We start from the raw sequence: 288,358 nt of genomic DNA, 5'->3' as shown, positions 1-288,358 counted from the left end.
CCCAAACCCCTCCAAATACCTGTAAAAATGGCTCTAAACAAATTCTAAATCAGAAGAACCCACAAAAAGACAGAGTGAAACAAATTTCTAGCCCAAGACAGCCTGGATAGTTGATCAGAAATGTATATTGCACTGGGCAGGGAGAGGAGCTCAGTTTGGCATGGGTGCACAGGCAAGGCAGGCCTCAGCAAACCTGGAGCAGGCCTCAGAAGACTGAATTACAGGCCACAGTGGCAGTTTCCAGACTTCTTAACCCACAAAAGCCAAAGACAATTTAGAAGGTCAGTAGGAAAAGTCTGTGACTGTGGTGGTGAGATAGAAACTTGGTCCCAGCCCCAGTCCCCAAGCTTAGCCCTGGGGCAGTGGCTGCTTTTGCAGCTTCTGGCCCACAGAGTGAGGGGGAATTGAGTAACTGATCAGAGGGGGATTGTAGTGATCTCTCTGCTGGTGCAGGATTCTCTTGCCTTGCCTGTGCTTGGATCTGGGTCACAGTTCTGAGTGGCAATCTTGGGGCGAGGAGGAGTGCTAGCACAGTGGAGCATCTGGTGGTGATGAAAAGAAAATCCTCTTCACAGTTTCAAGGCAGAAAAGAGTGCTTGTGGTCACTTAAAGAAAGAGCACAGGCCAAGAAAGGAGTAAACACCTTGCCCTTGATCATAGCACCTTGAAAGAACTGAAATGTTACAGGTCCTTAGAAGTATCTCTAAAAACAGCATACCTCTACCTTAACAAAGAGTTTAAAACTCAAGTAATTGGCTGGGATCATGAATAAACAAAGGTCCAAAAAAAGCCAGAATCTTTCTTTGGTAACAAGGAAGATCAAAACATACAACCAGAAGAAGACAACAAAGTCAAAGCTCCTACATCCAAAGCCTCCAAGAAAAATATGAATTGGTCACAGGCCATGGAAGAGTGCAGAAAGGATTTTGAGAAGCAAGTAAGAGAAGTAGAGGAAAAACTGGGAAGAGAAATGAGAGTGATGCAAGAAAATAATGAAAAACAAGTCAACAGCTTGCTAAAGGAGACCCAAAAAATACTGAAGAAAATAACACCTTAAAAAATAGCCTAATCCAAATGGCAAAAGAGGTCCAAAAAGCTAATGAGGAGAATGCCTTAAAAAGCAAAATTGGCCAAATGGAAAAGGAAGTCCAAAAGCTTACTGAAGAAAATACTTCCTTAAAAATTAGAATGAAGCAAAAAAAATTAGAATGGAGAAAAAAAATTATAATAGAACAATTAGAAGCTAGTGAATTTACAAGAAATCAAGATACTGTAAAACAAATTCAAAAGAATGAAAAAGTAGAAAACAATGTGAAATGTCTCATTGGAAAAACAACTGACCTGGAAAATAGATCCAGGAGAGATAATTTTAAAAATTATTGGACTATTTGAAAGCTGTGATCAAAAAAAGATCCTAGACATCATCTTTCAAAAAATTATCAAGGAAAACTGCCCTGATGTTTTGGAACCAGAGGGCAAAATAGAAATTGAAAGAATCCATCAATCACCTCCTGAAAGAGATACCCAAAGGAAAACTCTTAGGAATATTGAAGCCAAATTCCAGAGTTCCCAGGTCAAGGAGAAAATATTGCAAGCAGCCAGAAAGAAGCAATTCAATTATTGTGGAAAAATAATCAGGATAACACAAGATTTAGCAGCTTCTACATTAAGGGACAGGATGGCTTGGAATAGAATATTCCAGAGGCCAAAGGAGATAGTATTACAACCAAGAATCACCTATCCAGCAAAACTGAGTATAATCCTTCAGGTGAAAAAAATGGATATTTAGTAAAATAGAGGACTTTCAAGTATTCTTGATGAAAAGACCAGAACTGAATAGAAAATTTGACTTTCAGATACATGACTCAAGTGAAACATGAAGAGGTAAACAGAAAGATAAATCACAAGGAGTTATTAAGGTTGAACTGTTTACATTCTGCATGGAAAGATAATGTTTGTAACTCGTGAGTCCTTTGTCAGTATTAGAGCAATAGGAGGGAAAAAAACTTATCTATCTATCTATCTATCTATCTATCTATCTATCTATCTATCTCTATATCTATATCTATCTATCTATCTATCTATCTAGAGAGAGAGAGAGAGAGAGAGAGAGAGAGAGAGAGAGAAATAGAAGGCACAGAGAGAGTTGAAGATAAAGGAGTGATATCTGGAGAATAAAATTAAGGGGTGAGAGAGGATTATACTGGGAGAAGGAGAAAGGAAGAGGTAGAATGGGGTAAATTATCTCACATAAAACAGAAAAGAACAGGCTTTTACAGTGGAGGGTAAATGGGAGAAGGTGAGAGGGAATGAGTGAATCTTATTTTCATCAGATTTGGCTTAAGGAGAGAATAACATACATACTCAATTGGATATGGAAATCTATCTTACTCTACAGGAAAAAATGGGGGAAGAGGACAAGAGAGCAGGAGGATGATACAGGGGAGGGCAGATTGGGGGAGGGGATAATCAGAAGCAAATATTTCTAAGGAGGAACAGGGTCAAAAGAAAGAACAGAATAAATGGGAGGTGGGATAGTATTAAGGGAAATATAGTTAGTTTTTCACAATATGACTACTATGGAAGTGCTTTGCATAACTACATATGTATAACCTGTATTGAGTTGCTTGCCTTCTCAATGAAGGTGGGTGGAAAGGGAGGAAAGGAGAAAATTTGGAACCCAAAGTTTTAAAAACAAAAGTTAAAAAAAATTGTTTTCACATGCAACTTGGAAATAATATATGCAGGAAATGGCGTATAGAACTCTAACCTGCCCAACAGGAAAATTGAAGGGGAAGAAGATAAGAGAAGGGGGGGAGAGATAGAAGGAAAGGCAATTAGGGGAAGGGGTATTCAGAATGCATGCCATCTTGGGGTGTGGGTAGGGACAAGATGGGGAGAAAATTTGGAACTCAAAATCTTGTGGAAGTGAATGTTGAAAATTAAAAATTAATTAATTAAAAAAGAACGTATGATATATGTTTTTGAAAAGCAAATATTATGAAATAGAGATTTACAAGTTCATACAGAATCTTTCTTTTGTGTTCTTTGTGTGTGGGAATGCTCTTTTTTTTAATGTTTAAGTTCAAAATGAAAAACTTAAAATAATCAATTACCAGAACAAATGTCCATCTGTATCTACATATCACAAAATGAAACTGAGATTAAAATTATTTGTTGAATGCTTCCCCCACTCCACCTCTGGCCTTTTAAGCCTAAACAAATAATTAGGTCCAAATTTCCATTTGGGAGTATGAATTATCTAGATTGTTTGTCAATGATTATCTGAAAGGTTGAACCTACATGATCCTATTTGGCTAAGAATCACTTTAATTCTAGTGAACCACAAAATCATTTATCTAGTTTTGGGTCAAATTATTTAATTATATAAAAGAATAATGATGAATCAAAATATACTCTTTTTTAATCTGGTCTACTTTTACCAATCACCATTTATACACAATGATAATAAGCTAATGCAGTAGTACTCCCCACTTTCTGATTTGGCTCACATCTACAAACTTACTATATGTAGTTCTACAGAGTACAGAGTTTAACTGAATAATAATTACTGTGGACCTAGTACATTTGATTGAACATGTTAAATTTTAGGAAACTGAAACAAAGCAATATTGACCCCATGGCAAAGGTAGAAAAGCACTATCAGGTAATCTACCTAGTATGTCTAAGAATAAAGTAGTTGATATTTTGACAGAAATTAAACAGATCGTATGTTGACATCAACTGAATGATTATCTGTATTGAGTATCTGAATTAACCTTTATTATAATAAATTGTTATGCAAAGACTTTTGAGAATTTATGACTAAACAAGAGATAGAGAACATTATGAAATGCAAAATGTATAATTTTGAATACATTAAATTTAAAAGTTTTTGCAAAACAAAGACAATGCAACCAAGATTACAAAGGAAGCTGAAAGCTGAGAAACAACTTTTACAGCCAGGGTCTCTGATAAAGGCCTCATTTCTAAAATATATAGAGGACTGAGCCAAATTTAAAAGGGTACAAATCATTCCCCAATTGATAAATGGTCAAAACATATGAACAAGCAGTTTTCAGATGAAGAAATTACAGTTATCTAAAGTCATATTTAAAAAATGCTCTAAATCACTATGGATTAAAATCAAAACACCTCTGAGGTACCACATCATACCTATCAGATTGGCTAACATGACAAAACAGGACAATGTAAATATTGGAGAAGATGTGGGAAAATTGGAACACTAACGTATTGTTGATGGAACTGTGAACTGATCCAGCCATTCTGGAGAGCAATTTGGAACTATGTCCAAAAGACTGTAATACTGTGCATACTCTTTGATCCAGCAATATCACGAGTAGGTCTATATACCAAAGAGATCATAAATAAAGGAAAAGGACCCACATGTACAAAAATATTTATAGCAGCTCCTTTTGTGGTGGCAAAGTATTGGTAACTGAGCCCATTAATTAGGGAATGGCTGGAAAATTTGTGGTATATGAATGCAATGGAATACTATTGTTCCATAAGAAATGAGCAGGCAGATTTCAGAAAAACCTAGAAAGACTTACATGAACTGATGCTGAGTGAAATGAATAAAAGCAGGAGAATATTACACACAGGCACAGCAACATTATGCAATGACCAGTTTTGATAGACTTAATTCTTCTCAGCAATGTGATAATCTAAGATAATTCCAAATGACTCATGATGGAAAACGCTATCAGATTGAAGCAACTATTTTCTCTCTTTTTTTTCTTTCTCGAGATTTCTCTCTTTTGTTCTGTTCTTCTCTCACAACATGACTAATGTGGAAATGTGTTTAATATAATTATACATAGATAGCCTATACGAGGCTGCATGCCATCTTGGGGAGGGGTGAAGGAAGGAAGGGGAAAATTTAGAACTCCAAATCTTATAAAAGCAAATGTAGAAAACTAAAAGTTAAGAAAGAAAAATTTAAAAATAATAAAAGACTTTTGTAGAAATCTTTAATTGAGGCACCTAGAATTAACAATCTCTGTATCCACTCTGGCAGAACTGGAAAAATTACTTTAGCATTCATCAGTTTCATTGTGGACATATTGCATAAATGTAAAATTATCAGTGAAAATAAACCAAATGTAGACCTCTGAAAAGCTACTTTGGTAGAATTATTGTAATTAAATTTGAAAGTTAATGCTTCCTTCAACTAAAACAATCTAATTGTGGTTGCACTTTGTATCTTTTGGGTTGCTTCCACTATTTATTGATATAATTTTTCATCGCATTTGTCTCTTATGATCTAAAAGCAAGCTATAAATAGACTGAATATATTACTTAGTCTTATTCATTAATATAATTTGGTAAGAAACCGTTAAGGTTCTTTTTAGAACAGTGCTTTATTAGTTAGTATGAAACTTAGGATATTACTAATTTCAATATTATTCTGGATAGAATAAATTTAGATAGAAGACTAAATTAATTGATGATATTCTTACATATGTTAGAAAATGTATCACTGGGGCAGCTAGGTGGCACAGTGGACAGAACACCAGCCCTGAAGTCAGGAGGACCTGAGTTCAAATCTGGCCTCAGACCAAACACTTGACTCGTACTAGCTGTGTGACCTTGGGCAAGTCACTTAACCCCAATTGCCTCACTAACAAAAAAAATGTATCACTTATCAATGTAAATCAGCTTTGACTTTTTTTCCTGTATATATAGTAAGATTCCCCATCCTACACTCCAACTTTTATAATTCTGTTGAAGGCACCATTATCTTTCCAGTGTCCCTGGTTCATAATCTCACCACAATCCTCAAATCCTCACCCTGTCATGTGACACAGATGCAGTCAATTGCCAAAACGTGTGATTCTGACCTCCACAAAATTCTCCCATCTGAACCCTTCTCACTAAACTCTCTCTTTAATTCAAATACTCCTCACTTCTCACCGGTACTATTGCAATAGTCTTCTTGGTCTCCCTGTCTCAAATCTCTTACCACCTCAGCCAGGCCATTCTCTATGCTGAGTCCAAAGTGATCTTCACTAAATGCAGATCTGATCTTGTTACTCATTCATTAAACTCCTGACCTTGAACTTGGCTCCTCCCCCATTTTGTGATCCAAACAAAATTACCTAGCCCATTCCCCACAACAGAACACTCTATCATCCGTAACTGGAATTTCCTCTCCTCACTTCTACCTCAGAGAATCCTTCTCTTCCTTCAAGATACAACTGAAAGACAATCTTCCACATGAAGTCTTTCCTGATACCCCAACAGCTAGCACCTCTCTTCCAAACTGTTTCTTATTTAACTACTTTGAATTTATTTTCTTTATATTTATTCTGTATATAACTTGAGCTTATTTTAAGTAAGGGTTGTTTCATTCATTGGATTTATATCCCCATTGACTAGCACAATTTTCTTAATTTATTAAGTGCTTAATAGATGTTTCTTGATTGACTGGTTGATTCCTCAACACTGAGAAAGGCTTCTGTGAAACAGAGGGAGTTACTGTGTATCCATGTTAAAAATGTATGCCCTTGACAGCTATCCTATGTGCAACTCATTTTAAAATCAAATTTTAAACCCATTTTAAAAAACTAAAATTATAATGCAACTCGGAAAATATTTACATGCATTCAAAAAACTACAATGATATTTTTAAATATGGTAAACCTTTAGATATGAACATTTGTATGACAATATTTATAGCAGTATTTCAACTTAGAATACAGCCTTAATTATAATTTAAATATGAAAATTTGGGCTTCCACCCCAGTAAATTGTCCACACTTAGGTAGGGACAAGTCCACCTCTATATCCATCAATAAATTCTGCCAGGCTCAAATGTTGTATCTACATGCTACCCAGCAGTCTTACTGACCAAACAATGCAAAGCCTGATTCATCCTGCCTCATGAATATCAACATGAGTGGCAGATTATACTGGTCCAACAAGTGGGCAATATACTTCAACAAATTTTATCTGCATTATCTGCAACTTCTAGCTTGACTTTTTTTTTCAGTCACCTGCCTCTTTTCTCCCCTGAATCCATCTATACATTTATGCATTCATTCATGCATTCAACAAAATTTTTCCCACAGTTTTGAAATCTGGCAAGTAAGATGGGATGGAGAAAACACATTTATATTGTATATGTATATATATATATATGTGTGTGTGTGTGTACATATATAATAAAACTGAAACTTAATTGTGAGTTTTGTGCTTATATTATACCTTTGCTCCCATGAAATCTTTCAAACCTTAACTGATACTACCCTCAAAATATGGTAGAATTGAGAATGACTGTCTTCTAACTGAGAGAAATAATTATTTCTATTTAACAACTAATTATTGAAATAGGACCAAGTTCTTTTCCCTTTTCTATTTCTTCACACAGAAATCAGCCAGTGTGGGAAATTTGGGGCAGGACTTTCCAGGCAGGAAAGCTAATATCTAATCAAAGAAATTCTAAGTTTTGGCAAATAGGTGGATTCCCACTCATTGTGTTTACTCAGACAGGTCTGGGGAAATGTGTGTTCTTGCTTTTGTCAGACAGGTGATATGGAAAATGACAAGTCTCTTTGACCAAGATTTGGGTGCTCAGTGTCACATATTTCAAGGCCCTCATTAGAATAAGCCCACCTTTCATTATAATATTAATTCCCTCATTAATTGTTAACTAATCAGAGTTGATTGCCACCCTCAGGAACACCCACTTTTCTAGGGGCACACTGTGAGCCCACCACAATGAGTCATCTTTGTTCTAAGATGTAGCCAAATGACCATTCCTTTTGTTTTTAATAAAATTCTAACATTATTGATAAAATGATTAACCACCCAGACACTATGTCTCTTGAACTTTTTAAATGTCACATAACTTGGAATTCTGAGATTCTAGACAAAATAAACAATACAGATTTTTCTGAGGCCTATTATTTTAATCCTTTATCTCATTATTGTTATATATTTTAACACAGGCTCTACATAAAAATAAAATTCCAATGTATTATTTAATCCAAAATTATGAAAATAATAATCAATAAATTTGTGTCAAATGGGAAACAATGTTCTTAAGGCCAATGTGATCATGCTTTGATGAGTATCATGTTCATAGGCAACCCAACAACTTTAATTTTTTATTTAAAAATAGATTCCAGAAATATGCTTATATTCCCATTATTAAATTATTGGTCCTATCTAGAAAGTACTAAGACAAAATTATTTATTACTTATTATATCTATTTCTTGACACTATTCTGTGTACCCACTATGAATTGCTTTGAAAGGCAACTTTTTATTTGATGTCCTAATTCTGCAAATTAAATTTTTTATCACATATTGAAGTGCCATGGAAACACCAGAATTAGAGACAGAAAAGACATATCTGTCAATCCCTACATTGACATTGATTATGTTATTGAACAGTTAGTCCATTGTATTTAAGACAAAATAAACCTTCACAAAAAAAGTTCTACTGCAGTATCAAAAATATTCAATTTCCATTTTCTTTAGGATTGATTCCATCATCACATCTCCCTCTTCTACCGCTATTTTATCTAGCCAGTGTGTATGAAAGCATTACAAATAGAATAGCATGACACAAATGCAAGGTATTATCATTATTGCCTAATAATAGTGTCATTATCATTTGATGTAATATGCAATAATATAATTATGTAATAACATTACTAATATTATTGTCATTTAATCCTTTATCAAGCTAAACAAAACCTTGCCTTCAATGAGATGCCATCTTTGTCCATGAAAGTAAAATGAATGCTTATATTAGTTTTTACAGGCTCAGAAGGCAGGTAAGGAAATATCTATGAAGTATTTTCTTATCATTTTTGAAGCAAAATTTATAGGGACAAACACACCCTGTTCACTCTCTAGCCTTGTCCTGAAGGGCCTTTGGCACTATAGGGAAGACCAAAATTGATCAAATCAAGGTATTTGTTATTAACTTGGCAGACAAACAGTGATATGGTTGTGTGAATAATTTTTTCAAAAAGATTTCTATGAACTTTAGTGTAAATTGGGTAACTCAGCAATCATTTCTAATCGGATATTTATAAAGTAATAGCCCTTTACTAATAGGAATCTTAATTATCTCCCTATCTTCAATCATTTCTGAAATTATCTATAATCCCTTCCAACTAAGTGCATTTTTTCTTTCTCTTTCATCTTCTCTCTCATGATCTCTTCTCCCCCATCCTTATTTCATGTACAAAATGATCCCAGAGCATGTAAAACCACACAATTTTTGAAAAAGATTCTTACTTTATGTATATACTTGTATCACACACTCACCATCAGAAGAATTAAACACTTCCTTGAGAACTGTCATTGGTCTCAAAAGTGTTATATTTAAAACATCATGTCTCCAAAATCATTTAGATTAGTTTGATTAAAATAAAATAACGCTTTTATAAGTGACAAGTGTTAAAGTTCTATTGCCTCCTTCTGCCTACTCCAGGATGATTTCCCAAAATTCTTTGTACTTTCTCCACAATATTTCGATTGGAGAGTTCATTCAACAATATGGCTTCAGCCCCCATGCCACTGTTGCCTAAATCTATATTTCTAATCGTGCTCCCTAAGATGATCTCCATCCCCACATGTACCTATTAGACAGTTCCAATAGACTAATTCATTATAACTTCACATTCAAAATATCTAAAGCTGATTTATAGTCTTTAGTCCAAAAGCATCTCTTCCACCCAACTTCCCTCTCTTCTCCAGTCCCCCAGGCTCAAAATTTTGAAATCATCATTTTGCCTTTGAAATTTTTATATTCGTTCCTTCTCCTTCCATTGCTAAAGCAGCCAATCAAATTCAATCCCTCATCACCTCATGTCCCACAAGATCTAGTGATAAGCCTCCTATCTGTCTTTCTTAACTTTAAAGTCTATTCTCCTTCAATCTATCCTCCATACTGATTACAGAATTGTCTCTCTTAAATACGGTTTGCATGTCATCAATAATCTATTCATTGCAGAGTGGCTCTCTATTCTCTCCTATTTCCTTCCAAATGTATCTCTTCTTTCCAAGTCTCAAATTCCTCAGTAATCAGGTCTCACTGGGGAGGCAACATGGTACAATGGAAAACATACCAGATTTAAAATTTTCTTTAAATTAAATTGAAATCTCAGCTCTGTTACTAACTTTTTTAGGACCCTAGGCAAGTCATTTAATTCTTCTGGACCTCAATTCCTCATCTGTAAAATGAAGGTATTGAACTAAATAACCTCTAAGTCCCCTTCCAGCCTTATGTTTCTATGATCCAATTTGACCATCACCCTTCACCTTCTGCCAGGCTGCCCTCCTCACTATGCCAAGAATATACCTCTCATTCCTATCTCCATTCATTCACTTGTATTGTTTCCCTAATCTGGAATGTTCCTTCTAATCCCTTTTACCTGTCTAAATCCTTTCCCTTCTTCAAGTCCCTATTACAAGTACTATTTCCTATAAAGTCTTGCTGATATCATGGTTCTCTGAATTCTTTAAAAAATTTACATTGATATCTTCATAACATTTACATATTGTTTTATATTTTCCACTAATTATTTTATATGCATTAGTCTAGTATTCCTAACTAACACTTTAAGATTCCTCAAGGCAGAGGTCATATCTTATCATTGTTCTGACTATCCCAAAGCATCTAGTAGAAGGGCTAAGCACATAGAAAGTATTCAATAAGTACTTGTTTAAGTTGATCGATTCCCTATTAGCCAGAGCTCTCGAAGGGTTTCTTCGACATATAGTTGCTGCTTTTAATACGGCGTAGTAAGTAGAGTACAATATGGTATCACAAGTAAATTGACATTGTATAATGGGGGTTCTCCATTTCCATGACAATCCTGAGTATGGCCTGGATGAATGAATTTAATCTAGATAGTTCTGTTTTGTTTCAGTTTGTAGTTTTTTGCCAAAATTATTGCTGATCCAGATTCTCCCCAATGTTTGTCAGCCCTTAGTGTAAAGTTAGGTATACATCAACTATTTGGCATATTAATAATAATAAGGAGGAGGAGGAAGAGGGAAGAAGAAGAAGAAGAAGAAGAAGAAGAAGAAGAAGAAGAAGAAGAAGAAGAAGAAGAAGAAGAAGAAAGAAGGGAGGAGGAGGAGGAGGAGGAGGAAAAGAAGAAGCTAGAATTTATATACCACTTTAAAAAACCTCTAAGGAAGGCCCTTAAGGTTTGCAAAGTGCATTACAAATATTATTTGATTTTATCCTCACAACAATCCTGGGTAGCAGGTACAAATGAGGACTGAGACAGACAGAAGTTGAGTGACTTGCCCTACAGCTAGTAGGTATGTGAGGTTACATTTGAACTCATGTCTCCTTAACTCCAGCTCCATTGTGCCATCTAGCATTTAAATTATCGGTTGCTACAGAACACTGACAGTAGGAATTCATAGAGCTCCCAAGATGGTAAGAATTCTCTAAACCAAGCAATAAGTATATATTTGGCAACTACTATGTACCAGGTAGTAATGTTTGTCCTAGTGGTCTGAGAGTTAGTACAGTTATTAAAGTACCTAATATATCATCAGATAGAATTCATTCTACCCTAAAATGATGCATCATGCAAAAATCTATTTAGTCTACTGAGTTTCAAAGGAAAATTCATTAACACAATTTCCTAATCAATTGTTTTATGAACCATCCTCCCATATCTGATTAGCTTCCAAGTCTTACCAATTTTAGCTTCTAAGCATTTCTCCAAATTCATAGCCACACATGGCTTATATGGGCACTACCTTCATGCAGGCCCTCATCACCTCTTTCCTCCAGGTTTGGAATAGTCTTCTAATTGGATTTTCACTTTCCAGCCTTTCTCCAATTTACCCTCTCTATAGCTGCTAAAATAATCTTCCTAAAGCACTGGGATGACCATGTCATTCTGCTTAAGAATTTTTAGTGGCTCCCTATTGCCCCTAGGAGAAACTAGAAATTCCTCAGCTGACATTTAAAGCATCATTATCTTGTTCTAGCATACCTTGCTAAATTCACTGTATCTTCGTCCCTTTTATAAGCTCTTAATTCCAGCCAAAATAGCCTGTTTGCCATTCCTTAATCTGGCATTCCATCTCCCTAAGCCTTTGTAACATTCTTAGAACACATTCTCTCCTTGCTGCCAACTCTCAGATTTTTTTAGTTTCCTCTAAGCTCCAACTCGGGTGCCACCTTCTACAGGAAGCCCTACCAGACTCTCCTGCTAGTTCCCTTCTCAAATTATCTTGTATTTACTTGTTTATGTAAATTGTACATCTTCCCTTCCCTTCCCCTCTTTTCTCCAGGCAGAATGTAAACTCCTTAAAGCCTGTTTTTTAGTTTGGTCATTTCATCCATACCACCTATCACAGTTTCCCCTATCAATGAGGATCTTAATAAATGCTTGTTGAATGTAATTGAAATTAACCATTGCTTGCAACAACAAATATACTCAAATCTATCTACACAGTGAATCATTTAGGTCCATTATTCTTGCAAGTTAGGTACCACTTGGAGTTTTAACAGTATTATTTTACAGTTAAGGATTACTTTAGGCAGGAGAAATGGTCTACCTTTATTGTTTCTATAATTAGCCAAAAAATGTAAGCTTTTTTGTTAATTTAGAACTATTGTGTCATCCCAGATTAGATAGACTAATCAAGTGAAATAAAATATATACACATTACCTAAAATTCAAAAGCATATCACCATGTACTGTTTCTTCTGTTTGGTAAGAGAATATTATTGTTACTGGGACTAGGGTTCAATCCCTTTGAGAGTCAGTTAGCTTGGCTTTATTCCATGGTTATTCGATGTATGTCTTACCCTGGCTAGCCACCTCAAAAAAAACCACACTTTTTGTCACAGAGGGGAAGAGGCAAAAGAAAAACTGGGGTGTAGATCTGTACAAAAGTATCTTCGTTACTGGAAAAATAAAAGCCCAAACATATGCATTACTAATGGTCTATTGGTGCCATAATTTTCCCATACAAAGGACAACACATATTTACTCATGCACACTCACATATAGCCAGAGAATTCTTTGCAAGTTTAGTGTTTTGTGCTCTGGTAAATATCAGAAATTGTAGGAAAATTTGCATAAAATTTCACTCATGAGTTAAATTTTTATCTCTATATTATGCATCTAATTTTTATTATAGTCATAACTTGAGAAATTTAATTACAAATTAGGATTTGTACAGTATTCCAAATAGACTTTAAAAACCACCTTTTCCTTATTTTCAATTGATAATGCATATGCACATGTATGTATATAACTATTTAATTGTCTTGAGTTTTATCTCAGTTCCTCCAAACCCACAAATAAATGAATTCATTTTGGCCAAACTAACTATTCTGATCAGTTAATATATTTGAATTTCATAGTAAAGTTATGCAAATGGACTGTTTAAATTTTGTATATGGATTATTGAATTCTAAAACGTGTTTGTGATTACCTGTTTTCTTTGGCCTATTGTCTAATGATATCAATGAAATGGAGATGAATTTTGTAGAAATACTACCATGCTTGCTATCTTACTAAGAAATACTTAATTATGAATTAGGTCAGAAAACAATTAGATTTACAAATGACGTATTATATTTTAAGACACAGTGAGAAAATCTTCATCTATTGTGTTGAGATATAAGTATTTTTATACTCAGAGATGTATACATACCCCATATGCACACATGTATGTACTTAGGCACTCACATACCCAGAAATGACTTTGAAAAATATGCTCACATTGCTAAAGTCATTTAAATTCTTTTTGAAACATAATCTTTGTTTGTGAAAAGTATAGAGACGGGAAGAGAATTGATGAAAAATTAAAAGTAAAGTGCTTTGAAGAGACATTTTAGAAGCAAGATAAATATGCATTTTTAGAGAAATATATGCCATTTATGTTAAAAAATGGAATATGATAGTGACTAATACTTTCTAGAGTCTAAGGGTAGCATTTGAAATAAGACACATATCTTTCAAATGCTGCATTTACTAGTCACCACTTGTCATTAAATGTAACTGTATATTCAAGAGCTTTCTAATAATAGCCTTTAATTAAACCAAGACCGTTAGAGGGTTTCCGTTGCCCTTTGAAGTTCTTAATTATTACTTGCATCCAGCCTTTTATGGCACACTTAAGGTTAAATTAAATAATTAAAATATACCTTCAAGAGAAATATCAAGACTTTTGCATGTTTTAATTAAATCTCTGAATTTCACAGTTTTAAAATAATAACATGTTTTTATTTTTTTCATTGGTTGAATAGTAGAATGCTCGATATATTAAACAAAAAATTGGTAGCTTTTTATGGGAATAATCGCTAAGCAGATGCATGTAAATGAGCTATTTTCTATGCATGGCTTCCAAAAGTGCTAATTAAATAGTTGGCATTCCAGGCTATGCTCGCTCATTGTTTAGTGACACACAAATCCAGCGATGTGTGCCAGCAGACATTTTAAGTTGAATGTTTTCTCCTCTACGGCCTTTGTCATGAAATGGTGGCACCATGATGAGAACACTGGTGTAAGCAAAACATTGAAATATGCTTTAATAATGTTTTAACCATGTCGTGACACCAGTCTAGTTTTCTAATGAATTTTTAATTTCTTTTTTCTTATAAGGATGGTATGAGTTATTGCTGATGCATATTAAATCATATACATGAGTCATTTTCTCCCTGAATTTGCATAAAATGCCAAAATGCTAATGCACCAAACAGGGCTTACTATACAACAAATATTCCCTTACAGATTTTCTGCAATCAATCTCCTGTATTTCATTAGTAGCTAGATAAGGTGTGGCCAGTCTGCAGAATAAAAAAGAAATGAGTATAGCTCTGGAACTTAGAATTCTTTAGATGATTTCTACAGTATGATTAGAGTAGATTTTACAATTAGAATTGACACAGGTAATACACATACACACACAGTTGCCTTGAAAGGTGTAGTAAGATAGGATTTTTGAATGCAGTCTTGTGCTATTAGACACACTGAATATCCAGTATTGAATTATTGTGATTTTTTTTCACATCTAAACTGAATGTTGGTTAACTATAATTTACATTTAGCAGCATCTGTTTGGTATAGCTTACTCTTTCTATACAATTATAAAGATCACAATTTTCCATTATACTCACAAAATTGCAAGAGAAAGGGAGATGTCATTTTGTGATTTGTTGGAGGGTTATGATCTTTTTTTAATTAAGTTTTCCTGTATTCATGGTTTTATTTTTTTTTAATATTTCTATGTAAACTCATCTAGCATCATACTGGCATTAGAGCCCCAGAAATGGCCATCTTTGAGATAGTATTATTGAACTGATCTAGAGCTTTACATCTGAGGGATAAATTTATTCTTCTTGCACACTTCTCTTTCCAAATCTCTTGCTGCCCCCCACCCCATATTTTTTGCCATCTGGAACATTTTTTAACCTGGTGCAAAAAAGGGGGTGCTATTTAAAAATAAATGTATGCTTTGCCCTACAGTTATTTTGAATTAGTCTTGATAAATAATTAAGGAATGCATAATATATTATTTAGATGCCATGGTCTTAAGAATTTGAGTGGTATTTCAACTACAATTATAGTCATTTATTTATCAGTAAAAAATTTACATAATCACACTTCAAAATCCAGTGGACTGGAGAGATATCAGAAAGACACCCATGAATGTGGTAATGACTCTGAGCATTAAATTAAGTTAATAATGTAGTGATGCACAAGATATTCTAATATCTAGCAATGCAGTATATGGTCATTTTAAAATGATAGAAGCACAAATATATATTTTCTCTTTTTAGCTACATTTTATGCAGAATGGAACTTTTAACTACAATATGGAATCTGAAAAATCAATATTAAAGCAAACATCACTTTTAACAAGACACTCTAAAGTGAAATTTCACATAAAATGTGCTAAATTTCACATTTCCAGTTGTTAAGGAAATAGTTTTGGCACAGTGATGATGATTAACTTCTAAATATTTGGCTTCTTTTTTTTTTTTTTTGAAATGGCAATATAGACCTTAAGGCTGAAGTCCAGAAAATGACAGAAACCAAGTCTTCTATCATGTCAGTGAGCACAGAATGCAAATGGAGGGATTCCCTATTGAAGAGGTGACTTACTTTCTGTTAGCTCAGTCATGCTGTGGATCCTCCCTTAGCAGATAGTCCATCTGAGACAAATCGGGCAGAAATATATGCAGGATTTGCCCTATGCTATTTGAATCATTGGAGTCTCGGGTCATATCTGCAAACTCAGACTTCAGACTCTAATTGAGCATTAGTCTTCAGTGTGGAGAACTGAGCCACTCAGCAGTTTCTAACTATTTTGAGACATTTGTGAAAATCTATATTCATGCTTAGGAAGTCTCTTAATAACTATTCCATAAGATGAAGTGATTAGGTACAGTATAATTATTTTCCTCCAAAATATTTTACTAGTAATATTGACACTTTCTAATCTCTATTGATATAATTCATGTGGTGATAAGAAAATATGATCTCCTTAGTTACTTTTCAAACCAAAGATGAACATGTATCAAATTGTTTTCAAAAATATGTAATGCATTCTCCAAAATTTACTATTTGTGAGTTATCTTGTGAACTTTATATTTAAGGTTTCCACAACTGCTTTAAAGATATTTGAAGGCATTTTTAACTTTTTATTTCTATTGAACTTTAAATTCTTCATATATAAGTATAGCAGTCATTGGTCCATCATGTCCTTTGAGCATAAATTTTTAAAAATCAACTAAACATATAACATATTTGGGTGCCTATTGTATGCAAAGCATAAAGAAACAACATGATGGGTGCTTTCTACAATAAGACATGTCTAAGAACCACCGAGATAGTTCCTAACAGAGATTAAGATTTTGAGTTTTGGGGAGGTTTTTTGTAGAATTTACAAATACATTTTTAATTCTTACTGAACTAAAGAAAGAGAAACACCCTCATTCTAGCTACACTTTGGCTTTGACTCCTACCAGCAGGTTAGGTGTGGGGTGCTGACTTGCAATTGCTCTGTCTTCATGAAAACAGTGTCTCCACATAAGGCACACTCAAAGCAAAGTTAACTTTGTTCTCCACCAAACTAGGCCTGATAATCCTATCAAAGCCATATCCAATAAGTTTATTCATTGATAATATTATCTACCTTCTGTGTTAAACTTTTAACTTCATTTTCGGTACTATTCATTACCGCTGAAGTCTTCCCTTAAACCTCTCACTTCCTCACCCCCTTTAGAAACAAAGAATTGAATTCTTCAACACAGGAGGTGCTGAATGTAATTTTTGTACTTGACCTGAAGGGATTCCTTCAATCTAACTCTGAATAGATCACAGAAATATTTATTTCCAATAGGCAAAGTCATCAGTATCAATCCTTATTGCTTTCCAATCACTTACTGCCCAATCACCAGAGGAAATAGAAATGTACCTCTTACTGAGTTTTAAAGGTTTCAGAAGAAATAGCAAAAAGGGAAACTGCAGTTAAATACTCGTTAGCCTATGTCAATGAGTACTTAAGCAAGGAATAGTGATAAAGACAAGACCTCAGTCAGTCAGCTACCTAGGGACAGAATCAAAAGAACACTGTTCTGGGATGTATGTGTGTTTTAATGATGTACTAACTCTTGCAAAACATTTTGCTAAAACTATTTCTAATCTGTCCCGTCAGAAAGTTCACGCAAATTCAGATCCATCCCTGTTAGAATTGTAATCAATTCTGAAACTTGATAAGGGAGTAAGCATATGACAGTCATTTACCATTTGTTTCGAGGTTTATCTGTTAAATAAATCTGTTTGGGAAAAGGGAGTACTGACTGGCTACTCTGGTAACTAGTGGCAAAAAGCGGCTATTGTTAATAAGGCACGAAAGAACTACCACCGGAACAAACAACAGACTTCAAAAACACAATTTTGCTTGTAGACAATTAGCCTTCCTCAACATTCTGTTACAAGCGGCTTTAAAGGAAAGCCCATCGCTTGTGACATATACCTATGAATTAAGAAGTTTGGCATCTTTGGCGCTAGATATTCTTTCCTGGCCCCTAATACTCTCGCAAAACACAGTTAACATTCACTTTCGATGCTAATCTAAAGTTTAGAATGACACAATTAACAGGCATATTTACCCGAAACTCACTATAAACCAATGTCTCCCTGTTTTTCCCTCCCTCCCCTTTTCCAAGTGTCAAGTTGTCTGCGATCTTCCTCTTTCCTCCTTAACTCACGCGGGACGGACGCAGAGAAGGGAGCTCGTGCGCCAGACGAGGTGGATTTAGCTCCCAGTTAAAGAGTTAAGATGGTATCATTAGCTGCGCACAGCATGATTTCTCTCTAATCCTCTCTGGAACTTACAACAAGTTTAAATGTCCATGCATGATGTTATTAACTGGCTTTAGTAAGTGCTTAAGACCCAGGTTTTTTTTTTTAAAGTAATCTCTGAATAAGTTTTTTTATACTGTACCCACCAAACAAGGAGATTAATATTTCTAGCAAATCTGACGATGGAAAGATGAGCAATGAGCCTTTGTGTCAGTGGGGGAGAAGAGGAAGAAAGAGTTGTTGTATTACGTACCTAATACTAAATGGCCCAGTGTAGACACTTGTACAGAGCCTGCTTCTAAAAAAGTTACACAGTGCTCTCCTTCCATTACTGCTTGTTTGCAGCAAATCATATTTCCCAAATCTCCATCAAAGCAATTTATAATTTACTGGGAAAAGGAAACCAATAAAGAAAAAGAAAGTGAGATATAGGAAGGAGTTCTTAATCACGGAGGAAAGGGCCCTGTAGAGCTAACTGGATCGCGAGATGCCAAAGAGGAAAGCCTTCTTTCTATCCCGTGCCTCTAAGCTAAAAGATTTTCCAGGGTGAATAGAAAATAGTGTGACATCATGACAAATCAATAATCACAACTCAATTACTCTGCAATCTGATAGCTGAGTTTAGGGGAGAGAGGGATGGGTCAAAAACTCCCTTCAGAGTTGCGTGTATGTGTGTGTGTGTGTGTGTGTGTGTGTGTGTGTGTGTGTGTGTGTAGGAAGAAGAGGAGAGAGAAAAAGAGGGGAAGATAGAAAAGTGATCATCAGAGCATCTCCACAGTGCAATACAAAGAGGAGGTGGAAACTGATAAACGGTGAGCTCAGTTGCGCAGAGAAGCTAAGCAAGTCAGCAAATGCAGGGCGGGGGAGGGGAAAGAGCAGAAACTTGGACGCGCCCGAACTTGGGAGGAGGTGGAAGAGGAGGAGGAGACCACAACTTCCCAGGCTGCAGCGCGCTCCCGCGAAGGGAGGCGAGCGCGAGCCGAGAACTGGTGAGGGAGCGCGCCGGCGCACAAGCTTGAGAAGCTCTGGCAGTCCGTCTCCGGGGAAACACCAATCAGAGGCGCTCACTGAGGCGAGGGGAGAGTCGCTACTGCTGCAGTGGGAGGCAGGCTGGGGACCGTCACATAGCGGTGTTGTGCTGCCCAGCGGCGGGCGGGCTGCCTCTGCCGTTGCAGTCTACTGTATCCTCAGTCCACTTCCCATGACACGCACCTTGCAATCCTGCTGCTAAGCCTGTCTATTTTTAGAAAGCAGTAAGACGCTGTTCTGTTGCTCAGCTAAAATGTTATCTAGCCACCAAACTCAGTGATGCTTCCTTTAAACAAATACGTCTCAGAACTAGTTATCATCCCCAAAGAGTCAGTACCTGAATGCACATTTTAAAGATTCCTCACTATTGGTCTGACAATTGCTTCCAACGCAGAAGGCCACATCTGCCTGCAAATGATGTTTATCATCCTAAAAAAAAAACAAACAAACGCAAAAACCCACTAGCTAACATTACCCTGTACCAAGGGCACACCGTCAGCAGAGTCATTATTAGCAATAATAACAGCACCAATATACTTTTCATTTCCATTCTCCATCTCTGGCTATTAATTTCACAGGAAAGTCAAATAGTACCCAGGAGGAAAAAAAATATTCTAAAGACTAAGGTCTCTTTTATAAGCTGATGTGAATCTCCCTGGCTTCTGTTGTTTAGCTTATGCTGGCAAGAACTGATGACAGAAAAGTAGGCTAACAAAGCCACCTGTTAAAATCTCAGACACTGAAGAAACGACTGTGCAAGTCCAATCCCTGTAACACTTCTTTAGTACGATTAATCGAAGTGAATTCTCATTTCAGAACTTGCGACGGAACATTCGTTTAAAGTATTACATTTTCTTTTTGCACTCGATTCATTCATTTTGCTGAACTCAACTGAGTGGCCGTTAGTCTCAAAGCCTAATCTGGCCATAATACATGTATTTTACTGTGTTTTAGTTATTGGTTAAATGAAAAAGAGAGGAGAGGAAATTTTCCAGTTAATTTCCCCAGTTATAATGCTGGTCCCAATAACACAAAGCCTTAGAAAATTGTAACCATCACAGTCACATACTTTCTTGGCACAAATGAAAATAGGATTCTTATTTATTGAATTTTTAAATGTCATTGTTCTTAAAACGTAAATTTTCCTCTAATGTTCATTAGTTGTATTTAGTCTGCAAAGACAATGAGCATCCATTTACTGGCTACTTCAATAGTTTCTTTTTTAAAAAAATATAATCAGACTACACAAAATAAATTAGAATCTCATATTCATCTCTCTTTTTTGAAAGCACAAAGCACTAATAATAGCATATAAAATATATAAGCACTGTTTTAAAACAGTGAAAGAAAAACAGAATTTGAGAAATAAGCCATCGAAAATATAAATAATGCATTTATCTCATTACAATGCAAACTAATGGTAAGTTCAATAGGGGGTTGATGCCCCGGTGAATATGCCCATTCACAAACCTGCAACAGTACTCTGACTACTATGGGATTCCCTATTTTGTTTTGTTTTGATTTTTTTTAAAATCTAGGTTCTGTTAAAGCTGTTCTATCATTCTATCATTGAGTTACTTTGCTAATTTTATGGTTAGTTAAAGAAGATTAATAAAAATGTTGGTCATACTCTATCTTTGTGTTTACTTTTCACAGGTATCATTTTAGTGGTCTATTTCTAAGTATTGCATGAAAGGATGCTGAATGTCAAAACCTGCAGTTAACATTCCTGTTTAAAAATATACAAAATAACATGTTTGACGTTGGCAACTCAGATGTATTATTCAGCAAAACAGCAATTACTCATTGTTTTGCAAGTACATGTTAAGAACTATGCGACACTTGGTGACAATAAGAAGATTGCAAAGTCAATTATATTTAAAACAGACATCCTAATAAAACATATATAATCAACTCCTTATAATCTTTTTGAACTACTTCCTTTCCTTCTTCTAAACTGTTTGCTGCCAAATAGTTTGTGTGAATGTTAAATCTCAAGATAAAAACTGATTTGCAAAAATAACAGGAAAAAATAGCAAATGAAAAAGGTAATTCAAAAGAAGGGAAGTAGGGGGAGTGTTTCTAAGGGCACGGGGATCCACACCAGGAGGTGAACAGTGCCTTGCATATCTTTGGGGATGTATGTCTGCTCTGTCCCTTTGCAATGTCAATCATAATGCTAAACTTTGGAAGAGCAGCGTTTGTCAAAATATAAACTAGAACCTGAGCTGGCAGCACATTGATACACACTACCAGTTCCACAATGAACTTTTGCAATAGGGACTATACAGCAGCAACTATCTATTTTTTTTGGGGGGGGGCAGAGGGTAAGGGGAGGGGTGGAATAAAGTATTCTTGTTCTGTTTTAATTGCACAAGAAGCATCTTTGTAACATCAATTTCTCTGTAATAGATTCCGCCTCTCAACCAAACCCACAATCTGAATTCAAGTTATTATCCATCAGAAAATTAAAATGTTTATCTTACTAAAATAACTTCTAAGTAAATTTATTATTTTTTACTTTTTTCCCCCTGCATTGTACCCCTTCGCAATGATATTAGTTCTAGTGTGGGAAAATATTATAATTGAGATCTGGTAAGTTATTTGCAGACTTCAAGTTTTTCTTTACACTGTGCTGACATTTAGTACAGCCCTGGTGAGGAAAACAATACTACCATTCATTGCTCTAGACGTAGATTTCAATCGACTTAAGCGGGCACAATGAAACTTGGTCATTCACTGGTTACCCATATTGTGTTCTCAAATTTTCTCTCAGCAAAAGTATAATGACTCAGTATTGTATGGTTGCATAGACAAGGGCTCAGAACAAGAGACACTAGTTTTGTCTGACGGTGTGAGAAAGTCGTGAAGGGATCTTTTCTTCCAGATGGTGTTAAATTCAGCTGCCTTTTTAACATTGGCCTTGCACAGCAATCTGCTGCTCCCCTTTCACAAAGAATAAGCCTTGGTTCCCACTAGTTAACATGCATACTCACGCAACCTGCAACTTCACTCCAACTGTTTGACAATGCAGTGGTATGCTAAATAAACTTGATCCGGTTTCTGCCAATGTTAAAACTAGCTTTCAAAGAACTACTTAACTGATATTTACACTTCTGTTGACTTAAATCTATAAGCCACTGCAATATTTCAAATTTCAAAGAAATATCACCTTATTATAAGGTCATTTTATAGATGATCTTTTAAACCCATTCAGATACAAGCTGATATACAGTACTTCCTTTAACATAAAAACAAAATGTCAGAAGTTTGATGTGCAATATAAAAAGAAAAATTGGGACATGTTTCAGCAGAACAGTGGAACAGCAAAAAAAAATAACATTGAAATGTATTTTATTGATTGATAGTCATGTAACATTAGTATGGTACAAAGCAAGTTTGATATGACAATGGCAAACACATAATTATAATATTGTTTATTTTCCTTAGATGTTATATTTAACACATTTACATAAAAGACCAAGACGCAGGCGAAAGCTTAAGTAATTTGACTCCATTGAGTGCTTTCAGTAAACAATAGGTTTCCCCAGCAAACATCTTATTGCCTTAATTGAACCTCCTTGAGAAAGAAAACCACACACTTTGTAATGTAAATGTTAATTGTAGTAGACAATGGCTCTAGGTAAATAGCACCCCTGGACATGAAGTAAATGAAAGGCCTACAGGCACTTAACAATGAAAGGTTGTTTGCACAAACAGAGCTTCAAATGTAAATAAACAAGGGTCTTCTCCTCGGTCACTACAGTAGTAAAAGTTTGGCACGTGTATAGCAGCCAAAGTGGGAATTTATGTAAATAAAGTCTGCCAGAGTGCTAACTGAAAATAACATGCTCCCTCAGGCCTAAATATTGCCAGCAGCTAAAACTACCAAGAAAAAATGTACTGCTTTTGAGAAGAAAAAAAGAATGCTGCATTTTGGACTGGAAGTCATGTAGGCCCATTTGGGAAGCAACACGCCATTTTGGTCACGATTTTTCTCCCTGCATATGTGCATGTATATGTACATCTGCATATATATTTGAACACATATGCAGGTATGTGTGTTTACTAAAATGATTTGTGGACAAACATAGGTGTTTAAAGATACGTTTACAATAGAATCCTCCAAGGTGCCAAAGTTCTCTAAGAACAGTAATTTTTAGACTAAAGAAAATGATTCTTTATTGGGAATGCATATAAGTGTGGGTTGTCAAAACAACCTTTGATCATAGAGTTATTATAATCTGCTTCCTATAATGCTGAACACTTTGCACTTTTATTCTAAGGCGTATGTAATGGCACATTCAGATTAAGCACCTACACTTGTGAATTGTGGTGATGCCTCAACACTTGTAAAGGTAGCCACTCTGTAGTAATTGTAATGAGAAATACAGGGATTTAAAAACAAAATTAAAAAACCAACCCCCCCAAAAAAAAACCGAGTTGGTTGGAAGGCCAAAATCTGATACCTGCCAATTTGACATAAAGAACAGTCAAACTTATTACAAATAAGGAGACTTCTTGGAACTACTTTATGCTAGTTTTTCTTTATCCTAAATATTGGAAATCTCAACTCTAGAAGAAAAGCCAAACTTAATTATGGACAGATTAAACAGTGGTTATAGAATTAACAGAAACAGACAGTATGCAGCAGCAAGAGAACAGTTGGTGTTCCCACTTGGGAGCCTGCAGATGGCTGTGGGTGGGAAATGCCTCTACTTTCTTAAGCGATGGAGATGAGTATGGTGTGGTGCACTTGATGTTTTTTTCATACCCCCACCCCCCAACAGGGCTGTCTGTCATAGGCTGCCGGGGCGCGGCATTACCACTTGCCCCCGAGCGTGGGAATAGGAGCGTCCAGCCGTTCACATCTCCTGCATTCCGTTTAGCGGAATCAATTAGGCAAGACAGACCCTCAGATTCCCCACCCCCTTTCCATTTTTGTCAGGTCTATATACGTCCTAATTATTTCAGTTTGGGATGCCAGAGCTGTTTCCTGGATAGATCTGATCATCCTTAAACAAAAAAAGAGGAGGCGCACACGTGGGTTTTGGCGTAAATGTCACTTTCATTTCCAATGCTAGGCGCAGAGTAAGACACAGAACATTTTTTAACACTTTGACAAGGGGGGAGGCGATCTCGTCTCCATCATGTCTTTCTGCTTCAGTAGCTTCCTCAAGGAAACCCTCTCGGAACAGAGAAGCATCTGTCCTTGCATTTTGAATAGAAGAATAAAAATCAGCCATCCCTTTTTTTTTTCATTTTCTGCAGCTTCACCAAGTTCTCAGTAGATATAAATTATTAACCTTCCTTACACTCCAGTGTAAACTTTTTTTTTGCAAAGCCTAATTTCAAATCACTTGAAATTTAACCCAAATTTTAGAGATTTCCAGACAAAATTTCCAAACTGTCCCATATTGCTTTTTCGGGGAAGGAAGGGGGCCATATACTGTATATGTCATTTAACAGCATAAAATCATTCTTTAAATAGATATGTAACAACCTCTACACATCTTTCTAAAAAGCAAAAATAAAAATAAAAGAAACAAACAAAAACAAAGACCAGCCCATAAAATAGAACTTTTTGTCGTAGAACAGTAAAAGTTGCACATGCATTGTTTACCCATAAGAACTACAAATTTCTTGTTTTGAGCTCTTAACTCATCCCAAGGCATCTGACAACTTCATATTTTGGTCTACTTGTGTCATTTAACTTCCTCTAATCCCACCTTTAGCCGTAAAAACATTAGATTCAATAAGTATTCCTGACCTTTCTTGTTTTTAGTTTCTTGAAGTGGTCTTTCATTTTCACACGCTCCTCGAAGATCTTGAAGGAGTTTTTACTTTCGGTTATCTAGCTTTATGAAGACCAATACACTCATACAGCTAGATAACCAAAGATAACAACTCGCTTCCCTCACAAGACTTTGCTCTCTGCTAGAATCCAGACTCCCAGGTTCCTTCAGACAAACAGACGTGTTGCTTCCTCCTCGAGTACTCTCAGTGGTTTTGAAAGATGCATCCTTTCTTTACAATTGTGACCTGTTATGGGTTGGGGTGTGTGTGCAGCTAATACACATCCAAAGGAGATCTGTTGCCTTCAAAGTTTATTCCGAACTTTTTTTTTTCCTTTCAGCAAGTAATTTCCGGCAGCGAGAACCAACAATTCATCTATTAATATCAGAAAATAAAACCAGCTATTAGGGTGCATCAGGCTGTTAAGAGTGAGAAGCATCCATCCCTTCACAGGCCTCTATTTGCATTGTAAATTGCTTCATTCTCAGGAAAGACCCTTTAGCCTTCCTCTATAGAGATGTATAAAGCCATCGACAATTTCCAGCGCAGTGTAAAGCAGAAAACAAAATCCCATTTTATAGAAGAAGTGACAAGCTGATTCAAGGATCTGCTCCTGATCCTTTTGGATTATGCACCGTGAGCTTTTACCAAATGGAGGCAGCTTGATTGCAAATATCTTGTGTGTGTGTGTGTGTGTGTGTGTGTTTTAGGGGGGAAGATCCTCGATTTCACAGGGCTCCTAGGCTGGGGAGAAGAAGATGCCGTCTTGCTGGCGTGCTGCTGCCCCCGGTCTGAAAGAAGGAGAAAAGGGCCATCATTGGAGGGGCTTTCAGTGTCAAAATGTGGACCAGCCCGGCAAGGTCAAAGGTTCGAGACCGAGGGAGACCAAGGTAATGATGATGTCATGAGAAATCTCAAGTACATGGTTATTGATATGCATCAGTGATCAGCGATCTGCCCCCGCGCCTGCTGCATGAACAACAGCAACAGCAGCAGCAGCAGCAGCAGCAGCAGCAGCAGCAGCAGCAGCAGCAGCAGCACTGCAACAATCCCTATTTTCTCAATCAACATTTCTTCCTCTAGAGCTACCGACTGCTCCTGGAAAATCAACCCGCGGCCTTTTACCTTTCTTGTTGCTAGTGTAGATCGTTCTAATATCCAAAGACAGGAAGAAATCTTTCTCTAAGGACAGATAAAAGCATTTCAGATCTGGGTAACGTCTTTGCCTGCATTTCTCTTCTGGCAGACTGCATGGGCAGGGAGATGTGAGGCAGTTTGCTATTGCTTAAAGCAGGGCCTTGCTTTCTGAGACTGGGAATCAGATCTGTATTACGCAGTGAGTCGATGTGTAATTACATTGACAATTTGCTCTGGTGTTGTGTTTTTAATGGCTTCGCATCTCAGGCATGTTTTGTATCTCTAGTGATTTTCAGGTATTTGCACCATGGCGATAGTGCAAGGCATTTTGGCCTGTAAGTTTATAAAGAAATGCTGTAAGCAGCAGAGTCCACCCTGACTCCAGTGTCTTTTGAAATATCTATACTGTACATGTGTCATCCTGTGTGTGACCCTGTTCATGTATGTGTTAGAATTCAGCTCGGGTAAACATAGAAGCAGTATCTGTCTAATGTTATTATATTTTGCCTTAATAAAAATTCTGGCCCATTTCCAATTATTTTAATCATTTTTTTTCCTCACAGGGAAAAATACTTATGTTTCTCAAGACAGCTGTGAAAGAGTATTTTCAGTTCATGAAATATGGATTATATAAGACCTAGAGCCTAAGAATTTTAGTCCATGTCCACCTCCTTCTTCCCCACCCCCACCCCCACCTCTGTTCTCTCCTCAAAAAGGAATCTTGTATCACACATTAATGAGTCATTTACTTTTTTGTGAAACTTTTCTGTCAGAGGACAAATACTTAAAGACTTATTTTCTTTTTTTCATGCTATCTCCTCTGATAATTCGTTAGCTCTCTCTAGTCTAGCTATAATGTCTACTTATCAAATTGCCAGTGGTTTCAATGGCAAATCTAGGTTGTATTCTGCATAGCACAAGATGGATTTTCAGTACAGATCAGGTTTATAGACTGTTTTAGAGTCTTAATAATGAGTTATGGTTCTTTAAAATATAAATTAAAAAAGAATGTCCTAAAACTCCATGTTCACTTTACACTATACCGCTAATACAGTATAGTCTACTTGATTTTTTCCCAGCATGCAAAATCACCTTTAAATTAGTCATATATTATTTGATTAATTTAATTATTTGCATATATATGAAGCATTGTCTGTACCTACCTACTTACAAATATACATATGAATGCAAGTATCCAATTGAATAGCAAAACTCATTATCAAAAAGCTGACAGTAGACAAACCAAGCACTACTGATAGGGCCCCAGATTAATGTTTAAAACACTGCTGAAAGTATCAAAATGTGGTTTAACAAATTAAGTTATTAACACATCACATTTTCCTGTAGAGGCTGTTCCTAGATACTTACTTCTTAAGATAAGCAGTCCTGTATTAAATATAAAGAATAAGCTATACTATGGACTTTGGGCAAGTCACTTCTCTTTAGGCCCCAATTTCCTCATCTATAAAATGAGAGGAGGGGTAGGGTTAGATAATCTCTAAAGTATATTTCTTGCCAGCTTTAAAGAAAATTGTGTAAGTCTAAAAATATCCTGTTACATTTTGTCTTCTCACATTGTAACATAAGAGGTAGCAAAAATGCACATCTGTGGCCTTTGTTATGTCTTAAATGCACAAGTAAAATAACAATGTGTGATTCAGGGAAATACTCAGAATAACTTTGTTTGATCATCTTGATTATAGTCAAAACACAAACTATTGGATCTGAAATTGAATATGTGGAAAAATACATGATGCTTTTTGACTTATGTACAATTCTAATGAGCCTTTCTGGCAGAAATACGGTATATCTTAAGTTTGTTGAAGATGTACTCCATTAGCTAGAAACCTACTCACTAGTGATCTCACTTTGTGTATTACACAAAGTAGACATGTGATTTTGAACAGACTTGAACAGATTTAGTAAGAATGTTTTTCAGTATGACAAGGTCTCTGTAGGTATGTTAGTATGCTTGTATGTCTCCTCACAAATGTTTATGTATGTGTGTGTATGCATATGAATATATATACACACATACATATATGTGATAGTGTGTATTACTCTGTGAGTATGTGTGTAAACATGTTGTTTTGCTGTATATTGTACACCCCACACGTGTGGGATATATACACATATCTGTGTCCTAACATCAAGTGCATGTCCAGAAACCTTGAGAAATTACATGTGAAACATAGTATACATATGAGATAACTTTACCCTAAAGATACAAGAAAATATTATCTTTAAATAGCATATGCAACCCTGAGGAGTTTCACCTAGCCACACCAAATGACTCTAGGACTAGTCACTACATCTTCCATATATATACTGTAGATTAATTATTGGAGCCCAAGGTAGTGAAAATTGACAACATGAAGATTATAAACTCACTGTGCATTAGCCATATTACCAATTAAATCTTCTGACTCTCCATTATTTATTAGGACTTTTAGCAATCACAGATACCCTCAAAAGGCTCAACATTGAATCCCTGATTACTGTGGATGTTGCCAAGGTTTATATAGCCATTATTCATATACAATTTCAAGAACTATATTATTATCTAAAATGTGAGACAAGTTGAAGCAATTGTGCTGAAGATTTCTAGAAGTGTCTGTCATATATATATATATATATATATATGTATATATATATATATATATTCATTCTAAATTGTTAAGAGAAACTAATAACACCTACATGTTTTCATTTCGGTTATATTTGCTCCTCAGAAAGCTACTTAGCTAAGAGGTGGAATACCAGTTTGGAAAGAGTCTGCATATTGAAAGATATACGGAATCCAAATGGCTTGCCTGTTCACTCTCTAATAAATTCCCATTAATGGCTAGTAGATTAGGACGTGATTGTCATGCTTGTTTTCTAATCTTTTTATAGGTCTCCAGATGGCTGTGACGTACAATGAAACATCCTGGCTTTCTTGGAATAAACAATCTCTGTTCAAGTTAAATTGGAAAGTTATGATTTTCCATTGAAATCTTTGAATCAGATGAATTATTTTCTGTACATGCAAATAGAGCACACATTTGAATCCTTTTTCTGGTACTGAGGAGTACATAAAGAATCAGGCCATTGCAGGAATCTCCCTTTCACACTTAGTTTGTGTAATTCACATAGATGTAAACCACAGTCTCCTAATACAGTCAAGGCAACCATTTCCTATATAAAAGCCATTTAATTACAGCTATTTGTATAGCTCAAGTAAGGTACTTGACTGGCTTGCTTTCTAATAAAAGTGTCCTATTATTTCTTCTGTATCCAGAATTTCTTTTTTATAGGCAATTACAGGTTATGTTTGTGTTATGGTTGATATATGACATACAAAGGGCTACATAATAAAATACCAAACTAAAAATATGGAAACTTAGGTTTTCTTGAATTTTGCATACTGCATGGACTGTGTAATATGAGTCATATGAAATACTATGGGCATACTACACAGTAAATAGTGCATTTTAGGTTCTGTCATTTGGGTTTTATTAAATATTAATTTTAAAATTACCTTTGCTTGTGGTGTTTGTCTATTCATTTTATGCTTCTTTGTAGTCTCACCTGAAAAATAGCCAAGAAAAAAAGGTCATAGTTTTAACATATACTAGTGTTTATTTTTGTTTAGAATGCTAAAAAGGATGCTATGGAGGATGCGGTAAGAGCAAAATATTTCTTTAAACTATTGCAATTTCTATATTTCCTTAAAATGTCATTATGTTACCATATAGCAGACTTACAGTATGTACTGTGCTTTAGCATCCAAAGGGTTAAATATGCTAATTTACATGTAAATGGAGACATGTATAATAATGACAATACAAAATATGCAGAATATGGAAAGCTTCTGAGATTAGCAATATTTTTGAATTTGGAAGAAAGGGTGAAAAATTTGAAAAAAAATACATGAGGTATTTGAAATTGCAAATTGCCATACAGTAGGTATAGAAGGAGGCTGCCTTCAACCCAAGGAGAGTTTTTAGATAGGCCAAATGTCTGATTTTCCAAACATTTTCATCACTGAATTTTCAGATCTTTCAAACAATGGGAATCTGTCTAATACATTAGAAATATGCAAATAGTTTACTGTACAGTCACTGTACATGGGTTATGTGCATTCATGTCTGTGTTTCCTGATTGGTTCTTTCCCCCTTATAAATCAATGAATAATGTAAAACATGATTGCTGTAAAGTGGTAGGTTTTTCTTTATTCCCCTCACCCCAAGTCTTTAAGTAGCCTCCTGCTCTCTCAAATGGGTTGCCTTTATTTTACCATTGATTTTTTGGTGAGGGAGGTGGGGGTGAGGATGTTGATTTTGTAATGTGATGGTATTACACACGTTCAATTATGTTGTCTATTGGAGCTCACGATTGGTTTCAGAGCTGTAATTACTACTGCCAAGGTTGGTGGTGGGTGGGGGCACAAGGTGGGCAAGAGGGGAGCAAGGAAACTGGATTTTACCTTCTGTGTTTGGGCCTGTGGCAGCTGCAACCTGTGTAGCAGCCTGGGCCCCTGACCGTGGCCATGACATGATAGGGCACTGTCGTCTAAGTTCTGATCAATTGGACTGCTGAAATGACCCTTCTACACATTCCCAATTCAACGACCTCGGCTACATTTGCAAAAGAAAACACTTCAGACACTAATGCGAATGCTTTTCTCAGCGCTCTATTCCCTTTGCAAATTCCAAGCAACCAAAATCAGAGACCTTCGGGAGCCTCTTCTGGGCTAAACTAAGGATAATCGAGCGGATTTTTCACCGGATCTACTAATGTACAGACTCTGAAACTACAATATGATTAAGTTCTTACAACTAACCAAGATACTATCAAACACAGATTTTTTGATGAATCTGAACCCTGAATAACCCAGTAAAGGGACTATTCAACTTCAAAATCATGCCCCCCAATCTATTTCTTCTAGCTGGATACTATAAATAAGTTTGCCAATAGCACGTAATCAAACCTAAGTTTTCATTGAAGAATAAATGCAACTCCAAGAGTCTGGAAGAATCAAGTTAATAATAATAATAATAATAATAATAATATAGATATATAGATATAGATACATGTGTGCATGTATCTATATGTGCACATATATACTTCTATATACATATATGTATCTTAAACCCTGGAACGCAAAGTTTATTTTTATATACGTTGGACCTTCTGGAACACACACACACACACACACATACACACACTCAATCTTTCTCTTTCAAAACCAAACCTGCACCAGGACCCTTTCCAAATTGTTTCCTCGATGTTACATAATGCATAATACCCGTTCATACCTCTCACAAGATCAACAGGTTTAGTATCATAAACACACAATCAATTAACTAGTACAAATCACTAAGTGAACCCACCGAAGCACCCTCTGGCAATCAGCTCTGCATCCCTGTCCCCAGTCGAAGTTCGAGAGAAGCAAAGAAAGCAACCTGTTCAATGGGGCGCAGGGGCTCGTACTCCTGACCTGGCAACCAGACACAAGAGGTAGAGTTCACGTTCATCTAGATACCTCCCTGAACCAGAAAACACAGTTCGGACACGAGCCCTGGGCTATGTGGGGTTTCGGCACATGATGAAAGCTCCTCCAGACCTTTACCCACTACTGCAGGCTCCACAAAGATACTTACATGTTTTCTTCCTTTGCAAGAACAATTTGCCCTCAAATCTAGCGAGTAGCGATTCAAGTCTCCGCCAGGAGGAAAAGATCCCATGGTAAAGCCCCCCACTGAAGCACAGAATGCAGATGTCTTTCTTGTCTCCAAAAATTCAGATCGCCTCTCTCTTCACCACGGTTTAAAACTGCCGCTAAATTCCATAGTATTATTCTTGCTTGATTGAGTCTAAAATAGTTTAAATAGAGCTGATTCCATCTTGGGTTGGGGGAGGGGGCGAAAAAGAAGCAGCAGAAAAGCACAACTTTTTTTTTCCTTGTCAGATATTTGCTCCCTAAGCCCCAGAGTAGAGAGTGAAGTGTTGTATGTGAGGCTCTGCAAGTTTTTTGGGGGGGTTGGCCAAGGTCTAGTCCAGCCCTCTCTGCTGAGGAGGACGTGCTCTGAAATTCAACCAATTTCCCCAATGCTTTTGTTGCTGATGAACTGAAGCCCTATTGTTCATCCATTGCCACGGTCTTTTTCAGTTCCTACTATACGTTATGCGTTGCCAGAGATAATGAATTTGCACCAAAACCTCTCATAGTCCCCTTCTGACAGACGGAACAAATTAGAAATGTCTAGTCTAAAGAAGAACCATGGCTACATTTTCCTATTGTAGGAGAGAAATCACACATTTCTTTGGAAACTTCTTTTTACCTTTTTTGCCTTTTATTTTCCTTCCCCCCCGCCCCCTCTCTCTTCTTCCCCTCCAGTTTTCTCTCTTGGGTTCTTAGGATTCACTTTTTAAGAATAGCTAGCTTTCTGTCTTTTTTTTTCCAGGCAGAACACCATTTTGTGTAACTTGTGGGTTTCAAGCCTTTTCCCTTCTCCTTTCTTCCTCTTTTAGGATTCTCTCTCTGCAATTCTATTTACAAACTTGGAGAATGACCTTTTGCCTGGACTTTTTTTTTTTAAAGAAAGGTCTCCTGGTTCAAGCCCCCCTCCTTTTGTTTGGTTGTTAAATGTGTTTGGCTAAAGACAAGCGAAACATTTGGAAGATTTTTATTCATTACGGTCCTAAGCTATTCAAAAGACACCTGAGATGAGCCAGAAAAGGTTATCCATTTGAGGAAAAGAAAAAAAGGCTTGAAAGAGAAAGAGGGAGAGGGAGGGAGGGAGGGAGAGAGAGAGGGAGAGAGAAAAGCGCATTAGTATTTTTTATGTAGTTATGTGTGTTGTTTGTACAGGGGTGACTCGGAAAGGGTAGGAGGAAGGATGAATGTGAATTGGGGAAGTGTGCTTACATGGAAGATTATAAGAGAGGAGGTTGTATATGTGCTTGTGGGTGTGTGTATGTGTGTACGTGTGGTTTGTCGAAAGGTTTTGCACTAATTGGGAGTACACTGAAGGGTGAGGGGCTACGGGTGCTAATGGGTGGCTGTGGAGTTAGATGTAGCAGACTGTGCTTGGCTGCTAAAGCCTCTGTGTGGGTGTCTGCGCTCGCGTGTGCACGCGCGCGTGTGAGGGTCTCTGTGTGTGTGTGTGTGTGTGTGTGTATGTATGCGCACGCGCGCGCACGTTTGCGGGTAATGAGAGGCAGGCGGAGGAGGGGAGGGACGCAGTAAAAATTCTGATGAGGGCCCCATATGTAAATGTGGCGGCTGGAGGGAGAAGGGAGGCAGTAATGAGGGCCGGAGGCGGAGAGCACAGTCCAGTCAGCCCACAGATTTCCCGCCAAGTGCAGCCCGAGGACAGACAACCAAGCGTGTCCTTGGCGGGAGCCGCTCCTGCTTGGCAGGAGCGCGCTCCCGCACCCGCCAGCCCGCGCGCGCGCGCGCGCACACACACACACACACACACACACACACACACATACACACACACACACACACACACGTGCCCTTGTGGCCCTAAGCATGCCAGAAAAACATAGCTCGTTCCTGGGTACATAGGAAAACAACAACAACAACAACAACAACAACAACAAACCCTGCCCTGGCTGCGGAGATAAAGGGCTGGGGAGCTGTCGGCCGCCCTTGGTTTCGCCCGTTCTGCCCCACAGCCCTCCCCAGGTCCCTCCTTTCGCCTTCCCCCTGGGCACCAGCACTCTGGAATTACTCCCCCTCCTCTCCAAGACCCTCCGCCTTTATAGGTGCTGAGTTCCGTGCCCACCAGGTCTTGAGAAAAGAAGGCCGTAGGCAGGTGGCAGGCGGCATTGTGCCAGGCTGCTAGGGCTGGGCTGGCCAGCCGAGCACGCGAAGTTGCTGCCTGTCATTCACTCTCCCTGTCTGTGGGTCACATGCTGGCTTCATTTTCCTTTAGGCACTAGGAGAGGGAGAATGGGGGGTGGCGGGAAGAAGGTCTAAAATAAAATGAAAGGTCCCCTTGCTCATCTTTGAGATTTGCAGCCTCCTTGGCAAAGCCTCCCAGTGCTATCGAGACAGAAAACTGCCCGAGAGAGCAGGAAGAAGCAAGCAAGAGATCAGGACTGATGTGAACTGTCTTCCTGCAGAGTAGAGATCCTATTCCGAAAACCCCTTCTCCCAGCCAGCCTTCTTCTCTGTCGCCCCTATCTCTTGCTTTCTTCTGTCCTTTTCTTTCTTTCTTTTTCTTCGAAACAATTAAACGTGAACTAGCTTAGGATGTCAATCTTCCCTTGGCCTTCCTCTTCAAAAGGTTGAAACCAAAGCCTAAGCCAAGCGCAGAGGTGGCCAAGATTGGCCTACAGAGCCACAGTACAAACGGGAACTTAGAAAGATCGCTGTGCACACGCACAAGCTCACGCGCGCACACACACAAACACACACGGCTTCCTTGCCTGGCTCCCTCTCCTCTTTCCCCAAGTCATTGCCTCACTCTCGACCATAGAGCATATCATTGCAATAAGTGCTAATAGAGCAGAACTGACCATGAGAATCCTAAGTCGACAGGTAAAATAAGTACAGAAACAAGAAGCACTGATAAGTTAATTGGACGATTTACCTCTACCTACTGAGAACACGTGTATCTTAAGCATATTTTAGGAACAGATTTGATGTTGCATGATCTCTTCCCCTCCTCTTCTGGTGGAGAGAAGCGAAAATAATGTTCCAATTTCAGTCTTCAGAATAGCTACCTGAGAATAAATATTTGTTTAATTTTTAGTTTGGGGTTTTTGTTTGTTGTTGTTTCGCAGGGAATTTTTTTGTTTGTTTGTTTAAAAAAATGTTTATTTGGTGGGATGGAGGCGCTTGGAAGCTTGTGATTGTTGCAAAACCGGTGGCGAGGAGGCTTTAAACAAGACGACCGGAGAATGCCGCTGTTCCCACAAGGCCAGCTCCCTATGTTGCACTGCTTCAGTTTTTTCTGGGGCTGCTGCTGCTGCTGCTGCCGATGCCGCCGCCGCCGCCGCCGCCGCCACCTCTGTTCCTCCAGCTGCTGGGCTGGCTGCTCCAATTGCGGTTGTTGCTGCTGCTGGAACCGCCACCTCCTCCGCCGCCACTGCCACTCTGGCTTGCCGGGTTTGCTGCCTGCATCTCTCCCTCTCCGTGTTTTCCCCCATCCCAGCTTCACGTTCAAGGTTTAGCAGCGAGGTCACGTCCATTGACGTCAGCTCCATGTCTCACTCTACGTCCGGCTACATTTACATACATCAAGGAAATTAGGGCATTAAAAAAATATGCAAATCCTGCAGAAGAGGAGACTGTGCATTCCAGGCGCGATCGCCTTTTATTGAAGATTTTAATTAAAGGGAGAGTGGAATCCCCCTAAAACAACAACAAAAACCCAAAAAAGAAAAATAAATGGTGTAGCCTTCGGGAAGGTTGTTTCTGCTCCTGTTCTGTGGGTGGCTGAGGACGGCCTGCAGCACTGCACAGAGAAGAACAGGTTAGAGAGGAGGCAGCTCCAGCTATGCATAATCAGGTCTCTGCTGCGCCTCCATTCTCCTCTCCTCCTCCTCCTCCTCCTCCTCCTCCTTCTCCTCCTCCTGCTGCTGATGCTCCTGTTGGTTCCAGCGTGTATTATTTTTAATACTGATGCATATGTAAAGGTATATTTGCATTTTTTTAATTCGCTAAAAGTTCAGGTTCTATCGTTTTATCTATTTTTCTTTTTTCCTTTCGACTATATAATATATATATTATATTATATATTTAATTTTTTTTTTTGCCGAGTCTCTGCTATCTATGCTATATTTTATGCACAGGTTCCTCCTTGGCTTCTATTTATTTAAGGTTTCAAATATTCACATCTTTAATATATGGAATTCAAGGCGCACACCATGCTTGTTCGGTCCTAAAAGAAGAGACACATTTTCCTGACATACACCTTAATCGGTGATAATGCCAACATCTCATGGCTGAAAGTTTGATCGCCCAATTAACTTCATATTAACAAAAATACTGTTGGGGGGGGCAAAGGCATTATAGATAATGCGTGTAATGGGAACTGTTTCCAAGAATTTCTACGATTTCCGTGCGGAATTACAAAGCAATCTACGCATTTATTGCCCTATTGGTTTCAGGAATCTCATTTCAAAATATTCTCTTTAAAATGTGTAGACACTGGAAAAGACAGCTTTCCGAAAGGAAGACATTTTCAACCATGTTGTATGTCGTACCTTAACTGTTACATTAATAATGTAGTCTCCATTTCATTTTTAAATCGTGTGGCTTGAAACTAGATGCCAAACGTTGATTGGAAAAGCATTCTTATTTGCTGCATATGTTATATATGTATGTGCGTATACGTATATATGTATGTATGTGTATGTATATATATGTGGGGACAGAGAGAGACAGAGAGAGAGATCATGCCTTTTTTTTTGTCCTTAAATTTTACAGGCCTTGAGTTACATTTAAAGCAGCAGTCCTGCTAGTAAGTTTTTTTTTCCCTTTGTAACAATCTGCCTTTGTAATCAGATATCTTTAAGCAGAATAAAAATAGAAATGCCCACTCTCTCATATACCCAAATGCTCTAACTTAAAAAGAATGAATCCATAATAACAAAGCCCAGAAGAACAGCAACACATGCACACGTGAAGTTTCAATTAAACTAGACTAAGTACATGCACAGGTAATTAGTTTCATTATGAATGACTTACCTGCATGAGTGTCTAAGGCAAGAGTTCACCCTGCCCCAAGGCTATCGAGATTACATACATTATTTTTCTTTCCAATGTAGAGCAGGGTGTCATTTTCCATTCCATACTCTCCAGCACTCATTTCTCAGCACCTAGACCTTAATTCTTATGGTATCTCCAGCTTTGCTTCTAGATCTAGTTTTTACAAGCCCTACACTAAAGTCTTCATATGATAAGGCACCCAATAAAAAGTGGTCAGATGGCTACACGTAAAACATTAAAAAAAAAAAAACGGAAACTCATCCATTAGGTTAGTTCTTACCTTACCATATATAGCAACAGTATATCCCTAAAGTACATTTTCAGCACATTTTGTGAATAATTGTCAGATTCCATAACTGATTTCAGGATGGTACATTTCAGAACTGCACATTTTTGTGTAACGTTGGGGAGCATCTAGGTGACTAAAACAATTCAGTGGGAGGTGTCTTTTTTAGTTTGGCTTAAATTTAAACCTGTTTTGGTGTGTGCCCAGGGTTTGTTCGCTTTTTTTTTTTTTAACCGACACCTGCATGCTTTCATGCAGGTACCTACACACACACAGCAGTTATAGACGTGTGTGTTTAGAGAGATGTTTAGGTGTAGAGATGAGTGTGTATTTAGAGATTCCTGTATGTGCATATATAGGTCTATGCATATGCATGTGTGTCCACGTATTGTGTCTATATACATATAGGTCTACATTCTATATCTGATCTCTATGTAATCTCCTCTTCTGTCTCTAATTTCCCTTATTGGCGCAGGGTAGTAACCCGAAGCGCCTTAACTGTCTGTCACAGATGCTGCTGCTGCTGCCGCCGCCGCCGCCGCCGCTGCTGTGTGTGAGCTGTTGCTTACCCCGGGGCCGGTGGCTCAGTGGCTCGGTGGGTGCTGCTGGAGGGTGGGGAGTGCCGCTGCCGCCGCTGCCGCCGGTGCCGGTGCTCTGTCCCAGCCCGGCTGCCGTGCGAGCCGTGCTTGAACCCCCCCTTCACCCCCTCCCCTCTTCTCTTCCCCCCGCCTCCTCCCCCTCCCGCCCAGCATTACCATATGGAGGCCGAGTCCCTGCGAATCACAGCAGCAGCGGGCGGCATTTGAATAAGCCCCGCAACTCCGCACACACCCCAACTCCTCTGCACGCAGTTTTTTTTTTTTCTGCAAAAGGGACCACCTCTCTGGCCCTGCACCTTCCAGCCGCCACCGCCGCCACCACCGCCCCAAAGTGCCATAGGGAGAAAGCTAAGGACAGCTGCTGTGCCAGGGACTTGCCACTTTAATACTAACTTGAGTGATAGGATTTGAACAATAAATAGAGGAGAGGGAGAGGGAGAGACAGAGAGACACAGAGAGAGAGACAGAGAGAGAGACCTAGAGACGGACACTTATACCGACAGACCCAGATATTCGGAGACAGAGACGGAATCAGAGACGCAGATACAGAGATATCAGAGACAGAAAAGGAAAGAAGAGAACCTAAAGGAGAGGACAGTTCCCCAAATATCGGAATTTGGACATTCCTGAGCTAAAAATTCAAGTCATACTGAACTTCACACCCTTCACGTGTTTTCCCTCCAGATGTTAACATGTTTTAGTTTTGTTTTGTTTTTTGTCTTTATCAGAAGTAATTCTTGGAATCGTGTAAGAGATATAATTTAAGAGGATAGATGCTTATCTTATATCTTAAAAGCTTCTCATTTATATAATGATTATCAACAACACATTAGCTTCATGTTAAAATTAGGTTTGTCTTAAAAAGAAAAGAAAAGAAAAGAAAAGAAAACCTTCCTCTCTCCCCTAGATCACAGCTACACAATATCCACTCCTTAGCCATCTCCAATGATTAAATTTATAGTGAGACATTTTGCACTTGAAATGGAATTCAGGGAAAGGTTGTTATTGTTCCAAAATTCCATCCTCCCCATTTGATTTACTTATAGAAAAGAGAGATACCAACAAAGTCAAGATTTTCAAAAAACTGACTTAATGGTCAAAAGTCCGAAAATCTTGATCGAACAAGGTTGTGGGTGTTTTTTTTAATTAAACAAATAGACACTTCCTTTTTGAAACTTAGCTTCAATCTTTAGAGAACAAGGGGCTCCGAATCAAGTATATATAAATAGGGCCCTCCCTTTCATATGAGAGCTATGATTTCCCTGTACGCAATGATATCAAACATAATTAAATCTGCGGTTACCTATAGGATTTAGCTATTGTAAAATGCACTTCTCAGTGTCCAGAAGCCAAACATCTTTCTTTGGAAGCACACAGGAAAAGGATGATGCTGATTAACAATATCTTACCAGAAGGACAAGCTAAAGCTGAGAGAGCAGGGGAGCCACGGGACTCCAAAGAAGGGAGAACAATTATAAATGCCCAGAATTTTAATACAGATCCCTAGTACTTGCTAACTGTTAGATTTCCGGAGGAGGAAACACTTTGCTAGTGATGCTTTGAGATAGTAAATAATAATAATAATAATAATAATAATAATAATTATAATAATAATAATAATATAGAATTGGAAGGAGGGCAGATATGAACCCAATTACAATGCATTTTTCTGTATCTTAAAAAAAACTGCAGCAGGCCACGCTCCATGTTTCTTTTCTTTTCTTTTCTTTCTTTTCTTCTTTTCTTTTCTTTTCTTTTCTTTTCTTTTCTTTTCTTTTCTTTTCTTTTAGAACAATTCCAAAGGGTAGGGGGAAAAGACTGTTCACTCTCCCTTTGGCATAGTATCAACGAAGCTACTATTTGAAGTAATGCATAATCCTGCTTAGTTTTAATGAGGTGTCTAAAGAGCTGATTAAGCCCCTAGTCTCCGATTTTTTGCTAGGGCATTCCAAATCCAAAACTGCCCAGAGGAGGTGGAAAGAGATGAATGAAAGTCTGTGATCTAGAGGGAAGCGGCATTTGCCTAGAGGTTCCACATTTCTCTTTACTTCTGTAGGGCAGTTTTTACCCAAAGCGCCATTATTCCTCTCCTCTGATTGTAACTTCTCCATCTTGGCCAGTGGAACCGAATCCCTGGTGTTAAGACCAGGTGAACAAGGTGAATTTCTACTGCTACGAGACACTATCTACTGCCCTAATGTGTCTCTGGGGAAAGAGCACCTGGCGGGGCAACCACTGCCCCTGGCCAGCTCCAGGCTCCTAGCTCTGGCCGACAGGGGAAGAGCGACACCTACCGGCTTCGCAGGCTACTTGTGTTGGCAGTAGGGGGATGCTTACTGTATGGGGGTGATAGTTAGGAGGCTTCGCAGAAGCCAAGACCACCAGCTCTGTCTTTGATCTAAACCGAACGGAATTCTATACATGTGCAAGTGGAAGCATAGAGCGGGGAGGAAGGCAAGGCCAAATTTAAGGATAAGAAAGATTGAATACAGAGCCACCCACCATTATAAAAGTCCCCAAATCATCATCTCCACCAACCTCCAAGGCCCTGGAAGAAAAAAAATATACTGACATGCAATTAATAACCCGCTGTCTATTTTCTTTTAAATCACTGAGAAAGAAATCAGGAAAGAAAAAGGAAAAGAAAGGGAGGAAAAGAAGTTTGACTTCGGGATCTTTTACATTCATGATCTAAGTCTCCATTTTGAAGTTGGAATGCTTCCCTACAAATTCAGGGCTAAGGACAGATGTCCTTTATACATCAGTTAGTGACATATCTGTAAGAGGGGTTAAACCTTTGGGTCAAGGACACACCTACACTGCAAGCTAAAGGAAGCTCAAATGGAGTCCAAAAGTAAACTCTGGTGCAACAACCCTGAACAGGATGCTCAAGCTCTTAGCCAGATTCTGCCTTTCCCCATTAGATTTATCCCATTTATACAATTAGTTAGTTATGAATAATGAAGTAAAAAGCAAAGCCCAAAGAAATGAAAGATTTTTAAATTGTTTATATAATTATCCTGGAGCTAGAATTTAAATACTTGGGCTCCAGTAGGCACTTTTTTTTTAATGGTTAAAGATGGAAAATAATAGTGAAATCACAACATAACAAAAGCCTAACACTAATGACATTTAAAAAATCATAGCCAATGCAAATTGTTTCTTCAAATAATTATTTCTGCTTAGTATGGAAATTTTGTTTTATTTCTAAACAATTTCATGTATATCTAAAGTTGAGAAGAAATTGTGTGGATAATGGTCAGGCTAGCCCTTCCCACCTCCATTACTTCTAGCTTCACAGTTCTGCCCTGTTCTTTGAGATTACTACAGGGTTCCCTTCTTTTGACTTTTTGTTTGGGCCTAAACAAAAAAAAAAATCCTATAAAGTTTTGCTAGTGGTGTTAACTAGTGAGAGTAAGCAGGAAAATCCTCGAGAAGAATGGGTGTGATGAGGGTGGAGCTAAGGCTTTACTTGTGATCAAGGCAATTTGCATCCTGGATAAACCGAAATTGTTCTCATTTCAAAGGAAGAATTTAAATACTACCCTCTCAATTTAAAGATTAATGCAAAATTCATACCCTAGCTCTGCAAAGTTGTTGGACCTAGGTCAAGATTTTTTTTGGGGGGGAGGGAGATAGTCTATATTTTTAGTTTCCTTTTTTTAAAATCTCAGAATAGTAATTTTGTGGAGGGATTATTTTGTAAATAAAATGAACACACACACACACACACACACACACACACACACACACACACACGCAGGCACCCAACACCAAAATCAGGTCTTTAATTGGGTGTGTTTTTTAAAAAGGAGGTGGTTGTAATGTTCTGGTTAAGGGGAATTTGCACTATAGCTATGATTCTGGGAGTTTTTCCTGACTTATTTTTTATTGTAGACACAAGTAGGTCCTGTTGTTCGCTTCTGTCACAAACAGGCCCCTGAGCAGTATTTATGAAGTAAACGTTTGTTAATGACAAGATGCAACTGTATTTAATGACATATTTTCTGGAAGAATTGTGCACCCTAGTCAGTAAAAACATATATCCTTTAAAATAGTGACATTCATGGAAAAGAGTATTAAAGAAAAATCTTGTTGCATTTGATATGAAACAAGTATTCACAAAACAATCCACATTCTGAGTTACCTCTGAGTACTTGAAAGATCCTTAATAAACTTGATAATGCTTCCTATTGAAGAACTTTATAGATTTTACTTTATTCCTACTACAAAACTGTAGCCAGAATACTACCCCTCCTCTTTTTTTATCCCACACCCTGTGGCTCAGTTGTTTTAATGATTATAGAAACCGTTGTTTGGCTTTTGGTACTACAAAGATACCTATCATTTCTTGTTGAAAATGGTGGAACTTCCCATGAGCCTGCTAATCATCAATGCTTGGGGCATTATATTTTCTTATACCATAGACTTGTTTCTGCCATGAATGTAAAATTGGATCTATGAAATAATTTCTTCATGGGGCTTTAAAATGCCAAGATTCCCCCCCCCCACACACCTTTTATATTAGTATATGTACAAAGTTGGGGGATGTGTTTCTGCTAACATCCCCATTGATTTACCTTTTTTTGCAGCTCTACTTATCTTTAAAAAAAAAGGAAGTCTAAAACTGCTTTTAGGCATCTCCTATGTTTCTTTGTCACTCCTACCTTCTTGTATGTGTCTACATAGGTGTGTAGTTTCTGTCCTTGCAAAGGAATAAGGAAGTAAAGGTATATCAGTATTGAACAAGACCCCAGCTGATATGTTGGCTTGAAACTAATCGTAATGATCTGGATACACACATACATGTATATGTGTATATATGTAAATTCTATCAATTTATAGGTTGACAGGTTAGTGAGGAATGACTATGCCTATACCAGAAGGTAGACTGTACAATCAGCTTTGGGGATGGGTTGGTGCACTCTGCCTGTTGTCTGGCTTCCTGCAGCTCTAGGGAAATCCCCAGGGTCCCATTTACATTTGGACTCCAGAGAGTGAAGCTCAAAAGGCACCTGTGTGCACTAGTTTCAAGATCAATGTGTTGGTGCCAGAGCCTTGTAGGTAGGGGGTGAGGGTGGGCCTCTCCAAACTGCTTCCCAAAATACAGGGTTGAAGCTATACACTGAATTGGGCACCAATTAGCTTGGCTCCTACTCATTACCATAGAAGGAAGGGTGTGTGTGTGTGTGTGTGTGTGTGTGTGTGTGTGTGTGTGTGGTGTGGTGTGGGTGTGCGAGTGTAATGATAATATCACCATGTCATAAATATAATCATTGCTGCTATTGATATCAACAAAAAATCAAGTTCATTTCCTGTGAAATTTGCTCTTGAGCTATCCTGGTATTTCTTTAGCATAGGGTGGGGCTCTTTCGAACCTTTCTTCTCCTATTAAAAAAAATCTCTGCTCTTACCCCCCTCCCCCATTTCTATTATTTGAACCATCTGTTACAAGTATAATCTACCGAGGGGAGTTGACCTAACCACATTTCATTCTCCTCTAGGTAGTCACCGCTCCGAAGCAAACAAATGATTCCCAAGTCACACTGGAGTATCTAGGTTTATTCATGGCACACGCCCCTGGCATCGCTCTGTCCTTAGAACCCATCGCCAGCTGACAACGCCATGCTAAACACAGGCATATCCAGCCACAGAAAACACACAGAACTCTAACTCTCTGTGTATCCTTTTCTCCCCACTCCTCTTAAAACACACAACCCCATTACATTTAAAAACCACTGCTACCCCTTCGGAATTCACACCTACACATAATGTCCCTCAGAACTGCATACAATACCCGATAATTGATATTTTCGTGCGTGCGCGTGTTTTCGGGAGTGCGTGTGTGTGCATGTGTATGGTGTGTTAACAAGCCTATAGGCAGGTCATTATCAGCTGATCAGACATAGTAATCCAATAGTCTTTTTTCCTATAAATATATATTTTTTTCATTAACAGAAAGATTTTTTTTCTTAATAGGAAAAAGAGAAACCCCAGATTTAATATCCAATGTCCTCCACTTTAGCTCTGTCCCCGGCTGACAGGCTTTTGGGCCCAGGGCTCACCAAACTTTCTCTTCCCAAGATTTATAACGAACACACACTAGCTATGTGCAAGTGTGTAAAGGGTGTGTGTGTGTGTGTGTTGTGTGTGTGTGTGTGTGTTGTGTGTTGTGTGTTGTGTGTGTGTGCGCGCGCGCGCTCGCACTCGAACTCCGGAAAGGGAGACGTCAGAGACTGGAGGAGGGGGCCAGTACGCTGGGGAAAAAGTGCTAAGCATCTGTATGCCCAGTTTACAGCCCTTCATCTCGTTTTCGAATCCTAGAGGTATGAAAGCAGGAGAGAACCAAGGTGCTTCCAGGGCAGCGTCTCATCCTGGGCGCGGAGTATTCAGCCCTCTTTACCTTGTGTTCAACAGAGACCTTCCTAGTTATCCTACTCCTTCCTGTTCATCCTTGCTCTTTTATCTCCTTTCCCTTCACATTATTCTGATTATATTTAATTAGTCATAGGTAATCATAAGAACACGATCGAGTCCTTCCTTACATTTTCGGGATTTGGGATTTGAGGCATGTGTATGGTAATGGATAATAGGGGAGGAACCTGACTCTTCCCAGGTAGAGAAACCAGCTGCGGCTACCCCAAGTACTTACCCCAAGCGATGCCAATGCAAATGGTGGCCCAGGAGCTCCAAGTTCCCTTTCCCCGTCTGTGTGCAAAAGCCTGCCATCCTGCCTCCTCTCGTCAGCCTCTCATCACGACACACATATTCACACTCTCACAGTCACACACATGAGGATTACTTGTGACTTTTAGAGCCAGAGACTGATAATTCAGTGGAGAGAGGGAGGGGAGAAAAAAGGGAAAAAGGGAGGGGAAGAGAGGAGGAGGGTGGGAGGCAGGAGCGAGGGAGGGAGAGAGGGAGGAAGAGGAAAGAAAGAGGGAGGGGAGAAAGAGAGAGAGGAGAAAGAGAGAGAGAGAAAGAGAGAGAGAGAGAGAGAGAGAGAGAGAGAGAGAGAGAGAGAGAGAAGAGAGAGAGAGAGAGAGAAAACGCTAGAAGGAAAAAGAGGAAGAGGTGGAGAATCAGAAGGTGATGGTGATGGTGAAGAAGATGGAGGAGGAGGAGAGTTGGGAGGGGCAGGGTGGAGTAGGATGGGATGGGATGGGACAGAAAGGAATAAATTGTTCCCCACCCAACATGAATAAGACGCCTCCAGAATTCCAGGGGGAGCCGGTGCGTCAGTTCCAATATGACCAAAGCCGGAGATGTACAAAAGCCTGTGCAAGCTGAGACCCCCTTCCCGTGCTTCTCTATACACTTATCAAGAGTGTGCAGACATTCGGAATAGAAGTGTATTTGTGCATGTGCTTGTGAGTGTAAGAAGAAGTGGTAGAAAATGGAGAAGAAATCTAGGGGCACGCAGAGGGCTAGAAGGAACTTTCATTGCCATCTAGGCTCTCCTGCAGCTGTTGTGGGTTCTCAGCAGGTCGAGGGAGGCAGCTCCGGTTCGCTAGCCCCCCTGGCTCTCTTTGCCCCGGTTTAATGCTTGCATTTTAGCCACAGCCCTGGGTTCAGGCGCTGCTATCTCTCCAGGCAGCAGTTTCCTAGTTCCATACTGCAGCTAGCCCATCTTCAACTTTAGAACCCTTTCTATTCGCGTTCTTATTGCACCCCTGTTTTTACTCTGTGTGTGTGTGTGTGTGTGTGTGTGTGTGTGCGTGCGCGTGCATGTTTGAAAGTGCGCTCAGCAGCTCGGAGCGAGAAAGAAGGTATAACCTCTAGATTCAGTCCCTAAGGAAAACTGAGCCCTGGAAAAGTGTTCAAAGTCCAGTGTTTCAGGCCACTGCTGAGGCAGGCTCAGGTGCGTGAGCGCCAAGCCGACCACACTATTGATTACTTCAACTGAATTGCTTCCTGAAAACATCTTCTCACCCCACCCCCGGACAAAAAGAGGTTTTTTTGTTTGTTTTTAAGAGAAATAGTTGCGGGGGAGGGGGAATGAGGGTGGAATGGAGAACATTTTCACAATGGATGGCGACCTTTGGATTGCTATTCTAGCAAAAGATATGATGTATTTTTATGCATATATTTTTTTCAGATTTCAGTTAAGGGTGGGACGCCCAGACTGACCACTAGATGCTTCGTTATAGTGACTGGGCTAAAATAAATGATAATGCTTTTCCATGCTGAAGGCCCATTAGTTCTCTTTTAAGTACATTAAAATAGACCCTCTGAGAGATTGTGTGGGAGATTTTTTTTATATGACCTGTAGAAACCAAACAACCCCGTACACACTACGGATACTACACAGACCCTAGCTACGTATACATTTTTCATAGACTGTACACTTGAAGAAAATTCCTACCGCTAACGCACTAAAAGCGCAGAGACAAATGTATTCTCAATAACCACCACTTCAAACACGATAATTTCTTTCTGCATTTCCTTCTTGACCTGTAGGTAAGATATTATATTTTTACGGAAAGTTAATAGGCATCCATGTTCTGATGCTAACATTCATCATCGTAGATGACACGCAATAAAAATGTTAGTAAAAACAAAACAAAAAAAACAAAAAAAATACACCAGCTCCTAATGAGAGAAAAAGCCCTTATATTTTCAATTACATTTTTCCGTAAGAGTTGGTTAATCTACACAATGGCGCTTGCATCATAACCCTCTCCTTTCCATTCAAAGGATTGTACTCTATGGCATAGTAAACAACTAATTTATCTATGTGGGCTGTAGTGAGGAGATTATGGCTGTTCTAAAGTTATATCACTACCTTATATATGTAAGGAGTATTAAACTCTAATTATTGAACAGTTGACATGTTTTAGGATGCATTTCCCTGACAAATATTATTTCATAATGACTAAAAGAAGCTAATGACTGCTCATTTCAGTTATGGTATTCAAGTAGAATGAAGGCTATTCTTATTTTTGGTTGCAAAGGAAAAAAAATGTTCCCCTCCCCAAAATGAGATTATTATGTAAACTATTAATTAAATTTTATCCATATTTTAGAAATATGAAGTCATTTTTAACTCAGAGCGTAGAGGCATATGTAGGGAATTAGAAATAGGCACGCAGTGGGTCATGTAGCATAGCATATACCCAGGGCACACTCTCAGAGCACACACAGACCAATCCCCACCCACCCACGCACATACATTTATAGGTTCATTTCATGTCCTTAGGATTTTTCCCTGTGAGAACCATTCGAACATTTATGAATTCTCAGGAGCGAGACATATGCAGCATTTAAGCTATATTACAGTGGAGTCGAGGTGGGGGGCGATAGGACCCTTTTAAAGATTAACAATTGTTCAAAATTTAATTTTTATCGTATACTTCTTAGAATTTTAATAGAATTGTATTTTTATTTGAAACTACAAGTTAACGTTTGTTTGTAACTCAATCCTGTACTCTTTGGTGAAAGGACCCATGTTCTTGGTGCTTAAGGGCTCCAGGTATTAAAAATTCATTTAAAAATAAAAAGTATAACTAAATTCAGTTGTCTGAAGTTTATAATTTCAACTTATTTCCAACTAGGTTTTGGTAGTTTAAAAGAGGCAATTTTAGTAAATTCTGAAAATTTACAGTTAAAAAAACCCCCACAGGTTGCGGTGGCTTTTATTAGTACATACTCAACATTAATTTTTCTAGTAAAAGAAGTAGCTCTCATACAAAAAAAAAATGTACCGACCCGCACCTTATCTCATTAAAAGGTCTTGGACTCTTTTATGAGATTTCAAGAAAAGTCCAACAAGAGGAGTCTGGTTCTGCAGTGTCATCACTGAATACCTTATCTTAAAAACATCTAAAGTTTTAAATGTAAAGTTGTAGTGTAACCTCAACACAAGATCTTATTCCGGGCAGAGTAATTTTACCTGTTGACTTGAAAATGTGTGTGAAAGTCAAGCTCCGCCCTGGACCAGCTAGCTGATTACAAGTTGAGTCTAGTTCCTTCAAAGATAACTTATGTGGTATTCAGCTGTTGAAATCAGCTCTAATAAATAATATTCATGGGTGGGGGGAACTCTAATATCTCTGGTTATGTTTTTAAGTTCTTTTTGCTTATTTACATAATACATTTTTTAAAAATTAACATCTCCAATTATTTCTAAATTATATTAACAAAGGTATATTTATCCAGAACCAGTTCAAATATTGTTTTGCATCTCCCCCCCCCTTATTTCACAGATGCTCATCTTCTCACTGTTTATCCCTCACAGAACTTTGCATTTAGACAGTCCCTGCAGTCTGTGCGACAATTAATACGGTCTCACTTTGGGGTCATGTAAATATCAAGGTAAAAAAAAAGCGCCTAACTAAGCATTACCTAACAGTGTCCCTTAAAAATGTAACTAATCTCGATAGAGGTCACTTTTTATTTGTTTATTGGTTTATTATTTATTTATTTGTTTGAGTCATTACGGCTGTGACTAACTCTCCGCAATTCATCAGAAATAATTAAGTAACGTGGGATATGTTTTCCATAGTTTATATTACCGCATCAGCAACTAGATTCTCTATTCTATTAGCGTCGCAAGTGGTAGCCGTAACTCCCCATGCCTCAGCTTTTACCCTTTATATCACCTTAATGGCAACTCTACTCTGGACGTATCGTGGGGATTATTCAAAATTCAGCCATCCCGTTAGTAAAATTTTTTAAAAAATTAATTTTCATAGTCTATCATTTTAAATTAAGACTATATCCAATAGATGAGCATTTGGGAAACTCCACGGATGTGCCTTTATAAATTTAGGGGTTGACCACATTTAGGCTAGTAAAGGCTTAAGGAAGAGTATTGAGTTGAATCCCAGCATTGTATACTTTTAGAAGCTTTCATATTTACTGATTTCTTCAAAGGGATAGATTAGAAAAATGGAAAAGGATAATACCTAGAAGTTCTCTTCTCATTAAATGAAGTTTGGGAAAGGTGAACCACAACTCCAAATCTAGCCACAAATAATCCAAGAGGGACCCCTCAAATTTTATGTTCAGTCTACCATCAAAATTATCCTGGTTTCAATAGTTGCTATTTTCGAAGTGCTGTTTAATAGGCTGACTTTAATTTAGGGAGCATTGGAATGCTAAGGTAAACCTATGAACTCAAGACATAGTTTTCTGTCACTTCCTTAAAGAATTTTTTTTTTAAAGCAGGGTTTTAAACAAGATGCCCAGATGCACGCACAAGTAGGCATATATGCAGGGAATTAGTAAGTGGCTTCTTGGTTAGTAAAAAGTATGTAGTAATTAAGATAGAAATAATTCACTTACACACACACACACACACACACACACACACACACACACACACACACCCTAAATGTTTCTTTAAGTAAGGTTGATGAGTCCCCGGCACGTGAGTAACTAAGCTTAGAGTAGCTGTGGAGTTGGGAGAGGGGGTGGGTCGCAAGGTGTCATGCTAGCAAGGCCCAGGCAAGGGTCTGGGGAAGTTGAAGTCCCCTGGGGGATTCAGGAGGACTTGCCTTGGGGCCCTGTCCTTAGGATCTGTGATCTCCTCTACCTTACCACTTAGTGTTTTCCCACAGATAATACTTGCTGTTGCATATGGGAACATCTGACACAAAAAGTATTCAAAAGGGGAGGGAGAACACCACCTCCTTCTTAATTTCCTGTGGAAAGAGTCTGGCTCCGCCAAATTAATCACATAATTCCAATTCAAACACACACACACACACACACACACACACACACACACACACACACACCCTACACCTGTGCAACGGAACCTGGGTCGGATTTTATTTGTCCTATTCTATTTGTAAGTGTCGGGACAACTGAGCTTCGTCTGGGGGCAGGGGAGTAGCGGTAAAGAACCGTTTAAGAAAGAATGCTTATTTTTGCCTTTTTTATGCTCTCCTCCAGCACGTCCCCCCCACCCCCTCCCCATCCCAGGGTGGCAGTGTGGATATTTAACGTTAGCAGAAGTTTCCAGCTAGTGCCACCCATGTCAGTATCTACTGAAACAAAAGACAATGGTCTTTACCACTGCAGGGTTTTCTCAACTCATAGCTGGGGGTCCTTTTCGTTCAATCAGTTTATCCTACAGCACGTGACCCCTCACCCCCACCCCTCTTAAGGCGTCTGAGGGACACACCTAGATGCCTCATGCTCTCACATTTGGGGCAAAAGACTCAGGTTAGAAACTCCCTCAGCCAGATGAGCTTCAGCGACTCCCTGTCTGCCTCCGCACCCTCCACCCCCACCCCAGGCTCTTTGATCTTCAATATAATCTCTGGAAAGCCAAAGGAAGAAAGAAATCTAGGTTAAAGTGACTAGAGATGCAAGCAAATCCCCGATTCCTGGGGTCGGTCCACAGTTTTCCATGAGAGAAGACTATCTCTATCCCGTTCTTTCTGTTTCCCCCTCTCCCTCTCCCTCTCCCTCTCTCCCTCTCTGAGAAGGTTCTTTAAAATAATGCAGGCTTTATTAAATACGTGTGGCAAATATGTAACACTTAGCAGCAGGTGTAGTCTTAGATGAAGCTAACCGTCCCTCAGTTTTAAGCTAGACTCCTAGCAGTCTAGTGCTTTAGGGTGCTTCAGTTAATGCCTTGAGAAAAGGAAAGCACTACAGCCCCCAAATCCCGAAACCTTTCCCGCTTCCGAACTAGCCTGCCAGCATTTCTCCTTCAGGAAACGCATATATTATCTAAGAAGATAAATGTTTCAGCAGGATTTTCCTGCAAAAGCAGTCAAGTTTCCTGGGGAAATAGTTAAGTCCTCCAAGACACTGTATTAAAGAAATATATAAGTTAGGTGTATATATGTATGCATGTATGTATGTATATATAGGAACCCTAGAAGTCCTGCTGAAATAAAAACATGACAATTCTGTTTTCATGTGCATTAGTCTTTTCAGTTCACATGAGAAAATATTCTTTGGACTACGTATAGATAAATAAATAAATGGATGAATAAGTGAATAAATAAATAAATAGCTAAGACCTAGGTCTCAAGCGCAGAAGAAATTTGAAAAAGTACCCCAGGTATTTAAAAAGAAGCTAGTGACAAGAAAACGTAATAAAAAGGACAGGTAGATCCATACACTTCCCTCCCCAAGAGCCCAAAGCTCAAAGATTCCTTTCGTTAACCCCTGAATTCCTTCTTTCCTCTCTCCTTCCCTCCCTCCCTCCCTCCTTCACCTCGGTCTCCCCCCCCCCATTCTCTCATTCCCAATCCATAGTCCTTAGAAATATGATCTTTTCTATGCTAGTCCCTACCATTTCTTCTTTACACCTAAATCAAAGACAATGGACCTACGTCTAACCTTCCATTCCTTAGCCAAGCATTCAGTTCTATTTGCGTTCCCCAAACCCAGACGGCCCAGTGTTGAGTCCATTTCACCTCCAGAATCCTGAGGCTGAGAACGCGACGCCAGGAGTCCTCAATATCATTATATTGGGAATCAGAAGTCTGCTGTCCAAAAGCCTCGGAGAACCAGAGAGAAATGACAAACCCCTTTGAACCTGTGGAGGCAGAGATTTTTTTTTTTTAACAGCAACTTAGTAAAAAAATAAGAGCAAAAGTTAAAGAGTGATGGCACTATACCTTGTCCCCTGGTTATTCAGACGCCTGCCTCCCACTTTGTACATGCTGAAGGCATTTTGTTTGGGAGATTTTGGTTTTGATTTGGTATGGTTTGTCTATATAAGCCCTGCTGATGTACTGTACAGAGAGAAACGCCCGTTGATGGACTACAGTGTTAATTAACGCAGTGCTAATTTGAGTAAGAGGAAATGGAGGTGGAACTTGGTGCAGTAAGACCGCGAGGGGCCAGTGACCTCTAGTGGACATTGGAGGACATGCACCGCGGCTGATTTCTCTCTGAGAACTCCACAGAAAACTCCCAAGAAGCTACCTTCACTGTTTTTCCTCGGTCTAACTGGGAAACAATGCAGCGACCATTTCCAAAATCTAAGCTTAGTAAAAGCCTCCAGATAGGACTAGAGATGTGGGCCAAGTTTCTCACTTGGTCGAGCAATTCATTTAGCTCAATTCTAATGCCATATTTAAAAAAATGATTTGTTAACCGTGTGGGTGTGGTGGAGGATAGGAACAACATTGAAAACAGGATTTAGGAAATGTGCGTGAACTTTGATCCTGAGGGCTCAGGATTCTGGAGGAAACTGGTGTCTCCAATCCCTAAGAAATTGAGATGAACTGAGGGAGGCAAAGAAGGGATGGAGTGGAATGGGGTAGCGCAGAAATACAGCTCAGTCAGCAAAGCTAATCAGGAGTCTCAAGGTTTATTTTTTGTTTTGTTTTGTTTTGTTTAAGAGACACGAATCAAGCAGAAAAAGGCTTGAGAAGGAATGCGCTGTGGGAACAACTCTTATGACTAGTAATTGTTAACTCTCTCATACACACAAATAAAAGTTACCCACCTCCTTTTTAAACGGAAAAATTAAAAAAACACACAAACTTGAAACTTTCTTAAGTCATCATGTAGCTAGAGGGAGAGTATTTATTTGGAATAAGTCTTTGCCGCACTAATGAAGGGAGATGCAACCACAAGGCATTTAAAGTCTCTCACGCCAAATACCCATTTTGTGCTTCACAGACCATTCCCGTCCTCATTCCAAAGACCACAACAAACTGACGAAGTTCATCCCCTTGGGAATAAAAGGTCTTATCAACCCACCATTTCTAGAAGTTGGTTTTCAAGAATATATCGTGAAATCTTGACTTGAAGGCAATAGGAGAGGACTGGAGCCGTTTCCCTCTAGTGCTCCCGACCCAAAGGTTGGGTCCCTAAATGGGACATGTAGCATTTTCTTCACTTTTGTACGCTTCTCCGAAGACTGTCTGGACCAGACAAATAGAGACAAACGGGCTCAAACATAAGCTCGAGTAGGAAATAAACTTGCTATTGAGATAGTTGACGCCCAGCTTTCCCAGGGTCCTTATTTGGGGTGTCCCGGAGACTCTCTAGTTCTTGGTTCCCAAGTTTGGGATTGGAGGAATCGGGGGAAAGCAAAGGGTGGTAATTCAAAAAAGGCCAGACCTTGCCAGTCCAATCTCATGATTTCTGGAACTTAGGGAATGAGGCAGTACAAGAGAAACTTTGCCTGGGGCCCGAGTTTAGCCCTTTCCTTCACTCATTCTCCAGTATGGAAAAGCAAGACCCAAGGGTCCCCAGTCTTCTGTAGTAGAAACCATTCTCAAAGCCAGGGCTAAGGGAAGTGGCGGTGAAGCCTGGGGTGAAAGGCGCACGGAGAGAGTACGAGACGGAAGTGAAACGCGAAGTTATTGGACAGGGGGACCTTTTGGTCTTTCTAAACTGCCGCCCTCCTCACACCTCACCCTTTCTGGAGAGCAGACCTAGCCTACTGCGTCTGGCAACAAGCAGGGGTACGGAGATGGGCCGCCGCCCTGGGAGGCGCTGCCACCGGAAGGCAGGCGAGCACCGGGACCCTCGGGCGGCCGGGCACAGGGACCCTCAGGCGGCTGAAAGGGCTTGGGGCTTCAGGTAGCTGCTTCTGAGGAAACAGAGAGACACCCCCCCCCTCCTCAGCTTTGTCCTTTACCCCTTACTGGGCAGTACTCAGTAAGCAGGAAGGTTAGGGGCCCCACCTGTCTTGGGAATTCCGGGACAAAATTGAGGTCAGTGGAAGTGGTGCCAAGGGGTTAGCAATTCCAAGTGTTTGAAAAGGACTTCTAAACGCAAAGGAAATGTAACGGGGACTAACGGCCTCGATTATAGATTCACCAGTGTATAAACGTATAAAGCGTGTGGATACTATGTGTGCTACAGCGCAGTACAGAAGAGTTAGTGGAAAGCCTCAACAAAGTCAAAAGGCGGAGGGAGGGAGTTCGAGTGCTCAAAACTCAAAACATAAAATATACATTAGAACAAAATGAAATTTCAATAAATTAGGATGAAATTAAAAAGTTAAAAAGGAACGGATACTCTCAGGAAAAACAATTATTTTTCTTCTTTAAAACGAGCGCAGAAGTGAACTGGAGAGCTGCGTCGCCTTGGCCGGCGCGTGACATTTTTTTCCCACTGGTCCTCTGGCCGCGGTGAGCTCCCCCAGTTCAGCAGTTTCCGAGTTACAGTTCACGTCACCTCGCAGTTTACAAAGTGAAGACCAATGTAGATAACCCGCACCAGTTCATTTACCTCGGCTACTCAAGGCAATCAGTACCTGTCTGAATTTGGTTTTTAAAAAATTCTCTTTTAAAAAAGTCATTCCGAAAGGCTGGGACCCACTTCCTGCCTTAGGCCAGGTGGGAACACCTGGGCTGCTGTGCCTCGGGTCCGGCGCTAACCTGGGGCCCTGCAGGCTTCCCGTAGTGGCTGAGGGCTCTTCAACTTCCGAGCCCTTCTGAAAACATGTGTGCAGCCTTCCTGCTCCTCAATCCGAGCCACTTGACATATCTAGTTGCTAACTCCTCCATAAAACCCGAGACTCAGAAAATACAGGCTATATAGATGCAGACTCCGCAAAGATTGTTCCGCGTGGAAGGCGTGCTTTACACTCCAGGGAAGGTGTGCCGGTGTTTTTTACCGGCTTCACCGTAACCTGGGGGTGGGGGTGGGGGATGTATTCATCCAGGAAGCTCGGCAAGGGGTGGGGGGAGGGAGACGTATTTGGCAGCCGCCCCAAGGGTAGAGCAGACCTAGGTTTTTTGCTTACTGGCAAGTGTCCGGAGTTATTGACTCAAGGTTGAAATTAAAAAAAAAATTCCCTACAGGGCAAAAATTGAATTTATTTGCCCTTTAGCGATGTTTGAGGGGAAACAGGGCTGCAAATAAGTGGATGCCATTTAGTCACTTAGGTGAAGATATTATCTTTAAGGTGAAATTGCGGAATTTAAAAAAAAAAAAAAAAGAAAAGAAAAGAAAAGAAAAGAAAAGAAAAATCATCCCCCGGAACCAGTTAACGACCTGGGATCTAGGTGTGACCAACTCAGCCCATGTTCAACTGCCTTGCAGTCGGGTTAAACTAGAGAAACGATTCTGTTTGAAGGGAACCAACCACCTTTAAAAATTATTAGGCAGAGAATCACCAAACCAGTTTAACTTGGGTAATCTTTAAAAACAATTGGCCAGGAGCACCGAGGGAGTCCGAAGAATTCGCGGCTCTCGGAACTCAACCCGATGTTCTTGCTCTTAGTATTTGGGGGCAACAGATTCTCCACAAAGCTTGAGTGTGTCTTCTCCTGCCGTCGGTGCCATTCAGGGCACTAAGGGAATCCACGCTTTCTTGTGCTGTATTCGCTGCAGCGCCTAGTCAGGTTTGCTCTTGGCTCCTAGCTAGATTTTTGCTTTTAACTAATAGCAGATATGTTTTGTGTGTTTTTGAACAAACTTTTTGTTTTTTATGCAAACAAGACTTTTGCTTTTTTCTCCTGACCCCTCTTCCTCCACGCATTCATCTTTCCTAAGTTTTAAATGCCAAGGTGATGTGTGGAGTGGAGAGTTTGGGGGGATGGTGGAGAGGGCACTGCCGATGCAGGGAGTGGGCCATCCTCTTTCTTATTTCAAGAAAACCAGATTTAAAACAAAGTGCATGCTCTCACTTGTCATCTCTTCTTAATTGACAAAGGATTATGATAATAAAAAATAAGTGAATTCTTATTTGTTTGGTCATCAAACAAATGGTTTCCCTCCTTTTGGAAAGTCTCAGAAATACCAGTGAATTGAAATAACTTCATTACTTTGAAACTTGTTTGATTAGATGACTACAGAATACCCCTCCCTTGCCCTTCCCAAAGACTTCAACCTTGCTAAAGGGCTTCTTGTGATCACAGTCCTTTTGGAGTCTTCATCCTAGTATTACTGTATTGGAAGCGCTGGAAAAAATGTTTCTTTTTCTCCCTCTACATCTTTTATTAAATTATCCTTGGAGAATTGATAGCAGTAAGACTCTTGGTCCTACTATTAAAGAAACACACACACACACACACACACACACACACACCCAGTAAGATTACACAAGCATTTTAGGAAATCCAGGGTTGTTTAGTGAATGGCCATTGAAAGTGAAACTGGGGGGGGTAATTTCGAGAAAGCATTGAATCTCTCTCTGTGGGTCAATTTCTCCACCTGTAAAACTCCAAGAGTAATAGCTGCTACTGCTTAGAGGGCTTTGTGGAAAGGACCTAAATATAAATCCTACTTGTTAAATTCCAAGTGGCACGCATTTTGCATTCTAAGGTTGACCTTAGAATCCATTTGCTGCCCCCTTAAGGCCTAACTTTATGACATATATGTGTATATATACACATGTATATATGTTTGTGTGTATATATGCATGCCAGATTTTATATATATATATATATATATATATATGTGTGTGTGTGTGTGTGTGTGTGTGTGTGTGTGTGTATGCATATACATACATTTCCCCTTTAACTAGCTGAAGGGGGAAAAAAGTGAAATCATAGGTAGGACAGGGCAATCTGCTACTAGTATCAGTCTAATTCAACTTATTTTTCCACCAGAATATGGGAATTATTTGGCTAATGACCTAGATATACTGTGTGCATATATATGTATGTATGTGTGTGTGTATATATGCATATATTTGCATATATAATGTGCATATAAATATAATGTGTATATATACATTTGTGTAGGTATAGGTAATACATACATATATACATACACACACCCACACAGCAACTTCCTCCAGTTTTGAATGCATCAGTGCTGGCATCTCTCTTCCACTCAACCACTTGAGGTCGCATCCAGTCCTGACTCACTTTCAAAGGCAATAATGATTTAGAAAGAAATACAGGTTGGTGGTAGTTGGAATGGAACTAACTTCAAATAGAGAAAGTTTAAAATGGTCTTCACTCCACTTTTCTGAAGAAGAGCATCGAGTAAGATTTGGAGTGGTGCTAATTCTGCTGACTCTTACTTCTTCTTCATTTATATCTACCTATATTACAGAGAGTCAATCAGATATGCTTTATTTGGCTGGTGAATGGGCATACCTAAGGCTAGGTCTGTCAGAGACCTCAGGGCAGTAGAAACAATTGGCACCAGGAATAATTGATCAGAAAGAAAGACCTATCTGAACTTGAACCTGCCAGCAATTGGCAATAGTACAATGACAACCCTTCCTTACCACATGACCAAAACCAGTGTATTATGTGAATTGAATGAAATTCATTCTGAGATTGTGGGTCTTCACATTCAGCAAGTCCAGGTTAAAACTTGCCTCCCCTCCCTCCACCAAAAAAAAAAATCTCCTTTATATTAATGTATAATAGCTCAGTGGTTCAATAGTGTGTGGTTCAAAGACTCCTGGGTATCCTTGAGGCTCTTTCAGGAGGTCCCATTAAAGGTTAAAACTATTTTTATAATAATACTAAGTATTTACCTATTAAAATGCTTCTCCCCCTTTTTATTTTTTAATTTTTTAAAATTAATTTACTTCTCCCCTTTCCTGTTACACATGTGTGCGAGGCTGGATTTTCTTCATGTATTTCAATCAAAACAACACATTACAACAGATTGAATGCAGAAATGTATACTAGAATCCAGCTGTCTTTTATTAAACTAGACATTAAAGAGGTTTGCAAAAATATATAAAAACAATACCACTTCTCATGAATATTTTTATTTTTAAAAAATATAGTTATTTTTTCATAAAAATGTGATATTTATATTAAAATGAAATGGGTTGTTTTTGTCATTTTAGAATAAATAAAGATTTAAAATTTATCAGCTTTAATTTCAAATATGGTAGCTATCAGTAGATATAACCCACATAAACAAAGGCTCTTTGGGGTCCTCATTAATTTTTTAAGAATACAAAGGCGTTCTAAGACCCCAAAGTTTGAAAACAGTTGCTTTAAATTTTTGTGGGCATGTGAAGTATGTGTGTATGTGTGTATATGTATATGTATACATATACATACACATATGCATGTATGTACATACACTGTGAACACATATATGCATGCATATATGTGCGTGTGTGTGTGTGTGTGTGTATATATATATATGCACATATATGTCATACCAGGAGCCTTGAGGCTGTATGTGGCCTTCGTGATCCTTGGGTGTGGCCTGTTGACTAAGTTTTACAGAACAAATCCTTTTATTAAGGGGATTTGTTCCCTGAAGTTTGGATTCATTCAAAGGGCTGCACATGTGGCCTCAAGGCCAGAGGTTCCCCATCCCTGGAGGTAATGACACAGATTTGAAAGAAGCATACGAGTACTTTCAAAGAAATGCCGTTCTTTAAGGTCCTTTCCTGGGTCGGGGGGAATACATTTATTTCAGTGATGCTCTAATGCCACTTCCAGTCAATCAATCAAATCAGCATTTATTAATTGTACTGTGTTAAAATGCTGGAGGTAAAGGATGAAAATGAAACAGCCCATCCCTCATGGAGCTTAGATTTCAATTGGGCAACAACATATATACATAAGTACATATATAATATATACAGAATTAATGTAAAGTAGTTTGGAGAAGGGATATCCTAGCTCCTGGGAGGCCCAGGGAAGGCATCCTGAAGAAGATTGCTCTTCAACTGAATCTTGAAGGAAACGGGGATTTCAACTGGTGTAAATTAGGAGGGAATGAATTCCATGCATGGGAGCTAATGCAAAGGCACAGAGGTGAGAGATGTATAGTAGAGAACATCAAACGGGCCAGTATGATTACAATGCAGAGTTTGAGGAGGACATCCATTTTTAGATATTCAAGAGACAGCTGGTGATATATGCATGAAGCTTAGGAGAGATATGCTTGAAGATAAAGATTTCTGGGAGTTATCTGCATAGAGGTGATAAGTGGACCCTTGGGAGCTGATGAGGTTATCTAGGGAGGTTTGTTGTTGTTCAGTCATTCCCTCCTGTCTGACTCTTTGTGACCCCATGGACCATGCTGTCCATAGACGTTTTCTTGATAAAGATACTGGAGTACTTTGCCATTTCCTTCTCCAGGAGATTAAGGCAAACAGACTTACTTGTCCAGGGTCACAAAACTGGTTAAGTTTCTTTGGCCAGATTTGAACTCTTCCTGACTCCAGGCCCAGTGTTCTAGCCACTGAGTCGTCTAGCTACTATCTAGAGAGATAAAGTAGAGAGAAAAAGGAAGGTCTGAGACAGAGCTTTTGCTGGGCTCTCACATGTAGTGGCAGTGACATAGATGGTGAATAAGCAAAGTCAACTGACAAGGAGAGGTAGGAGAAGAGAGCATATTCAGAGTTACCAACAGTGTCAAATGCAGCAAAGAGCCACTTCTGAGCATTTGTGCCCTCTTGAAAGTTTTGTCTTACTTTGTATTCACTACCCCATGGTAGTTTATTCCCTTAGTAGAATGTTAGCTCCTTAAAACCAGAGACTGTTTTCTTTCTATTCCTTATACCCTCTATATAATGAGCACAGTGGAATGGAACTGAATGTTTCCATGCTACACAGGATATTTGCAGGGCTACGTTTTGGGAAACAACTTCAATAAAAAATTTCCAAGTTATGTTTCATTATTTTATAGTCGCATCTTGTTCTTTGGCATTACCACATTGATCATACACTTTTAAAAAAATCAGATGTGTTGCCTAATAACTTTTGGCATCCAAAAATGAAATTTGCCACTATAGAAGACAAAAAGTTTCAAAAGAATGTGATATTCAAATGCTCTGAACATATTCTGACCAAATAACAGTTTTATTAGGATAGGCTTATGGCCTTCACCCAAGCAACTGCTTTAAAGGGGATGATCATCATAGGATTATGGATTTGTATAGATAGATGGATGGATAGATGGTGGACAGATAGGTAGGTAGATGATAGCTAGCTAGCTAGCTAGATAGATAGATGATAAACAGATGATAAACAGGTAAATGGATGGATGGAGTGAAAGAGATAGATGGGTAGATAGATAAATAAATTGATTGATGTTGCTGTTGTTTAGTTGTGTCTGACCTTTTGTGACCTCATTTAGGGTTTTCTTGGCAAAGATACTGGAGTGATTTGCCATTTCCTTCTCCAGCTCATTTTATAGATGAGGAAACTGAGACAGACAGAGTTAAGTGACTTGCTCAGGGTAAGTGTCTGAGGATAGATTTGAACTCAGGGAAATTCCTCTTTCTGACTTTTTTCCCTTTTAACACAATAGAGACTTTTAATTACTCTGGATGAATGCTGCCTTTCAGGGGTTGCATGTCTTGAGAAGGTGAGTAGAAAGTCTGTGATTACTGTTGGTGGTAGCATCCATGCCATGTAGCCACACTTATTTTTCCAGTAACCATATTTCTGGTCTCTAAAATAACTTCCATAGGTACCCTGCTTGTGGTTGGAGACATGCTCATTTTTTTCCACCAAACTAGCTAGTTTTTCTACCAGCTGGGCGGTGTGCTCAGGACAGTGCCTCACCACTGCCTATGCTGGCTGGTCCAAAGAGGCCAGAAGCTCCTCATTGATGATCATTTTGCTGATTATGGAGTTAGCAATGGACAGATCCAGCTGGAACATATCAGACAATGTCTTCATGCTAATAGAGTGTTAGACACTGCCATAGGTGAAAAGATATGCAATAATTCTTCCTGGATCTTTCTAACTAGCATGGTATGAACTATGTTGTCTTCAGGGAACAAATGCCAGACTTTTCCATTCAGTTTCGCATTAAAAATAAAGCTGTATTAATAATAATAATTAATAATAATAATAATAATAATAATAATAAATATTCCAGTCACCCATCTTCAATGTTGTGGAAGCTGCTACTACGTTGTGTTCCCTCATTGACTTAGGTGGACTGTGCTAGGGCTGCCACTCACCTATTCACTGTTGGTAATGGAACTCTTTCTCTCTCTTTCTCTCAGTCTCTCAATGTCTCTATTTCTCTGTCTCTCTCTGTCTCTCAATGTCTCTATCTTTCTCTGTCTGTCTCTGTCTCAACACATACACACACACACACACACAAATAAAAACTCTTGGTCAGGAGTACCCACTAATTTTTAACAGTGTAAAGGATTCTAAGAGCAAAAAGTTTGAGAAGTGATGCTTTAAAGAATATATTGGCTTTTTTCTCTGTGTTTATTTAAGTTGGAATTTTATTTCTTTCATACGTGCTCTTCTTGGGCAAATCATTGGACCATAGAAAACATGTCAAAATCAAACTTTAATTCTCATGGTATCTCTATGGCAGAGATGTAAGAATGAAAGAAAAGATAGCATAGATAAACATCAATCCAGAAAAAGTAAAATATTGTTACATGACAGACAGATGGACACAAAGTTACATGACAGACAGATGGACACAAAGTGGGAGTTAAACCTCCTAAATAGCATCAGAAGCATGTTGTATCTGAGTTCAGTGGTAGGTAATGACTGAAAGCTTGAACCAAATCTGCCATGTGGCTGTTTTTAAAAAGTTTGTTAAGTCAAAAGCACATCATATTGTAGGGGTAATGCAATGCATTCCCCAGTATGAAGTCTTGATTTCTGTATTATTTTCGCCAAAGTACTGCTCATAACAAGCAGTAAGAATATCTTTTTTGGAAGGATTTATAATCTTGGAGATGATTCTAGTCTTAAAGGGAGAGGCATATGACAGATTTAAGAAAACTTGAGTCTAAATCCTGCCCTCCGCACTTACTAGCTGTGACCCTAGATAAGTCACTAATTTCTGCCTGCCTCAACTTCTTCATCCATAAAGTGGGTCTAATATCACCTACCACCCAAGTTTATTGTGAGAATCAAAGGAGATAATATTTGTGGAGGGATTTATAAACCTTCAAGTTTTATGCAAATGCCATTATTATAATTCTTATTTTCAGGGACAAAAAAGCTCTTTTTGATTTTGAATGAGGGTGGGTTTTTTCTGAGAGATAAGCCTTTCTCTCCCACATTTTTGTTCTTCAGTCCTTAGCATCCAGTTTTCATTGGACTAATGCAAAGGAGGAAGAGAGTTCCTGGGAGAGGCTGAAGACTTTCTTATGACTCTTCCTCTTTTGATTTGAATTGGTCATTTGGCAAAAAGGGAGGGGAATATTTCAACCACCTCTTACATGATGTCATTTCTAAACTACATAAATAGTCAGATTCACCATTAGATTGATATATGCATATGGTAGATCATATGATCCATGAATTTGTTTTTTTTCAAGATTTTTATATAATTGGTTTCATTTTTACTCCTATGTATTTTATTTTGCGCTTTTAAAAATATTCTAAGAAGGAGTCCATAGGCTTCACCAGACTGCTAAAGTGGTCCCTGGGAAAAAAAAGGGGTGTGCGTATTTATGTGTGAACCTATGTGATAGATGGCAACTGAATTGTAAAAAATAGAATATAAATTTAAAGGTTGTTATATGCTTAGAATTGTAGCCAGTGCTAAAGGTTAATTTGGTTGTGTTAAAATAGGCACTTTAGTTTCAAAAACAAAAGGAACAAAAAAGCTTCTTTGATAAGCCAGAGGGGAAAATGAGGCTGTCAAATTAACATGCATAGATCCATGTAAATATGGTATAGTAAAAGGAGTTCAGAACTAAGAATTGGAAGACAGGAGTTCTAATACCCACCCAATCCCCCACCCCTTTACCTTCAATATCTGTGTGACTTCTGGGAAGACATTTAACCTCTCTTGGGGAAGAGATTACCACCAATAATAGTGGTAGGTTATCTGATAAAGAAATGGAGAACTGAAATGAGAAAACAAAGTTGGAGAGAGAGGAAGAGACTCTTTCTCCTAAGTACCTACAATCTGCCAGACGCTATTAAGTGTTTTTTTTTTTTACAAATATCATCTCAATTTCCTCATCCACAAGATTTGTGGTTGGGTTAAAGGATCTCTAAGTTCTCTCAAAGTTCTATGTGCCTGACCAGGCTTTCAAAGTACACTAGACTTGACCTTAGAAGTCCTGAGTTTGAGTCCTGAGTCTGTAACAACCTAACAATGTGAACTTTGGCCAGAGGAGCTGAGTTACCATTTAGCCTCTGATGCTTACTCTCTTTGTAGCCTTGGACCAGTCACTTCATTTTTCTGTGCCTCAGTTTCCTTATTTGTAAAATGAAGGGGTTGGATTAGATGTTGTCTGAGGTCCCTTCCAGCTCTTGCTCTCTAGTTTTGTTGCTCTCCGAACTGGCTTCCTCATCTGTTGAATGAGGATAAGGATATTTGTGTATTTTTGTGAGAATCAAAGTGGACTATGCATTTGAAATGCTTTAAAAGTATAGAGAACTACATAAATATGAGGTGTTGTTATTACTATCATTAAGTATTTGCCCTATGCAGTTTCATATATCTTATCATGGTAAGGAAAGGGGTAAGCTTTCACATTTTAAAAAGCCCACTTGAAACCTCTGAGTTTATTCTACCATTGTCGATGTTTTCTATGTAATAAAAAGGAACTTGAGACTCTTGTCCAGACTGCTGTTTGCCCTGTACAGGACAAATAAACTACTGTTTGGATAAGAGTCAAATCTACTCTTCACCACTTCACCCTTTCCTGACTGGATATCTGACCCATTAAAACTTACTTTTCCTTTGTTCCAATTCCTTTGGGCTCTAATTCTTTCCCAGGTGATAATTAGCTACTCAGATAAATTAATACTTGCTAATGTTTCAGGATCATAGGATTTAGAATCAGAAGAAATGATGGGAATGATGGAGTACAACCCTTGATTTTACAGATGAGAAAACTGAGGTTTGAAGAGGGGAAGTGACTGACAGGCTCATAAGATTCAGTTGGGAAAGGTACCTTGGAGAGCATTTCATTCAATCCTCTCATTTTACAGGTAAGATTTGCTTTAGGTTACAAAAAGAGTAGGTAGCAGAACTGGGCTTTCTGGCTCCAATTCTAGGGTTCCACTGGCCCACATTGCTTATACTGGGTGTTGATATGTTGTTGGGATAGGGTAAATCAGAGTCCTTCTCAACCTGTCCAATGTGTGCATTTTAACAGCAGCCTTTGAGACAAGCTCTCTCTTTCTCTCTTTAAATCGAAACCATTAGTGACAAATGCAGGGAATTTCAGCCTAGAAAGAAAGCAAAGGCATTGTAAAAAGTTCAAGGAAATTCTTTTGGCCTTGGATTGTTCTTCAATTTATAAATCTCTCTTTTGTATGTGAAGGCAGCTCTAACGCTTGACCTATTGGAAGAAAAACACTATTGGGGGAAAAAACCAACTTAAATTGTTATGTTCTCAGTAGTTTTTTCCAGTAGTTGTGGCAGGTTACCCAGGAAAGGAAAGGAAAACTAAAATGGAATAGCATAAAGTAAGAGAAAAAAAGCTAAAATAGCTTTTAAAATGATTGATCTGAACAGTGCCATTTGTACAGCTAGAATCTTTGGTTCACATGCCACGTCATATAGAGTGCAATCTCATAAAAGGATATTGATTTTGCTCTGTGAATGTAAGAAGTACCAAGTAAAAACATCAGTCAACCAGTCAATTAATCAATCAATCACTCAATCAACAATTATTCTTCTAGGTGCTAGGGATACAAATATGAAAGTGAGACAGTTCCTTCCCTCAAGGAGCTTACATTCTACTCAGAGGATCAAAAATGTTCGTAAATTAAGGATAGATACACAATAAATGCACAGTGATGGAGGAAGGGATTGTTAACAACTGGAAGAATTAGGAAAGGTTTTTTGAAGGTGATAGTACTTGAGCTGAGCCTTGAAGGGGACTAGGGATTACAAAAGTGATGGTGAAAAGGAAGAGCATTCCAGGAATGGGGTGGGGTGGGGTGGAACAGCCCGGGCATAAACACAGAGAAGGGAGGTGGATTATTCATTATAGCTAAGAGCTAGCAGGCCAGTTTGGCTAGGCTGTAGAGTATCCAATGGAAAGTAAATGTATTATCAGCCTCATCAGATTATAAAGGGCTTTAAATGCCAAACAGAAAGAAAATGACAAAGTAGGAAAGATCTGCCTTAAGTATCTCCAGCCTATCCTTTCTTTACCCTTTCCCTATTTTGGATATAATCTTTCTTTCCCTACTTAGGCACCCAGGATCCTTTTTCTTTCTCTTCCAACCTATGAAAACCTGTTCTCAGGAAAGGAACTAATAAACTCATTCACATAAGAATATAAATGACTACTTAGCCTATGGATCTCATCAACTTGGGTTCAAGTTTTGGGGATTTTTGTCATTAATCTGCCTATCTTTGGCAACTTTGCTCCCACCCAGTTAAAAACTTCGGAACTTCTAAAGTTAATTCCGTCACAAATAAAATGAAAAAGAAAATAGCACATATCCTGAATGAGAATCCTTCCCACTCTTTGCATTGGCACTTCTCTCCCCCAACTGCCTCCCCTGCTATCAGAGCAGGTTTGGCACTCATGCTTGAAAAGGGATGGGCAAGGTGCCTCTACAACCAGAATGGGGGTGGAAAATCTCAGTGTGTACATCCTTGGCATCACTGCTAGAAAACTGCTCTTGCTGCTATATGCTATCAGTTGGTTGTTCACATGCAGCCAGTGAGCAAACCATCCCTTTCCATGTGAGTCCTGGTCAAACCTGCCTCCCTGCAGGTACTATAGCAAGCAGCCTGTATGATTGCTACTATCTCCATGCTGGCTCATCTCTACAGTCCGAATGGTCATGTGCTTATTCTTTCTCAGCTGCTTGATGGAGAGTTGAAAGGAGAAATCTCCTTCCCCTCCACAAACACAGTAAGCCTCTTTCCTTTCTGGACAAAAAAAAAGAGAGGGTAGAGAAAAAGCCTAACACAGGGCAGATCCACATCCCAAGGAGTGGCTGGCTACAATGAATAAAGCTGACTTTTTTGTATTCCCAAGGCCTGTAGTTTCATTGGTAGAGGCAAGTTTAGATACAGAAACTCCACCTATCAATGCATATCAGTACCTTCCCTATAGCTTATAGTCTGTACACAAGGTTTGTCGATCTGACCAAGGCCTTTGATACTGATACTGTCAGTTGTGAGTCTTAAAGAGCTGTCTTTGGCACTGAGTTATTAAGTGAATGGGGTTATACAGCCAGCAAATGTCAGAAGCAGGACACAAACACCTTTTCTTGACTCTGAGGCTGCTCTCTATGCTCTATACTATACTGCTTCTCAGGAGAATTTATATTTTAATAAGGTCTAGATCAAAGGAATGAATATCTAATTGTGGAATTTGAGGCATCAGGGAGCTGACAAGGGAGATTATTTTGGGCATAGAATTCTTCTGGACGTTTCTGAAATCATATATGTAGGGATCTACAAGGTTATTCTTTTTTGAGGACTCACTAATACAACAACAAGACCTAAACTAAGTTCTGCTACAGAAGATGCCATACTGGCTACAGACAGTAGTACTTCTCACATTTGTATATGGTGTTCTTCTTTTAGCCTAGTTATAGTTTCAAAAGTCTGTGAGAGAGAATGGGATCATTTTAGTCAACTTTCTTTTTTTCTGAGGAGGAGGAAGGCAGCCGCGACTGAAAAAAAAATTAAGCATTTATTATGTGCCAAGCTTTGTGCTCAGGAAGGCAGAAGAGCCAATAAAAATGTCTTTTTTCATTATTCTCCGCCCCCAAAAAAAACCCACTGTAAAACACCATACACACAACTGTATCTGTGGATTGCCTGTAACAAAAAGGTTGTTGGAGGTAACTGGGAGTTAATTTTTAGTTGATAAAACACTTCAAGTTTTTTTTAAACCTGTTTAAATCATTTAATGGTTAACAATCAGGGGTTTAAAAATTAACCACTCAAATGTATTTAGCAGAATAATTACTGGAAGATTCCATTTGAATTTCATGGAATAGGAATCTTTAAATGATAGCACATCTACTCAAAGGTGCTATCCAGAAAGACATCTCTCTCAAATGGGAAGAATGGCAATATAGTAACCTCTTTGTTCCGTTAATGCCTTTGTCTGTGGCACATCAGGATGAGGTGGGTTTTAGTGGAATATTGGTACTTAAAATAGCACATGCAGCAGCCCTCGTGATGTATTTAGTGTTCAGAACACCGAGTAGCACAGAAACAGCCAGAGATGTCTTTCAGATATGTGAAAAAGCCTATTAAAAAAACCCACCATGACCAGTATTCATATGGGGTTTCTTCATTCTAGACTGTCAAATCTATCATTGTTTTGCATGGTTGATCTCAAAGCTTTTTACACTGCAAACATTAATGCACTTAGAGGAATCAGAAAACCTGGAAGCCTTTGGCTATTAAATACTACTCGGATTTGAAGATGGACAAATTGAATACAGAGAGTATGACCTATAATGAGACAAAAGGTGGTCAGTGACATAAAGGAATTGTATATGTGAGAATGTGATAAGCCAATCTCTAGGTGTATATAATTACTGATCTCATTCCTGAGTCTGACTAGGGAACTAGTTAGCAATAACTGTATAGTGACTGTCCTAAGCATTAGGAGCTTGAATTATTCATTAGTTAAAAGTAAATTACCATTTAGAGGCAGGTGACACACATGTTTTCTTGAACAATTATTATCACTAATCATCATTTTCCACAGTAATTTATATGCTCCTGTTATTAGCTCTTGATTTCTATGTAAATCTTTTTCATAAAACTGCCAGAAGATGGAAGTCTTATTTATTGGCTCCTGTCCCCTCTTGATATGTTTTTTGGCATTTTTGCACTTCTCATCTGGTACTTGATGGTTGGGTTCTCAGATTAGGACTAACTGTTGACATTCCCATATAAAACATTCTTTCCATGAGCATATTGCATTTGTAGAGGAGGCCACCTTGTACCACCTTCTGCCATATTGTGCCCATATTTTTTTACATCAATTGTCCAAACATTGAATTTCACATTCACCCCTTTTTGATTTTCATCATGTACGATATTTGACACTCTTGCTACTTTTACTGATTGTCCATGGTTTGTCACAAAGACAGAAGCTGACACAAACTTTGTCCAAACAGTACTCTTTGAACATCTATGTTGGCCGTTTGGATTCCTTACAAAATCTAAATAAGTACCTTGGAATTTTTTCTTTGTTGATCTTTCTGTACTGGATCAGGTCAATGATTTCATAATTCTTTGCAAAGGGGTTTAGATAAAGTAAAAATATAGTAGAGAACCCTTTCTCTATATTCTCAGAAAGATCACATGCGTGAAAATCAGTGCCTTCATTTTTCTTTATTTCACGTCTTTTTGTAGTCAAATTTAGCTGGAATTTTAGATGAATTCATTGGATCAGTTCTAGTGTTGGTCTGAAGTAAGGGTACAGGTTCAGCCCTGATCAAGCCATCAAAAAGTATTTATGAATCACCCACTATGTGCCACATACTGTACTAGGTGCTGGGGATATAAGTTCAGAGTATGAAAAATCTCCACTTAGAATGAGTTTGCATTCTAGCAGGGGAGACAACAAATATATCTAATACACATCCATACATAAGTAATTACATTGTCTACATTGTACTGTGTTGTATCATATTATGAGATCACATCACACTACATGATATTACATAGTATATATTATGTTACATATTACATATTACATGTATATAGAGAGAAAGCATAAATGTAGAGCTAATAAAAACAAATATATAGAAGGTAGTTCAAAACAAATTAGCTTGAGAGGTAGGGTACCAGCAGTTGCAGGGATCAGGAAAGACTTCATGCAGAAGATGGTATCTGAGTTCTGTCTTAAAGGACTCCATGAGGCAGAGGTTAGGAGGGAGTACTTTCCACACTTGGGAGATGGCCAATGCAAAGGCAAGTAAACAAGGGATGGGGTGGGTTGTAGAGTGTAGTAAGGAAAATAAGGCTGGAAAGACAGGCTGAATAAACAGATCAGGCAGTTGTCCTTGGGGAATGATTAGATGGATCCGGAGAGTTCTACCTACCCTCCAAAGACTGTCCCAATAGTCTATAATTCTGATCACCAGTATTATTCCTTTGGGTTAAGATTTCTGTTAAAAGGCAAATAAGGTATGCAGGATGTGTAACACAAAAATCTACTAGCACCTAATGATCATATTGTCAAGGATTCATTTATCAGATTAGCCAACCATCACTTAGCAGAAGATGGGGTCCTGAGTAATGGGGCAACAGAAGGAAGTTGGAGTTAGTGAAAGAGTAGGTTAAGAAAATCCCGGAGTCTCATGAGTACTCTCTGAGGGAGGCTGACCCAAGTTAAACTGCTAGTGGGAGATTCTGGGCATTCAGGGGATGCATGAATGTTTATGAACCTCCAAGGTTGTCAAGAGAGCTTTGTTTCCTCTGTGCTCCTAGAATATTTATTGGCTTTAATGTTCATTTCAACTTACCAACTCAACAACCATTTAAAAAACTTAAGGCACCTAGTATGAACAGGTCACTCTGTTAGGCTTGGGGATGGAGGGGAGGAGGTTAAAGACAAGGCTGAAATAGTCCCTCCTGACCTTAGTAGTCCCTGAACTTCCATTCTACTGAGGTGATTCAACATATGCACTTATAACATATGCTAATTTCTCTCTCTGTCTCTGTCTCTCTGTCTCTCTCTCTCTCTCTCTCTCTCTCTCTCTCTCTCTCTCTGTCTCTCTCTCTGTCTCTCTCTCTCTCGGTGGTGAGGCAATCAAGGTTAGGTGACTTGTCCAGGGTCACACAGCTAGTAAGTGTCAAGTGTCTGAGCCTGAATTTGAACTCAGGTCCTCCTGACTCCAGGGCTCTATCCACTGTAACACATACTAATTTCAAGAGGGATACTAATTTCTGGCAACTTGGGGGATGAGGGAAGACCTCATGAAAGAGGTAGCCCTTAAGCTACATTTTTAAGAAAGCTAGGGCTTCTACATGGCAGAGATGAGGAGAGAGTACATTCTAGGGGTGGGGCAAAGGAACAGAGGTGGGAGATGTAATATCATGTACAAGGAACAGCTTGTAGGCCAGTTTGACTAGTGTGAATAAGAGTACTATGGAGACAACAACATCAACAACCCAATAACACTGCTTTGTATTGTTAATTAACTTTTTATGAGTTTATATCTCTCCTCAAGTGGACTTGTAAGTATCTGGGGGCCATAGATTATTTCTTTTCTCTCTTTGTAACCCATACTATCTGCTAGACAGCCCAAACATATAGTGTATCACTGACTCTTAAGCTTTGGAACTAGAAGTGACTGACTATTAACATTTATTAAGCACCTCCTACGATATTTTCAGGCAGCAAGGTGGTGGATAGAATGCTGGGCCTGGAGTCAGGAATACTCATCTTCCTGAGTTCAACTCAGGCCTCAGACACTTCCTAGCTATGTGACTCTGGGCAAGTCATTTAACCCTGTTTGCCTCTATTTCCTCATCTATAAAATGAGCTGGAGAAGGAAATGGCAAATCACTCCAGGATCTTTGACAAGAAAACCGCAATTGGAATCATGAAGAGTCAAACACAACTGAAAAACAAAAAAACAACATCACAGTATATTCAAGATAGAGAATGGTTCCGGCTCTTAAGGAGCTTCTATTCTACTGGAGGGAGGGAACAGGCACAGATGATTGCAAAGTAATGTCAGAAGAGTGGGGAACAATATCAACACATGGAACTGGAAAGGTTTTGACAGAGAAGGTTACTCCAGAGCTAAGACTCAGAGAAAGAGAAGGATGTTAAAAGATAACATGGGGTTGCTTAGACCACAGGTGCCAGCCAGTCTAGTCTGTGATTTATGCACCATTAAGAAAGGTAGAGATGAAGAGAGAGTGGAAGTTGGGGAGAGCTTGCATGAGTGCATGGAAGAGATAGAAAGTCCAGTTTGGGGTGTAGCTAGGCTTCCAGCAAGGCCAGACAGATTGTCAGGGAGGAATTTGCATTCCGTGTTAGAGCCAAGAAGGAACCACTGAAGGTTTTGGAATAGGGCAGTGATATGGTCAGGCCTGTGACTACAGAAGATGATTTTGGCAGAGATGGATTGAAGAGAGGAAAAACTGGAGCAGGGAGACCAATTAGGAGGCTATTTCAAGAGTCCTATTCAATTCAATCCAAGGAGCATTTATTACATATGTACTATGTATGTGGCAGGAACTGTACTAGTTGCTGAGGATACAAAGGTAAAAATCAAACAGTTGAGAATCTTAAGGAGAATTTGAATTCTATTAGGGGAGAGGATATATACTTATGTAGGAGTAAGTACATACAAAATGTATGCGAATGTAATGAAGGTAATTAGGGCTTAGGAGTAGGGAAAGCATTAACAGCTCCAGGCTCAGGAAAACCCACCTAGAGATGGAGCTTGATCTGAACCTTGAAGTTTGAATGAGAAAGGGGTGAAGGATTCTATCGACTACGAGAAGCACAAGGTGGGACTCTGAGTCAGGATGGCTCTGTGGTTAATATCCTAGTGGTTGTTCTGTCGTTTCAGACTGTGACCCCAAATTAGGGTTTTCTTGGAGTGTTTTGCATTTCCTTCTCCAGCTCATTTTACAGATGAGGAAACTGGGGCAAACAGGGTTAAGTGATTTGTTCAGGGTCACATAGCTAGTAAATGTGTAAGTCTGGAATTGAACTCAGGTTTTCCTGATTCCAGGCCCTGTGCTCTGTCTACTTCACTACCTAGGTGCCCATTTAATCATAACATTTGTATAGTGCTTGCTATGGTGCCAGGCACTGTGCTAAGATCTTTAAATTATTATTTCCTTTGATCCTTACAACAACTCTGGGAGGTAGGTGACATTATTATCTCCATTTTACATATGAAGCAACTGAGGCAAACAGGGATTAAATCACTTGCCTAGGGTCACATCACTTGTAAGTGTATGAGGTTGGATTTGCATTTAGGACTTTCCAACTACAAGTTCATCCCTCTAATCGCCTGTGCTATGGTTTTCATCAAGGACCAGAGTCCAGAAAGAGAAGAGAAGAGAAGAGAAGAGAAGAGAAGAGAAGAGAAGAGAAGAGAAGAGAAGAGAAGAGAAGAGAAGAGAAGAGAAGGGAAGAGAAGAGAAGAGAAGAGAAGGGAAGAGAAGAGAAGAGAAGAGGGTTCAGAACAGATGGTTGATGAATCAGTAAAGAAAGAGTAATCAGGTAGGTAGGAAGAGTACCAGGACAGAGCAGACCTTGGAAACCAAGGGAGGAAAGAGTATCCAAGAGGAAGGGATGGGCTAAATGTCAAAAGTTTTTCATCCAGGGGAAAAGAGTGTTGACAAGTGAGTGGGTGAGAGGAAGTAGAGGTAATTTAGGTCATTTTTTACAATGAAAGGAAGACCAGAAGCCCATAGCTTGAGGAGTTGTCGGGTTCAATGAGAGGTTTTTAAGACTGAGGAGATTTAGCATATTCATATGTAAGAGGAAAGAAACAAAAATGTAGTAGACAAGCAAAGATGGGAGAGAGACAGAGACACAAAGACAGAGAAGAGGGGAGAAGAGGACAAATTTTCTTAAAGTAAAAGCAACTTACAGGCCAAAGTTAAGGTGCTGCTGAAGATATATTTCTACATAATAGGTAATAAACAGAGAGAGATTCAAAGGTCACTTGCTTCCAGGCTTTCACCTCTAACAAATTTTGTAGATGGAAGTAGCATTGTAAAAATCTCCATTGTGTTAAGGCTTTAGCTATATTGTTACCTGTAGGAGATATGGAAATGTGGGGCGGTGGAAAGCAATACTTTTCATTCCTTGTCTCTGGGTTCAATTTTATGGTTCTAATGTAGATGTGGATACTTACTCTTAATGATTCAATTAAGCAATGTACAATTGTTTTGTTAAATTTTTTCACTTTGTCTAGGCTTGAGTTTTTCCAATAAGGAAAACTGCCAGATGTTCAGTGAATCCAGTGTGGGCCCACACTGAAGGCTCTCTTTCTCTTGTCCCATCAGGATGATCACTTCAATTCAGTGCTGGCATTGTCTTCACCTGATGCCTACGAGCCCTACTTTCTAGATAATTTCCCAGAAAATGCTGTTTTCCTTTCTAAGGAGGAGCCCACCCAGTGCCAAGAATGTTACCAACATTGTAAAGTAAGAGTTTTTACTTCAAGACCTATCCAAACAGTTATCTGTGTCAGCACACATACGCACATGTGTACACACACACACGCACACACACACACACACGTACACTTTCTTTAAGGCTCAGGCAGAGAAAAACATAGGATTGAATTCCAAATTGCTACAGTGCTTCTTGAAGTGCTAAACTTGGGGACTCTAGATCACATCAACAATAGGTTAGTGTCAAAATACACATCCTGACCCTCCTCCTTTTGACATTTCTGAGGAAGAAAAGGAGTCCCTGCTGTTCCTAAAGCATCAGTATTAACTGTTACACAGGAGAAAAGGGTAACAAGAAGTGATTGCAGAGATCTAAACTAAGAGCTAGGCTAAAATAACCACTTCTCATTGTCCAACTGGGAATTTAATTTTTTTCACTATAAAAAATTGACCCCCACCCCCCAGAAAAAAACATGACCTTACTTAGAACTATAATGCATATTTTTCAGGATCTCAAATCATTACTGCCAGCATTTTGAAATTCAGGTGATTATTTCCGGAACAATAAAAAAAAGACTGGATGTGGCCATTTGAAGTACTCTCCAAATAGCAAATCTTGATGTTAGCAGTACTAAGAACAACCACTTGCAAATCATGCTCATGACATGTGTGTATGTGTGTATATATGTACACATACATGTATGATAAGTAATTGTTGACATAAGTCAATAATTTTCTTCAAATGAAATGGAAGAGATTATAGGATTTTAAAAGTGATTACACTTAAAATTCTTTATTATTGAAAGAGTGAATGAAAATGTATGTATTACTGCTTACTCTCTGCCAAGCATGGTATATTTCTACAGGTTCACATTCCTGGCTTATCTTAGTATGCATTTTACCTTTGTCCTAAATGCAACTTTGAGAAAATGGCATTATTGATGATATAACAGGTGTTACAGCTATTATTAGGACATTTAGACTAGTTGGTAGATTAAGTTTCTAATGAGCCAGGAACGTGGATTGGAGTACTCTAGTCACCTAGCCAGACTTTCCTTCATGACCTCAGCCTGTGTGCCTCACCAGAGCCATAACCAGGACTTTTTGTACTTGGAGCAAGTGATACAAAATGGAATCTTAATTAAGTTTCAGGGAGGGTGGCAAAGATTTCCAGCACCACCAGGCCACTGCTAGGGCAAGCGTTAGAGGCAGCCAGTGTCCGCTATGGTAACTAATTATTCTTGCTATCTAGGTATTATGTTCAGTTGTTTCTAAAATGATGAAGGACCTCTTGTAAGTTTTTTTTGTATCCCTAGAGCTACTTGTATCCTACTTATATCTCTTCTTTGTACTTCCTAAGGACTTTCTAGTTGTAAGTTCCTGGAAGGAGGGAGCAATGTTTTCTCTATTTTAAAGGGCTTAAGATAGAAGAGTACTGTATGTGCAGTATTCAAGTCAAGTCAGCAAGCATTTGTAAAATGCTTACTATGTGCTAGATACTGTAAATGCTTGCTATGTGCTAATCACTGAGAAAACAAAGAGAAGCAAAAAAACAATTCCTGCCCTCAAGGAACAGGAATGTTGTAATGGGGTAAGATAACACGGAAAAGGAAGTGGAAGAGGATGAGATAAGGTGTCCACTAGGGGGCGTGGTGGAAAAAGGAATCTGGAGAGTCAAGAGTGGAGTTTTAGAGATGAATCAATGCTTAATAATCAAGAATAGTGCCTATGTCATCTCTATCACAAGGTTGTCATGAACATCATATGGGTAAATGTATATAAAGTTATGTTGTAAACGTTAAAGTCCTGTTTTATTGATTATGAGGATGATGTACACAAGACTGGAAGTCTGGAGGCTGGAGCATATTGGCATAGCTCTGCCAATAACTGCATGACCTTGGATAGACTGCTGCCTGTCTCTGGGTTTCAGTTTCCACATCTATAAAACAAGCAACTTAGATTATCCCTAAATTACCCTCCTAACTCAGAGATTCTAAGACATTGAACTCCATCAACTCAAGCTTCAACAAGTATTATGATTCACAGACTACATATTCTAGTGAGTCCCATTCTGTTTGGCTGTTCAGGCTCTCCCTTGCTGGTTGTTAAAGTTGAAGGGTTTACCTGGTGTTGGTTGTTTTGGACCACCATAAAGAGCATCATTTTCTTTTTTGCTTACAGAATAGGGTTTGGTAAAGTGGAATGAATGACATCAATTTGCATCTGAAAACCTCAGAAAAGTCACTTGAATTATCTTGGAGAAGTAAGATGCTATTATGATATATCGAATGTATCATATGTAACAAATGCAGAATGAAATTCTCAACAGAGAAATGAGTTGATTGATATACAGTGTTATAAATAAAGAGGAACATAGAATTCATGATTCAATTCAGTTCAACAAAGCATTTATTAAGCACCTACTATGTGGAGGGTGAGAAGCAGTATAGCATAGTGCGGATATTTCCAAACTTTTTTGTTCATATACAGCTATCAGTAGAAACAAACAAAAAACAAACAAAAAACAAACAAAAAACAATATTCTGTGCCCCCAATATATATGTATTTAGTTATTTACAAATTACATACATGTATTTCCTCATCAAAAGTATGGTTACACTCAAAGGGAGTGCCTACTATATGCCAGGCACTGAGCTAAGTGCCTTTTATTTTTATTTATTTTTAATTTATGGAATAAAATAAGCATTTCCATAGCATAGTATAATAAAAAGATGATTGTACATGAAACTGCAAATCTATTATATGCACATATATTAATATATAATGTATCTTAAATATGTAATAAAGTTATCATGTAACTTTCTTTTTTTCTCTTCCCCCTCCCTCTCTAGTTAAAAAAAAGCCAAGTGCTTTTTTACAATTATTCTCATTTAATCTTCACAACAACTTTGCGGGCAGGTGTTATTATTTATCCCCATTTTATAATTGAGGAAACTGAGATTAAGTGACTTGCGCAGGGTCACATGGCTAATAAGTATCTGAGTCCTGATTCAAACTCAGGTCTTTGGCTCTATCCACTCTACCATCAGCTCCTTCTAAAAAAAGGGAATTTTTAAAAAAGTATGAGGTAAATATGAAATAACGTTTGAAGCAACAGAGAGCCACTGGATTGATTTTGAGTATAAAAGTGACATGGTCATATCTATTTTTTATGAAAAACATCTGTGTGGAGGATGGATTAGAAAGAGGACAGATGAGACAGCAGAACAATTAAGGAGCTAATTGTAGTCCAGGGTGGCTAGGTGGCACAGTGGATAGGATGTCTGGGCTGCAATCTGAAAGATTCCTCCTCCTGAGTTTAAATCTGGCCTCAGATTTGCCAGCTGTGTGACCCTGGGCAAGTCACTTAACCCTGTATTTGCCTCAGTTTCTTCATCTGGAAAATGAGCTGGAAAAGGAAATGGTAAACCTCTCCAGTATCTTTGCCAAGAAAACCCCAAAATGGGGGTCACAAAGAATCAGAAACAACTGAAACTGAAATGACTGAACAACAGCATTGTAGTCCAGGTGATAGGTGATGAGGGACTAAACTAGGGTGATAACTGAGTGAGTAGAAAGAAGGGAGAAAATTTGGCCTCTGATTGGATGAAATGTAAGGTGAATGGTGAAGACTCCATGATTTCAGCCAGGTTGGAACCTTGAGTGACAGTAACGATGGTGTTGCTCTCCACGGTGAAAGGAAATTTCGGGAAAAGTGTGAGTTTTAGGGGAAACATAATGCAATGATATCTATTGAGACCCATGCATAACCTGTTCATCTGGGGTTACTAACTCTGTCTCACTCAAAATATAAAGGGGATCGGGGCAGCTAGGTGGTGCAGTGGGTAGAGCACCGGCCCTGAAGTCAGGAGGACCTGAGTTAAAATCCGGCCTCAGACCAAACACTTGACACTCACTAGCTGTGTGACCCTGGGCAAGTCACTTAACCTAAATGTCTAAAAATAAAATGTAAAGGGGGAATGTAGGGATTTTACTGGTCACTTTCCTGATCACTGAACCTTCTTGGAAGTGTCATGAAGTAGCGAAGTGATCAGGGTCAGGGGATTGGTATGCTAACTGGTAGGGTAAAATTTTCCCAACTTCCCTGAGGGGCTAATATCTGGCCCAGAAGCACAACATTAGGAGCTTGCATGAGAGAAGGAAAGAGGTAAAGGTAGGCAGCACAGGGTGATAAGGGTAGGTATGGTTATGGTATAGCCAAGTCCCACAATTGGCTACACCCAGAAAGATCACTCATCTTCACACCCTCTGATCATAAACCCTTTGGTATAGGATGATGGTCCTTCAGGGGGCCCAAACCCTTATTTTTGAGACCACTGGCACAATGGATAGGGAAGCAGACCTCTGGACAGGAAGACTCAGGTTCAAGTGCCACCTCTTACACTTAGTGGTTATGTGACCCTGGGTAAATCATACTCAACCTTGTTGTGCCCCGGTAGTTACTGCTCTGCCTGGATAGAGGCAGTTTCCTTACAGGGATCTCTTTATAACAAATGAAATCATAGGTCCAGAACAAAGCAAGACTTGTAGTCAGCACTGGACATATAATGAATAAAGTTAATCAGTGTCTGGCCTCAGTGGGCTTTAATTCTACTGAGATAATAGGCTACCTTTCATAGAAAGGAATTCCTTTCATAATCCTTTCAGATCTGTGGGTAATTAAAGGTTAATTGGAAATGCTGGATAAATTATTTAAGAATGAAACATTACTTATAGCTGCCTTCTTCCTTCTCTTTTTCTTGCCAAGACAAATATCTCACATCCAATGAATCTGTAAATGCCAAAGATCACAAAAAAGTAAAATAATATTTTTCCCTTTATTAAAAAAAACAAATTGCATGTACATGCATATGTATTTCCATGTAGATAAATGATGAACAAAATTCATGGCACTGAATAAGGCTTCCTTGGTCATAAGTATTAGTATAAATAGTATGTAGATTTTAGATACTCGACTGAATTTTGGTCCATATGTTTTCAACTGTTACTAAGGAATCTTATTCAGTGTCAGATATGTTAACATGTTTTCATCCAATTCTAAGAACTCAGAAAATGTGGAGTGCTTTCCTTTTACTTATACTATAATCAGGAAATCACAATAATTATTGCTTTACCAATCACCTTTCATCCAAGTACTTCAAAGTGTTTTTTTTTGAAATAAACTTTAATTAATTGAGTCCCTCGACAGCCATGTGAAATAGACAGCTATTATTAGACCCATTCTACAAAACAGCAAAATGGGGCTAGGAGATATTTGAGGATCTGTCCAAGTTCACAATCCAAAATCATTTTGATCACGGGGTAGGAGTGAAGGTCAAATGAGATCATTCAGGTAAAGCACCTTATAAATTGTAAAGTACTATACAAATCTTATCTATTATTATTACTATCCTAAACTATGAGAAAATATCACCTATGTAACTAGTAACCATTCCATGCCTTTAAACCTAAGAAACCAAGGATTTGTCTTTAGAGAGGTCTTTTATAACAATTTCTGTTTTATATATACATATATATATATATATATATATATATATATATAAAATTCTGTTACTTTGAAGTAAGTTTATAAATAGTAATCATCACCATAGTTTACATTTATGTAGCACCTTACACTTTGCAAAAATGTTTTCCCATATACCATTTCATTTGATCTTCATAGTGACTCTGTAAAAGTAGGCAGAGAGGGTGTTATTACCTTCAAAAAAGAGGAGAATTCTGTACATACTCAGAGCCTTATTTGCTTGTCAACTGAAGCAATACAAAATGAGAAAGTCTATAGCATCTAGTAATTGTATTGCAGATCTATAGAGTATTCATATCTAGGTTCTAGATTATATAAAAACTGGAAAATTAATATAGGCAAGTCATTTAACCTATTTGGGACTTAAGTTTCCTTCCTTTTGGAAGGGCAGCTAGGTGGTACAATAAAGAGAGTGTTGGGCCTGGAGTCTGGAAGACTCACCCTGAATTTAAATATGGCCTCAGATACTTAATAGCTATGTGTGACCCTGGGCAAGTCACTGCCTCCTCAGTTTCCTCATCCGTAAAATGATCCAGAGAAGGAAATGGCAAACCACTCCTGTATCTTTGTCAAGAAAACCCCAAATGGGGTCATGAAGAATCAGACATTACTGAACACCACCACCATCACCACCACTACAACTTCTTCCTTTTACAAATGAGAGGGTTTAGATGAAATGGCCTGGAAGGTCCCTTAAACCTCTAAATCTATGATTGTACGATTATAGATATATTAAACCACTATATACAAAATGTGTGTTAGCATATGATTTACACTATTATACAGGCTCACAGAATTTGATGAGACCCTACAGTGGCCTTAGGCTTTTGGAAGTGTTACATATATGCTAGACATTAACTTTTGCCCAGATTTGAGATCATTTAGTCTTTAATTCAAATATTTGCAGTTTTCTCTCTGAACAGCCATAATGGATACAGTCTATACCCTGTTTATTTTCTTTCTTTGCCTAAGTTAATCACTAGCAGGGGAGGTATAGTAGGTTATTAGCAATGCCTCCATTGCAGAGAGTTGAGCCAATTGGGAAAATGATGGTTTTTCTCTCCTTTGTTCTCCTGCTTGTCAACAAATGCTTAATTTTTATTATTACCCGGCAGTGTACTATTTAGAGAAGAGGATAATCACAAAGAGAGATATGGAAGTTCCCTGCTCACATAGAGTTTACATTTTGAGACCTAAATCTTCATTGGGCCATCAGTCTCTCTTTGAAGTTGCTCTAATGCACAGATTCTCATAAATGTAGCATTTTAAAAAAATATTTGGATAATTTTAACTACTTTTGAATTCACCAGCGTGGTTATTTCCTCCAGCAACGCCTGTTTCCCAATACCATCATGTGTCAAGAATTGCCAGTGCTCAAGAACTCATTGGCTAGTGGCCAATCTTCTTATCATGAACACTGCCCCCCATTTTGCTAGGCTGGTGCACATAGAATAGACACAGAGGCCACTGTAAACTCATACTTGAAGTTTTTTTCCAGCTCAGTACAATCTACCAGGGAGTGTGATTAAGGGGAGTAGCTTTTGAGATTCTAATATAGTCTCCATTTTGTGATAAGATGTTGGAATAGGAATTTTGGGAGATATTTGTTAATTTGGACAAAAAAAGTCACCTAACATTTTAGAAAAAAAATTTACATGTTTACTGTTTTGAAAACTTAAAATAAGGTGATGATGATGGAAAGAGAACACATAGGCACATTTCTTATCCATCATTTATTATAATATGCAGTCACCTGTTTGGAATTCATCCAATTATGAGCTTTGATCAGAGCTAGAGGGTGCTTAAGCAGAGAGATTTTGCATTTAATTTCACTTAATGTGCCTCAAAATATGCAAAAGGTGTTTATTTTCATTTGTTATCTTTGCTAATTATTGAATGGTTGGTAGATAGAAGATAGACATGTATTGGAACATAGAGACTTGTTTCATTAGCTGCTTGAAAAATGACTCTTGATACTCCAGATACCATTGGATTCAGAGATATTCCCCAGGAAAATAAGTGGGTAAAATTTAGGAAAAGCCAAGAATGGATTCTTATGATTATTTAAACACTTGAGGACAAATAGCCAGGTTGCAGCACAGCCTAGTTTAGTTTGAGGAAGGTCTTTCTTTTAGGAAGATGAGTGCAGTTTCTGTATCAGATACCTACTGTGTGACCATAGGTGGATCACTCCCTCTTAGTGCTCTCAGGCATCTCTCTAAGATAATCCTTAGATAAGTTGCCTTTCTGTATCAGTGGAGGGGGTATCCCAAGCAGGTGTTTCCTAAAACCATAGCATGATGCATATACATGCAATAATAATAGCAAGCATTTATGTAGGGCTTTAAGGTTTGTGAAGCCTTTTACATATAACATCTCATTTTATCCTCACAACAGCCCTGTGAGGTAAGTGCTATTATCACTCCCATTTTACAAAAGAGGAAACTGAGACAAAAAGAGGTTGAATGACTTCATCAAAGTCATACAGCTAAGTTGTCGTTTGAGCTGGGAATCAAAGTGAGCTTTTCCTGACTCCATCATTTCTGGTGGGTGACCAATGGATTCCATGTATTATGCTTTTCTTTTGCAATTGGTAACTTTTCAGTGGATACACAGAGGAGAGCACCTGGGTAGAAAGGCTGAAATCTGCTCTTGTAGTGGAAATGCTGTGTACCTGCATTTCCTTTAAGCTCTTCTACAGTTCAGACTTCCCACCCAATTAGTCTGAACTAGTGACATTTTACTTATGACACTATTAGCAAGAACAAGGGATTATATTCTGCCACATGTAATATGTAGTCTTGTGTTCAGAGCTAGTGTTGAACTACGTTTAGATATAGCATTTACGTGCTTCATGTCTTTGGGAACATTTTTTTTCATATACCTGTTACCTGCCTGTATATGTGTCATGGTTTCTTTTTTTTCCTACTCAGCTTATTTTTATATATTCCTTTATTACTATTAATAGTTACTCATATGGTACTTTTTGATAAAATACTTTGCCTCACAGCAACTCTATTTTGTAGGTAGTACAACAGTTATTATTTCAACTATCTAGAGGAAACTGAAGACCAGGGAGGTTAAATGATTTGCCTAGGAATCCTACAGATCCATCATAAATAGTGGCAGTTTACAAAATGCTTAGCAGATCCATGACTAAAGCAATGAACTGCACCAGGTTTCAGGGATGGAAAGGGCTTCTATATGCAGTCTGTGTCTGTATGTGTGTGTGTACTTTTATTTATTTATTTACTTTTCAACCAACTCATTTATTTATTTATTTATTCATTTATTTGTTTGTTTATTGATTGATTGATTGATTGATTCATTCATTTATGTATGTATGTATGTATGTATGTAGTCAAAGCCTTTTCAGGGATGCAATATGGAGAGGATGAGGTAACTAAGATAACTTGGGAAGAGAGGATACACAGTGTTTTCATATTGTAATTATTCTTCCCCATGACTTTTCATTTGCATGTTGTTTCTTCTTTAGAATGCAAACTCCTTGTGGGTAGTGATTTTTTAAAATTGTTGTCTTTGTATCTATCATTCTTAGCACAGTTCCTGGTACATGGTAAGCACTTAATAAATGATTGTTTATATAAGGGTTGAGGTACATTAGTCAGTCAATCAATCAATCAATCACCTCACCCCTGTTAAAGTAACTTGATCATTTTTCTGATGAGAACAGCTTTATTGAATTAGTTAATCCAAGGTGTTCAATTAATGTATTGCCCTGTTATGCCCTGTGGGTCTTCTACAAAATAACAAGGCAGTTCAGAACCTACCATTACAGTGTCCGGAAGTAGAGAGGAGAGGGCTATTCTAGCTGCTTAGCTAGGATAGTCCCCAAAGAGGGACTTATTAAAGGAAAGGTAGTGGTACAGCCTCTGATTTTGTCCCCTTATTACCCCCAGTTCCTTGATAAGAGGATGACCTTGTAGCCTTCAAAAGGTCCAGATTTTGGTCTTCTCATGGACAGCCAAGCAGCAACCCCATAATAGCTAATGGTAGTGTCTACCTCTGGAGCTGAGGAACAATTTGACACACTGAGGAAAAGCAGCTTCAAGGTCTCTACCAGGTGTCCAGAAGAAAGCTAATACCATACCTAAGGGGAACTTCATGAGTACCCCAAACTTTCAGCAGCCAGAAGTTGTGAGTTAACTCTTTGTCACATGTGTCCTCTAAGCTAAATCCTACTTTCCCTTCTATACTGTTGGGACTTTGTGTCATAACACTATTGGGGAATATTTAATACCAACTATTCTTACTATACCAATTTAGTAAATTATTTTTTCCCTAAAAGTTAATTAAATCTGGCTGATTGGTTGATATTGACTGATTATGATGGGGAAAGCATAGCAGTGAAGGTTTAGAATCTATATCATTAGAACACCTCCTCTTGACCACCCCCACCCTCAGTCCCTAGAACCATGAGAGGACAAGAGCGAGAATTACTCTGGGGCTCCAGTCTGTCAGTATGAATGAAGGTTTGAGAAGGGAGTTCTATAACATCAGCTACAAAAACTTATTAGATTGATTTATGTCTCCATTTAAGCAACAATTGGTACCTGTGCATTCTTCTAGTTCACTTTTAAATTTTCTGCAATATGGTTTCTGAACTCATCATTCAACTAAATCTCCTCTTTCCAAACTTAGGAAGGATTTCATAATTATTTAGTATAATGGCCGTTTCCCAGTTGCCATCCTTTTTGTCCTCTCTATACACTTTGAAAAAGATAATGAGTTCAGTTTTGAACATGTTGAGTTTGAGCTGTCTATGGGGTCTATCCAATTTAATACGTCCAAAAGGCAATTGGTGATGCAAGGCTGAGCTCAGAAGAGAGATTAGGACTGGATATATAGATCTGGAAATCATCTGCATAAAGACTATGGGAGCATAAATCCATGGGAGCTAATGAGATCAAGCAGTGGTAGACTAGAGAGGGAGAGGAACCATCCTCTGCCCAATAAACTCCAATGGCTTGCTATAATACTCCTGGGCTCAAATATGAAAACTGTCTGGCATTTAAAGCCCTTTGCCACCTGGCCCTTTCCTATTTTCTTACATTTTATTGCCCTCCACACACACACTATGATCCAGCAACACTGGACTTCTTGCTGTTCCTCAAACATGGCACTATATCGCTCTACTCTACCTTGTCACTGACTCTGCCTAGAATGCTGTACCCATTCACCTCTGCCTCCTAGCTTTCCTGGTTCACTTCAGAGTCAGCTCAACTCCTCCCTTCTGAGGACTTTCCCAGTGGCCCTCAATGCCAATGCATTCCCTCTGAGATTATCTCCAATTTACCTTGTAGATATCTCATATGTCCATAGTTGTTTGCATCCTTGGGCCCCATTGGCCCCTTGAGATGCAGGGACTGTGGTTTTGCCTTTTTCTGTATCCCCAGAGCTTACCCAGATGCCTGGCACATAGTAATGTGCTTGAAAAATGCTTGTTGAGTGACTGATTGACTGAATACACCCACAGTTGGCTGAGAAATAGTGGAATCGCTATCCTTTAATACCAGTGAAATCAGGAAAAGAGAATGCCTTCTCCCCTTGGCTGGTTTTTTCTGTCTTCATCAGCGATCTTGGCATTTGGTTTAATCTTTCTCTCTTTCTTGTTCTCTGCTATTATCTTTTGTGACCTCAATATTGGTATCTCAATGACCTTTCTAATACCTACTCCTTTCTTGCTTAATCTCAATTTACATAACCATTTCTAGTCTTCTTCAGCTACACTCTACTCAGACTGCAAGAACCTGGAAGAAACTCCCTTCTCTGAATACAATTTACTATCCTTCCACCACTGCCAAACCTTCACCACTCCAGAATCTGCTCTTCCCTGTTGTCATTTAAAAAATTCAATGCAACTTTATTTTCATAATCCAAAAAGTATATAGAGTACACTTGTTATTAACTATAAACTAGCCCAATACTGTTTGCCAGGAATCTGGAAGTATCAGTCTGATTCCATATTACAATTCAAGATTTTTTGTTTAGGGAATGTTAACTTGCCCTTTCTCTGGGAAGTGAAATTCATAGATATTCAACTGAAACTGCTTTCTCTAAAATCATTAATGACCATCTAATGAACAAATCCAATGATCCCTTTCCAAACCTTATCATTTTAAACCTGTCCACAACATTTAACATGGTTGCCCTTTTCTTGTTGATACCATCTTTTCTCATGGAATCCTGGACACTGCCAACCTTGTTTTACCATAGTACTTTTATCTTTTCTCCTTTCTCTTCTTCCCTCCTTAAGGATAAAGTTATCCAAGATTATGCCTTTGGTTTTATTCTTGATTTTTATACTATCTTTGGCAATTGTATCTACTCCATTGATGGAAACTCTAAACAGATGAAGCCCACATCTACCCCTGCAGCACCAAACTCCCTCCCAAATTCCAGATTCCTATTTCCAATTTCCCATTGCACATTTCCTTTTGAATGTTAAGCCAGCACCTCAGATTCATCATCTTCTCTCTCAAAACATGACCCTCCTCCTAACTTCCCTATTTCTGAGGATGGTACCATCATTTTCCCACTTACTCATGCTCCAAACCTGAGAGTCATCTTTTAATGTTCTCTGTCTCTGTCTGTGTGTGTCTGTCTCTCTTTCTCTTTCTCCCTTTCATTCTCCAGGGTCACAGGATAATAGATTTAGAGCTTTATAAGCATTTCATGATCATCTAGTCTAACTACCTTATTTTAGAGATAAGGAAACTGAGGCTCACAGAGGTTAAATGGTCATTCAACATCATACAGGTAATCAGTGAGAGAAGCGGGATTTGAATCTGTGCCTTCTGCACCCTCTTTTCTTGATTTCACTGGTGTTGAAGGATAGTGATTCCACTATTTCCTAGCCAACTGTGGATGTATTCAATCAGTCACTCAACAAGCATTTTTTCAAGCACATTACTATGTGCCAGGCATCTGTGCCTTCTGCACTCTTCAAGTCTGGCACCTTTCCACTATGTCACAAGGCAGTTCTACCTTTGAAATATCTTGTGTCTGGATCTCTAAGGGAGATTTCCACTGGATCTTGTGTCTGGATCTTGTTTTCTGGATCTCTAAGGGAGCTTTCCACTATTTTGGAGAGTAGACAGAGGGCTTGGACATCACCACAAAAGCCTAGTGAGAGAAGGGCAGGCTGAATCCAGGATTCCCATAGTTGGGCATTCTCTCCTTTACTCTCCTATCTTTAATGGGCTTAACATCATAGTTATCTCCCATCAAATATCTGTGGATTAGAGACAGGAGTTCAGAATAAATGTCTCCTGATTGGTCTCCTCCTGGATTAATAGGGTCTCCTCAAATTGATCTCCTCACCTTCAACTTCTTTCCTTCTCCAGTACATACTTTAAATTGCTTTCAAAGTAATCTTCCTAATATAGAGATTTGACTACATCATCCTCCAACTTAAAAAAAAAAACCCAACAACCCCAAAACATTTAGTGGTTCAGTACCACCTTTTTAATGAAATATAAAATCTGCAGCTTGCGTTTAAGAACTTTTACAACCTAGCTCCAATCTTTTATATTCTCAGTCTTTTTTTTTTCATGCTCTTCCCCTTAACATGCCTTAGAGTCCAACTAGATTGAATTATTCACTGTCTTATCATTTTATTCTGTTGGAACTGGGTTCAAATCCTAACTCTGACATTGATTATCAATGTGCCCATTGGGAAATTCATTAGCTTCTTTTTACCTCAGTTTCCTCATTTTAAAAATGGTGATAATGCCTGAGGTGACTACCTCAGATAATCGTGATGCTAAAATGAGCTAAAGTATAGAAAACAATTTGCAACTTCAAAGTGCTACATACATGTCAGTTATGATTATAATTATTAATAGGTACAAACTCTGTCTCTTCCTTCCCTGATTGCCTCAATTAGAACCAACTCTTTTACTATATTACTCCACCCTTACCCAAACCTGGGGCATTTTTTCCCCTGAGGGACAGCCTTCTAACCGAAGCATACTGTGTAACTGGAGAGATATGTGATTCTCTATTGGATGAGAGACTTCTGTTCTGAGCTTGCTACCTGTGTAAGTGGAGAACGGACTTTCTTCAGATTGGGAATGACTTCTGGAACAGGCATATAGGAAAAGTTAGAAAGGCAAGTGAAAACTTTTGAATGGTTGACAGAAGATCTCCTATGAGCTGAAGATGTGTGGGTTCCAACATGACCCTTGACTTCCAGCTCCTCCAACCCTAGAGACTACTAAGAGTGGACCTCCCACCAGTGAGATCATTCTGTTTCTCCTTGACTGAGCTGAGATTTTACTCCACTTCCAGTGGAAGAACTCAGAATATTGTATATTCATTCACTTACTCTAATTTGTAAACTTCCACAATTTCTATTTGATGCTCATGTTGATAACATGTACTAGCTTTTCATGATGGTCTATTGTGCAAGCAGTATTTGGTGGGAGGTAGCTAAGTTGTTGAGATTAAATAAACTGCTACCCTCTCATTGAGACCAATCAGAGAGCTTTTATTCTGAACACTTTTCTCTAGACTACAGATATTTGATGTGAGATAGATATATGTTTAGCCCTCTTAGGCATAGAAGAGTGGAGAGATTACCTAAATATGGTGGTTCTGGATTCAGCTTGCTCTTCTCTAACTAGGCTGTTTGTGGTTCTGGCACAGCTGTCCTCCTAGTTTCCAAAAGATCTCCCTTAGAGATCCAGAACTCAGCCAGTCATATTTATATGAGATGGCTACCAATAACATATACCTTAGAAATGCATAGTGAAAATTACTCTGGGTTTGAAGTCAGAGGACCTCAGTTCAAATCCTGGTTCAGTTACTTGCAAACATTGGGCAAATAGCTTACTTCTCTGGGACAGTTTCTTCATCTGCAAAATGAAAACATCTGTTGGGATGATCTCAGAAGGCCCTAGGAGCTCTAAGCCTTATGATCTTCAAATAAGTCATTCTACTGTTTAAGTTCTCCTAGGCACTGTGTCATATTCAAACTTTTGTAATATTTATTTATATAGTTGTGTCTTCCCTTCTTATAAAATGAAAAGTCCCCTGGAGGCATGGACTACTTTGTCTCTTATCCATGTATTTCCAGTGATTAGTCAGTACTTTGTTCTTGATATATGTTTAATAAATGTGCATTCTGTTGAATCTAAACCATGTACGCCAGGAGCTGTCGAAAGGCAAGCTAGATCAATTTACTCTAAGTAAATATATTACATGAGGAACTTAAGAAAAATATTGTCAAATCAGTGGTATTCTAGTAAGTTGTTCTCATAGCCACAAAAGGTGAATTCTAATAGGGTTGTTCTACATGTGAGCAGATCATAATGACAACACACCACACAGGATAGCTCCAAGTTCAGGAACAAGTCAATTGTGTCCTGGATATTGAAATTAGGCAGCACTGCAATAAGATAGCTTGACTAGGGAAAATCAAGATTTCTCGATCAGAAAGAAGAAATTCAAGTTTATAGCATGCATTATGAACTACTGAGGAGGATTAGTTGGTAAATGGTTGATAGGAGGAAAACCAATGCTCCCCTAGGAAATGACAGTCATTCAATTTGCAGAAAACAATCTGTATTAGTTACAGTGCTTTAGCAGGCTACTTGAGTCAATAAAGATGGAAATTGGTAATCTCAAAGTGATGGGCATTTTGCCAGTTTTCTTCACCTGTATACCCTCTTGTGGGAGAAGCACTAATCACTGAGATAGGTGCAATCCTGATCGGAGGTTGGAGTATCTTTCAATATCCTCTTCAATGAGTGTGAAGTTTTCTGCAAAATCAGAATTCCCACATCACCCTCAAGATACCTTTAGGCAATCCAACAACAAATAAATATGTTAGGTGGGACCACATGTGAATTTTTACTTCAACGAACTATAACAGGAATCGTATTGATGAGGGTGAAATAAAGGAAAACTACATGATGTCTTTGTCTGTAAGTGCTCTGTTTGACAGAGGTCAGTATTACACTGGTACCAGACTTCTCAAGTCTGTGCTTTCTGATACGTCATGCCCCACTATTAACTCTACTCCCGTCCACACCAATAGGTCCCGTGAGTGACTGAATGTACTCACATCACTGCCTAACTCAAGGGAATTATAACAATCAAATGTATAATTTAAAGTAGCACGGGCACATTTCCAGTCATAAAACTCCAAGAAAGCGATGACTAATTATAACAGCTGCAGGACCTCATATGATTTGGGAAGTTTGAGTGGGCAGTAAGGATTGAACCGTTAGACACAGTGAAATTTTACATTATACTTGGTGGCTGTCTTATACCAATTATTAAGTCAGAATCATTGACAAACAATCTTCAACCTCAGGGAACATTATTAAGTGATATCATGCCATCAAATGACTTCTCTTTCCCTTTTCCAGGGATCTTCTCTGACATTGTTACCTCATTGAACATCTGTGCTTTCCTAGTGGTGGAAAGGTCTGGGGCAAGGGAGTAGACTGGCATAAAGCTAACATTTCTGGCTTTTGGATGAATAGTTAAGTACTTCCTTTTCCAGTTCCTTTTCCGTGAAAAGTGGTCCTTTTATTAATTCTATTTGCAGTTACCAAATTCATTGGATTGTTGCTACCTTGATCTGGTTGTTGGCTTGGCAACGGCTACTTATGGGTAAGTATGGACTGTATGTATTGATTCCTTATGATCCTGAAAGTTTTCAAGTTTAAGGCAAGATGGAAGATTTTTATTTGGTGATTGCTGCTGGAACAGATAATCTATTTGTGGACAAAGAGAAACAGAAAGTTTCTCACTCATTTCTCCTAAGTACTGCAATAAGTGGGAATGAGAAAGATAGCAAGAAAGGATACAATTAGGAGAGGTAAAACAAAATGATCCTTTTTTGGTAATAGAGATTATAAGAAGCAGCTAGATGACTCAGTAGATAGAGCTCTGGGCCTGGAGTCAGGAAGACTTGAGTTCAGATCCAGCCCCAAATAGTTACTAGCTATGTCACTTAATCTCTATTTGCCTTAATCCACTGGAGAAGGAAATGTCAACCCACTCTAGTATCCTTATCAAGAAAACCCCAAAAGGTGTCATGAAGAATTGGACATGACTGAACATCTGAACAGCAACTATAATAGATAGTTCTGTATTTTCAGGTAAATAGGTAACCTGGGAAATTAATGCTACCCCAGAGCTACTAAGCGGGCCAGTGGCAGAGTTGATATTACAACCTCTAATCCTAAACTTTACTATGTGGGTGATACTCAAAAATAGTAAATCTTTCTTTGTTACAGGTGACCCTGACTTCTTGAAGGCTATACTAGTGTATTATAATCGAATACACAGGTTCAGCTAAATAGAAAGGTTCTACTAAGGTTCGTCATGGATGGGTTCTAGTAAGATCAAAAACTTCTACATATGAACTCATTGGCAGAACACACATCTAAGGAGAAGCCTAGCTAAGTTTGAAAAGACTTATCACTAGGTCTGCTGCCGGGTGCTGGGTTTTTTGGTTATACCAACTTTCAGATACCATCTACCTAATAAAATCACAGAGCTTGAAGAATTAAGTATCTTCCACTTATATTGGGAAAGATATTGTGACATACTGGCCTACTCAGTCATTACCTATTAGAATTATTAGCCAGATAAGAAGCATATAGTAAGCACTATAAAAAGCGATTATTATTATTATTATTATTATTATTACTACTACAGTAAATTCAGTTACAGTTTTCTTCACTGGCTTTTGCTTAGAACTTATTTGCAAAGCTAAAACTTACAAAAGGAAGACCATGGTATGACAGTCTACCTTTTAACATGGAAATGAAGAGAAACAGATGGGGAGGACAGATTTTTGTGTGTCTCAAAATTCAGACTCAAATGCTTCATTTTTTTTTATATAAAAGTGAGGGAAGTAGAACTTGGTTTATGGCTCCTTTCAAGCATTTTATTTTGCTTTAGCTAGGCCATTAAAGATAAAATAAATAACTGATTTTTGCCACTGAAACCAGTGGTTTGATACCTATTTCTTAACTTGGACAAATCCAAGATTCCAAGGAAAACAGACATACAAGAAGGGCGCAAGTGCACATCACTGTTATTCCAGGTCCCTGCTTTGGCCTGGGTAGGGAAATGAATCTTCATGTATAACTGCGACATAACTAACCTGCACTATCCAAGCAGCTGACCAGTTCTAGATACCCTGAAGATGTTAGGGGCTGTGTGGTTTTGTTCTGAGGGACCTGGAGTCTAAACCAGTCTAGGGTAAGCGAACCTTTGATTATACCATCACAAGTAGGTCACACAAGCATAAATGCAGGCATGTTGAAATTCCTTTGGAGTTAGAGACTTCATCACTAACTGCACATCCACTCGCCTCGTCTGGGTTAAGAGACCTAATCTGACTGGCTTACATCAATCTGTATCTATTTTTTTTCTGGCAATATTGTATGATGTCTGAACTCATCATCTGTCTTCTGTCTTCATTATCCCTCTTAATAAGCTACTTTCTTTCCCTCTGTTTACAAATGCACGTGTGGTCCCCTGCCTCTAGAAACAGTTTTCATAAACACCTTGCTATAGTCTCTCTCCTTTCATAAATTATGACTGCTACAACTGCCTTACCATGAATTAATTTCTTAACCTTAATGCCCTCTTCTCACTAAAATGCCAATGACCTTTTTCTTTGTTTTTTTTTTTGAGGCAATTGGAATTACGTGACTTGCCTAGGGTCACACAGCTAGTAAGTGTCTTTGGGTTGATTTGAACTCAGGTCCTTTTAACTTCAGGACTGGTGCTCTATCCACCATGCCACCTAACTGCCCTAAATGCTCTTTCAAAAATAAACAATGGAGGGGCAGTTATGTTGTGCAGTGGATAGAGCACTGGCCCTGAAGTCAGGAGGACCTAGGTTCAAATCAGGCCTCAGACCAAACACTTGACACTTACTAGCTGCGTGACTGGGCAAGTCACTTAACCCCAATTGCCTAAAAAAAAAAATGAACAATAGAGCCCAATGACCAAACTCAACCACCTTTTCTCCATCCTTATCCTTGACTTTTCTGTAATTTGATGATGTTGAGTATTCCTTCCTTCTCAAAATCATTGTTTCTCTTGGCATCCATGGCATTGTCCTATCCTGATTCTCCTGATATTTTTCTACTTGGCTCTCTTTTTACTTATGTGAATTCGATGCCTTTTCTTTTTTTTTTTCTGCTCTATTCTCTCCCTCCACCCCCTCTCTTTTTCCTTGTCTGTGTTCTCCACTGTCAGCCCACCATGGTGTATGTATATTATTTCCAGTCCAATTATGGATCTACAGCCTCAACTTTTCTCCTGAATTCCAGTTCCATATTTTCAACTGCTTGTTGGATGTCTACCTAGCTATCTCACTGGCATTCCAAATCCAACAATAACTTGTTCTGAATTGAAACCATCTCCTCCAAGAAACTTACTCCCCCCCCCAACTCCCTTATTTTTTTTAACCAGAAGTCTAAGTCACCTAAGGCATGAGACCTCTGTATCCTCTGACTCCTGTTTCAAATTATATAGTGAGACATCACTTCTCCTAACCACTCAGTTAAGTTTCATTGATTGTATAATTATTCGATTGCTTATATCCAGCCTTTCCTTTTCATCCCAAAGGCGATCACCCCTTATTTCCTTTTGCCTAGTTTGCTGATACAATTCATCTCACATACTACTGCCAGGTCAATCTTCCTAAAGCACAGCTCTGATTATCCTGCTCCTTTGCTCCAGACCTTCAAAGGCTCCCCAATTCCTACTAGGATAAAGTGAAAAGTGTTAGTCTGATAGTCACACGCACACACACGTGTGCACACCCACACACACACACACACTCTGATTCCAACCTCACTCTCTGGCTTTTATTTCTCTATCTTTCCTTTTATACTGGATTCCCTAAACATGCTCCAAGCTCTCTTGCTGCTATGGCTTGTCTCCTTCCTCCACTAATGTCTTCCTTTCTGTTCTTGCTCATGAAAATTGTACCTTGTTCAAACGCCACCTTTCTAAATGTCATATCTTGTGTTAGAAATGGCTTCTTTCTTCTCTGAACTCCCGTAATGCTTTGTCACACTTATGACCTTAATCACCTACTGCCTCCCATTATGTTTATTTGTACACAATAGCATCTCTTCCCCCTAGATTGCAAACTCAGTGAGGGCCATGATTGTCTTAGCTCTATCACTCAGTGCCTTGAACATGGTAAGAGTTATGGTGGAGTTATTGGCAACATTTCTCCTAGTGAGTTTAGAACAGGGATCATTTTATAGTTAGGATTATTAGCTCTTAAGATTTAGAGTGGTAAGGGAGCTTAGACATGATGTAATCCAACTTGCTTATGCTGGCAGTTCATCAGTGGCTTATGATTTTTGTTATAGGCAGCCAGGTGGTGTAAAGCATCGAGTGCTGGGCCTGAAGTCAGGAAGACCTGAGTTCTAATCCAGCCTTGCTTGCTGTGCGACCTGTAAGCAAGTGACAACCTCTGTCTGTGTTATTTCCTCATTTGTGAAATGGGGATATATGGGGATAATAACAAATCCATCCCAGGGTTATAGTGAAGAATAAATGTGATAATATTTGTAAAGCACTTAGCACAGTGGCTGACACAAATACTTAACAAATACCTTCCTTTCTCCCTTCCTCTTTTCCTCCTTCCCTCTTTCCTTCCTTTTTTTCCTTTCTTTTCTCCTCCTTTTCTCTCCCTCCCTCTTCATTCCTTCTTTCCTTCCTTCCTTCCTTTTCCCTATCTCTTTCCCTTCCTCTTCTTCCATCTCTCCTTCCTTTTTCCCTTTTTCCTTCCTTCTTTCCTTTCTTCCTTTCCCCCTCCTTCCTTTTCCTTCTTTTTCCCTCCTCTCCCTCTTTCCCTCTTCCTTCCTTCCTTCCTTCCTTCCTTCCTTCCTTCCTTCCTTCCTTCCTTCCTTCCTTCCTTCCTTCCTTCCTTCCTTCCTTCTTTCCTTCCTTCCTTCTTTCCTTCATCTGTTGTATAGTTTTGCATGTTGACCTCCTTACGTACATTTCTTTTGAAAAGTATAATTGTAATTTTGCCACTTAATGTGCTATTTTCATAAAAATGAAAATATATAGACTCTCCTAACCATAAAATAACTCAATTTAAAAATTTTAAGTTTCCAACATTTTGTTTAAATTAAACATCATGCAAAAAAAAGAGAAATATTTATGGTACAGATTTTCCTTTCCTTTCCAGATTTTCATGTTAAAAAAAAAAACCCAAACAACCAACATTGTTTTCCATCTGCTTGGATATGGCTTTCTCACTAATCTCAGGAAAAAGATTCACATGAGGAAATCAGGTTATCAAAGACCTGTCATATAATTACAGTGATAGAAGTATTTAACCAGTGACAGGACCTTTGAATTCCTAAACTTGCAGAAGTCTACCTGAACATGATATCTAATTCACAACCCATGCAGGTATATATTTGTCTACAAATATAGATAGATACATTTATTTATACATATCTCTTATTTGTATATGCTATCTGGATATGAAATTTGTCAAGGCTAAGAAAGAGGTGTCCTTGTGGTAGAAGTTACTTTTAAAAATGTGGCAAAATGGAACAAATTTAAACAGTAAAACACTAATTAAAGAAATGCACCACAGACACTGCATCACTAAGAAAGCCAGTAACTTTACTGAATTGTCTGCAAAATACAAATTATACCTTATTTCCAGCAGGAGAAACTTTTGAAAATTTCCCACTTTTGTTCACTACAGACAGCTGAATTAAGTCCCTTGAGATACACAGATGTGGTTTAACTTAGTTATAACATCTTGTCATCTAGTGGCGACAAAGTCCAGCTTATGCCGCTGTGAGCCTCTATTTTAATATTTGTTGCAAATGCTTGTATGCCCTCATTTACAAGCTACTTTTGAATTACTGTCATTTAATGGAAACAAGTCCCCAGAAAAAGAAAGAAAAAAAGAAGAAAAAAGGATACAGCAAACCATCTGAAGCAATCCAAGTACTATGCCTACAGTGACCCATTTCTGCTCTACTCTAAGAGAACACAGGTACTAGCATTTAGAGTGAAAAAAAAATCTGTCATTTAGTTGACCTCTCTGAATCAGAGGGAGGTATGGATCAATTTGAGGTATGCGTAGGGAAGGCAAAATGTAACACCCGATTATAAAAATAACCCAAATGGACAAATTTGATGCAGACGGTATGTGGCTAAAAGCTTGGATTGCTCCACATCTTTGGTTAAAACATATTAACAAAAGCCTCTTATTACATCTACGATCTGAAGCATTCTAACATATACCAATATCCCATCAGTCCTTCAAAAGATCTGTAGTGGCAGGAAATTAACGCCATGTAAGTGACGACGTCACAGCAGATGGCACAAACAGGAACAGATGAAGTATTCCATGTTTAGGCAACAGCCTTTATTGAGGTTTCAAGTGGCTTAAAAAAAAAAAGAAATACAAAGCATTTACTTTCTGAAGGGAACACAAGAAGAAAGGGGCAAAAAAAATCTCTATGCCTAAGTTAAAGACTTGGATAGGAAAGATAAAACAAACGTCCAGGTACAAGAGGGCTGACATTCTTGTTAAGAGAGAATTGGCATTGTTATTTTAAAAATTCTCACTTTAGTTAACCTGAAAATGATCTGAGGATGACAGGTATTTTCATATTCATCATTACAAAACAGTTAGATTCTGCCTTTGGGAAAAATATGCCTTTTTGCTATAAAACTGAACTTTCAAAAATGTTAAAATGAACAGCCTCAAAATGAAAGGCACCAATGCATACAATATACAGGTTGTGCAGCTTATGTATATCATATCATTGTCACCAATCATTCAATTTAATGATGTTGCTGAAAATCTCTTAAAAGAAGGATTAGCGATTACAATCCTTGAGAGTGAACAAAATGCCACTTTGGGGGTATTTTAACTTGCAATGAAGAGTGTTGCCTAAAAAAAAAAAGGTTTCTGCAGCTTGGGTTCTGTAAAGTAATACTCCCTCAGGGCTCTGCCCCAAACTCCTTACATACAAAGGAATCTCTGTGAAAAAAAAAACAAAATTAGCTTTGCAAATACAGTAAATGGTAAATTACAGAGAAAGGTACAAGGGTAAAAAAAATAGACAGTTATTGTTGACAGAAAGTGACTCATCATATTCAAAGTTGTGCTTCTTCTCATTAAATCATCTTTTAAAAATTCTCAGATTATCCTTTCACTATCTTGCCACCACTTCAGATGAATTCAGTGGTGGGAACAAGAGGTGACTGGTATCCACTTTCAAGTGATTCTATTCTTTAAATGTTCTTATAAAACCATTGTCAGAACTGCTATAAATAGCCAAGGCTTCATCTTTACCCTGGCTTCTGCTGGTTCTTTAGCTTACTTTAAACAACCACCCCCTTAGAAACTCACTTTTCCTTTTTTTCCTGTGTTGCTGAGGCAAATTGCAAGGTAAACTAATAATATGGCTATTCTTCGTATTTTCATAGACTGACCCCCTCCCCACCCGCTGACAAGTTTCTACTAACAATTCTGATAAACCCAAAGTGTTTTGAAATGACAAAGCACATTTGTGACATATTTGCATATTTTATACACGTCAAGTTAAAATCTCAGCAAGAGACTCTAAGAATGGGATCATGCTTAAGGTTAGGAGAGTGGCTTTGAATACTGTGTGTGTCTATGTGTGTTTGCATTTAATAGGTCAGGGATCCAGTTCTGCTTTTCCTCTGCATAAATATCTTTCTTTCCATGTTCCATGGTCATCTTATCAAATAGGGTGTATGAATTAGTTGAATTGTATTCTGCTTAGAGTATATAAAATACGAGCACAAGGCAGACTGGCATCCTAGTCAGGCACAAACCAGAGAACTAATTGGGAATTTCAGATGAAGTTAGGAAAATAGAGTCCAGTAAGTAAAATCTCTTGGCTTCTGCCACCCAGCGGCAGCCTCTTATGATGAGAAATGCACAGAAACTACGACAAGTTGATGGGGAATGGGTCTTAGTATGGCCTAACTAAACTGGATTTGTTTGTACTGACTGCATCACTTTTGTATTTAAAAAAAATTATTTTTATTTTTTTATTTTTTTTTTTACTGCTAATATCAATGCATCTGATTGGGAGATGAAACTGGATCTCCACATACCATGAAAAGGGAATTGTTCCTATATTCTTCCAAAAACTGAAACTACTCTTGGAGAAGAAATACAAGCATTTCTTATGGCACTAACTTCTTAAAGGGGAATGACCCAGAAAATAATCCCCAGAGACATGTGTTCAGTAAGTCATTGTTTCTTTGAACGAAAAGGGACATAGAGGATCTTAAATGGGTTTTCTTGTAATGGCTATTAACTCTCTTTATTGAAGGAAAAAATATGACATACATGCCTTATGCAGAAGTGACATTTTGGGGTTGCCTGATACACTGGGCTCACTCAACAGCCTTATGATACCAGCAAGGTTTGTTGAGTACAAGTTAAAATAATACAACACTGGGTACCTGTTTCTTTTTCTTTTCTGTAGTATCAAGTTTCTTCATATTTTCTCTAAATGTGGGCGAATATAACTTATTCACTGGGTTACCTTCACATCAAGCACATTTTTTTCTGACATATCTTCAAGATGTAATGTACCACCACTCATAGCCCATTCCAGGCAGATTAAAAAACAAAACCAAAAACAAATACTATATATCAAATTATAGTGGGCTGAATACCAACCAGGTGATTTAGGATAAAGGTCAAATTGTGATACATACTTATTGAATTCCAAGATGCACAGGGGTATATCTAAGATCAGAAAAAGGGACCCTGCATTTGGTAAAATGCAAAAAAACCCAAAAATTCAAAACTGAAAGAACTAATCAATATATACAATGGATGTCTGTTCACCCAATAGATTGCAAATGTAGTTTTTAAAATGATTTAGGTTGTTATGATATGGTAAATCTAACCCCACAGGTTATCCTTTTGACAATTGATTTTGATTTTGTAAAATGTATGCAGAGTAAAAGAAAACTGAAAGAAAATAGTTACTTAAATGTGCAACTGCACAAATATACCCCCCTCCCACTATTAAGATAACAAAAACTTCTGCTATTACCATAATTATTATATATTAGAAAGCTATACACAAGCATGTTAATTTCACAGATTTTTTAAAAGATTCTTAATATTTTATATAATTAGAAATACACATTTCAAAAACAAAACTTCTACAAAGAGAAAACAGTTATCTTGGTTAGCAAAGCATGGAGTTCTTCATGGCTTAGGGTAGTGCTTTCTATACAAAAAGTCCCTTTTGCTTTTTTCAGGACTGTTTAAAATATTAGCGAAGCTATCAAGAAAAAAAAACACATTTTGGCTTAAGTAAACTACAAAAAGCCACAAATGCTTTGCAAACTCTGTCTTACTTTTTATATGAAAATAAGCAAAATGTAATGTACATATTTTTATATTTTTATTTAATAAGTGATGCAGACCCAGAATTTTTAAAAATTAAATATGTTAGCCCTCAAACTCCACATTTTTATAAGTATGGTCCTCTTTTAAATGTCTTTGATCCTTTTAACTGAGTGCCATACTCCAATGATATGCCTGAATGTTTGTGAGCATCATTGCTATGTTAGGTGACCTCCTCTGTTTCTAACATTTACCAGTGGCCACCCATTGCTGGGTCTGTCAAAACATCTATACATTTTCTATATGTTGCATAACAGCTGCTTTCTCTCTCAGTAAAGATCTGCCACCTCCGGCAAATGTTTCCTTTTGTCTATTTACATGTAAATAACGTTGAACCTGCAACATGACACTATCTATTGTAACATACATTTTGCAAAGGAGCACAACAGTGAAAAGAAGTTAGCCTTAAAATCTATTTTGTACAAGTGTTCTGTTGTACAACTCAAGTGCTAAGCCTATCTCAGCATTTCTGTTTACCTTTATACTGTATCACTGAGGCAATTTAAAAGTACTTTTACAAAACAGAGTACCTGACTTTTTTGTCCACACACGGCACATATAATGCATATCGACCCCCCATTCCCCATTAAGGTATAGCACACACACACTGCAAGGAAAAAAAAAAACTAGTAGGTAATAATTTGATCATGTTGCCCATCCTTCAGAGAGCCGCATGCGCTTGACTGAGGGACTTTCCCTTTCGTCCGGCGAAGGTCTGGTGAGTCCAATGGGGGAGTGGAATTCATTCCGATGATCCTCTCGGTCGCTCCCATCATACGAGCTGCTACAGCTGCTCAAGCTGTCAACAGGAGATCTCCCCGCCTCGTGGCGCGTATGCTGTGGGTATCTCGAGGGGGTGGTGGTACGGTCTCTAGGAGGAGAAACAGGTTCTGACTTGATGTTGAGGCTTTGAGTAGAAGGCAGGGAGAGATTTGTACTCTGAGATAAGTGAGTGCTAGTGCAAGCTCTGTAGGAGGAAAGGAAACCCAGTTACAGATTGAGGAGGCCTGGAGCCCCCAGGAACGCACAATCACTCTCATCCACATAAAACATCAGCTTAAAGACTCATACCGATTCTTGTGTATGTCAAGAGGTGAAGAGTACCTAAGGAAATATTTAGAATGAGTGGAAAATTGAAGCATCACTTACTCAAAAATGCAAGGTGATGCTGGGTTTTGTTTTGTTTTGTTTTGTTTTTAAACCTGTAGCAATTCCAATATTTAACTGGTTCAGGCCTTAGGCATCATTCCAGTCTGGGCTCTGATACTGCACCTAAGAGCTTTCCAAGAGCTCTGGTTAGCAGTGCCCAGAATAGTAGTCCAAGAGATGGTGGTAAGAGATTTTTCTGTGTCCTTGAAATGCTGCTTTACATTTGGTAGGACTCGAGGGCATAGTATCTAGTTCTTGAATCAGACCTCCCTAATCATCAAGACTGTGTTTTGACATTATTTTTTATATATATGCACCTAAAAACTTATGATGGAGGCTTTATATATTTACTAAACAACCATGTGAATAATCAAGTTATATCCTTTTTATGGAAAGTGAAGAAATTTTAAGCTTCAGATGAATAAGGCCCACAAAGCTCTCCATACAGTAAACATTTCTCTTTTGTGTAGGAGTAGGGAGCTGAGAGAGGAAAGGAGGCTAGGAGCTGAAAGGTAAATATATCTATTGATATTTTACAGGTACTTATGAATGAATGTAAGATTTTACTCTTGACAATACATGTAAATAAGTAGAAATTCTTTATTCCTATTTAACTATGCAGGATAAAAATAGAGTTCATTTCCTCCAGCTATATTACTTCCATTAATGTTAGTCAAGCATTGCCAGATATGTGAAACTATAAGAATAAAGAAAATGCTGAACTTACGTCTCCCCTATTATTCTAAAGGCATATATGGTCAGGTATGTGAGACTGTATGGGAGAAACACATTACAAAGAAAGACCTGGTGGTGATTAGTTGTGCTTAGAACAGTTATTCCTCCTTGTATTCCTCAAGAGCTTGCACTTCCTTCAAAATATGGAAGAAATGGTGACGCTACAGGTCTTAGGAAATAAGAATTAAACCAACCTTTCAAAGGAGATTGATAGACAAACTGTCATTGGCCAGGATCACCCAAATATAAGGTTGCATGCGGAAGCTGTGAGCATTCTAAGACAAAAATAGGGCTGCTAGTCTATAAACCAGGAGTCTACCGTGGCAGAGAATGCTGACATGTGCTGTGTGTGTACCAGCACAACTTGCTTTGCTAGGAAATTTCAAAAATCTTTTTTTCCCCTTTAAATCAAGGAAGAGCAAAAATGATGACTTGTACATGAAGACCCACCCATCTCAAACAAAGGGACTCAAAATGTGCCGGTATAAGCTCCTACTTCATTTTCCTGTTTAAAAAGAGGCCTTAAGTGCTATTTTAAACTTTGTTGTGAGTGTGTGAGTATGTGCACGCAAATTTGGGAGACAGTATATGATAGAGGGAGTCAGCTTTGTGGGAGATACAATGAGGGCTGAAAATGTACAGGAATATGAAATTAGGCGGAAATGAGAGTTTATGAGTGATGTTTTATACAAAAGCACCACCTACTGGCAAAAAATTACTTTCCCTCGCCTATTAATACATCACGTAATGTAGGAAATAATCTGAAAGGAGAATGATTTGTTTCTCTAATAAACATTTTCTTTCTATAACCTCTATGATTCTATGGAAGCAAATCAGTCTTGACATTATATACCTAGACACCAAACTTTACATGATGTTTCAGGTATGCTTATATTCTTTGAGCAATTTGAAAGTGCTAATTATGTTATAGTCTATCGTAGTCTTACTGTATTCCCAGATAGGAATCATAGACTGTCTAAGTCAGGGAGAAATTAGAATAACAACCGCAACAACAACAACAACAACAGTAACAATAACAAAAACGCTACATCTTACACTTCACGGGTGGGACATTTGCTCTTGGTGACTATTTTATGTAGCACTTAGCACAGAGGCTGGCATACAGTAAACACTTAATAAGCACCTGTGTTCTTGTATCAAGAAGAAAACTCTCTTTTGAATTTGGGGAAAAATTTTTGCTAGAATGTATGAGTAAAATTTAATTAAATACTTCTAGTATGAATCAAACAAATATTTAATAATATATGTCTATAAGGAGACTGAAAATAAAGTGGCATATCAATAAATGTCTTTTTCAGCTCTGTAATTTAAATGCTGTCTTCATTGGCAAAAGGAAATAGAGAACTGAAAAATTATTCTGTGAACTGGATCAGTGAAGACAATAGCTAAGCTGGACAAATCAGGCTCCAAAACCAATCTTCATTCCCTCACAAAAATTCATAAACTCTTTTACTCAATCATAAAAATATTTTTTTTGGGGGAGAAGGACTTACATTATTTGCAAAATTGCGTAATTTCTTCAACTCTCATAAGCAATTAGATTCTTTCCATACAACTACTATTTTTTTCTGATGAAGAGTGTAACAGTAATTATCCTTCCTTGTAAAGAAATCCTGCTTTTGCCTCTCACTAGTCATGTGACTTTGCAGTCACATGCAGACTTTCTGAGTTACGTTCTTATGCAGTAGAATAGGGTGAGAATACCTTTGCCATCTGCCCCACAGGGCTGTTTTGGGGAAAGCACTTTTTCAACTATTAATGTCTTAAGTATATTCATACAAATACTTTAATAAGACTTTTGGTGATATCTTATTGCACTTTGAAAACATATTTTAAACACTTTGATAGAGCAGCTTCTTTAAAAACTTGGGGGAATAAATCCGCAAACATGAAACGTTTAGTCTAATAAGTAAATGATTATGTTAGATACTTTGCTACAAAATACATCATATATCAGTGGGACTGTTATAACACAGGAATTTAATTGGTCAGTTTTCTTATTTTTAAAGAAATAATTCTGGAAAATAAAGAACAGTTAATTAACAAAAAAACAACTTAGCACTATTCATGCCAAATTGAGACACGGGAACTAGCAGAAAATTGTGGTTTGGTGTTTATGTAGAACATGATTTTGGACATAAATAATTATGAGGAATATATGCTATGATTGACTAGAACATGTGGGAGAGTGAAAAAGCCTGATCTTCGAGTTGCTCACATTGAAGTCCACACTGAAAGTTATCATTTACTACTGATGCCAGATTTAGAACTGGGAAAACACCTACCTTTCCCCGTATTCGATCAGAGATCAAATATGACTGGATAGTTTTATTCAAATTCTTACTGCCTCCGCCTGTAAAATATATTAGAGTATCTGACCTATTTTTACCTAACCTTTTCAAAGTTGCCTGCACCCACAAATAGCCTTCTACAGTATGCATTGCACACCCACCTCACAAAAATCGATGAATGAAAATGCTTAGGAGGAATGCCTTTTTAGATAATGGGAAAAGCACCTAAAATAAGAGGGGCATTTCCAATGGAAAGCCCATAAGCATTGTTGAGTTTCAAAAAATAAAAGTAACTTTTATGGAAAATGACCACTTTTTACAAAGCTCAGTCTTAGTCACACAATTTACTCCCACTGAACTCACAGGGCCAGGTTCTTCTGCCACAACTCTACTCCCTACATAAAACTCCCACTAACTTCAGGAACTTGTGTAGGAGATTACCATCCAAAGTGAATCATTCTTTATGTTGGATGGATAAAATTGGATGACAGGTATTTTTTAAAAGTATAATTATGAAGGCCAAAGACATTTCTACTTAAAAGAATACACGTTGTTCTTTTTATTTTTGGTAGAGTATCGATGGAATCAGTGACACTTTGATAATTATAGTGGACCGCCAATGTCCATTTTGGCTTAGGTGACAATCCAAAATATCCTGCTTCCCCCATATTAAACAACTTCCTTTTTAAACATCAGACCTGTCTGTCATCCTGGATTTGACCCACTGGCCCAATAAGACATCAATCTGATTTGCAAAAGCCTTTGTGAATCTTTCAATTGATTATTATGAAATGAATCTGAGTGGCTAAAGTTATTTATGTGATAGAGATGTTACATAGCAGGGGGGATTTTTGATATTTAAAATAACTTTTTAATGTTAACAATTATGTCAAATTAGGCTAGTATATTTGAGGTAACTCCCTTTTTAAAGCCACTTTGCTTTCTAGGAAGATGTATTTTTTAAAAAAAAATACTTTATTATTTACAGAAAGAGTTGGAAAAATGATGACAACAGTGTGTGTATATTTGTGTATGTGTGTATGTTATTTAGTCAGTTAACTAGCATTAAGTATCCACTATGTACCAGGCACTGTGTTAAGAGGGGCTAAGTGTGTGTGCACTGATGTCTGTGTGTGTGCACTGATGTCTGTGTGTGTGCACACAGCCAGACATGTTTGGATAGAAAATGAAGAAGGATTATATTTATTGTATTATCCAGGCACTTCAATTCAACACATATTTATTTATTTATTATTTAAAAGTCATTGAAAACTTACATGATAACTTTTTGGGTAAGATATACACAATGAGAAAAAGCATAGAAAGGAATTTGGTGCAAAATCAAATTATGGTTTTTTTCTTTGACTTTATCTATATTCAGTACTCAATTCCCTTCCATCCTGAATCTCTATTCCTTATTTATTTCAATCCACTGAAACCTTTGCTCACTTACTGAAGCACCTTTATTGGCTAGCATAGAATCTGATTGCTTGATGCGTAGTCATTTTCCAGAAATTACAAAGAATGATGACAAATATAACGAACATGAATTTAAGCTTTTAAATAATCTGAGATGACAAAATATCTTCCCTTATGTCCCCAATACAGCCATGTTTGAAACTAATAATGGGGCTTTTGATTTATTACTGTTAATTTCTAAGAAAACCTTTTGGTAATCATTTTGATTAAAAAAATTTTAAAAATTACCTATCCTGACAATATTGGACAGAATGGATTCACAGTTGTGATATAGCAATGCAATACCACATTTAGGAAAAGGAAAAGATTTATTTTGGTCTGGTTGCTATTTTATACTTTACTATTCCTTGGGAAACTGATTGGAACTATGATTAAATAGCACCCATTTGGGAAATTAGTATTCCTGGGTTAAGTGAGAAAACTACCAAGTGAGTAGAAATATACTGATACCATATACTTGAAATATCTCTCTGTTTAGAGATCATCAGAAGTAACTAGAACAGTTGGAGTTAAGTCACACTATTGGCATTTTAAGATATTTATACAGTGAATGTAAGATCACATTGGATTTTTAATGATAATAATAAAAAATTAGAATATACATGAGAAAATATGCTATGAGGTGATATCTTCTCCCATTTGTGATCTCTAGTTCTAAATTAGTCACTGGAAAGTGAAAAAGGAATTGGTGGTCTATTAAAAGAATTAGCAGCATTAATCAACTGTTGGTTGTTTTATCTGAATTTAACTTGATTCTCTTTCTAGAAATTTATCTGTTCAGACATAGACACATAGACACAGACACACACACACAGACTCACACATACACACACAGACTCACACACATAGACACACATACACACACACACACACACACACACACACACACAGATCCAGCCCACTTAGCTGGATTCAGAAGAAATCTGAAGTTATATTGAAGTGACATAAAAGGATTCCTTAACTTTTAAAGGGAAAAACAGGCCGGAAATACTGTGGGAAGGTCTCCATGGTTTAGGATTGTATTCTTTTTATTTTACAGAAAATTTAAGGACGTTGGTTTCTGGTGTTACCCTTAATAGTACTTTACAGGTAATCCTACATTTATGTAAAAAAAATTGATTGATTGATGATTTCTTTCTTTAAATCTGTTTTCTACTAAACCTCTACCCTAATCTTCCAGGTGTCATGGAATTGATTTTAGGTTCTGGAGGTTTATACAAGCAAAATGCGAACTCTGGCCAACCCTACTAAAGTAGAAAGGTTCTACAGGTTTGAGATGAACTAGGTTTCTTGTACAGCTACATTCAGAGGGTTGTCTCCAGGAAGATGGCCACCAGGGAATGGATTTTTTGTTTTTTTCCCAACTACAACAATTTACAAAGATCATATACAAAATTACAAAGGGGTTGTGATTTGCGTTGCTGGAGGGAGTATTCATATGGATGAAATCATGTAGCTTTTGAGGTATGGAAATTCTTTACTTGCTTTGCAGCTTAACTTTTCAAAGATGTGAATTAGGAAATGACAAGTTGGGAATACAAAAAGTTGACTCAAGATTTGATTTATATCCTTTTTGGTTAACGTTTGGTTACATTTAAATAGGAAAACACTGGAAACAATTGAGACTAAGTGCTGACTGGGTATTTGATATTTGCATGTCCAATTTCCTAGGAATTTTACACTATTATGTTATTAACAGATTTAGGTAGCCTATTACCTTGTAAATAAATGTTAGATGTAGCTTATATGAAATGACTTTATGAAAAAGCCCATTATATCAAATTTCAGGGATTTACAATATCAAAAGCAAACCACTATATTCCTCTTGCTTAAATAGGCCTTTTTTTTTTGTAAATCAAAACTACAAGTAGATATTAGTAATGCTTAAAATAATTTTCTAGATGAAAGCATTTCCTTGTTCTTTGTTTAGTTAGAAATATGAGCCTGATTTTTTTTTTTTTGGCATTAATCTCTCTATAATATAACACTACAGGTACTCTTGTACTAAAGAAATATCCTAAAACCACCACAAGAGGGCAGGGATATACATTTTCTGGCTTCAGAGGACAAAAATTAAGTATTCTATCCAGATTTAGGTAATTAGACTATATTTTTACAAGACAGTTACAAATATATGAAGCTTACGTGTCACTTGAACAGATGGAAATATGACAATTCTATGATCAGGTTTTAACCATGCTAAAATTTTATTTTTATTTATCCTAAATAAGTTTGTCTCAATTATATTAGAAACTTTTTAGAACTACCAACCACAAATTTATTCTCTATCTCAAATGAACTTTATATTTTGCTTGGAGAAAAACATAAAAAGATGTTTTCTATTTTATTTAATGCTGCCCTGAAAGAAATACCAATGCATTTTGCTGAGAAATGGAAGACAAGCCATCAATAAAATTTTATCTTTCTTATTAAGGGATATAGAAGATGGCAAATAAATACATACTTTAAAAAGGTATTGATCTGATACTTGCTTTCAGGTTCAATGAAGGCTACAGTATAATGACACACTTTAGGTTGGTGGAATGTAATACCCTAGTACATTTTAAAAAGCAACTTTATCTCTTAAAAGACTATAATTCAAAAATAATATTGCTTACCCCAATTGACTGAGGGCAGATGGTGGCATGTTATGTAGGTGTTGCTGTTGCCAGCCAGTTACTGAACCAAGATGAAGAGCACTGGCTGTATTAAACCCAGAGAGAGATGATAAATCTGCGCTACTCAGTGAGTACTCTAGATTGGGGAAAAAAAAGATAATAATGGAGAAATAATTTTTAAATGATTAAGTAGTGACCAGAATCAACATTTTTATTTCCTAACATTTTCAGTAACTGCAACTATTTTATTTCAGAAAGACAAGGGAGTCATTTTTAAATAAAAAAAAAAGAAAATACTAAATGTTGGGGGAAGAGTAACACTCCAGATAAAACTGTCTAAATATTAAAAGTATAAATTTCAAGGACGCATCATCATTACAGTGCTGGACTATATTATATGCATTACTCAGACTACTACATTTCATCAACTACAAGGTTTCCTAAATAACACTGTAAGAGACACAGCTCATAAGAAGTGTCCTTTCTATGTAAAACGATGAAATGATCTTTTGGATTTCCTGACGTTTCTCATTTATCTAGTTGGGTTAATGAGACTTTCAACCACTTACGAAAGAAAAGATCTCTAAGTTCAACTGGTCTTAACAGAAATATAGGTGACAGTTCAGTGTTATGCACATGCACAAGGGATCACCATAGATGTTCTTGATTGACTGAGAAGACAGAATTATTTTGTCTTGCTTTCTTGGTATTAAATGTACTATTTACACTCTATGAATATACTCACCAGTACCATATGTTGTTGAAATGGCTGATGGATACCCTCCCATTCCTTGCCCTGGTAAAGTAGGAGTTGCTACGGAAACCACTGGGGTGGCCAATGATTGAGCAGACTGGGAGTTATTTATCCTTTGATTCTATTAAAGTAAATAAAAAGGACATTATTGATTGATTTCAAATAAATTAAACATATTAGATTTCAGTATTAGTTTTCACATAAAAACATATCTTGGTACAAATTTCATGAAATTAATCATTTAACATGTGCCTCTATGAACTCTGCCAACCCTATCATTTACAATCCTTCAAGAGACCAGCTGTTGCCATAGTAACCCATTACATCAGTATCTCCTAGGCAACTGAACTAGTAACAAGCAGGATAGCTTTATTGTGGGTAAAAACAGACCATGTGGAAAACTGATGAAATATGCATACTGTACTTCCATTGTTTCGATCCTCATTCAAATGCAAAAATTTTTTTTCATTAAAGTCAACAATAATGGTTTTTATGTGAAATTCTATAAGCAGTACCATAGTAATGCTGTATGTCAAACTTTGACCAGAAGATGGTGCTCTGACCACTCCATTCTTTCAAACCATGGTTAAAACAAACTTCTCACAAACTAGGAAGCAAAGCAGTTAACATTTATCTTTAACTCCTTTACTTCAAGAAGGTTTAAGGTCCACTTAAACCTAATGACTACAAGAAACCTAATTACTAGAAAAAAATACATCACAATAAGGATATAAAATACCTAACCATAGAGTTTTAAGTCCTTTTTGTGTGCTACAAAGCAGACATACTGTTTAAAACTTGGCTCTACACAGAGAGAGGTTAAGCTGGAAAATATAATGACCCAATGTTCTTTTCACCTCTGATGCATACTGGAAATTATAAATATTTAAAAATTTAGCAATATCGACCCTTTGTGGTAATCTCTAACGTTTCTCAATTTCACCACAGGCACCAACTCCGTCTAAAAATAACAATCAGTTTCTTTGCATGATTAAATTTAAGGGGGCACTACCACCACTTACCAAAAGCAGATCGACATCCTCAGACTGAGAGCGTAGGAAAGGAGTATTAATAATTAGTGCGAGTAAATATTTATCATTGGGCAAATTCCTTTCAACATAATGAAAAGCATCTTCTGACAGGCACAACAGTTTAAACAGTTTTTGAACCCAGTCTGTAAAAATAACTCCTTCCAAAGGCATTCTTTGTTTCCTCTAATGAGATGTTTGTCTCAGATGTGAAGACAATCTACCCCGTTTTCAGCATAGGTCATTGTTTCAGCATTCATTATTTCACCACCAGAGAAAAGATGACACTACCGAGCCTCACTGGTGGGTGAGGCTGGAGAGTGGCACCTGGTTGCCAGAGCCCTGGCCATTCATAGATAGAATCCCCAGGAAAGTATATCAGCTTTAAGAGCCCTAGAATAAATCATTGATAGAGACAGCTTGTCATTGCTTCAGTCTGCTGGAGTGTAGCCCTGTAGGAGACCATATTTATTAATTCCAGTCTTTTCAAAAAAGGGTCACTCCATTTTATGTGATTTGGGGGGGGGCAATTTTCAAAATTAATCTGTACTTTGTCCTAATATATTAATCAGCTCACAGTACAATTTTTGCCCTGATGTATAACCAAATAGGAGAAAGAAATGTGTTTACAGCATGAACTAAATCTGTTTACAGAATCCTTTAAAAAAATCAGGTGTTTCTAATGTTCTCACTCTAATGATAAGCTAATTTGCAGAACAATGATATGAGGCCTTTCAATGTCAAATCTAGTCCCACTATAATAAACTGAAGACTGTCAAATACAAGAAAAAATCAGCAAAGTACATAGGCCCAGGGATTCTTTATGTATTATTTTATTCCTTCTCAGAAATGACTATTAGCCTTTTAATATTGTAAAACATGACCCCTATTCTTAGAGTGAATGGGATTTAAAAACAGTTTGTCTTTGGCTATTATATTACTAGCATGAAAGCTTAAATTGAGTTTAAGCAGAGATGTGTAAGATATACTAACCATCATTATTGAAATGAATCTAAGAAAGGAATCTCTAACAGGAAAAAATATTTTTAGAAATTATAGAAAATACTTCATATTTTTAACACCTTCAAAATGTCTATCAATGAATACAGTTAAAAGACCATTAACACCTTAATATTCTGCAAATTTTATTCTCTCTCTAACCGAATATCTTACATAAAACAATGATGTAGAATGAATGATTCTTTCTAAACAGAAACTAGAGACACCACAATGAGGATATTGTCCATGTGCCCTGACACCAGCATTATCAATAGGCCTTTCCTGAACAATTTTTTTTTTAATTTCAAAAAGAAAAGAAAAGGAAACTAGATAACAGAAGCTATAGCTGGACACAAAATGTCCTAGCAGAGCCACTGTCTTGTTTTTATGGTTGAATTTCAGGAATTGTTAAAAATGATCCAATATATTTTAAGAATTCACTATAGGAAGTAACATATTAAGAAGGTAACAGAAAATGCATTAAAATATAGTCTAGTATTACCACTGATGGCATTGCATTCTTGCTGCCCGGTGGAATAAGGACTCGGAGATCTGGTTTACGGTTGTTCATTCCCAGATTCATCGGTGGTGGAGATTTTGCTTGCATATTCTTATTCAAGTTTCCAGGTGAGACCAGCAAACCTGGTGAGTTTCGGGGGTTACCATACCCGTTTCCTGAAAAAAAGTATTTTTTTAAGGAAATCCATGAGCAAACATATTTCCAGATATCATAATGTGTCTCTATTAAAAAGAAAAGAAAAACGATTTAACAAAATCTTAAAGGTGCAAAGTACAAGAGTAGAAAAGCAATGGTATTACTGAATTCACTGTTTAAAACAGTTTTTTTTAATGAATTCATACAACATTTGAATAGTTTCAAAGCAGAATTTTACTAGCAGTAGTTTTACTAAGCAGATTGTTAAGATGAACTTGTGTCCTTAAAACTTTTTTTTTTTTTACTATTTAGAAAAGTCAGGAAGAAAGTCAGACAGTCTTATGGTCTAAGAAAAGCATGCAATTGTGCTGTGCTTTAATCGACTGGCACAACACAGGGGTCTGACTTTCCTTCCTGACTCACTCCCTTTTACTTCGCTGTTGTTTTTTTTTTCCTTCTTAAATGAAGCAAGGGTATAAGAGCAAAACTGATGTGCAGGAGGAGGAGAAGCTTCAGGAAGATTCTTAAATCTTTTTGTCATTCAGTTCCCCTTTTATTTGAGCAAATTCTCCCTATAGTTGTTCTTCAGTCCCTCTTGCCCTTTTTGGTATGTTCTAATAATAACTCTGATGGGCTGGTTCTTTTGACTGGTCTCCCATAGAACTTCAGAGGGCAGCACTTCTGCCCAGTAGCTACAATGAGCTGAGGCTGCCATAAAATGCTGATTCATCACAGTAAGGGAGCAGCCACCTCACAAGGCAGTAGGGGAGTTCTGAAATCTCAGATGTTTAGCCTGAGTCGAACTGGGGGAGGGAGGGAATGGATGTTTGAAGGTTTCTGCTATCCCGTTTTTCAAAATACATGAAGAAAAATTGCACCTTGACTTCCTACTCAGTGACATGTAGGGCTACACAGAATACCATCTAGGATGTAATCTAAGCCAGGATGAGAGCAAATTTTGAAACCAGATTCTGGGTCTCTACCATGATTACTACAGGAATGGAAGAAGCCATGCTATTATATAATCTTGGAGTTAGGAGGAATCTCAGAAGGCCACCAAGTAGAGTGGGTATGTGCATAGGAGTCATTACTACAGCATCATTGAAAGTGATCATCCAGCCTTAGTTAGGGGAAACTCATTACCAGCCTGAGACAGAACATTACTTTTAGACAGCTTTTTTCTTCTTCTTCTAATTTCCTAACACAGAACTGGAATTTAACTTTAGTGCCTCCCTATTACCTCCAGGATCAAATATAAAATCCTTTGTTTGGCTTTGAAAGTCCTTCAAAACTTAGTAATTTCCTACCTTTCCAGTTTTCTTACATTTTAACACCCCTCCACATAGTGACCCAGACACTTCATCTCTAGACTCCAGGCATTTTCACTGACTTAGAATTCCAGAACCTGGAATGGTCTCCCTCTCATATCTACCTCCTGACTTCCCTTTCTTCCTTCACGTATTACCCCCAATCCCACCTTCTGCAAGAGGCCTGTCCCAGTTCCCCATTGTGCTAGCACCAATTTACCCTGTATGTATCTTGTGTGGACTTATTTTCATGTCTGAAGAATTACTAGGATATAATCTCTTTGAGTGTAAAGACTGCTTTTTCCTTTCTTTGTATCCAAAGAATTTAGCATAATGTGCTAAATGGAACATAATAAATGTTTAATAAATAAATAAATAAATGCTTGTTGATTTGACTTGACTTTTTGCTAATTCTTCCTAGTTCTTCTGTGTGAGTTCTAAGTAGGACAAGTCATAATGGTTCAAATACTTAATGTTAACTATCACATTCTCTTCTCCTCCTACCCCCCCCCCCCCCCCCGGCCCCAGCCCAACCACTATTCAGAATAAACATAGGTATTTCCATCAAGCACAGAATCTAGTCCCCTCTCTATCCTGGCTGTCTTCTTCTTCTTCTTCTTCTTCTTCTTTCTTCTTCTTCTTCTTCTTCTTCGGCAATTGGGGTTAAGTGACCTGCCCAGGGTCACACAGCTAATAAGTGCCAAGTGTTTGGTCTGAGGCCAGATTTGAACTCAGGTCCTCCTGACTTCAGGGCCGGTGCTCTATCCACTGCACCACCTAGCTACCCACGGCTGTCCTCTTCTGAAAGCAACATGGTTTGTTAACAATCTTAAATTGTAGCACTCAGAACTGAACCCTATATTCCAGATGTGGACTACCTATGACAAAGGCACAGCAGGACTATCTCCTCTCTTACAGAAAATGTGCTTCTTTTAATGCAATATAAGCTGTCATGAGTTTGACCATATTGTTATGATGCTGCTGCTTTGTGCTAGCTTTCCCCTCCAGCTTCTTGTAGCATGCAAATCTGATAAGCATTACATCAATGCCTGCATGTACATCACTGATGAAAACAGAAGAGGGCAGAGTTAAGGCTAGAACATGATATCCACCACTAGAGGCCTCTCCTCAGTTTGACAGTGATCCATTAGTCACCACTTTCTGGGTCTGATTACTTAAATGGTTGTGAATTTACCTAATTGTATTAGGTTCTCATCCACATCTCCCTATTTTGTTCAGAAGGATACAGTGAGGTATCCTCAAGAAAATGAAATTTGTCAAGTGTTTTTCTGAAATTTTGGCACATTGTGTCTGTAGCATTTTCCTAATGTATCGATCTAATAACAATGTCAAAAAAGGAAATGAAGTTAGTCAGACATGACTTCTTGATGAATCCATGTTAGCTCTTTGCTTTTGTAGATTTGCAACTGGATTCAGTTATCATTAACTAAAAGTATGATAAACCTATAAGAAAACTAATAGGCTCTTCTATGGGAGCACTGGAGGAGGTATTTCCATCACCATCATATCAATAGTAGCAAATGTTTATTGAATGCCTTCCATGTGCATGGAATTGTAGGAAATCTGAGAAGTTAGGAAGACATAGTCTTTGCTCTCCAGGAGTTCAAGGCATTAAGAGAAAAAGAATAACATAAAGTAGACTATAAGGGATATGGGCACTATACAAATTCATAGGAAGGAAAGATCACTATGAACTGAAATAATACAAAAAAAATTCATAGAGGGGATAGGACTTGAAATTTGCACTTGAAGGATAAGGAGGAGAAGAGGAAGAAGATACTATTACAGGTAGGAGAAAGGGATGAGTAAAGATATGTTATCACTAATTTCCATAGACTATTCACATTAGGGATTGGCCTATGTGCAATGGTTTGTATGTTGGAGAAGGAGAAATAATGTGGGAGAGGCAAAATCATAAGATTCTAGGTTTAAAGATGGAAGGGACCTTAGGGATTATCTGTTTTCTATTTCTTATTTGACATGTGATAAACTGAAGCCCAGAGAAAGACCCAAACCGACTTGCTCTAGAGTTTAGGGCCTAGACCATACCTTGCTTTTTTCCATTATACCAAGCTGTATTTGTGACCAGAATATAAAAGATCATGAATGTCTATGGGATGGAATTGATGGTGACATCGCTTCCAATTCTAAATTCCATGATGTTGTAAGTGTCAGAAATCTGGAGTTATTTTTTAAAATAAAATTTTATTGTTTTCAATTAACAAGCATTTGTTTCTCTTCCTCCCACCTCCCTCATTCCCCTAATTCCTTCTCCCCTCAAAAAAAAAAAAGAAAAGAAAAAAAATCTTGTAACAAATATGCGTAGTCAATCAAAACAAATTCTGGATTTAGTTCTGTAGCTAACAGGAGCTACTAAAGATACAGGAGGAGCAGTAACAGGTAAAACAGTACTTTAGTATGATTGCTCTGACAGTAGTATATAAGACAGAGTAGAAGGGAAAGAAAACAGAACTGAGGGTGGTCAATTAGGAGAATGCTGCTATAGACATAGTACAAGGTCATGTGGTTTTGTACCCTGTAGCAGTGGGAAAGACAAAGTGGATGTCCTTTGAACTGGAAAATATTTGAATAGACTATGGAAAGCATGTTTGTTCTTTATATACTATTCGTTTACCTGCTTGATTTTATGCATGACTAAATTGGCTGCATACCCACAAAGAACAAATCTACCACAAGATTAAATTGGTCAGTTATATTATATGTGAAATTCTTTAAGTTACTAGGGGAAAAAATCCTGTGAACAGCCCCTAAACATAAACAACTCCCCCATAATAAAAAGTCAGGACAATTATTTAAGGTTTTTAAATCTAGCCATGAAATGACAAAAAAATCCATCATTTTTTTTTTCTTTACAATTTATATGAATGATTTTCTATGGAGAAAAACTACCTATATCTGTTATTAATACTATCTCACTAAGATCAATATAAAACAAAGTATGTGTTCACCTACAAATGTGGGGATGTGAAGTCATCCCTTAATAAAGTCTAGAAGAATTTTACATTTAAAGTTTCTTAGTGAATAGTTATTGTGCATCTATTAGCTGAATTTTCATTAATTGGATTTACTAAGAAAGATGTAAAATGAAATCTCCAAAAAATTTTGCAATGTACATTCTTGTCAATTGAAATTCATACTGATACACTGAACATGTGTCACTCAGCTATTAAACCCTATGTGAGATTTGGTTTAAGTAAACAATCAAATGGAAAATTAGCTGGGTAATTTCAAAAGAAAGAAAAAAAGTCAGTTAAGTAGTGCATTGAAGCTTGAATAGATCAGAAGAAATGGAAGTCTAAGCTTGTTCTATGCTGATACTGCTTTGGTTTGCATACAGGAGCTATTTTGCTAAAAGGAAGTAAAACCGCCTTGTGAAATGTGTTGTCCTACGATATGACAAGTACTGGCCCCATGTGAGAAAATGGAAATGCTTCACAGTGCCTGTGCAGTAAGTTGTCATCCTCCCTCCCCTTATATAGTAAACTTCTTGAGAAATTCCAACAAAACTCACATTTTCATTGCCCAATTTAAAAAAAGATTATTTGAAAAATAAACTTATATTTTAGTTCTCTCTGGATAACATAAAAAACTAAATGGTATGTCATCTCCCATTATTTAGAAACCATGCCATGCGAAAACATAGGTCACCTATTTTGATGCATTTACATGCCGATGTAAAATATTTGGAACAATGATGATGCTTCTTTGATTTATATTTTTAGAGCACAATGTTATTTTTAAGAACTACTACAATCTGCTTTTTACTAGTTGATTCCTGCTGTTTTTGGCATCTTATGCCAGCTAGCATTTTGGAGCCATATAATAACCATTTCTGTTTCCAGCCACCAAATTGTTATTCTTTTGGCATAATATAGATTCAGGAATGCAAGGCTGTGGATCCTAAACCAGTGATATAGAAACATATCATTTGAAAATCAATGATGAATACATGCATGTGGTTTATAGCTAAGGAGAGCCTACATTTAAGCCAGCTCCAAAACCGCATCCTCCTCCTTACTCAGAAAGCTGTGGCCAGGTTTGAAGCAGTTGTCCCACCTTCGGGGAAATTTACCAAAGAAAATGGGCCCATTTACATTCCAAGACCCCAAACCCAGCAAGACAAAAGGGTGTCCACATGTGTGCCTATGAGAGAGCATATGCACACACACACATACAGCAAAAAAGTAAAAAAGCTACCCTCATAAACCTTTTAATATACAGATTAAACCTTTACTTTACCCTATACTTTAAAATTACCCTCCGCCTAGACCATTATCAATTTAGATGTGACTGCATTCAGAATGTCACATTCTACTAACCACTTGAAAAGGACAAAAATTATATAGCATGAATGAATGGATTTCCTGATTATAGATTATAAGAAAATGAAGAACAGATGAATTTTAGAACTAGTTTATTTTAGAATTTTTTTATTAAAATTATTCTTCCAAATAAAATAATTTAGGGAATGCCAGTATAATTTATTCAGAATAATAATAATAAAAAGAAGCTTAGGTGTTCAAGTTTCTAAAATAGTCATAATAAAATTTGTGCAAATTTATGAAACTTGAAATGTACATCTCAGGAGAAAAATATTTTTTTTTCTACAAAGTTAACTTGCAAATACTTGTTTCTTTTTTTCCCCCTTAAAAAAAAAAGTTGCTTCCTATTTTAAGAAGCTGTAAATTCAAAGAACACATTCCTGGCTAAGGTTATGAGGGGCATATTTGCTCCTTGTCTCACAGAGCTCAATTGAACAGGGAGCTTCTTTTCAGCCCAAAGTTCCAAAATTGAAATTTAGAGTTACTTGAAATGCCTGGCATTATTATTTGTCTTTTTTTTTTTTTTTGGCTTTTGCTTCTTGAATGTTACTCAGCCCTTAGTTACAAATACAAGGACATAAAACCAACCAACAAAAAGTATTTCTGTCCACAGTTGAGGCCAATCAGATGAGAGGCCAATAGGGCCATTTGCCCTGGGCCTCACTCTGAAAGGAGGCTTCCAATTCAATAGTTAAACAATCAGCTTTCAAGTATAGGAAAAGAGTGAATGCTTAATATAAGCGATGGCAATGCATCAAAGCTAGGCATTTTCCCCATAATCAGTATACTTACTTAGAAAAAAAAGAGTAAAAATCATTTCTTAAATAAAAAATTTCAAATTCTCATTTTTTGGATGCCTGACTTTGTTTTCATGTATTTTCATTAAAAATGAAAAACTGGAAGTTGCCGGGCTGGGCCTTACAGGACTTTGGAGAGGCCCTGTTAGTGTTACCAGTGATCTTCTAATTTTCCAAGACAGAAGAGCCTTGGTGTCATCTCTTACTTTATTCTTGGCCTCATTCTCCATAACCATTCATTCCAAACTCACTTATTTTTCATCCAAAATGTCTCCTGGATTCATCTTTTTATTTTTTTCTCTCTCTCTAGTTGAACTGCTACCATTGTTCTTAACTCCTCATGCCTAAATTTTCATCTCAGCCTTCAATTTAATTTAATAAACATTTAATTAGAACCTACTTTAAGTAAAGCACTATGTTCTGTATGGCCTCTCTGCCTTCAACTTCCTTTTTTCCCATTATGCATACCTACCTAACCAGGCAAATCAGACAAATACTCCTAAGCCAAGCTTTTACTATGATAAGCTAATGCTTAAGAACTCACAATAGTTCATCTACCACGTGAAATTTGAACATTTACCCTATACCATCGGTCACATACCAGTGAAATTTGAATACCTCTGCCTGGCTCCCAAGGCCAACTGTAATCTACTGCTATCCTACCTGTCCTGCTCCAGGTTCCACCCTTGACTCTATGGACTTTCTCTTCCATGCCACAGAAACCTCTTCACTATGAATGTTCACACCACCCCTGGACTTCTCACTCTAGAAGTACATGCCATCCCTTTAGCCCCTTTCTGGTTCGCCATTTCTTCCTAGAACCTCCATTTAAAGGAAAACAGGCCAGCCAAATCTTTGTTCTTTCCAGGCTCTACTCTCAACTCTCCAGACTTTTTCTATCACCTCCCAAGTGAATCCTTTCTCTCTTCCCTCCCCACAGCTTCTTTTGATGTCTTGGCTTTCCCAGTTAGAATGTAAGCTTCTTCGGGGTAGTAACTATCTTTCTTTCTGATTGTATTTGTATTCCCATATCTTAGCGCAATGCCTGACATAGTAAGTGGTTAATAAATGCTTGTTGACTTGACTTGTTGACTTAATTATCCAACCTGCTTTCCTGCTTAGAATGACTTTCTTCTATATCTAAATCTTACCCATTCTTCAAGTTAAATCTTTAGTAAAGTGGAGAGGAAGTTGAAGGATTCAGATTAAATCTCATCTCTGATGCTTACTAGGTGCACAACTTGAGCAGATCACTTAACCTTCCTGGGCCTCAGTCTCCTCATCTGCAAAATGAAAGAATTAGACTAGGGGGTCTCAGAATTCCCTTCCAACTCTAGATCCTTTGATTCTATGAATGTCTTTCCTTTTTTGGAATTTCTATCGTATTCCTAGTCAGAGCAACACAAATGTGCTCCAAGTTGTTTCTGGTAAATTGCTTTTATCTCAATTCAGAAGTAAACTCCTTGAGTACAGGGGCCAATTCTAAAAATCCTTTTGCATCTCTTCTAGTGCCTAGCTCAGAACAAAATATACATTTAATGAATACTCACCAAATTTTTTTGGCATGTTTCTTTTTCATCTGACTTTTTAGTTTGTTTACCTAACAAGTTTTTTTGAGATTTCTCCCACTGATTAGGTGACAAGCTTACAGGAGATTCTTAATCCAAAAATATCTCTTGGCACGAAGGATTCTGAATAACTTTTAGCACATCTGCATTTTGTGGGAGCACAGGCTCATAGATCTAGAGCTGGTAGTTATGGCAGTCCAACTCCTTCATTTGGGGGATTAATAAACTGAGGCCTAGGAAGACCAAGTGATCTGCTCCAAGTCGTACAGGTAGAAAGCATAAGAGGAAGGATCTGAAGCCAGGTCCTCCAGAGGCAGCACTCCTACTGTATCATCCCATGATAGCAACATCAGGCCCCAGATTGTATGTCTTTCTGTGTCAGTGACTGTGCTTCTTATAAGCTTCTTTCTCCCAGGATGGGGGTTTCTAAATTGGGGTCTATGAACTTTAAAAAAATTGATAACTGTATTTCAATATGATTGGTTTCCATTGTCATCATATGTGTTTTGTTTTATGCATTTAAAAACATTATTCTGAGGAATCCATAGGCTTCACCAGACTGACAAAGGGGTTCAGGACACAAAAAATGTTAAGGACCCTTGTCCTCAGCAGAAGTATATGGAATAACATGATTTGTGTACAGAATTTAAAGTGGCAACTAGATACCATTTAAAATTTTACTAAAACTAAGCTTTGGGTAGATGTCAATTTTATATAATTAATCCCCCCACATCATTTGATCATTTTTAAGATTTAGGTATCTCTACTCCTATTGACACTTGTGCAGAATTTCTATTTTAGGTGATGAATATGTATGGATGGCAAAAAAGACCCCATAGTTTACCACTGAGACAAAACAGGCATTGGCCTTTTAATGTATGAGACAGGAAACTATACACATGCCCACCTTCTATATTTGTTTATGTAGAATTAATTGAAGATTCTTTTTCACAAGTTGCATCTGCTCATCATTTCACAGTACATTACCTTGGCTAACTGCAAGTGGTAGAATTAAAGTCAAGGAGAGGGAAGTGTTCACCAATGGAAAGGAAAAAAATTTTTTATAGTGAATATTATCTTCTCATTTCATATTAATAGAGTTGATTGTTGTCATATGCTATACCCACCTCAAGACATATTTAATAATGGCTTTTAATAGCTTCCAACAAGTGGAAGGTAAGCTGCGTGGTTTTTTGGAGAGAACACTGGGCTGGGAAACTAGGATTTTGCATTCTAACTATAGAACGACCACTATGGGACATCACATAAAATCACTCAACTTCCTAAAGCTCTAGTTTCTTCATCTATGAAATGGGTAACTTGGTACAGAAGAAATATGATAGCTTTCTTAGATCTAAATTTCTATAATTTAAGTTACCATTGATTTCATCTGTTTTGTAAATTGAGGAAATGAGTTTGGGCAGTGTTAATAAATGACCATTTATGGTTGGACTCCATTAGTGAGACCATACAATAATAGCTCTCAGAATTAGAGAAAGGCTAAATTTGTAATAATGCTTTTTTTTTTTCATTTTTAAAGCCATGGCTTTGGAAGACTCTAACATGATCTGGATTTAAAGAATGCTTACTTTCTGTTTTCATTCTGGTCTCATTCTAGAAATATTATTATTTGGCTAATAGGCAGATGGTAGAATATGGCCTACAGGAAGGTCATATGCTTTTCTAAGACAAAAGTGACTTTTAGAAAGTTGAACTAGATATTCTACACTCATTAAATATTTATTAGGCCTAATAAATGATTACTGATTGATTGCTAAGCATCTACTATGTAGCAGGCACTGTGGTAGGACTCTGGAGATACAAAAACAAAATACTCCCACATCCTTTTATATTTTACAGGGAGAAAGGGTGGAACAATATATAAACAGTTAAGTCAATGAAAACTTATAAAAACATTTAAAGTCATTTCGGGGACATGAGCAGATTTGGTTAGTTAAGGGATATCAAGAAAGGCTTCATGTTGGCACTGGAGTTGGATATTGGCAAGTGGAGGGAAGTAGAGCATTCAAGGTATAGAGGACAGCTTATTCAAAGATATAGAGATGGGAAATGAAATGTTGCATATGATGAATATCCAATACATAGTTCTGGTTGGAACTTAGAATACAGAAGGGGAGTAATGAGAAAACTGGTCCCAAATAACATAATAAACTGAGGTAATCTGGATATTTGGGGATCTCAGATTTAGTATTTTCTTCAATTCCCTGCACAGTTCTTTGTTTTATGGATTATAATCTGGATGATTGGAGGAAACCTCTACATGGATGAGATTACACATCATTTAAATATTTGAGTATCTTCATGGTTTGAATAAGGTACTTTGCTTTGATCTGAACGAGGAAACCTGGCTTGAAATTAATATCTTAGGCAAAATAGGCAAAAACAAGGATAAACTGCTATGGGAAAATTTGGTCATCTGATTAACTGGAAGCCATGGAAAATCCTGATATTAATATAATAAACCAGATTATTTGGGATGGTTTCTCTGTTCACGCCATTGAGTAGTATGTACATGGACATACATTGTTAGGTTGTTTTTCAGTCATGTCCGACTCCTCATGACCCCATTTGGGGTTTTCTTCACAAAGATACTGGAGTGGTTTGTCATTTCCTTCTCCAGCTCATTTTACAGATGAGGAAACTAAGGCAAACAGGGTTAAATGACTTGCTTAGGGTCATACGACTAGTGAGTGTCTGAGGCTGAATTTCAACTCTGCCTTCCTGACTCCAGGCCTGGTGCTCTAACCAACTGTACCACCTATAGCTGTCCACAGGCATACATGCAAATGGCATGTTAGAAAAATTGAACCCTGGAACAATTGTTTAATGATTCGTGAAGTTATTTAAGATTAATATTAAAATATGTTTCTAAAGTTAGATTTAATAATAATTTTGTCAATAACCTTCTTCTCTGTAATAGACTCAAAGGGTAAAGATGATTACCTATTTATTGTCAGTTTAAACATATCCGCTTTTACCAGAACCACTTTGCAGTCAGTACAGCTGAGCTTTGAGGAGTTTTATAGTATCCGCTATTAGTGAGCAGCAACAATTTCTAATATATAGGTGTACATAATTTGCTCTGTTTAGTAATTTGTTAATGGCATCTGATTTTTGGGAATTTGGGAGCAAATTGCTCTAATGCAGGAAAGCATTATGTTTCTTATAGCTGAACCTCTAATGGTATTGATTTGTTTGTTTTCACTTCAGCAAAATGTTTTGCCCTATTAGTTTTTTTTATTATTATTAGAATAGTTAAAAAAAAATTTACATCCCAATGACTTATTCATCTTGGGGTTTAGACATAAATAACTGCACTATAATTTGGAATATATTTTTTGTGTATTTTTAATTTTAAAAGTAGAAGCTGGTTTACCAGGGGGTAGGTAAAAGCCCAAGGTCAGGCTTGTATTTTATATCTAAAATTAAAATTATAATTATTTTTTATGATTGTTCTTCAAATATTATATAGTATGCAGTAAACATGCTTAGGCAAGATATCACAATGTTGGAAGAGACAATCTTATTTTGAATTTATCAGGAGAAAAATATTATGAAAATGAAGTTTATATTCTTATATTCATACCAGCCATCCTGACCACCTGAAAACCTTTTTAAAGCTCCAGGCAACATATCCATTTCTTCAGCTGTTCTGAATCACTAAAATTTTTTGAAAAAAAAATAGATCTTTTTCATGAAAGAGCGTCAAGGGAAAAGACAACCACAAAACAGGTAGGGTCAAAAATATGGAAAAACCCATTTTCTTTTAAGATGTTAATGGATTTACTGGAAAAATAACATGTATTCTCAATGCAAAAGGGTCAAGAAAGTGAGACTTAAGATACTTAACCAGCTGAAGCATTCTGATTATAGATTCTTAACATAAAAGGAGGTCTCCACCCTCTCTTTGTTTTCCCTATGGGAATGATAATGTGTAAGGTTAGCCTACAAAGAAAACTCTTTCAAAACCTCAGTGACTGCTGTGGTCTATTTTTGTAGGGGGGGGAGAGAAGAGGGGGAAATAAGAATATACCAAAACCAAGAGACTATTCTTGGATATACCAGTTAGAGGGCAGCAGACAATCTAAAAAGGCCTACTTGACCATGTCATGCTGGAAGCTATGCTGGTGTCACATGAATTCTGTCTGGGATGCTTGTTTCGGAATATTTCCCAGCCTTGTTTTGTTTAGTGGTCTTTCGTGAAATGAACAGCCTACAGAGAAGGAGCTCTACCCTAAACATACTGGATTCAGAATGTACATGCCTGTCTTTGCTTCACTTTCTGGCAGCACATTGTTTTTCAAAGTATTGATATGTGTACCTGCCATACAACCTAGGAAAGCCATTGCTATAGTTTTTTGTTTGTTTGTTTGTTTGTTTGTTTTTGTTTTTGTTTTCTTTTGCTGTGTTTTCAACCTGAATGGGAACTTTGGGTAGAACATATAAAATTGTACAAACTAGTTTGTATCCAGTTTTGTTTAGCATTTTAGGCAATGGATACAACTATCACTAGTGGAGCATATTAATTTGTACGAGCTAGGGCCAGCTAGTCAAACCTATAAAATAACAATTGAGAAGCTCTCTTAAAGAGATAGATTGCATATTGCACTCGGTAGAGGTTTAGAGCTTTAATTTGTTAATGCTCCTATGGACTACTTTTGAATTTTTTTGGCATCAAGAATTTAAATGTGTGCCCTGATTTCTTTCTTTTCTTTTCCTACCCTGGAGCAGATACATAATAATACTACATTCCAAGATCGAGGAAACCTAAACTATATTCCTCAATATTCAAGAGTAAGCAAGAAGTCCAGATGTTTTCTGATTTGTAATGCATCCGTATATTTTCTATCTCTGAATAAAGATGCAGCTTGCGGCATAAAGATGAAATTGACAATGTGGTTCTACCAGGACCTAAATGTACACAAAATATAACTCAGAGCTATTGTTTCTGGCAATGGTTTGCTAAAGCGATATTTTAATTACTTCAGGAAAATTAAATTGAACATTTCCATCTCTCAAGATTTCACTTAATAACGAATGATAGATTTTAAGATCCCCTTTAAATTGCTTATTATTTGGATTTGGGGCCTCTCACCTTACTAGCAATGCAGGATGTTTTTCATTATTAACATGACCACTAATTTCCTCAATCATTTTTACAAATAAAAATACTGAGACAGTGTAAATTGGGGAGAGGACATGGCACAGATTAGAGAAATAATAATTACTTGTCTTTTTAATATTTATACAACTGCTACAGTTGTATGAGAAGTCTAGAGAAATCAAAACAATATTTGTTACAAATTGTTTTGAGTGGCAATCAGAAGAAATAAGGATATAAATAGACTGAGAAAGCTTCTGAATTTATAGTATTACGAAGAGCAATAATGCCACTCCCCACTTAAATAATTACCTATACCATGAAAAGAACATTATTTTGTAAAGTGTTTCTCATTCCGATACATTCCAAAATTGTGCTTCAAAAACATTTTGCTAAGAAAACTATGACTCAAATTCTGTAGTTTTCTATGTGTCATTCAATTAATACAAGCTATTAAGAAAAAAATTCTTTACAATGGCAACATTTGAATATGTAGCTATCTTCACTACACATTAGGATTTGCTATTATTGTAAGTATCTCTTTAATTCAGCTACTGTGTGTTGGCATTCACCCAGGCAAATGATGAACACTGGCAAACTTGTCAAGATTTACATATCTGACTGTGCATTGTATGTTCTGACCCTGAGGCTAAAACTCTCCAAGAAATGATGAGGAAGGCATATCTTAATAGTTCAGACATCCATTCTCCTTCCCTTGACCTTGTTACACAATATCTGTTTTATACTCTTCTTCCTCTTTCCCTAATTCCTTCTCTCAGTAACCTGGAGCCTATTAGTAGTCAAGTTTTTGTTTAGTGAGATGAGAATACACTGAATATGCGCTATATGTATAATGCTACTAGCATTATACGGTTACATCATGAGCTGCAAATATATATTATCTTCCTTGACTCATTTGAAAATTTAAAAGAAATTATTTAAACATTTTCAACATTGCGCTGACCAAAAAATATTTTTCTTCCTTTTTTAAAATAGCACACCAGCAATGTTTGGTGTTTTTTTTTTTTTAAATTATCTTAGGAAGAAATATACTGGTTCTAAGTCTAAGTTTTCATCCAACTCTACAAACATAATTTCATTAGTTTTCTTTTCTCAGCTGGAGTTGGTGTTAAATATTTATACCCATTTTATTTAAGGAGGAATATTAGGTTGAGAAAAGAAAGGGAGGGAGATTGAGTTTTGTTCAATTAACATAACTAATTAGTGGCAGTACCAAGTGAATCCCATTCCTTAACTATTAATAGGCTGCTACCAAAACATCTGGATGAAAAATGGAAAAAAAAATCAGTCATCTGGATGGTTTTTTTTTCTATGCAAGGCTAGATATTTGGATGTTTAGTGTCTTGTAGACAAAACATCCAGATGATTAATTGTTGCTTCTACCCTTCCTCTCCTGTTCCCCAAGCTTTTGGCACCATATAGACATAGCTTTCATTTTCTTTAATTTGAAGTGTCTAATGATCTTTTGGCATGCATTTCTGAATATAAAGTATACCATCATTTGAGATATACTTGAGTTTAAAATTCTAACTTAATAGGCCATAAGTTTATTAGTAAAAAATAAGCAAGTGGAAAGAGCAAAAAGAGCTGCTTTACATCAAAGAGTTTAATTCTGGCTAAGAACTGTGAAAAACCCATGTAAGAAAGTCCCTAGTATAAAGAGTTTAATTTCCAGAAGAAAAGGGTTTGTCATAGTACACAAATTTTTGGTGCTTATAATTTTTAAAATGCCTTTCTTTTAACACTTGCCACAAGATAAATCGCATAATGATGATGTGGAAAATTAGGAAATAGAGAAACACACAAAAAAGAGGTATACTGATAGTTGATGGAAATATGTTGATTGAATTTTGGAACAATTAAAAAAAATCCAGCAACCAATTAGGGTAATTGAGGACAAATTCTGCTAATCACCACATTCATGTTAAATAAATCCTGAAGAATCACATTCTTGAAATTATTTGGCTAAGTATCTTAAGAAAAAAATATAAAGAACTTTGGAGGTCATTGATTAGAGTGAAAACAGAATATACATTAGATGAATGAATACAAACCTTTATGATACTAAAGAAGACCAAAATAACTTTCTAGCAAGTGATAATTTGCAATCCTCATCTATCTTTTAAATGCATGTGCTTTCCTTAAAAATCGAAACTCCTTACATATCAAAGTTAACAGGTAGCATGTTGTCAGTTTTATTTCAGCCTCAAATACAGAAGAGTGAGACAGTAAGGTGGACTTTTACAATGGAATGACCTGGCCTTTTGGGTTGTTGATCTTCACACTCTCTGCTTACAATCCCCCAGATAGAAGTCTCTAGAAAAGGGTGTTACATTTATAATTTGCCAGCTACTGTAAATGGGAACTGTATACTAATTTTGCTGGTAGCAGCCGCACATCACATGATGTGGGGGTATTCAGTGAGATGACAAAATAATTTTTTCTCTAACAAACCTGAGATAACCTTGGTTTCAGTTAAAAATATCACTCATATTTAATTGCACAGGATAATAATAATAATAAAAAGCAAGCAGTTTTCTTGGGCTTTATTTATGTGTTGGGTTGGCTCCCAAGGTAAAATTGTAGATGACTTCAGGGTTACTGCTTATAACAATCCAAACCAAAAAAAAATAACAGTTTCAAAACATGGGCCTAACTACTAATCTAAGTGGTTTCTTTTTTCAGTTTTCATTTCTCACTTATATCCTTTAGAGAAGCAACACACACACACACACATACACACACACACACACACACACACACACAAATTATGCCCTTGCATTAACAACCAGAAGTAGTTTTCTCCTTTAGAAGTGGCTTAATTACAGTTAAGTTTTATTTCTTGAGCATTTCAATCTAAATATGTGCTCTTTCAGGGGGCAACAAAAATAAAAATTTATTATCCTTACATGTAGTTAAAAGTACAGGACTCCAGTAGGCTAATCCCATGAACATGTGAGCAACCCTTATGATTGCCTAGAAAGAACTCTATAGGTGCCTCTGTGCATTATTTAAAAAGGAGATACAGACAATATTTATATTTATCCTTAAAAGCAAAGGTTTCCCAAAACAGTGGTGTTGTTTCAAGGCAAGCTGAGCATCAAGAAGTTTGTGTTTTGTGCTCAGAGTTAGTGTGAACTAGTTATATGACCTTAGATGAATCAAATAATAATAAAAGTAATGATACTTTAACTAAAGTATTTATTATTGTTATTATTTTGCTACTTAATAATATGACTGTGGGCAAGTCACTTAATTTCTCAGTGATCTAGGCAACTCTCTTAAGTGTTGCAGAGGAAATTCCAACTTGCACTGTTTGAGAGAATTTCCTCACTTGGGGTTCCCTATATTGGTATAAAAATTATAGCTCACATATGTTGTTGTGTCCAACTCACTCTCTGTGACCCTATTTGGGGTTTTCTTGGGAAAGATACTGGAATGGTTTGCCATTTTCTTCTTCAGTTCATCTTACATGTGAGGAACTGAGGCAAATAGGGTTAAATGACTTGTCCAGGGTCACACAGGTGATAAGTATCTGAGGCCAAATTTGAACTCAGGAAGATGAGTCTTCCTGACTTCAGGCTGGGCACTCCATCCACTGGGCCACCTAGCTGTGCTAGCTCCTATTTACATATTTTTTAGTATTTTACAAGGTACTTACTACACAACTACTCTGTAAAGTATGTTGTGTAACTATTTATTCCTACTTTACAGATGAGGAAACTAAGGTTCTGAAAGCTTAAATGACTTGTTAGGAATCAAGTCCCTTCATCATTTAATGTTTCTGAGTTGCAGTTGCTTATCCCCTTGGATTTGATGAGCTCTAAAGTCCCCTTAAGCTCTAACATTCTACAATTGAATTAAAAGTCATTTTCCTTCCTCAAGTCTATTGTAAAATAAATTTCTTCAATTCCTTTGTAATACATACATGAAAAAATGCACATGCCTGAGTATTTTTGACCATTAGTACCATATTAATAAAAAAAAAAAGGCTATTTGTTCAAAAAAAGTAAGATTTATATGGCAGAATTTCAGGGCTAGGAGGAACTTTAGAGATCATCTATCTTTCCCCACCCCTGACAACTTTATACAAATTGAATCCCATTGAGGTTGACTTGTCCAAGGTCACAAAATTAGAAGTATAAAATCTCATTGTGTGAGCAATGTAGCTCTGATTGTTTTGAAACTCTAGGGAAAATGATGTCCCACCCAAGATAACCTTATCACCTGAAATCTCATCACTATACTCAAAGCTTGCCCAGCTCCCTCAGCCTCCTCTCCTCTCTGATTGGAGGGCTGGAGGGTAGAACTCCTCTGACTTTCCTGGACTTTCTAACTCCATATTCCATTGGTAGCTTCACATAAGTGTAGGGTGCACCCTCCTTACTCCTTCCAGTTTCCTTTTGTGTATTGTCTTCCCCAATTACTTCTTAATGGGCATGGAGTGCCCAGCCTGGAGTCAGAATGACTCATCTTCCTGAGTTCAAATTTGGCCTCAGACACTTATTAGCTGTGTGACCCTGGGCAAGTCATTTAACCCTGTTTGCCTCAGTTTCCTCATCTGTAAAATGAGCTGGAGAAAGAAATGGCAAACCAATCCAGTATCTTTGCCAAGAAAACTCCAAGTGGGGTCACAGAGAGTTGGACCCAACAACGTATGTTAGCTATAATTTTTATACTAATATAGGGAGCCCCAAGTGAGGAAATTCTCTTAAACAGTGCAAGTTGGAATGTCCTCTGCAACACTTAGAGAGTTGTCTATATCACTGAGAGATTAAGTGAATTGCCCACAGTCATATTATTAAGTAGCAGAAAATAATAATAATAACAATAAAGATACTTCACTTAAAGTATCATTATTTTTATTATTATCTGATTCACCTAAGGTCATATAACTAGTTTACACTAACGCTGAGCACAAAACACAAATTTCTTGATGCTCAGCTTGCCTTGAAACAATACCACTGTTTTGGGAAACCTTTGCTTTTAAGGATAAATATAAATATTGTCTGTATCTCCTTTTTAAATAATGCACAGAGGCACCTATAGAGTTCTTTCTAGGTAAACATAAGGGTTGCTCACATGTTCATGGGATTAGCTCACTGGAGTCCTGTACTTTTAACTACATATAAGGATAATAACTTTGGCTTCAGACACTTACTAGACATGTGACCCTGGGCAAGTCACTTAACCCTGTTTGCCCCAGTTTCCTCATCTGTAAAATGAGCTGGAGAAAGAAATGGCAAACCAATCCAATATCTTTGGCAAGAAAACTCCAAGTGGGGTCATGAAGAGTCAGACATGATTGAACAACAACAAAATTACTTCTTAAGCTCCTTGAGGGCAGAGTATTTCATTTTCCTTTTTTAAAATTTATATCCCAGAGCTGAGCATGCCTGGCACATAATAGGTGCTAAAAACATGTTTACTGGATTAGATTGAGGGATTCTGTAATTAAGCAGCAGTCAAAATGGCCTGGCTGGAACTCTAATCCAGGTCTCTAGATTTAGAGTTTGATTTTCTTTCAACTTTATCATGTCTTGCTTTTAAATGCCTATTTAACATGCTATTAATCAAACATTTAATAAATGGCAACACTCGTACCCAAATGTATAAACTGGCTAGAAAACATCAAACAAAATAATGAATTATTTTCTTTTCTATAAAATTGTATTCCATTCATAATAAATGTCACATAAGCAATTAACATATAGATATTATATACATTATTAACTATTGAATATATATTACATATCTTGACTTAGTGTCAAATTATTTTAGATTGGAAAATGCTCATATGTTCTCTATAGGATCATTATTTGTTTTTTGTTACAATCACAAATCAGGAAGTCACTTAGAATGCTGTTATTTCCATCTTTAATTTAATAATAAAATGCACCATTTTCATTTCTACCAACTGCTATACAGCTTTGTTAAAGTGCAAGCAAACAGAGCTACATTAAAAAAAATCAGTAGGCATACCTCCTTAATTTGTAACCTCACTCTGGTAATAGCAATTGTTTCTATAGAATCAAGTCATTAAGAGAGCTGTCCTGAGTCAGATCTTTCAATTATCAAGTATTACAAAAAAAAATGAGTGTTTTATAAATTTGATTTTGCAGGCAAACTATAAAAAACTAATTAAAGAATCTGCAACTTCTTGGTGTAGTTGCTGATAGAGTAGGCTTTGGTTATCTGAGGATCTGAGCATTATTTATCTAGATCTGGAAGGGAGCTTAGAGGAGCTTTAGTCCAATCTCAACATTTTACAGATGAAGAAATTCAGGCCTAGGAAGATAGGGACTTCTCCATGGTATAAAGAGAGTTAAATGTGGGAGCTGGGATTTGAGCCTGGACTCTCTGACTCTCAGACCAATACTTTATATGAATAATTATCAACTGAAGCTTATAAATAAAATTACTAACTCTACTTAAGTTCTCAGCTTACTCTCAGACATAGTCCTGTTGTCACTTTCTTACTACCACTTCATCATGAAAATGGTTCTTTCAACATTAACGTAATTTTAAAAGAAGGAAGTGGCAACCAAATTTGGGGATAACTTTCAATAAAGTGTTGAGGTCTTTAACTCAGAACATTAGCAGTGTTAGGAAAATTTGTGCAACTTTAAGTGATGCCTAATGGTAGATGCACTTCTCACCTGACCATGGGCAAGTCATTTGACTTCTCTGAGATTTGGTTTCCTCATCTATAAAATGGGGATAATACACAGTACCTTCCTCACAGGATTGTTGCGAGGCTCAAATGAGATTATGAATGTAAAGTACTTTCTAAACTTCAAACTACTATATAGATGTGCAGTGCTTGACACGTGGCAAGTGCTTAATATTTATTGATTGATGGCTTGATGAAATGTTTGTTGTTATATTATTATACTACATTATATATTATAATATTACACTATTATATGCTCATCCTTTTTTTTAATTTGTTTCAGGAAATCAAATAGTATTAAAGTATTTTGACCAAAATTCAAATAAGGGGATCTTTTCTCAACCTATAATAGAGAAAGTTTCATGTTACCTTAATTTTTTGACTATGTAAGTTATTTTACATTGATTGAGAATCATTGGGGCCTGATGGATGAAGACTTGGCCTTGGAGACAAGAAATCCTTGGTATAAGGCCTCTCTCTCTCTCTCTCTCTCTCTCTCACACACACACACACACACACACACACACACATACACACTGGCTGTGTGATCTAAGGCAAGTCTCTTGAGCTCTCAGAGTTGTAGACAATTTTCTAAGACTGTAAACTATAAAGAAGGTTCTTGCATTAAGAGAGGCAGTGTCATCATCCAAATGTTCCTTATACCACTGAGTCCAATGCATATCCATATTTACATCAGTTATGTTGGATCTTCACATCTGGACCGGGACTTCCCCTGATCAGTATTCAAAATAACTCCTCTTGGAACCTTGAAGCCTGACCAATAGTCACACAAGACATTTTATACCATGTCTATGTGACTAAAGGTGAACCAAAGGAATTGGTGAATTAATTTCAGAAAGGGGTTAAAAAGTGAATATCAGATGTAGAGAAGTGGACACCATGAATTGAAAGTTTCTGATTAGTTGCTCTCTTCAGGATTTTATCTCCTTTAATTTAGATACTATTGGTGGTAAAATGTTTGGATCACCATAGTCTATTCCTGATCTCTAAATCAAGGGAGACTAAGTAAAAACTAGATCTAACATTAAAATGGAGATTCCTTTGGTGTAGAGATTGGATAGGTTGCTGCCAAAGTTCTTTTTAACTCAAAGAGTCTGTGGTTCTATTGCATCCAGTCTGGAAAGTTGGAATGAGAAGTTTGGGGCGAACAATGAAAAGGGCTTTGGGTATTCGCAGGCCTTTGACATTCAGTGATGAGAGGAAGCAAAATCCATGCTACAAAGATAATAAGAAAAAAGGCAGTGTTCTCAGGGGGTCAGATTTAGAACTAGAATGCATTGAACCCACCAGGAGAACAAGGAATGAGGGAGTTCTCTAATCAAGTTGCACCAAAAATAATCTCTTCTTAGAGGGTAATCTTAGCTAGTAAAAAAAATCTAGTTCTATGTGGGCTTAAAGTATAGGGTGCCATCTTTATTCTCCACATTATTGCTACCCAAAATTGACATGCGGATGACTTTCCTTTGGCATATAACCAGGGTTGAATATAAAAGTAATTTCTTTCCTTTTGTGGCTTTTGGCCTTTTTTTCAGCCAAATATTCCATGCCAGGGAATTAGTGTGGGATAGTGGAGAGACCTCTGGCTTAGGACCTAGGAACACTGAATTCTTATCCCTAAGCTGCCATTGTGTGACCTTGGGCAAGTCACTTCACCTCTCTTTGGGATTAAATTTCCTATTTTGTAAAAGGAGAAGATTGGGTTTGATGGCCTCTATGGTGCCTTTCACTTCTCATGTTCCATGTGTTGCTTTTCAGCTGGTGAGCCTTTTGTTTTGGTATAAGTGGGCAGCATTTAAAGAAGGGTGATGCACTTGTATATTTTACTTTCCAACAACTTCACTATTCAGTGGGGATATATTAAGAGGAAGGCTTAAGCATTGAAGGCTTATTTGAGTTATTAAAACCTCACACTCACTGTTGCAACTCAAAAAACACACTGAGATGATTTACAATGTACAAATAAAATTTTAAAATAGCCACCAAGATTAAAAAAAACACACATAGACACATTTTAAAACAATTATATAGATGCCTGTGCCATGACCCTAGAGTTCACATCTTTATTTCTGAGCAATTGTTGCAATGGCACTGTTCAGAATTTAGAAGATATCTCATTATTTTGTTGGAGTTTTCCCTTTCTGCAAACCAAGAGACGTCCTGGCTGGCCTCTTTTCCCCTTGGTGCTACGTGACACTCTGACATCATCAGAGATATATTCAGCCTAGACATATGATCCCGTCTTGTACAAGAAAGAAGGGAAGAAGACTCTGTTTATGGGCAGGACGTGACAGCTAAGCTGAAGATTAAGTGGCATCTACAACAGGTGTTCCTAGGAACCACAACTCCTCCATGTCCTGATTGAAAAAATTCCAAAGGAACTGTAGTTGTATCACAACCCATTGCAAACTGGGAAATAAGGATCTTGTTCTGAACAGATCTGGCTTCTGTTCATCAAGATATATTGGCTATATCAATACCATGAATGTTGGGCAACAGCCATAAGGTAACCTTAATCAAGGATAGAATCTCTTTCCCTAGAAATCTTTAAAATTAGATAGAATTTATCAGTCTGTGATAGTGGTCTTGCAGTGGGGAGGAACACTACACATCTTAAAGACTTTTTTATGATATTACGACTTGATGTAAATTAACATAAAATTGAATGTGCTTCCTGGTAGCGGAGGACCAGTTTATCTATTGGACTAGTATTGAATTGAAGTTGACAATGAAACCAATTCTTAGTGCCTTAAGCATCATGCCAAGAGGGCAAATGTATAATCTTGTCCCCTGAGTCTGGTTTCCTAGGTCTTTCAGGCTCCTTTCACTGCTCTCTGGCTTCAGGTTTTAGCACAACTTGAACTAAAAGCATGAATTTGTAGAATAGATTTAGGTTTTCTAGGTTTGTTCTGTCACTCGTATAATATTTATTCAACAGAAATTGTGCATAAAGTACTACTATTCTAGGTGATTAAATAATTTGAGAAAATAGATAATTTTGCTTCTGACTCAAATTTATTGAGTTACAATAAAAAAAAAACCTTTTGGTTCACTTCAAAGAGGAGACAATACAGGTGTGGTGTTCAATAAATTAGTGAAATTCCTGTTTTGGGTTTCATGATTTGGATGTATTGGTCAATGAATGAAAGACAAAGAAAAACTCAAATCAGAGGGGAGAAATTCTACCTTTGAATGGATAGAGTTAAATGTTTTGTGCGCAGGTTTTTTTTTCTGGGGGTGTAAAGGCTAAAACCCCAAATACATCCCTTTTCCTTATGATCAGCTGTTTATTACATCTGACCCTGGCAGAATATTTTAACTAGATCATCCATGAATATTTTAATAAACTTGAATACTTTTCTGACATTTCAAACATAACCTCATGTCATTCATGCACACTCTCTGCAATTTAAAATGTACAGCATAGCCTCAGCTGCAGAAAAATTGCCATGGTTACTTCCTATACCAACAGTGAACTGCAGTTGGCATTTGAAAGTATTGTATCTTCTTGCTTTTGCATCAAAAATGACATCAATATCTTAATAATCACATTATTATGAATTAATACTGAACCTTGATGGAATGTGCCACTGAGGCCACAGTATAAAGGACTTAGATGTGTAGAAACAAAACTAAAGGTTTTTTCCCCCTTCATGTTTCTTATTTAATAGCTGTGCTCATTTAAATCCCAATTACGTTTTTATTTTATAAATTATATTATTATACATAATGCAAATACCTGCGATGATGCTATCTCTTACTTTAGGCATAGGGAAGTTAATTCATCAAGTATTCGATACTGTAAGTGATATGCCCTTATAATGCTACCCTTATTATCCCTTGCAATGGTGCCTAGAACTTAATCACATATTGTGAATGCTCAGGTCTTGATTATATCTTGCATACTTTTTGAAATTTCATTAACTAAGATACTATAAGCAACCACCTCAGAATGTGATTTAACTGGGAGATAGTTAGAAGGGCAGGCTTTGCCTTTTATTGCCACAAACCCCTCCATTCTACCTTCTGAATAATCTCACTGTACATAATTCATTGTAAGAATCCTCACTCTAAAGAGACTGGAGTATGCAAAATTGTCTTAATTACCTGCACTGGTGCCTGCACCGGTTGTGAGGTCCCCGCCCATCAGACCACCTATAGATTAAGAGGAAATTGTCAGAACACGAATGGCTAAAAAAAAAAATTACAAAAGCTTTACCCTCAGCATCATTAATACCTCGCCCCTCAAACAATTCTGAAATAGCAGAGCACCCCCAAGTCCTACTACAGCTGAAATATTTGTTTCATCGTGACATGCTGTGCTCAAACATTAAAAATACATTCTACATTGACACTTACTACTGACATTGTCCAAGAAAATTTACACTTTTTACAAAAAAGTCACATCTGAGTGGTCTGAGTATTTTTATTTTTTGCCAACGTAATTATTTTAAGGAAATCACCACAACAAAACCAAAGGCACAATAAAATAGTTTGGTGAGGCAGGTACCAATAAATACTTATCACTGTATATTTGACGTTGGGTCTCTTACACAATGTTTTTACCTCCTAAAACTGAAACTACCTTCATCTATCAACTGCCCATGCAAACTGATTGACTATTTACTATTTGTCCTTCTTCAGAGATCTCTATGGTAGCAGCAGCAGCAGCAGCAGCAAAGTATAATTTTTCTTTGTTAAAGTTTTGCTAGATTGTTTTTCCCCTCAGGCAGATACTATGGGAAAGATGGTTTACTGGGAAGTGATTGTTGTGTCAAATCACGTAACCCCCTTTCTCCCAAATATAGTATATGAAACAAGTGCTAGAAAGTTTTTTTCTTTAGTCTCTGTCCATTATTTATTAATGATTCGTAGACATGTTTCCTAATGTAGTGTTTATCTATTCATGGCTGATTTTAAAATATAGAGGCAAAATTTATTTTCAGAGTAAAATTTGGTTGAAAAGAATTAAGAAGCCCTCAAAAGACATTCTGACCTCAAAGCCAGGAAGACCAAATCCCCATTCTGGGTGCATGATGATCCTGGCTCTGAGTGGCTTCAGGCAACTCTCAAAGACTAGAGAATGCCAAGAAGGTGCCAAATTGCGTCAATAGAGGAAGTTTCCTCTGTCTACACTGATGAAATCACAAGTCTAATCCCTATTCTATCATATTTGCTTTCAATTTTAAAGGAAATGATTTGGAAAGGCTAAGTTCCTTTATAAAGAAAAGGGAACAGTTCCTTTTTATGTTTGCAATGTGCTTTCCTCAAAACTCTGTGATGTATATAGGGTGAAGATTACTGTGCTCATTTTACAAATGGATAAACTGAGATTCATAATGGTCTTACAACATCATGTGGGTATGATGTATTATTGAAGTCATGTCTGAATGTCAGTTTGCTGAGGCTAGTGCTTCTCCTGTAATACTGCATTCTTGCTCTTGGGATTATTGCCTAGGCTAAGGAGCAAGACTGACTGTTTTCACGGTCTCAGGAGAGAACTTTGGAATTAAGTGGTCTAATTCTTTCATTCTACACATAAAAAATGTAAGGAAGAGAAGAGACTTATTCGAGGTCCACAAGCAGTAAGAAGCAGAATGAGGATTCAATACAGGTCTCTTTACTGTAATTCCACTTTTTTTTCTCTCTTTCCAAAAAGAGGATATTTCTCTTTTTGAAAAGATATGTTTGCTTTTCTTTTTCAGGTGATATTATACAGATCACTAGCTGCTTCTAATTTTATTATTTTTTTAAAATTTGAAGCATTTACATTTTGAGACAAGCATACTAAAAATAATGTACTTTTAAAAAGTTTGTATTTTAAGATTGGTTTTAATGTCATCATATGTGAAATTCAATTAAATTTCTATAAACTGGAAAGAGGTATATATGGATGCATTTTAATGCATTTTTTAAAATTGAAAGAATAGAAGTAATTAATGGGTAACAATTTTTCCTTAGGCTTTATGGGCTATCTATTTAGACATTTTGAAGGAAAAATTTTTTTAAATGTGAATAAAATACTTAATTTCTTATAACGGAGATCCATAGGCCCAAGCAGATTTAAAACGTCTTCCTACAAAGCATTCTTTCAAAAGATTCCAATATAAATACATCACAGATTTATGCTGCATAGAATTTAGAAATGGTTTGGCTTCTTATTTTTTCTCTTAATAACTTGGATAATGTTGGAATTGATGAGATGGCACTTTGCCTTCGTACAAAGTAAATAAAATACCATAACTCTTTTGCTAAAAGTAGCCTCTTAAAAATGATCTGTTGACATTCAATATTTGACAGTACATACCTGTGTTACCTGCACTTGGAGGTCGATGTGTCACTCCAGGAGACATACTATTTCTCTGCAAAGAAGGGTGGGCCAGTGGCAAAAGGTTGGGGTTGCCCAGTGAGCTGACTGGATTGCTATATACCAAACTGTTGTGATTGGACACTGGGATAGAAACTGGCATCTCAAAGTTGGGTGGTGGAACAGCCTGTATGAACATAAGAAGGAGAAGAGACAAGAATAGTACAGAAGCCCAATAGTCATACAAGTACAACTTTTCTGTTTTAATTCAAATATTTTGTAGCTTGTGGTTAAAGTTCTTTAAAAAAGCTTTTTTTTTTTTTCGGTTTGAGGATAAATCACTATGTAGTTACATCTTAGACCATTAAGAAAGGCTTTTAAGATGGTAAAATCATAAATTGATTTTTAAAACAGTTAATACATTTTCTTTGTGAATGTTATAAATTGTTTCACTTTTGTCTAAAACAAAATCCCACTTCATTAGACATTATCTTCTTTTTTTATTCCATTCAATGAAGGCATAAGTCATAATTGTTCATTTGTGATATCTTAATCTGGAATTACAAATGACTGCAAGATCAAAGGCACATGACGGTGATGACTTCATTGTCCATAGAAAAGTAAGGACTATGATACACACAAGGGAAATTTTAGTGTAATTACTTTTTTGAAATATATTTATTCAGAAGTTTTGATGACACAATGTTATCTCCTGGCATGTTAACAGCATATATGTGTAATTACATTTTGAGAAAACTTGCGTTTTGAAAATAACTACAGAGAAAGCAGGTGAAAGAAGGATGCATATAAATGTAGAGAGGTACAAATAATATGTACTAGCTAATGGTTTCAAATTTGGGGTGGTGGTGACATATAATGGCTTCAGAGCATACTTGTTATATTACAAACTATATTAGTATGGACAGAATAGTAAGATCTATAATTCTATATCAGCTAGAGAGAGCTTGCAATTATGTAGTAAAGTGATGCCATGTAGGTGACTAATTAGAATAAAGCCCCAAATTCCCCCAAATCCCAAATTTTTCTCTCTTTTCAGGAGGAGATTTTATAAAAAATATTTTGTGTGGTGGTACTGTTCTGTTTTGATTATCTGGATACTAACAGCTTTAAATAATATACTTGAGAAGCACATACTTGTGCCTCTTGGGTCATTTACAACATCTTTTTACATTTGAAATGAAAATTGGGTTGTGTACATTGGCAAAGGCAGCTAAGTGACTCAGTGGGATAGAGTGTCAGGCCTGGAGTCAGAAAGACTCATCTTCTTAAATTCAAATCTGGCCTCAGACACTTACTAGCTGTATGACCCTGGGCAAGTCACTTAACTCTGTTTGCCTCAGCTCCTTATATGTAAAATGAGCTAGAGGAGGAAATGGCGAGCCACTGCAGCGTCTTTGCCAACAAAACCCCAAATGGGGTCAGAAAGAGTCAGACACAAACGACTAAAACAACTGAACAACAACATTGCCACAGGATATATATATACACACACCTACACACATATATATGTATATGTATCTTTTATATATCTTACATATATCTTTTATATATCATGGTATATATGTATACAGATATAGATAAACATACTCATAAACATATGGTCTTAAAATGGAAAACACACACAATATTCTATAAATAATTTTTACACAGGGAGTTTTGTTTTAAATAACCTCCTTACCATTAAATAATAAAAATACACATATATATGGAGATATAAATGAAAATTTTTTTGAAGTATTATTTTTCTTTCTTTAAATCCTACATTTAATTTTGTCTAGTCTAGGACAATTCTGAAATCTCATGACTGTTCTATCATAGTACTGTTGTCCATTTCTTATCATTTTGTCTCATAATGCCCTTATTGTCCCACAGTCTTTATAATGCTTTATTCCTCCTGTCTCCTAGGGCCTGACCATGCCATTGTAACTCCTTTTTTTTTTTCATATTTCTTTGATTCCTCATCATTCAAAGGAGGATGAAAGTTTATAGCAGCAAAATTATTAAAAATACACTTAATAGATCTTAACGTGTGGTAAGATAGGAAGATGAAATATTATTTTAGAAAGACACCATGTTAATAACATACCAAATAATAACAGATACCGAAATCTTAGTAGCCCATTGAGAAAGCAACATGATTTTTTACAAATAAAACACTGTATCATAGAAGAAATAGGCGTAGATGAATAAAATTTCTTTTTCACCAATGAAGGTACCAAATGGAATTTATTCTAATTCCTCCCTGAAAAGAACCATCAGTTGAGACCAGGCTGGACTAGGTAGGATATTAGTTTTGTTGGTAACTTTTCAAAGTCTACCAGCTGTCAAAGAGGCAGAGAAATTTAAATATGATGCCCAGTCCTTGTTCTCTACTGCTACATATAGACATTAAAATTGAAAGTGTTTTTCCCATTTAATTTTAAATGATTACTTTATATCACCATAGTAAGGCTTTGTGGTTTCACAGGTGTGAGAATTCTCTCCAACCACTATAGCCCACAATTCATCCACAACTTAATAGGCTTATACAGTCCCTTGAGACCCAGGGAAGTTAGGTTGCCTGCCCATGGTTACATAGCTAGTGAGTGTCAGAATTGGGCTTTGAATGTCGGTTTTCCTGATTCCAGGTCCAACATTATATATTATGGCATATAGCCTCTCAATTTATTTCCCCAAATATCAGTTTTTAAGTTCTATGAAGTTCTAAAAGCATAACTTTTATCTTTGGAAAGTCAGTATGGCATAGTGGATTCAGTGCTGGTCAGGAAAGCCTGGGATTGAATCCCACTTCAGATACCTACTAGAGATATGACCTTGATTGAACAAGTCAATCTGTCAACCTTAGTTTTCTCATCTGTAAAATGAGCAGATTGGACTCATGACCACCAAGATCCCTTTCTGATTGTAATCTATGATTCTGTGAAGATATTAAAATTTAAAGAACTTTGTCATTTTAGAGTACCTTATCTTAATAGAAGTTATATGTATAGTAAAGCAGCCCACCGCTCTACAGTACATATCTATATACCAGAGAATCAGTTATACTGAGGGTCAAATAATGTTCAAATTCATAATGATGTATCTTTCCCACTCTAACTCAGAAAACTTATGATGTAGGGATAATGGGATTCTGCTCTAATTTGTAGTAGATGGGCTTGACTTTAAAAGAAAAGTATCGGGATGGAACTGTCCTTCTTACAGCACAAGTATAGGGATAAAACTGCAATCTTTCCAAGTAAGAATATTTGCCAAGGTCATTTATCATTGTCAGTAAAAACAGGCTGGATATATTCACCGGCACACATAGTCATTCTCCCCCATGCCCATGGAATTGTCTGACAGTGAAAGAATCCCTTTGGGATGTACATAAACTTTTTCAGGATTATTTCCGCTGTGCAGAAGTAACACATTAAGCAAATCTTATTCATCCACCTTCTATTGTGTCTATCTTATTATCTGGGAGTTACTTTGGCCCTGGAAAGAATAAAGCCCTGGATGGATACTCATGCACCTGTCCTTTCTTCTTCCCTTCCTCCTCCCACTTCTTTTCTCTCACCCCCATATTTACTAAGAGCTGATTTCCTGTGGTTATTTTCATTAAAAATACTTTTAGCAGCATGCTAATAATGGCTCATTATAACTACCAATAAATATGCAATTACATCTCATGATGGCCCAAGGACCATAAAAATACTGATTTTCTAAAAGCTTATTGGGTCTTGTCAGGGTAAAGGGTAGTTGGTTATGACCACACATTCAAAGAAGATGCACATTTCACAAGTATCTAACAAGTGCAAGATTGCCCTAAGTAGTTTGGTCAATCTCTCCTTACCCTCCCCCAGTAATTATTCAAAATTAGGCATTTAGGATAGTTTTGAAGATAACCACAATGAAACAGCTTTGATTTGAGTATCTGGATACCACTCTACAGATCAGAAATAGGTATCACTTGGTTATGAGAACATACTTTGGGAATTTTTGAATTCATGAATTGATGAGGTATGTAATGAATGTTGGAGTTGACCTCTTTCACACCTTCTCTATTACTTCTTTCATTTTCATGTCTGTATCATGAATTAAACATATTAAAGTAAGAGGTAAAATTACAAGTTAAAAATGATTCAACTGAAAAGCATGGTATCATGGAACAAAAATGAGGTAAAGAATTAGGACACTACTAGTTTCAGCTAGTTCTGGATTAAACTAGCAAACTAGTTGTATAATTTTCGGCAATTCATTTATCTCTTTAGCTTTTTTCTTCAGCAAAATAGGAAGGGTGAGAAGTCAATAGAGACCATCTCAAAGATTCCCTCTAATTCTACAACTTTATGATTGTATTTTTTTTAATGGGAAGTGAATATAACTTCATGATTATTTGCTTAGCAATTCAGTCCTTTCCCCTTTGTTCTTTCTTTCAAATCAAGAATATTAGAACATATTTTTTAAAAAACATAAAAGTACACAAGGTGGTCAAATAATAAGACTGAAAAAACTCTGCAAACTTATAAGGAGAGTGTAACCAAGTACCAAATGTGCTGAACACTCAATATAAAAAACAGATTATGTAGAAGAGGGAAATCTGGGCTGATGAATGCATAGTATTTGTGTGCTTTTATTCTTCTCACTGTACAAAGTATTCAAAAGTAATAAAGATTAAAAAGGTCATCAGTACTTATTTACGAAAGTTCTACTTTTTCCAATTTTGCCACAAATTATATTTTAAGTAAGCAGAAAATTCTCCTAGACAATTATTTTTAAAGAAGTCAATATATTTTTAATGTGTGATGTACATTCTGAATCTAAAAATAATTTGGATGATTTAGTGGCATTTTTTTATTCCAAAATCACCTTCTAATGCCTGATTAAATCTCATTTTTCCCTTTACTTTGTGTTCTTTGGGCAAGGATTCTATATGGTTAAAAAGCATTTTGAAACTGCTTCTTCTCCCAGTGCTAAATCCCTTGTCCTTAAGAGTTCAAAAGGAAGGAATCTGGGGCTCATAGTTATTTGGGTATAAGATGTTGCCACTAAAGGATTTGTGAGTATGTGGTATATTCACATGTAGTATGCTACTCAGTGCAATTAGGTGGCACATGAGTTCAAATCCAGCCTCAGACACTCAGCTCTGTGACCCTGGTCAAGTCAATTATACCTGTTTGCTTCAGTTCCTCATCTGCAAATTGAGCTGGAGAAGGAAATGGCAAACCACTCCAGTGTCTTTGCCAAGAAAACCCTAAATGGGATCACAAAGAGTCTGAAACAACTGAACAACAACATTAAAAGTATCCTACTCATATATTAAAATTTAGTTACTGTTTACATGTGCATGTGAGTAGTATGTCCTTAAATCTATTTTGACTTATTTTCCTTAACTGCGGTTGTTTCCTTTTGCTGAAATGATTTCTGTACAAAACCTAGCAAGTCCTTTTTCCCCCCCAGAAACAGTGGTAATCCCCAATCAGCTCAATAAATCCTAATATAATTTGTGAATTTTCAAGAAATGAGAAATCCTCTGTAAATAGCTTATTTTCATGAATTAAAAAAATGCTGGCAGGATGCCAGGCCCTAGGTATAATCCACATAAATTCTATCATATAAGTAAGAAACTAAAATGTTAAATTTTTTCCTTTAAAGGAGAAGTTGTTCAGGTTGGGTCTTTGAAGTTGAAAAAAAATAGTCCTTTTGAGTTTTTTAAAAAGTTGGGTTAATTTACACAAAGAAGAAAATAGTTGCCACTGCTTTAAACATTTAAGCAGCTGTGGGAACTTCCCAAAACATTGTATTTAAATTAAAGAAGAATTCTACTGCAACTGAAAGCATTAGGCAAAACCATAGCCCTTTGTACTATGAAAGCTAAAAGATTGACTAAAGTAATAAAATAACTGTGTTGTTTCTTTCCATAGTTTTGTCACTGGACAATGATGTTCACATTCAGCTCAGCTTTCGTTCAAAAAAATATTTATTAAGCTCCTGTTATGTACAAGGGCAAAGGTCTGGGCTGCTAACTTGCTGAGTCTGGTTTCCATCTTCACCATTCTACTCTAATTGCTTTCTCTAAGATCCCTAGTGATCTCCTAATCACTCAAGTCAATGGTCTTTTTTCTGTCCTTATCCTCATTGACATCTACTCAGTATCTGATGTGCTGGATGACCTCCTTCTTGAAATCCTCTCCTTCTGTAGCTTCTGTGATGAGAGCATGTTGTTACTTATTCGTTTCAGTAGCGACTGACTCATTGTGACCCCATTTGAGGTTTTCTGGGAAAGGAAACTGGAGAGGTTTGCCATATTCTTTTCTAGTGGATTAAGGCAAACAGGAGCTAAGTGACTTGCTCAAGGTCACACAACTAGTAAATGCTGAGGCTGGTTTTGAGCTCAGGTATTCCTGACTCCAGGCCCAGTGCTTTATCCATTGAACCTCCTACCTGTCTATAATAATAGAGGCTATATAATACAATATATTAGATTTATATTATATTTAATGCCATATATTAATAGTAGAGGCTAAGTGATTTGCCCAGGGTCACACAGCTAGTAAGTGTCCGAGTCTGGTTTATGAACTCAGGGCTTCCTCACTCCAGGGCCAGTACCCTGTCCACTGTGCCACCCAGCTACCTCTGACAATGGGATATTCCTGTGCTTCTCTTCCTACCTCTCTTAATTTTATTTATCTTCTTCAATAGCTGCTCTTCCAGCCCCCTAAATTTAGGGAATTGCTCAAACTGATAAATAACCATTTTTTTCACTCTTGCTGCCTTTTTCTATTTTAATGATTAAACTATGTTGTATGCCTAAAACTGCCCCACTTCCTTTCTCCCTGTTTTCTGAAATTCCCTTATTATTTAAGGCTCAGTTTAGGTGCTATCATCTCCATGAAGACCCTAGTCATGGATGAAGTTAGGGTTCAGTCAAAGGGCTGCACTTGAGGACCCAGAGGCTGCAGGTTCCCCACTCCTGGCCTAGGTGAAAGTTTTCCCTTCATTCTTGGATTCTTTCATAGGGTTTTGTTTGGCATCTCTTCAATATGCTTATCATATTCTGAGATAGATTCTAATTATTTGTGTACCAGTCTTATCTAAAAACTTCCATATATATATATAATATATATATATATATATATATATATATATATATTTGCTAAATGCTTAATATGAAGAGGACTGCATCAGGACCTTGAGGACAAACCAAGATCGTTAAGATATGGTCTTATATAATTTATTTTAATTATGACCTCCTTCGTGAAGCTCACAATCTACTAGAAGGAATGGTGTCTACATAAAGAACCATCAAATAACATGATATATGATAAGTGCAGAAGGAAAGCAAAAAATGAAGATCGATTTGGGATTCCTTTAAGTCCCAACTAAAATCCCGTATTCCCTTTTAAGACTCTCCTGGTCCCCTTTAATGCTAATGCCTTCCCCCTGGTGATTATCTCCAGTTTATCTTGTACAGAATTGTTTTCGTGTTGTTTTCCCTCATTAGACTTGGAGTTCACTGAGGGCAGGGACCATCTTTTGTCTTTCTTGGGCCTCCAGTACTTGGTATAGTGCTTAGCACAAAGTAGGTGCCTAATATTGATTGACTGACTTCAAGGAATGAAGGATCATTATTAATGGGTACTGATGGGGATATGGGGGAGGGCTTCATGGAGGAACTGGAATTTGAGCTTGAGTATCCTTAAAAGAGGAACCGAATTTCAATAAGTAAAGACTGGAGGGAGAGGGGAGGGTAGTTCCTGTAATAGAGGGAAGTGAGAGTAAAGACACACAAACAGGACAGAGTGGAATGTGTTTTAATAGCAAGTAGTCCAATTTGGCTTGTGTGTAGTGTATGTGTAAGTGTGTGAGAGTGTGTGGAGTAGGAGTAGCAGTAACAATAGTAGTAGTAGTGGTGGTGGTGGTAGTAGTAGTAGTAATAGTAGTAGTAGTAGTAATAGTAGTAGGTGAAATAAGGTTGGAATGATAGAATGAGCAGCTAGGTGGCACAGTGGATAGAGGGTTGGACCTGGAGTCAGGAAGACTCATTCTCCTGAGTTCAAATCTGACCTCAGATACTTACAAGCTGTCTGACCCTGGACAAGTCACTTAACCCTGTTTGCCTCAATTTTCTCCTCTGTAAAATGAGCTGAAGAAGGAAATGGTGAACCACTCCAGTATTTTTGCCAAGAAAATCCCAAACGGCATCGCAAAAAAGTCAGACACAACTGAACACTGTGGACAGCCACACATACCAGGCTATGGAGTTTGAATCTCTTATGGAAAGTATTACAGTCACTGAAGAAGTTTGAATAAAGTAATGACATGATCACATCTATACTGAGGGAAGAAAAATCTGACAGCAGTGTGAAGAATGGACTGGAGGCTGGAGAGAATGGAAGTAGGAAGCCTTGTTCAGAGGCAGTTAGAATAAGTATAAGTATAAATAGGAATAAATAAAGATGAGTGCCAACTAGGACTTGTAAAGTAACTGTAAATAGAGGTGGTGGGACAGATTGGGATAGGTTTTACAAAAGTAGATTACAAATTCTTCTATAGCCATGACCACGTTTCATTCATCTTTATCAACCAATCAACAAGTTTTATTTAGCACCTACTGTTTGCTAGGCACTTTGCTGGGCACTGGTGATACAAAGTAAAAAATAAGGAACTTACTTTTTATTAGGAGAAACAACACATATACATATAATAAATGACAAAATTACCTAGTGTTTTGCACAGTACCCAGAACACAGCAAATGTTTAATGAATATTTTTTTAATTAATCAAATTTGACTTTGACTCTTGTGCTATCCATTATTGGACTTCTGAGAAATTATGCAGCATGATTTTTTTATTCTATGTGAGAAAGGAAGCTGTGTAGTGAGAGAATACAGAGATATTTTATCCACTGTTTGCATGTTTAGAGATGAAGTGCACCCGCACTTGTACATAAAGCAACAAAGTGATCTAAGTAATTCTGCTTATCAGGGTTTACACAATCACCAAACAGGATGTATCCAGGATTTTCCTAAATAGAAAATGTATACAGGAAATAGAGGACAAAGGAAAAGGTACACCTGGAACAGGGATTAGCACATTATCCTTTTCTAGAGTGGGATAATTGGTCCTCTGACTGGTAAACCTACGACTGGTATTAGACAATTCAAAATCTCTATGTAGTTCAGCACATAACTGGTACCATAATGGGTAGGAGGGACTCCCATATGAAGACTGATAAACACTGGACCTCTAGTTCTCTTTCCCTACAGCAGAATTGATTTTATGGATAGCTAACCAAATTTAACGTTTTGAAGACTTCCATTTTCTATGCCTTTCTTTGATGCAGAGAACTATACTTGGTAAAATTTCTACTGCAAAGCTTCTATAAGTAGTTTTCATTTTTTTTTTAGAAAATCTTAAAGCTTAGGTTACTTTATATTATCTTATATATAGTATAAGTCCAACTAGATAAAAATTCTGTTGTTGACATAAAATCCACTTAACCAGAAATTATGATTATAATGGGCATCCATATGATAAATATGATCAAAAATAGCTACTAATTAAGTTATGAACTTATTTGGTTTGGAGTTTTTTTCCTAGAATAGGCATTAATAGATACTAATTGTCTAGCACGTTCTCACCACAGAGACCAGTCTATCTCCTTCTTCAGGTTAAGGCTGCTATTGTTAAATGAAAAGGTACTTTTTAAGAGAAACTAATTACCACCTATGAAGTTTAAATAAGATTAAGGTTGTGACATTAACAAGAGACATTCAAAAAAGCATGTCAGCTTTGAATTTCATCAGTTTATATCACAAACTTAACATTATTTGGATAGTGACAATATTTAATCAGGGCATTTGTTTTTTTCTACCTTGGTATATAAACAAAATAGCACATGCAGAGTTATTTCTCAAGTATCTGGCAAGGCATATGACTGACTGTTAGAGATTTTGACTTAGTTAAGACAAAATTTAGCCAAATGTTAAAGCATGGAAAATGGTGATGTTGGCGAAGCAAATTTCCTGATCAAGCTTTATGTCACCCCAGCACACAGACAGGTGCAAATTTTACTATAAGGTTTTCATGCAGTCTGTTTCTCTGCAGCGAGCAAATAGCTTTAACCCTTCAGTGCTGTTACTGAGCTTAGCGTAGAGCCCTAGGATCTGGTCTCATTAGGAGAAGGATGTTTGTGTTATGTCTTTGTTAGGTGAGTTGAGAGAATTTTAATTCTGCTAGTGTCTTGGTTACATGTGAACACTGAAAATATTTTCAACTTGTTCCCAGGAAGATTTCCAGTATTTTCCTTCAGTATATTATATTAATGGTGTACATTTTATGGTAGAAGAGTCATATAAAGCCGGGGGATGTCGTATTTGACTTTTAACTTCCTTCTAGGAGAGGCAACATTTTATAGGGCATCAAGAGCCAGCTTCAGAGTCAGGAAAGACTTGGGCTTAAGTCCCTATTCTGATATATGCTGGCTGAGTGACCCTGGGCAAGTCACTTAACCTTTCAGTGTTCTAGACGGCTTTCTAAGACTAAAAGTTATAGGAAAGATACTAATAGATAGAGGGTGTCTCTGCATCCCAGAGTTCCTCATGACAATTTAGTCATAGGTCACATCCCTATTTCAGCCCTAAAATGTGCTTCCTAAATCCCTACTATTTAGACTACAATAACTTCAAGTCAAAGGATGCTCATATTCAAGGGATACTTAGAAAATGAGCTATCTTTGGCAATGAGAAAATATTGATATAGATATATATGAAGCACTTTGCAAGCCTTAAAATGCTCTACAAATTTTTTCTTTGTATGTGGGCAATTTTTTTTTGTTTTTCTCTCAGACACTGACTAGAGTAAGCCAGAACTGAAGGGGTTAAGGTTTGTTACTGCAGCAGTTGTCAGCAGACCAGTCATCTCATCTCCCTTTGGTACTTACAGGAATTTTATGACTCTTGATCATATTATCAAACTCTTCATTTATTTTTTTGTATTTTTCTTCAGTGCGTGGGGTGAGTGCATAAGAAGAGTCAGGATCGGGGCTTTCACAGCCTTTGTTTTCTTTCTTGTTCAATGCCTGCCAGGTTCAGAGAAATATCAGAAGTAAAAAAAAAACGAAGGGCGTTCTTGGTACTTACACATAATCTTTGCCTGCTGATCATTAGATCAATATCTTCATTAATTTTCCTGTACTTGTCCTCAGACTCAGGGCTGTGACCTACTGAATCGTCTGCATCAGGGTCTGGACTGTCACAACCATTAAGTCCCTTCTTTCTCAACGTCTGAAATACATAATTTGGAAAGTTCAAACCTTGACACAGGATGTAAGACAGATTCATTTGTACGAGAGAGGTTCAAGCTGTCCAGTAATTCAAGACTGATACATCACATGTTATATTAAGGAAAATAAATTTTATACAGATACAGTGAGTCAACAAAAGAAGGTTCTTGTTTAATAATGACAAAGAGGGAAACTCTTTCAAAATGAGATTCAATCAATTAATGACAGAAGTAAAAAGGTTGAAGTCATTTGATATTGAAGGCCATAGGTACTTTGCTACTCAAGTTAGAGACAATGTCAACTGAATAAAATGAAAGTAATCAATTGTAACATCCTCTTTTCTACCAGTAGGAAGAAAAAAAAAAGAAATCAGGATGTTGTCCCGTGATTTTGGAACCTGTGATCCTGAAACAATTGTTTAATACAAATCCCTAATTTTGACTGAACATAATACATTTCATGACAGTAATGGTGTCCCACCATTCCCAATTATATGCTCTTGAGAAAAAAAAAGGGTGGTGGTAGTAAAGAGAACATAGCTAAAGTTGCTTTGGAAAAACAGTGATTATGAGCATTTGTGTACTCTGCTCATTTTGATAACTTAAAAAAAATCTAGTTATAGTACCACACAGATGAAATATTACACTGAAATTTAACATATGGAGGAATTTTTTGCTAAAACATATGCTAAAAGAAAATTAAAAACAGTTGAGCTTAATGTTATATTATCAACGCTCTTACTAGTGACAAAATGTCAAAAATTAGGAAACTGAGTCAATAACTAATAATCAAGAAAAGGTTCTTTCTCATTTCAGGTATAAATTTTTGCTAGCTTTTCCATCTAGGTAAAGAGTTCTTCAAGTCAATCTCCTGACATGTTAAAGGGAAAAGTCAATGTTTTATACTGAATTTCCTGTCTCCTAAATGTAGGTCTAGGGCTAGTCTCAGCTGTCAAAATCTATAACTGAAGTAGTGTTTATAAGCCAGGGTGCTTGAATTTATTTTCATTTATTTCAATGATGGCTGTCGATTAGTTATATGAGATATTTTATAAAGAAATAATAATAAATTTCAGATATTTCAATACTGTATTTCAATTAATTATTCTTGCCATTTTAACTATGAAATTTAAATCAAATATGTTGATAAATGTTTTAACAGTCTAAAATTTCTCAGTATTACAAATCCTCCCCCCCAAAAAAAAATCCCAACCAACTTCAGGAAAAAAAAGGACTATGTTCCAAAGTGTCTGCTTAAATGAAAGCTCAACAGTGTAACTCATCTTTATTAAATACTGAATAGTACATTCAAATAAAGCTAAAGCTGTGATATAAATCCAGGAAATTCAAAGCCGAGATAACACTCCATCTTTAATGCACACTATTGGGGAAAAATTAAATAAAACAACATTAGTTAAAAGGGGGAGTGTCAGCCTTAAAATATTGAACTCCTTGGCTCTTGTCGACATCTAACAAACTTAACATTATTTAAAATGAGTTTCTATGTGTCTGATGTCTTCTCCTTAAAAAAGCAAACTAGGAAAAAGAACCTTTTCTAATATTGTTATGACTGAATTGCTTTTCTGTAAATATTTATTTATGTTATAGTGGTATAATATAACAAATAAACATATGGTTACAGTTTGTTATGTGGCATAAATGTTTGAATATTAAAATGAATATTTTGACATGAGATGATAAATATACATTTTACAATTCTGGGGATTTTGTAATTGGTGGGGCCACCTGGACCCCTACCATGAATCTGTTGCTACTACTTTTACTAGAAATGAGAAGTATTCTATCTTCTAGGGGAATCCCACCTTTTTTTTTTAAAGTGAGGTTATAATGCTTTCATAACAAGTTTCTTTTCCCTTATTCTTCTTTTTCTTTGACCCTCTCTCCACCAAAGTCTCTTCCACAGGAACTAGTAATTATTTAATTTTGATTCCCATTCTACATTGTTCTCTATGACTATGTGCTATGAACATATTTGATCTCTATATGTCTTGAGTCTTTTGTAAATACTTAGAGATGTTGAAATATATCCTATACATCATAATAATCCTATACACCATAACTATTAGATTACAACTATATAGAAATATATTTAATATTTGATAAACATACATAGCCTTCTGATAGTGTCATCATCAACCTGCTTACATTTCTGTAAGTATATCAGGTGTGTTCATGAATAAATGACACATTCACTAAAGGTCTCTAAAGTCCTAGCTGGTAAAATTTCAGGGTGTATACTAAGCTTTTACACAATAAATCTTAACAAAGAACTAGAATTGTTTTGAAATGTGGATTCTGAAAACAGAACGTAAGGGTTAAGAAGGACCCATCATCTGTCATTACAATCCATCTGGTACATACACGGGTGTTAAATATTCTTATGAATCTTTTGGGCAGGGAGATAGTACGTTTGGTTCACAAAAATGTAAATCTCAGTAACACTTGGTATTTATGCATCATTTTTATTTTGCAGACCATCATAGCTATTAACTCATTATCTCTCACAATTCTCCCCTGAAGCTCATAAGGACCCTTAGTCCAAGTATTCCATTTAGCCTAAAGAGTCAGACTGATCTATCTACTAGAAAGAACACTGAATCAAGGTCAGGAAATGTGGTGTTTAGAACTGGTTCTTCAATTTACTATTTTTTGATTTTGATTTGGGCAAGTCACTTAACCTCACTGGACCTCAGTTTCCTTATCTTTAAAGTACAGCAATTGAGCTAGAAGGTAAATCCCAGTTCTAATCTTTTATGGTGTGTATAGGTTCCAATCTATGAGAGGTAGCAATGACACAGTGGATAGAAAGCTGACCTCAAAGTAAGGAAAATGTGGGTTCAATTCCTGCCTTTGACATGTCCTAGCTGAGTGGTCCAGGAAACTCTCTGAGACTGTATGTTGTAGAGCAGATATCAAATTATATTGTGCCCTTGAAGGATCCAATCACAAATATGATTCCTTGCTTATTCCCTCCCCTGCGGACTCATCCCACCCATAGGTTCAGGATACTGAAAGGACAGGGAAGGGAGATAAGTGGGGGGGGCAGAAAATACTCAAAAAAATTATGTGATCTCATCAACGTGAGCAATCCTTCCACAGTCTAGACTATATTCTCTCTAGATTTTAGTACATGGTTTTATGAGTTCTTGGGGTGAAGCAGTTCATGACTTAGTGGCTAACCTTTTAGCTTCTCTGCACTGTTAGCCACCTCCTAGAATAAAAATTTTCTGCTAGGCCTAAATTCACTTCTATAGTTTGGCAGGACTATAAGCTGTGCTTTATTGATTTATTTTTAGGGAACCCATCTAGGGTCACCTCTATGCAAAATTGAAGCACAAGAAGAAAATTACAATGGAGGAAAAAATGAAATTATGGCCTATAATATCAGTATCATCCAGACATGTCATGTTTAGTGCTGGTCAATGTGCAAAAGGCTGGTGAAAATTCTATGGGTCAGTTAAAAACTTTTCTGAGTTAATAGATTAAAAAAAAACATTTCCAGGCCTTTAGGTCCATTTTATACATGGAAAGCCATAGAATCAGAGTTAAAAGAAATCTCAGAGGATGTCTGATGCAATCCATATATGGACAGTAATCTTCTCTTACAATATCCTCAATGAGAGGCCATCCAGAGTTTGCTTGAAGAATTCAAATGAAAGGGATCCTTGGCTTACCAAAGCAGCCCATTGCAGGTTTCAATAGCTCTAATTAGCAGAACTTTTTCTTTACATTGAGGCAAAATCAATCTCTCTTCAATTTCCATCTATTTACTCCTAGTTCTTCCCTCTCAGGCCAAGTAGAACAAGCATAGTTTCTCTTCAAATACTTGAAGATCATTTATCTGAGACAGCATGGTAGGGGGATAGAGTAATAGACTTGAGGTTAGGAAGATGTGGGTTCAGATCTCATCTCTCACAATACTAGCTGGTAAGCAAGGGATTTAACAACTTTCAGTCTTGGTTTCCTGATTTGTAAAAGAAGATAATGATATTCATAGTATCTACATCATGGTGTTGTTGATTGGAATGATATATGTAAAGTGCTTTACAAACATTAAAATGTTAGATAAATAATAATTATTATGATCAGATTATACCTACCACATGTCTATATTAAAATGTGATAATAATACCCATAGTATATACCTCATGGAGTTGTTGATTTGAATGAAATAATATTCGTAAGGCACTTAGCCAGTGCCTGAAACATAGCAGCTATTATATAAATGTTGGCTATCATTATTTTCTCCTCTTCCTCAGAGAACATATCTAAATTTTTTCAATTAATCTTTGTGTGACATTATCTCAAGGCTCCTTACCATCCTGGTTACTTCTCTTTAGTAACAGCATACATAGCTTGTCAGAATTTTTTCCTAAAATGTGATACCCATAATTTAACATAATACTCCAGTTGTGATTTTACCATGGCTGAGTGCAGAGAGATACTATCTCCTCCTATGTTATAGACAGTCTGTCCATGTACTATAAAAAAATCTTACGAACTTGTGCTATACTTGGACAGTTCACTTTGAGCTTAGAAATATTGTCTTTTGTTGAACTAACTGCTCATTAGCCTCCTTATTTTGTACTTATGAAGTTGAGTTTTTTGATCCTAATCATAAGACTATATGTTAATCCTGACTAGGTTTATTCCATTAGCTTGCCCAGTGTCCCAGCCTTTGGAGAATTTCTTGTAACCCTGATTCTGTTATCTAATATGTTTCCTATGCCTCATAGTTCAGCATCTTCTGCAAATACAGTAAGCATGCACTCTAGTCTTTCAAACAAGTCATTAATAAAAATGTTCAACAACAAAGGTAAGGTTGGTCAAGGACAAGTCACTGGTACACTCCACCGAGACCTTCCAAGTTGACAACAAGACATTAACATATGCTTTGGACTCAATCATTCAACCTGCTTTAAATCCAACTTAATATTATCATCTATCCCCAGTCTGCTATATTGTCCACAAGGCTTACGTGAGAGACTTTATCAAATGCTTTGCTGGAATAAATCACATAGCATTCCCCTGCTCTATCAATATAGCAACTGTCAAAAAAGGATATGAAGTTAGTCTAGACTGACCTCTTTTTAAATGTTCACAAACCCACCTTTGAGATACATGTTCTAGAATGTTGCCAGCAACTAATATCAAGCTCCCTGGGCTATAATTTGTAGACTCAACTGTCTTTCCTGTTTTGAAAATCTGAATTTGAAGAAAAATATTTTGAAAAACATTTTCCTTTCTATAGTCCTATTACACCTCTTCCATTCTCTCTTTCTCTCTCTTTTTTAGGCAATTGGGATTAAGAGACTTGCTCAGGGTCATAGAGCTAGTAAGTGTCAAGTGTTTGGTCTGAGGCAGGATTTGAACTCAGATCTTCAGGGCCGATGCTCTATCTACACCACCTAGTTGCCCCACCTCTTCCATTCTCCATGATCTTCAAAGATCACTGACAATAGCTTAGAAATCACATAGGCCAATTTTTTCAGGACTCTGGAATGTATTTTCTCTGGGCCTGGTAACTTTAACTCATCAAGAGCAGCTGAATGCTCTCATTATCTTCTTATTCATCTTGGGTGACAATCTTTGTTAACCATTTTTGTTCTATTTCCAGTTGATGATGCTTCTTCTTGGCAGATAAATGCCTCATTACTTCAAGAATCTGTAATTTCATCTACTGAAGCAGATAGCAACCCTTCTACAACAACATAAAATCTTCAAGAGTTGCTCTAGCCTAAAATTTCATTACTCTGTACCTAACCTCTCCCAACTTAGATAAATCAGTCTTATGGTCAACAGAAGTCCAATCTATTACGAGGCCCATACTTGAAAGATATCCAAGTTGGCCTAACCTTTCAGAATTTGTGCTTCACTGGTGTACCTTCTGAGAACCTAGAGCCATCTCTGTGCCATGAGACATTAGAATGAGACTTTTGTGGATAGTGGTAGAGAAAACAGTTGTAAAAGCGAAATTGGTTCATTCTGTTTTATCTCTGTCATTCATTAAAATTTCCCCATGTACCCTGAGTAACAATCCTATCTTTTATGTTTCTCTTTTCCCCAAATACAGCTTCAAAAGACATTTTCTTTTTCTTTTTTCTTTTGTCTGTAGCATATGTTGCTAGCCTCTGTTCATTCTGAGCTTTAGCACCAGAAGAAGGCAAAGAAGGTGTGGAAAAGAGGTATCATTAGATTAAAATGGAAATAACACAGTTGACAGAATTCTTTCAAAATATAACTTCTTATGTATAGGACCTCATTTTCTTTCATTACATTTAACACTACCATTTAAATACTGTTATGACCCCACTAGTTAAAAACAATTTTGTTATACTCTTTTATGTTGTTTATGTGATCATTTATATTTTTCAAAACAAATTTGTTTAAAAAAATATAATGCTGAGATATACAAGTACAAAACTGAAGAGAAATTAGCACTGTATTGTAAGTGCCCATATCCACATAATCAGAGCACTAAAAAAAGATTTAAAATAGTCTCTTCAACCTAATGACTTTGTAAGACATTTCTGTCCAGAGCAAATGAAATTTAGGCTATATGTGAGGAAAAACTTCCTAACAATTAGAGTGGTAAAAAGGTAGAATTGCTGCCTTGGGAGATGGTGAGTTTCTCTTCCCTTCCTTGGAGGCGTTCTAACAAAGACTGTGTGGCCCCTTCTTGGGTGCAAAGTAGAGGAAATGGTTTTCCAGGTATGGCTTGGACTACCTGACCATTGAGGTTCTTTCTTTTGCCTTTGTGATTCTGTGAATTTATAAACCTCTGAACACAAGGAAGTGCTGACAAAGTCTTGAATACCATATGCGACCGCAATATTATGATAACAGTTTTATCTTCATTACCTTGAAAATCTACAACTGTTTCGATAATGACAAAGAAAATAATGCTAGAGTTCGCCATGTCTATCTTTATCACAGTAGTGCAGAGTCAATAAAAACTAAGGACATTGCCAAATGGTAAACAAGCACAATCGCTCCGGGTTCCTTTCAGGCAAAATCAACTTCTGTGGCTGCCGGTTTTCAGAAACATCTCCAGATTCTCATTTGTAGGGTCATGCAGGTACTTATCATTATTCTTTCCTAGGGGCAATGAGGCCCAGAAGTGCATTTTTAGTGCCTTCTCAGCTGACTGATTTCATATTTGGAAAAGATTTGTTTCTGTGTGTCAAGACAAATAAAATGATCTATTGAAAGTGACCTGGCTCTTATGTCCAAAGAAACTCTTCCCTTGGAGAGCTCTGTAAATCTTAAGTAAATCTCTATATTTAAATCAGCCTCCTATAGGTGACTGACATTTTTGGAGTAGACCAATTGAATGAAGAGGATTTCAGAGATTTTTCTCTCATAAGACAGCAAATGTCATACTCTGAGCTGGGAAGAGCCGTTTCTTATAGAGGTAATTAGGTTGACTGAAGATGACACAGTGCAAACTCCCTTCACAAATACATGGACACAAGGACTCTATTTCATTGTATGTATTCATCTAAAGCAATTTAAAAAAAAAAATCTCCGCAAGCCAGGATAATGACAGATGATAGATGCTCTGAAAATTCTAATATATAGATGTAGAAAACAGATGCTATATAAAAGGAATAGAAATGGAGAAAAATCAGAGAGAAGTTATCAGTTCCTGTGTTAAGCATTATCATTGAGAAAAACCATTCCTATATACAATCACCCAGACTGGTTCCTCCCCCTTAATTACTGCCTACTTAGCTAAAGACATAACTATAAGTCACTGGCACTTGCTAATTACATAAAGTAATGTATCTTTCTATAGTGCTATCTCTGTAAAAGCTAGATGCTTTCAGAGCACCATTACCATCACATACAATTGCTACTAACTTGATTACTTTTTTCCTCCCCTCTCTCTGATATCTTTTTGTCCTCAAGGAGGCAAAATTTGGGCATCCTTCCTTTCACTTCCTTTCTGGAGATCATAGATTTACAGATGGGAGCAACTTGGAGGTAATCTAATTCAATTTTCTCATTTTACAGATCAGGAAATTAAGTCTCAGAGTAAATATTGAGAGTTGGGACTTGAATCCAGGTTCTTTAACTAAAAAAGCTAGCACTTTTTCTAATTCATGGTATAGCTAGAAACATATCCTTGAGTGAAAAATCTCAGAAAGACCCCCATGAATCCCATGACCCTTTATTAAATGTAAAATAAACTGATTTTATTTCTTTCTTTCTTTTACCGTATCTATGTCTGCCTAACCACCCAGAAGTACATTGCAGAAGTTACATATGAGAAAATACAAACTGGATTAGCTAACAAGGTCTGTCTCTCTTGACCTGATTATAGATCACTTTCTACCGCCTTTAGCACTTTCCCAATAAGATCAAAGCCAACTCATAAGAAAGTAAATAATCTTTAATAAGTGACAAATTCTTATATGTTTAAAGGTTTAGTTGAAGTGAGTATTGCAAGTAAATGAAATATTTTATGGAATTTTAGGGGTTTTGGATAACATTTTGTAAATATCCGTTGTTGAATCAGCAAAAATATTCGAATATGCTTACCACAAACATTATTTACTTTTGGATTGGAATCTTGGAGCTCCTTCAAAATTTAGGGTTCTACTTGCTACTGGACAATAGCTATGTTAGTATGGTCAGAGACATGCTATTCAGAAAGTGTGGGTAATGGAAAATTCTAGTAAACAACAACAAAATAATAATAATAACCAACATTTATATAGTGCTTTAAAGTTTGCAACGTGATTTATATATATTACCTCATTTGATCCTCACAACTGCAGGAGCTGGGTGCTGTTATCCCCATTTCACAGATGAAGAAATTGAGGCTTAGAGAGGTTAAGTGACTATCACACAGGATCTGAATCCAGGTCTTCCTGAATCAAAGTCCTGCATTTTTTATCCTGTGCCATTGAGTTGCAATATATTATTTGGGTGTTGTTGCTATTTAGTCTTTGTGAATTCATTTGGAGTTTTCTTGGCAAAGATACTGTAATAGTTTGCCATTTCCTTCTCCTGCTTATTTTACAGTTGAGGAAACTGAGGCAAATAGGGTTAGGTGACTTGCCCAGGGTCACATAACTAGTGTCTGAGGCTAGATTTGAACCCAGGAAGATGAGTCTTCCTGACTCCTGGTCCAGTACTCTATCCACTGCACCATCTAGCTGCCCCAAACCACACTCAGATCTACCATAGTCTCACAATGTCCTATTGTCTTTCTCTTATGGTTTACATTCAGGGCAGTCCCACTGATGGTCCATGAGGTTGAGGAAAGGTCATGTGACAAGAGGCTTCTTCCTAAGGTTTGATCATCCAAAGTTATAGGTCTGGACTATGCTACCTCCTCCTGATTTATTCCTGTCTCTTTCTTTTCATATGATAATGGCAAGGACCTATTCAAACGTAGCATATTTGGTGCTTGCATTTCGTGAATTTCAAAGCACTGAACTGAGCAGAGTTAATTTGCAAACTTTAGCCATGAAAATCATCCTAAGTCCCACAATTCAAGATTTGAAGAAAATTAGATTTTATTTAAAAAAGAACCAATCTGTGGGCAAGAATTTAGAAACAACTGACGATATAATGCTGCCACAACCACTGTATTTTTTCCACATTATTGGTGCTCATTGCCCCAGAAAAATAATATTACCTCAGTACCATCTCTATTACCATCAGTGGAAAGCTAATGATTTCCACAGGCTACTGGATTTTTTTTTAAACTTTTCCAAAAACTAACCTCAATATCAGACTAGTATCGTTTTCACATTATGTATTTAAAAAAATCTTCAAATAATGAAAGGATTTATTCAACTATTTAAATGAATCATTAGTTCATTAATCTGGCTACTCTTTACACCAATGCTGACTAGACTCACTCAAAGACTTAGATCTTAATTTAAGAGGTGGTGTGGCATAATGGACAGTGCCCCAGATTTAGCATTAAGAAGGACTGGCTTATTAAATCTGCCTTAGACATTTATTAGCCGAGTGACCCTGGGAAAACCATTTTCCTTCTATGAACCTCAGTTTCCTCACTTGTAAAATGGAGATAGTAATACTTTATAGTTACTATGATTTGTGAAGATCATAATCTCTGAGAAGCAAATGAGATATTTAAAGTACTTTATAAACCTAAAGGTGCTACATAAAAATGTGCTATTATTATTACTGTTGTTACTACTACTACTACTATTGCTATTATTACCATTCATGAATTGTGGTGGCAAAAGAAATTCATCACTTTTTAGCCAAATTTCTGGTGAAATTTTTGAACTTGACTAGGCTAGACCTTGGAATACTGACACAGTCTATTTCTAGGTCTATACTCAAAGCCTTTTCAGCTTGGGAAGACTCTATAGGGCTTAGCATCTTCTATCAGAGCCTTTGAGAACACAGAGTCACCTTTAGATCATGATAAGGCATCAGAGTAAGACTTTGGTAAAGGAGTGAAGATAAAAGAATTTAATTATAGATTCCTGAAGTCCAAATGAAATTATAGAACTAATGCCACCTAATGACTACATTTTGATTAAAACATTCAAACAGGAATATTTCGTAGATTCTCACATCTACCACATGGAACAGACTGGTCTAGCCTGTCTTGGAGAAGGTAACACCCTATTATGCTTAACCATTTTGGATGTCAGTTTCAGTCTTTGTAAAGTACAAGCACTGCATTAGATAATCTCTGAAGTTCATTTCAAATTTAAGATCCAGTGTCCTATGTTCTTCTTTACATTTTCCTGATAATATCAAGGTCATTAAGTGACTTGCCTAAAGTCCCACAGCCAATTATTACCTTTGTTGAAATGGCTCCGTCCATTTGTTGGAAGGGGTGAGAACACATTGCTATTTCAACATGTCTATGAATTATTTCTTTTATAACCATGGTTATAACATGCAGTGTTCAGGATCAGCTACCAGAAGGAAGGCCCAAGAGGGACCAATCCAATAAACCAATCCAATCCAATAAACATTTATTGAGCACCTAGTATGTGCCAGGCACTGTGCTAAGTGTCAGTGGCTCACTCAGAGGGGTACAGTGGAAAAAAGCACTGGTCCAAGAGTCAGAGGATCTTGGTTCAAATCCTCTGATATTTGCTACCTGTATGACCTTGTCAAATCACTGACCCACCCTGGCCCTCAGCTTTACCATTTGTAAAATGAGAGATTTGGGCAAGATGATCTCTGGGGTCCTTTCTAGCTCTAAAGTTATTAATTATCCTTATAAACTTAAAATATTAAATAAATGTGAAATATGATCCCTATGACCCTGAGGTGGATAAGTGATTAGATGGATTCCTAGCTCAACAATACTCTTACCTAGGAGTCTTAGTTCAGAATGAGAAAGTTTTGGGTTTGTCTTCATCAGCTGCAGTTATGGAATATAGTGGCATGGAAGTAAAGCCTAGGAGGAAGTCTATTGGCCTAGGCCTGATGCGATGGATGTTTTCAATCTTGGTGTAGTATGAGAGGATTATTTTTTTCTTCATCAAGGAGTAAACCAGCTAATGATCTAGCTTATAAAAGCTAGATATAAAAGCTTTTAAGAGAATAGCCAGAAGGAGTTAGAGCATGCAGAGCTCCAGGGAAGGATGGGGTGGCACAAGGTTGAAACCTGAGGAGAATAGACTTGGGGTCTCAGATAGAGAAGAATTGTTTTTCATTGAGATTTTATGGGTCATTGGAAAGGATAGTGGGACCACTTAGATATGTGATTTAGAGCTGAAAAAGGACTTCAGAGGTCATATAGTCTGACTAGTCAAGTCAACAAGCCCTTATTAAGTGCCTACTCTGTGCCAAGCGTGGTGATAAGCACTGGGGATACAAAGAAAGCCTGTTTTCCCCCAAAAATTCAGTCCTCATTCTTGAGGAGTTTACAATCTAATTGGGGAGGCAACATGAAAACAACTATGGACAAAGGAGACATAAACAGGATGAATTGGAGATATCCTCAGAGGGAAGGCACTAAGATTAAAGAAGACCAGGAGAGGCTTCTTGCAGAAGGTGGAATTTTTATTGAGAATTTGAAAGAAGCCAAGGAATCTAGGAAATGGAGATGAGGAAGGAAACAGTTCCATTTCATAGATGACTAAACTGAGGCCCAATGAGATTTGCTTAAGATCATAAGGTAGTCTGTGGCAGAGCAAAGATGGAAACCTAAGTCCTCTGACTCCTAATCCACTCTTTCCTTTGTATTAAGCTTGAGTGGAGAAGAAGAGGAGTTTCTATTTACTTTCAGACTCTCACAAAAAGCAAAGAAGCAAACTCCAGAAGACTATAACAAGCAGCTGTGGCCACTCAATGAGAGAGAGAAAGAGAGAGAGAGAGAGAGAGAGAGAGAGAAGAGAGAGAGAGAGAGAGAGAGAGAGAGAGAGAGAGAGACAGAGAGACAGAGAGACACAGAGAGAGAGAGACAGAGAGACAGAGAGACAGAGTGCTGAGTTAATATCCAGGATGAAACAGGAAAAAAAAGAACCTTAGGCAGAAAGGAGAATGCAAATGGCCTATCTCTGATAGAGACCAAGATTAAACTATGAGTATTTTTGTCCTGTAAGCTTTTAACCTTTTCCATTTACTTCCTAACTTGTCTCCCAATCTCTCTCTCTCTCTCTCTCTCTCTCTCTCTCTCTCTCTCTCTCTCTCTCTCTCTCTCTCTCTCTCTCTCTCTCTCTCTCTTTATCTGTGTATCTATCTATCTATCTATCTACCTCTCTATCTCTCTATCTCTCTATTCCTCTGTAGCACTTCACAGTAAAATGCCTTTAAATATCTAAGAAGTGGTTTGATGGTTATCAAGGGGAAGGGCCAGGAAATCTTGTGCCCTTCTCTGGGTAAGGAAATTAGGTTTGGGGTGCCCTGGTCAGTTAAGAGAAGCTATGACAGCTTGAAGACTGAAGGGGGCACCAGTGTCCTGATCACCTGTTTGTCGGTAAAAAAATTAAAGCAGATGGTTACAGGGTGAATCTATTTCTACCCACATATACAGATGTATGTGTGTATGTATTTATCTAGACTTATGATTTTATTCCTGTAGGGGACTCCCAATGAAGAAATTCTCTCCACTAATGTAGATACGAAATTTTCTTGTAACTGAGACAGTTGCTTGGGGGCAGGGGCATGCCAAGCACCAAACAGTCAATGTATGTCAGAAGAAGGACTTGAACCCAGTTCTTTCTGATACTGGGGCTAACCAAGCCAGGTTACCAGCCCATATCATTGTTTTAAATTCTTTTTTAAAAGCAATGATTCTATGATTTGATATCCTTGGGAGAACAACCTTTTAAATTCATTTGAGGAGAATAACATTATAAATTCTACTGTTTTGGGAGGCCATCAGCCAGGTCTTATCCTAGGTTCCTGGGAGCTGTAGTAATGAAGCACAGAAAGGGGCAGACTTTACCATGCTGGAAGGCTTTCTCTCTGTTACCCAAAGAACTATTCTAGCTAGGTTTGGAGAGACTCATCATCAGGTATCTTTAGTCATTCTCTAAGACCATTTACTAAAATGTGTGGGTATGGGGAGAGGGAAGGGTATAATCCTCATGAATAGGAGTTCCCAGGGGGTTAAAGATCCTTAGAATATTGTAGAGTTCAGTGAAGTATAACATAGGTAATATCTTCCCAAGGTTTTGTTAAAGACAGTGCGTGATGCACTTAATTTGGAACTAATTAAAACTCAAGGATGTAATGTCATAAAGCTTTTAGAAATTGAGGTCTCATTTTTCAAAGATAAAATGTCAGAAGAGATAGGAGTCTTCAGAAAGTGTTTAATAGCCAAAAGATCTGAGAAAATCATTACAGTAATGAGAACATCAGCATGAAGGAGTAGAGAGCATGGTGGAAGGAAGAAAATAGAGGGTTTCAGGCAGATTGAAAAGAAGAGTGGAAAAAGAAAGTAGAGAAGTAATATAGTCAGAAATAGAGAGATATAGTATTAAATCAATCAGTCAGTCAGTCAACAAACATTTGGTAAGTGCTTAGTACATTGTACACACTGTGCTAATCACTGAGGATGCCAAGAAAGGCAAAAATATATTTAAATGAGAACCCATTAACTTGAATTAGAAGGAAGTATAATTTTAAGATAAAAGTCCTACAAATTCCACCTCCTTTATCTATCTCTGTATCACTTTGGTCACATTCTGGATATACCCTAGTGTGGACAACTCCTGAGAAACCAAGGTAATATCAGAATCAATTAAGTGATTCAGGCTTCCTCGGGAGAGGCCAGTGAGTCATGTTAGCTCCACTACCCCCTCCCCCATGGGCTCTGTCTTGGTCAGGGAGGGGGGTGCTGCCTTTTCTATCCCAAGCATCTTGAGCAGTGCTTTGCACATAGTAAGTACTTCATAATTGCTTGGTGAATTGAATTGGTACAGATAAAAAATCAATTTAATTGGAACTCCAGAAGAATTTAATTTATTGGAAACTCCTTAGATGTGGGAGGAAAAGCTAGGACAAAGTTTAAAATGAAACAAAGGCTGAGAAACAGAATAGAGGAGTAGGGTAAATTAACAGCCATCAGGGAGCAATAGCTTTGAAGGAATAAAGCATAATTGTAACTCCACATATTAACCTTTTAAAGATTATGGAATTTTACTTGCAAATAGGTTTCAGGAACAAAAACAGACTCGGAGCAATTTTTCTCTTATAAGAATATTTTGTAGCATCTTTTATAAATTATCAATGACTATGACTATAACAAAAGAAGATACATAGGTCATCTTAAGTAGCCATAGTAAGATCAAATTATTTTCCTTTCTCAATGTATCTAGGTATATAAGCCTCCTTATCTGAGAGAATCAACTCATGATTTTTCACTTGGGAGTCAAGAGTAGTCTTCTCCCCTCTTGCTGATCACTCTGAAACTACCTTTCCTACCTAGCACATTCCCCCAGTGATAATTACCAATTCTGTCTTCTGTCACAACACAAAGTCTGTTGAAATAGCCAAAATTCAGGAAGTCGATCTGGGGACATGGAGAGTAAACTATTTATAATGTGCAAGAAATTTATCTCGTTCATTCTCTTTTTTATGAAAAAACATTGAGTTTGTCAATCAAAAACATTGTACTTGCTTTTCTAACAATCTTTTTATTTTCAGCTGGTGCAAGATAAATAAATTTTCAGTTCTTTTCATCGTTATTTAGAAGGTAGGCATTTAGAGGGTAGGAATCAAGGGAAAAAATATTTCAATTATCACCCTCTTCCTTTTAGAGCCTACTTCTGAGCTCCCTACATTACTTGCTATATGAGTTGTCTGTTTACAGGATGATTCAGGCATTGGCATATGGTATCTGCTTTTTGCAATAGAATTAATGTTAGTTTCCTTCTATCAATGCAGATAACCAAGAGCTGAATATGGTAAAATTAAATAGGACATGGAAAATCAAGATACTCAACAGGGTCAGAAAAGGCTTATTCTCATGTCCCCTCAGAAAAGAGGGCTTAATCTTTTCTTTTAGATAAATTGCTAGTAATTTTTTTTAAAACCAGAATTTCCTGTAATATTTAACATTTATAATACTAAGTATAGGTCAACATTCCATTTGTCTATTTTTATTTTTCTACTAATTTTTGAAATTATCTCCATATTCACTTATATCAAATCACTCACTACCAAATCTCAAGTTGCAAATTGTCATAGGGATCCAGTAAGAAGGCTTTAAACATCTTGTCGATATAATCATTATCATCAACACTCAATACTTATACAGTACTTACTATAGGCCAGGTACCGTGCTAAGGGCTTTACAAGCATTATTTTATTTGATACTCAAAACAATTCTGCAAGGTAGGTGCTAATATTTCCCCCACTTTATAGATGGGGAAACTGAAGCAAACAGATGTGAAGTTACTTGCCCAAGATCACACAGCTATTAAGTGTATGAGGCCAGATTTGAACTCAGCTTTTCCTGACTCCCAGGCTACTGCTTTATCCACGGCACTACCCAGCTGCTTCTGACTCCAAGGTCTCATGCAAACTCTCAGTTAATAAGTTCATATTAAATAATAATACTCTTAAGTTCTGCTAGGGTCTGAATTTAGTTGCTTGGACTTCATGTGATATTCCAAAAGCTAGAGCAGAAAGAAGAATGAGAAAGTAAGAGGATGAATAAAAGAAGAAAGAGAGAATGAAGAACTGCCTATGTACCAGAGAAAGAGACAGACTGTAATTTGGATGAAAGATGTGGAGACTTGTGAAAGAGAGGGGAAAAAATAAACAAGGGAGGGCATCAAATGACCCCAAAGTATGTGAGCTGGCTTCCCACAGTGTCAGAGCTCAGCAGTTGAAGATCTAACATAAAGCCATATCATTAGCCATCAGCAATTTTACTCATCCTAGATATCCACACCTGTCAGTGACTGCACCTGTTGTCTAAACCGGCAAGGCCAAAAGACAGGAGCCAATCTAAACTGTGAGTTCTGTAGCATGTCCATAGATGGACTTTTCTGTTACATCTCTATAGACTATGGTTGTGGCTTGTTGTCTGCGATTTTTGGTTGTCGTATTCTTAATAATTTTAGCTGTCAACAGAAAAAAACAACAACTTCATATTGTAAACCTCATTTTCAAGTTTCACGTGTCAATTCTCTTATCTCGTTGAACCTCAGTGTGTTTTATAATTTGTTCTGTCATGAACATTTTTAGGGTCAACAACCTCTTCCCTGTTCTATGCTACTTAATTTTAAGACTAATATTGAAGTACAGAGAGAAAATTGTATGAATTTTCTTCATAGCAAAACATTTTTGTAACAACTAAACATACACATTAAACTGAGATTTCTTTGTAGAGTTGCGAAATAATATTGTAACAGGATTCACAGATTGGCAGGGTGTTGCTAGAACTTCCTGTAATAGTATTAGCATATCTGTGGGCAGGCTGACTGACTTAGTCCATGATGCTGGACTTTGGAATGGCTCCAGAGGGGATTTCTTTAGGTCACCCAGAAAGTCCTGGGGTGGTAGATTAGTTGGATTTGAAGTCTAGCTACATGAATTCACATAAGGAGTTTATAGGAGTTCCACAACTGAGAGCCTCCCTCTAGTTTGGAGGGAAATGATCTGTAGGGCAAATGTAACTCCAGTATTCCAAATCTTTGTTCAACTGTGGCCACCATTATGAAAAAGCAGTTCTTTATTTTAATAACATTATTTCATTATTCTGAACTTAAAAATAGTACTACAGCTATCATACTATAACAAATATTTTAAATGATAATAAAATGATTTCAATTTGATAGAACTAATGTAATTGATAAGTTATAATTAATTTATATTATTGTTCATAAAATATGATTTCAAAAAATTAATTATATAATGCTTAAAAACTTTTGAATATTTTCAAAGTTGTAAATATTTTATTAAAACATAAATTTGCTTATTTTGTTCTCTGTCTGTCTGTCTGTCTCTCTCTCTCTCATATATAGACATAGTCCAATGGTTGAAAACAGAAAAAACAAACTAAAGTTAGCTTAGCCACCCAGTGCAATGGATATGTTTTTCCCTTTTCTTTCTAAATTGATATAAAATTCATCAGAGGGATAAATAATGACTGAATAAACACAAAAATCATAGTCATATTAGTTGGACATTTTCTTTAAAAGTATAAAAAAGGCAATAAAAGAAAAATCTATTACATTTGACATGTCCTCATAACCATTTTTTATACATGTAAACTTTTTATACTGACCTTTTTATCCCAAATATTAGTGCTTTCTCTCTCCTGAATATGTCTTGTATTTACTTATTTGTGTATGTGTTATATCCTCTCCCCCTGCCTCACCAAATAAAATCTAAGCTCTCTGAAGGCAGGGCTGCTTTAGTTTTTTGTCTTTTTTATTCCCAGAGCCTAGCACAGAGTCTTGTATACACATAATAAATATTTATTTAATTGGATTGTCTTCAATTGAATTCATTATGAAACATGGAGCCACTTAAGAAAGTAAAGTTTACGACTCAACAAGATCCTTCTTTAACTTCTCTTTTTCTCAATACCACATCATCCTTCCCTTTCTCTTTCTCAGCTGGTACACCGACTACAAACATTTTTACTCAACTTTAAAAGAAAAGTAAAGTATTATTAATTTTATATGTGTTATAAAATCAAACCCTCCATGGAGGTGACTCGAGGTTCTCAAAGGCAATACCAAGGGAACATTCAAGCTGTGGCATGCCCCACCAACTTGGAAAGGCTTTGAGTATGGGCCTGGCAATGAACTGTGTGCCTGGTGTCCAAAAAACCAGTCTAAACATTCACCACCCAATTGCCAGCTTTTCCCAAATGGGGAACTGCATCACCAGAAAGTTGGTTATTGGTGGGTGAACTTTTTTGACCTTAAGAACTCATGAAGACTGTAAGAGTTTAGGTTACTTTTGTGGAGGGAGAACCCAAGCTAAATTATATCATGGATCATTAGAAGTATTAAAAACAAAATGAAGCACTTTAGATCCATATGTATAGACTAATATACGGACAAAGACAAATCAAGAGGTGCAAAGAACTAGAATTAGGTTCTGGAAACACTAGCGTTTGAAATGTATTGAGTACACAGTTCAACTTTACACACCTAACTGAAGCAGGGCTGAGGAGAATTTTGTCTCTGTTATGTAGCTTGTCTACCTACGGACACCTATAGTCTTTAACTCACCTTTATTTTGATTGTTTTTTTTTCCCCCACCACTGTAAGTGAAGTGAAACATTTTATGTACCTGGGCACAGTAGATAGAGCCTTGGACTTGGAATCAGGAAGTCCTGAGGTCAGCTTTGGCCTCAGATATCTACTAGCTGTGGGACCCTGGGCAAGTCACTTATCCTCTGCCTGTCTCTGTTTCTTCTTCTGTAAAATGGGGATGATAATAGCATCTACTCCCCAGGGTTGTTGTGAGGAAAAGATGAAATAATATAAATTACATGTGCTAGCTATTATAGTAATTTTGATGAATATCTTTTCTATTTGAAAATAATTTACCATTTCTTGTCAATTTATACCATGTTGGAAGGATGCACTTTAAACAATGAACTGTGTCTGCCCAGGGAAAGTGACGTGTAGGGCTGATAAAGTTATGCAGATAGTAGATGCAAATGTCTCAATACTTAGTAAAAGAAAGTTTTACATCTTGGGGTTATTTTTGGCTGCCCATCTTAATGAGGTTCACCTTGTAACTGTAACTCTACTCAACTTGGGCTGAGCTGATTTTGATTTTATAATTTCATTTTCAAAAGGGGAAGTGTATATTTTAAGGAAAAAGGCACCATTCCTCAATAGCCTATGCAATAGAAGCAAGGATTAATCATATTATTAATCATAATGCTATTAAATTAATTAATAATTAATTAGTTAATAATTAAAACATTAATCATGTGCTATTAAATCATCCTTTAATCCTGAAACACTTAAAATTTTTTTCTTAAAAACCTCATTTTTCTTTCTTCACAAAATGGTTCTGACAATACTGAACCGTCTTATATGTTAATGAAAGAACAAAATAAGAATAATGATAGAATATTTTGCAAATTTTTTCCAACCTAAATGACAAGGATAACCTAGATAGGAAGATGTCATCTTCAATGGCATTTTCCCAGAGGTATGGGGAAAGGGAAAGCAGCAGGAGATCTCCCAGAACCTCCAAAACTTCAGTGCATCTTGTCAGAAAGTCAGCACGACTAGCAAAAAACATGCTGGAAAACAAGTTGTGGGACTGACTCAGCAGAGAAAATGCCACCCACAGAGCTCCTGACACCACTTCCTGCAGTAGTAGCCGAGTTCTCCAGTTTTCCTTGGAGACTTTCCATAGACCCGCAAATAAATGGTTCCATTAGATAGAAAGTGAAGTAAAAAAAAAAATTATACCAAGTTGTAGAACAGTTGGGAGATGTTTACTACTAGGACACACTTTTTCAAATGGGTTAAAACATATGTTTTGTTTGGACATATAAAATGAACCATATAATTTTTAAACATTTAATAATTATAACAAACCATTATCTCGGATGCAAATCTTTCTTTTTATTAAAAACGTACTTCAAGAGAGGAAGGGAAATGTTAATGTTGAAAGGGGATGCGCATGACTTCTGAAATGTTGCTACTAGTAGTTTATTTCCCCCTTCCCCAATCCAATGTATGTCTGAAATGAAGGTGTGGATGGGTGAATAAGGACCACCCAAAACAAAACTCATTATTGCCAATCTGTTTCATGAGTAATATAGCCAATGACGGAAGTATGATGGTGAGTAATACTGACCTGACTTACAAAACTATGGTCAGTGAGACATTTGGTTCTAGGTCTCAGTTCCTCTAGTTGCAAATACATTTAGGCCATTATAAACTCATCCTATCTGGATGCGTATGGGTACATATATATTGGTGTGTGTTTGTGTATGCGTGCTCGAATGAAGACTGGGCTAAGAGTTTTGAAAGGCTCATTCTTATCCTCCAGTCATCCTTACCTGTGCTCTCACTAGGCCTTTGTGTTGTTTAGTATTTGAGTAATAGAGAAACATTCATATCTAAGAGTCATCTTTGACTTTTTTTTTCTCTCCCTCATTTGCTATCATACCTACTCAGCTGAGAAGGTTTATCCATGTTGTCTCTTTGTTTTTAGACCCACTCTACATTTATACAACTTCTATCCCAGTTCAGGTCCTCATTACTTCTTGCTTGGACTACTGTAATAGTGTTTTATTATTATTATATCCTTTATTATTATATTATAATTCATTATGATATTTATAATATTATATTATTATTATATATCATTATTTATTTCTCTCTTTATAGACAGAAAACTGAATTTGAAACAGAAGACCTGGGTTTGAATCTTAGCTCTTTTACTATGCTCTATGACCATGGCCTTTATTTAACCTTCCTGGGCTTTCTCACCTACAAAATAGATAGATTGACTGGCCTTCATTTAACCTTTCTGGGTTTTCTCGCCCACAAAAAGGATTAAGAGCTTGAAAAGAATTTAGAGGCCATTTCAGTCCAACTTCTTATTTTACAGATGAGGTAACTGAGGCTTGCCTAGGGTCACATAGTTAATGTGTATCTGGGGAAGGATTCTAACTCAAGCCTACCCGACTCCACGTTTCTAAAATCCAGTTTAGCTCCAATCCAATAATGCTACAATTTCTTAGACTAGCCTAATCTCTGATGCTGCTGTAAATTGTCCCCCATCCCTGGAATGCTCTCCCTTCTCATCTCAGTCTACCGTCTTTCCTGGCTTTCTTTAAGTCCCACTAAAATCCCAATTTTTACAGAGAACCTCTCCCAACCCTTTTTATTTCTAGAGCCCTTCCCTCTCTTAACTATTTCCCATTTATCCTGTATATGGATTATTTGTACATTTTGATTTGCTTGTTGTCTCCCCAGTTAAACTGGGAGCTCCTTGAGGGCAGCGATTATCTTTTGCCTCTTTTCGTATCCCCAGAGTGAAGCACATAGGAAATGATAATGATTAACTGACAGTTGAATATATATATATATATATATATATATATATAGATAGATAGATAGATAGATAGATAGATAGATATAGATAGATAGATAGATAGATAGATACACACACACGCATATATATATATATACATACACATACACATACACACATACACACACATATATGTATTTATACATGTGGATAGAGGTCAAACCGATGTCTACAGTGAACCTCTCCCTAATAAATAATGGGAATATGGTCATTTTCATTTTTAATATACCTTTAAAAATTATCTACAGCATATTAAGTACCCACAGTACATTAGCCTGGAGAAAAGAAGATTTAGGAGCTACCTGATGAACTATTAACAAGTATTTTAAGGGTATACATGGAAGGGAGATTAGATTTGTACTGTTTGGCCCCAAAGGTCAGAACCAAGGCAATGGGTAGAAGTTGTAAAAGGCTAAATTGAGGCATGGTGTAAGGAAAAAAAAAGTTTCTAATCATAAGAGATAGCCATAAGCACCATGGGGTGCTTGGGGAGGTAGCGGGTGCATCCTCCGTGTTGGCCTTCAGGCAAAGGTTAGATAACCACTTGTTGTCTATGTTGTTGAGGGAATTCTTGTTCAGTTCTAAACTGATCCTGCTGTCCTCTGAGGTTCCTTCCAGTTTTAAGAATCTGTACTATTCAAAGTGTTATCTGTCTTGGTTCAGATATTATGGGCTTTACCCAGAAGCAGCTAGGTGGAGGCTAGATGGCTCAGTGGATGGAGAGCTGGACCTGGAGTCAGGAACACCGGAGTTCAAATCTGACCTCAAACACTTACTAGCTGTGTGACCCTGGGCAAGTCACTTAGCTTCTGTTTGCCTAATTCATTGGAGAAGGAAATGGCAAACCACTCCAATGTCTTCGCCAAGAAAACCCCATACAGGGTCATGGAGAGTATGATATGACTGAATGACAACAACAACAACAACAACAACAACAACCTAGAAGCAATCAATATGTACCATTGGTTTACATGGTTTCTGAATTCTATTTATAAGGACCCATTAAAGTGCCTACTGGAATGGAGCAAAACCAAAGACGTAGCACTTAGATAATATGCTGAAAACACCTCCGAGAAGGTGTATAGCCGAGGCTCTGTAGTTGCATCAAAGGACTGCGAAGACAGCAGTAAAGTCATAAAATTCTTCTAAAATTGGAAGCAATTCTGTGGGGGTATCTATGTACGTCTATATGTGTATTATAGTTGTAAATGATGAATAACTCGGGAACAGCAAGCCATCTTCCCATGCTGATGGGTCTGCATCTGTCACAGAGGCAGAGTAGAGCACTGGATAGAGAGCTGGCTTCCAAGTCAGGAAGGCAGTTCAAGTTTTGACTCTGACACACACTGGCTGTATGATCCTCAACAAGTCATTTAACTTCCAGGTGCCAGGAAATTCTCTAGCTTGCAGAACAGTTTAGTAGCTGCAGATCTACCTAGGCAAAAAAGTGTCCTCATTGGGAGTTCCTTTTACAATAACAAATACTGAGAATATTTTAATAAACTCAGCAAGTTGATTTGTATGTTAAAAAATGCAATAGAAATGTAATGAATTCCTTGCCTTGGCTTGGTTAGGCATTTTAACATCATAAAACAGTCTTGCTTTTTTATAAAACAGTTAATACTCAAATCAGAGATAAGGTCTGCTGTCCCCAAGGACATAATGGTTTCAGAGAGATGCCAGCAAAGAAAACATTTCAGAATTTCTAATACTAAAGCTCATGAACATGTAACAGCGCTTCTCTGTTTGAGAAGTAATGTCCCTATATTCTTCCAAGTATATTTTGAGTTTCTTCATGTGTACCTGAATGGAATCTGTATCTTTTACTCACTGCCCTCCATACCATCACTGGTATTTTCAAATGTGGTTGTACACTACTATCTTCTTTGCTCTCAAGATGTAGGAAGCTTAAATTTCTGAGACAAAACGGAGACATAGGCAGTGGATATTGTGGTGAAAGTTGTACTGTGAATTACAAACAATGAACAAGATGTCAAATTGGAAGGGGTACAAAAGAACACTGCATCTGTAAAGTGGCCTGGGAATCTCTATCCCTCTTTTTGTATTAAGAATTCAAAATCAAAGGCACATATTTTTAGTAAGTGAACTTCATGATTACTCTTTGCAGAATCATAGAATCTCAGTCTTCCCCCTCTTCCTGTTATATCGCTCTGTGACATAACAGGTTGTCTAATCCTTTCCTGTGCTTTTTGGGCAGGCAGTGTTTTCTAAACTTTTTTTTTTTAGTCCTTCCTAGGTTTAGGACAGTATTGTGTGTCTAGAAAGTGCTTTATAGACATTGTCAGACTGAAATGAATATGGGAAAATAATATTGAAAGTTCGAAGTAGATACATTTTCAGATTTGAATGTGAAAATATAAAAAACCCCCAACATTTTACATTTTAAACCAATTCATGTCACTATACAGGACAAACATTTGTAGGTTAAATATCATTAATTTAAGTACAATATAAGAGCTGTAGTAATGTATTTACCAGTTTGTAACTAGTTATCATATTGCTTTGCTTAAAATGATTTCTGTATAATATAAATACATTAAGTTTTCTGCTGTATTAAATTGAGTAGCCTCTATTATTTTAATTTCCCTTATAGATAAATCATATTCTAGACATTTTAAAAACCTCCATGAATAGGAGGTAAATGGGAGACTAATCAATATGTTACATAATACATAAGGGATGGATGTAAATTTTATAGCAGGGAAATTAATAATTAATTTATATCTGTTTACTGTAACAAAAAACAAATGTCAGCTTTTTTTGAAGTTTAACAGACTCTGTGCCAAAATCATTAAATTATCTTTAGAAAGCAATATTCATTATTTAGAAAATTAAAAATACCAAATATTATGGAAATACATAACTGTACTAATTAATTTTTACTTAAAGCCTATCTTTAGTATATGCTCTAATTTAATATTCCATCCATGGTACTCTAGTATAATTAATGCATATTCAGTAATACTAAATTGGTGTGACTTTTTGTTTAGCAATTAAAAGTAATCAGCGTTTTCTATAATTTAGGGGATTTGCAGTATTTGAAATTTTTTCAATTAATAGTACAAGACCACAGAAAAGTAATTCCAAATTTAAAATTATTCTACATAAGAGATAATTTGACAAAGAAGATGAAACATGTATGTGCTTACAAAGTCTTTGTCCCTGGAATATAGCTATTAGTGGCTTACTATCTAGGTTGAAAATGGTCGTGCAGGGTTGTGTGTCCTATTTTTCCATGCCTGCAGTAAAGATACAATATGGGAATTCAGCTTGGTAATTACTAATACACCACACAGACACAATTATACCCTGTGTACTGCATAAAGGAATCACTTGTGGTCTGCATCCATTACAAAGAGCAGTAGGGGGCCAACATGCAAGAAGACAAAACGCTGTACAAGACGGAAGGAGACCAGAAGAGTCAATGTACACAGATACAAGGACCTTGATTCTTCTTGCAATGATTTAAATCTCCTTCCATCAATTATCATCCTTTGTCCCAGGAGCCTTATCACCAGCAACATTACAGGAACTGAACAGAACAATACTCAGGCCCAAATAACCCCGTGAACTGTGCTGACATTTCCACACCCTGTTGCTATGTTTGACCTGGTTATTCAGATTACTCAAGCAAAACAAAATGAAAAAAAAAGTGTTACGATTACAAAATAGGCCTATGTCATGTTTTTATAGTTGTCTCAGAATTCTAATTCTTTAAAGTGAGAGCCAAATACTTGAGAGGGAGGAGAGACAAAGACATATAGAGATACAGTGACAGACAAAGAGACAGAGAGAGAGAGACAGAGGGAGAGAGAAGGAGGGACAGAGAGGAAGAAGAGAGAGAAAAAGAACAATGGAAAGATACAGAGCGACAGAGACAGAAAGAAACAGAGGGACAGAGAGAAGGAGGGAAGGACAGGAGGAAGAGACAGAAAGAAAGAGATACGAGAGTCAAAGGAGAGAGAGAGAAGGAAGGAGAAGAGGAAGAGAGAGAGAGAGAAAGACACAGAAAGACAGAGGCAGAGAAAGAGAGAGACAGTCAAGGGAGAGAGAGAAGGAGGGAGAGAGGAAGGAGGGAGGGAGAGTCTAGCTTAGGTGGGAAAATCTGTAAGAATGAGGGGCTAAATGATGCTTTATCAAGTGCTGCTGTGTAAGCTAGGGAGTGTGAAGCTACAAAGCAATAAATCAGCTGTTCACTCACTACTTTAAAGCAAGCTCTGAAAAAATTTGCTCTTTCTGTGAAAAAATCTTCAAAGTTTTGAGGTCACAAGCAGTTTGCAATTTTTATGACAACTAAAAAACTGCCATTGTAGTCACATTATTTCAGACTTAAGATAGTCATTTGAAAATGTAAGTAAAAATTTAAGAGATATTTCTTTAAGAAAAAAAAGACCTTAGGAAAGGTAACTATTTTTGACAGAATGTCAGGCCTTGTGAAACAAAGCCTTGTCTTTCAGAAAGTGTTTACGACCTATGAGAAAAAAATATATCCTTGGGGCTAAAATGTTTATTGGCACCTAGAAGTCTGAAGAGAGCAAGTCAGGCCTGTGGTTTTTTGAGGGCACTTTATCATCGCCTGCATTCTCAAAGGGATCTCTGAATGAATAGAAGTGGATTACTCAGCCTTCTATTCCACGCCTATTCCTCTCCATTTTCCTTGGCAAGCCTGAGAGCCAAGCTATTTTTAGTTAGGCGGCTTTCTATTTTTAGACAACTACCAGTTAGAAGACATTTGTTAGGAAAAATTAAAAAAAAACACAAAGGGGGGAGGGAATGAAGCTTCCCTTCACATATTGTAAAGCAGCCTTCAACCTGTAACTCCAGGCATTTCAGCTGCTTTCAATCTTGGAAAAATAAAGAAAATTCAGAGTTCAGGGTTTTAAAAATAAACCTACCCTCTGGCAAACAGACCAAAATACAACAAGCTGTTACTATGTGAAACAGTGACTGAAAAAACAAAGAACATTCTCCAATGACTAGATTGGGAGAAAACCCATAGAGCTATTAGGTTATAAGAATGTTACACAGACATGTAAAATTTTTCCAGCCTTACAGCCAGATATATCATGTTTTGGAGGGAAAAAAAGCCATGCAGTTTTCAGTTTTCAGCAAGAGAACCTTCTATCAAACTTAAAGGCAATGAAGATCCCTTCATATTTTACGGAAGCAAAATCTCATGGAATTTTTGTAGAGTTATAATAAGACGTTTATAAATGACTTGGATGTGAAAACAGAAAAACAATCTTGAAAAGGGTAATAGCATCATCACATCTATCAGTCCACCTATCTAGCCTTCTATCTATTTATCTTTTCTATCGTCTACCTTGACAAGTATATTGCTTTCTTTTTGTTGTGTTTGCTCATTACCTCTTTTTGCTTAATGCGACAGTAAAGGAAGGACTTAGTATGGAAAATACTTTAAAAAGTTAACATTTTCAAATGTTGGGCATTCAGTTCAACCATTCTTTTCCTATAGCAAAAGTTTAATAGTTAAACTATTCCCTTAGCATCAAAAATAAAAGCATCTGGTATTTTAACAATACTTTAAAGTTTCCAAAACATCTTTATATTCATTGTTTCATTGTATCATTATCCCAATTTTATAAATGAGGAAACAAGGACTAAAATTAAGTGATTCACCCAGTATCACACAGTCAGTAACCTGCAGAGCTGAGGGTAGAAGCTAAGGCTTCCGATTCCTCTCAGTCTGCTATCATATACCATACTGCTCTTCAGGTCCTACTTTATGAGTCACTTGATGAAAACCAAATGCTTTAATGCTGAAGAAACTGAATTCTCCATAACAATGCTTCCATCACTGAAGAAAAGCAGCGTACTATTGAACTTTCTTTTCCTCATATGAAATAAATTTGGGGCAAACTCAAAACGTGCAAGAACGAGATTCCAAACAGCAATGCTGTATGAAGATAAAATTCCTTGCCTTAACTACTGGCAAAATGATCTGTATCGGTACACATGTTGTATATATGTCAGGATTGTCGCAGATTTTAACTTCCCTGTCATTGACAACTACAAAATTCTTTCTTTGTTCCTTTTCACTCTTTTCCTCTCCTATTCTCTTTCTTTTCATATTTATTTGATAATTTTCAGCCTTGTGTTTCTACTTTTTTAGGGCATTTCGGTAATCGACGTAGCTTTTTTATGGTCAATTTTTAAATGCTTCTCTGGTGATGATCATCTCCTCTGAGGCTGTAGCCACTTTTCCTCTCAGCCCAACTGAGAGGAATTCCAATTCCTCTTAACAATCCTCTCAACAACTCCAATGATGAAGATTTGGATTCTCTGTCTCTGTCCTGCATTTCTGCATTTAATGTCTAGTCACTGTATCTATTGGAGGATTCCTCACACACAAACATCTGACAAACAGCTTTGTGTTTAAAAGCACGTTTTTATAGCTGACATCTTATAAAACACAAGTGTAGGATTTGTTTTCAGAAAAGGGAGTGGGCAATTCAGATGTGAGAAGATTATAGTCATCTAGAATTAAACAAAAGACAGAAAACTGAAGTATTTCTAGATTAGTTGCTAAATAGAGGCAGCTAGGTGGTGCAGTGGAAGACCCGTGTTCAAATCCAACCTCAGACACTAGTTTGTGACCCTGGGCAAATCACTTACTCTATTTGCTTTAGTTTCCTCATCTGTAAAATGGGGATAATAATAGCATCTATCTCCCAGGGTTGTTGTGAGGATCAAATATGATATTTGTAGAGAGGTTGGCATGTAGTAGACACTTAGTAAATGTTTGTTTCCTTCCTTTGTAATTTAATCCTGAATTGACATCAATATACTGCCAATTTTTCATCTAGAAAATGAAGAAAATACAATCCTTTGCACATAGTAGGTGTTTAAATGTTTGTTGAACTGAGAGACTCTAATTAAGAAAATATGGAAAGTGCATAAAAGTACAGAAATTCCAGTATAGGAACTTCCATTCATTACTTTGTAAAAGTTCAGTATGGATTCTCAAGCCATAATTCTTCTACAATGATATTTGAGATTAGATTAAGAGGAAAAAAAAACCCTATATTGAGTAGGAGACTGATTTCGTATTTACAGTGTTTCTTACCTTAAACAGTATATCTAAATACTAAGAGAGCTTATTTACCAAAAACATGAAGATAGGAGACTAATTGGTATGAAGAGGCTTTCAGAATCTAATTAACCTCCCAGCTAGTCATTAACTCTGTGACCTTTACAAATAATTGACAAGGGATGTTTTTTCTCATTCAGAACTTCAACCAGGTGACCAGACTTCAGCATGGAGAAGGATATACCCATACATTGCTGTCTTGGCAGGATAATGTGTAACGAATCAGTAAAATGTTTCCCTCAAAATGATCTATCCACATAGCTTATCACACGCCTATATGTCTTTGTCATCTGAATTCATTGTCTAATTCCTAACCTTTTTTAGTGACCAAGGTCTTGTTTAGTGGGAATTACTATTGATATCAGAATTTTCCATGACATTATCTGAGCCCTAGGAGAATGAGGTAAGCAAAGACTAGAGCTTTCTGCAAAGGCCCACCAGGCAGTAGATAGAGAATTTATGAGTTTCACTGAATGGTAAGTAGTCCTTTCAACACATATACATGCACAGCTCTATTTAAAAAATCCTATAGAAAATACAGATTAATTTTTACAAAGATATTGTATCATTTCCCTGGAATGCAGTAATAATTCCAAGAAGAAAAACTCCTCTGCTCAAACATCATCAACAGCTCTCCATTGTCTCTACGATAAAATACAAAATCCTTCCCCTGGCATTTAAATTCTATCATTATATAGCTCTCACCTACATTTCTAGAGTTATTTCTATGCTCCTTAAGAGCAGGGCCTCTTTTCATTTTGTATCCCCAGTGCCTAATGCTAGGTATGTAGGAGTTGTTTAATAAATGTTCATTAAAATGAATTGAATTCTTGCACTTTCTATTCACCACTCTCTCCTCCCACAAACCTATTCATGTCAGCCACATCTCTTGGTGCCCTTATCCCACTCTCCCATTGTGCCAGTGGGTACCCCTGTTCTATTGCTGACAGACTGTCCTTCATATTTGACCTGTGCTCTCCCCACTGAAATTATTCTGTATATTTTGTATTCACTTATAAGTGCACATGCTGTTTTCCCTGAATAGAATGCAAACTCCCTGAGGACAAAAATTATTTCATTTTGTCTCTGTATCCCTGGTGCCTAGCACAGTGCTTTGTACCCTTCCTTCCTTCCTTCCTTCCTTCTTTCCTTCCTTCCTTCCTTCCTTCCTTCCTCCACTCTTCCCTCCTTACCTTGCTTTAATTTAATTACTTGAAGAAATATATCAACAAAGAAAACTTCTATACTACCACTGAGCCGTATTCTTCCATATGCTCTTACTTGCACCTAGTGTAGGATTCTGCTTTTCAGTATTTTCTCCTTCACATAAAATGCCTTCATCTTCTAATTTGCCTTAGGGCAGGTCTTTGAAATTGTTCCTGAAAATTAATTTAGTCTGTAAGTTCTTTCAATGGTAATCTTCTCCTCATGTATTTTTTGAGGGGTGGCAGTGCATGTGCGGGAAGGAAGGGAGTCTGTACCTGTGATTTCCATTGCTGTGAGGAACTCTCTTCACGTATGCAGTTTAAACAACTTAAATTTTCAATGACCAGTTTTAAACAAAGAAAAATATGTCTCTTGAAATCTTTTTGATGTGTTTTAATATTATTATGTGTTTGGATAAGAGTTGTGTTTTAAATGGGCCACAAAGTCCAAAGTCTTAAAAAAAAAATCACCAAGGGTGGGAACACCATTTTGCAGTATTTATCTCTACTCTCTCCTCCCCAACAGAGACTATTTATCTGTTATCTAGAGTAACTCAGTGATGCAGTAGATAGTGCTGGATGTGGAGTCAAGAAGTCTTTCTGAGTTCAAATATGGCCTCAGACACTTGCTGTGTGACCCTGGGCAAGTCACTTAACCTCAGTTCCCTCAACTGTAAAATGAGGATAATGATAGCATTTACCTCCCAGAATTATTTGTGAGAATCAGATGTGATATTTGTAAAATGCTCAGCACAGTGCCTAGCACTTACTAAATGCTTGTTTCCATCCTTTGGCAGTCTGGTGAAGCCCTTCTCTGAATAAGGTTTTTAAATGCATAAAATAAAGTATGTAGGATTACAAAGGAAACCAATTACTCTGAAATAGTCACCAAAAATATTTTTTTTAAGTTCGTGGCCTCGAGGCTTAGAATACCTATTCTAAAGTAAAGACTTCTCCCTGTCTCATCTCCAGTTAAATGAAATTCACTTCATGTTACTTTCCTTGGTTCATTGAAGAATTTGGCATAATAACAATGGTAATAAAAATCGAGAGAAAAGATCACCACCTCAGCTATGAAGTCAGAAGATTTAAGTTCAAATCTTCCCCCCTGACATTTACAACACATGTGACCTTGGGCAAGACAAGTCACTTCATTATCCTGGACATCAGTTTCCTAATCTGTAACGTGAAAGGATTGGCTAGACAGCCACCAAAGAACATTGCAGCTGTATATGACAGAGTTAGACCAAGTAAAACAAAGTTGTATAGAAGCTTATTACATTATATCGAAACTCTCTGTTGCATTTGTCCCTGCCATCATTACTATGGTTCTATGTTGATTAATCCCAATAATCCATTAGAAGCAGATAATAATAATTATAAGGAATTTGATTTTCCAATGAATATAGAGTCAAGACAGACCATTTGAGCTGGAAGAAATCCTGAGGATCATAGATTCCAACCCAATCATTTTAGAGATGAGGAAATTGAGTCTCAGAATGGTGAAGTAACATGAGGCTTTGCCATGCCCTTTATTCATATGACTACACCATGGTCTTTGTGAACAACAACTCATATTTTTAAAAGAGTTCATGGGAAGGGTAATATTTCCTATTAGCAAATTTAACTGAACTACAGAGGAAGTGAGCTTGTGAATTTGTTCTCAGTTTTCAGTTTTAGTGTTTTAATATACCTAATGTTCTGGATGTTCAGTAATGATTATTTTCTTAAATGAGATTGAGTACCATATATTTATTAAACACATGCAAGTTAAACAAATGGCATTCCTCAAAAATAGGAACATGTTTCTAAACTTAGTATCCAACAGTTAGTCTATGTATGCATTAGTTTTGAGTTATGCAAACACAAAATTTATCATCAGGCATGAAAAGTACGTGCCTATAATCCTCACTGTTGGAGATGGTAGGGTTTGTGGATTTCTTGAGCTTGGGAGTTCTGAGCTGCTGTAGGGCTTGATTTGATTGAGTGTATGTACTAAGTCTCCACTAATATGTTGAGCATATGGAACTGGGGGAAGGATGGCACCAGGTAGCCCAAGGAGAGGCAAGCCATTACAGGTCAGAAATGGAGCACATCAGAGTTTCTATGCTTCATGTATATGGGTGTATATATGTATATAATATTTAGACAACATACACACACATATATGTAAATATTCACATATATATAGTTCTGTGTATATAGTCTATGTATGCATATACATTGTACTATGCAGGGTTTGGAAGACTCTGTATATGCAAATGTATATTGTCTACATTTATAAGCATTTGTACACATATATGTACACACATCTGTATACACACGTGTATGTATTTGCATATAGTTTATACATTTTTAGTTTTCTAATTTTTTTATACTTTGTGATACAATGGTACAATGGTATTATATAAAAATTTCCTAAATATATGTTATAATTGTGAACAAAAATGAATGTAGGGAGACAAAAGAATCAATCTATTTGACAAAGCCCCCCTTTTGAAAATGTTCTTTTTTGGTGGATATCCATTATTCTCAATGTAGAGGTGCTATGAACTTTTGGTTCTGAATAGAACATATTGATTTAGAGCATTTTAAAGAAATTGATGAAAACAATTGGACTGAAGAGTAGAGTTCACTTTGTTGAAGTACCAATACTTTATTATTATTGTTATTGTTGTTGTTGTTATTGAATAAGTAAGTAGAGGAGAGGTTTTAATCAATGTGGATACCACTGAAAGGAGTTTGGCATAGTAGATACAGAAATTGCTTCAGGATCAGGAAAACCTGGGTTCAAATCTCAGCTGTGAGCTGTGGGGTCTATGTGACCCTTGATAAGTCACTTAAGTTCTCAGTATCCCAGGAAATGCTCTAATTCTATAAATTGCAGAGGGGTGTGTTAATTTGTTTTGGTGGAGAAAATTTCCTAATGGACAGTTCCCTATACCAATAAAATCATGCATTTGGTCCAAAAAAATGGAGAATAGTAATTAAAAAAAACTTTTCATTTTCAAAAGAAAAAATTACTTTGTCTAAGAATCTAAACTTTTAAAATTGAAAACATTAATTTATCAGTTTCTAAACTAGAAAAAGACTCCATGATGTTTTAAGTAAACACAAAATCCTATTGAAAATAATCATCTTTCTCTTACAAGCCAGAAAATCAGACTGTATATGCACCTCATGTGATTTTCACAATTAACATATCCTAATAATTGATAATTGCTTTATGAACAGAAATAAGGTTTAAAGACTGTAGAGTTATTGGTTTGATGGGGAAAAATGTGTTTTAACTTTTAAGGTCATCTAATTTCAAACTGAAGTCATAAAGCTCTTTGTGAGGCTGCTAGGGTGACAGTAGATAGATTGCAGTACATGGAATCACAAAGAGCTTAGCTTCAATCCTGCCTCAGACACACTGTCTATGTGACCCTGGGCAAGGCACTGAACCTCTCTTTGTCTCAGTTTCTTCATGTGTTAAAATGGAGGTTATACTAGCATTATAGAATATCCTATATTATTTAGTTATATATTACATTAATATAGCATATAATTATGTTATATAATCATATATCAATTAACATAACTTTATATAATAGATTATAATAGCACAGAGTAAAGAAAAAAAACTTTGCAAACATTAACATGCTTGATAAGTGCTAGTTGTTGCTGTTACTATTATTATTGTTGATTTTCAGTGGGAAAAGAGAGATTACCTTTATTTTGCTTGGCTAGAGAGAATAACTAGATCTGAAAGGTAAAAGTTACAGTCAGCCAGATTTGAACTGCATAAAAAGCAGTACCTAATAATGACAGGTATCAGAACTGGAATTGGCTATATCAGGAGATAATGATGATAAAAATAATGCAAAACTCTTTAAATACATCATCTCCCTTGTCCTCTAAGCAGCCCTGTGAGATAACATACTATAGACATTCGTTTGTTATAGGTGAGGAAACAGGAGTGGGGCAATTAAGTGACTTGCCCAGCTAGTTAAGTATCAGAAGGGACAATTCAAAGGTAGGTCTTCTTGACTCAAGGCCAGTACTTTTCTATTAGTGAGTTCCCTGTCACTAGAAGTCCTTAGGCGGAGCTTAGTTGATTACTTGTTGGGGGTGCTTTATAGAGGTTTCATGCTTTACTTATGAGTTGAATTAGATGACCCCTAAGGTCTCTTAAAATCGATTTTCTGTGATTCTATGACTGCTTTTCCTCTACTGTATTCCAATAAGCCATAATTAGTAAGTAACTTATTTTTCATAATAATAATAAAAAACAGCATTTATAAAGCTCTTTAAGGTTTGCAAAGCACTTTACACATGTTATAACCCAATTGATCCTCCCCAAAACCCTGGGAAGTAGGTGCCATCATTAACCCCATTTGGTAGAAGAAGAAATTGAGGCAGACAGAGGTGAGGTGGTTTGCCTGAGATCACATAGCAAGTAAGTGCCTGAGGCCAGATTTGAACTTGTGTCTTCCTGACTCCAGGTCTAACTTTTAAGATCAGGTTTACATCCGAGAAAGTCATCTATACGGGGCACCTCCCCATCTCCTCTCACTCACTTCTAAACTCTCCACAATCTGGCTTCTGATGCCAAAAATTACCCAAAAATTACTGCTGGTTTCTTAATTGTCAGATCTAATGGTCTTTCCTCCATCTTCGCCCTTCATGACCTGTCTGCAGCCTTTGACACTGTCAGTCATCCTGTCCTGTATTCTCCTCTTTAAGCATTCATGGCACCACTCTCTCTCATTTCTTCTTTTACTTATTTGACATCTTTTCACAGTCTCCTTTGCTGGATCTTCATCCATGTCATGCCCATGAACTGTCAGTATCTGTCTGTCCTAGGCTTTTTTCTTCTTCCTGTGAACTGGGGATGGGGAACCTGCAGCCATGAGGCCACATGTGGCCCTCTAGATCCTTAATATAAGGATTTCTTCTGTAAAACTTGGACTCAGTCAAAGGACCTCACTTGAGGACCTAGAAGGCCACATGTGGCCTCATGGTAGAAGGTTCCCCACCTCTGGTCTAGATTGTCTCGCTTGGCTATCTTTTCTTGTCTCATTGATTCATTATCATCTCTATGTAGATGGGCATGCTAAATAGAGTGCTGGCCTCAGACACTTACTAGGTGTGTGACCCTGGTTAAGTCACTTAACCCTGTTTGCTTCAGTTTCCTCATCTGTAAAATGAGCTGGAGATGGAAATGACAAACCACTCCAGTTTCTTTGCCAAGAAAAGAAACAAAGAATTGAAAGACTGCATAACAATAACAATGCAGATGATTCTCAGACCTGTATAACCAACCATAATCTTTTTCCTGAACTCTAGTCTTGTATAACCAAATGTCTTGGGGACATCTTAAAATGGATGTCCCAAAGGCATCTCAAACTCATCATGTCCAACTCATAACTTATTATCTTCACAATCCTCTTCCCAAGTTTCTTATTACTGTCAAGGATATCATCATTTTCCTAGGTACCCAGGCTCTCCTTGACTCTTCATTTGCACTAACAGCACATCAAATCTGATGTCAAATATGTTATTTCTACCATAACAGCATCTTGTATATGTCCCTTCCTCTTCATTCACAACCACCAACACAGTACAGGGACTCGTGACTTTTCTCACCTGAGCTATAGCAATTAGTCTTCTGACTAATCTTCATGCCTCAAGCCTCTCCCACCTCAAACCTGTCCTCTACTCAGGAGCAAGGTGGTTTTTCAAAGGTATAGGTCTGATCATGTCATTCCCCCTTACTCAATTAACTCCTATGACTCCCCGTCATCTCCAGAATAGATGATATAAATTCCTATCTTTGGCATTTAAATCCCTTTACAGCCTGGCCTCTTTGTGCATTTCCAGTTTCTTACACTTAGCATTCATTTCTATAGCTGTACCACTCCAGTATCATATACTTTGTCTCACGTAGGTTGTGTTTTGTCTCCACAAATGGGCTGTAAATTTCTCCACATCTGCTTCTTTTGTTTCCCTTACAGTATGTAGTACAGAGCTATGTACACAGTTGGTATTTAATAACGTATACTAAAGGAATGAGCAGTAAGCATACCCTACCAAATACTGAGGAAGAATGTTTAGAATGGTGCTCTATGTAAAGGAAACCGTTTTCTGTATGTAAGGTAGGGGGTGGTTAAGTGAATTTGGACCGTTAGGCACAATTGAGAGGAGAAAGACATGGCCCATTAATATCTTCAGAATTCTTATAGCATTTTAATAACCTTACACACAAAGGTAAATATTCTTTCTTAATGTCAGTGAAGTTAAATGAAACGGACTTCCTTCAAAGGAAATGCTTTAAATACAACAGCTGTTTTTGTTTTTTAAACCAATGGATTAAAAATTTAGCACATTTACCCAATCCGACACATTTATATATTGTATCTAAACATATATTCAAACCGCATTCAGAATGGGGGGAAAAAAACCAAAACGATTGCAGTCTTCTCGTTAAGCTTTTGTGAGTCTTTGTGCCACTGTAACAGTAGTGCTAATTATCAAGCAAAGACATGATAATTACGCAGAGCTTTTTTGTTAAGAGAAGAATCTTTTTCAACACCCACGCACTGCACAATTTCCTCTGACCCTGCAACACTGTCTGTAGCATGGCCCAGGGATCTTATATTTCAGTCTGAATGTTGGAAACAGTGTGGTTTTTCTCTTTTTCCTTGTGAATAAACTAATTTGGGGGGCTGGGAGTAGGGATAATAGTCCAAATGGGAAGAAGCATAATAAATGACCCTTCATGCTAGAACTCTCCTGCTGTTTAACGCCATTCAGTTATAATCCTTTTATTGCAGATAAACAAGATTGAAAACTTTACCTAGTAGCAGCAAGATTATGGAAATTTCACGATTTTGTTAAATCTATCTGGAAACTAATTTCTCAGGGACTTCTTTCCCCACAAGCCAGACTCTCCATGTCTTCTAACCTTCACAATCAATTTCTGTCCAAGTGTAGAAATTCTATCAATGTGACTGGTTCTCCCACCTCCATCCTTTCTTCTCTCCTTTCCTGAATGATCTCCTTAGCTACTTTACAAGACTGGTCAAGGCAGACTTTTGCCATGTTAGAGTTTAATCAACAAGGCACTTATGAAATGCTTGCTCTGTGCCAAAGCCCTCCTGCATCACTGCCCTATTATGGCAGAGGATCTTGCACAGCTCAATGAAACTATGAGCTCTGCCATTCAGTGTTACCCAAGAGGAACAGGTCCTAGTGGACAGTTCTGACAAAAAGTGATCCACTGGAGAAGGAAATGGAAGACCACTCCAGTAACTTTGCCAAGAAAACCCTATGGGCAATATTAAAATGCATGACATTGGAAGAAAAGCCCGTCAGGTTGAAGGCCTGGTGTGCTATGGTCCACTGGGTCATAAAGAGTTGGACATGATTGAATGAACAGCAATGTTCCGAGAAATGCACGGAGGATATTAAAACAAAAATCCCTGCCTTCAAGGAGCTTACAATCTAACGGCAGAGACATACTGGAAACAACCATGTATAAACAAGGCACATACGGGATAAACTGCAAATACTCTTAGAGGAAAGACACCAGGAGTCAGCAGAACTGGGAAAGACTTCCTGAAGGCAGGATTTTAGCTGAGGCTTGAAGGAAGGCAGAGAAGCCAGGAATTAGTTGGGCTAAGAAGGCTCAATGCATTTAACTCACCATAATGTTTTAAAAAATTATTGATACATTTTGTTTTTACAAATCATAAAAATTACTGGCATGTTCTCAGATCAATATCCCACAACGTACAATTCGTTGTCATTCTGAAAGTGTGACCTAGAAGCTCCAGATCATACTTTCTCTGGGTTCAGAATGCTTAGTGTGGTGATGTTAGACTGAAGAAGCTCTAACGGCCTCTTTAGTCCTAAAGCTTTCCAAATCTCCATTTGTAAAAGGAAACGGCAAATGAACAGTGATTAAGTGCTTCTAAGCCGTCTAGGAGGACTTGTGTACTCCATTAACTGTGTCCCCAAAAAGAGACCTCACGTATGTGTTAAACTCTTAAAAACTGACCACGAAACACACAGGAAGCAGGAGTACCTTCCTATACTTGAATCAAAATAATTTTCCTATATTTAACTTAATCTTTAAGGAATGGTAAAAGTTAAACGGCTAGGATTTAAGCAGCTACGATTTAAGCTAGCTCAGTGGATAGAATCCTGGGCCTGGAGTCTTTGAAATCCGACATTTGCTTGCTGTGTGACCCTGGGCAAGTCACTTAAATCTGCTGGCCTCAGTTTCCTCATCTGTAAAATGGGCTGGAGAAGAAAATGGTAAACCATTACAGCATCCTTTGCAATAAAATCCCAAAAGGGGTCATGAAGAGTCTGACATGACTAAACAACAAAAATTAAACCCTATTATAAAAATTTTCAAGGACCTAAACAACTTCCTGTATTGTCCTGAAATTATGTTGTTGAATTTTATTTAATATTCTGTACTTAAAAGCCTGTAATATTTCTAGGATCTGTAATTTCATCAGCATGGGCTCATTACCCCACTGATGTAGACCTTGATGTCTTAGGTTGTTCTCATGAATTGCTGGGGCCAAAAACTTCATCTACTTTTGGTCAAACTTCCAGTGATGATTTTGTTTGAATTTAGGAGATGATGCACTTTACCAAGGATATACACCAAGCCTTTCTAGCTTAGTAGGAAATGTCAGAGTTCAAATACTAATTTTATGTCCTTTGAGATCTTAATTCCACCTTCACACCAAGATGAAATATCAAAGCATTAAATATTACTTGATATAAATGAGCTATGGTGTTGAAAAATGAAAGACTTTGTCTTAATAGTATTCCTTGGCTTCCTTCAAGTACCAGCTCAAATCCATCTTCTATAGGATCTCATTCCCAATCTCTCTTAATTCTAATGCCTTCTTTCTGTTATTTCCCGTTATCCTGTAGATAACTTGTTTGTACGTATTTGTTGGCTTAATGTCTCCCCTATTAAACCATGAGCTCCTCAATGGCAGAGACTGTCTTTTGCCTTTTTTTTTTGTACCCCAAGACTGAGCTCAATACCGACAACACAGTAGGTACTTAACAAATTCTTACTGACTGACTGATTGATTAACATAATATTTTTGACCTGTATATAGACACTTAAAATAAGAGTACCATGAGAATGGACTATACCATAAACTGATCATTTCCAAAAGTCATATATTTATATATTTACATACAGAAGCAGTATGGCATCATGGATATAGAGCACTGGAATCCAGAAGACCTGTGACATGTTGGCATTCTGCCAGTGAATTAGTCCTTTAACCTTTCAATAGCCCAGGCAATTTTCTAAGGCTCTAAGTTATATAAGAGTTGCCAATGGGCACTGTTAGAGGGAGTTTACATACTGGAAGTTCTCAGACACTAATGAAATTACAGGTCCAGAAAAACAACAAAAGAAGTATTTATATTATCTATCTATCTAAATATGTATATACTATATAATATATATATATATATATATATATATATATAGTATATACATATATATTCAGACATATGTATATAGATACACATATAAATATAATACTATTTTAGGAAACAGCAGGAAAATATTACAATTTCCTCAAAATATTAAGTACTTTTCAGTTAAGTATAAACTTTTAATTTAATATTTGTAAGGGACAATTTGAATGAAATGTTGTAAATGTGTACCTGCAAGAACTCTTAAGTGCATACTGCATGAAGGCTATTCATAATTTACTTTTAGTTCCCTAAAGTTACATTTTTTTTTTTTGCTTAGTCTTGGAATGTAGAACATTTATATGCTTGACATTCATTGTAAACTTCAAAATAACTTTTAGTAATAACCGTTATTAATAATAAAGTTAAAAAACCACTTAACTGTTGAAGGGAGGAAGAATGTAGGAGGGAGAACTATGGGATGATTAATTCTGTTTGAACAAATACTACTATTATTTCCTTAGTATAGACCCAGACTAAATATGGCAGGAATTAATTTTTCAAAATATTCCAAGAGAATAGGAAAAATATCAAGACCTAGGAGAAGACGAGTAAAAAGAGTAAGCTAATAAAATTGGAAAAATTTGCATCTTTTACTTTCTTTCCTAGTATTTTCTGCTCATGAAGATAAATCCTTGAGACCATTTGGTAGGTGATCCAAAGCCATTTTTTTTTTTTTGCTTTTTAGGCAATTGGGGTTAAGGAGTTGCCCAAGGTCACACAGCTAGTAAGTGCCAAGTGTTTGGTCTGAGGTCAGATTTGAACTCAGGTCCTCCTGACTTCAGGGCCGGTGCTCTATCCACTGCGCCACCTAGCTGCCCGTGATCCAGAGCCATTTTAAAACTAAACACTTAACTGTAGTTCTTGTAGACCAACTGTGAACAAGTTATCATAAATTTTTGTTATCCTTGCCATTGTGACCTAATGCTTGGTATTATTTTCCGGCATCATGTAATTTCTTCCCCCTCTCCCACAATCACGTACATTTGCACATGTTGTCTGCTAGCCCCCCCTCCTGACCTCTGGTCTTGAATAGACTCTCCCATCTCACACTGAACACTCAGCTCATAAGCCTTATGGATCTGACTTTCAAGGCCAGCTCAGGTGTCATCACTTCTTCTACACAGTTTTCCCTGATGTATTCCTCTCTTTTTGAGTCTCTCATGCTACTTTTTTCTAGAACTTCTCTCTGTTAGTATATAGCAATACATTAACTTGCATATCATAGTTATTAATGGATATATCATCCTCCTTTCTAGACAAGGTTACCTTCAGGATGAAGACTATGAAATCCTGAACATGCCAGACAACTAAAACACTTGTGTTGAAAATCTGTTACATTAATTCTTAATGCAATATATTCAATCTAAAATAATTTTTGTAAAAAAAAATACTTTGCTACAACAAACATTTAGAATTATTTATCTACCAAATATCAGCTCCTAACTGTGTGATGTAATTTTAAATGAATAATTTCCTCTAGAATTCCAACTATATAACTAAGAAATAAAAAATAAACAATCAACCATAACAGCATCAGTTTTATGTAATTTTTTCCCCTACTGCTTTTGATGCAACTACACTCTGAAAAGAGAATTAAGTCTTGCAGTTCAGATGCAATGTAAACATTTGGTGGATGTCCTTCAATTCTGTGAAAGCTTTACTCCCACAAATCCTTAATTCTTACCTCCACAATGTCTGAATTTGTTCGGCTCTCATGTGGCTCATTGTACTCTGTGTATTTCAGCAACACTTTGTCCATATCCGTGCTGGCATACTGGAACAGTTTGTTGGTACTGTTAAAGATGATTAGCGCAATCTCACAGTCACATAGAACACTCAGCTCATAAGCCTTCTTCATTAACCCAAATTTCCTCTTTGTAAATGTCACCTGGGGGAAAAAAAGGAAAACAAGTCTCTCAAAAATCTTGTGTTTTTTAAAAGTATTCTTCTCTTTCTTAAAACAATGACTTATCTCCAATACTGTGCCAAGCACTCCTACATTCAGAAGGAAAGCAAACAAATCCAAAACTGTTTTTTAGCAAAGAATATAAAAATGTGTGGATTCTAACCTCTAGAAATATGTGTAACTCAATGCATCATTGAAAAATAGCATATTTTTATGAAGGCAGGCAAGGAAGTTTTTGTTGTTTCACAATCTGATGCCCTACCCTTGGAACCATCTATTTACAAAATTTCATTTCAGAACATAAAATATTTTGCCCAAATATGTCATTTCATTTAATCCCCTTCCCTTCTCTTATTTACCCTTGCCTTCCCTTATAAGAGTTTCATATTTTAGGTTTATATTCAAAAAGCTCACTTTCTAACTCTGGCAGAAACTATTGTTATTCCTCGGGCCTCACTGGTAGGCATCGTTAGCTAATTTGAAAGTTAAAATTTAATTTCTTGTGCATTTAATTCTGTGATAAAATCAGAAATGATTAATTGTGCATTGTACAATGGAAACAGCCCTGACCCTGGAGTCAAAGAACATGTGTACAAATCTTGCCTCAAACACTTACTACTTATATGAACTTTGTAAGTTATTTAACATCCTTGAGACTCAGTTTCCTTATCTGGAAAGGTAGAGAGTAGTACTAAATCACCTCTAAGGTCCCTTTAGCTCTAGATCAATGATCTTATGATTTTTCTTCTGGTAGTCACAAACTTTGGACTTTCTTTAGACAAAATTTTGAAAAAATCAGTTCTGTTCTCCTGAATATCATTCTTCTGGCCTAACCATGCCATAAACTGTGGAGTTATCTTTGGCCCTTTTTTATTTTTTCACCCCTTTATTCAATATTTCACCAAATTCTATCACTTCCTCCTTCAAAATATCTCTTAATTCACCAATTTCCTCCCATTTGTACTGTCAGTACTTCAGTCAGATCTCCATAACCTCATAGTATGATAATGACAGCTTCCAACTTCACAATAGTCAGCTTTCTAACTGGCATCTCTACCCCTAGTTTCGTTTTCTTCCAGTTCATCAACTTACAGCCACCTCAAAGTAATTTAAATTTTGCTTCTATCATGTTATCCTCCTCACCTTATGAAATTCCCCAAACTCCATTTTATTTTCCAGATAAAGTCCAAACTCTTCTGCCTTGCCTTCACTTCATCATAATTGTTTCCCTTAGCTGGAATGCCCTTCTTTTCCTCAAAGAATATTCAAAGTCCACTCATCCTCAAGGTTTGGGTCAAGTCTCATGCTTTCCAGGAAGCTTCTCTGACCACTACCTCACATGCTGATGTTTTATTTCACATTTCCTATTCTTTTTGCTTCTTCTTAATTTTTCTCTTTGTACCAATTCCTCCATCATCTGTGTTGATTTTATTCTTCATGTTGTTGACCCTCATAACCCCTCAGCCTGATTCATTAATCTCTTCCTATCCAGGAGCTTGGTCTTCATTCTAATTCATGTTATAAATGGAACAGTCAGACTTTAGACCATGTCATCACCAGAACTGCCCTTCCTCTGAGATCCAGAACTCTGAAAACCCAAATTCATCATCCTCTTCCACTCTCATCTTTGCCATCCTAAATCTGTTCTTTGCCCTTCCTGTGACTTTCTTTGTCTCCTGTGCCCTATTATTCCAGCCCATCACCCCTGTTATAACTGCACTTCATCTACTTTAACATCTTGACTTTATAGTGGACTATCTCAACAAGTCACTGTCTTCTACCCTCACATTTCTTGTTCTTTTGAAAGCCTGATATTCTTGCCTTGTTATTTTCCTACTTTGGTTCACTTATACCATCTGTCTTCTCTGCTCCCACTTTATAGAATGGTTGAAGGAAGACACTAAGCTGTGCTATGCTGACTGTATATACGATAAATTTATGTTTTTTGATCTCACCTGGTTCTTCACTGTAGTCTACCAATCCTTTTATTCTTGTCTTATTGACTCCCTAAAACATTTGTTCCATCAGTCATTCCCTCCTTCACTTTTACTGTTTCTCTACTTTTTATCTGATCATCCCTTAGACTTAAAGAAAAAGCAAAAGCCTTCCCTTGACTCTGCTACCCTCTCAAGCTATCATGTTTCTGAGCCTAACCCTTAAAATTTAGAGAGAGAGGAGGGGCCTTATAGGTCATCAAGTCTAACCCTATCATTTTTTTGCAGATGGAGAAACTGAGGCACAGAGTAGATAAGTGACTTGCCTATGATCACATAGGTAGTAAGCGTCTGAAGTGGGATTTGAACCCAGGTCTTCTAGACTCCAAGCTTGGCACTTTATTCCTTTTTCTCCCTCAATCCACATCTAATTAGTGACCAAGTTCTCTTCTTCTATTTCCATATCTCTCCATCCATTCCTTATTCCCAAATTGACCACTCCAATTCAGCCCTTCATCACCTCCTGAGTCACTTTGCCTCTACTCATTGCTTTTTCTAGTCCATCTTTTCTACATCTGCCAAAATAATCTTTCTTTTGCATAGATCTGACAACTTGTGTTGCTTAGCTACTCAGAAACAATGATATAAAGTTAAAAAAATCCCTGACAAATTAGTCTGATATTTAAGCCTTCCACAATCTGTTGCCAACCTACCTTTCCATCTTTATTTCATATTACTCTTCTTCCTCCTCTTTATCTTCCAGTTAAATTAAACAACTTCCTCTTTCATGACCCATCCCTGCTTGTGTATTTGTTTAATAATTTTCCAGTGCATAGAATGCATACACCCTTCTTTATCTCACCTTTGAAATCTTTCACATCTTTTAATGCTCAATTCAGGTGATACCTCCTTTAGGAAGCCTTTCCTAGTTAACTGATTTCAATTTCTGGATATGCTCCTTTTCCCACTGACAACACTGAGAAGTATTAGCACCCTGACACTTTGAAACCAGTCTTGGTCATGGTGGAAGGAATAGAGGGAGTACCTGGCTCTTGGAGCCTTTGATCACCTACAAAGTTTGAGTCTTGCGGCTAGTATCCTCATGTAGGTAATAATGATGATGACACTCCGAACTCCCAGAGGAGTTTAACTGCTTTCTTCACAACAAAACTATGAATTAGTAAGTATGTGTATTTTTATTCCCATTCTGTAGATGATGAAACTGAGGCTCAGTGAGGTTAAGAGAAAACCAAATTGACACAGTAAGTGTTGGAGCTGGGCCTTGAACCTAGATCTTTAACTCCCTAACTAGTGGTCTTTCCACTGACCTGTTGATCTTGGCTAGACTCCCAGTCCCAGTGCCACATCCTACTGTTGTCTAAGACTTGCAATGTTTTAAAGCAAAATCATAACTAGGAATTCCAGTGGGGTGGGATGCTGGTTTACTATATGAACACTCCTGTGTATAGTCAAAGCACATTAGAAACGGATTGTGGGAACTGCGATGTTTAAAGGGAAGAAGGGTAGAGAAGAACATTGTGAGACAACTAATTAAGGCAGGAGTGTGTGTGTGTGTGTGTGTGTGTGTGTGTGTGTGTGTGTGTGTGTGTGTGTCCTGGAGTGGTACTATAGATGATAGCAACAAAGAACTGGATAGGATGGAATGAACTTTAAAAGATAAGAGGTGGTTGCTGAGTAATAAAAGTAGAGGGAATGTCTGCTGGCCTTGTGTGTGAGTGTGAGAAATGGAGCATCCATTTTCAGAGACAGTGCTAAGAAATACGGTGTTTTTAGGAAAAATTTAGGCTTTAGTAAGTACAAGAAGATGGAGGGAAGGTAAAGGGAAAAGACCTTGGATTGAAGTGGGGTTTAAGAGGAGAGTTAAAAAGTATGTAGTGGAAAGGGAGGACAAAAGAGAATACGGGTTGGGGAGGATTCAAGCTATGAAGCACAGAGGTAGAGGGCTTTCTGATGATCCCAGGCATCTTGGACGGTTCAGGGTTCCAGGGCGGCATGTCTGGGGCCATTTGAACTGGCGAATAGATGGAGCTTCAGAGTGGAAGCCCAACTGCAATGGGACTCTGAAGCCTGGCAATTTGGGGGATGGTAGATGGAAGGGGGAGGGGAAGGAAAGCATGTCCCTTAGGCGGTAGCAGAACCTGAACCTGAATCTGAGGAAAATCCCTGGTTGTAAGGTCCTGGTTCCAGTTCTTACATAAAAAAAAAAATCTACTGTAACATATTAAGATGATGAGCCCTATTTGGCTGCCAGTGTGGGGCAATAAATACAATAAAGAGAGGGAAAAGCATAAAGATTCCTTGGAGGTAATCTATGATATCCTAAAAATTTGGTGAAAACTTAGAACATCAATTATAAATGCTATAAAAAATTGTGGACATTGATTTTCCCCTGGTGTAATTTTCTAAGTAAATTAGAGACAGGTCACTTTTCTCCTCTTAAAGGTAAATAAAAGTATAGGTTTCATTAATAAAAGATTTATATTTTATTTATTAAATATGCATGGAAGATATTTGATTTAAGTGAAGGGAACATTGGCAAAGTACTATTTATCTACAATTACGTGGGAATTGGTAGCTTAGCGCAGTGGTAGCAGAATTCAAATCCATGTAATTTACGAAGTGTTTTAATCTGTTAGAATTCCTAATGCAAACTAATACTAAATGTAACCTCTTTCCACCTTGGAATCCCTGCTGGTCACACCACAGAGAACCTGACATTTCTGTGTTACTCCTTCCTACCAGCTAGTCTTTCAGTTCAAAAATGTCTTTTACGTATCCATTCTCTGTATTTTTCTTTGCACTGCATGCTAACAGCACACATTCTTTCTGTAGTACTATGTTTGTAGCTCTCACCAAGATGCTTATGACAAAATATAGATTTTATAATATTGTCATATCTTATTACAGAACTACTTCAAAAAGCAGCTTATCTGGCACTAGTCTTGTATAGGTACAAGATCAGTTATTACTAATCTCAAAGAGTTAAATGCAGTAGAGTTTTGTTTTGTTTTTTTTAAGAGTGAGTAAAAAATAATGGAATCATTATAGATATCATTGGTAGCAAGGTCTTAAGAGTATAGATTTATTCAACTTTTTCAGATAAAAAGCACCTATGAAGCACCCCCTATATGCAACTTCCAGATAAAATCTTACCATATACAATTAGTCTTCCTGTTCACCTTACTTCTAGTGTCTTCTGCCTGCGATTACCTTTAATTTTACTTCTATATTTCTTGTTTGTACATTGTTGTTTGCATATTGCCTCCCTTATTAGAGTGTAAGCTTCTTGAGGGGCAAGGAATGTTTTTTTTTTTGTTGCTGTTATTTGATGTTTTTGCTCTTTTTGCATTCCTGGCTCTTAGTACAGTGCCTGGCACATAGCACAAGTTTAACAAATACTTGTTGATTTGAAGGAAAAAAAATTTAAAAAGGCTTGTGCAAGGTGCTTGGTGCCAGATTTCACTGCTCTGTTTATCTGCTGCTCTGTGAAATACAAATGCTCTTCAACTGTTTTCATCTTTAAGCCATTAAGAAGCAACCACTCAGGAAGAGAAGAGGCATTTACTTCAGTACATCTGTACATCAGTATTATTTTAATAAGTGAAATAGGCAACATGTCACATGCAAAATATAGACTGTATTGACTCAAAAGACTTTAATGTATATTTAAAATCAGACTTGGTGACCACAAAGTTGTAGATGGACTATCTCCATACTGCATGGTTTCTATAGAAGAGAAACCTCAAAATTTAGCTCATTAGAGTTTATGGCCATCAAAGTTCCCCTAAGTACTAAAATAACTTTAAAGTCACTATTTATTTTACCTTTAGGTACTTCTATACATTTAGCTTAATCAAATAGTCTTCAGGATGATGCATACTTAATAACACTTATCACAAAATGCAATGCATATAGTTTTTTTTATTAAAACTGCAGATTGAGTGACAAATATATTAAACCATTTAAGAAAATCTTCAAATTTTGTTCTTAATTGGTCTAAATTTAATTCAGTATTATGTTCATGTTCTTCATAGCATCTCTCCAAATGTATTTCATAATGCTTTTCCCCATTGTTCATAGCTAGATAAAATTGTTTTTAAGCATTAATGTTCTTAAAGAGATCTAGGATATTACTCTTCTTTTAAAATATGCCACTCAATGACAAAGATTGCAATTCAGAGCTTTTACATTTAAACATGATAATGTACTATAATGATTACATTTTTCATACTTTTACAACAGTTTGCAATGGGGAGAAGTCCATATTTCTGTTTCAAAAAGAGTATTTTCAACTTTAGGTGAGCAAGGAAACTGTTTAAGGTAGTTAAGAGGAAAGAATGTTTCTGATGTGCACATCAATAAGCATGCATAGTGACAAGGAATAAATCAATAATGTATAAGTGAGCAGCACAATTCAACAAAATTTTTTCTTCAATTTTCTGATGGCTTGAAAAGTTAGCTATGTACTGAAAATAAAATTAGTCTACAGATATTGACCACCGTTAAATTCCTTTACATCTTGGATTTTAAAAGCCTCAGATGTAAAATGACACAGTAGTAAGTCTTTGGATTTTGAAATTTAAATCTTCCTACAAATTTACCATTTAGCTTATGCCTATATCAAGTCCTAAAATCAGATTTTTCAAGAGGAAAACTGGGCATAAATTAGACTTATGCACTTTTGAAGTTGAAAGAATAAGCTGCATTCCTTAGGTAATTGTTGGAATGCATCCACAATTTTAAAGAAGCAAATAGAAACTATAGGAAATAAAGTCTTTTGCCAAATGACATATTTCCCCATAAATAGTATTGAAAACCCCAATGCTTAAAATCAACATTGTTTATTTAAAATAAAATTTCCTTCAGATAGTATAGACTTAGTCATAATTTCAGTAGATACTAATGATTTTAATTGCCTTTTTTGTTTGTTTAATAGCTAGATAGAGTTTTCTGCATATTTTCTCATCAACTTTGTTCTGGACATGGCAAGAAGGTTAAGTGCATATACTTTTCAAGTCAGGCTGAACCAAGAAAATAATTAAGATATAAGATGTATTTTTTTTCGAGACGGTTGTGAGTTAAGTACCCAAAGAAAGTTTCTTGGACTTTCTACCTCTCTCTTCTTCACTAAGTTTCATATACTAGGTTCTTTAGAAATATTTTTAAGTCCAGTTCTACAACTTGGATTAGATATCACCTGTTTGAAGAGTACTATTTTGGGCAGTGGGAAAAATACAAAGTTCACATCATTCTAGTCTAATCAATATATATTTAATGTATACTACATGCAAGCTTGTCAAGGAGGTAACATTCTACTCTTCAAGAACATATCACATATGTAAAGACACAAAGTCAAAGTAATTTGAGTTAAGAAAAAGCACTGAAACTGACTATATCAGAATGGGCTTCATGGAGTAAAGGTAATCTCATTTAATCCTTGAAGGAAGACAATCATTCTAATAGGTGGAAATGAGAAGGAAGTAAATTTCAGGCATGGGGAGTCTCATGTAAATGTATAGACAGAGATGGAAGGTAAAATGTGGAGAGGAAACAGGGGTCTACCCATTGGACTGCTAACTGCTAAATTCTGGAATGTGTGATACATGAAGGTACATAATATGAAATGATTGGGAAGGTGGTTAGAACCAGATTATGGAGAGCTTTAAATGCTTGGTTGGGGAGTTTATATTTTATCCTACTGGAGTTTTTTGAGCAGAGGAGGGATGTGGTGAAATCTGTGCTTCTCAGAGTTCTCAGAATCAGGTTGCTTAGGAATGTGACCCAGAGATGGTGCTAAGTGCCATCTAGGGCTAAATGTCTGAATGAGACTGACAGAAGACAAATATCAGAAGGTAAAGTTGTAAAGGTCTTCATGGAGATAATTTTGGTAGTTGTATGACTAATGGAGTAAAGGGGCAGGGAGGGCAATGAGGACAAGGAGATAAGTGACTCTAGTGGTTATGTAAATGAAGAAGAAGGGATGGATATGAGAGATATTGAAACAGTAGAATTGACAGAATGTGGATACTAGTTGGATTTAGCATGGTAAAAGAGAGAGAAGAATCAAAGGTGACTAAGTCTTGGTGTCCTTAATAGAACTCTGGAAGTTTAGAGAAAGAAAAGCTCTGGGGGGAAGGTGATAGACATGTTGAACTTGAAACCCTGATATCAAAGTTGGGAAGAAGTGTCCAGTAGGGAGTTGGTAAAAGGAACTAGAATTCAGGAGTGATGAGGGCTGGGTATACCGGGTTGACAGTCATCTGTGACTGATAGGGAATGAGATTGAGCTGCTTTTGAGTAGAATCACAAAATCTTATCATTTAAAAGGACCATTTAGTCCTACCTGTATCTGATCAACAATTGTCTCTATAATATCTGCAACAAGTGGATAGCCAACTCTTATGTGAAGCTCTCTAGTCACCAGGGGTTCTTAACCTAAATTCTATGAACTTAAAAACATGTTTTGACAACTGCTTTTCAATACAATTGGTTTCCTTTGCAACACATACATATATATATATATATATATATATATATATATATATATATATATATGTATATATACACACATTTACATATTTTAATTTTATGAATTTAAAAACAATATTCTGAGAAGTGGTTAACAGGCTTCACCAGACGGGATTGATAACACACAGAAAGGTTAAGAACTTCTGCTCCAGTGAGCAGAAACCCACTATTGACTGAGGCAGTCGATTATATTTTTGTTCTATCATACTTGTTATGCTTTAAATTGTAAACTTCCCCTAACATTGGGTTTAAATCTGCCTCTATGCATCTGCCACTAATGACTCCTAGCTCTGCCCTCTGGAGCTAAGTAAAAATAATAAAACTCCTCTTCTTGATGACTTTAAGGATTTGGAGGACAATGATATACTTCTCCTAGCTCTTCTTTACTGATGTCAATATCCCCACTGCCTTCAACTAGTCTTCATATGGCATGGTTTAAAGCCCCTCACTATCCTGCCTGTCCTCCTTTGGAACTGCTCCAAAATAGTGTGCCTAGTCCTGAATGCAACACTACAGATTCAGTCTGCTGACCAGGTTGGGATTGACACTTTTCATGTGCGAGACACTTTTTGTCCCTTAATACAGACTAAGAACTCATTAATTTTTTGGTTCCTGTGTTGTAATTGTTGACTCTTGCAGTCAACTTAAACTATATGTACACATACACATACACATACATATATGTGTATGTATGTATATATATAATGTGCATATGTACATGTATATATAATGTGTATATATGATGTGTGCATACGTATATATGTGTATACACACATATATGTATATAAAACATTATCTAGTTATATTCTCCCATCTTATCTTGTAAAGTTGCTTTTTTGAATTCAAGTATAGAACTTTAAATTTATATCAATTAAATTTAATTTTCATAACATCTTTTTTCTTTTAACATCATGTATAATTCCCAACATATACCTATTAAATTTAACTTTTTCCTGATGGAGTAGGAATGTGGACTGGATCTATGATTTTACTGCCATAGGGAACTTCTGGAGAAGGAAACTCCCTCTACCAATATCAGTAGTGCCTTTCTTTGCAACTTAGAGAATCACCCATGCCACTCAAAGATTAATTGATTTTCTTAGGGTAGCATAGACAATATGTATCAGAAGTAGGACTTGAATAGACATCTTCATGACTTTAAGGAAAGTTATATATATATATACACACATACATATACCAGCTTGTCTTTCTCAATTTACATACACATACATATACATACATACATACATATACACATGTGCATATCCATATATAACAATGCATGTACATATACATATGCTAATAAACATATAATGTATACGTGTCCGTATACATGTATGTATATACGTATACACATGTGTGGATATATGTTATACATACATGTTGATCATTTTTCTATCATCTACCTTTTGTAATATATTCCTTCTACCTCCCATATCACCATATCACATACCAAAGAATTTTTAAAAATCTGTATAAGCTTCATCTTATTAAATTCACTAAATGACTGTAGGAGCCAGGTTCTGTAGGAGGCCAGAATGAATAGAGAATCGTGATATTTTTTCTTCTGAGACCAGAAAAAAAAAGAGAGTAGGTGATAATACAGAGAAGTTTTGAAGAATGAAGGAGGCAGTTTGAGGGAGCTTATATCAATTAGCCTCAGTCAGAATATTAGTGAATCAGTGAAGTAGGTGATGAAAACTGCAGATCCTACTGGGGTGGGTCTAGAGACTTGGGGAAAGGGGAGAAGATTGGGAACAAGTGTTGTGAGGCAATGAGATAGAAATTCAGTAAGAAGAGATCTTAACTATTGTCAAGAAGCAGTGAGTGCTGAAGAAAACAAAAAGAAGGTCAGAAGGGGACACAAAGGAGGTGAATTTAATATATGCTTTTAAAACAATCTACATAACTGAAATTCATAGTTTCACTTTCTGTCCTTTTTGCTTGTTTGTATTTAATGATTAAGCTAATGATTAAAATAATGAAATCAATAAAAAAATTAAAAGAATTAAAAAGAATTTTTAAAAAGAAGCAGTGAAATCACATCTAAGTTTATGCTCCATAGGTGTGTAGTGGTGAAACCAGCTTTATTCTGTGACCTCTTATGACTGTCACAGCCTGGAAGCAGGAGCAGAAAAGTCAAATGGTAAGGATTTAATTTCACTGAGGTGATAGTGTATATAGAAAGAGGCAGAAACACAAGGTAATTTGATGATGGAGAAAGCACACGTGACTAGGGTTGTCATGGAATTCTTCACAGAATAGTTGGAACCTTAGCTAAACATTGAAGCCCCATAAGGATTCTAAGAGATGAAAATGAAGAGGGAGTACATTGTAAACGTGGAGGGGGTGCTGCCTTGTGTGAGTGTATGGAGGCTCGTGTGAATTGTTTTTATTGAACCAATCTTCATGAATGAAGATTAATAGGTTGGAAATAGTGAAATGTCAGAGAAGCAAGGAATTCCAGGGTACTGGATAGTGAAACATTAAAGTGGCAGAACTGAGGGTCAAGGCAGTCTACAGAGGTAAATTAAGCCGGAGTGGGATGGAGAAATAGCCATAGATCAAAGGACTGGAGGTTCTTTGAAATATAGGGTGTGTGAGAGAGTACGATAATTATAAGTGTAATAGGGTGCCCTGGAAAGACTTCAGCAAAAAAAGGTCATAAGAAGTGAAAAGGCAAATACATTTAAATGTTAAGGGGAAATGGTTCAAATACAAAATAAACATTCTACATCCTAGAAAAGGTCTGTGGCTTAGATAACTCAATGGTATATGAAAAGACTAGTGAAGACCAATGAACTTGCCTCAAGGGCACATCTGCATAAAGCTCCAAAAGATTTCTGGGAAGTGTAACTGACACATTAGGACTGATCACCTTAAGTCTTTGGTGGAGTACCTTCCTGACATCTTCTATTTCCTTCTTGGAGGTGCTAAACTTTAGATCAGAGGCTTTGAGGAAGTTAAAGAGGAGAGGCTTCAGCTCACCTGAAACTTTGGGTTATTGCTCAAGCTAAAAGAACACAGAAATACAAATGAAAAGAGCATTGTAATACTCTGTCTGAAGACAGCACAGTTACTATCCAGTCCAGCCAGTGGGTGAATATGGTGAAAGATTCTGGCTGGCCAATGAAGAATAAGCCAGCAAATACAGTGGATTTACATGTTCAGCAGAGACTATCCGTCCTGAGAAAGTCCGAGCAGCCAAGAAGTCTGCCTGGTCTAGTCTGGTAAATGCGTAGCAACTGAATGACCTGCTAGGACCAGTCCTGCAGCAGTCCAGAGGACAAATAATTTGTCTTACTTAGCCTAGCATCAGACTGACCAATGCAACTGAGATACCACCTTTTATAAGGAGCAGCCCGTGCTGAGCTGCCAGCCCACAGAGATGCTAAGTTCTGTGAGGAGCCAGCTCATATGAACAGAAGAGCAACTCACCTACTACTAGTGCTATAATCCATTATAACCCAGAGAACATTGTGAGAATTTTATTTCAGAAGACCAGACATTGAAGTCCTGCATTTCTGGAGTTGTGAATACCCTTGTCCACATGCATTCCCTATATGCTCCTCATTACTATTGTACTGTAAGTCCATGCTCTTTCTTCTGTGGACTTTTGTGTATTTGGAGGAGATTGAATTCCTAGTTTTGGGAAGTGATTTGTGAATACTTTTCTTGTTATATCATTTGAAGAAATGTCTTTGGCTAAAGAACTAAGTCTACTGCTGACTGATAAAGAGAACACCACCAGTGGGGGCTCATAAGCTAGGGTTAGGAGGATAGTCAACCCTACAGTTACTTCTAGATTCCTGGGTATAGTATCAGTTGCCCCCTGGGTAGTCTAGTGCAAATGTAGGTTAGAGGAGTGAGCTTAAAGAAAGTGTTACAGAAGGAATAATGGCTGGTGAGTGGAATTTCAAAGTTTAGTATCTTGAAGGTGGTGAAATTTTGTCATTTACTGAGATCTCAGTTTTCATCATTCTAGTGTGAAGTTGAAATTGGGCTGAAGTGAGCCCTCTTTGAAGGGCTTATCTTTCAAGAAGATAATCTGCTAAAAGCAAAGTTTTTTGATATATTACTTTTGAAAATTTCATCTTTCAGAAGTCAGAATGAGGGATAGTTCTGGTATTAGACTAGTTTTAATTCTGATTAACAAAGAACTGCTTTATAGTCATGGTAAAAATAAGAGAAATATAAGGAAAAACAATTCCATGTCATCCTGCAATTTATATTGGGGAGTGAAGGTAATTCTGGGCAAAGTCTGTTATGAATCTAGAATTTAGAAAAGTTGGTATTTCTAAATAACAGGAATTATTCTAAGGCTATAGAACCCAAAGGAAATATGCCTAATACAGAATGAGTTTTAAAAAAAAATTCTTTTTGCAAACAATCACAATCAAGAGGAAAAAATGAAGCTAAGTTCAGAAATTTCTTTGATGAGCTTGGGTTTTAAAATACCAGGTAAATTACAAACCCTCTTATAATAGGCTTGTGGATTAAGAATATGAAATTTGGGTCGGATTATAATAGCTTCACTTTACCTCCTTCCCCTACCCTCCTCTCCAAAAAAAAGCAAACGTTAGGGAGGATCTAGAGTAGCAACATTTTAGTGCAAAGGATAGCGTTCTGGGCCTGGAATCAGGAAGACCTGAGTTCAAACCCAGCCTCAGACATTTACTAGTTTGTGATCTTGGGCAAGCCACTTAATAGCTGTCTGCCTCAGTTTCCTCATCTGTAAAATAGGAATAATAATAGCATTTACCTGCCAGGGTTGCTGTGAGAATCAAATGAAATAATGTTTATAAAGAACTTTGCACAGTGCCTGGCACATAGTAGGTACTATATAAATGATAGTGATGATGATGATGATGAAAGAGCTGAACATAAGCTTTATATGAGGCCAAAATATGATAGATATGTAAAAAAGATAACACAACCTCAGGTTTCAGAAAATCATAGAGCATGGTAATCTCTGCTGATCAGGCTGTTTTCAGCTTTTAGCATTCAGTTTGGGCTGCCACATTTTAAGAGGCCTAATGAAAAGCTAGAGGAAGGTCATAGAATAGTAGATGTATGTAAATGATGTCATACAAGACATGCCTGAAGAAACTGGAAATATTTTGACTGGAAAGGAGTAAGAGATTTGGTAGCTTTCTAAAGGTATTTATTTGAAAGCTTTCATGGGAATAAGATAGCCAAGTTGTTTTGTGTTGCTCCAAGGGACATCTAGCCTATCAATGGAAGATAAAGGGAAGTATATTTTAGCACAACAAAAGGAGTATAATTACCAGAACTACCAAAACAAAACAAAAGGCTGCCTCATGAAGTAGCAAGCTCCCATTCACTGCTAATATAGGATCATAGAATTTGGAAGGCACTTCATTGATGATTTCATTTTTGTGGTCAGTCATATCCAACTTTCTGTGACCCTATTTGGGGTTTTCTTGACAAAGATATTAGAGTAGCTTGCCATTTCCTTCTCCAGCTCATTTTATAGAGAGGAAACTGAGGCAAACAGTGTTAAGTTACTTGCCCACATTTGAACTCTGATACTCCTGACTCTTGGGACATCTCTCTGTCCACCTGTGCCGACTAGCTGCACTTTCAGTTTCTTTCCAGTGAGGTTAAATTCACTTACCAAAGTCAAAGTATTCAGATATTTCCTAAATTTGATGCTTTAATTAAGTGGAGGATCTCAGTGGTGTTATAGAAAGGATTCATACATTGGGTAAGAAACTGCATTGTGATCCTCAAATTCTCAGTTCCGTGATTCTAGGATTACATGGCACTGACATTTAAAATGCATGAAAGTACAAATCAAAGCAGTATTAACTCTTTCGACCCCTTTCATTGGTTTTGTTTCAACTTTGTTTTGACCGACCCTATAAATATATCATCAAAATCATCTTGAAATTCTGGACTTTTCCAAATGTAATCACTTTCTGTAGAGGACTGAAGATGAGTCCACTTCATAAACTCTTACTCATGCCAGAGAATAGTTAGAAAAGTAGAGATTTGGGCATACAGAGATCTGGAAAGTTCTGTAAGCTCATTAAAATCCTACTCTGATGCCTTATTGTGAGATGGAGGTGACTTGATTCTCAGAAGCTGTATTCAGTATAATGAGGCAGGTCCTAACAACCTGAAAACATTTCAAGTATGAGACTTGTGAGAGACAAAAACTATATGTCTACCAGTGGAGAACAAGCCCACCTAAATCCAGAAAGGCTCATTATTTGAATGTTACCCATCAGATGATGACTTTTTTTTTTCTAGCCATAACAACTCATTGTTGTTGTTTTATCATTTCAGTTGTGTTTGACACGTGACCTCATTTGGGGTTTTCTTGACAAAAATACTGGAGTGGTTTACCGTTTCCCTCTCCAGCTCATTTTACAGATGAAGAAACTGAGGTAAACAGGGTTAAATGACTTGCCCAGGGTCACACAGTTAGCAAGTGTCTGAGGCTGGACATAGGCCTGGAACTCAGGAAGATGAATCTTCTGACTCACAGTCTCGCACTCTATCTGCTGCCCTACCTAGCTGCCCCACAGCGACTCATGCAGAATGGCTAGTAAAGTATGGTGCTGTTGTGATTTGTGTCAATGAAGGAAGTAAGCACTTAGTGAAATCACAGATCTTCTGAAGTATGACGTAATTGAGACTGCACAGTAGTGACAAAACAAGGCAGTAAAAGGACATTAAAATAGCAAATAGGCAGATTTGAGCTATCTAGAATAAATATGCCTGATTAATTATGCATTCTCTGGACTCAAGAATGAAGCAATAAATAGAAATTTATTATACAGCATATTTAGGTTATGTAATTTGGAAGCTTTTCTCCCAATGAGAGGGAAAAGCAATATGTTCATTTTTTTAACTGTAATTTTTAATATTACTGTACATTAGCTGCAATGTGGAACATAAGAAAAATTGAGATGTGTTCATCATTTTGTGTGGTTTTGGTGTTGGAAATGGAGCATGTAATAATTATCATAATACTACTTTTTGTTGATGCCTTTGACTTTACACAGGGATTTTATTCTAGGAATTTCAAAGTCTTCCCAATATATTATCTCACAAAACTTGACACTATCACCTTGAAGTAATTGATAGGCACAGTTTATCATTCCCACTTCACAGATGATGAGCTGGAAATAAAGATGTGAAATTCTTTGTCCAAGGTCACATAATGAGTCACTAGAAGAGCTAGGAATAGAATTCATTTCTCAAAATTCACTAGTCTTTCTATTAGAGTTGTCTCCCACTATTAAATATATTATAGGCTGAAAACATTCAATAATATATCACATTCTTTATTCTATTTAACAAATATTTACTGAATGTCTATTACATATATATATGCATATACATACATAGAGAGAGAGGGAGAAAGAAGAAGAAGAAGAAGAGAGTACTGTATTGTTTATAAAGATACTAATCTTTGGGGATGTTGATGACTGCTGAAGTTAAATTAAATAAAATATTCATCAAGAATGCAAGGCTTGCTTTTTATGCTAAGAAAAAAATATTAAAATTGGGAGCAAGATGGTTTCTAGGTTCCAACCACAAACCAAAGCCAATTTTATGTGGACTCAATAGCAGACGTTGCCCTCAGATGCTCAGAAGGTTCTCAAAGAAGCCAATGGGAACCACATGCATGTACCAGTGGGCAGACATTGGTTCTGTATTTATGGATGTTTGTTTAAATTGAACAAAATAAGAAATATTTTAATTGGTAGCAAATACAAGTCTGCTCATAGCCTTGAGTGAATAATAAGGTAAGTGTGTGAATTAAACACAGGCAATGCAAATAAATGCAAAATCAATTCTGTTCTATAAACAGAAGATAAATTCTGTATTATTTTCTAAAGGGTAGTGAGAGGGCACTTCAAGTCACTTCCACTTTGCCCCATTAACAGGTTCACCTTAGGAGAATTTTATTGCCAACCATGTGGATGATCAGGAAGGTTCATAGTCTCTGAATAAATACAGATGTAAGTGAGTAATCTTTTGGAAATAGCAGCTACTCCATGTTAATCAAAGAAGAATCTAGTTCTAACCTCAGAAGACTGGTCTCAAATACAATTGAAAATATTTTGACACAAGCTGCAATCACTAGTCTATAAACTCTAGAGTTAGAAAGGTCAGTAGAGATTCATCTAGACCAATCCCTTCATTTTATAAATGAAAAGACAGGCTCAGAAAATGGGGTGTGTGTGTGTGTGTGTGTGTGTGTGTGTACACACACTGCTACTCCTTATGACATAGCCCATTCTCACATTAAGAAAATCCAGTATCTGAGGCAATAATAAGGATGATTAATAGACACAAATTCTTCATCCTTTAAAATATACTACATATGTGTAAAAAATAAGAGATGAAGTCAGACTTTTAGCATGATAATCTCTAATTGGCAAATAGGAAGTTTGGGGTTAAACATGAATTTTTCCCCCCTCATATTCTAATAGTAAGATGTTTTTTGGTGCTGCTTTTTCAAGTGCCTCTTTGCTTTTATTTTGTTTAATTCAGTGTGCCATTAAAAGACTTGCTAGCTCAAGCCTTCATGATTACACATGGTGTAAGGAAGTAGTACCCTTGCAGACTGGTATTTCAGACAAGCCTTCCTTTATGCAACGCCTAGGCCTGCCATATTAAATGAAAGGCTCATTAAAGAGCATTAAGGGACTCTTTAAGCAGACTGCTACCATGTGCTTGTAACCCTCCAGCATAATTTACAAGGATGAGACAGCAGTGTGTTATGCTACCAATAGGACTATTGTCCTTCTTAGCCTCAAGCATATTGAGCCACGATTTGGAAGAATGTCATAGTAGCTCTAAAGAGCAGCACTTTCAACTTGGATGTTCTGAAAGCATGAACATGACGAACAGTTTAAAATAAGGGGCTTACAAAAACTTGTGCTTTAGAGCTCTAGTGGGAAAATTTTGTTTTTTTCATTCTATTTTAAGTATATTGCCATCTTAATCTTAGAGTAGATGGTGAATAAGTGAAATTGTATAATCAATAAACTTATTGAAGCTGACCCAGGTTCTGAGTTTTTTTAATGTTTCTACTGATCTTTGGTATGACAATTGTCTTCATAAGAGAATTGAGAGGTGGAATATTTTATAGATGTGCTGGTTAATGGATGAAATAACCTACAAATTATTAGATTTATTAGTATTCACAAGATCCTATTCCCATTCATTCTGAGCATTGTGCATTCTAATAAAAATGTCACTTAACATGTTTAGTTCTTTAAAAAAAACCCGGAAGATTATAAGTCACATTCCTGCTACAAAAATCCTACAAATACTAGTTTGTTTTGATTTTCATCCTTGATGAAAACACATGCCACTCAGCGAGTCAAATATGTAACTGCATATAGAAAGAATTATTGAAGAAAATTAAAAGAGAGTGGATTACTATTTGGGTGGGGGGAGGAGTGTAAAAAACATGTTTACTAGCTCAACTAAGTCAAAATGTACCTAAGGTAAAGGTCAGAGAATGCTTCATTCCCTGCTGAGCAAATGGTCAGGAAGCACATTTGTCTGCATTTCCTGTCATAACAGGAAGAATGTAACTTCTTCCTTTCCACAATAGCTTTAGCTCTACCTCCTAACTACAGCTTTTTTTTTTTTCCTCCCTCAGGGCCTTCCAAATCAATCCTTGCAAGACAGAAGGCAGAGAGGGCTGTCTCTGGCTGTAGTTTCCAAACACAGTGGTATTTGTTGAAACGTCTACTACTGTGATTTCTTGAGTCAGATTGTTGTTTCAAATTAAGAGCCATCCCTTCCAAATATATGGCCAATACAATTTTATTATTATTATTATATTAATGGTCAAAAGCACTGTAGAAATACAATTACACTGCACTATAGCGTGCAAATAAAATTCATCATAATATAAATGCACATTTTAAAAAATCCATATTTAATCTTAAACCGTAACTATAGTAGTTGGAAAATAAATTTTCCAAAGACTATAAGGTACCTTTTATAATAGTATGATATGACTTTCAATGGCAAATCATATTACACTACTATAAATTACTTTTAAAAAATTTTTACCTTGATGCTTAAGGGAAAAAAATGGAGAAGAGCTTTCTTGGAAGCTTGTAAATTATATACAAAAGTAGACAGCTTGCTGTAGTGGAAAATAGAAATAGATTTAGTCAAAGATCCTCCATTTAAATCCTAGTTCTGCTGATTATCTGTGTGCTGGTGGCTATTTACTGTGTAACTATGAGCAAATTATTAAACTTTCTGTGTCTCAGTTTCTTCATTTGTAAAATGAGATGATTGATTTCTAGGTTTTTTTTGTTTTAAATTTATTACCAAAGTCCTGAAGGAAAAGGACGAAACTATTCTCATGGATGAAATAGTTCAACACTTATTTTTATTTTGAACTTTGTATCACATAATCACAGAACTAGAGGGTTGGAAGAAACCTCAGAGACCATCAACAAATATTTATTAAGCCCTATGCTAGCTACTAGGGATACAAATACCAATGAATGAAATGACCCTCACCCACAAGGAACTTACATTTTAATGGGGAAGACAATAAGTGCATGCAAAGAGAATAAATATAAAGATAAACACAAGAGAATGCAAAGTAGTTAGACACAAGGTATACAGTTTGGTCCTGAAGGCACTCAAAACCAGGATCAAGAAAGGCTTCATGTAGAAGGTAGCATCAGAGCTTAATGTTTAAGAGAGAGATTCAGGGAGGCAGAGGGAATTTCGGATCTGGGAGATGGCCAGTGCAAAGGCATAAATACACGAGATGAAATACAGAGTGTCAGAAAGGGAGAAGGGCAATTTTACGGGCTGGTGGAGTAGGAGTAGGGCATTTAGGTAGTGCAAGGGGCTTGGAATCAGGAAGACTCATCTTCATAAGTTCAAATCTGGCCTCAGACATTTACTAGCTGTGTAACCCTGGGCAAGTCACTTAATCCTCTTTGCCTCACTTTCTCATTTGTAAAATGAACTGGAGAAGGAAATGGCAAACCACTCTGGTATCTTTGCCAAGAAAACCCCAAATGGAACCCCAACTAAGATCTGGACATGACTGAAATGATTGAATAGCAGTAGAGTAGGGGTAAATGTAGTAATGAACAATAAAGTTGGAAAGAGAAGTTAAGACAAAGTTGTGTCTTTAAAATCTAAACAGGTGAGCTTACATTTGATCCCAGAGGCAAAAGGGAGCCAAACTCCTTGAGGTAAGGAATCAAGGGATACTTTTTTTTTTGGTCTTTGTACCTCCAGCTCCTAGTACATTGCCTTGAACATGGTATTTCATTAATAAATTCTTGTCGAACTGAATCAAAATGAACCTCTACCACAATGATGAATTCCACCTACAATTGCCCATGATGAGTTGCAATCTAGTCTCTGCTTGAAGGTTTCCAGAGAAGAGGAATTCACTACACTAAGAGACTTCTCCTTAAAGATTTTAGGCAGCTCATAGAATATTGGACTTGAAAGGAAATTTATAGATCATCCAGTCCATCACCATCATTTTATACCGGAGGAGAATCTAATGGGCTTAAGAATCCTCTTTCAGGCCACATGGCTGGTAGGTCTGAAGCATGGTGATGAACCAAGATGGATAAAACTCTCCTGCACATGACCTAAGCTGCTACTACTGAATGAATGAATGGCCTAGGATGGCTCAATTTAGGATCACAGGTCTAGAGCTGGAAGGGAGGCTATCTAGGCCAACTCTCTCATTTTATAGATGAGGAAATCAAGGTTGAGAGGTCTAGCGACTTCTCTGGGATCAGACAGGAAGAAAATGGCAAAGGCAGAATTTGAAATCAGGCCTTATGACTCCCAGTTCATCATTCTTTTCACTGTTGTTGCTCAGTCATTCAGTTGGGTTCAACTCTTCATGACCCCATGGACCATAGCATGCCAGGCCCTTCAACAGTTTATTGACAAGTATCGATGTTTGTAGAATGAATATTAATGTGGACTTTCGCAATTGGAATATATTATATTGCTTTGTGATTTAAGTAAGAACTTATCATGATTCTATAACAAACATTTAAATCTTTCAGTAATTGATGTTATAAAAGTATTTAATCTCCTGAAAAGCTGAAATATTGATATCAGTTTTAAATCTGACTAGGATGGAAATTTACGATCCAATATTATAGCCATCCTTGTCATAAATAGCAATTTAATATTTTATTTTTAATGGTTATATTTCATTTAAAATTTGAAATATTTAAAGATGTTCAGTGAGATAAGAAAAAGCTAAAAATGTAGAAACTGGGATCAGAAAACAATGGAAATATGAAGTATTCAACTAATATTTGTTGACCATGATTTGACCCTTGGCTACAAATACAGAAGAGAAAACTTTTGTATTTATGGTATTTCAAACAGTAATCTTTACCTCTTTATCCTGAAGCACAGGAAAAACATGAGTTTAAAAAGGTGTCCACTAAATATATATTTATATAGTTAGGAAACCACTGGCATTAGTTTAGAAATCAATTTAGTTATTATCAGTATATAAAAATTCTAAGAGGCTATATCCATACTTATCTGTCTGGATTTTGGGATTTCTTCCTATTACTTTTCAATTATCTACTGAGTATGCAATAAAGAAAGTGAGGGAAAAAAAGTAGAGAAGGAAGAAAAGAAAAGTATTCTTATATATTCTCTTCTATAGACTTACAGCAGTTCTATTATTAGGCTAAAAGTTTTGCCCATATCTCTTAGCAGTCTGCAAATGTCTTTATTATTTTCTTCCCCACTTGATAATTGTTAACCCCAACAGTTTCCATAAAAGAAAGGCTACGCTCACCATGACATCATTTTAATTTTCTTCACTAGATGTTAGCGATAGATTTGGAAGCATATTTGCTTGTTGCTATACAGTACAAACCAGTTCAGACAGTACATTTCTCTGAAATATTGGTCTAGACTCTCTGATTTCACTGTGAAGAAACCAATATCCAGCTCTCATTTACTCACATGTTCCTCTCTGAAATGGAAAGTTGCCTTTTAATAACTATAAACTCTGTATATTCTTGCCAATGGTTTTTCATATACTATTAGCAGTATCTACTTAAGTAGAGTACAACTTGTCAGTTAATTGATAAGTCTAAGGGAGTTAGCCTGGATCACAAAGAGACTTAACCGAGGGCATACAACTAGTTAATGTTAGAGACAGGATTTTGAACCTGTTTCTAAGGACTAAGTTTTTTTTTTAAATACCCCTAAAAATGCCTTTTCTTGACTTTTCTTTCTATTCACTAACTTTCCAGTATATCAAATATTTTTCATGCACGTATGATTAAATTCATTTTTCAAATAAGTCACACAAACTGCTTTAAGGTTAGGGAAAAAAACATTATCAGTTATTTCACAACCTTCTCTTATTTAGGAAGGCAAACATTTTAAAACATGGACAGATATGACAACTAAGTGAAACACATACTTTCCCATAGATGCATAAAACTCATTTAAAAGTCAAGTATTAGCAGGAACATAATTCAAGCAATAAAATCATAAAGCTACCCAGAAAGATTGAGGCTGCCTTGACTTAACTTTTTTTTAGTTAAAGATTTCAAAAGCTGATCTTTGCTATTTGCTATTCAAATTTTAGTGGTAACTAGAGCAGATTGATTGGGGCTTTGACCCAGGACTGGAAATTGTCCAAGGGTAGTGAAATATACCTAAGGGCAGGAGATTTAAAGGAAAGCTGATAGCGATTGTGTTCCTCTAAGGAAGAGGGAAGGAACAGAGCCTAGTGGGAGGATGCAGTTGTGGCTTGGTAGAACAGGTGAAAGAAGGATTCGCCTGGAGACAGAGAGTAGGCTTTCACAGAGAGATTAAGGATTGGATGGATCTGAAGAAACAGCCTGTGGTTCATCTTGGGGCTAGGGTGGGAGGCCCATCCCTGATTGACCATTTTCTTTTCCCTTGTCCAGAAAGCCTATCCCCTTAGTAGGGTAAAAAAGCAGCTGGCCTCACAGTATACCCTGTCATCTAGACTCCCAAGAACTATCGACAAGCCAGGAAAGCTCACCTCCTTCCCTACCTATTGTCCGCTAATGGAAAAGGGGCCTCATCAGGTCAGAGATAAGGCAGGGAAAGGAAGAGAACACCTCTGATGTTTTCCTAGGGATGCTTCTCTCTCTCTATCCTCGGGACTTTGGACTTCTCTATGGAAGGGATTATTAACCTGGTGTTTGCGAACTTTTTAGAAAAGTATTTTTCTAACTTTTAACACAGTTGTTTTCTTTTGTAAATTTATGTATTTTATTTAAGAACATTTTTTCTGAGAAGGGGTCCATAGGCTTCAGCACACTGTCCAAGAGGTCCATGACACAAACAAGCCTAAGAATTTAACCCATGTTGTCTCTTTCCCTGGCACCTCAAGCTTTTATAAAACTCAAGGGGGCTGGGAAAAGACCTAGTTTCAAGTGTAAGTTGTCCTGTAAGGAGATAAAGAATGCATTTCAGGGATCTCAGACCTTGCTAGGGCTAGGGTTCCCTGGGAATGTGGAAACACTTCCTCCTGCTTAGGAGTTCTCTTCCTCTTCAGAGGAGGTCTCCCAGAGAGAGGAGGCGGTTAGTTGTGGGCAATTAATACTGGCCAGTGTGGAAGAGGGAATCATTCCCTTGAGTCCCCCCTCTTCGAGACTTTTTCCCCCTCCAAGCTTTGCACTCTTAAGTTCCTTAAACATTCATGGGCAGTGGAGGGAGGAAGGATTTGATGGTGTGTGGAGCCAACATATACCTTGAAGAACTAAAGGCAATCACTGCCTTAGTTATTGGTCTTAGGTCATGGCAATAAAGGACTACTGATCTAATCCAGCAGCTAGGTGGCACAGTGGGAAAAGTGTTGGGCTTGGAGTCAGGAAGATCTCATCTTCCTGAGTTCAAAGCTGACCTCAGACACTTACTAGCTATGTGACCCTGGACAAGTCACTTTACCCTGCTTGCCTCAGTTTCCTCATTTGTAAAATGGGTTGGAGAAGGAAATGGCAAACCACTCCAGTATCTTTGCCATGAAAACCCCAAATGGGGTCATGATGACTCAGACACAAATCAACAACAACAACAAATATAGATCAGTGACCTTATCTCCAAAGGAGCCAAAATTTTGATGAATTTACTGAAAATGGTAAATTGGGAGTCAAGAGAACTACATGCTGGTGACGGTTCTGAAATCAACTGTGGATCTCTATTTCCTCCTATATTAAATAAGAGTGTTGGGCAAAGTTAAGCTCTAATAGTCTCAAACTATGAGATGTGGGCTTCATATGACTCTCTCAGCCCAGCCACAAACTAACTGACTTAAATGTGCCTTCCTCTGTAACTTTGGATATTACTTTCTCTCCTTTGAACCTCATTGTTTTCTTCTGTAAAATCAATAGTTGATTCTTAAGGTCCCTTTCAATTCTAATATTATACATTATTATAGGGGGGTGTGTGTGTGTGTGTGTGTGTGTGTGTGTGTGTGTGTGTAAAATCTCAACTCCTATTTCAGCCCTGCTTCTCTTCAAAATCTTCTATCTGTCTGTCTGCTCTAAGAGTAATCACTCCCTCACCCAAAAATTCCCCAACCTCTCTGTGCTTTTTGAATGCCAGTGTGAAAAAAAACTATCAAAACTAATTAGTTTGAATAGGAAGCTACCGAATGGCTGCATTCCTTGCGAGACAGGACAGTTAGTGTCCCTTCACAACAGCAGCCTCATAATATCTTGGAGTGTCTCTCTCTTCTGGAAATGGCAGGTGGGGTGTGTGTGTGGATGTGTGGATCTGCATCTTCTTTCCCAAACTCCAGAAACTCAGGGTGTTTTTAGTTCTGTTTGCCCCAGGTACAAAAATTCCTAATCACACCTCTGAGTTGGAATCTCTTTGAATACATAGTTGGTAAGCTATTATGATAAGTTTGTGTACGCAAAATGTTCTATTCATTACTATAAGTTTAAAGTCAGGGCCCAAAAGCCTTGTAGAAAGATACCCCTTCCCACTCACCCAACAGGCCATCTGCTTCCCCATCTGCTTCCCCATAATAATTCTACATAATCTTTCCACCATTATCCACAAACCTCCAGTGCAACCAGCCTTCTTTGATTCTGTTATCATTTCTCTAGCCTTCTGCCCATTCCTAAGTCCCCCAATAAGTTCTTAGAGTTTTTCCTTCAATATTAGTTCCCTGATCCCCTGGAACCTAGTAGGCTTAAGCCTATCCCTTAAAACAAAGTTCAGGGCTCAGAAAATTGTTTCCCACAGAGGTCAAGTGAAATGCCCGATGTTACCCAGGAAGTCAAAATCAGAGGAATGATTTGAACTCCATTCTTCTCACTTTAGAGTTGTACTCTTTCCACTGTACCATGCTTTGTTGTTGAGCCATTTTTCAGCCATGTCTGAATTTTTACAACACCATGTGGGGTTTTCTTGACAAGGTACTGGAATAGTTTGCGATTTCTTTTTCTAGCTCATTTTACAGATGAGAAAACTGAGGCAGACAGGATAAAGTGACTTGCCCAGGGTCACACAGTTAATAAGTGTCTGAGTCCAGACTAGAACTCAGAAAGATGAATCTTCCTGATTGCAGGCCCAAAAACTCTATCTACTATACCACCTACCCACCTGATGTATCATGCTATCTTAGATATTTTAAAGTATATCTCTGAAAGTATAAGCTGAAGAAAATAAATCTTTTTTATCAGGTTAGAAATTCATAGTGAATAGTTAATAATTTTGATATCTTTAACTATATTTCCTATGTAATTTGTAGTTTTTTTAACCTAAAAACATTTATTGTACAAAAGGAGATTTATGAAATGTTTTAGACTTTTAGCTATATAGTATCTCTATTATTAAAAATAAAGGGTATCTGGTAATATGCATTTTAAAACATTTAATTGTACTGTATTTTAAAATGTTGATTTTTCTTCATATAACTTTAAATTTTACCTCCAATTTTTCTTCGCATTTTATGTCTATATTTCTTATAATGGTAAGAAAATACTTTTATATGAGTGTATCCAAAGAAACTCCTTTATTTTCTGAGTACTTTCACCACTTTTAAGAAAATATGGCAGTCAAGCCTCTATTGGGACAATCTATTGGGGAGCTCATCGGGAAGAGGGAGATGTGAAAGAAATGACAAAATTAATAATACCTTCCTTTACCTTACAATGTATTAACACATAGTTTAAAGGAGACAAAGGTTAAGAATACTTTATGACATGACAGTATGCACGGCAGCCAGCAGTTGCCTTGTATTTTAATGAGATCTTGTGAGGCCTATCCTTTTGGCCTTTCTCAAGTGGCTCATGATCATTTCCATGGAAGAAGCGGGTGACAACCATGTATTCATCAATGTATAAGAAGGTCTCTTTATCAAAGAAAAAAGTCTAACCTCCTCACTAGAATATACATTATAGGAGGTCAGACATTACTCTGTTTTTTTACTGACTTATTAGTATCAAATTTGAGTCTATTGTCCTTTACCTAAAAGCAAGCAGGAAGAAAACAAAATACACGTTCTTAAGAATATGTCCTCTAGGTATTAGTTGGCTTCTAAAAAACAATAGAAAATGTACCTCATTTTCCCAATAAAAGCCTGACACAGAATTTAAGTAAGTGCATTTTTACTCTAGAATAACTGATTTTCAATATTATAGCTAAGAATGGCATAAGCATCTCTAACTGCCAGGAAAGATTTTTTTAGTGATTAGCTCTGAAGGATAGTATTAAAAATTTTGCATCCCTGTTTGAATATTATATTGCTTTCTTTACAAAGCCCATTTAAAGGCCATGAATGTTGGAGATTTAACTATCCATGAGACTTGTCCTTTCTTTTTATTAAAGGTAACTTTCTAAGCTAATTTTATTAAGGTAAAAATTACTTCTCATTATTAATAATTGCTTGGCATAGTGGAAAGAAAATCAGTCAGGCATGGATTCAAATCTCAGCTCTGACATGCAATGACTTTGTGTGATCCCAGAGACCCTGATAGACTTTAGGTGGCATAGAGGCTCCCACTCTGCATTGCTAGAGGGAGTTTCTTCATCTGGGATTTCCCTATACCAATAAAATCAAAGAGACAGTTCCTATTCTTATAACATTAATTCAGAACATTTTAAACAAAATATAAAGTATAACAAACATTTTAAACAAAGTATAAAGATATCAGTGAAATGTGCAGAGTCCATTGCTAAGCAATATTTTAGTTTTAATTTTCATTCCTAACAGTTAATTAATTAAAACAAACATGGTAGACAGAGTAGTTGCTTTCTGGCATAGCCAACAACAATAAACAACTTACAGAGAAAACGGAAAATATTTCCATCATAAAACCATATTGTTGCCTGCTTTTTAAACTTAATTTTCTGCCACAAATAGCCCATGTTGTACATACACCAAAGCATATACAAATTTAGTGGAAGACATGCTTGAAAACAGGAATTAAAAAAAAAACTCACACAAAATTTTGAATTGCTTTTTTCCTGAGTGCTCTTTGGTTTTTAATGACTTAGAGATAAACATAATTTAATATAGGTGATAATTTATGCATAAAGTAGTCATCATAGACATTTTCATTGTAGGCCCCAGAAAGGTGCTGTATATCATGCCTTTCCTTGTGGACCCAGTACATATAAGGGAGATATGCTATTTTCACTTGAGAAAAATGGAGAATTAGGGAATGAAGAGACATTAAAAAGTAAACAATATCCTATCAGCTTTCCTTACTGTCCCTATAGCTTTGCTATAGCAGATCTGTTCTGCTCCATCCATAGTCTGTGCCTCCTCTGTGCTTAGACATAATCAAGGTAATAGGAGAATGGATTTAGAACTAGAAGTAACACAGAGAATCATCATCCAATGATATCATTTGACCAATGAGGAAACTGAGGCCCAGAAAAGTTGTGACTTGGCCAAGGTCACACAGAAAGTGACAGGGTTGAAACATGAGTCTACTAAGTCCAGATCCAGCATCCACTACATAAGACTTACTCTAAGCCATAAAGTATAGCACTGTCACATACCAGTATGGTGTCCATTTGCAAGGATGATTCGCTTCCCTTCAATCCTGGACTGTTTAAGAGGGCACTACATTCATCCTTACCCATTCTTACAAAATTTAACTGTTTCACAGTTAAATTTTGTCTTCCCTTTTATTTCATCAACTCACTGAGATCAGAGATTAAATACAACACAACTTTTATATCCCTCACACTTCCTACTTACTAAACATATTATTGACTTGAAAATCAAAACATTTGGATTTTCATAATATTATAAAAACTATCACTGAAGCCTTCAAGTACTCTCTTCGGACTCAGAGAACACTCAGAGCAGGTTATCCCTAGTTATGTAGACATTATCATTAGGTCCCTAGAGCACTTTCTTCACAATTGTCTTTTGCTCCTTTTATACATTACCAAATGTTAAAGAGATTTAATTAAAATGCTGTGTTTTTTTTTTCCTCTCTGTATAGTTTAAGTTACCAAAGCATGTATGAATGTTAAAATGCTACTATTGCATCCAGCCCCCAGTCAACTTTCTAGTGAGTAGAATGAATATAGCTATGTGGAGGCTAGTTGTCTGAATTCACAAACCATTAAATTTACAATCATGGAAAATCTGCTTCCTAACACTATAAGAGGATTTTTGTTTGATGATGCATGTAATCTAGCAATATTATGCTTATTAACTGTTGATTATTAAGCTAAACATGTGTTCCATAGTACTACTCCCATTTGAAATCCATATTGAAGTGGAAGGTTTATTTAGAAAAAAATAAAATACGATCCAGTTGTCTTTCTAAAAGGTAACAGAACTTTTCCTGTACATACAAGAGAATGAATTTTAAAAGCTCATAACAGAAAACATAACACATTATAAATATGACTCTACTTAATAAGCCAACATTTTTCTTATCTTAGATTTATTGACATAGCAATATAAGTTCAAAATGTTCTCAACACTTTAAAACTCTTGAGGAGAAAGCAAATAATATGGTAGAAGCGATAACACAAATAAAATTTCAAATTACTTACCTGTCTGTTACGTTCATCCATAATCCTCGTGATCTGAATCTTTTTTCTCCCCATAGTCCCCGTTTTTCTTCTCTCTCTCGTTCCTAAAATTATGTATTTTTTCCTTCTCTTTTCTTTCTCTTTCCTGTTTCCTCCAAACAAACCTCCTTCTTCAGCACTTGCACTACTCAATTCACAGATCCCTGCATTCGTTCCTGCTAAATATAAAACACAGAAAAATTAAACATTACCATAAAATAAATAAAAAGCAAGCTAGCTTCATAAACTTGTCTTATTTTTATCAATGAGATAATAGGGAATAGTACAAATAAAATAAATGAAAACAAGCATTTATTAAAGTTCTATCATATATGTAAAGCCATATTAACTATGAACAGTTTATTTTTATAATTAAAATTATCTCATAATTAATTTAATAAGTTATTAAAATTATGAAAACTATGCCTTAAAGCCTGATATTTCAATAATATCTCTTCCAAAGTGTTTCTTAATGTTTTTATGGAATGAGGTGTTTCTTTTTTATTATTCACTATTAAAATATGACAAAGTACCTAAATCAGAGAGTTAATGAACCTTTCTACACCTGAGTATGCTAAGTAGGGCAGCTAATTCATTTCTGAAGAGAAAACAATCTTGTGTTTTGACAGCAGAGGTGATAATGTCCCTAGTTATGCAAATAGGATGGACCATTATTAAAGTGGTATTTGATATATGGAAATGTCAACTAGTTTAAATCTAAATCCTTTAATCTCATTTTTAAAAATCACATATGCAAACACAAACCCCCATACCAGAGAATACCAGAAAACACAATATGGGATATATCAATGAATTCATGCTATGAATTTCTAAAATATACTACACTGATACGTATTTGTATGTACCAATTATGAATTGGTACATATGTAAAAAAACCCCAAAAAATAAACCTCTCTCTATTTGAGTACTGATGTTTGTTTTCACATTGAAGACACTTTGCATCACATATGAAATCAATAAAAAAATGAAAGAAGTGGTCAGTAATAAAAGTTATGCAAATGGAAATACTGGTACATTTGTAATTTAATTTATATGTGTACAAAATCATGAACCTATTGCTAGAAGAGGCCAAAAGAGTACATGGCAAAACAATTTTATAAAAGATTACTTATAGAAGCTTGTCAAATCATTCTTTAGAAAAAAAAGTTAAAAGAAAAAAAATAATATAATAAACCCAAGAAAACAGAACCTTATAAATCTGCATATTCCTTTGTATCTTTAATGCCTTTTCTTAAGTTTTTATTTGAGAAAACCCAGGCTCCACAAAATATGAAAGCAAACAAGGGAAAAAAAAAACCTTTCATACCAGGCTCTTTATGTAGAAGCAATAAATTTCCTAATTCTATCTATTTTCATATGGAATATTTAACTATTTTACACATAGCTTGGAATTTCCCTGTTTATTTTTTACTTGCTGTTCTGACAACCAAACTGATAAATTCCTACAATATGTTATATAACATTAAGCCAATGTCCTGCCTATTTAATCTATTATTTGGCTCCAATTCAAAATTATTGGAGCAGAAAAGCTGTTATACACTTATTCTGATATTCAGTTACCTTTTGATTTCTTTGCATTAACTGTTAAATACTTTATCACCTTGAATGAACATTTAAAAATTAAGCTTTTTTTATGATCAGCTAATTGCAATAGCTATTATGATATAATTAGTTCTAGTGGATTAAACAGTGCTCAGACACTAAGAATACCTATTCCCTTTTGCCAAATGCCTTTGTAGAAAATCCATGCTTGATTTTGGCTCAGAGTATATATAGGGTGAGTAACATCAAGACCACGATGTAATAAACAAGAACTATTACTACAGCTGTTTCTTTAGGAACTAGAAATGGTTCAAAAGTTTTTATAATATACAAATAGCATATATTGACATAGTCATAACTAACAATATCTTCCAACATTTGCTGTTAAAAGTATTAAACTATACTTTAAAATATGAAAACCTGCAAAACATAATTGTATCACACATTCACTGTTGCCAAACAATATCCATCTATTTTTAGAAAGTATTAAATATCAGTCAACTGTATTGCTTTCCTGTGTTTCCTAAAGTCTTACCTTAAATACAAACAGCAAGTTAGAATAGTGTTTCCCAAACACATGCAAGAACCAAAAGAAACTAACAGGCTTTCCAAAACACGAATCCACAGCAAATGCACATACAACAATTTCCCTTCTTTCATTCAACTGAAGCTAGTGACTCTATCGGCTTATAGCACTACGCCTGTCTAAGCTCTTTTTCACTTCAAGGTGGAAGGTCATGGTGGACAGATTAGAGTAGTGGTGACAGGGTTAGTGAGAATGAGAGCTCCTTTACAGATCAAGATTTTGAAACTGAATGAGGAGAGAAGCATCAGGGCTCTGAAAGTCTTCCAAGAGTAGCATAGGCAGCTCTTGATGAACTCAAGTTATGAAGAGCCCCTCCCATATCGACCATATGTTTCACACCAATATTTTAAACAGGAGACATTTTTCAAACAGCCTAGATGAAGAGATCTTTTTTTTTCCAAATTGGACCATTATTATTATTATTTTAAAAGATATATTTCAAAATGCATTGCTAGGTGAAAATATTATTTGAGATAATTTCTTCATCAAAATGTGTTGTACGTTATTTGCAGGTAGCTCTAGGAGAAATAAGTTTAACTTTCAAGAAATGAAACTGTCATCTTTCTCTCTATTAAAAAATGTGTATTTCCTGAAATGTAAAATATAGGTACAGTTTCCTTTTGTATTCTCTTTCTAGTATCTACTTAGAGCTTATTTTGAAATTTCTTTAATGCAATTATGTGTATAAGTGATAATGTGGCTAGGAGGATATAACCAGTAGCTATCCAGACCCAGCAAATTGTGTCTGTCCTGAAGTGTGTGGTTTAGAACATCTGATTCATGGGTCACTACATTCCAGGGTTGTCAGTGAGAATGTTACGAATTAGAAAGGTCAACAATTGCCCACCACCTGTTTTAGTTACACAACTACTTCTCTGACTCTAAGCCTTATGTTTAAACTAACATATTAAACATATTAAAATGGACAAGAAGAGGACAGATGGCTACATTGCTTCTTCAATCTGCAAAACTTTTAAAAGTTTATATAAAAATAAAGGCTTTCAGGATAGCCAAGTGTAATTGAATTTCCTACTAGCCTAGAAGCTCTATGAATAATCTGTAAAAAGCTTAAAATAATTTCAGAAGCTTTGCTGAAATAACTCTCCACATAAAAGATATTCTTCAATAATAACATAGCTATAGCTGTACAATCGGAAATAATAATTAAAAAATCCAACACAACTCTATCATCCTTACTCCTATAGAGTCTTCAGCATGTTTTTATTTTTTCATACCCAAATATAAGAAAAAATAAAATCAGACTGCTTACTAAAAAGAGGAACTTCACTATGGCAGGCTTCTGTTCATTATATGATTTGTCATAAGCAAATAGATGAAGGAAGAATGATTTGAAACTCAAGCAGAGAAAAGTTGTGGACAGATGCTACAGATTATTTACCCACCTCCTTTCTTTCGTATACACTCAAGCACATGCTCTCTGTTTCTGTCTCTCTCCCTCCTGCCTTCCTTCTCTGTGTGTGTGTCTCTCTTTCTTCTTTTCTCTCTGTCTCTGCTTCTTCTCCCCTTACTCTCTTTTCTCCCTCTCTACTCCTCCTTCAGTCTTTCCTTCTCTCTCTCTCTCTCTCTCTCTCTCTCTCTCTCTCTCTCTCTCTCTCTCTCTCTCTCTCTCTCTCTCTCTCTCTCCTCTCCTTCCCCCCTCCTCTTTCCCTCCCTCCCTCCCTCCCTCCTTATCCCTCCCTGTAACATAGAAGAATCTTGACAGAATAGCAGGAAACACGCACAGAGTGGTCAGGGAAGGATATGATGTCAGCAACCACTAACAATAAAAGGTGTAAAGGTGCTTCCTTCCCTAAACTGTTCCAGAAGCGTAAAATGGGAACCAAAACTCTCCACTTCCTTCTCTGTACAGAGCTGTCCTATTCTGTTGTGCTGCAACACCCCACACAGAGAGAGTCTTTTGAATGTTTCAGATAAGGGATACTAAGGAATAGCAAAGTAGGTTTTAACTACTATTAAAAAATGATAAAAATCCAGTTCAATATCACTTTAATGAAATTTTAATGACTGTATTATAAAATGGAAAATACAAACAAAATAAAACTGGTTTCACTTTGGTGTGGTTATATATTCCCTTACTGTGATGATTTACCATTGCAGAATAATATTTTCAGAAAAAAAAACATGTTTTATCCATGTTCAATGGGTAAACTACTTTCTTTTGTGAAAAAAGAAAAAGGGCAAATCACAAAATCTTTCATAACCTCCCCCAAGTTTAATATTTACTGACCAAATGTGTGTTTTAAAATAAATATTTTAAAAGATACACTGATTAAAAAAAAACATTAAAGCCTCCTCAAAGTCTACTAATTAATTCAGAATCAGATAAAAAAGATAATTGATAGAATTCTGGGTGCATGTAAAAACTACATTTCTTTTTCTTATTACTGCTATGATATTTCTAACATGAGAATGGTACAGACTACTGTAACATTTCTGTAGGAAGAAATCCACATATCAAATGAATCTGAGTCATCTTCAGATTTCAATCATCTGCCCACAGAACTTTGATTTAGAAATTAAACAAACCCTTCATGTATATGTTTTGCTATTAAAATACGACTGTCACATCAAAAATGTGGGAAGACATTAATTCAATTCTACTAAATTTATCTGAGCAAAGCATAGATTTTGCTACAATAGTCATCATGTACGCACTTTAACTAAAACAGAACATATGCATAAAGATAAGACATTCAAATGTATCATGTCTATATGCAAACGAGAAACTTGAATTGCTTTTTCTCATGTTAGCTAATAATGCTTTCATTGACATACACTCTCAACAAACACTACAAAAACTCCCTTGCTATCCACAAACCATCATAACAAGACTAACAAATACAAAGAAAGGCAAACTAAACATTTGTGAAGTGAAAAAATGGTCATGAGCTCACCAGCTGCAGCACTGTTTGTATGACTGATTCACACACTTAAATGACTCATTGTCATTTCAAGTAGAAAACTACTCATGTTGGTGAGCCTCAATGCATCACTTTGGCTATGTTACTCTAGGTCTGAAACATACACTGTTTGTGCCGTTGAATTACAGTTACAAAGGGAAAGCACAATTTGTATTGATTACCCAATTTATATTGATTTGTATTGATTACTTATATCACAACTTTGATATAAATAAACTGGTGATCATCTTTTTTTTGGTATTTGCCTACACAATGTTGGATATGTTCATGACTATAGCCACAGTCCTGAAAGTCACTCCACTTCAAGATAAGGTTACTATTTCTGATATGATCTGCTATCTGGTATTAGGAGTGTGAGGACACAAAATACTATCATTCTCTTTAATATTTATTCTCTAATGACTCAGCCTGGTAGAGATGATTACAAAAGTTACCTTTCTGTATTTCTAAAAAAAATGAGCTTTTTGTCATCCTAGGGTAACCATCTAATTAATTTCCAAATATATATTTAAGGTATAACTGATAGCATGACAAAATTTTGGTGTCATGTTGAAAATGTGGTTTTGCATATCATGTTAATACATAGTTGACTATAAAATAATGCTTAGGGTATTTTAAAACATTTTTATACTAAAAGATGTATTTTTCACTCTGTTCTCTGATGACAAAGACTTTTTTAAAAACAATTTTCATGCTAGTTATGTACATGGAAGTGTAAATTTCATATTCGTAACTTATAAGGAAGAGGAATGGTTACACGTACTCTTCAACTAATAGTTTGCTGTCTTTGTGTAGCATCTTGTATTCAAGATAAACGTGTGATGCTAATTAATGATACTAATGATATGCAGTATTATTTATAAGCCTATTTACATTTTGCCTTATAACTCTGAGCCCATATGGTAAAGTCATGAATTGAATTATGGCTTTCATGTAAATCAAGTAGCCACTCTAAAAAGCAAAAAATGAAGACCCATTATTGGATTATACTCCATTTAGTCCTTATAGGAATTAGCATAGTATGAAAAAACTTAACAGGGTTATAAAAACTAAGAGGGCTCTCCTATCTCACTGTCTGCCAAGAGACTGCTTTAGGCTCAAAATGCAGAAATGGCAAGGGAAATATATCAATCTTCCCAGTGACCACGACAGCTGAAGACTCTACATTAATGTTTCGATTCCTACTTTAACATCTTTCCCCAAGGACAAAAGGAGATGAAATGTATGTCAGAGATGTAATAAGGCTAAAAAAGCAGGCTCTTTGAAAACCCCTGCAATTAGTTTTAACAGGTAGGAATAACCTGTGTTTATCTCTGACACAAGTAATTTTGTTTACACAGCTCCAAAAATTAGGAAAGAAGCATACCTTTAAATAACCACATTGTATTATAGGTGATTTAGTGAACTCTTAGCATAACCACTATGCCACAGCTACACAGGGTTTATCTGATCTTGGACTTTTTATTTTTCCTCATTGAATTTAGGCCAGTATTTTCTTTGCCAGAGTAATTCCAAACAGGCTAAATATGTCAAAAGCCTCCATTATTCCACCAGACCACTAGGTTTTCAGCCTTTTTACATTGAATTAAATAATTAACCTGGATATTTATCATGACTTTGTTCTCCTAATTTCTTGCATGATTGTTTTCTTTGAAAGGCCCTTTCCTGGTGAGCAGTGATCATCAGAAGGTAAATCCAACACAATGAAAAAGCAGAAGACACTATTTAGCATCATATAATATGGACTGCTTCTCAGCCATAACCACTCCAAAAGGACAAGGAGATGGATTTTTTTTTTTTGGTGGAGGTGATGGTAGAGAACAAAGCAGGTTAAGCAGCATTCAACACACAGATCACTGTGGGCTGAAATGGTCTACCATAAAAACAAACCATGTTTAAATAGGGGAATTTCACTATTGTTTGTATTCAGTCTATTGTGACAGGATCAAAAGTCTTGAACTCACCATATACAAATTAGAAAAAAAGACGTTTGTGATTTGAAAAATCTCTTTTCACATCTTAAATTTCAATATTGATTATTTGGAAATAATTTGAAATGGTAATAACAAATCAGGGATAGTTGTCAGAAGTCTGGATGCAGTAGAGGCATATTAAAGCCTTGCTCTTATACATGAGCACTGTAAAACTCACTGATAAACTGCAGCCTGTGGGGGGATAAAGTTCAATGTTTCAGCCTATTTCAGTGTCTCATATAATAATGATTAAAGTTCACCATGAAGATACTTGAGTCGACCTGGGTGTATTAAGAGTGGATCATTTACAGGAATGTTAACAGTGTGATCCCAGTGGTCCAAAGGAAATTCTAAGGGTTTTGTTTCATTCTAATGAAAGGATGAACAATGTACAACCCTTTCTTTGAAAATGATTCGCTTTTGTCGGTATGTATATTTCCCAATTAATTTGAATATGTGAAAATGACCTTGAAATGTGAAGAAACACTAAAAGGGCCTCTTCTCCACCCATACCACCATAATTTGGAACCATTTTTAAGACAGAAAAATGCTTACCTGAAATCAGCAGGATTTAACCATAGTATACCTTTTTTTTGCCTCTAGTTCATTTTGGAAATGTACCAACTTTATATGATAGTTTATATTAAAACCTTATATGACAATACAGAGATTATTATGATAGCCTCAAAATCTCAGGATAAAGGTATTTGATTTTGCTACTCTATGTAACTCAACATAGTTAGGAGTGATTCATTAATTTTTCTATTTCTTCATCTCTTTTACAGCATCCTAATCAACCTAATTAAGGCTTTGTTCATCTGAAACCTCACATGACAATTTGTTTAACTCTATCCCACTGTGGTCTTTATATAAGGAGAATTAAATTTGATCTTCTGACAGCAATCATTAAATGATCCCAACTGGCCCCAATTAAGACACATACATGGCTTACAGGCCTCAATATCCGGTAAAGTACCAGATCTTCTACTTTATTTACACATTGTTTTTTTTTTTACCTTAGTTTATTTTCTTAAGGCCAATTAAGCATGTGTCATCAAGTGGAACTGAACTTCTTTATACTCAAGATACAACGCATCAATTTATTTTACAGACACATAGAAATACTGGATAGCTCTTTGAAAGTCATCACTTCTAGCTGCTGTGTAAATTCACCTTGATGTCATGAAAGGAAAAGGAAATTTTAGATTTAGTAACTTACATTGTACTAAACCTAACTAGATACCCTTAAATCAGTTTACAGGTTCAAAGAGTACCGACTAATTTCAAGTCAATACTAACACTTTATTTGGATTGTTTACAATGATCTCTTAGGATATAATTCATATTTCAATTTGGGTTTGATTTTTATAATTTAAAGTGGCTTCTTTACAACTTTCTTTGAGAAATGTTGTATCCAAGCATGACTTTTGAAGTTAACCTGTTTTACCCTTAATTTCTGCTCTAATTTTTTTCACATATGTTCAGTGGTGAGCTGTGAAACAGTGTTCTCAGGCCTTCACATAAATGCAGGTAGCCCCAGGATTTAGAGCTCATTGATTGTGTGCTACTCTAGGGAAACGGCTGAATTAAAAACAGCCCTATGAGGCTGAAGTAGCTCCTATTCACATCTGGCCCCTCTGATTCTAAACTCTCCCACCTGCCTGGAAATTTAACCCCTATCTATTGCTCTGAAGAACAAACAGATTTATCTATAGCCATCCACTTCAGGTCAAGGCTGAATCATTAAATGTTCAGCTAAATTAATTGCAATATAATTGAGGTTTGACACAGTTTCTAAAGGTCTTGTTCAAGTTAGTTGAATAGCCAGATTACCTTCTCCTGAATTTCATGGGATCACAGTTCTAGAGCGGGAAGGGACCCCCGAAAGGCCATCTAGTTCAACTCCCTCATTTTTTCAGCTGACAAAACGGAGGCCCAGCGATATTAAGGGACAGGCCCAAGGTCACACAGGTATTATCAGAGGTGGGATTTGGGCCTCAGTTCTCTGGCTCCAAATCTGGTGGTCTTTCCAAATGCATATACTCTTCAATTTTTAAAAATAAGCTTATTTATCATAACGATCAAAATGACTGAATAAACTGATAGTATGAAAAGGCAGCAATGTGGCGAAGTGGATAGAGGGTTGGCCCTGGAGTGAGGAGGACCTGAGTTCAAATATGACCTCAGGCACTAGCTGTGTGACCCTGGGCAAGTCACTTAACCCTATTTGCCTCAGTTTCCTCATCTGAAAAATGAGCTGGAACAGGAAATGGCAAACCACTCCAGTATCTTTGCCAAGAAAACCTCAAATAGGGTCACAAAGTAGGACGTGACTTAAACAACTCAACATCAGTATGAAAACCATCTCATATGTCACAGTTTTCCAAAGATAAATTACTATATATTTGTTCTTCTTATACTATATTAAAAATGGACACTAGGACTATATAAGGGAATATATGCTACATGTCACATAGCTCACTAACCTTGATAGAAAATTTATTTATTTTTATTATTTGACTAATAGATACAAATATAAAAGCACACTGAAATGTAAAGGAACTGTGTAATAATCTCATCTTTAATCTACTGTGCAAAGTTCTAAAACTATAAACCATTAAGTATCGTCTTCCTTTAAGTTAGGGTACACTCTTTTCTTGGTTACATATATGCTTATTAAATAGAATTCACATCAAATATAATGGGAAAATATCCAAAATAATAAAACATAGATATTGGGAATAGAATAGAAAACTCTAGATGAGAATGTCCACTTAAAATGGTGATGCCCTAGGAAACGGTAACTAAGCACACGACTGACTTTTTTATGGCTAAGAAATGCAATGAAATTTTGGTAAAGCAAAACAGATGCTGAGGGTATTGTGTTATAGATATTTCTCACCGTATTCTGGTAATCTTAAATAAGATTTGATGTTAATTTTAGAGCACACTTCTGCTAAAAAAGGGCAAACCCTGCAACAGATTTAGTACAAAGAGCTGAAAATATCCTGTGGAAAAAAAAAACTGTAGAGAAATCAGACCAACCCAAATCCTGCCATTACTCAGCACTGCAGTGACGTGCAGATGTTTGTAGTGGTTTGAGGAGCCAGCGGGGGCTGGAAACTCTACATACTCGACTCCAACATGATTGCAATTGAACCTCATCAAAGTAAGAGCTCATAATTTGTCACAGAAAACAGCCAATTAACATATGTTAGGAAAAGGCTCCATAAAGATAATATATGATTAAAGACCCAATGCAGCTGTTGAAAAATCAAAACTATGCATTTTAAAAAGAAATCTCAGCCTGGGCTTTAGTATGGTTAAACTGATAATGGCTACTATGATTTTTCTTTAAAAACAGCTGAAAAAAGATAATTATAGTATTTCTTTTAGTTTTGGGGTTACTGCAAAGGAGAGCTTGGGTACTGTAGCACATTTTACTATGCTTTACTTGAGTGCTATAAATAGTTGCAACCTTTGCCAAAATTCTGTAGTTACTTTGTTATAGATCTATTTTAAAATACAGACTTTCATTGTGATCTGGATGGCCTTCAGGATACACTCTGTTGTCAAGGCATTTCTCTAAAATCTATAGCCACTCTCTATCTCAATCTGCGCAAAAAGTCCAGTGCAGGGTGTTCTCTTTTTCTCATTACCATAACTCTAAACACATGGCTAGAACACTACAAGCAAGCTCTCAAGCACTTGGTGGATTCCTTCCCTGTATTTGCAGGGTGCATTTTCAGGAGAGGGGGTCAGTATAATGTTTTTAATGGTTCTAATATACATGGTAATGAGATTGTTTTAAATATAGAACTACTTCATAAGGAGTTTTAATAATAGGTATTCTTAATTTAAGACCATTTTTTAATGAAGCAGTGGATAGAGTGCCAGCCCTGGTGTCGGGAAGACTCATCTTCCTGAATTCAAATCTGGCCTCAGACACTAACTAGCTGTGTGATCCAGGGCAAGTCACTTGACCCTGTTTGACTCAGTTTCCTCATCTGTAAAATAAGCTGGAGAAGGAAATGGCAAACCACTCCAGTATCTTTGCGAAGAAAACCCCAAATGGGGACATGAAGAATCAGACTTGAATGAACAACGATTGAAAAATATCCTCCTTCCCCTGTCCCCCTAGCACTGAAGTCTCAAGTATACATTTTTAAAAAGAAGTCTTAGCCTGGGCTTTAGTACAGTTAAAGTGAAAATGATAACTTTTCCCCCATATAACAAATGCATGACAAATAATGAAAAGTACACTGGATGAGGAATCAGAAACTGGTTCTAATCCCAGCTCCTTCATTTACAAATCATGTTACCATGGAAGTCTCTGAGTCTCTCTGGGCTTCAGTTGTTTTGGCTTCAAAACAAGGATAAGAATACCTACCCTGCCTATCGAAAATCCTGTTTTGAGGATCAAATAAGATAATATACATGAAAATGGTCTGAAAACAAATTATTATGCACTATGCAAATGCAATTATTTATGTTATTTTCCCTTAAAAGCATTTTGTTTCAGATTTTGGAAGTTTATGCTAGTGAACACTGTAATTATTATTTATACCATATCCGATGTTTTTTGGAGAGGCAGTATGGCTAAGTGGACAGAGAGTTAGCCTCAAAACCCAGAAGACCTGGGTTCTAGTCCTACCTCTGACACATATAGGCTGTGTGCCCCTGGGAAAGTCACTTAGTTTTCTCAAATGTTACTTGTAAATTGCTCACCTGAACTGGTAGCTAGCATTTCCTCATTTACAACTTCCCCTATGCCTTTGAAATCACAGGCCCAGTCCCTCCATATCCCTGGCATATTTTATCTCTACCTGCCACCTTAAATAGATATTAGAGTGTAAAATGAAATACTTATTTTTTTAATCAAAAGTAATAAAATAGTAAAGAATTCAGTAGGTTGAAATAATGTTTTATGAATTCACTTTTTAAACTTTTTTTCCTGCCTTTCATTGTTATGTAAAAAGTAGAAAACCCAGGAATGTTGTATACCACTGTAGGCAGTCAGTTAATAAACATTTATTAGTACCTACTATGTACCAGAGGGCAGGTAGGGGGCAGAGAGGATAGGGTACTGGGCCTGAAGTCAGGAAGACTTATCTTTGTGAGTTCAAATCTGATCTCCCACACTTACTAGTTGTGTGACCCTGGGTAAGTCAATTAACCCTTTTTACCTCAGTTCCTTATCTCTAAAAAGGGGCTGGAGAGGGAAATGGCAAAGCACTCCAGTATCTTTACCAAGAAAACCCCAAATGGGATCATGACGCATTGGACATGACTGAACAGCAAAACTACGTACCTTGTACAGTGCTAAACATGGGGACACAAAGAGAAGCAAATATCAATGCTCTCAAAGAACTCACAATCGAGTGTGGGAGACAACAAGAAAACACATTTGTACAAACAAGCTCTATACAGGATAAATAGGAAGTAATTAAGAAAGGTATTAGAATTAAGAGGTGTTGAAAGAGGCTTCCTGTAGAAGATGGGATTTTAGTTGGGGCTTGAAGGAAGTGAAGGAAGCCAGGAAGTAGAGATGAGGGAGAACATTCGGGAGACAGTCTGAGAAAATGCCTGGACAGGAGAAACAGAGTGCCTTGTTCTCAGAACAGGAAGGAGGCCAGTGTCATTGGGTCAAACAGTGTGTGGCAGGGAATAAGGCATAAAAAGACTGGAAAGCTGGAAGGAGGGGAAAGTCATGGAGAGTTTTGAATGCTAAACAGAGGATTTTGTTTTTGATTCTGGGGGTGATAGGTATAAGAAATAGATATAATGATGTCATTCCAGTCTAAGCTCTCTCTCTCCCTTAAAATATGTGGAGTTATAAACGGGAAATGATTACTGAAGGCAGTAGCAGTAAAGCATGGAAATATACTTTTTAATGATAAAAATTTCTCAGCATCACATTACTAATAGCACTATGTAAATATGATGAAAAATCTCCTTAAAATGAATTTTTTTCGATATACTTTTTCTCTAAAAAAGAGAAAACCAATTCTAAAGCAAAACTATTTTGTGCTACTGGCAAATGAAAGTCTTATGACAATTATTAATGTAACTTAAATAGTCTTCAGGTTATGTTGATTTTTTTTTCTCATCTCAAGGGTCTTAAGTCCCAAGCAATCAGCAACATTTTTGATTAAGATCTCAGCATATAGTTGAAAATCCCAGGGCTTCTCTATAGCTGAAATATTCACATATCTTTGGACATCTCCAACTAATGAGAGTAAACTCTTAAGCCTCAAGCCAAATAGATTAATTTCCAGCTTGGACTGAATAGTCGAAAGAACTAGACTTAATAATACCAATGCATTTAACACCAATGCATTTTAAGGAAGACTTTAAAATCAAATAAGAATCAAAATACTATAAATGAATTTTGTAAATGTATAAAATACAAGTAGCTAATGAAGAACTATGGCAAATAAATTTTTTCTACATTTCCCCCTGAAAATTTCTGATTCAAAAGCATTTCTGTTTAAGGAAGAATGGTTATAAACTTCCCATTTCTAAAAAACAAAAAGAATAAAAAGAAAAAGAAATGTTGGTTAGTATATACTTAATTCTTTCTAGTGAAGTTCCTGAGAAAATAAAATGCTCTTACTTCTAAGCCATTTTAATACAATGAACATAATTATGTCCTTAAAAATAAAACAGAAGAGGGTAAAATAATTTGCAATGTAGCTAGTCTGATTTAAAGTTAATCTGTTTTAATCTACAATTGTCAGGAAGAACTAAGCAAAGACCTTACAAGAAGTAAAACTTTAAACCTTTAGCATTAAATATTTTTCTCCATATCTTTCCAAAGGCACTTTATTATATAACCCCCCCCCCAATATACAGTACTTTTCATTTATCTGATCAGTGATAGTCAACATTACATATTATACTCTTCTCCTTCCTTATCGCAGTAATGTGACTCTTAGAGGTCATTCATTTCATTCCCCTAATCCCGAGGATGACTGTACTCAGAATGTAAATACATGTTTATTGCTCAACCTCATTCCACACTTTACTTAATTCTTAATTCTTTAGCTTCATTACCGTCTCTGTCACTGAAAATGTGAGGTCATGGATTCTGGAATCAAGTGGTTGAAAGTAAAAAGTGTATTTACTAGTGAGGTAAAGAGGACAAGTAAGGCATTTTTAAGAGTCACAGGTTTGCTTGTTTTTTTTTTTTATGTCAGTACTGAGGAGAGGCATGTAGTTGAAATAGAAAGATGGCAAGCAGAACCACTGAGCTTAAGTTTGCAGAAGCAATTTCTAGAAGTTATAACTCCATAAGGCATCCCAGGATTAAGAGAAAGAAGAGATCTTGGATTCCTTTCATTCCAAACTGTTCAGTTTGCAGATGGAGAAACTGAGGCCCAAAGAGGAAAAATAGCTAACGTAAGTCACACACGCAATGACTGCTACAATTAGAATTTGAACTCACCTATTCTGAGTAGATGGAGTAATCTGTGATCCTGGGCAAGTCACTAAAGTTCTGTTTCCTCAGCCTGTAACCTCAGTTTCCTCAATTGTAAAATGAGAGTATTAATTTCACCTACTTCACAGGGTTGTTGTATGGATCAAATGAGATACTATTTGTAAAGTACTTACCACAGTGCCAGGCACACAGTAAGTGCTTAATATTTCACATTGTCTCTGATCTTATAATTCATAACTATTTGCATCAGCTATATAAGCATTTTCTAGTTATAAAGTTGGTTCAGGGGCAACTAGGTGGCACAGTGAATAGAGCAACAGCCCTGGAGTCAGAAGGACCTGAGTTCAAATCTGGTCTCAGACACTTGACACTTACTAGCTGTGTGACCCTGCGAAAGTCATTTAACGCCAATTGCCTGGCAACAAAACAAAACAAAAAGTTGGCTCAAACCAGCTAAGTGTCAACACAAAAGAGAAAAGAAGTATAGCCGGTTAAAACTGATGAAAGAAAGCTCATGCAAGAATTGTGTAGTTTCTGGAGCCTTTCCCTAAGGGGTTAATGCTTTATAGTTGTTCAGTCACATCTGACTTTTCATGACCTTTTTTTGATTTTCTTGGCAAAGATACTGGAGTGGTTCCTATTTCCTTTTTCAGCTCATTTTATATGCGAGGAAATTGAAAAAAAAAACGCGGTTAAGTGACTTGCCTAGGGTCACACAACTAGTGATATATTCCAATGCCACATTTGAACCCGGGTCTTCCTGACTCCAGGCCCACTGTATCACCTAGCTTCCCCAAGAGATTACTACTAGGCCCTAACTAAATCCACCACTAGAACGAGGTTAACTGGCTATATCAGAATGTCTGCTGGCGGCTGCTGTAGCCAAGATAGCAAATGGAAGTAGCAGGTATGGGGTCATAGTGTCTTAGAATTTAGAGCTAAGAGGAATGTAAGCAGTTATCCGGCTTAATCCACCTTGTTTTAGAGATGAAGAAACTGAAGTCCAGAGAGGGGTAGTGACTGGTCCGCATCACACATATAGCAAATGGCACAGCCCTGTGATTCCTGATCCAAAACTTTCCCCTACACCATATCTGTTCAAATACCAATTCAATTCAATTCAGCTCAATTCCATCAGCATTCAATTAGCACCTGCTCTGTGTCAGGCACTGCCATTAGATGGTGGGCAAAAAAAACCAAGGTCAAGAAGTCTGCTCTTAAGTTTAAACAACCTTACATGGGTAAATGTATAATAAATCTCCCAAGTCAAGACAAAGTAACTTCAGGGGGAGCACTGATAACTGGGGGGGATGCCAAAAAGCCTCTGGGAGAAGGTAGCGCCTCAATTGTACTTTCAAGGAAGGGATTCTCCAAGGGAGAGGTGAGGAAGAAGAGTATTGTTGGTTTGGGGGGGACAGCTTGAGTATGGCAGGGAGTCAGAATATCAAGTACGGGGCAACAGCAAGCTGGCAACGTTGGCTAGAACATAGAGTGGGTAAAAGGAGGATAGCGTATGATTAGCCTGGGATGAGAGGCTCCTAGCATTATCTATAGGTTGTTGAAAGGTTCTGTAGAAAGAGTGATGGAGGAGCCAGGTGAGGTTATTGGGAAGGACAAAGCAGAGTTAACTAACGGCTGGATTTCTCCTATTTGTAATACATCTCATATATCCTTCCCCTTCTCTCTGCTCACAGGACCACCACTCAACTTAGGCTCTCATTATCGTTTCCCTGGATTATTGCAATTGCTTCATAATTTGACTCCATGTCTCAAGTCTCTCCTCTCTCCAATCCTTTATTCACATGGCTGTCAACGTGATATTCTTAAAGCACAAACCTGTCTATGTCATTACTTCGTAAGCTATGTTGGCTTCCTATTACGTCTAGGATTAAATGCAAGTCCCTGTTTGGCTTTTAAAGCCATTTATAATCTATCTCCAACCTACTTTCAAGGCTTGTTACACATTGTTGTTGTTATTGTTCAGTCATTTCAGTTGTGTCTAATTCTTATGACCCCATTTGGGGCTTTCTTGGCAAAGATACTGGAGTGGTTTGACATTTCCTTCTCCAACTCATTTTACAGATGAGGAAGCTGAGGCAAACAGGATTAAGTGACTTGCTTAGGGTCACATAGCTAGTAAATATCTGAGGCTGGATTTGAACTCAGGACTCCCTGGCTCCAAGCTCGGTGCTGGAGCCACTTAGTTGTCCATTAGTATACATTACCAACTCTCAAAAACTCTGTGGGCTGTGTAACCAAAGTTCTTGCTGCTCCTCATATACGACACTCCATCCCTCTCTCTCCTCACATCTGCCTCTTAGAATTCCTCCAAGGCATAAACCAGACATCACCTCCTATGCGAAGCCTCTTCTGCATCCCCTAGTTGCCAGTGCATCTCCATTTATTTTGTATGTGTCTTGCATAGCCTTATGGCATATATGTTGGCTGCCCAATAAAAAGTGAAATCCTTAAGGGAAAGGATTATTTTATTTTTGTCTTCTATCCCTAGACCCAAATATCACCTTGGGCAAATCCTTGGAATCATTACTACTCATCAACTAAAACAAAAAGTTACAAAAGAGGTGCCAATCTGTATTAGTTGATGGAATTTCCTCATTTGAGAGTTTCCCATATCAATGAAATCACAGGTCCAATTTCTGCCCTCTCCCTAATCCCCTATCACAGGGCCTGGCAGTTAATAATTTTTTGTTGATTGATCATTTTGCATTTGTGTGCCCTGCTGATTTGAAATCAATGTCACTGAGGCACCAGATTTTTCTGCACATGTATGTGTGTGATGTTAGGTAGCTAGCACTGAGACAAAGAGGCTGTAATAAAAAAAAATGCAATTGATGTCATCATTTCTGTACTCTTAAAACATTCGCTGTAGCCACTTCACTAAGAATGTATTTTTTCCGGTAGTATTGGGACCTTGGCAGGAACAAATGTTGCAGAATCCTGACACAGAGACATATAGTTGACTATACTGTCCTGAAATCTCTATACCAGGGACTATTAACCCTTTTCTGTCACAGATCTCTTTGGCAGTCTGGAGAATGTGATGTACCTATTCCCAGAATGTTGTGTTTTTTTAAAATGCATAAAATGAAATACATAGGATCACAAAGGAAACCAATTATGTTGAAATACAGTTTTAAAATATTAAAAAAAATAAGCTCACAGACTCTAGGTTAAGAACTCTTTCTCTGGAATAAAAGAATTATCATAACAACCACTTCCATAGCCAGGCCTCACTATTAAGACCCAAAGAATGAAATACCAGGAGGTTTAAAAATGTATCAATATTTATCTTGATCAGGTTTTCACTATTTCTGGAGCTTCTCCAGAAGCTCATGAAAAGAAACACAGGTGAGAGGGAATCTCATTCATTATTCTTTTTGTAGGCCTTCGTGACCCCGGTGTGAATGAAGAAAGGAAATCGCTTCTGCTGGCTGCTTGACCTTTTTGATGAATAGGCCAGCTTGCTGCAATACCTAAATCACGACATAGTGACAGAAAGCTATGAAACATTATGAATGTCTGCAGGCTTTTGGTTTCACACAGTAATGTAAGTGTGAAAACAAGTGAACATTATACATATACACACATACACACACACACAAACATGTATATATACACACACACACACATACATATTTGTATTTAGCACTTAGATCAGGGATTGTTAACCAGACCTTCTTGGCAGTCTGGTGGAGTCTATGAACCTTTTCTCAGAATAATCTTTCTAAATGTATAAAACAAAATACATGAGATTATAAAGAAAATCAACTCTATTAAATACAGTTATATATAAATATATACACCTTATATAGATATGTGTACATATAACAAATACAACATATACAAACACAAGTTCATAGACCTCAGGTTAAGAGATTAAGAACCCCTGTGTTTTCATCTTCAAAGACATATTAGTAAGAGGCTGTATGCCATAACAAAAGAACAACGAGCTGAGAATCAGAGGACCAGAAATCTTGTTCCTTCTTTGCCACTGACTAGCTCTGTGTTCTTGGACTAATCCTCAGTTCAAACTGTGCCTCAGTTTTCTTATCTATACCTCTGCAAACTGAAGGGGTTGAACTCCATAATCACTAAATGCCTTTCTAGCTCTAACTTCATTCATTAATTAAATTCAGTGAAATGCGAAATTCAAAATAAGTGGTAATCTAAAAAGTACCACAATCTTATAAAAACCAAACAATATTAGCTGAAAATCTCATTAAATTGCACAAAAGTATTGTTTTCCAAACAAAAGTTGTTCATTTTGCTAGTCAAATCATAGTATGCGTTATGAATTTTCCATGAAACTAAGAAATCCATGCAATGAATAGATATTACATCATGCAACTTGCATGTGCTTACTATGGCCAGACACTTAGCAATGGAATCATCCTAAGTACCGCTAAGACACTTACAAAGGAGGACTTCAAAAATGAAATGTCAAGCAGAAATTATGAGGTTCCGATTTCTTCAATGTAATGGAAGTAGTTTGTTCTTAACGGGTATTCTTTGCTCATCTACTATCTTCTGATTTCTCTTGGCATAAATTATTTACCTGCAGCAAGTAGTAAATCAGGGTGAAATCTGAACTGGCCATATGCTGTATTAAAGCTGTAACTACATCACCCTAAGTATCCTCTCATATCCTGAGTCTGCTGTTAACAAAAGGAATTAGGTGAATGTGAATGGATTAGCAATGAATACATCAATAATACTGAAAAAAATAACTCAAAGATCTTCTCCTGACAGGATCATCTTCGTTTGGACAGTGTTAATGATACTACGCCTTCAATAAGCATAAGTACTCACCTTGTTAGGTAGGATTCCAGATTAAATGCTACCAAAGTATATTTGTCTAATTTTTTTCCAAGTTAGACCTGGTTTCTATATCAGGATTTTTAATTTTTTTTCCCTTCAGACTAAACCACATCATAGTGCTTGAAAGGCAGTGTGGCCTAGTTTTTCAACAAAGTTAGCCTGGAAGCCAAGAGCCTGGGTTCAAATCCTGCTTCTGACACATACTGTCACACAATCTCATATACAGCAATATTATTATACAAATTAAATTTGGTAGAATTTAGCCTGGAAACCTAGCAGGGCCTGAATGATAGCAATAATGTTTGTACTTAGGGCAGATGTAACATCATTATCTGAATCTTCATTGTTGCCACCAATTGCAGCCTGATACAATCACTTAACCTTTCAGTACTCTACACAGCTAAGACTGTAATTTGCTGAGGAGTCAACCAGTATCCTGTGGCAGTTGCCTATACCTATGGAATTGTATGTTGAGTCACAAACTTTATCCTTACATATAACATTTATCCATGGAGCTGTTGGCTTTATTTTTGCTTGTTTGTTAACAGGAAGTAGATTTAAAAGACAAACCTAATGATTGTGCAGTGTTTAAGCTCCTTGGAGAAAACCAGTTGACGTCTTTTAAGAAAAAAATAACTTTAAACTTTGAGAGTGAATTTTGATAACATAGTCTGTGCAAGTTATCATTTTCACAGCTTTTTACATAGCCTTAAATTCAGGGCTAATGCAACATGAGGAAGTTACAATCTATAGTATCACAAGCCTATATTAGGTTTTTTAGCTTTCTATTATATGAGATATCACCTACTTCTCTGTAACAATTATTATATTGTTTTAAGGGAATGGTGGACTGGGTCAGCACAAAAAATCTCATGGAGATAATAGATATGATCCTTTTCATACTGAACCACTGAGTTCAATCTGGAATGTTTACTATTCATTCTAGTCCACCATGATGCAGAGCAATGTGAAAGCCACGAACGGTATTTGCCACACACTCGAAAGGGTTTCTTGGTCAACAAGGAATCATCCGAGGTTTCTAATTTAATAAGAAAACCCTTAGCAATGAGAATAACCTGCCAAAGTGAAATATTCTCAATGTTCAGGAAACCCAACACCATTCCATAGAATACCCAGCAGTTCATGGAATAAGTAACACAATTCTGGAATGACCATCACAATGCTAATCATAGTTCAACTGAATATAATGCTTTGTCAATGGCAGATCCTACTTCCTATACTCAGAACTTGTTACTCCACCTTGGGTCTCCGGGAACGCATTCCCTTCTTCACTCTACCTCTTAGAATTCTTAGTTCCCTTCAAGGATTAGATTAGATGCCATTAGGTGCCTTCTATAGAAGGCTTCTCCTATTTTCTCTAACTACAAGTCCTCTTCTCTTTTTGCCATTTATCTAATATTTACTTATCTATATAAATATTTCATTTTTTCCTTCCACTTCTCCTACCCCCCAATCCCAAACAACAGAAAGTTCCTTGAACATTGGGGACTTTTTCATTTTACCTTTTTATCTATTATCTGGTATCTATTATAGCACTTTGCTTATAGTAGACAATTAATAAGTGCTTATTAAATGGACTTGAATTGAATAGAAAATATTGTCCTCACAACAATTCTGTGCATATCACTGTTAGACACTAAAAAATTTCTAAGTTCACACCTGATACTCAGACTTTCCAGGGTTAGCTAAATATGCTGGCTAATGGTTATCATGGTGCCATATGACTTAAAAAATTATAAGTGAGATTTACACGGAAACTCTATTTTAAAAACTGTTTTCCCCTCTAAACACTGGCAAATAAGGGTAGACACACGATGCCACAAAGTTCTCCTGGAGAAACTTAACATAAAAGATTTAAAAATATTAAGTGTTACATAAATACTTCTAAACATTTTTTTTTGGTGACATTCAGGATGGGCTTGGAAAGATTACTTACCTTAAAAAAAAAGTCTTTTAGTGAAAGATATTTTCTGACACCTCAAAAAGAGTCATAAATTGTTTTTGGTAGACACTTATATGGAAGGATTGGAAAAAGATCATGGAATTTGTACCTTCTTTCAGATATTACACGCTCAAATCATTCCCACCCTGAATTTAACTAGTCTTTGTTTGTAAGGGTCTCTTGCAAAGGAAATTACACAGACTCCCTTAGAAACCCATGGTGAAATCTCAGAACTCTTACTCTGAGTTAGTTCTTCCTTACATTTAATCTATCCTGTAATAACATAAGCTTATTCTCTTTTTTTTTTGTACTTAGTAAGAAACAAGTACAGCAGTTAGTAACACTGTGTTCCAGAGGAGAACTTTTGTATGCATAATTTGTCCTTTAGTCTTCTCTGGTCCAAGCTAAATTTTATCACTTTCTAAAACATTTCCCTTATTGCTTTTTTCCCTTATCCTTTAATTATCCTTTTTGGGTTTCCATTAACTATTCTTCACTTTGCCATAACTCTCTTCAATGATGGAATCTAGAATTAGCCAGAGTATTCCAGAAAGGCAATATTATTACCAGGTACAGTTGCCTCATATTCCTACTTCAAGTGTTATTAATGAATCTAACCCTACTGTTTACTCTTTAAAGTATAGTACCACCTTAAAAGGTAGTTGGGTGGCTCAGTGGATAGAGTCAAGATGGAGTCAAGAAGGCTCATCTTTCTGAGTTGAAAACTGGCCATAGACACTAGCTGTGTGACCCTGGGCAAGTCACTTAATGCTGCTTGCCTCAGCTTCCTCATCCGTAAATGGGCTGCAGAAGGAAATGGCAAACCATTCTAGTAACTTTCCCAAGAAAACCCCAAATGGGGTCACAAACAGTTGGACACAACTGAACAACAACAATAACATCTCCATCTTATAAACTCTGGACCAACTTGTTATCTACTATAATTCTACATCTCCCTCCCCCACTGGTACAACACAGTTGTACATATAGGTTACATAATATTTTACCAATTCACTGATGAATGTTATGAAAGACAAAATCATTGATCTTGCGATGTCAACATTTTAACCTTCATTTCCCCCTTGATTTTTCAAATTTGCTTTACCATCAAAGATAAAAATGTTCCCATGTTCCTATCATGGATTTTAACTAATATCCTAATTTTTGTCAACACAATAATGTGTGTGTATTATGTATGTATCTTTGTTTTTTCATGTTTTCTCTCTCCTTCCTTTACCTGCTACTGTGCAAGATTTTTCCAGGAATCCAAGTTTATTTAACTACAGTTTCTAGGATTATTTTCCCATTGGCTTTCTCCCAATCTTTCTTCACCTCCCAAAAACAGTAGCTATTAATCCTACAGGTAGATTATGTTATGATAGAGCCCTAGGCTTCAAACATTGAGATCTACAGATTTGAATAAATTTAGATGGTTTAGTGTTTCACTAGGCTTTTCCCTAGTATCATGTATTTTCGTACATTCTCAATTTCTGCCAACTATCCCTATTCCGAATTACCATTTCATTCTTTGAAATGTTGTATTCAGCACCATTAGATTTCTTCTTGCTCCCTCTACCAAACTCCAAAATCATTCTGGGTGACTGCAAGTATGTTAGTACCATCAAAGAAGGATAAAAGTTGGGAGAAGGGGCAAGTTTTGAAAGGGAATATAAGCATTTAATTTTTGAAATCATTTTGAGGTGTCCCTAGAATGCCATTCTTAACTGTAACCTGAGAGCCATAGGAAAACATAACAAAAACAGGACCAATTATTGTGAAGATATCGTATACTACATAACTATATATATAAAGATTTGCATATGTGTGTATTTGCAAAACATTTTATTTTCTGAAATTCCTTCTCTAAATGTCATGCAATTATCCCTAACAAGAAATTGTTGGACTGATGAAGGGATGAAAGTTCATTCTTATTCTAAAAGTTCATGATTCAGCATTGATCTACAACCTATGAAAACTGAATTCAATAATTTCCCTTCCTCCAGAAAATTTCCAATGCATACTAGTCTCTCGTAGCCTGAAGTATGAGAAGAAGGCAAATTTCAAGAAGGAAAATTTGAAAAGTCGGCAATCTAGGACTTTGGCTACAAAGCATTAATATATTTGTCTAAGAAAAGCCTAGCTATACTGTTTTTTGGAAATCTCAGTCCTTTAAAACAAAATGCTTATTTGTTTCAATTTTCATGTGTGATTAAAATCTCACTGAATCAAAGAATTTTTTTTACATGTCAAATTCATGTAAGTTTGAATTGACTTAGGTTGAATAGATTCATATCTTGCAGCATATATAGTATGTATATGTATATATATGTGTGTGTGTATGTATGTGTGTGTGTGTGTGTGTGTGTGTGTGTGTGTGTATATATATATATATATATATATATATATATATATATATATATATATAAAATTCCAAATTCAATTCATAGAATACTTTAGTGAAATAATTTTTTTTGGTTTTGTTTTAAATTTTTTCCACTTCGTCCTTTGAAAACTGGTCAAAGTTACCAAAAAAAAAAACCCACTTCAAATTCAAGATCTAAGGAAGCTTAAAATGGTCTCTTATTTGATTTTACACTTGGGAAGATTTTATTTATAATAATTTCAAGGGCAAATTCTCTTTCTAAGGCTGAGCTTCAAAACAGCATTGTTGGTTGTCAAACTGACTTGTTTGAAATTTATAGTCAGTGATAAAATATTTGTATATTTTTAAAAATAAGCTAATATTTGTAGAATGTTCAAAAGTATTTGTATTTCTAGCTTTATACTGTGTATAGAGATGAGTTTTATTCCAGAAATTTGTATTGTCAAAGATCACTGTCCCCTATTATATTTAGAAATATTAGCAAATAAAAATGAAAAAAGTAATCCACATTTTATTGCACATATTTACCTAGCCAGCAAATTGCTGCATTTTATTTTATTATGGCTTTGATGTATTTTTAATTTATATAGGAACTGTCGATTTATAACAGTTTACCTTACTTATGTGAACTGACTTTCTATATATATATATAATATACATATTATATATATAATATGTATATTATATATAAAATATATATTATATATAATATGTATATTATATATAATATGTATATTATATATAATATGTATATTATATATTATATATGTATATTATATATATCTATATCTATATATGTATCTATATATATCTATATATATCTATATATATCTATATCTATATCTATATATATCTATATCTATATATATATCTATGTCTATATCTATCTATCTATCTATCTATCTATCTATCTATCTATCTATCTATCTATCTATAAACACTTCAAAATTCTTCCCCATACTTGATACTCAATAATGTTGCTGGGTTGTTTTTTGGGGTTTTTTTTGTATTTTGCTAGGAATAATTTCAGGATGTCTGCCTTAAATTCTTTGTAAAGTATAAATCAGAAGGTACTAATTAAACATATGACTAACCTTCTATCAAGTAAAGCTGTCCCAAAGTGGAAGGGGCTTTATAGAGAGTGAATTCTCAATCCCTGAAGGTTTCAGAGGAGAAGCTGGGCCCTTGACCACTTATTGGGAACATTGTTGCTTAAGAGCAATTTATCCTAGATGTTCTCTAAGAGACCTGAAATTTAAAAAATTGTATGATTTTGTGAAAATGTACACTGTGAAGTGCTAACTGCAACGTTCCTTATGAAAAAAATCACAACCTCCTGTGATACATAATCTATAAAGCAAAGTAGTACCCACAACTTCTTAACCACCGCTTTAGAAGCTACTTAAAAAAAAAAAAACTAATCTCACTAGTAGAAACATACTCACAAATATGGTCACAGCAAGCTCAATTTTTTTTTATAATTTAATTTTAAGAATACAGAAGTTAAGAATATTTGAAATCATAAGAAACAATTTAGCAAAGGCTCTGAGGTTGAAGATATATTTTGAATTTTAAATTGTGATGAATTAGAATATGTTCCTTAATGATTTTTTTGGGAGAAAAGTGGTAAGGCATCAGAAACCATAACAAGTGACCTCAAGATTCACAAAGTCAATATGGATGAGAGCACTTTTGAAAAGTGTAAAGCTCTTTGGAGATGTAAAATATTTTTTTTTTTATGGAAGAACATAAGATTTGCTTTGGGCTCATTTACTAAGACTTATCAAATCAACAAATAGTTATTAATCAACTGTGATATACAAGACACTGTACTAGGGAGGAAAGAACAGCTCAAAGACAAAAATGAAACAACTCCCAGATCAAAGGGATCAGATGAGCAATTCCATTCTCAGTTATTCTGAGAGTTTTAAAAGTCGATTTAATTAGCTTATTTAATCAATTAAACACAAATCTATCAAGCGCCTCTTCAGAATATGAAAATAATCATAACAGGCACAGTGAGGGTAGCAGGGATAGTGCTGGACCTGTGATTTCATTAGTATAGGCAACTGCTAGTATGTTACAAAACCCATTCTACCAATGCCGTTCTGTTCTTTTCTTGCAACTTGTAGTCTTAGGGAGCTAACTAAACCACTAAGAAGTTAAATAATTTCCCAGGTCACACATTAGGTGTCACAAGCAGGTCACAACCAATAGGTGTCAGAGGCAGGACTTGAAGGCAGGTCTACTTGCTATCTAATAGACCATGCTACTTATAAATCCCAAAGTACCTGGTATTCCTAAGTGCTCTGCCATCCAAATACTAACCAGGTTTGAACCTGCTTAGCTTCCAAGATCAGATGAGGTATGGGTTTGGGATCATATGGCTGAATTGAGGGAGATTAAAAATATAAATAAGACACATTATCTTCCAGTAAGGAAGCTTATAACCAAGTGGTAGAGTCAAGACATTTAATAAGAATATTGAATTGAAGACGTGCACATTGCTTTAATACAAACATGAGAGATTGTGGGGTAGAACTGGTTGGACTCAGCAATTAATGGAAGTTGGAGAAGGGTAAGGGGTAATGTCTCACTGATACTTTATGCCTCAGTGTCTAGGAAGTGTTTTTTTTTCTTTTTTTTTTATAAACAGGAGTATCAGGAAGAAAAGTATCACTGTGGAAAGATGGTGGATTCAACAGTTTTGAACATATTGAGATTAAGGCACCAGCAGGACATCCAAGAGATTTCAAATTTTGGGTAAGGAACTCAAGACAGAGGGTAATCACATAAATGTGGTGATGAGTGTTGAGGTGTCAGAAACAGTAACTACGTACTCCGGTGATCTGACAACAAATCACAAAATCTTAGCGTTAAATGGAACTTAAGATATCTTCTAGGACAAACTCTGCCTGAATAAGATTCCTTATATAAGCCCCATAACAAGTGGACATCCAGTCTTCACTTTCTGACCTCTATTGATGGGTAATTCTTTGCTTCCTAATTGTTTTTGCTTATACCAAGCCAAAATCTGCCTCACTTGCACTTCTAACCATAACTCCAAAGTCTCTATTTTGTAGCCAAGAAACATAAGTCTAAGCCCTCTTTCAGATGACTTTCAGATGATCTTGAAATATTTGCAGACAGCTATCATGTACAAATTGTCCTTCAGGTTAAGTCCCTTTAACCACATGACATAGTCTCCAGTCTCTTTACTACCATGATTGCCTTCTTATTGGCACAAACCAATGTGCTTCCTAAAATGTGGCAATCAGAATTGGATATCATGCTCTAAATGAGTACTAATGAATGGAATAGAACTATTGCTTATTCTAGACACATGTCTCATAATGCACCCTAAGAACGGATTACCCCTCCCCATCTTGACCTAGCATGGGTGGGCTTTTACATCCAAGTGTAAGGCTTTACATTTATTTCCACTGAATTTCATGTTGTAAGATTCAGCCCATTCTTCTAGCCAATAGATACCTTTTTGAACTTGTCTCTGCTCCAAAATGTTAATTATTCCTCCCTGCTTTATGCCATCTACAAATTTGATAGGCATGCCATCTATGCCTTCACACAAGTCATGGTAAAAGTGTTGAAAAGTACAGTGCCGAGGACAGATTCCTGGGGCATTACATAAGAGACCTTTATCCCTGTTGACATCAGTCCCATAAATGAGTACTCTTTGCATCTAGGTATCCATCCATGTTTGAATCTATCCATAGTGAAAGAGAGGAAAGGACCAAAGGCAGGTTGTTTTTCCTTAGATTTGAGGAGAAATATCCACTATTCAATCTGAAATGACAAAAACGGCAGATCTCATGAAGGAGATTGTGGTCTTTATTATATGTTATGATTTTCCCCCATTCATATATCTACATGTTCTATAATCTGTAGATAATCAGTTTGACAAGCTCATTACTTGCATAAATGACATTACCCATTACTTGAGTAAAAAGTATATGAAAAACCACCATTATCAGATTCTTTTTTTCTAACTATAGAAAATATTTTGGGTGAAAATGAATATTTTTTTCTATAAGTACTGAATGAATAACCCTATTAGTATAATCTCCTTAAGCTAACTATGTGATAGTCTGCCTTTAGTTCTCTACCTGTACGTTTCCATCTTTTAAATTATGTGATAGCGAAAAGTTTAAGGACAAGCTTTATGCCTATGAGTAAAAATTAACCATATGGGCTAAAAAAATACTCCAGTCTCATGTAAATACTGTCTGATGCAAGAAAAAAAATGATAGTAGGCCATAATACTAAATCCCAATGATTGGGTGCCCCAAGACAATCTGGATATAGGGAAAATGGATATAGGGAAAAACAGGGAAATGGAAAGTCTGCAGTGATCACTTTCAAAACATTTCTTTAGGATAAAAGAAAATTAAGAAGAAAAGATCTAAGTGTGATATTAAAGGACAAGCTGCTTTGTGCTTAACACATTAGAGAAATCATTCAAAAAGAGTTCATCCTTACAAGAAGATTATCCTGTAATGTTGCCAAGGTCACTGTCACTTTGTGTTAACAGCCATGTGAAGTGTATGTCAGTCTCTTGAGTTAAAGTTGCCTTCTTCCTTCTTCACTACTGCCTAATGGCCAGCCTCTTAATGCATACTGACAAATTGAGGTGAGTGAATAAGTTTTCCAAAATACAAATAGGAGAGTTGTAGTCTTCCATTCCTCTATTTTAGTTCTACCAAACGAGTAGCACATAAATCCCAGCAGAAAAGAGATACTAAGTACTCTGCTCCATCCTGAAAACTGTATCTTTTGAAGACAGTACTAAGAATCTTAGAATTATTAGTGACTGCATTATGAATTTTCTTACAAATGTAAATTTGCTTAAATTACTGAAAACTCATATAAATATTTTTTAATGTATGAATGACATTTTTTATTTAGAAAATTTCTTTGGAACACAGTTAGTAACAGAATGATTTAGTATTCAATAGTTAAGCTCTATTGCAGATCTGTTGCTTTCATTTATCAATATTACTCATCATCCACAGAAGAAATGTGAGTTGTATATGAATATTGGCTTCTGAATACGTCTAGTCCCTAAAGTGTAGCAGACATGTTTATGTACTTTGAGCAAAAAAAAATAGACTAACAGAGCTCCTTTCCAATATCATATTTAAGTAGAATAAATCATAAATGAAAAGAATAAAGGATGTTCTAGAATGCTACAATAAAACTTGCTCATTATGGACATCAACATTAAAAATTTACCACATTCTGCCTGGATCTCAGTTTAAGGTCTAATGATTAACAATATATTAAACAACTGTCTAGAGAATAAGATGGTAAAAAATTCTATTTAGAATTAGAGATAATATCTTCTGATTTTCTTTTTCTCTTGTTTATTATAATCTATGAAAACACACTAAAAATGAGCTTTTACTTTAGGCAGTCATTTGGTACAGTGAACTATTTCAGTCAATTGGAACTCAAGGAAAAAACCAAAATGTTCTTTCTCATTTCCAATCAACATTCTTTTTAAAAGTTGAGATCTCAACCAAAAGATTGAACAACCTTAGGAAAAAATCCTTTCATATTGTCTATAAAAAGAATTGTTTGATACTTATTATGTCCATAAACCAGTTAGCTTGTATTTTAAGATTTATATAAAAAAAATCCCCACTATTATTTTTTTCAACACACCAATGAAAGGCTGGTTAATGAATTTTTATATTGTTAAGGGGGCTTTGCTCCTCTAAATTTTTTTTTGTATTTTCATCTCTAATTGTTACATTTTACATGCATTCAAACTTTGTAAGGCACTTCAAATCATTTTTGTATTTCAGTGGGGTGTACCAAACAGCCAAAGAAACATTGAAACGGCTATTTCATTAGCATGTGCAGCTATGATGGAAAAGGAGGAATAAATTAAAAGGAAGATATTAATACAATGTATCAATGGACATTGGAAATGCTGCCATTTGGAAGTGTTCTGTTTTCTCTCCTGATAATGTAGAAGACACTTCCATTCTGGAAAGCATTTGGAAATGGATTCTGATGTTGAAAACTGTCTCTTAACAGGTTTTTAATTTTGCTTGTATTCAAATCATCTCATTTTGGAGGTAAAGAGCATTATTAACAAATTCCCAGGGTTCAAACACCTTTTAGAATTCAGAACAATTTTAGAATTGAATGCAAATTTCTAAATTCATGTGGATGAGAGCCAGGAGCACAGAAGGACAGAAAAATGTGTCTTGTTTGCAATAGAGGGGGCAGTGAACTTGTTTCTTAAAATAATAGGTTAATCTATTCCCTTCTCTCTACTGACATTGCTACCACCAAGTTCATGTTATCATCTGCTGTCAAGACTATTAAAATAGTCTCTTAGCTGATATGTCTCTAAATGATATCTCTTCTCTCTCTTATCCATCTGCCATATAGCTGCCAAAGTAATATCCAAAAGCACACATCTGGCCATGCCATTCTCCTGATCAATAAAGTCCTGGGGCTCCCTACCACATCTAAGACCAAATATAAACTCTACTGTTTTGCAGGTTTATTATGTATCAGTCCCCTACATACACTCTATGGCCTAGTCAAGTTGGTCTTTCCACTTTGACAAGACACTCCATTTCACTTCTCCATGCCTTTGTACAGATTATCTCTCCTTACCTGCCCCCTACCTCTATGGACTACACTCTCTTCTTATTTTTGCCTCTTAGAATCTTTAGTTTCCTTCAAAGCTACATGAGGTCTTTCCTGATCTTTCCTACATAAATCCTTCCCCTTCCCCAAATTACCTTGTACTTATTTTATACATGTTCTGTGTATAATTCTATGTGGACATATTGTTCCTTCTATAGATTACAGGTTCCTTGAAATCTGGGATTCTTTTGCTGTATTCTCCCATATATTTTCACACAATTTGAAAAGTAAGTATGCAATATTAACATTCTTAAGTATCATATTTCCATTGGTATTGATAAAATGTTAAGTGATTTGAGGAAGGCCTTCTGTGGAGATTTATGAGAAGATGCACAACATTTGCACAGGATGTGAAGGTGTGCTGTGATATGTTATGATATATGTCATTTCAGTGGATAGTCATCTGGATTACATCACAGATTCACTAAAGTACCAAAGTATGCTAATTTAGAAATTATTTGACATATTTTTTTTTGCAGATTTTAAAACATATCTTTAATTTTAGTATACTGAAACTATTTAATAATGTGATATAGAAGCAGAGGTAGTAAATTGGGAATCAGAAAACTTGGGTTCTGTCCGAAGCTGGCTGACCTATAGCAAATCACTATTATCTGAATCTCATTTTATTCACCTGAGGGGTTGGACTAGATAATCTCTAAGGTCCCCATGCCAAGACAGATTGCATGCTGTCTTGGGGGGCGGGAAAGGGAGGGGGGGAAATCAAAATTTTATGAAATACATGTTGAAAACTAAAAACAAATAAATATATAAAAGAATAACTATAAAAAAAGAATTGTGTGGTATCTTCTAGGGCTGGTAAATCTTTTTTATTAAGCAGATTTTCATTAGAATAGCGTTTCCTTCCAGTGGCACTGGACCTGTATAGTAAGAAAGATGAGAATGCTGACCTCTGGAATACTGGACAAGACTGGTGGATATAATGCAAGTTTATGCTTTATGGGTATGAAGGAATCATTTGTAAATGGCTTTTGCTTCAGCAAACTTACTAAGTGGAATGGGAAAAGGGAGAGGACATGCTTGTCCCAGGGCACTGCTAAGACAAAAAAAAATTAAGATTTTAAGGTAAATTTTTATAAGTTATTCTTAAATTAAACTGGCTAAGTAGTACACTAGATAGACCTAAACTCCAGGTCAGAAAGACATAGGTTTATATTCGGCCTCTGATGCTTACTAGCTATGTCACACCAGCCAAGTCACTTAACTTCTATTTGCTTCAGTTTCTTCATCTGTAAAATGGGGAAAATAATAGCACATATCTCCCAGCGTTCTTATAGGGATAAAAAGAGATAATATTTGTAAAATGCTTAGCAAATTGTCTGGCACTCAGTATGCATTTAATTGAATACCTATGTCCTATCTTCCTTCCATCTACTCAATCACCTCCAAATTCTCTCTGCTGGTATTCTAGGCCCTAGGCTTTACTAGGTAAGCATTTGCTTCATCCTGTTGGACCACTTCTTGCCACTGCTCCGTACAACTTCCTTCTCTATATGGCCCCCTTTATGTGTCATGTTACCCCATTAGAATATAATTTCTTTGAGGTCAGGGATTTTCTCCCTTCCCTGAATTTGCATCCTCAATTCTTAGTAGAGTATCTGGCATATTGTAAATGCTTAATAAATGTTCCATCTATGTATGTACGTATCTATCTATCTCTATGTATTCACCTAGTAAAGTATTTCATCACTATTAGAGCATAAAATATGATTTATTGTTATTAGATGGTCTGGGGGCCCTTATATCTGTAAAATTACATGATTCTATGTGCATATAAAATATCCTAGGTATGAGTTGATAGCTTCTTGATGAATACTGATGAAGTAGGGGGTAATTTTTGTCTTTTCCCTAGACTAATGTTGACATTCAAAAAAATACTGATCATTAATAATGTAGTAATAATGACCTCTTAATTGCCTTGCCGATAGAAAATTTAAGGTATGAATAAAATCCATGAATAATCAAAATGCCACTCACTTCAGCCTCTATCTCTGCCACCCCTTTTTACAAACTCTATACAAATAGTAAAAGTGGTTGATTTCAGTTCATCTTCCCTTGACTCTCCTACTGTGTACTGAAGTTATACCATGCAACAGAATGGCTAAAAGACCATTTTAGCTAAAAGATGGTGGAAAAGCAATTGCATTTGGTAATCAATTCCTAAACAATCCAGAAATGACTATAGTGGAGATGTTGCCATACAGCACAACACGAACAAGAAAAATACCTGAGAGGTTTTTTTTTTAAATGACAAAATTGACTTCCTAGTGTAATGTACTCAATCATTCCATATCTTTAAAATAAATAAAAACCCAATTTGGTTAAGTGCTTTCACTCACACACACTCACATGCACACACACAACGTGAAATTATTACATTAGATCAAAGGCAAAGTATAAATAACAAGTATTTAAAAGGTATATTTCCCAACCAAACATAATTATTTTCTTTCTCTTATATTTTTTCAATTAAAAAAACATTCTTTGTGTGAACTCAGCATATAAAATAAAAACCAAGTCATACATATTCATCTATTGCATTTACTGAAGAAATCAGAGATATATAAATTACATTATATATGTTATATAATATGTATATACATATAAATATATAGAAGAAATATGAAATTGCAATCTAATAAGAATACTACTCACAAGCCTGTGTCTTATATGTCAAATAGATTAGGCATCACTGAGTCACTTATCCATGTCTACAGACTGTGAGGAATTATGTAAAATGGAGAAATCCTTTTACCAGGCAGGGCCTGAAAGCATAAATATTCCAGAATCAAGGTGGATTCTTCATAGGATGTGAATCAACATTGGAGTTCCATATCACAGAAGGTAATGGGACATGCCAAGGGCACTGAGGTAGTTATCATGTGACCACTTTATCATACCAAGTACAATTCATCAGTAGAACTAATGCATAGAGAAAATGCCCCACAGGAAATGGTACTATTGTTCAATTTTGGCTAAAATTTGTCTTAATTAACAGTATACACACACACACACACACACACACACACACACACACACACACACATCCCTTAGGAAGTAAGTACTTTAGCTGAAGAGCTACCGTTCCAAAACTGTGCCTTTAACTAATAAATTTGGTTGAGTAAGTGATAACAGAAAAGTCAAAGAGATTTTTTTCCCTTCTTGGCAATTTACCTTCCAGTACCTTGTGGAAATTACATACATGAATTGTACTTCAATGAATTTGTCTGGACTTTCTCTATTCTTTAGCTAGTAAAAGAATGAAAGTTTGGTGAGATTTCTTCTGAGCAAATCATAAAAGAGACTATTACTTAAATCCATGTTTTAATGAGAATTTAACATTCATGGACCAGAAAAAAATTGTTTATTGAGGATAGATCTCGTAATTTATTTTCCTATTAATATTTTAATATAATTTTTACATATTATCCCTATTAATATATTAATATGCATAGTGCTTTTTATTATGTAATTGTGATTTTATTAGTGTGGGAAACTCCCAGTATGGAAATACCTTCCACTGATACAGATGAATAATTCCTCTGGAACCCATCACGATTGATAGTTGTTTTGAGACACTGAAAGATAATGTGATTTGCACAGTCTGAGTTACTGGGAGGTTAAAGTAACTTGACCAAATATATTGCAGGTAGTATGTGTCAGAGGCAGCACTTGAAGCCTGGTCTTCCCAACTCTCAGCTTTCTATCCAGCTCTGCATCTCCATCTTGCATAATAACATTAGTATATAACAGGTCTTCAATAAAGTCATTTTGTCCACAGCATAAAAAATGTTTTCTAGCTAGTAATTGGCCAGTAATTGTGTCCTAGTCAGTAACTGTGTATAGATAGTAATAGGCATGACTTGAACCCAGTTTTTTTCTGATTCTAAGGCTAGTCATTTATCCACTACATCATAGTACCTATAGGGGTATAATTACTCTTTAATTTTTTTTGTCAGTTAAGTTGCATTTATGTACTTTTAGAAATTTGTTTATTCATTCATTTATTTTAAGAGTTGCTTTGTTCTGAATGCCACATATGTGTTGAATATTTGGGGGAGGGGTGTCAGGTATATAGAAAATCTAAACTCAGGGCTTAAAAGACGATCCAATTAAAAAAATAAAAAATATTGTTGAATTTAAATTATTTTTAAGTCATTATTTAAATCAATAAAAAAGGCCATGTCGTCCAATGCCCTCATTTTACAGATGAGTAAACTGAGGTCCAGGTAGATTGTGATTTGTCCAAGAATCACACAGATAATAATTATTAGAGGTATGATTAGAACTCAATTTCCCTGATTCAAGAACTAGGATTCTTTCCACTATACCAAAAAATTACCCACTTCTTTTTCCCCCTACCCACACTGAAGTCACTATACTCATAACCCTATCTACAAGAGACATTGGTATAATGATGCCACGTAGCGGCCTGCAAGGGAAATATCAGACTTGATTTCATATCTCTTTGCCACCCTCTTCTTTCCTCCGTTTTCCATTTTTCATAACTTGGTTACGTACACTTCTGTCAATTTCTTTGTCACACATCCACAGTATTCTTCAGTCCCCTTCCTTCCTCTTCTCTGGTGTAGCTCTCGCAAAGAAAACCTCTATTTCATTTATCAGTTAAAAAATAGTGCTAATCTCAGCTGATAAACACGATATTGTTTTTACACATTTGTATCAAGGAAAAGGAAAGTCACAAGTTGTTAGCTATCTGTGTGACCCTGGAGAAGTCACTTAACCTCCCGGGGCCTCAGTTTTCTCATCTATATAATTAGGGTATTGGTCTAGATGGCTTTTGCTGTCCCTCAAAGCTTTCATCTAGGATCCTGTGCTGAAATGAGAAGAATAATGCCCATACGCCTCTAGCGTTCTTGAAATGCCAGGAAGTTCAGCTTGGGAAATTTCTCATTTCCTCTTCATTCTTCTCTAATTAAACTTGGTTTTCATCAACCATCAGTATTTAAAATAAATTATTTATTTTTTTATTTAAATGTTTCTGCTTTGCTTGATTGGCAGTATTAATCATGTTTCACTCTCAGATAACACTTTTCGATTTACAAACCACTGGCCTCATAACTGGGGCTGAAAGTTGCTTGGAAATCTGAATAATGATAATTACAACTGACATTCATGCAGCGCTTTAAAGTTTGTGAAGTGCTTTACACACATTTGACCCCCATCATGATCCTTTGAAGTAGGTCCTACAGGAATTGATTTCCAATTTTCCGTCAGCCTCAGAGAAGTTTAGTGAATTGCCCATAGTTACATTGGCTATGTAAGAGGCTTTAGTGTGGCAAAAATATAGTTGAACATTCTTTAAAGAAAAAAAGATTATCAAGGAACAGTATTTAAGTTACATCATGGGTTAAATAGGCTTTGGTTGGCCAGCTTGCATACCCAGCTAGTACCTACAACATTTTTTTTTAGGGGAACATATATTCCGACTGGCACTCAATTATCTTACAAACAAACTTCTAGGACACAATCAATTTTTATGCTGTGGAAAAAAATGACTTTATTGAAGACCTGCTACATATCTGGTGTGATGCCAGATGGAAATGCAGAGCTGGCTAGAAAGCTGAAAATTGGGAAGACCCGGCTTCAAGTGCTGCCTCAGACATATACTGGCTATAGTATCTTTGGTCAAGTCACTTAACCTCTCAGTAAGTCCTAAGCAATTTGTTAATGATAAGAGTAAATTTTCTCACCAGGAGTTCCCGACACAATCCAGGTCTGAACAATAAAACATACTAGATGCCAGGCAGGGTACAAAAGGGTACCTACAACAACAGAAAAGTGGCAGAGTATAGTACAAAGAACACTCAACATGGAGGCAGAAGACCACGATTCAAATCACAGCTTGGACAGGGAGTAGCTTTGTGAACATGAGTAAGTTATTTAACTTTCTTAACCTGGTTCCTCACTTGTAAGATAAGGGTGCTACTCCTTATAAGGCATGGTAGAGCAAAAATCATCACAGATTTGGGTTAGAATTCTGACTCTGCTACTTCCCACCTGTATGACCTTAGGCAAGTCAGAAGTCTCAGTTTTTTCATCTAGAAAAGGAACCGCTTGGCACCTCTGAGTTCCCTTCTACCTCTAAATCCTATGATCCTAAGAAGCTTAATTCTGGTTAGGTAGACAAAGGCTTACATTCAAGAAACAGTTACAGGGCAATATAAGATTATTATTAAGTGGTACCATGTGGGCCTAGATGATAAGTACACAGAAGGGGAGAAATGAGAAAGATAGATCAGTGTAAGCCCTGGTGGGGAGAATTCCTTATGGAAGAGGTGAGACTTTGCCAAGGCCTAAAAGACCAACTGCCCCCAGAAAAATAACTGATAAATAGAAGTATATATAGAATGGTTTTACATACACATACATTATATACATATATATACACATACATGTATATATATGTATATAATGTATGTATATGTATATATACATACACACACACACACACACACACACACACACATATATATATATATGTATACACACATACACACATATATGTATGAAATTGTAGCCATCTCTAGGGCAGAGCAGCAGGGGAAAGGGAAGAAAAAAGGAAAAAAGAAAGTTGTAAGGTAACTTTATTATATATTTAAATAGCAAGTGGTACGTAATAGATTTGCAGTTTCATATACAATCATCTTTTTTTCTGTTCTACTGTGTTATGGCAATGCTTGTTTTATTTCTTAAGTTCAGAATAAAATAAGTAAAATTAAAAATTAAAAAAAGAATGGGTACAATTTGAAGATGTGGAAAGGTGGACAAAAAGTTGGTCAGTAAGTATTTTTAAAATGCTTACTATGCATTAGGCACTATACTAAGCACTGGAGCTACAACAAAAGGCAAAAATTAAAAAAACAACGACAATAAACTCCCTCTCCACTGATTCTGCCTTCAAGGACCTCTCATTTTAATAGGGGGAAGGAGGGAACTAACTGATAGGCAAGTAACTATGAAAGTGAAAGATACATTGAAAGTAAAACTCAGGGGCCACTAGGTGAATAGAGCACTGGCCCTGAAGTCAGGAGGACCTGAGTTCAAATTTGACCTAGACATATAGCACTCACTAGCTGTGACTCTGGGCAAGTCACTTAACCCTAACTGCCTCACCAAAAAAAAAAAAAAGTATAAAACTCAGAAGTGAAGGTTCTAGCTGCTGGGAGTGGGGGAGGGGAATCCTAATGAAGGCAGAAGAGGATAAACATTTTGGGTCTAAGGAACAGCAAAATAGAAGGTTCCTGAAAAGATAGGAATGGGTTCGTTTTGAAGAGCTTTAGGTGACAAACAGAGGACTTGCCATTTGAGACTGGAGATTCTAGGGAGCCATTGGGTTTTTTTTAGTAGAGAGGTGACATGGTAAGACCTGGACCTCAGCACAGTCAGTTTGGCAGTTAAGTGGAAGATGGCCTGGAGTGGACAGGGCCTTGAGGAAGGATACAGATTCGATATTATTGCAATAGCCCAAGGAAAGGTGATGAGCCCCTGTACTAAGGTAGTGACTAAACAACATATATAAGAGATGTTGTAAAGGCAGAAATGACAAGATTTAACATCTGACTGAGTATGTGGGATGAGGAGAAATGAAGAGTTGAAGATGACATAGGGGTTGAGAGCCTGGGTGACTGGGGGGATAGTGATCCCTCAACAGTAATAGAAAAGTTGAGCACTGGGGAGGGAAGTGGGGAAACATCTATAAATTATCTTTGCAAGTCTAACAAATTTTAGCTATGTTGGTCAGAACAAATTTGGGTAAATAATATACTCATTTGGGCAATTATATTTTTCTCTTGCTGCTGGACTTCAGTGATTCTGGAGAGAGAGTGAGGCTGATGATTTTATGTAACTTTGCCTCACTTAAATCCGATTCATGTGCAAGTACAGACATTTTGATCCTCTTTGAAGATGATGGATAAACAACCACAACTACAACATTTGTGTATACACATGCCATCTCTTTATATGCATATTTCTATCTATAGAGTAGAACCTCATTATGAGGCTCTTTTAAGATACAGGGCTAAAAGATTGGCTGTAAATGAAGTATATCAGCATTTTAATATTGTGTTGTGTTTATGAGAACATCATTTAGGGGTGTTCCAACTTTCCTTATTGTGTAGAAAATAAGATTGAAAAAATGGGTTTGAATGTGGAAAAAAATGGTGAAAAAGATTACCAAGGTCGTGTAGTAACAGACAAACAAATGGGTCAAATAGCAAAAATGAGAGGCAAGAACACAAAACCCAAGTAGTATATTGGTTCTACACTCGCTTCCCAAATATTTCAAACAAGGGGGAAATCTTCAGTGCTTGGATGAATCCTCTCTGGGGGATTTCTAACATGGCTCAAACAAGATTCACCCAGAATAAAAAAGGTATAGAGAGATGATTATTTGTTTCAAGTGAGGAAGAATCCACACCAGAGTTAGCTCTATGTATTCATACACAGAGATCCATCATCATTCCTTAACCTCTCAGTAAGTCCCTAGCAATTTGTTATTATGATAAGAGTAAGTTTTCTCACCAGAAGTTCCCAGTACAAACCCAGGTCTGGACAATAAAAATGCTAGATGCCAGGCAGGGTACAAAAGTATACCTACAACAATGGCAAGGTGGCATAGTATTACTATAACTGTAAGACCTGGGTTCCAATCACAGCCTGGATATTTAGTAGCTGAACTTCAATGATTCTGGAGAGAGAGTGAGGCTGATGAGTTTATGATGTATAAAGCATTAATACGTGTATTATTATGTGAAATTGCTGGTTGTAATAAATATTTCTAGAGATTTAGAAAATGTGCTCAGAATTAGATGTCTGGCAGAAGTGAGCGTACAAAAAGACAGTAGTATGATTGTACTTTCTTGATGCATTTATGCTTACTTTTGACATATATTTCTTGCCCATGAGAATTTCATTCCTAGAACCAAGTCAGGATCAAAATTGAAATAATCCAATGGATTGTGATAATTTAATGTCTAGAGTCAATGCATTGTTTCTACATTTGTCAGATTTTTTAAAAAAAAGTCACATTCGAATCTATCTACATCTGTATTGATCTACCCATCTATCTATCTATCTATCTATCTATCTATCTATCTATCTAGATGCACATTTGGTAGATACATTTTTTCTTCTCAATCCAAATGAAAATAAATATGTAGACATAGGTAGGTAGGTAGGTAGATAGATAGATAAAAATGCCTTAACTTAGAAATTTGGTAACAGATTTCCTGCCATAAGTCAACACATATACAATATTTCTTGGAGGTAATAATTCTGCCACGTTAAAAAAAAAGATGTCCTTTTCTTATTCTTCTGAAGTTCACATGGAATACACTTGATTGCTTTCCAACAGAGCACACATGACTTTCTGCTCAAAGGCTGTTATGAAACATGGGATAACTTCAAAAAGAAGCTCATAATTGATGTTCACTTTTTATATTAATCTTTTAAAATCCACAACAATTTTTTCCTTCTCTCTAATGTCATTGACTTCTACATGTACGCAATTTTAGGAAGGCCTCTTGCATACCAAATGGGTCCTTTAAGAAGGATTGGTGGGAATAAATGAACAAGTGGAGGGGCTGATGGGATCTCAGACCTAAAGGACTGAAATTCAGAAGTCCTAAAATCTTTCATATGTATCTTGTATGTTACTGAGCATTTTTTAAAAACTGAACTCGTGATTTCATCAGCATGGGAAACTTGGTGAGTAAACTCCTTTTACTAATGCAAATTGGCATCTGCTCTGTGATATAATAATGATAATAATAACAACAATAATAATAAATAACATTTATATAGTATTTACTACGTACCAGTCACCGTACTAACTTTATTTACAATTATGATCTCATTTGATCCTCACAACAACAACCCTGGGAGGTAGATGCTATTACTATGCTCATTTTACACTTCAGTAAACAGAGGTTAAGTGACTTGCCTAGGGTCACATGGCTATTAAGTGTTTGAAGTCAAATTTGAACTCAGATCTTTCTGATTCCAGGCCTGGCCATTGAAACCCTTACCTACATTATAACTGTGCCATCTTAAGTCATAAAATCTATTATTTAATTTCTAAGTTAGAGTATTTTTATCTAGCTATCTATCTCTCTATCTCTATTTGTTTATAGAGACGGCCAGACCCCCCTAAGAGGTTAGGTGACTTGCCTAGGGTCACACAGCCACTATATGTCAGAAGCATGACTCATTTGCAGTTCTTTGTGACACCCAGGCCAGCTCTCCATCCACTAAGCCATTGCTTCTCATTGTTAAATGAAACTGGCATAATTAGTTATTACTACATGGTGGTAATAATATCAATCATAATCAATCAGTTATATAGCAAAGAGGGTAATATAATGGAAAGAAAGCGGCATATTAGGAAGGCAAAAGACTGGGTTTCCTTTACTGGTTCAGCTACTGTAAGTAGCTGTGTGATCTTAAACAAGACTCTTAAATTCTATTCTCCATTCTAATCAGAAATATCTATGATTTTATTTGATAATTTTATGATATTATAGATAATTGGGGATAAATACCACATTCCTCTAATTTAATACATATTTTCTTCAGAAACTTTTATGTGAGGAAATTCTTATTGGCTTATACAGAAATCAACGCAGGTTTATTAACTTGAATTCACAAATTCTGTTTTTATATTGATGATAGGAAGTTATAAAGTGACAGTTTTAGCTGCTTTTCTTCCAGATAACATGGTTCCAATGTGAAGGGGAAATTCAGGAAGCAAACCACTCTAAATGTTCATATTTATATTTAGAAAAATTTTAAACAAAGTATTCCATAAAAGAAGAAAACACAATTACTTATTTTAAAAACTTCTCTGCAGCTTAATAAAATATTTTCAATGATCTGCACAAAGCAAAATATACTATCCCCTATTATATCCTATTTAGAGATGCCCATAGTTTAAAAACTTGACTGATAACACTAATTTTATAAACTGGATAATTTTCCTGGGTGTACCAACAAAATGAAACCAAACCAAAACAAAAACAAACAAACAAATCCCCAAACAATGTTATATTGGAAATGTGTTGTCTTGTTGGATATTTCTGGTGGCTCTAAAAGCACTGAATTACAAAAACTGTTCTGGCAAAATGTTTTAAGTATTTAGAAATGTCAAGATTATGTATTCAATTTATTATAATAGGAGAGTTGGGGTACATTCTGTAGCTTCCAAAAGGATATACCTCAACTTTCTATTTATCTTTGAAAAATACATGTACTACTGGAACAATCTGATATATATCACCCTTATATACACACATGAACAAAAAGGCAAATTCTCTATTTCAAGTAATGATTAAGGCTCTAAACTTTAATAATCTAACATTTTGTTAAATGATATTTTCTCCACAAAGAAGACTCAGAAATGAGCTATCTTCTATTATTTCATGGGAAAAGTCTATTATAAAATAAACATTCTAATACTGACCAGAAGTAGCAATATAATAAAACAACTTTTATACATACACACATACATACATATATATCTACACACACACACACACACACACGCACACACACACACACACATTTTTAAATATCAAACAAAAGACAGTCAGGAGAGAAGGACAATGGTCTCATGGAAGGTAGTACTTCAAATGTGAATGGGAGTATTCTTCTCCAAGAAATCAAATCTCTACTATGTCGATCTTTTTAAACTGAGAGATGAGTTCTTTTGGTAACTTCTTCTAATTATCTGGGACCTATGGCTAGAGGTTAATTCATACCAGATTTTATCCTTTGTAGACTTTTCCCCTGTCTCTCTGTCTCTCTGTGTCTGTCTCTGCCTCTCTCTTTTATATCATGCTATATATCCTACAGACATTCCAAAGAATCGTGAAATAAAATTGAGGGTTTTTTAATTTAAGAAATGGTAATTTTTTTTCATGTAAAGATGCCACACTGAAAAAAAAATCTTACAAGGCATTGCCTTATGTCATATCTGTGCATCTACAACAAACCATTGGGACTGTCAAATTCAGTCTGCTGCAGCTGATCTATATAGCAGTGCCAGGCAACTATAATCTGGAAGCATTGGTTTCACCCCATGCGGAACATTCAGATGATCCACAGCAAACCCAGAACAATTATATTTTAAGTCTTCCTTTTAATTTGCTGTGGTAAGTTTTGAAATTGTCTTGAAAGGAGGTTTTGGAGTTTTTTTTTTCTTCTACCTTTGAATTTAAATGACTGTGCTTTGTGGAGGAAAAGACAAGTTACATTCTTAAAGAGGATTTTACCCTTTCTTTTCTTAGAGACAGTTTTCTATCAATATAGCTCAGGAATTTAGCAACTGTTGTCCTGGGCTTCTGCCCAAGCTAAAGTCCTTTTCCAGTACCGCCTACATCTTGATCTCTCATGCCAACTATCTCAGGCAGAGTTTATTTATAAAGTTCTTCATACTCCCTGTTACTTCATCCTTAGATACTCCAATAATTTAGAAACTTGACTGATAAAAATGACTTTATAGAAAGAAAAATTTCTCTGGAAGAGAATCTTCTCTTACTGCTCTACTATTATAGACCTTCTAAACAAATAAAAATAATTTACCAGATTCTTCATAAAATTTCCTCACATTCAAAAAGGAAGTAACAATAATTCTCTTACCTTAATTCATTATGGTGCTGAGAATATTAACTTACTAATTACTTTGAAAACTGTCCAACTATCTTAAAAATATAAAGCATCGTTGCCATACTCGATCTAAATTTTGGTAGTTACTTCTGACAAGACATTAGATGTCGTGTGAAAGAACGTTACAGGGAGCTTTTAATTTGATAGAAACACAATTATTAATAGATGGTTGGCCAAACAACATTATGGTAATTCTTATAGTTCACTAGTGACTTAATATGTGTGTGGGGGGGTGTTGGCATGGCAGAGTTGTGTGATCCACAGCAGTATATAAATGCAAAGTAGCATTATTTACTTTAGAGTCAATTTGCTTGAGATTGACCAATTTGCCCATTTTACTAAAAGTTAATTCACACCTAAATAGCTACTTCATGGAACAAGAAAAATAGTTCACCTTTATGGCTTCCCTCACTCATAGAATGTATATGGGTAGACGATCTTAGAGACGTTCTTTCACAGTTCCTTCATTTTGCTGATGAGGAAAAAATAGCACATGGAAGTCAAATTAGCTGTCACTGTTACATAGTTTTGGGTCCAAAATTCAAACCCAGCTCCTCTGACTCCAAATCCAGTGCTTTTCCCACTATACAATGCCTATACTAGTAGTATTATAAATTATATCATAATTATTAGTAAGCTAGCAATTCTGATGAATATGTCACCTTTCTGCACAGATAGCATGCTTAATCTTCTGGGTGGGGGTTTTGCATTTTAGAAGTTCACAAATTCTTAATTAAATGATGTTGAACTTAAAGAAGCTCTCTCCTTCCAGCTTTTTTTTTAAAGATATACATCTCAACTCCTAATGTTTACTAACTTGTAAACATCCAATGGTATGTTAATGGATTTCAATATTGTGTACTTAGTTTATTCAAGATAATAATTTTGTAATTGCACTTATAATGTAGTTGTATTATGTGAGTAGCAAATTGCATAAATTGCATTACTTCTGAAAAACCAACTAAAGTGAAATCAAATTTACCAAGCTGTCACAAGTAATTTAATTCATGTTTCTAGTAACTAGAAATATTCTTGAGAAGGCAAGGTCTGGTGTCACCCATTTCTTTACAATAAAACATTGGTCCCATCTTATACAAGGGTAATTGGCTTTTTTTTAAAAAAAATGGCCTAATGGTTGAGATGAAGGTATTTTAAGATGCAGAGTTCTAGTGTTTCATGGGAAAGTGAGGCTTACAGCCTAGTTTCCCACACTAAACATAGATAACATTTTAGTTTTCTGTAAAACTCCCTCATTTATACTGTTTTGGCTTGATATGCAAGGTGTGACTATAAAGCACAAAGCTGATTTTCATGTAAGTCTTGTAGAATCAGTTTTGTTGGTTTATCATCACAACTTTTACATTTTACATATTTTATATACATCCAAGTTGATATAGAGATGCCAGATTAGAAGGATTGAGTTCAGTGGCTTTGACTTTATATGCTCTATAATTATGACAATAAAGAAAAATTATAAAGCTCATATTTCTATATTACATTGATAATTATTAGTAGATTATCAGAACTTTAATATCATAAGTTTTACAAAGCAAATACATCACAAAAAGAACGATGGGAAGGTATTAAAAGAAGTCTTATTCCTATTTTCCATGTGCAGAAACTGAGGCTCAGAGAAATGTTCAAGAGCTACTTCATGTCATAGCTGGAATTCAAATCTGATTTCAAAACCATTGCTCTTTCCATTTCAAAAGGAATGTGTTCAGCTTTGTCTCATGTCTCTCTTTAAAAATGATAACATATCAAGTAAACAAACATTTATTATGTGCTTATAATATACAAGGCATTCTAACATACATTTTCTCTTCCAAAATTTTCCCAACAATCTGGTATATCCAAAGGGATGTGTGTGTGTGTGTGTGTGTGTGTGTGTGTGTGTGTGATATGAGAAGGGGAAGAAATGAATTCCATTGACATTTTTTCTTCTCACTTTTTTCATATTGAAGCATATTTCTACCAATAACAGTTTATTAATATGTGGCTTAAAAATGTATATCTTTCCTAACAATAATCCTGAGAGGTAAATGACCGGAGTAATTTCACTGCCCTTTTATAGGTATAGAAATTTAAATGTGAAGAGGTTAAGATTTGTCCAGTATCATATCATTATAAACTGATATAGACTTGACTGTATCAAAAACAGGTCTTCAAAATCCAAGTTAAGTGCTCTTCCCAATACACTAAATCTTCTCATACTACACATGTTATTCCTCTGATAATGTCTGTTTAATATTCTCTATTATTCCATTCATAATTTGTTCTGTAAACTTTGCCAAAATAGCAGACTGCCAGGGAATAATTGGATTAGAACATCCTTCCCTTCAGCTGTGTCTAGAAAGCATGGAAGGAGAGGCTTTGGCTTGGGGTTCATCCAAGCAGAGCTGGGGGGCAAACTTCAGGACATAGAGGAGTCCATCTACAACTATATTCTCAACCATCTCCCTGATCTCACCAACAATGCAGGTTTCCTGTGAAACTTAACATTCATGACAAGTCTGGGCACATTTTTTTTTCTAAACAGGGAGGAAAAGCTGGGGGCCTTGCTCTCTGTTCCCTCAGAGGATCTTGGAAATTCCAGAAAGTGGCACTGTACTGTCAAATTGAGCAGCCAAACTCATATTTTAGAAGGCTGCTTTGCATAACAAAGACAGGACTCAATTTCCTTTTCTTATTAGATTACCTCCTTTTTCACTCTATTTTTCCTGTATCGACATTGTTGTTTATATATTTACCTCCATTAGAACATGAACCCTTTGTGAACAGTGGTCATATTTTTGCTTCTCTTTGTATCCCCCGCACTTAGCGTTCTGCCTGGCACCTAATAAAGCTAATAAGTGCTAGTTGACTGAAGGACTAGCTCCTAGCAAAACTTACTTATGCAAGTGCTTTCTAATTTCAGAGGAACGGATGAGCATTGTGCTCCAACTGAAAAGGACATATTGGTAGGGAAACTTCTCAGAGTAGACAACAGTGTTTGGACCGTAAGGTTGCCTCTGCATCTAATGATGAGGCATTTGATATTCCTTGACTCTATCTTCCCACTTCCCTAGATTTATCTCACCCCACATCTTCATGTATACCAACAGCCTCAGTATAGGTTTGCTGTCCCTCTTCATTTTGTCTTTTGCTGACTACCCAAAATTGAATTCAAGGGTAAGTACATTATGATCACATAGCTGCACAGGTCTCAAATCTATCACTCCATATATGAATTTCTTTTCAATATCCCTATGGGATCACACATCTTAAATTCTCTTCCTCTTTAAGTTGTGTATTTGTATATCTTGTCATGTCTCCAAGGGAACATAAGCTCCTTGAGGGTAGTGTATATCTTAACACCAAATATAATTCCCTGTACACAGACTTAAGAATTTGTTGAATCAGAATTGAATTTCACTGATTTTCTTTTCCCTCCTTTCTATGGCACTACCATTCATCAAGTGTTCCAAACTTAGAGAAGTTATCTTTAACTTTTCCCTATCATTCTTCTTTCATATATAATTAGTAACCAAGTCCTGTTGGTATCAGTTCCACAACATCTCTCATATAAATGCCTTCCTTTTAAACCTCACTATCAGTTGATCAACTAGAATTTATTAAGTACTGATCATGTGCCGAACACTATGCTAGGCATTCAGGATAGAAAGCAGAAAAAGAAAAATCTAACTGTCTAGGCTCTGTAAGACTTTACATTCTTTTGGAGGAAAGAATGTGTATACATGGAAATACAAAACACAAATGAAGCAAATATAAGGTAATTTCAAAAATGGGAAGAAGAGGTTGCATTTGGAGATATTAGAAAAGGACTCTTGGGGGCAGCTAGGTGGCACAGTGGATAAAGCACTGGGCCTGGAGCCAGGAGGACCTGAGTTCAAATCTGGTCTCAGACCAGACACTTGATACTTATTAGCTGTGTGACACTGGGCAAGTCACTTAACCCCAATTGCCTCAAAAAAAAAAGGGGGATAAAAGGACTCATGTAGGAGGTGGCATCCCTAAGGATTCACCTTACTACTCACCATTATTACAATAACTTCTAACACATTTCTCCTTCCACATACTCTACACTCTGGATGAATTCTATTATTCTCAGGCCCCCAGAATATACACTGTTTCCCATGCCCAGAATATGCTTGTTCCTTCCCATCATATACTGAAATTCTACCCATCTTTTGAAGTCCAACTCAAATATGACTTTCTCCATGAATCCCTGATTCCCCCAGATTGGGGAGGGCTTACTTACTAATTTGTTTTGAAACTCTTAAATCTATTTATGCTGTACTAGTATACAGCAATAATAATAATCTGCATTTGTATTTTAGGCCCTTCTTTGATTATAAGTTCATACATTAGCTATACTTCATACCTCTCAGTATAGAACATAGAGCTCTGTGTACAACATATGTTTAATAAATATTAATCAAAAGCTTGATGTGAATGTGGAAATAACACACCACATGACTCTGTCCTTTGTCCAGTCTTACTCCAAAAGTATCAATAATAGATAGAGACATTGGCTAGGTATTGTGTTATTAAATTTGCTGAATTTAACTAAACAAGCAAGAGTCAGTCTAATTTGCCTTTGTCATGCAGAATATTATGTTCAGTTCTGGGTGTAGAATTTTTAGAGAAATATTGACAAAATGGAGCTACCTATCGCAAAGTAAAGGAAGGACCACCACTCAGGGATATTATAGAGGGAATTTAACGAACCAGAAAGAACATCACATCAGATGCTCTTCAAGGTCCCTCCTAGTCTATGACTCTATAGACACTTAATTTTGGCAAATTTGGAGTTGAATTGGAAATTTTAATTGATAAATGAAAATTTTGATGGCTCTTCAGAGGTCTGCCTAAAACTTTGTAATGATTACTCCAAGACATAGAGATAAGGGGGTAAAGCATAAATTGCAGTAGCCACAATCTGCTTCTAAAGAATGGTTGCAGGGCAGTTAGGTGGTGCAGTGCATAGAGCACTGGCACTGGAGTCAGGAGGACCTGAGTTCAAATCGAGACTCGGACAGATAACACTCATTAGCTGTGTGACTCTGGGCAAGTCACTTAACCCCAACTGCCTCACCAGAAAACAAAACAAACCAAAAAAAACCCCAAATGGCTGCATTATCTTTGTAAACAATAACAAAAAAAATTGAAGTAAACTAGCAGATTTTGTAAAACATAGCATTTCCCTGAGAGGAAAGCAGAGGACAAAATAATTATGATACCTAATTAGTTATTGTGATGTATTTTTAAGAGCGCATGATTTTCTAAATATGTCATGATCCTAATATGATAATTTTTGCATGTATTGTATAGGTATACAAATTATTTTGGTATTATGTTAATTTAAATTGATTGATGACTGTTCCTTATATATGTTTATATATCCCCCTAGCATCTAGCATAATGCTTTACATATAATTAGTAAGAAGGAAAAAAAGAAGGAAGGAATTCTTCTAAGCAATGATTCTATAAATTGGAGCCCATTTTAGTTACAAGAATACACTATTCAAGTTTGGAAAGGAATTAAAGCCATGGTAGCTGTTAATTTCATAATCCAAAGAACATTAATTCATTTGGTTATTCTGTAATATCTGAGACAAATTTGACCTCTAACCAACTGGTCTGTCTTCATTTGTAGTCCAAAACTTGGCACTGTAATTTTTGGAGAAACAAGGAAACTATTTATTGGATAAAAGAAAGTTCATATTGTTAATCCTGTTTTTTAAAAGCTAAAAATTATCCTTTTCTTCTTTCAAATACTTTTAAAAACATGTATGCAGAAATTTTCAATTGAAAATAAAGACAAACAAAGAACTTACATTATTGAATTACTGGATGTATTGTTCCTTTTCTATTTTTAATAAAATATATTCTAAGAAATTTGAATATTTTACATCTTCATCAGATTTCTATGCTTTCTAAAGTCATATCTACAAAGTCAAAGTGGACAGCACAGGCAACTTCCTCAAAATCTGGAGGGGGGAAATCTCCTACTGAAAAAAAGGTTGCTTAGGCTCAAGTTATCCTGAATGGTTCTCTATGTGTTCACAAAATTCATTATACAATTGCCAAAGTCGAGTTCAATTTCGTTGGTGCATTCATTCATTCATTTTTTCAGTTGTATCTGACTCTTCATGACCCCTGGAGTTCTCTCGGTAAAGATACTGGAGTGGTTTGACATTTCCTTCTCCAGCTTATTTTACAGATAAGGAAACTGAGGCAAAAAGGGTAAGTGATTTGCCCACTGTCACATAGCTAATAAATATCTGAAACAGCTTGGATCTCAGGAAGATAAGTCTTCCTGACTCCAGGTGGGGCCCTCTATCTATTGCACTACCAATTTCTTTGGTAGTCACTGTCAAAGATTTATTACACATACATGAAAATGAAGTTGTTGTACATCTAGTTAGTGAAGGTTAAGAATTAAAGACTAGGAGGACAATTTGGAGTTGCTAGAATTATGATATGAAAAATGACCTATTTTAAATGTAATATAATATTTAAAAAGCAGCATGGAGTAGTGGAGTTGGAAGAATTGGGTTTGAATCTTGCTGCAGATCCTTAACTAGCTGGGTGATCCTGGGAAAGTTATTTAATTTCTCTCTACCTGAGTTACCTCATCTGTAAAATGAATAGGTGGACTTGATCGTCTCTAGGTCCCATTCTGCTTTAAATTTATAATCATACAATCCTGTGTATAGTGTAACTAGGAAAGACTGATGAACTTCATAGTTATAACAAAAAATTTGATAATCTGGCATAACAAACTTTTGGGAAAGCATGTTTAATTACTGAAAATTAAATAACTCTTAAAGTCATATGCATATGAAAAATCATATTTTTGTTAAAATAAATTATCACATATGGTAAAGATATGCTGCTTTTTTGTTTACTAAATGCCTGGCCTTCCCTTGACCTCTCTAATACTTGCTTGAAATTAATATCTTTAACTACTTTATAAGTTACATGCACTAATAACATTGTCATTATCAGAAAAATTCTGAAATTATAGAAATTATCACAATTCCCCCAGAAAATGTATCATGGCACTAAGTACAAGTTAAAGCACAATGTCTTTGTTCACATATGAATTCAAATCTATTTATAATAGATCATCCCTACTTCCAAATACCATTTCATCACATATTAACACTAACTAGTCAACACAAGTTCAGAGAAAGAGGCAAATATCTTGCAAATGGATATAAGTATCTTTAAAATACTTTAAGAAAGTTTATCCAAGGATATCCTGGTCCTTACTGTCCAACCTATCATTACATGTGCAGTGAGTCTCTTTGCTGGATCACATATTCTATAAATAATACATATTTTGGGACAGATTCACAAAAATAGACTCTCTGCTCAAGAAAGACCTATGACTAAGCTAACATGGAGAAAGAATTACCTCTCAACCACTGAGGAGGGTGGTCCCTCCACATCGGAAATTGAGGCCAGTGGCAAAGTGCTGAAGTGTATTTTTAAGAGAAAATGTCCCACACTGTTCATATCCTGTGGACACCAGGAAAATTTCAGTTTTCAGAGCAGCTTTCCCTTTCATTTTTAGAAGTCTAATCAAGATGAAATCTATCGATTTCTATAACAAGTAATACTTAAATATAAGCATGAGAGATAACAGCATTCATTAGAATTCCACTCTTCAAAAACTTCTTCAGCAAAATACTCTTTACTTATTTCTAAACAATAATTAAGCTCTTTGAATTTTATTTGAAAGAGTAAGAATTTTTTAACTCAATTTAGTGTTAAGACTGACACCACTAGATAATTAAATAGAACACATTCATGTACCTTTGGGGTTATTATAATTCAGATTTGTCTGTCCTCTGTGCCTAGTTCAACTCATATGAGATATATTGGACTAACTTCTCAGGGACAATTTGGAATTATAGAAATTAGAGCAGAAAGGGATCTTATAGGCTTTGACTAATGAGGCTACATATAAATTATTTGGCAATTGTTGTAGCCATCATGCCTTGGCTGAAGATTTCCAAGCTATAGATTATTTTATGCCAGTGAATTATGCAAAACTGGTATTGAGAAAGTCATGAGATACATAAACCCTTAGATACATTGTACAGTATTATATATTCTGTAAATTTCCACTGTATTAACATATGAAAGTGGATTTTATTTCACCTTGCTCCTCTTCATGAACTCTACATTCTAGCCAAACTGACATACTTGTTCCCGAACTTGGTATTGTCCCCCATTTCTGTGTCTTGACCCAGGTTGTCTCTCACTTCTCAAATTCACCCCTTACTTATTTTCACCTTTTACAACCCTTAGCTTCTTTCAAGACATACCTCAAGTGCTACTTCCTACATGAAACTACCCCTCCTCCAGTTGTTGATTTCTTTTCTCCTTCCCAAACTTATTTGTACTTATCTTACTTACTTATCTGTACACGTGTTGTTTCCACCATCAGATTGCTCTTTGAAAGCAGGTATCTTTTTTGTTTGTTTGCTTTAACATTTCCAGCACTTAACACAATGTCTTACATATCAGAAGCATTTAACACATGTTGTTGGATTGGAATGGAGTGCATTTTACCAAATAAATTTATGAAATTAGTAGAAACATTGTTGATTCTATCTTATTTGGCTATTCCTTAACTTGTTTGTGAAGTTGTAGCCTGTCTTTATATTTAATCTATAATATTTGCTTGAGAATTTATATTTACCCAAGAAATTACTTAAAACATCTAAAATGTGTGTGTGTGTGTGTGTGTGTGTTTTGATGTCACTACACTAAGCTCATTAAATCAGTTTTTGATTTAAGGAATGAGTGACAATTTCCATTGTTGCTGAACTTTTTTGTTTTTATGCAAAAAAGACCAGAAAAACTACTGTCTCTGAAGAAAGCAGCAAAAGTTATGTTTTACTAATAAGGAGGTAGGTAGTAGTATTTGAAAACTTTAAAGATATACTACTCCCACACAATCTAATTATTATATGAGATTTTTTACAAAGTTTGGAGTATAAAAGTTTTAGTAATTTGAGATTTAAAATTTCTGAAAACTTCCCTTTATGCTACAACATTTAGACTATACTTAAACTATATTTATCTTAATTGTGGTAGAGATTAGCCAATATTATATATAAAATCAATAAACCAATAATAGAACTATTTAAACTTGATCACTCACTTGCTTTTTAAATAATTTCTAGCAAATTAATTATTTAATGTCATAGCATGTGATGGACACAGATTTTATTTTATGCTACTGTGTGCAATATATTTTATGTCAGACAGCAAATTTTATTAATCTTTTTAATAAGAAAACAAGGCTATTATTTTGACAAATTATAAATGACCTTTTTAAAAAAAGTATTCACCCTAATGTTTATTCCTATTTATGTTTGAATATTTTAATGTTACTATTTAAAAAGAAAAGTAAATAACTTGGCTAAAAAGTTTGCTTAGAATAAAGTGCTTAGTTTATGAATATTACAAAAGTTTCTTAGAAATCTTGTTAGGACTGAGTACAATAAAACTAGGGCAATGCATATATTCTCAGTTACTCTTTTTAAAAAATCTGTAAAAGTGACTATAGTGGCATGTTCTGACACATTCTTTTCATAAACTGAACCCTGTTAGTGACAGCAGAACAGATTGTGTGCATCTGCTGGGAATGAGCCAGATGACAGTAGAAAAAAACGCACATGGATACCTTGGCACAACAAATAAAAAATGTAGGGAAAAAAAAGACCTGGAATAGAAAGTTCTCAACTTTAATTGAGTGCTTTCCAATAAGATGAAAACCATCCAAGCACCTTTCATGGCCTATTTTACATATACAAATGTATTTTTAAAGGATCCTGAAAAATGAGAATTGCTTTATCTCATCTAAGCTTTAAAAGTTTGACACAATTGCATTCAGGCATGTTTCTTTAAATCACATCTAAAATGCCAAGACAACAATTCGGTGATCTGATGGAAAACAAAAATAAATTTAACCACATTATTAGTTTGATAAAAGGTTACTGACATCTAACTAAACACAAAATTTCTAGTTAGTCCTTGTCTGTGTTAACTTTGGAAATATCTTAAGTCCTGCATCACTGCATATGGAGATGCATATTGATATTCTAATGTATGGAAGACACAGTAATGGAAATATTCCTCATATATGACTATTGTCAATGTTACTTACTCACATTACAAAGATGATTGTGCCGTGATATTTTATTATGTGATGATCAGCTCCAGCATTATTTTAAAAATTGGCTCAATATCATCAGAGATCATTTTATACAAATCAAATGTGTTTCAATAAATTATATCTAGAAACTCTTTTGGATTTCATGATTATGATGACAATTTATTCTCTATATTCTATATGGCATACAATACAAATTTAAAACTGAAGACAAAGTTGTTAGACAATAACAACTACTATATTAGTAGTATGTTCAAAGCAGCTGCAGTTAAAAAAAAATCCTGGTGATTAACAGCCACTTTCCACTAATCATAACCTTCGAAAGGGGCTACTAAGAAGGGGAAGAGTGCAGATGGGAAATTCTCTAAGCTCATTTGCCTTAGTGGGCTCCCTCTTCTTGTAGATTTCTTATTAATATTATTACTACTAATTTTGGCAAATCAATGCTTTTAGAGGAATCTGATTGCAGTTTTGGGAGCTGTCCATGCTGTTTTTCTCTATAGTCAGGTCAACTCTGGAAGTGCTTCTGATGGTGAACACTTTACAGCAAAGAGATTATACATTGTAGGAAAAGGAGTCTGAACACAGGAGAGTAAATCAATTCAGTGGCATGAGAATAGTTTTCAAATGCTTTCAACACCAGGTTGAAATAAACACAGATTGGAAAAAACTGAGAAGGATTTGTCATCATTTCCCGATCATCTAAAATGTCAGTTTTTATGAAAAGTCAAATGAAATGAGCAAAGACTGAACAAAAACCAAGAGAAAAGTGATAAAAAAAAACCCCACTGGTAAAATAGTTGAAATCTTCCTTGAATCCAGAATGCTCACTTTTTCATCTATGCTAATATCAATGGTCATTTCCATCTTTAGGAGCATATTCTGACTTTTGTGAATTGACTTATCTTTTCAATAATAAATTATCAACAATGTTTAATAATAATATTAGTAAAACAAAAGATAAAATTAATCATGCAATAATTCATAAAGGGAGTTTTAACACTGAATACAAAGTCTATCAACTCAAAAAATTATTAATATCTTTAAAGAAGGCAGAGTTTGACTTGCCTATCATATAACTGTTTAAAAACACAAATCCTTTCCCCATGGGCAAATATACTTCATTTAATAAATATTTATAGAGCACCTATTATGTCGAAGGCACTAGAGATAAGCACTCTTGGACATACAATAATGAGTTAGGTATAATCTTTGCTAATGCAGTAATTTAATAAGTAGTATTGCTTCTAAAAGTAAAAAAAAACTGACAGAAACATACACTATTGTAACTAAAGTACAATAACAAGGTGAATAATATTGTTGCATAAACTTTTCATTATTAAAATCTCATTGCAACTACATGGTAGACTGAATGATTTCCATGCGTTGGACCCCAAATACAAAAGAATCTGCCTTGAAAACATATCCAACAAAAAATGTGCTTTTCACAATATTGAATCAAATCTGTAGGTCCCTGTAGTTCTCCTACTAAAGTGTTGCATTTTCTTGGTAAAACTATCTTTTCATGGACTTTCTTCTTACCTGATGAGAGGAAATAATGTTTGAATAAATGATGAAGAAATTTTGTTTTCTTGAAGAATGTTTATAATTACAAGTAACCTAACCTAGCATAAAACTAAGTACCTGGCCCAGTTCTAGGAACATAATCAGAATACTTCTTCTTAAAGAAAGCCTGTTACTAGAACTTCCTTGGATCAAAGACTAATGACAGTTACCTATACTGGCCTTCTCTGAATGTTCAGCTTTGGAAGAAAGACATACTAAGGACAAGCCAGAACATCATGATGCAGTGAAGACAAGCAGTGGCTCTGAGGTCATTCTATCTCGGTCTGAATCTTGACTCAGCACCTTTGTGTCGTCAGACAATTTCTCCACCTTTTTCATCCTCAGTTTCTTCATCTACAAAAATGAAGGTGCTGGGTAAGATGATTTCTAAGGTCCCTTTCACTTCTAGTTCCTGTGATTCCCCTGTCTTTAGAAATAGATGCAGGTGGGTGGGAAAAAAAAAAGGAAAACTAATGCTTGAAAGGAATTAACAGTGAGAATGTTTTACTTTATTATTAACAATAGCTAACATTTATATGGTGGTTATCTCCATTTAACAGATGAGAAAACTGAGGCAAACAGAGGTTAAGTGACTTGCTCAGGGTCACACAGTTTGTCAGTATCTAAGGCTAAATTTGAACTCAGGTCTTCCTGAAAACAGGCTTAACACTCTAGCCACTGTAGCACCTGGCATTTGTTAAGTACCTACTATGTGCCAGGCACTGTGTTAAATGCTAGGGATACAAAGAAAGGTAAAAAGACAGTCTCTCCTCTCAAGGAGTTCACAGTTTAATGGTAAAGGTAGCATGTAAACAAATACATAAGATAGATAGATAGATAGATAGATAGATAGATAGATAGATAGATAGATAGATAGATACAGAAAGAAGGCACTAGAGTTGAGAAGGACCAGGAAAGGCTTCCTGTAGAAAGTAAAATTTTAGCTGGGAGTTGATGAAAGCCAGGGAAAGCAGGAGTTGGAGATGAAGAGGGAGAGCATTCCAGGCATGGGGTCAGGAGATGGAAGGAGGCTAGTACCCCTAGATCAAAGAGTATATGCATGTGGGGGTATTTAAAATTCTGCATTAATACCATACTTATAATTAAAGCTGTAAGCATATAATGGTGAGGCAGCAAGTAAGACAGGCACCCAGGTTGAAAGAGCAAGGTATTTCTCAAATCATAAATAAGATTTTCGTGTATCGGAAGCAAAAGGACCTAATTACTCCTTATTGTCATATTTATTTGTATATACTATTCTCTGTCTCACTAACATAACACACACATACCCCTAAAGATTTGTTGACTGAAATGTTATAAAATTAAAATATTGTTTTGTTGTATTAAGGAAAATGGTTTTTATCAAATAGCCCAGCTTAGGAACATTTAATGAGAACCATACTAACATGCTGTGCCCTGACTTTTCAGCTTCCCAAAGCTCTGTTCGGCACACCTGCAAAGAGGCTGTACCTTAGCCCACACTGACTCATTTAGACCAGGGACTACAGTTTTATGAATGATGCACACCTATCAAGTTTTGGAAGATGAGGAGTTGGTGTCACAGAATAAATCTCTTTGTAATGCCTGAACCACATGTTAGCCAATACAATAGGCTGAGTGGGTGGTGATGCCCTTTTAGAAAAATAAATAAGAAAAAAATTAAGTCAAGAATTTTCTATTCATTTTCTTCAGCTTTAATTTGAGAGTAAAGAGAATAAAAGGGAATATCAAGACATTATTTCACCTAAAGACCAAAATAGACCTAGACAGAGAGGTTAACAACCTATCTCACCATTCACAAGGAAACAAGAAATGTTTGCAATGGATCTTATACAGCTCTCTTTAGTAAATCTATTATTGTCTTGGTGTGAATTTCCTTTTGGCTTATGTAATGGGAGAATATTTTGCACTTAAGAGAAAGGGAAAAACTCAAAGTGAAAACCAGTTCTCTATTCTACAACCTATATGGATTTTAAATAGTTCTTAGATAAATAATGGTCAAGAATAAACAGCAGCGCATTTTTTAAAAACCAAATTTGTTATTCTTACTCATTTAGTTAAGCATAATAATCCAGAGGGGAAGTAAGGTTTGGATTTATACTGATATATTCAGCATATTAATATTAATGGTTCCAGAAACTGGTTAAGAAGGTATGCTTGCCAACCCATAGAATTTCTCCTTAAAGACCACCCAATGACTCAACAAGTCTCCTCAAAAAAAAAAAATGAAAAATCAGGTACCTAAAGAATTACTCCTGATTTTCGAAAACACGAGTTTTTAAATGATGTTCTTTAACATCATTATCCACAGAAGAAAGCATCAAAATATGCTAAAAGTATTATGTTCTATTTAATCATAGTCGGTAATATTCAAACAGCTAAATAGTAGACTTTAAACTTTAAATTGCTGTCCAGTACATTTATGTCAACAAATCAGACATGACCAAAAATTTTTAAAAGTTAAGTTCTGAATTTTTCCCAGCTTAATTAATTCAACGTGTCCAATTATTTAGTAGAAGTTTTTAGAAAATAGAGTCTCACTGCATACATTGAAATAAAGGTAATGTATTAATGTAGAATCTGGATTTTGATGTCAAACTATTTTAATATGCATGATGGTGAAAAAGTTTCAACTATGGCCTCTTAATCATGCTTCACAAATGCTTAAGTGTTTCAGGATTGGGATTGTGCACACCGCTCTTGAAACTTAAATAGATCATTTTGACCACATTCTTTCTCTCAAAGAAGAAACAAGAAGCTGACATTTTGAAGTGTGAGCTGCATCAAATACATTTGAAAAATTAGTATCTAGGTGTCTGTACCTACTTTGAAAGTTTGAAAGATAAGACAGTTAGACTAATGATAATTATCTTCCTTATTAAATTCTAGTCAGTCAACATACATTTATTAAGTACCTACTACAAGTAAATGAAGATTAAATTATAATATCTGGACAAAGTATATGATGTTTTCTGGTAATTTTAATATACCCACATTTGATAGCTGGTCTAGTTGGATCATTTTAACATACATTTAATAACTGATCTGGTCTGGTCAATTTTATACAGGTACTTTAAAATTCCATTTTTTGGATCTGCTAACTAAACTACTTGCATCTGAATACTTAATTTGAAGATAAATTTATAAAAGAGGTTTATTACACATTAATGCTTTTAACCAAATGCTGTCACTTAATGAATTTGCAAAAGAATAATATTTTAGAAAGCTATGCTGGCAATAATATGTACACTTTACTTATCTGTATAAAAATTCTACTACTGACAAGATTATGACATTAAAGTTTATGAAGATTATTTTTTCATGAAGGATTATCTCCTATAATTCTTTCCCCCCTTAGGCAATTCTTTTTTTAAATGTAACTGTGGGCCTAAGATTGAATGAATTTTACTTTCATTTTCAGTGGTAAATATTTTTTAATATAAAATCCAAGTATGGATTATTGTATACCCCCCAAAAAAAATCCAACCCTATTTTGCATAGAAATGAATGTGTACTTGCACTGCATTTTGAAACTCAGAATATAAGGAAAACCTGAAACTGAAAATTCACATTTGCACCTGCTTGTATTATGTATTTTGACTCTAATAATAACAAAAAAGAATGTTTCAAAGCTTGTCTACTAAGTACTGCAAAATGAGATGCACTGATAGAATGGTGTTTTTCCCCCTCAAAGGTAAATACAGTAATACTTTAACATTTATTTTCATTACAAAGATGACTTACTGTAGTGGGAAGAAAGTGCAGAAGACAGAAGATGATAGATTGGTGGGAGGGCAGGAAAGGAAAAGAGAGGTAGAAGATAAGATTCAGAGGATGGCCAATGGGGAAGGGGAAGATGGAGATCCCATAACTAATGTGTTAGTAACACATATAGGAATGAAGAGGGACTGCACTGAGTCCTTATCACAATTAGTGACTTAGAGATCTAAGAGGCTGAAATTTTAACTCTTGGAGGCTATGTACAAAGAAAATAACTAACATGATTTTCTTTGTCAAAACCATGAATTGTGTTTTTAGGAAGTGTCATAAGCTAAAGGATCAGGCTCTCTACTTAGCTTAGCACAAAAAAGGGCATTGCTTAGGAATGAAATCACTCAGAGACATAAGAAGAGAATTTTATGATGTGGCACCATGCACTGTATCTGGTCTGTAGCCAGGAAGTTTCCTCTTTGTAGCCATGCTGCCAATGCATACCCTTCATATACAGAAAGAAAAATACATCCAGAACTCTACCTCAGAAACCCTGAATGTTACAAAGAATTGAATGAGTTTATTTTTCTTTCTTTATACTGGGTATAATTACTGTTTTTAAAATGAAAGAGCTGAAACTAAAGTAACTGCAGTTATATATTTTTAAAAACACCAAAATCTACCTTCCCACAAAGCCACTTAAGTTAAACGGTCCATTTACAGACTCACCTACATGAAAGATATAACTTAAAACATCTGCTAAGACATATAAGTTCTGTACAGACTTAGAGTGGCAAAAAAAGCTTTAAAATATAGAACCATTACATTCTCAAAATGTATCTGTATATTCATTAAAGAGATCTTGGACTGCAATTAGGTAGTCGGCCACATAAAGGATTCCTTGTTTGACCACAATTTCTAAAAATAAAATGCTCCAGTGAATATTTCTGCTAAATAATCACTATCTTTAAAATTGAAGAAATATCAATTACTAATGCTACTTTAAGCAATAATTGCAGCCCTCATAAAGTGTAGGTTTTAGACCTCATACAAAGATTTGCTATTAAGGAAATGAACAAAAAAATATTTTTAAAAAAATTTTGCTTTCAGTGAATCTTCTGCCCTTTAGTTGCTTACGTTTTTTTTAAATTTTATATGTACAGCTATGTTTTCTATTGTATAATGTATACACACATATACATACATCCATGTTTTTGTATACATACATACATACATACAGAGAGAGAGAGAGAGAGAGAGAGAGAGAGCGCTTAGCTTTAGATTAGGTTGCTTATCTTCTATTTTATTAGAAAGATGTATTCTCTATCATTAATCATAAATATGTGTTTAAAAAAAGTTTTACTCTCTCTTCACTAAAATACTGATTTAATTTACTGTCACTGGACAACACCTACCTACTTTTAAAGCCAATATCCCAGAGGCCTATAATCTCTGAACATAATTTATATGAACTCTTCATCTGCATTTTATACACAAGGACAAGAGAGCAGAAGATAAGCAGATCACTTTCAGGATACTGCTTGACAAAAGTGGGATCTCCAGGGACCGCTCCAAAGATTAAGTTTCTCATGTCTATAAAAATAAGTTTAAGTCATTTTTTTTAAATCACTGTTGAAAGATATGCACTATGATTTGACAAAAATCTTAACAGATTACCGCATGAAAAATGTTGTTTTCATTCCAAGTTTATGACATTAAGATTTAATAAAGCCTCTATAATGTTTGACTTTCTGCATTATTAAAAAGTAATGATTCCTGAAGAAATCTGCCTGTAACAGGTTTAATTTATATTGTTGCTTACAACATTATCAAATTCCTTTGTGATGTCCCCAGATATTCTTTTTTAATGTGTTTGAATGTTATTCCCACTGGTTTTACTTAAAAGTAAATACAGACCACTTGCAATGGAAGACTGATACATTGTATATTAGAGATATATAAGTGATAAATACAAACAGCTGCCAATGTAGTCACAAATGATTGAATTATATGTCTATTACACAAAATCATTTCATAAATTCCATGCTTAATATAAATTTTGAGGAAATACCACAGGTATATTTATGATGAAATGAGAGCTTGAAGAGATCTACTAGATCACGATCATTCTACTTTTCACTATAGATTTATTCATTCATCCATCCATCTATCCGTCCATCCAGTCATTCAGCAAGTAGTACTGAATTCTGTGTCCAACACAGAGTAAAATAGAGGAAATTAAAGTGGTAACATTATTTATTAGTGTAAACAATAGGGAGTGGGGAAGTGGTGCTCCTAGGTTTCCTTTTTCCCCCAATGTGCCTTGGTTTTATTATCTGTAAAATGGGAGTATTAAATTATTTTATTGATTAGTGCACAGGAATAGCAAACTGATTATGATACATACATTAGTTGCTCATACATATATCCTAAATAACAAGAAAACAATGGAACTTTCACAGTGATAGTCTTTTTTAAAAAATCTGTAAAAATTAAGCTTTCAGTTTCCTTTGTAGCTTTTTTTTTTTCATTTACAGACTAAATTAAATTTCTCTACAAAGTTTTCTTCCTCCTGGCTTCTGTTATTCACATAAATACTAAAAATTTTCTTTATATCTCCCAAGGAAAGAAATGTGGCTCTTGTGGGAAAGGCCCACCCCTTTCTACATGTTTGCTTCCTTGGACGAAAGGAGCCCACCCCCTTACATTCTTTGAAATGTGTCCAACATGCACAGAGTTTTAAAAGTATTGTATTGACCAGTTTAGAGTGCCTTAAATGACAGTCTACATTGGAAAGCTATATTCACTTGAAAACAGGAAAACATGCACTACACGTGGCTCGGTGTATAAATATAGACTGCATTAACACTCCCAGAAACCTTATCAGGATGAATACTTATTTACTTACATGTTCCAGTATTATAAGAATACCATAGGGTCTTTATCATATCTGTAAGGCCCATGAAAATGGAATAATTCTTAGATCTGAAAAATTTTGCCAACACCTCCCCCTCCCCCCTGGAAGCAATGTTTTTGTCTTAGCTGGCAAACTATTCAGAAAGTACCAAGAATCCTATGTTATTTTATCATAATTCCTCAGCATTAAACCTGAAAATACTCAGAAAAACTAGAGTTCAATAGATTACAATTTATTACAGCAACTTGCTAAGGAAATAAGAAAATATAATTTATTACTTAATATATATGTAAAACAAATCTCTACTTCCCCTAACAAAATAGCACATTGTCACAACAACCTTTCTACCCTTCACTAATGAGAGATAGTCTAAATTGGTGGAAATCTTGTATTTTTCTATATTTCTTCTGTCTTCTCATATTCTATATTCCGCATATAGATAGGAACCTAATGACTTAAAATGAAAAACAAGCAAGACTGTTGCTCATGATATTTAGTTTAAAAATCATATAGTTTTTGTTGTCATTACAAACCATCCCTTCGAAATCTATCTATGAGATTTTACTGAATTTTTTTGAACTCTGCTTTTTCATTTCCAGGCCTACAAAATGGAAGTTGAGCTTTACCGCCTGTGTTTTTCAGTTGAAATAAAAGAGAAAAAAATTTTAAAGTTAAAATGTAAATTGGAACATGAAGGTAATAAACTTACTAAAACTCAGTAGGATATGGTTATGGTCAAAGAAAACCTGTAAATGTGTGCACAATATTCACTAAGATGAAACACTTCATTCACTGAAATTTCCTATCTGATTATAACAATGCACACAAAATTAAACACATAAATATTAATTTTATGTATCATACAAGATATAGGCAATGAAAATGCAATGTTTACATTTATGGGTGACTCATTAGTGTTTTATTGTGTGAAACACTAGGAGGCATCAGTTGGGTAAAAAAGGAGTTCAATTTTAGAAGAAGTAAGAAATTATCGTAGAACTAGATGTCTGAGAAGTTGGGTATTTCAAAATGTTATTATATAAACCATAATTTTATTCACTGAACAAACTGTCAGAACTTTATGTTCTATTGTAAAATGTGATTATCTTCTAACACTTGTCAAAAGTACATGAATTTGCCAAGTAACTGTCAAGGTACACTTATGATGCCTGGACATTCATTCAACTAAATAATTGTATATTTTTGTGTGTGTGAATAACGTTTGGTAACAAGATAACATAATGGATATTCACCGTTATAGATTTTCTCCTCAATCAGAGAGTGGAGGCAGTTAATACCACAAATGTATGTGTTACACATATTTCATGCTTCTCCCGAAGTATACATACAGAGCTGTGTATAGCACTTTTGAAAATGTCTAATCTATTAAAGTTCACATAACAGCAACTTTAGCGTTATTAATTAAGTAGTAGTAGAATGTAAAATTCTTAAATGACAATGTCATAAGTAAAAAAAGGATTTTTTTAATTACTTTACTAATGAAAGGCAATTATTTGAAGACTGAATTTTCTATTTGAATTGCTTTTAAAAGTGATAAGGCAAAAGGAGTCCTTATCTAATAATCAATTGAAATTGGAATGTGCCGAGCCATTCTGCAGCAATCAGCTGTAATCTATGACCTATCAAAATAACACATGAACTGACTAATCCTTCTTTTGTAAGGTACATAAGACTTCCTTGTCACTCTTGTTTTATAAATCGCCTCTTTAAGCTGCTCTGATTCCCTAAAGATGACAGATCTCAGTGAACAACCAAGCTTTACTGACTGTAGTACAGTCAGTGAGGCTGTAAGATTAAGGTACAGTATGAAAGGTGGAAGATTTTAATCACCTGTTCACATGTTCATATTAATCACCAATTCTTGGAAGATTAGTTTAAGTCTTTACTGCAAATCTAAGCAATTATTACACCTTTATTACAAATAAATTTCTGATTTTTTTCTCTTATATTAAAAGTGAGTGTCATTAAAACAAAGTGCAAAACTTATTCTAACCCATTTAAAGTCTGTTTCTCTGACCTCTTATGTTATGTGCTGGATTCATGTTCCTGTGAATTATGCACCTAGAATTCTCAGTTTAAATAGACATATGTTTAAGTTGTGGTGCAGACTAAATATCACTGCAGAGATGCTTCCCCATTTTGTCCCACATTGAAATTTAATAGATTCAGTTTGGCAAATTTTAAAACAGAATATAGTAAAATAAACAAAAAGTTTTTTGAAATACCCTTTAAATTTATCTATAATTTGTAAATTTGTGGAACCTTGATATTTCAGGTTTTTTTTTTACTTTTAAGATATTCATAAATAAGGTAAATTCATATCTGGAAAGGCATAGTTACGGTATTATGTAAGTTGTAACTTGATGAAGGCCAAAGAAAAAAATACACAAGCTGAAGACTGTGAAATAGGTGACTCCCTCCCCTCCCTCCCCCCAAAAGAGTGGATTCAGTATTAGATTTTGAGCTGCTGTGAAAGTAGGAATGGTGGACTGTTTTTTCAATATTAGAATGAATTTTTTTAAAAATATTTACTTGTTTATCAAAACATCTGGGAAACACCTATTACAAAGAGAAGAAAGGAGTGGGGATTGATAAGGTAATTTTGAACTCCTACTAATCACTACTAATCTAAATTTATCACCAGTTTTTTCCAAATCAAAAGTAAAAATTTTTCATTTTACACGTTTTAATGATGAACAGGTCACAAAGGATGTGGAAAAGCTGATTCTTTCTCATAAGGTAAAAATTTCATATTTAAACTTAAGAACAAATCTTTTATTTTTTCTAATACTCAGAAATGAAAGATATATGTAGTTTAATAATACATACTGAAAACTAGTGTCTTAAATAAGTGATTTTACACAGCATCCCACCCCCCAGAAGGTACAAATATTCATTAGCTATAGCAATAGTGTATTATTTAAATAATAAACATTAGAATGTATATATTAAAGTTTGGCAAAACAATACTTATAGATAACTATTTATTCATCACTTGGCTAGCTAAGGCATTTTAAGCAACGTTTTTGCTTAAAACTTTTTTTTCTCCTGGAAACAATGTTAGAATTACAAGTAGTCAATATTAATTCACTAAGAGTAACAAGTTTCCTATTTATTGGATAGGACATTTAACTGGTTTTATTTCTGAGATAGTGTATCATGCAGTAACATCATATATTACCTGTCAAGTTTCCAAACTAAAGTGTTTTGGAAGTACCTTTTGTACTTAATAAAGAATTTCATGTGTACTTATATAAATGTGTCGATATAGGCAGACAATGATATGATATTCTAATTACATGCTCTAAATCAAAAAATGACAAAGAAATAGACACTTTATGACTTGCAATCTGTACTTAGCCTCTTCAAAGAATAACCAAGACTATCATTATTTTTAAAAAATTAAATTAAATGCTATACTTTCATAGTTGTCATTTGCCTATGAATTTAAAATTAAAATAAGTATGCAATATAGAGGTTAAAATGGATTCACAGGTGGTCAGATTTCCATGTCTTGCCAAGACTCTAGGGGTTAGAGTTATTCTACTCCACATAAACATCTTTACTCTGCAACCACAATTCCATGCAAGGTGCCACTGAAAAGAAGGCTGGCCACTTTTCTGACTAATATAATGGAACTGCTGGAGTTTCCTTTTTCACACCTTAAAAAAAACCTATTCATCACTGTTCATTTTTTCTTTCAAACAGTAACTTCTGGAATTAGTATCAAATCAATGATAGCAAAATGCACATTGTGTCAAAGCAATCCTCCACTCAAGACCAGTAAAGTACTGGCAGAGAGCCTGATTCTCTTTAATTATGCTGCAGGGGTTTACATATAAAGGTATTTTGTACAAAAGGAGTGCATTTAATAATATTGTCCCAAAAGGATGAGGATAAAAGGAAAATAATTACTGGCTCCAGAGCTGTCAAAAATGATTCAGATATAAAGTTTCATTTAGCACTGTCTCAGTTGCCACCTTTTCAGTGGCAGAAAATCCGGTTATTGGGCAAAATTCAAATTTTGCTCTATTGAAAAAGATCCCCTCCAAAGGGTAAATATGTCAATATCTACATGTGATCCTTTTAGTATCATATGTCAAAGGCAACTTTTCGTAACTTTCATCTAAAGTGCAAAGAGCAAACGGAGTGATTTCACCATTCTATATAACTATACATTTGACTTGACAAAAACCACAATGTACATGCTAGTATCATAACTAGAACTTGGGTTCTAAAACAAGTAGACTGCAGTTACCAGTGAATAACTTCTTATTCCACTGCCAATTAAGAAGCCTGCTCTCAATCTAACATTTCAATAAGTAAATGAGATGCATAAGGGCATGTGCCCTAACAGACAGGCTTGCTTTATCTCAGAATAATCCTAAGAATTAAAAAGAACCTAAGTATACATCTACCCTTAAAGTGTTTAGCTGGAAAATGGTAGCATCTTTCTTCATTGAACTATGTGATAAAGCTGGAAGCATGCACTACAAGGTCACATATTCTTTTCTCATTTATTAAAATCCAGTAAGCTTCACAAACTCCATTTCAACCATGCTAATGACGTGAACTAACTTCATGAAACTTTAAACACACTGGTGAAAACAAGAAAAAGTAGTGATTTGAATAACCGGTGATATAACCAGTTATATTCAGACTGTCTGAAAAGTTACTTTCAGCAAATGACAGAAAAATCATGTAATTGAAAGGGAAAAGTGCATCACCTACCCCAACTTCAGCCTTCAAGAAACGAAATTGAATTCAGATATGTTACAACCGGATACATTGATGCGGAGCTTAGAGACAATAACCAAGCTACTTATATTGCCTCTAGAAATGTCAAGAGGGTACTTACATGAAGGAAGACACGATCAGACTAGTCCTGGGAATATTTTCCTTTCTTGAAGAAAAAAACAGTAATAATAATGATCTTTTTGCTTCGTCCAGCCTTTAAAAATTTTCTCCACCTGATTCAACGTGCAGCCTCGGCGAACCACACACAACCTTCAAAGTCAATCCAATAGCAGCCAGAGGATGTCTGGGTGTATGCGTGTGCGTGTGCGTGTGTTCTAGTGTCTATGAGTGACTGAAGGGAGGGAGGGAGGGAGGGGGAGAGAGAGAGAGAGAGAGAGAGAGAGAGAGAGAGAGAGAGAGAGAGAGAGAGAGAGGAGTGTGTGTGTGTCTGTGTGTGTGTGTGTGTGTGTGTGTGTGTGCGTGTGTGTACGTCTGTGCCTGTGTGTGTCTGGGTCTGGGTGGGCACGCGCACGGGCACGCGCGCGTCCGCGCGCGTGTGTGCAGCGTGGAGGAGGAGAAAGTAGCTCTCTGCCGCTGGCCAGATTAAAAGTAACCGGACTCGTCCAGAAAACAGCGTCCAGGAAGGAAGTGAAAGAAGACGAATGAGAATAGGAGAGCAACTCACAGCCTTTGAAACATCGCGTAAAAAAGAGAGAGAAAGAGAGAAAGGGAGGGACGGAGAGAGAAGGAAAGAGAGAAAGAGAAAGAGGGAGGGAGTGAAAGACAGGAAAAAAACACAAGCAAGGCTGAGATTCAAAACTGCACGCGTCTGATTCTTCTCTCTCTCTCTCTCTCTCTCTCTCTCTCTCTCTCTCTCTCTCTCTCTCTCTCTCTCTCTCTCTCTCTCTCTCTCTCTCTCTCTCTCTCCTGTCTCTCTCTTCTCTCTCTCTCCTCCCTCTTTTCTCTCTCTCTCTCTCTCTCTCTCTCTCTCTCTCTCCTGTACTGCCTCTCTTTTTCTCTCCCCCCCTCTTTTCCTCCTCCTCCTCTCTCTTCTCTATGCCCTTCTCTCTCCCCTTTCCCACAATCCCAAACGAAGCACTCACTGTCTCTTTCCACTCCTCCAGAGCTAGAGAAATAATCAGTTTCACTCTAGCAAAAGGGGGCGGGACTACATCCCGAAACATTTTAATAAAACAAACATACAGCAGCTCCTTCCTTACCCCCATCCAGTCTCAACTTAGATTGATAAATTACTCCACTACACTACTTTAATTATGTATATGGTATGCAGAATAAATCACTGAACATCAGCACCTCAATCAAGCACTTTTAAATGATAATTGCATCTTGGTGAATCAATCTTTCCATTCCTGACATTTTGCTAATTTTAGTTTTACGGTGGGGTGATGGCACATGCCATACGCAAACCTAATGACAATTCTTTTTTACGCGAAATTAAGACAACACGGAGAACAACTCCATATTTCTTCTCAAGTACAGTAGCAGGAGGACGCCCAGATCACTGCAGAAACTCGAAGAAAAAGAATTAGAGTCTCAGTATTCACGCACGTGAGGAAAACGACTGGGAAACGACCGCTAAACTCCCCCGAAAGTCATAATCATTATCATTGACCAACATTATCGGAATACAAATAGTTACTCAAGTGTCTTGTTCGTGATTGTGATGCTTAACCACTTCATTTCCTTTACAATCTATGCGTCTCCGTGTACAGTACTGTAGTACTTTCTTGTTTAAAAGCAACGGTTCAGCATCCCTGTGGAAACGGATTCCAGGAGGCAGCTCTGCACGGAGGTTTGAAGATTTGCAGCATTTGGAGGATTGGATGACTTAAAAGGGGTACTGAAATGTGTCACTGGGTGCAAATGATGTGCAAAATAAGAATAATTACAATAACCTAAACCTCTAAGAACCAAATCAGCTTAGGGGCATAAACTTTCTAATCAATCGGGGAAAACAATTACAATGTCCAGCATTTTCCTCAGTGCTTAAAAAAAACCAAAACTTTTTCTCACTCTTTCCCACCTTTATTAGTCTTTCTCCTTTATTGGTCATTTTCCAAGCCTGTAAACTAAAACAACTTCCCCAAATCATTAAGCTTCCCCTATCCAACAGCTGATGACTACACTTTTCCAGGACTGTTTCAGTTCTACTGGACTCCGAAATAAGGACAGAAACAAAGTTTAAGATGTCCCAAGGTGCATTCCTTTTATTTTTTTTAATGATGTAACATTATATATATATATATATGTATATATATAGCATTTTAAAATGAATGATATTTGTCGTTTAAGTTGATGACGTTTCAAATACTGTTTTTCAATATATCAGGTAAAAAAGATAAGACTTGTTATTCATTCATTTACTAACAGAAGAATGAAAGGATATTCAGTTCCAGTAGAAATATAAATAATTTACAATATCCTGGGCAACATTTACTTAAGGTCTACAAAATAGTCAACCTCTAATACTGAACAAACAAGGTCAGACTTCATGAAAAAGAACAATGTTTAAGGGTAAAAGTGGACACATACCTAGACAAGTTTTCCAAACATTTTTTCCCATCATTATTTAATAATTAATATTATCCATTAAGTTCTCTAATATGGTTTTCAGCCACCATTCTTATATTTGAAGTCATCATGATACAGAAAGACCTCCCAATTTTAATAATTTCAGTATGTAATGGCCATCTTGATATAAAGAGCTGGTTTTTAGTTCACACTGGGCACTAAATACCAGAACTGTCTCCAGGACTTAAGATGGAAGGAGAAGGTGGCTTCTATAGATACAATCCAATTAGTTTCTTTGCAGCTTTCATATTTCTCTTAGTATAGTCAAGATAGATTACTTATTTTTATTACAAGAAAGCAACACAAACTGTAACAATAATTTGACATTGCTGTGGCCCCCCTTTTTTTCTTTGCAGATTAACATCTACGTTTTTTCTTTTTCCTTTCTTTCTTTTGTCTTGCCTCCCCCTTTTTGTTGGAAGAGTCTATGACTGAAATTAATTATCTTTACTAACCAGGGAAGTATTAAAACATGGCAGGTTTTCACTGAGGACAGTTACTTAAAGGAATTTTAAGAGATGTAGGCATTTTAAACACTAAGGCCTGGTCAATATGTAGTAGATTCAGTGAAATGAACCATTCGTTTAGGCCATCATACATGATAGTACTGATTACTACAGCCAAATCAACTCTGTGGCAATCTGTATATATTGCCTCATTGGCAATAAAATGAATGGACAGGTTTCCCCAGTCTTTCTTTTGATCTTACCATGCAAAATAGCTGTAACCCATGTCAAAGAAAATCAACCTTCCAAACAACCATATAGTGAATTACATCAGTGGATAAAAGTACATTATTTTTGATACCTCATTCATGGTATTCTGTTTGTTGTAGTTGATTTCAAATACGGATTTCTTTTCATTCAAAAAAGAAACTATTTTTCTTTATGCATAATCCTATTCCAAATATATTTAAAAACATATCTAATAATTAGCACTCAATTATTCACAATAATGAAGATGCCCTGCTGGGTAGATAACCCAAAACAGTAGATTAAAAAAAAGTTTAAGCATTGAATTCTCAGTGTACCAACTTTGACTTTATAATGGAATCAGAGGTGTCATACTCACAACTGGCAGCTGTATATGGTAACTGAGAAATACTTAACAAAACAAATAGAAATACAATAAAACATAATGTTAATTTGTAGTTTTCTAGGTCAACAGATCCTTTAGGGATTGCTTTCTCTTTGAATTTGATACCACTGGATCACATTATTTTTCTCCCCAAAAGATTTATCTTCTTAAATACGTTTGGCTTCAGCTAACATTGAAATGATTTTTTTTTTGAGTTTGATGAGTCTAATGAGAGTAAATGGGGAGGGGTGTGACAGAAGTATGTGATGAGGAATCTAGTTTGAGATTTTAAATTATACATGGATAACACATTGTATCCACAAAATACGACAAAAAACTGAATGCATGTTTCTATAAGTACCTCTAACATTTTTTAAAACTAAACCAACCTCTTCCTTATAATTTACTGAGAACTAACACTGCTCACTGCAGCACTTAGAGTTGAGGCATGAACATTGGACTAGGAGCAAGGTGATCTGGGTTCTAGTCTCAACTATTTTTCACTTGGGCCTTAACTTCATAATATGTTAACATTGTATTAGTTGTATTTCAGCTCTATGATTGTATGAAAAGTGAAAGTTCTGACATTCCATTTAATTCAAGTGATCTCTAGTGGTTCTGCATTTAAATGCATTACAATATTTCCACTAAGAAAAAGTTGCTTCAAGGCCACCATTGGTATGGCTTTCCATGGAAATGTGGTTTTATGTGAGGTGAACAAACAGTTCTCGATTCATGATGTTAGTATTCTTCATAACTCTTCCGGTTCACATGGGTTCAGAATCTTGTCTGTACCTTCCCTATCCCCTCTGCCCACCCCCACCCCCAATTATCAATACAATATTTAAGTAGAAGAGTCACAGAAGTGCCTGGGGAATGATTTTCTAGATTTTCACACTATGGTAGGTTAATTTTCATTTTCTGGTTAGAGGTCTGGCCTATCTTACTCCACCCTTCTCTCTCCTCCTCCTACCTCTCTATATTAAAACAGCAGTGCACTGCCTGTCTGCTTTTAAGCCTGGCCCACGCTGGGTGTAGCTCTTGAAGTGAGCTTTAAAAAATTATTTTAAAGTGAGCTGGGGTGGTTGCCACAGCAACCCACCCTGAGATGAAGAAAGGCTATAGATTAATCTACCCCTCAAGATTATTCAACGGTACAGTATTTGCTCTTCAGTCAGAATACTTTTTCAGTACGTATACTTTATAATTGAACATAAAAGTTCAGAATGTTTAAAAATAACAAGATATAGATTCCAAAAGCATTAATTTAAATATATTTTATAATCTCTTTGGTTCTTGCAAGGGAAAGGATGCATATAACTTTTTGTGAAATGAATTAATTGTAAAAGATACTAGCAAAGGTAGGTACTGAAAGCTGACACATGAACTTTAAATAAAATGGCATGCCATTATGAAAATGGTATAATGTAGAGCAAGTAATGATGATATAAAACCTTTGTCACTGCAGTACCTATAAGAATATAATGCACTAGTTTATCAGCTCAACTTTGAACAAATAATTCTACATTACAGTTAATAAAATAAATAGCAGGCACTCACCACATCCACATCTTTATTGTCAAAACCATCAGCCTTCAATTATTTTCTTAATTTCTTACATGGAAGTTACTTCACAGTTTTCAACTCTTCTTAGGCACCTCAAAAATGAACATATATGAGACACATCCTGTTAAAATGCAGGTCTTCATTAAT

General features: G+C 36.3%; 1 protein-coding gene across 14 annotated transcripts; it reads right to left on the bottom strand.

Moving 5' to 3' along the window:
• Window positions 1-93,922: 93,922 nt before the first annotated feature.
• MEF2C (myocyte enhancer factor 2C) lies at window positions 93,923-284,125 on the bottom strand. Of its 14 annotated transcripts, XM_021008170.2 has the most exons (12): window positions 284,080-284,125; window positions 283,098-283,142; window positions 216,727-216,923; window positions 187,979-188,182; window positions 146,796-146,939; window positions 135,652-135,838; window positions 133,452-133,499; window positions 109,322-109,494; window positions 107,815-107,838; window positions 106,784-106,913; window positions 106,039-106,174; window positions 93,923-98,712 (listed from the first exon to the last, which is right to left on the bottom strand). In XM_021008170.2, the coding sequence occupies exons 3-12, from the start codon at window positions 216,778-216,780 to the stop codon at window positions 98,391-98,393; spliced, it is 1,422 nt and encodes a 473-aa protein (XP_020863829.1). In that variant the 5' UTR covers window positions 216,781-216,923; window positions 283,098-283,142; window positions 284,080-284,125; the 3' UTR covers window positions 93,923-98,390. The 14 variants fall into 14 exon arrangements, with proteins under 14 accessions (XP_020863829.1, XP_020863868.1, XP_078009266.1 ...); XM_021008209.2 differs by lacking the exons at window positions 146,796-146,939; window positions 284,080-284,125 and adding an exon at window positions 146,597-146,734 and having other exon boundaries at window positions 283,098-283,864; XM_078153140.1 differs by lacking the exons at window positions 107,815-107,838; window positions 284,080-284,125 and adding an exon at window positions 146,597-146,734 and having other exon boundaries at window positions 283,098-283,860.
• Window positions 284,126-288,358: the final 4,233 nt, after the last annotated feature.

This window comes from Phascolarctos cinereus, unplaced genomic scaffold, assembly GCF_003287225.1.
Source record: "Phascolarctos cinereus isolate Bilbo 61053 unplaced genomic scaffold, phaCin_HiC Scaffold_4;HRSCAF=312, whole genome shotgun sequence".
Taxonomy (NCBI): Eukaryota; Metazoa; Chordata; class Mammalia; order Diprotodontia; family Phascolarctidae; genus Phascolarctos; species Phascolarctos cinereus.
This window is presented reverse-complemented; position numbering and strand designations above follow the sequence as displayed.

Coding starts and splice junctions, on each gene's coding strand:
- MEF2C (XM_078153140.1), bottom strand. CDS start 216,780: ATGGGGAGAAAAAAGATTCAGATCACGAGGATTATGGATGAACGTAAC. Junction 188,183..216,726: donor TGGATGAACGTAACAGACAG/GTAAGTAATTTG, acceptor TTTTTCCCCCAG/GTGACATTTACAAAGAGGAA. Junction 146,940..187,978: donor CAAATTCAGACATTGTGGAG/GTAAGAATTAAG, acceptor TATGTATTTCAG/ACGTTGAGAAAGAAGGGACT.